At 51.8% G+C, this 287720-nt stretch overlaps 1 protein-coding gene across 1 annotated transcript; it reads left to right on the top strand.

Moving 5' to 3' along the window:
- The first annotated feature begins 57831 nt into the window (after nt 1-57831).
- Nucleotides 57832-264358, top strand: LOC119622814 (VPS10 domain-containing receptor SorCS2-like). Its single transcript, XM_073004837.1, is given in 25 exon segments — nt 57832-57842; nt 58823-58922; nt 163896-164060; nt 180924-180997; nt 188449-188513; nt 192245-192363; nt 195123-195212; nt 204110-204289; nt 210159-210305; nt 216937-217039; nt 225089-225165; nt 231101-231192; nt 232067-232174; nt 239288-239408; nt 240863-240996; nt 241809-241937; nt 244706-244877; nt 250733-250919; nt 252191-252324; nt 253820-253943; nt 255335-255447; nt 256573-256698; nt 260343-260442; nt 261292-261394; nt 264079-264358. Coding segments are annotated over 25 exon segments (3054 nt in total).
- Nucleotides 264359-287720: the final 23362 nt, after the last annotated feature.

Raw genomic sequence — 287720 nt, 5'->3', positions numbered from 1 at the left:
CAGACACTTATCCTCTACAGCTGTGGGAGCCCAAGGCCTGGAACCAAAGGGTCTGCAGGGCCAGGCTCCCTCTGTGGGCTCCTGGGGAGGACCCTTCTGGCTGCCCCACCTCTTGGTGGCCCTGACAGTTCGTGGCTTACAGACTCCTCCCCCAGTCACTGTCTCCAACTTCACATGACTGTCCCCCCTCTGTGTGTCTTTGTCCACTTGACTTTGTTATAAGGACACCTGGCCTTGGACTTAGGGCCCACTTAACCCACTCTGGCCTCCTCTTAACTTAGTTCCATCTGCAAAGACCCTGTTTCCATTTGCCAATGCCAGGTGTAAGGCCTTAAACATACCTTTTCGGGGCACCCGACTCCATCCACAACCTTCCTTTGGGAAGTGGATCCTTATGGCTGGAGGTTGGGGGCAGAGGGTGCCGCAGTAACTGGGGCTGGGCAGGTGGAAAGGCCCAGGCAGGAAGGACCTGGATGACAGGCCAAGGAGTAGGGACAGTGGGGACCATGGAGAGCTAGTCATAGTGGCAAGACAAGGACAGATCAATGTGTGGAACACCCGCCACAAGGGTGAGGGTGTGAGCAAGGAGGAAGTCCAAGTGTGAGGAGGCCTGGATGTTTCTGAGGTCTGTCCTGCATGTGGCAGGCTCAGCCGGCCCCACGAGGGCCTGAGCGTTCTCCCGGTGCAGCAGCCACAGGAGTGTCCCAGCCTGGGAGCAAAGCGAGCAGGAGGCTGAGACAGAACATGACCAGCCCAGCTGCCCGTGCTCCTGCCACTTGTCTCCCGGGGAACCCAGGATCCTGGAGCCACTTCTCTGTGGCTGCAGACACGAAGAGCACATCTGAAAGGGAATCAGAACTCATTACTGTGTGTGTACCTACACATGTGCACACATGCATTCATGCATGCTCATGTTCACACACAATACACATAAACACACATGCACACATACATGACCCCTGCTCCCTGCTCTTACTGTGGTGCTGTGGTTTGGGGCCTGGCCCAGGCCTTTAGAAGACTGCATGTCCAGTGACAGACAAAGTCAGAGAGTGCACTCAGGCCAGGCCTCCACTGTCTGAAGATACCAGTCTGAAGGACACTGGGTTCCTGGATCTGGTGCCACTGTCATCCATGTGCTTGTCCTTTAGGCTGTGATGAGGGACTCCAGTCTCCACGGCTGGGGCTGGGGGCTTCCCTTGGCTGCCTAGGAGAGTGAGTGAGCCCTGTGGCCCAAGCGGAAGGAAGGCAGGCACGGGCTGAAGGCTCTCGCTGGCCAATACCCAGGCACTTCTCTGTCCTGAGTGCCACAGGCTGGTGGGCTCAGCCATGTGCCAGCCAGTGTGCTCTGGGGAAACAGAACCACAAGAAGTGAATGGTTAGGAGCTAGCCAGCTAGCTAGATGACAGGTGCTCAAGGAGAGATACAGACATCGGGAGGTCGAGGTCGATACACAGATACACACACAGACACAGATTGATACATTTAAGAACTTGGCTCATGCCGTTGTTGGGGTTTATAAATCAGTAACCTGTAAATCAGGTCTGCAGGCTGGTAACTGAGGCAGGAGTGGGTGCAGCCCACGGCTGACGGGGGCTGACTGGGGAAGAGTTTCTTCTTCTCTGGGATGCATCGGTGTTTGCTCTCAAGGCCTTCAATGGATTGGATAAGGCCCCTGTGTTATTTTGGATGGTCTCCTTTACCTAAAGTCAGCAGGCTGCCGAAGGGAACCACAGCGCCAAAGCCCTCCACAGCCCTCCGTGGCAGAGCCTGGATGACTGCTTGACTGGATCACTGGGGACCGTAGCCTAGACAGGTTGACACATAAAACCCGTCACCTTTCCCTGCCAATAAAGGTGACACGGACCTTTTGCTGATGAAAAGCCAAGTAGAAAATGCCCCCAAGAAGAACAGCACTGGGCCAGCAGTCCCCAAGTCAGCAGGGTGGCCATGCCTCCCACCAGAAGTCCCGTCTCCAATCACGAGCCCTCCCCTGCCACACCTGTCTAAGCAGGGATGTGGCCCAGCACCTGCTCTGTGCTCTCCCTCTGCTTCCATTTCCTCCTGCCTCTGGTCATGACTTGACATCCTATCCCATGGGCATTGCCTACTGTCTGTGTCTCTTACCAGAAGGGGCAGGTCTTCCTCAGACAACTAGGTCCGAATCGCTATCTCAGTGCTAAGTGGGCTAAGAAACTCACACCTGCTGAGCTCCCGCACTGTCCAGGCAAATTCCCCAAGGCGCTCTGAACTTATCGACCTCCTTTATGTCACCCCCAGGGCCCCAGCTACAGACACAGCCAGATTCTGACTCCTCCCACGCAAGGCCTTGCAGCTGTCAATGACTTCAGTGGAGGAGAAACAGCCCGCAGGGTTCTGCCTGGGCCGTGGTGAGGGGGCTTTGTGGGGCTGAGTCTGTGGCAAGGCAGTGCTGTGGACAGGTCTCTAGATGAGACGTGGCCTCTGGCATCAAGGCAGGTGCAAATCTTGGGAATAGCCTGAGTCATTTGGAGTCATCCTGCTGGCTATGGGGACAGCTTCTAGGACAGACTCATGGGTAACAGTGGGGTTTCAGTGGGCTGACCGTGGCTGACCATGGCTGACTGAGGTTGACCATGGCTGACTGGGGCTGTCCAGGACTGGCCACAGGTGACTGGGGCTGACCATGGCTGACCACTGCTGACAATGACTAACCAGGGGTGACCATTGCTGACCGTGGCTGACCGGGGATGACCGTGGCTGACCGTGGCTGACCGGGGATGACTGTGGCTGATCGGGGCTGACCGGGGCTGACCATGGCTGGCCGTGGCTGACCGGGGCTAACCAGGGGCAAGGGCTTCCTGGCAGGAGAGCAGAGTGCCCAGTGAGCTGGCTCCCATTCCAGATCCAATGCTCTTCCAGCCCCCACATGCTCACAGTCGGACTGGCTAAGAGCTCTGCAAAGCCAGGGTCCAGGGCTCCCCTCTGCTTATCCGAGCCCCAGAGCAGAGCTCACTGTCAACAACTGGAGTCTATTTCTAAGGAGGCTCAGAAGGCGGGAGGACATGGATGGTGACAAATGGCCATGAGATGAGATTTCCTGCTCCACTGCATGGAGCCCAGTGAAGCAGAAGAGAAAATGTGTGTAGGACCATGAAGATCCACCCCAGAATTCTGTCTCCAAATGAGCGAGACAAGCATGGAACAGACTGGGCTTAGTTCCTGGATGACCTGGGCCACTTTCCCTTCCAGAGTCCCTGAGTGGAGGGTGGTGGCCATTGCACCCATTTCACGGTGAGGTAAACTGATGCACAAAGTCATCATGTTGGCTATCGTGCACACCTGCCCTCAGATGTATGTCTCAGAATGGCGCCTGGGACACTTGTTCCTGCTTCTAGGCTGCTGGAGCCCATCCCCAGCCACCGGGGGCCTCTTGAGCCCTTAGAAAGTTAGACACAGGGTGTGGCAAAGGGACAGTGTGTTAAGCAGCCCCTCCAGAGGCTGGGGTCCCGCAGCAGACCACCGTAACGGGAGTCATTTGCCCAGTGAGGCAATGTGAGAAAGGCCAGGCGTGTAGGCTGCAGTGAGTACGCAGTGATGTGGGGGTGGCAGGCAGCAAGAAGGTGTAACACTCAGCCTGCAAAGGAGGCTCACTTCCTCTCAGGGGCTATGGGCAGCCCAGGAGACCCCGCCTCATGGTCGGCGTGACTAGCTCCCCCTTCTCCAAGGCTGTGTTGAAATGTGCCTTCCAGGTAAGGCCTCCCACATTCCCTTATTTAAAATAGTACCCCCACCTCCACCCTCACTGTCCCCACCCAGACCTCAGCCGCCTCTCTCTCCTGGCCCCGACCCCTGCTGAACCCTGTAATTAAGTTCTTCACTGTCCATTACTCTTTCCCATGAGGCAGGGGTGAAGTCTGTCGTGTTCTCCACTGAGTCTCCAGAGCTAGGACAGAGCCTGGCGCCTGACAGCCCCCAGCGCCTGTTCCGGAATGATTGAGCCATCTGGGCCTCCCCCTGAGCGTCGCCTGCTCTGACCTGGCCGCCACTGCATCCCCTGAACTTTGCACACGGCTTCCTGAGTGTGGGTGCCTGATCAATATTTGGCCAATGAATAAGAGTGTCTATAACATGGAGAAAGTGGTGTGGGGGTCCCTGCTTTCTGTGATCACTGGGAAGGGGACGGAGTGGGCACATGGCATAGGTGCTTGGCCCATGAGAGGGGAGACCTCTCACACAGCTGGGCACTGAGGCCCGGGTCGGGGGGCCCTTCGGCTCTGTGTTGGCAGGGGGCCTCGGCCAAGTCACTCAAATCCTGCATGGCCCAGTTTCTCCTCTCCTGACAGGCTCTCCTGATAGCTTTGTGTCACCCAATAAGAATGGCTTCCAAGGGTTCCCCACAAGCCTCCACAGAAGTCTGATAAACTGTATTCCTCATGGCAATGGCTCATTACCAGGAAAGGTGACAGGTTAGGATCAGTAAAGGGACAAAGGCGCACAGGGCAGAGTCAGGAGCCGAGTGCCAACGCCCGGCTGCCCTCTCTCTAGGTGGACTTCTACGGGTGCTGTTTCCTTCTCTGGGCAAGGGTATGTGACTACACACGGGACACAGGACATGTTGCCAACTAGGGAAGCTCAGCTGAGCCTTGGTGTCTGGGCCTTTCCCTGGCTCAGCCACATCAGTGTGACTGACTGTCCACGTGGCCGCCCTGAGCCTCCAGCCCTCCAGAGGCCAAGCAGAGACCTCGTGCCCTAAAGCCCCTAGATAAACAAAACTGATCCAATTAGACAGGACATCCTAAGGCTTAGAGATCACTCCCAGAAATGAATCAAGGGCCAAACCTTTCTTTGCAATGTGCAGAGTTTGGACAACCCAGCCCTATGGCATTAGCCCCTTCTGCACACCATTGCCAGGGAGGGGGCTCTGCCCTGGAGTCCCCCTACCCCAGCTGTGCATGCTTGGCCTGGCAGGGCTTGGGCCTCTGCTGGGCTGCCCTCATTCTTTGTCCAGGGCCCCACCAACCCTGGCAGTGTTTGCATCGGGGGGACGTGTCCCTCTTCTCTTCCTCTCTGTGAGCTCTTGGGACAGGCCCGATGACGCTGAGTCCCAACTCTGCATGGTTCTAGGACACAGATGCTCTGCGAATGAACGTGAATGTGAATGTCCAATGGTGGGTGCAGTGAGCAGAGTCAGCCTCTCCCTCCCTGACTCACCATTTTAATGAGCAATTATCTGGTACCTGTGTGTGCTGTGTTAGGACTGGGGATGCTGTGATGCACAAGACAGAGGCAGCCCTGTCCTCCAGGCTCAGTGGCCAGCCCTGGGCACCATTTATCCCATCATACCTGGTGGTGAATGCTGCTGGGAGAAGCTCAAGGTCCGCTTAGGCACCTGCCAGCTGTGCCACGTGGCTGAGCCCGAGCTGAGTCTGACCTGTGAGTGAATCCCTCCTTTGAGCAGGAGGCCTCCTGCCTGCTGCAGATGGCTCAGGGTGGGCCTGGAGTGGAGTGGCCGTGGCTCACAAGGGTCTGAAGTGTGGTGGAATTCTGGGCTTTGCCCTGAAGCAGGGACATGTCTGTGACCAGGTGTTGAGCCCGAGAGTTTCTGATGGCATGTGGGCTGCAGAGTGACTGCGGCACCTGGCACTGTGTGCAGAGAGGATGGATGCTGGTGCTTGAGAGAGGCCTGTGGCTCCATTATTTACACTAGAGATGGACATGGAGAAGTGACATTCCCAAACTCTTCCCACTCCTTCCCCTCTGGTACCCACAGAGCCCATGCAGCAGTTCACAAAATATAGCCCAGGAGTTGGAGGAACCTGACCCACTGCAGGCGGGAGACCATGCTGTGAGGCTCGGCAGCGTGCTGGGAGTTCAGGCTGTGTCCAGAACAGGCACCTGCCAAGGGAGTGATGGGAGGGGACCCAGTCCCCGCTCCACCCTCAGGCTGTCGTTGGCCTCAACAGAGTGAGGAAACAGTTCCACATGGCACAGTGAAACTGGGATGGCAGGCACCCCGAGTAGCCCAGAGCCGTGGCCAGAACCATGTGTGATATTGTGGCAGTTGTGAGTCCACCTGGAGTTGTGGGGAAGGCACTGACCCTACAGATGCGTCCCCTCCACCCGCTCCAGGCTCCCCAGCTCGCCAGGGCCACAGGCCGGTGCCTCGAAGTCTTGGCTGGGACAGGAGTTCGGAGCAGGTGTCCCCCACAGCGTGGCCTCCCTGGGTGGGCTCGCAGTTAATGAGAACACTCATTAACAAAACGAGTGTTCCCCTTTCTGGATAAACAGGTGATATGTGGGGTTTTTAGGAAGAAAAAGAAAAGATAGGCCTGCGGAGGTGACAGGAGAGGTGGTGACATCCTGAGGGTCTTCTCCTCCTAGATCTACTATCCAGTCCCCTTTCTTTGAAATCAAGAGAGCCCACCTGACTCTTGCTAAGTACCCCTAAGAGGCATTCCAGGGGCGCTGCCTGGAGAGCCCTCTGAGCCAAGCCTTGGCCACACATGGCGTCCTCTTTACCCAGCATGCACCTGAGTGGGAGCCACGGACTTTCCTGAGTGACAGACGTGGCAAGGAAAGGGCTGGGACATGGTGTCTGCGGCGCTGAGAACAGGAGCATGTGCTCCGTTTACAGAATGAATAGTCCACTCATTGTGCTCACCGCACAGGGGCCTTCACTGCACGGGGATGGCACAGCCCCGGGAGGGAACTAGGGCACGAGAAAGACTGCCAGGCAGGGCTGGGCTCGTTCAGCAGGGAAGGAAAGAGCTGGGGGGTGGGATTCTACCTGGAGAACAGTGGCCTCTAGGTGGAGGTCAGCCGGGGGACCCAGGAGAGCTGGGAGGGATCAGGGAGATGTGGACATGCGGAGTCGGCATCCGGCAGGGAGCTTGGGCTCTGCAGAGTTTGGAGAGGTCGGGGAGCTGAGAGGGACGGTCCTGAATGTAACCTTGACCATTGGTGAGCCAGCGAGGAGCCTGCTGAGTCTCTGCATGTCCATATTTGAACATTTAACTTCGGACCAGCATTCGGGGCTTCCCTGGAGCCGTAGGGAAGGGTCTCCTGAGCCACAATGGTGGGGAGGGAACGATGGAGAAACTTACATCCTTGTGGGAACACAGAGCTGGGTGTCCTGGGAGAGAACCCAGGGAGATGCTGGATGCTGCCAGAGCAGAGGAGAGTGTGCCCAGTAATGAGAGAGAATGTTGGCCACGGTGACCTTTATCACGGTGGATGATTCTGCCTCTCCCCCATCAACCACTTGAGACTCTTCAGACGTCCGTCCGCACTGCGGACACACCTGGCTGATGTGCTGGGCTGGAGAGGCTCCCTCTGAAATTCACACCACCGGGAACCTCAGAAAGGGACCTTCTTTGGAAGTAGGGTCTTTGCGGATGGAATTAAGGGCAGGTCCTACTAGAGTACGGTGGGCCCTAAATCCAATGACTGATGTCCTTATAAAAAAAGGAGAGACAGTGAAGAGAAAGCCACATGGCAGATAAAGCAGGCAGAGAGTAGAGTGAGGCAGCTGCCAGCCAAAGAACGCAGGGGATCGCCCGCCATGCCGGATGCTAAAAGAAAGCATGAACAAACTCCCCTGGAGGCTCCAGGAGGCCCGTGTTACTGTCGATGCCTCGATCTGGGACTCCCATCTCCTGAACTGAGAGAGAATAAATGCCTACTGTTTATATGCCACACAGCGCAGGGCGCTTTGTTATGGCAGCCTGAGGGACTGAAACAAGCACCTCCTGTACACGGGGTCCCAGGCCAGCAATGCCCACGTGTCTTCTAAGGGGCTCACAACGTCCTGGGAGGGAGCATTCCTGTGTTTCCCTGCCTTCTTGGGAAACTGAGGCCAAAACAATTAGAGTCCCCAGGGGGTGGGGGGCCAGGGGAGGGAGAGCATTAGGACAAATTCCTAATGCCTGCAGGGCTTAAATCCTAGATGACGGATTGATGGGTGCAGCAAACCACCATGGCACATGTACACCTGTGTAACAAACCTGCACGTTCTGCACATGTATCCCAGAACTTTAAAAAAAAAAAAAAATTGGAGTCCTTCAGAAAGTAGCCAATTTGAAATTCAAATGCACATCTTCAAAGCCCAGGCTGTCCTGGATCTATAGATGTTATATTCTGACTTACTTCCTTTGAGCATTTAAGTGTTTTTACCTTGCTTTGCTCTCCTGGTGTTTCCTAGAAAACACAGTGCAATAAAAATCAACATACGATGGAGGGCAGCTTAAAGTTATCCGTCCCAGCAGCCCTTGTAATCCACTCTCAGAAACCTTCCGGCAGCCTGGGTCCCTGCATCCGCAGATCGCCGCTGCGTCCGAACGTATGTTCCGAGGTGATGGGTTTACGTGTGCCGAGAATGACATCTCTGTCTTCCCACAAAAGGCCACTGTATCTGTCACGCGACTTTTACATTTTCACATTTCTTCATTCGGGGAACCAAAGTGACCTGCGTGGTATCAAGTTTATCTTCCTCATATTTTATGAATTCCTTCGTCACAGAGCCCAGCCGGAGCGGCCTGCTGGGGATCAAGGTGGTGTTGCTGTGGGAAGGAACACGGTCCAGGGCAGCCAGGCTTTAGTGAGATTTGTGGAACAGAGAGGAGGCTGGGCTTATAAGGATAGAAAGGGCTTTGGCCAAAAGGTGCCGACTCCAGTGTGGAAATACCAGGAACACGAAGGCCTCTGCACTTGGGGAGCTCTGCAAGCGATTCCTCTCCTTTCTAACCTCCTCTGTTCTGATCCCAGTTTAAAAGGAAAAAAACAAAATGATCCTCTCTTTAGAGAACTCTGAGCTGGGCGGGCATTTACAAGTTAAATGACAGCCTGAGGCTTCACTACACACACCACCTCCTGCACCCAGCCCCGCTCCTGTACCCAGCCCGCCTCCTCCACGCAGCCTGTCTCCTATACCCAGCCCGCCTCCTCCACGCAGCCTGTCTCCTATACCCAGCCCGCCTCCTCCACACAGCCTGTCTCCTATACCCAGCCCGCCTCCTCCATGCAGCCTGTCTCCTGTACCCAGCCCGCCTCCTCCATGCAGCCTGTCTCCTGTACCCAGCCTGCCTCCTCCATGCAGCCTGTCTCCTGTACCCAGCCTGCGTCCTCCATGCAGCCTGTCTCCTATACCCAGCCCGCCTCCTCCATGCAGCCTGTCTCCTGCACCCAGCCCCATTCCTGTACCCAGCCCACCTCCTCCACGCAGCCCGCCTCCTCCATGCGGTCTGTCTCCTGCATCCAGCCCACCTTCTGCACGCAGCCTACTTCTTGCACGCAGCTCACCTCTTGCACCCAGCCCGCCTCCTCCACACAGCCTGCCTCCTTCGGGCCTCCTGGCTTTCCTTCTTTTTCATTTATTTGCACCCCTGTGCATTGCCTGCTGTCCCTGCTGCCCAGGCCCTCCCTGATATGTCAGGACTTCTGGCTGATTCCTGCAGGGCAGGCTGTCTGTTCATCCTCAGGGTGTGTTTGTTGAGTGAATGAATGAGAGATGTAATTTGGTCTCCTGTCCTGTGCCCACACACCCTCCTGAGGGTCTCACGCCACACAGCACACACTCCCACTTTTGTTTGCTCACCTTCCAGGGCGTCACAGCCCTCGTGAGGCCCCCTGCAGCCTTTGGTCCCCAGATGAGATCCAGGTCTAGTCTAACCCAGCATTCCCCTCCCGTCACTGTGGGCAGCTGTGTCTCAGTCACTCGGACTCCACGTTGCCAGAAGCGTGCTGCGTAGGGTGGACAGTTCCCAGGCAGAGCCCCTGGGCCATCCCAGCCAAGGCCCGGGAGCTGCCCCCATAACTATCCCATCACACCAGGGCTGGCTCAGGCTCTGCTGAGGCCACTCCACCCACACCAGGTTGGCTGTGCCGCCCCGCCCCCCCCACCCCCCTCGCCCCGCAACCCAGAGCCCCAGGGCCCCCTGCCAGGCCTCGTGTCTGACTTTGGAGCCGCATGGGAAGACATCTCCTCTAGCTCTTCCCTGGAATCTCCCAGCACACTCTTGTTATTTTTCCTAACAATGGAAAACACAGGAAGGAAGCGGAGGTTGTGGGGTCAGGTGGCTTCAGGTTGTACCAGTCAGGCCGTGTGGACCCAGCAGAGGGTAGGAAGTGAGGCTCAGGCCTGGCACCCCTGGAAGGGCAGCTTCCCTGAGGGAGGCTAGATGCCACTAGCAGGTGCCCGCTGTGGGCCCAGGGGAGCCTGATGAGGCTCCCAGAGGCAGGAGGGAGAGACATGGGGGGAGGGTGCCAGGGTGAAAGGAACCTGGGAAAGAAAGAAATGAGTAGGGAGGCTCAGGGCGGGGAGACAAGCTCTGGGATGCGGCACCACAGGGCTTCCTCTGCTGGCCGCAGGGAAATGCCCTAAACCCAGCGGGTTGGGAGCACCCCACGCCTGCGTCCTGGCACCCTCACTGTGGTGGCCTGTTAGCTTGAGCCTGACATCAGGCCCTGCACACAGAAGCCCACGGATGTCACCCACAGCACAGCCTGGGGACAGCAGCTCCCGACTGAAGCATCCCTTTGTTTCTCTGGTGGTTGCTGGAGCCCCTTGTGTGCCTGACGGGGACCCGCAGCACCTGCCTCCTGAGGCCTCTCCCAAAGCTGCTTCTGCTGTTGGAAACAAGCCCTGTCTCATGGGAGGGGCTCTCCAGTGGCCCTGCCCTCCTGGCCCAGGTCACAGTCCAACCTGAGGGCCACCCCACAGTCAGCTGGGTCCTCACTGTTGCTGTTGGAGCTCCCACAGCCTGGCTGGGCTGCTTTGTAGAACCAGGGAGGCCAGATGGAGGGGTCTTCCAGCCTCCACCACACACAGGGCAGGATGCGGCCTCCACAACCCCCGGCCCTAGACAGGGTCACTGGGCCCGAGTCCCATGTCTTGCGAGAAGGTCCCATTCAGGGACCCTGATGCCTGTTCCTGCAGGATCCGAGGCTGAACTATCCCCTTATACCCCAGCAGAGGGCGCTGATATCGTGGAGCCTGTGGTAGCTTCCCGGGGCTGCCAGAACAGATGACCCCAACCTGACAGCTTCAAACGGCAGAGACTTCTTCTCTTCCAGATGCCTGGAAGTCAGCAATCACAGTGTCTGCAGGGCATGCTCCCCCTCGAGCCTCCAAAGGAGGATCCCCCCTGGCTCTTCCGGCTTCTAGTGGCTACAAGTGTGCGTCCCCCCAGCCTCTGCACCTGCCCTCCCGTGGCATCTTCTTCCTGGATCTGTCTCTCGTGAGGACACGTGTGCTTGGATTTAGTGCCCACTTGGATAGTCCATGATATGATCTCATCATTAAGACCTTTAACTTAATTACATCTGCTAAGACCGTTTTTCCAAATAAGGTCACATTCAGAAGCTCCGACTGGGATGTGGACACATCTTTTGGGTGGGTCACTATTGAACCCTTTACTGACCTCAGTGGGAAGCGGCTGCATTTGCAGGCTGCCTGTCTACGGGGTGTTCCCAGCCCCAGTGCAGCCCTGTCTCCTGCCTCTCCGAGGGCCAGCCCTGGAGAGCACAAAGCCCACCCTCCCAGGTGGTAACGACGTGACTCACCCTCCATGTGTGTGCTCAGGGGGCCCCTGCAGGACCCCTCCCTGCACCGAGAAGCCCACCCTAAGGATACCTGGTATTGAACAGCTATGGAAGGCTTCTCTGGATGATAAATCGAAGTTCTGTTTTCACAAGCTGTCTGTTACATTCCCTCGGCCCACAATGGCCGGAAGATCCTGAAGTGGGCTGTGTTATCCCCGTCATACAGCAGAAGGGGTGGCTCCTGGATGAGGCTGTGACTCCCTGTTGGGGAGTGGAGCCCAGACCTCCACTTCCCCCTCCCATTGTCTGGGCTGCCCTTGGAATTGCCTCTAGCATGGACACCTGGGTGGTGGCTTGTTGAATGCGATGTAAATTGTAAGGAAAAATATGACATGGAGCTGTTTAAATTCTCTCTCCTTTGCCTGCACCAGAGAGAGCACGCTGCATGCACCTGGCCTCTGCACTTCCACCATCTGGGGATCACCAGCTTGCAGGGAGGCTGCGTGCTAATCTCAGCTTCCCCTAGACTCGCATAGCAGTGATAGACAGGGCCTCTTCTGAGGACCTCAGAGCCGCCTTGGTGGGACTTGCCTCCCCCACCCCCAGCCCCATGCTGTCTGGCCGGCCTCGTCTCTGCATCTCTTTCTCTCAATTAATCCCCAGCAGCCACAGTACCGAGGGCTCTGGCTGTGTGCTCTCTGTGCTTTAATTAGGGGTCACTGCGAACGGTATTATTTCCCAGGCTTGCCATGATTCTATTAAAATTTTCCTTTGTAGACATCAGGCATAGCCTGATTCTACAAAGGAACAAAGGAAGCAGGAATCCAGGGCAGAGCTGCTCGCTCATCAGCAAGTGCTAGGCTTTCTTCCCCGTCACCGCCTCCAGCAGCGTAGCCTGGCGATGGCCAGTTGGTTTTGGCATTTAAGGTAATGTACATCTCCTGGTACCTGAGCCCTGTGCTAGGAGAGATTCGGAAATTAAGGTGATCTTGGCAGCCAGGAGTGTGGTCATCAACTAGTGACCAGTCTGCCATGGTCTCAGGCGAGGGCCGGGCTCCCGCGGGCCGGCTGACTGCCCTCCCCAGTCGAGTCCTTCAGTTCTGCTGTCCTGTTTTGCCATTGCCACGGCATTGCTTCCAGCCTAGAAAAGCTCAATGAGGTTCAGAATAGCAGCCGCAGTTGTGCAGTCTGTGGAGAGGGTCCTGCTCCTGGCAAACAGGGAACTCTCAGCTGGGTCAGGGACTGAGATCCTGGGGATCCACCTCAGTCTCAGGCTGAGGGATGAGGTCAAAGAAGGAGCAGTTGTCCCCATGAGCACTGCCTGGCTACTGCATGTGGTGCAGATGCCCCCTCTACATAGGCTGGACACACCCACTCTCGCTGATGCAGATCCTGCCTCCTGCAGACCCTCTGCCACATTTCCCAGAGCATCCTCCACAGCGACTTGCCCAGACCTTCCCTGCCTCTGTCCCCATGGCTTCCTTCCACTCACCAGGACAGGAACGACCGTCTCATTGACTGATGTGGAAATGGGGGCTCCATGAGGGGGAGGGACCCACGAGTGTCTGAGCCAAGACAGGCACGTGTCCGTCACTGGCCACGGCAGACATGGCCGCCCAATTGTGCCACAGTCAAATACATCCTGACTGCTTCCTGTTGCTCCTGTCTTCTGAGCGCTGGACCTGGGTGCCTAGAGTCATGCGCTCTGGGCTCTTCCTCCTCAAATTCCTTCCGCTCTTTCAGATGCTGCCATTTCCGAGCACCCTAAACTGACTTCCTAATTCGTGGCTGCATCATCGCTGGTGCCTTCTTGAATTGATTTGCCGCTCCCTGTGTTGCTTTTCGAGTTCCTCGACTGCTTGAGTTCTCGGTCATTGCTGGTGTCTAGGCAGCATTTACAATTTCAAACGATCTCTCGAAGGTGTGAATAATTTCTTAAGATGTCTCGGTGGTAAATAATCCATGTAAATTGTCCCCGGCCCTCCTGGCCCCTGCCGATGTTACCTAGTATCTAGATACCTGTATTTTATATTGTCCCAGACAGTGTTCTAATGCAAACAACGTGACAAGTCCGTTATTTAGAGTTTGGAAATCCTGTCTGTGCATGAAAATCAATGCATGTAATTTCTGAATCAAAATAATCGCACATAATTTAGGTAAATGCTGCATTTCTGGTGTTCACAGAGTCTGTGTTTTGGAAAACACAAATGCCTGACAGATCCCTGTCAAAAGCCCTGTTCATCAGGAAAACACTTGTGAGCTGTGGTTCCCGTTCTCTGGTGTGACTGGGGCTGGGTGAGTGGTGACCGGGACACTGACAGGGCTCTGGAGCCACGAGGAGGGGCATTCTAGCAGAGCAGGGTGGCCTGTGGTTAGGCGGAGGGTGCATGCCAAGCTGGGTTCTCCATCTATAGGTGGAAGGTTGAAACAGGAGGCTGGTGTTATATTTCAGGTCTAGAAAGATCCCCTGGCAGCAGGAGGAGCCTGATAAAAGGACACAAGATCACAGGCCTGGAGATCAGTGGGAGGGCCCTGGGCTGAGACCCCAGGGGCCTGGCTGGCTGGGGAAGGGTGCTGGCCTTGTTGCCTTCTACAGCAGGGCCCAGGGGCCTCTCCCAGCTTCTTGATGCTCTGAGCGTTGCCTGCCTCTGGGGCGGCTTGGGGAGCTCCTTTTTCACCATCCTCTTGTGGAAAAGACCATCTCCCTTCTGACTCGGCCTGGGAGGGGAGCCCAACACAGCTCAGGACAGTTGGGGGTCCCAGCCTGCCTCCCTCTGCCAGGCCTGGTCCAGTGTAGGGGGTGAGGCTGTCATGGGCAGCCTTCCTTGTGGGATGGGCAGAGCTGAGGGCTCCCGTAGATCACGGAGCTCACCCACAGGAAAGGTCTCTGCCCCTGGAGGATTTGGTCTTTTAGAGCCTTTGTCGTAGGGACTATGCTAGTGTCCCAGAATTGCCCCTGCCAGGGAGGGAGGCTGCCTTGGAGCTTAGAGACCACCTTTCCTTGAAGGAGGGAGAGGGAGGACCGGCGGGGGTGAGGCTGGCAGACGTGTGGAGATGACAGACAGACAGATGACTCCTCAGACAGCTGTTCCCAGTTGCATGTGCCGTCCGTCCTGGCCCCAGCAGGGGGATCCGGTGAAACGGGGGCAGGTTGTTTACAGGTGAACACCAGCCAGTGTGTGTAGTGGCTGTGCCTGTGAGGCCCTCTCTCCGGCCAGCTGGTACCTCAGTGCCCTAGGTCATCTCCCTTGGGGTGTCCCTGCTGCACTCCTCCCAGGCCTGCTTCTCCCTGGGCTCTGCCCTGCTTCCTCTGTGCCCTCTGCCCGTGCCTTAGCCCCCAGGCCACCATCTCCTCCCAGGGACGTACCTGGCACAGCGCAAAGGCTCCACAAAGGCTGGTCTTTGTTCTCATCAGCTACCCAGCAGCTGGTCTTGCCCCTCCTCTCTGTCCCCGCCTTGCCGCCCTTCTTGTGGCTTCCTGAGACATTCTGCTGTTTTCCCTTTGTCCTCCCTTGAGACATAAATCAAATCCACTCCCCGGATCTCCTGCCATCTCTCTCCTCTCCACTCCTCCAGTTCTAAGTTCCCTGTACCCTGAGCCTTCCTGATGTCCTCTGAACACAGGGCACTGATTTTCCCTTCTAGGCCTTGGCACATGCTATTCCCTTTGCCCTCTCACCCGAGTAACCCATGCTCAGCCTCCAGCATGGGTTACTCGTAACTGACCCATCCTCCAGGGGGCCGTTTGTGGTGCTGTGGCCCTGAGGCTGCACTGTGCTGGGGCACCCCACCCCTGCTCCTGTGGCAGTTCTACACCCCTGTCATGGAGCCCTGGTCTCCAGGACCTTGCATGAGCATGCCATCTCTGCAGGCAGGTACAGCAGCTGCACTTTTCACGCTGGTGTCCCAAGATGCCCGGGCACCAGCACGTGGCATGGCACCAGCATGCGGCATAGCACAAGCAGCTGCTCATTTCACGCTGCTGACTGAATCCATGCAGAGGGAACACCTTGGCTAGGACCTCTCTGGATTGACTTCTTCACATTGACCACCTGGCCGACAGGTCCCTTGACCTCTCCGAGCTTCCGTGATCTCGTTTGTAACAGGAGGTGATAGCAGTCAAGGCTTGTGGTTATGAAACCTTTATTAAGTCTGCATGACCCACGCTTCTCTGAGCCCCTCTGTGCAGCAGCCCACCCACCCCCCGTTAAGTCAGCTGTGGCTTGATCCCCATTTGTCAGGTAAGTGCAGGGAGCCCTGGGAGGGTGAGTGCTGGCTCGGGGTGTCCATCAAGTCAGGAGGGGTAGAGCTGGTGCAGATGCCACAGTGGCTGTCCAGGGCTGTGCTCCCAGCTGTGGGAAGGCAGAGAGCAGGGGCTGCCTGGAGCAAGCCCAGTGCAGTGCCTGAGCACCATGAGTGTTCGCAGCCACCCTTTCCATCCAGTCTTTGCCTCCTGGAGGCTGGGCAGGGCAGGGGCTGAAGAACCAGGGCTTCTCCCTCCTCCTGCCTTTTCTGACCTATCTTCTGCCTCCAGATGCGTCCCAGGCTGAGCCCCATGGGCAAGGAATTGGGTCCCTCTCGAGAGACAGGTTCACACTGCTGCTCCTGGCAGGCCCGACAGCCTGGCCCTCCTTCCGGAGCAGGGCTGCCCACCTTCCGTGGCCTGTAAATACGTGATTTTTCTTGACATCTCCCGAGTCCTCCCTGCCCCGCCTATCCCCTGGTAACTACCATTCTACTCTCTGCTTCTATGGGTTCCGCTCTTTAAGAAGTTGAATCTATGAGGTCGTGCGGTATTTGTCTTTCTGTGCCTGGCTTGTTTCACTTAGCACCATGTCCGCCAGGCCCATCCATGTCGCTGGGAATGACAGGGGTGGTTCCTTCTTTGTCAAGGCTGACTAGGATTCCACGGTGTGGATACACCAGGGTTCTTTAGGCGCCATCTGTTGGTGATCCCCAGGAGGATTCCGGATGAACATGAGAGTGCCGGGACCTCTTCCGCATTCTGATTTTATTTCCTCTGAATATGTACCCAGCAGTGGGGTTGCTGGATTTTATAATATTTCCATTTCTAACTTTGAGGAATGTCTGTACTATTTTCCACAGTGGCTGTCGTTCTGTAAATAATTAACCGACGAGTCCTTCCCCAGCCCCTGGGAGACCGGCTCCTGACAAGCAGACCGGAAGGGAATGGTTTTAAAAATGTAAATGAATGTTTTATTTAATACGGAAGTCAAAATGCTTTCTTCGTAGTACAGCTGGGCTTCCGGGAGGTGCAGCACCAGAAGGAAGGAGGTGCCATTTCCCGTGCACCTGCGGAGCCTCTGACCCCAGGGCAGGCCCGGACTCCTCATCTCCCATATTTTCTTAGGAAAGCAATACTAGCTACTGCAACATATAAGCCCCCCAAATATATAATTGCTCAAAGGTAACACAAGTTCATTTCTCACTCGCATAAAGTCTAAGTGATGCTCCTCGGCAGCAGCCTGTCCTCCAGGCAGCGACTCAGGGACCCAGGCTCTTTCCATCTGGGGTGTGGCTGTGCTCCTGCCTTCTCATACCCATCCAGAATTAAGAAACAAATGAGTGTTTCAAAGCGCCCATCTGTACTGGTAGAGGGGAAAGAGGATGAGAATCTCAGGTGGGAGGGTTTGGGGCCCAGCCTGGAAGTAGCACATACCATTTCTGTGCACATGACCCTGGATGGGACCGACCCAGTCTCAGGACCTAAGTTTAGTGGAGTTTAGAAAAATGCAATCAGCTGTGGCAGCCTAGAGAAGAGAGGAGATGGGCTGGGGAATCCCATGCGGTCTCTTGCCAGATTTTCCTTCTGATTCTTCAGGAAACAAAAGAGGTTCATGGAGGGGCACAACGGCTTCCTGAGGCCTGGATCCTACTGGATCTGCCTGACTCTTGGTGTCTTAGCAGCTGCTTGTGACTGTGGGTGTCTCTGTGGGCACATCCGAGTCACAGTTTTGGATCTGCTGGTGGTCATGGTTCAACTTTCTAAGTCGCTGCCTTGGGCTTCGGTTTCCCCAACTGGAGCATAAAGTGGTTGGACCAGATAACCTCCGATTACCAGCTGGCTACCCTGCTGTACCCTTGCTGAGCTCTGCCCAGGGTGACCTGAGCTCTTGTGGGTGCGTGTGTGTGTTCCAGTAGGGCTGGGCTGCAGCCCGTCAGGGAGAAAACACATGGGGCTGTGTCTGGAAAGTGGACACAGTGCCATATAGAAGACACCACTGCTCAGCCTGGATGGGTCTAGCTAGATGTCATTTTAAAAAATGGTCCTTTTTATGATTTTAATAGTAATGCATATCCATTGTATGGACATTAAATGACACAATACACCCTCAAACCAGAAAGTAAAAGTGTGTTAACACTGGGACACAAGCCTTTTACTTTCCATCTGGCATATTCTGTTCAGTGCCCATTTATACACAGACAGCAAGAGCTATACACACACACATTCACACACAGACACACACTCATACACTCACACACTCACACATTTACTCACACATTCACACACACACAGACACACATTCACACACACATACACACACGCTCACACATATGCTCACACATTCACACACACATACATTCACACACAGATACACACTCACACACAGTCATACACTCACACACTGTCACACACACATTCGCACACAGACCCACACTCATACACTCACACTCACACATGTTCATACATTCACACACACAGACACACATTCACACACAGACACTCATACACTCACACGCTCACACATATACTCACACATTCACACACACAGACACACATTCACACACAGACATACATACACACACGCTCACACATATACTCACACATTCACACACACAGACACACATACACAGACACACAGAGACACACATTCACACACAGACACACACGCATACACACACGCTCATGCATATACTCACACATTCACACACAGACACACACACATACACAGACACACAGAGACACACACATTCACACACACACTCACACGCTCACACATATACTCACACATTCACACACACACAGACATGCACACAGACACACATACACATTCACACACAGACACACACTCATACACTTTCACACACACAGACACACTCATACACTCACACGCTCACACATGTATTCACGCACACACAGACACACACTCACATACACTCATACACTCACACACACACTCGCACGTTCACATACGGACAAATGCCTGGATGCACGTGAGTGTATTTCCATAGCTGAGATCTTATTCCAAATATAGTTTGTATCTTTTGTACAAATATAGTTTCGTAACCTGCCCTCCTTGGCATCATTTCCCATACAATGACAGACTTTGCATAAGCTTCCCCGTGAGTGGTCCATGCCATGAGCCTGTGGTGACTGGTTCAGCTGTTTCCTGGTGTTTATATAATCTGTGTGGTTTCCATGTTTTAGTCCTTTAAGCAATCTTATGGTGAATGGCTTAGTCCATGTGAGCTGCTATAACAAAATACTGCAGACTGCAAGGCTTAACCAACAGCCATTTGTTTCTTAATTCTGGAGGTTGGAAGTCCAAGATCAAGGTCAGGTTCTGGCAAGGGCCTCTTCCTGGCTTGCAGATGTCTGCCTCCTCGCTGTGTCCTCTCATGGTGTAGAGAGAGAGAGAGAAAACTCTCTGGAGTCTCCTTTTATAAGGGCACTGATCACCTTGGGCCAGGGCCCCACCCTCATGACCTCATCCAAACCTAATCACCTCCCAAAGGCCCCATCTCCAAATATCATTAAATTGGGGGTTAGGGCCTCAGTGTGTGCATTCTGGGAGGCTACATTCAGTCCATGAAACAGGGAACAGCTTTGGACATCAGTCCCTGCCTGATTTCTGGGCCGTTTCCTTAAACCACATCCTTAGACATGCAGTGGTTGGTGTAAGGGGTGTCATCAGGTCCACAGCTTGTGACTTCTGCAGCAAGGAGCAGGGGATTGGAGCTTTGGGCTCTGGCTCATCTCTCCTGCTCTGAACTGGAAGTGGGTGATGGAGCAGGAATGTGCTGGTGCCCACAGCCTGTTTCACTGGACTTGGAGCTGCCTGGCTGGGGGCAGAGTGGAGCAGTTGTAAACGCAGCATTTTTTCCTGGGTCCTTGGCCTAGTCTGGCTTTGGTAAGGAAGAGCTAAAGGAAGAGAGAGGCAGAGCAGGGCCCTGCGACCTTGAAATGGATTGTTCTTCTCTAGCAACGGTGCCTGTCCGCGGCGCTGGTACTGCAGTCAGCTTAGAAACCGTGTGGCCGTCACTGCAGCCTCAGCGTCACAGCCTCGCTTGCCCCAGACTAATTGCTGGGGGAGACTAATTTGCCAGAACTCCGCCTCCCCTTGGAGCTGCATCAACTCAGGCTCCAGAGCCTGTCCTGGGGACCCACGCTGGCTAAAGGAGGCTATGACAGAAAGCGAGGCCAGGCTGGGTTCAAATGGACATCTTCCTCTTTTCTGTGCAAGCCTCCCTGCTTCTCTGAGACTCACTTTCCTCATCTGCAAAATGGGGACTGTCACATTTCACTCGCAGGACATTGAAGTGCCCTGGGGGAGATGCCCAGCACATCACCTGTGCTTGGAAGGTGTTACTTCTTGTCCCCTCCACTCATGAATATGCTGGCTCTGTACTTGTGTCTTCTAAAGCTAATCTTCCACCCACCCTAGGAGATGGGGCTGACAGTCAGCTGGGGTTGGGGTAGGAGGGCTTCCAAGTGGGTGTCGGCTCCCATGATCTGCTTCCTGGCATGGCAGGTGTGGTGGGCCATGGCCTCCTCCAGCCTTCTCTGAGGCTGCCCTCTTCGGGGGGCCCTCCCTCCTGGTGCCCCTGCTCCCCACTCCCAACTGGTTACTGGGAATGTGCCCACTGACCCTAGATGGCTGAACTTGGTGTCTGGAGTTCCCTCCCCCCACCACCAACCCAAGTATAAGTCCCTCTCTAGCCCTGACCAGCTGGGGGCCTGGGCAAGTCAGTGCTTCTCTTGGAACCTCAGGATCTTCATCTACAAACCAGGAGTGACAAGGCTGGCCCGCCTTTCCCACAGGAAAGGAAACTCTCATTCACTGAGAGCCTGCAATATGCCAAGCCCTCCTCCCCCAGCCTGGAGGCAATGTCTTGAGGCGCAGGGAGGGTGGGTGACTTGTCCCAGGTCACACAGCTGCCTCGAAGCAGAACTGAATTCAAGCTGACGTCAGCCTGCCTCAAAGGCCTTTGCCTCCCAGGCCCCAGGCTGCCTGCTCAGGTCACCACGTTCATGGTGTCAGAAGATCTGCCTTCTTCCTGGACTTCTGAGCACAAACGGCCGCAAACGCAGCAGCTCAGCATCCACAGCACATAGGAGAGAGAGGCAGCTGCCCTGCTTAGGGGAGTGGAGCGAGCTCGGAGCCCCCCTCCTGAGGTGCCAGGCCTCACAGTCAGCCCACAGGGGCTTGGGGAAAAGTTCTCACCTTAAAAGAATCATGCGGGATCACACAGGGCACACCCAGCAAGTGTGAGCAGACAGAGGCAGGAATGAAAAGCCCCTGGGCATGGAAGCTGGAGAGGACGCAGCTGCAGAGCTGAGCCCCTGCAGAGCTGAGCCCAGGGTTGCCTTTTGAAGGTTCTGCTTAATCCATGTGTGCCAAGGAAGAACTGGGTGCAAATATCTGCCTCCCCTACCAGCTGTGTCCTCCGGCAGCTCTTCTATGTTCTCTGGGCCTCAGTTTCCCTATCCATCAGTGAGAACAGGGTTCCTTCCGCAGAGCATTGTTGTGAGGTCAGCACAGGCTCCACTGGTGAAGATTTTCTCCTCGGCACCCTCGTCAGACCCCAAGCCCGGGGCCTCGTTGTACATCGTGGAAATGAGCAGTTGTCCTAGAGCTCACGGGCTCACGTCATCTCACAGCTGGCAGGGCCGTGGACGTCAGTCACCTCATTGTGCAGATGGGGAAACTGAGGTCACCAAGAAGGGAGCAGCCTCTCGTCTCCGTGATCCTGATGTCTGGGCCGAGGCTCTTGAACAACCCAGGCCCTCTGCACGTCTCCCTCAGCTCCCTGATTGCATCTGAGCTGCCTGGCGACCCTGCAGAGGAACTCCAGACCGGGGGCCGCAGCCCCCACCCACCCAGGGAGGAGCTGAGGCCCAGGGAGCCTGCATGCTTTACCTGGGCCACCCAGAGAAACAGGGAGGCACCTGCCGGCCTGGCCTAGCAAGACTGTCGGGAATGTTGCCTGGGTGAGGGATAGAATGTGGGCCGAGGGTGGAAGGATGGGGAGGCTTGGCCACAGAGGACTTGGAAGGCCAGACTGGCTGTCAGTTCCAAAGTGGTGCAGAAGAGATTGGACGTGGGTGGGGATTTGGAGCTCTGTTGAGAGTGAAACTGTCCTGCTTCCGGAAGGTTCTTCTGGTGACTCATGAAGTGTGTCTTGGGAAGGGAGGGAGGAGACCAAAGCAACCTGACTGCCCGTCTATCACCCTCATCTCACAACACCGTCCTGGAACCTGCAAAGAACTTCTGTCCTCCCTGCTGCGTAGATGAGGAGCTAGAAGCCGGGAGAAGTGAGATCCAAGCTCTGGCTGCTCAAGCTGGAGAGGAATGAGGATTTACACCTGGGTCTGACTGACTCCAAGGCCCTTGCGCTTCCTACCAGACCACCCAGCCCCCAGGAATTAGAACTTTCTGGAAAGCTACTGGAGCCCCCCCACTCCCCACTCCTTCCCCATCCCCCGTCTCAGGGCAGTGAGCCTGTAGCACTCTGCATGGAGGCTGTAAAATTAGCAACTTAATTTTGGGTGTCAGGAAATCAGTTGAGGGGAAAATGTGTTTTCAAGGGATTAGTTTTCTTACAAACCAGCATGATAAAAATAAAGAGAAAGGAGAGTGGACAGGAGAAAGGACGGTTTCTAAATTTATAACAGGGATTCATTATTCATGGGCCACATCTGAAAAGGCCAAAGCTACAGAAAGGAGCGAGGCGTGGGTGGGAAAGGCCGCGGCGGAATCCAAGGCGCCTTCACCAGGCGGGAGATGACAAAACAAAGGACCTTCCTATCCAAGAAGGGGGTGAGCGACTGGGGACCGCAAGGGCTTCAGGCACAACTCGGCTTATCAAAGAAGACAGAGCTGCTTCTCCAGGCAAGGCCAGGTGCCCTGTGTCAGCAACCCAGTGCCCACGCAGAGGTTTAGGCTTCTGTGATTGCCTGGCATGTAGGAGGGCAGGATGAAGCTGGAGTGGGGGCTCTTGAGCTGATACACATGGGCTAATTGACTCCAAACAATAGTGTTGTGGATGGATGTTGGCCATTCTGCAGAAGAGGAAACTGAGGGTCAGAGTGGCGAAGAGAGACGGCCAGGGTCAGGTGGTTGGTGGCAGTGGCTGAAGCCTCAGGCTGGAGGATCTGAATGGTGCTCTCTTCCCTGCCCCTGCCACACTCTGGTCTTGGTGCATTTAAGGGCTGAAGAAAAAGGAATGTGTCAGGAGACCCACCGTGTGCCTCTCACCAGGCCGGAGCCTCCCCAGAGGAGGGCCTCATTCAACCTTCCCCACAGCACAGTGCGGCAGGGTTGCTGCTGTTGCCAGAGGAGGACTGGGGCTCTGGGAGGGGGGAGCTTGCCCAGGACTATGCAGCTTCTAGATCCCGGCCCCTCCCCGGCCCACTCAGTGAAGGGTGAGGCTGTCTCGTGCCTCCTCGTCCCAGGAGCAACCCAGCTCCTTGGCAAGAGATGGACCTGTGGAAACTCCTCACCTGGCGTGGGCCGAGCCAGGGGTCAGGCAAGTCACACTGCCACCCTCAAAGGAGCCCACAGTTAGGACTTCCCCAGGAGTTTGTAATTCTGGCCCCTGCTGTATGTTGAGCACCAGCTCTGTGCCTGGTCCTGCAGGAGGAACTACACGTTTCACTCGCTTCATCTCCACATGACCCAGGGATGTAGGTGCTGTCATGGTCCCCACTGCACGGGTCAGGAAACGGAGGATCCACAAGGGTGAGTGAGTTGCCCAAGGGGACTCCCTTGTGGGAGAACCAGGCCTGGACCCAGATACTGTCCCCTTTCCAGAAAATCCGTGGCCTAAAATGCCAAAGCCAGAGGACCAGCAAGAGCTTTGTAGAAAAGGCCGACTGACGGGCATGGTGGAAGGAACGTTTTTAAGAAATGCGTTTCACTAGAGTTGGGTGATGGAGCAGGAAGGTGCTGGTGCCCATAGCCTGTTTCCCTGGGCTTGGAGATTCATCTCCTGCAGTTTGACCAGGCCCCCGTTTTGGGGCCCTCTTCCTGGATGACGTCCATGTACCCACATTTCAAATGACTGCACTTCTGGGGGGCCAGGATGAGTCCGGAGTCCTGGAAAGGGAAGGATTGGGGTTCCTCCTACCCTCCCTTAGCTTTGTGAGGCTGAGGACATCAGTGAGATACGGACCCCTGATGACTGTGGGCCAGCCTCTCACGCCCAGGACTCAGAGGTTCTGTGGACACTGGTGACCCAGTCCCCTGCCTTGGCTTATGTTGGGGATCGCAACCCAGTGCTACAGGTAAAGGGGAGGCCCAGAGTGGGAGCATCTGTCCAGAGTCTGTGTTCCTTAAGTAACTTAAATTACATAGAGAGCAGTTTCCAGAGCGTACAGGCAAGACGCCAGCGGCAAATCACTGCTGGGTGACAACACCTCTGAGTGCTGGTGCAGAGCCACTCTGCCACGAAGTTGGGATCCATGTGCCAAAATCCCAGCCCCTCCCTAGCTCTAGAAAGGGTGCCGAGAATGCGCCCTGCCAAGGTGGCCAGGCAGAGCTGGGTGAGGCCCCGCCTCCTAGGGACTCAGGACCTGGGCAGCAGGGGACCAGCACCACTGCTGGCCTCATTGCTCTAAGCCCCTGGCACCAAGATCATATGAGGAGGAAATGAAGCCACATGGACCAAGGTTGATGCCTGGAGCAGAGGTGTCTACACCACAGAGCGCCTGCTGGGTGTCGGGGCTGCCTGGGAGCTGGGAATGCCAGCATGAGCAACCCCTGGCCCTCTCTCCACGCGTGTCCTTGGGAGTACAGTGCCATGGAGGAGAGGAATGAGTGTCAGGGAGCCCAGAGCCCTGTCACCCCCGGCAGGGGAATATGTGAAGCTGAGCATGAAGTGGCTTCCTGGAGGGCAGCTCCTGGGCCAGTATCTTGAAGGCTGCAAGAGGGAGTTGGCTGAGGCCGGGGAAAGGGGACAGGGGCAGCACCACGGAGACAGTGGGGAAGGACACGGCACAGGGTACGTGTGTGCGCACAATCACGTGTGCATATGTGGGAGTATGTGCGTGTGTGTGTATTTGAGTGTGTATGAGTGGGCAAATGTAGCACGAGTGTGTGTGTGTGTGAGTGCATGTATGTGTATGCATGTGTGTGTACATGTGTTTGAGTGTGTGCGTGTCACCCTCAGGAGTGGCATGTCTGCAGTGTGCACCACATGGGGCAGGTCGGGGACAGTGAGATGAAGCCGGACTCTGGACGACACAGGAGCCTGGCTCAGGAGGGAGTTTGATGCTGGAGGCCATGGGGAGCTGTGGAAGGTACTTGATCAGGGGAGGGCCCAGACTTGTTCTTTCCCAAGGACTCTGTGGGAGTTGCATGGAGGAGAGGTTCCAGGGATGCCGCCACAGGGGAACCAGTGAGGAGGTGGGCCCAGAGGTGAGGGGCCTGGTCAGGGGAGGCAGCATGGGGTGGACTGAAAAGGATAGTTTTGAGAGGAGGGTAGCAGGTGGTATCCTGGAACTTGACACTGGCTGGGGCTGGGTGCAGGCATGGGAGACAGGCCATGGGGCTGGGCTCTGTTCTCCAAGATGGGGAATCACACAGGGACATTGGCCATCCACCCTCATTTTGCCTCACCTGAGCCATGCCCTGGGAGACCCTTCCTGGACCGATCCTCTGGTCTGCCTTCCTCGCTCCTCAAACACTGGCATCTGGAAAGAAAGCCCCGCAAGTCACTAAATCACCACTTGGCAAGGTTCACGATGCGGCGATGCTGAGAGCAAACACATGGGGGCCGAGCCGGCGGGTGGACACCTCCCGGGCAGCGCGCAGTGGCGAAGGGCCATGGGGAAGAGGGTGCTAGGTGTGTCAGGTCCCAGGGAGGCAGGCGGCTGGGGAGCTAGCTGTCCTCCTTGGAATCCTGGTTTCTAGGCCGCTTCATTCGGTCTATTCACTGGACAGTCGTGAGTGTGTGCTGTGCACCCAGCACCGTGGGGACCCAGATGGACACAAGCTCTGACCTCATGAGCTTTCTTTCCAGCTTCTGGCACCCCCATCCTGCCTGTAACCCACTCCACCATCACCTGGAGTGTACCCCTGCCCGGTGGCACATCCAGCTCCCAACTGTCAGCTCCCTCCACTCTCGGTCCCATGCACAAGCTGCCCAGCCTGCCCATGGAGCCCCCAGGAGTGGGGGAGGTCACACCTGGAGGAGCCCTGAGCAGGGGTGGACAGGATGAGGTAGATCAATACCCACCTTCCTCGCTCCCAGGCATGCTCTGTGGCAGCTCTTGGAGGTCCCTGGCAGTGCTGAACCCTCTGCCTGCCTTGAGGACCTCCTACAAACCGGCCCTGGAATGGGGGCTTCCCTCCTCTGTCCTAATGTCCTGCTTTTCTATGGGTGCTACCCACACTGAAGGCCTCATCTGCTTCTGGGTGGTCTGGGACTCAGATCTGAGGAGACAGACAGTATTCAAGTTAAGAAATAACCACAGAGAGTATCAGTGTGCCAGATGGAGAAATAACCATAGACAGTGCCAGTGTGCTGGCTGGAGACTGGGTGTGATAGAGAGGAACCAGCTTTTACATCGCGCGTCCAAGAGGACCTCTCTGAGCTGAGACTGTAACTCAGGGAGGTCCGGGCTGCTGGAGGGCGGTAATGAGTGGGGGCCTCAGGGACCTCCTCACACCCCCAAGGGCTGCAAGTTGCCTCTCACCTCGTCGCTGGGTGCCAGCCTGCGGGCAGCCCCAGCAGAATGAAACCGGGGACAGAGCCCCAGGCTCCATCGCCCCGACTCCGGTGATTCCGCTGGGAGGCTTGGCCTTCCCAGGGAGCTCTGCCCAAGCCGGCATGGATCCAGCTCCAACCCACGTGCCTTCTGAGCCGCTGCAGCTGTGGCAACTCGCGCAGATTATTTCATCTTGGGACCCTGAGCCCTGGAAAAAGCACCTGCATTTTTCTCAGGGTGCTGACCTGTGAAGGTGCAGGTGAGAGGAATCTTGCCCCACCCCACCCAGCTGCCTCAGCACTCCCTGTTTGGACACTGTCCCCATCCCTGCAGTGTCTGCCCCACAGCCCTGCTCCCATCACCCACTTGGTCCCACGGTCTCATGGGCCAACAAAGCCTGACTCTTCTTACAAAGAACCTTGCTCTGCTCTTGGTTCCTTAGTTGCGGTCAATCCTGATCTTTCTATTGTTCTCTTTCTTGGAGTGAAAAACGGAAGCAGTGCACATCCATGATGACATAACCAGACATTCGTGCCGATCCAGTCCCCTTCAAGTCAGTAGCGCTACTTACTGTAGGACACGGTGCCATGAGCTCCCAGGGGACAGGATTTATGTGGTTTGAGGATCCAGTTCCAAGGCGAAGGCACCAGGTCTGGCGCTGGTAACTGAGAATGGGCCTCCCTCAGCTCCTGGCTCAGCACTTTGCTTCATGCCAAATACATCAAACTGAACCCTGGCAAGGCAGAGGCTTCCTGCACCCGGTCTTCCTGTGTACAAGGCAGGGCGTTCAAGACGCTGCTGTTGCTGCCCTTTGCGTTGGTCTCACTGTCCCTGTGTGTCTGGAGACTGAAGGCATCAGCAGGTGTATTTTTCCTTCTCCCGCTTTCTCTTTTTAAAATGCATCTCGACCGGGGAAATACTTTCCCACTAAGACACAATTAAGTTTCCTGAATTAATTATGTACCTGACAGCAGGATTAGTGATTTTCTTAATTTCCACTGTAATTACCTTGGAAGAGCAGTCACCCCTCATCTCTCTGGAAGGAGGGCTCCCACAACGAGCACAGCGTCGGAGGCACCTGCCGTGAAGCTCCCGCTCTGCAGACTTGTGGGCGCACTCCTGGCTTCTGTGGATGCTGAGTGAGTCCTGGTCCCACCCCTGCAGTGCAGTTCTTCTCTGTTCAACCAAGGCTTCCTGAGTGTCAGTCACATGTGCCCAGGCAGGGAGGGAAGGGCGCGTCTGTCACAGGGACACCCTGGAGTGGCTGGGATAGTTGTCTCATTTCATGACTGGGGCCATCAGAAGGGAGGAGGTGGCCTCTAGATGGCCTCTGGTGCTCAAGATCTACCTGTCCATTGAAACAAGGAATGTGCCCCATGAGAGCCGGAGGGCTTCATAGGGAAGAAGGCCTTGGAAGCAGCACAAGGCTTCGCCAGGCTCCGCACCACTGTCTGAGGGTGACATCTCCCTGGTGGGGAAAGAGGATTCTGTGGTCGTGGTGGTCCTCATGGGGCTGATTAATGATTCTTCCCCCTGGGCTGGACAATGATCTCTGTTCTCAAGGGGATAATTTGTGTGAATGCAAAGGAAAGTCATCAAAAGGTGGAGATGGGGACATTCAAGGGTCTGGTCAGAGCGGCTACTACTATTTATAAAAAGGAGCCATGTGGACATGCTTGGTCTGACTGTGGGCCTCATCCCCAGCAGCCTTTGTTGCTCCTCCTCTTGATGTCCTGGCTCCCATGATCACCTTGTCCCTTCCCATAACTCCCACTTCCCATCTGTCTGGGACAGGAGTACACATGAGAACATGAGTTGCAGAGAACGGGAGCAACTTGCTTAAGGCCACACGGCCAGAAGCTGCAAGGTTCCAGTCTAAAGCCAGGTCTCACGATGCCCCATCTGCCAATATGACCTCGTGCTCAGAGACCACTGTGCGGGGAGCAGGGAAGCCAGCCTTGCCCCCGTGGCACGCCCACTTCCACGCTGCACACCAGATTCATTTATTCCGCTGTGGTGACCGAGGGAGAGGAGAATATTATAAAACCATTAGGGCCGGGGGCGGTGGCTCACACCTGTAATCCCAGCACTTTGGGAGGCCGAGGCAGGTGGATCACAAGGTCAGGAGATCGAGACCATCCTGGCTAACACAGTGAAACCCCGTCTCTACTAAAAACACAAAATATTAGCCAGCTGTGGTGGTGGGCGCCTGTAGTCCCAGCTACCTGGGAGGCTGAAGCAGGAGAATGGCGTGAACCCGGGAGGCGGAGCTTGCAGTGAGCTGAGATCGTGCCACTACACTCCAGCCTGGGCAACAGAGCAAGACTCTGTCTCAAAAAAAAAAAAAAAACAAAGACACACACACAAAAAAAACCATTAGGGTGTCAGTGACCCAGGGAAAGTGGGACTGATTTAAATGCCATTTCACTTCTTTTAAGAATTTGTCTACTCCTTTATCTCTTGGTGCATTTACTGGCCAAGTTCCACTTGATTTCACGTTTTAAAATTAACCAGCCGAGCAGAGAGGCCCTGCCAGCGGTTGCATCCTGCCTCCGGGAGCATAGGCGCACAGGGGCTGGGGAAGATATCTGGGGAATATGTATCAGGGGCCTAAAATATATCTGTCTGTATGTGTATATATGTGTCATCTTTCCAGGAACCCCAAACAGGGAAAGTGTTCCTTCATAGAGCATTCAAAATCTAAACTCAAAAGGGAAAAAGCCGCACATATGTATGTCACCCACACTCACGGCCCTGGAGCTCCTGGCCTAGTTAAAGAAAGTGGTGAGCCTGCCAAGTTAGAAATGAGTACCAGAGTTGTCTGTAAAAAGTTTATCTCCTAGAAGTTTGAGGCTGGCAGTGACCTTGACACATATCTGCTACACACTGTCTTCAGCTTCAACCGCATGGAGATGAGCTAGAGACCGAGATGGAGACAGAGACATAGAGAGACAGAGATGGAGACATAGAGACACAGAGACATAGAGACACAGAGGTAGAGATGGAGCAGGAGCTGGAGATCCCTATGCAGATGGAGACACAGATACACTGAAGAAACAGTAGCCGCTGGAGAGGGTATACCTAGGATGCAGGGAGAGGCGCAAGTGCAGGTGGAGGTGGGGGTGCAGATGGAGGTGGGAGTGCAGGTGGAGGTGGGGGTGCAGATGGAGGTGGGGGTGCACATGGAGGTGGGGGTGCAGATGGAGGTGGGGGTGCAGGTGGAGGTGGGGGTGCAGGTGGAGGTGGGGGTGCAGATGGAGGTGGGGGTGCACGTGGAGGTGGGGGTGCAGGTGGAGGTGGGGGTGCACGTGGAGGTGGGGGTGCAGGTGGAGGTGGGGGTGTACGTGGAGGTGGGGGTGCAGATGGAGGTGGGGGTGCAGATGGAGGTGGGGGTGCAGAGGGAGGTGGGGGTGCAGATGGACGGAGACACAGCTAGAAACAGACATGCAGATGCTGATGCAGACTGATGGGCTGTGTGCTCCCCAGAGGCTAATGCAGGCCCAGAATGATGTTCCTGCAACATGTATTGAACAAAGGAGACCGCTGGCCCCTGGCTTGCTGGCTATCTCATTTCAGTCTTTCTCATTGCAAACTTCACCAAGAACCACATGCTGGATGCTATTCGTAAGCAGCCTCTGGGTTGGCAGCATGGGGGTGCTGAGGTTCTGGTGGCCTGGAGGAGAAGGGCTTTCCTCTGCCAGCCCCTCTCTGTCAGACTTGGTCTGTAGGTAACCTGCTCCCCCGCCCAACTCCACCCAGAGAGTAGGCCTGGAGCAGAGACGAGGAGCTTGTGCTCTCCCACTCCTGACCTCGAACCCTTGCAAGCCTCACCCTGATCACTCACTGCAGTCCAGGTGCCAGGAGTAGGGCTGGGGCCTCTGCTGCAGCTCACGGCTGTGCTCTCAGAAGCTCCTTGCTCTGGGACCCTTGGGAATCACACACTGGGGTCCTCACTCCCAGCTCAAGCCTTTTTCTCCTGTGTGTACAACTGAAACGGACAACTGGAGGCCATCACGGTGATTCAGACTCAAATGCCTTTGCCTGGAGAACAGGAGTGTGGAACCCAGAGGACCCGGTGGTTTTGGCATTCAGCTCAGCACCCCCAGAACGCCTGTGACTTTGCGGAGCCCGAGAGTGGAGAGGTGTGAAGTCCCTGCTGGGTGTTGGGCACTGCACTGGGCCCTTGGAGGCAGAGGAATTCGTTTCCTCTCAGTAAGAATCCTTAAATGCTGTTCATTTTATAAGCTAGGAAACCAAACTCAGAGAGGTGAAGTGGTGCCAATGTCACTCAGTTCACCCACGGCTGTGGTGGTATTTGAACCCACATCCATCTGGCTCTGGACCCCAGGGCTGGCTTCCCAGCCATGTGGCCTAGGCAGTCGGCCACACAGGGCCACATTCAGGTGGGCTCCATGCTTGTTAAATGCTATATGCTGTCGTTATCATGAGTAGTTAGTGCAAACCAGGAAGCTTGAAGACAGGGACCGCATTTCATTTTGTCTTGGGCCTCACCAATGACATACCCAGTCCTGAACCATGGTATTTCTGCCACAATTTAGCGCCTTCCTGCTGTGGTCTAGCTGGGACCCGACTCTCGGGGGCCACCAAAGGTCCATGGTGAGCAGAGAAGCGAGGGAGCCGTCTGATGGCCGTGGGAGCCGATGCCCCCCGCCAACCTGTCATGCACAATGCTTCTTGAACTAGAAAAAGTCCACCTCTGAGCTGGGGGAGTGAACCCTCCACCTCCTCCTGGTAAACTAAAGTCAATGGGGTGAAAAGGATGGAAACCTGGAGCGCCAGGAGGGATGGGGAGCAGGACTGTGCAGCCCATGGTGGAACGGATGAGTCAAATGTTCCAAGAAAGCCCGATACCACAGAGCGGGATGAGTGACGAGCCTAGCACTATGGCTTCTGAATTTTAAAATAAGCTTGGAGCATCCGTGGAAAATGCTTTGTGATGGGAAAGGGGTGTGGATGTGGTATAGGGAGATCCAGTGGGGCAGCTGGGGCTTCCACGGAGGGAAATAGGTGGCCGGCGGGGAGCCAGGCACAGGGCTGGGAGCTATTCTCAGAAGGTCTCACCGGATTGTCTCAGTGACCCCGAGAACAGCTCAGGAGAGCTCTGTGTGTGCACAGAGACACCTCAGTCCCCACATCAGGGGGTGGGACCACCCCTGAGTTGGGAGGATGGCTCCAGCTCACAGGCATGGAAGCTGAGCCCAGAGAAATCTGGGGGCCCCCCAGTGAGTCTGGGTGGCATTGGAGCCCTCTCACTATCTCTCCTTTTGCATACTAGTGATATTGATGCCCTCCTCGTGGGCATTCTGGAGACAGAGAAGTCACATGTACAAAGCAGTGCACACCCAGGGTCTGGCAGGGCCTGGTACTCAGATACCCCCGAGAGCCTGGCTCTGCCAGTGGGGACACGAGAACGCAGCAGCAAGGCCCCAGAGCTGGGCAGTGCCAGTGAGAAGCCTGGCCCTTCCTCTTCCTGACCCTGCGATCTTCGAGAGTGGTGAACCCCATGAGCCTCAGTTTCCCCCTGAGATGAATTGGGATAATTGTCGCGCTGCCCTCGTAGAGCTGGAGTGAAGATTCAGTGGCAGTCGATGGACAACACTGAGAATCAGGCCTGGTGTGGGACGTGCCAAGCCCCTAGCCTTCTGTGCCTCCATTTCCCTGGCTATAAAACACCCAACTCCCAGAGTCATTTCAAGGAACCCCGGCAGGGGGCACGCATGGCCGTGCAGTAGCCTAGTGAGGGGTTCAGTCCCTCTCTCTACATGGGGCACTCATTTGGCACGGGGAGGCTGTGGAAGCCAGCAGGAACTATCACGGTGATCTCGGCGGTAGGGACACCCCAGGGTCTGTGTCTGCTGACAGCCACAGCGTCCTGTGTGGGAGAGTCCCAGAGAACAGTGCGTGAGAAAAGGAACTTCTTTTAGTCTGAGTGGGCCTCCTCTGCCAGGGCTCGGGAGCTGCCATAGTCTGGGCTTAATGAGGCCTAAATCTGTCAACAGTGGAGGCTGCTGCTTGTGGTAAATATTTGGCGTCCAGCTCCATTTGGCAAGGTTATATTTGCTCCATTGGGGGAAAAAATAACTCTCTGTTTGCCATGGTGATGGATTTGTCGTTCTCCACTTAGAAGTTGCCAGCAGCTGCAGGCAGAATTGCTAAGTCTGCCTGTCCATCCATCCATCCATCCACCCACCCACCCACCTACCCACCCACCCATTCATTCGTTCATTTGTTCATTAGCTGACATCCTGAGATCTACTCTGTAAGGGAAGCAAGATGAACAGTGGAACCCCTAAGCCACAAAGTGGCTGCATGGCCCTTGGCTTGTCATTCCCCCTCCTCTGGGCCTCAGTGCTTCTTTCCCTAAAGGGCAGGTCCTTGTCACCGAACTGGTAGGGCTGTGGGGAGGCATAGATTAAACATTTTTAAAGGACATGGCTGTGCATTGACTAGTAGCCCAATAAACATTGCCGGAGACTTGATGTAGTCAGGGAGGGCTTCCTGGAGGTAGCACACCCTGAAACAGATGTCAAGGGGATAAGTAGACACTTGTCCCCCAATACACAGACACAAAACAACAAACAAATGGAACAAAGCAGCATAGGTAAGTGCCATAAATTTAAAATGATACCAACCTATTAAGACATGTAGAGAGAGAGTAGGAAGATTGCCAAAAAGGTCAGCTGGTTTTTACTAGACCCCTTGAGCCAGTGAATGAGTCTGCAGCTGACTGTCACAGGAACCCCTGCAGTGATCCTGGCAGGAGGCTGTGACTGTTCGAATTGTTTCTGAGCATTTATTGGCTTCATCCAGAATTGTGGCATTTTACACGCAACCTTTATTTAACCTTAGGTTTAGATATTTGCATATATAAAAATGCAAGGAGATACATTCTCTTTTTCTTTTCTTTTCTTTTCTTTTCTTTTTTTTTTGAGAGGGAGTCTCATTCTGTGGCCAGGCTGGAGTGCAATGATGAGATCTCGGCTTACTGCAACCTCCGCCTCCTGGGTTCAAGTGATTCTCTTCCCTCAACCTCCCGAGTAGCTGGGATTACAGATGCATGCCAACATGCCAGGCTAATTTTTTGTATTTTAGTAGAGATGGGGTTTCACTATGCTGGCCAGGACGGTCTTGATCTTCTGACCTCCTGGGTCCGCCTCCCTCAGCCTCCTAAAGTGCTAGGATTACAGGCATGAGCCACTGTGCCTGGCTGATAAATTCTTTTAAAGTTTGTGTAGAATAATAAGTGTCTAAGAATAGAAAAATTTTCTAAAAATAGAAAAACCAAAGAAAGGGAACTTGCCTTAGAAGCCACTAAACGTGCTCTAAACCAAGTGGCATGAAAGTAGACAGTGAATCAGTGGAGTGAGTACGCTCAACACCGTGACACACACACTGATGGACAGACCCTGGGAAGGAATCATGAGAAAGGTGGTTTTTCCAATCAGTGGAGAAAAATGTCAGTGGTCCATTTTGTACTTCCAATGTGGGAAAAAAAATTAAGGCATGCTGTGTCTCTCATGAGGGAGCTGGCTGGGAACATGGGGTTGGGTCTCTGGGTTCATGCCATGCACCAAAATAGATTTTAGGCAGATCTAAGAAATAAACATTTTAAAAATCCAAATATTGTTAGAAAAATGAGAATATATATAACCACTTCAGCGACAAGAAGCTCACAGCTGCCGAAAGAAAATGTGGGCACTTTTGAGGTGTAAAACATAACTGTTTGTAAGGCAAAAACACTATATACAAAAATCAGTGGATAAAATGGACTCATGACAGGTTCAGGTGCAGGTGTCTGTGTTGCGTGTCTGTGATCCTAGAGGAAGTGGTCCCGGCTGGGGTGTTTGGTTTGGTTTAGCTACCTGGGAGTGGGTGGGAGAAACTTTATGGGAAAAAATAAGATTGAATTTTAATAAAGCATGTAGGAAGGGAGGGAGGGAGGAAAAGGGGAGGAAGGAGGGAGGGAAGGGGGTGAGGAGGGATGAAGGTCGGGAGGGAGGGAGAGGGGAGAGGGAAAAACAGAGGGTGGCCCCAGCACCCAGTCACTGCTTTCCCACTTATCTGTGACAATGGTTACTAAGGGTGCTGAGATTTCAGGCTTTTTTTTTTTTTTTTTTTTTTTTTTTTGGAGACACAGTCTCACTCTGGCTCAGGCTGGAGTACAGTGGTATGATCTTGGCTGACTGCAACCTCCACCTCCGGGTTCAAGTGATTCTTCTGACTCAGTTTCCCCAGTAGCTGGGACTACTGACACCTGCTAATCTTTGTATTTTTAGTAGAGATGGGGCTTCACCATGCTGGCCAGGCTGGTCTCAAACTCCTGACCTCAGGTGATCCATCCGCCTTGGCCTCCCAAAGTGCTGGGATTACAGGCGCGAGCCACCATGCCTGGCCTCAGACTCTGTATACTTACTTTTCTTCTATGTTTATTCATTACTCAGGCTTTTACAGTGCATGCACATGCTTATATAATCAGAAATAAAGCCACAGAGCTATTTTCATTGCATTTTAAAAAGTGGCTGTAGCATGCATCAGTGCTCAGAGGAGAGGCCCAGAGGACTGAAATTAAACTCAATATTGATAAATAGGGGCAAAGAATACTGTGAAAAGAAAATAAAATGGACCCAAAAAGGGAAGGCTGAAATCTGGAGGGAGCGAGCAGAAGTTCTGCAGGGGGCCCGGCTGCAAGCTGCTTTCCTTGGGGACGAGTGTGTCTCGGGAGATGCAGCCACACTATGAACCGTGCGGAGACCGGGGCCACCAGGTCACGCTGCTTCGGCACAGTGACCTTTCCTGGGTAACCATTCATCTGCGTGCAGAGAGCAAATTTCGGGGCCCAAACAGAAAATCGGTACCTGCTTCTGTCCATAGAACAGAGCGTCAGTTACACGTGGCGGAGGAGACCCTGGGGCAGCCCGGGACAGTGAGGCAGCCCACATTAGAGCTGGGAGCAGGGGGACAAAGGGAGATGGTGAGGTCCCTGCAGCCTGGGGACCAGGGCCACCTAACAGGAACCAGAATCATGTGGGCCACAGAGGGGATGCAGAGGGAGAGAGGAAGGGATAGCCAGAGCCTCTCTTCCTCCTGCTGGAGCCTCTGATTGTGGAGTCCCCGATTGTGGAGTCCAGTGGGCAGCTGCAGGCCACGGCCAGGGCCAGGCAGCCATAGGGGCCACCTCCCAGCGCTCAGCAGAGCTGGAGCACAGAATGGGCTGGGGGCAGCAGGGGGATGACAACACAGCCAGGGCCCAGATGTTGTCCAGGAGGCATTTCCACATCCATTCTCACCCGCACTCGCCACTCACGGAGGATTCTGAGGTCGACGCCGGGGCCTCCATCATCCCCGCTTTCCAGATGGGAAGTGCACAGCCCCCGGGGGCTGGAGTGAACCACTAGGAAGAAGGGGCCTTGTGGGGCAAGGAAGGCCATGTAGAGTAGGATGGAAGGAGCTGGTGTTAAGGGGAAGCCATGCTGCTGCCAGGCCATGCCCCATCTAGGCTCTGGAGAGAAGGCTGGGGTGGTTCAGCCTCCGCTGCCCACCCAGGCTGTGTTCTGGGGCTCGGGGACACACTGAGGACAGGCTCTGGCTCCTGTCTCAGGAGGGGCCCTGACATAGGAGGCGGGGGTGGCCCCCTTGCCCCAGCCGTCCAAACCACAAGCTCCGAAGGCAGCTGCTTCACGGACGCGAAATTACATCTCTCTGAAAATACCTCTTTCTTTCTTCTAATTGCCATGACTCTAATAATCCCACTCTATCTTCTCTCTCACCCTTGATGGTGAATTTAATTTAATAGACTGTAACTGTGCTGCCTCTGATCTTTAAATGCCATGTTTATTTGCCTCGTTAGAATGGACTCGATGATTGAGGAAAGTGTGGTGATGTCTTGCGAAGTGGATTTTGACCAGCTCGGGTTTTGGCATTACTGTGTCCGCAGTCCCAGATTGAAACCGATGTGGATGCAAATACCTTCCATTCCCGTGGGGTGGAGCAGCCGGTGGGACTGAGGCCCCCTCTGCTGAGTGTCCGGGTGGGTCCTGCACCGGAGAGGCCTGTGTGGACCCCAGATTCGGAGTGAGCGCCCTGCCCTCCCCAGCTGTGGGCAGCCTTGTCCGTGTGGTGTCCTCCGAGCTGGCATACTCCGGGAGGGCGCCCTGCCCTGTCACCCGGGCGTCAGGGAAGAGCACTCCTCACGCACCAAGTTGGCCAGGACAGCCGAGGTTAAAATCTGAAGTGCGCCTGGCTTCATGGTTTTGGCCAGTTCCAGGTCCCCAGAGGCCAGCGGCCATGGGCAGTGCAGCCAGGGATGGGCGGCGCCTTGTTCTCTGTGGGGCGTGCCCAGGAAATGCGGCCCCGGGGCCTGGACACATGCGGTTCGCCTTCCTAGATACCTGCGTGGACGGATGCTTGCTGCATCCAGGTCTCTGCTCAACGTCAGCTCACTGAGTGGAGTGTCCGGGCCACTCTGCACCCCCATCACGCTCCGTCGTCCTCCTGTATTCACAGCACATTGGCCACCCGACTTCACACTTTCCTCCTTTCTAGCATCTGACTGTCCCGTGGTGGGCAACTCCCAGGGAGCAGGAGCTGGCGTCTGGTTACCCACCAGGGAGGTTCGGGGCCGGAACTAGGTCTCCTGCTTTCCCCGTGGTGGGGAAGAGAAGGCCGCACACGGTCCCCAGACCTTTCTGTTGTGGGACGTCCACTCTTGACACTGTCTCAGGGTGGAAGAGGATGAGTGAGGGAGAGAATGGCTCACACAGAAACTCAGAGACGTGTGGAAAAGGACAGATCCAGAGAGACAACGACAGACTGCATCCATGCAGAGCCCTCCAAGTCACAGTGAGATGGAGGAATGACACGCCCAGAGACATGGACATGGAGAAGTACAGGGACAGAATGACAGGCCAGACAGAGAGCCAAGTCTGTGCAGAGAGAGAGGGGGAGAGAGAGAGAGGGAGAGAGAGAGAGGGTTGGGAGGGGAGACACAAACACATACACAATTAGAGAGAGGGAGGGACACAGAGAGAGAGAGAGAATGAGAGGTGCACACAAAAAGCCAGAGATCCCTGCAGAGAGAGAGGGGGAGGGAGAGGAGTGGGGAGACACACACACACACACACACACACACACATAACTGGGGAGGAAGGATGGAGAGAGACAGAGAAACAGAGAAAGAGATGGAGTGACAGAGAGACAGAGACAGACAGAGGGCCGGGGGGTTGAGGAGAGAGTGAGCCTGGGGTCATTCTGGCTCTGGACCCTGGGTGCGTGTTTCTGCAGAGCTGGCCTGGGAGTGCCCCGGCAAAGGCCTGTGGTACCTCTGGGGGCTGGGGACAGGTGGGGACAGGGCTGGGTGAAGGCTGCTGCAGCCTGTTTCCTCCTGTTGCTGAGAAAGCAGCTCCTCTGACTTCCCTGTCTGGAATTCCAGCCTGTTAGCTGTCTGCTGCCCACCCAGACGCTGAGATGCAGAAAATTCAGACAAGCTTTGGCCTGGCCTGTTTCCAGTTAAGACTGTCTTCAGGTGGGAAATGTCCCTAATGGAAAGGAAAACAGAACTGGCATTACCCAGGGCCCACATCCCACCCTTTCTCCTGTAGTAGGTCCTGGAGAGGCACACGCTGCTGCGGGAGACGCGGTGCCCTCCCCAGGAGGCGCAGTGTGGACACCGCGGGTCTGTTCCTGCGCCACACACAGACAGCACACGGGTGCCTTTAGAATAGAAAAGTTGAGTCACATTCTGGAATCAACCCAATAACAGGTCCTGGGATCTAGGAGACCAAGTCATGGCAGAAGCAGGTATCAGAGGTGAGCAGCTCTCCAGGCAGTGTCATTAAGGGAGAGCATCTGAGAGGCTCACTCAGGCACTCATCAACCCATCAGCCGTGCCCAAGGCATCTCCGTGGCCGCATCTCAAAGTCCAGCCCAGGGCCAGGCACATAGTAGCTACCTAGTAATGGGGTTTGAGTTTGATCAATGGTTGGAAGAAAGAAAGGAAGGAGTGGAAGGAGGGAGGGTGGGAAGGAAGGAAGGAAGGTGAGAAGAAGGGAGGGAGGGAGAGAGGAAGGAGGGAAGAAGGAAGGAAGGAGGGAAGCAAGGGAGGGAGGGAGGGGGGAGTGGTGAGGAGAGGGAGGACAGTCATTGAAGGAAGCAGGTAGGAAGTGTCCCTAGAGGGCTGGGGTGGCCAACCAGAAAGGAACCCTGAGTGCCACAGGCGCTATACACTGGTCTACAGCATAGATCCTCAGGATTAGGCCCCTCCCTCAACCTCAGGTCCCCACACTCCATCCTTAACCCTTACTTCCCTCGGACTTTCAACAGGCAGGACAGGAGAGAAGGCCTGCCCCTCCCCACCGTAAGTACCCCTCCCCGCTTGCTCAGTCCCCTCTTCTTCTCAGTCCTGTCCTTGTGGGAGGAGTCAGCCACCTCCTCACTGTGGAGACCTCTGTTTGGCTCCACTTCCTCAGGTGTGACTGTCCTTGTGTGAGCCCCACCAGGGGACACGTGGGCTCCTTCATCTCTGTAAGGCTAGAAACCCTGAGGAGGGCAGCTTCCTTCCAAAGCCCAGGCTGCCCTGCAGGCACTGCCACTCCATGGCCTTGGAGCTGTATTTGTTCCTTTTTCTTGGCAGATTTTCACGCCTCCCTCCAGGCTGTAGGAGAAAGGAAAGGCTACAGGAAAAGCCCATGTCACTGTTCCTGGAACACAGGAGGTGCTCAAAGGACCATAACCACTGCCTTCTCTGCGGGCAGAAGGGGAAGGTTGCAGCCTGAAGAATCAGACAGACCCGGGTGCCCCCGCCTCACACTACTCACGGAGTGATTCTGTGCAAGTCCCTTCACCTCTCTGAGCCTCAGTTTTCGAATCTCTAAAATGGGACCGTATGTGGCCATAACGTGAGACAGCACACAGAAAATACTGTGCACTGCAAGTGTCAGTTACACGTTAGACCGGGTTATTGCCATGGATGAGGGGGAGCCATAGCCACAGCCTCCTGGCTCACTGGTCAACAGCTGGCAAAGCACCTGCCCCCAACCCTGCAGAGGTGGGGCTGCTGGAAGACGCTTCCCAGAGGGAAAACAGGGCTTCACCTTGGATTCAGGAGTGAGGACTTGGCAGGGCCTGGAGTTTAGGATTCACCTGCAGCCCAGCCGGGACACTTGGCTCCTAAGCCAAGCCCGAGCCGGGATTGCTGACCCCCATGTGGAGGTCAGCCCACAGCCTGGGTGCTGGGGAATCAACAGAGACCCACTCAGCAGAAAGGGGGCGGGTCCTGCTGGTAGAATGAGGTTCCCTGGCCCTGAGGACTCCCACGTGCTTCCAGGGAGATGGATCCCTGCAATACCCCGAACCCAGCATTCGGCCTCCCACCTGTCCCAGATCCTCAGATCTGTGGCTGGAACAATCAATTCTGTGTGCTTGCTAAATGACAGCCTTCCCTGGGAACGGCTTAACTCATAATTTTCAAGTGCTTAAAGGCATCTTGTCATTATTTAACTCTCAGATGGGATTCTTAGGAATTGGAGAAATACATTCTGCCAATTTCCCCGCCTTTGGTTTGCTTGCCTGGAGAGCAGAGCGCATTAAGTTATTATGGTGCTGTGGCTGGAGGCGGGTGACGTAGCCGTGCAGAGACTGAATCAGGGCGGTGGAATGTGGGTGGCTTTCCCTGTACATTTACTGTCATTTGTTGCCTTTATGGAACCTGTTTGGGCATCGTTCATGCATTTCAGCAAACTTTCGCTGGCTGCTTGGGCTGGGAGCCAAGGACACAGGCGGGGCAGGTGCACAGACCCGCAAGCCGCAAGGGGTGGCTGATGTTGGAAGCTGGAGCCAACAGCTCCATGGCATGAAGCAGGGGCCACTCAGCAGGTCCAGACCAGGCCACAGCGATGGGCACCTGACTTGTGACCAGGGTTGCTGCGTACAGCATTGAGGGAAGGAAGACTTGACTAGGTGCTTCAGGCACCCTTGGGTGGGCCTGGCTCACAACTAATACAAAATCAAAAGGGAGCTGTCAGGAATTGGTCCTTCAGGGCGGGAAGAGACTGCTGCTGCTTCCTGGGGTGTGGGGTGACCAGACACCAGCGCTCCTGTCCCTGGGAACCTGACACTGTAGAGGGGCAGACAGACAATAGCAAAACAAAATCCATGCCTGTTGTCAGGTAGCAATATGTGCTATGAATAGAAACCAAGCAGAATCCCTGGTAGAGCCATGGCGGGGCTGCTCATAGGGCCATGGCGGGGCTGCTCATAGGGCCATGGCGGAGCTGCTCATAGGGCCATGGTGGGGCTGGTCATAGAGCCATGGCGGGGCTGGTGGGGCTGGTCATAGAGTCATGGCGGGGCTGGTGGGGCTGGTCATAGAGTCATGGCGGGGCTGGTCACAGAGCCTTGGTGGGGCTGGTCACGGAGCCATGGCGGGGCTGGTCACAGGGCCATGGCGGGGCTGGTCATAGGGCCATGGCGGGGCTGGTCACGGAGCCATGGTGGGGCTGGTCACGGAGCCATGGCGGGGCTGGTCATAGGGCCATGGCGGGGCTGGTCATGGAGCCATGGCAGGGCAGACACTGGCATGCAGTGAGGGGCTCCCTGTGGGGGGTCTGGGGAGGAGAGGAGCACAGGCAAAGGCCCTGAGGTGGGACCCTGTGTGTTGGTCATTTCCTGGGGTGTACCACGGACAGTGCTGAACTTGAAGCAGCGATGTTGACAACACCATGAGGTGCCTGCCAACCAGGGACACCCCTGCGAGCCTTGGTGTCAGGGTTTCTAGGTCAGGTTAGTCACGCAGGCCCAGGTGGCTGATCTTGATCTCAGTCCCAGGGTAAGTCTGCATGTCAGGCGGCCCAGGGGCCCCACCATCAATGGGACTGTTGGCATACACTGTCCACATGACCTGGAACCCTGGTAAGCAAAGCCACTCTTAACTGGCAGGATGTTCCAAGGACTCAGAGGTCACATCCCAGGAATGATCAAGGGCCAGTCAGCTTTTGGAATGTGAAGGACGTGGACAACCCAGACTTGTGGCTTAGTTAACCCTTTATTGCTCAGCTGCCAGAGGCCTTTTGCTTCTGGGAGGGATGGGCAGGGAGGGGACCCGCCACATCCCAGCCAGTCACTGTGTGGGGAAGCTCCCTTCGTCTGACCTTGGAGATAACTCTGGGTGGGAGGCATGGCTCCCTTCACTGTACAGAAGGGACACCTGAGGTCCAGTGAGTGGAGTGGCCAGCTCAAGGTCACATAGCTTGTCACCACACCTCCTCCATGAGAGCCTGACATGGGCCATGGGTACACACAGCTGTCTTGGAGTTATGGCGTTAACTGTGGAGGCATCCAGTGGGAGACTGGGTCAAGGGAGGATGAGGCCTTCCCTAGGGCTGGCCACCTGCTGGGGCTGGACGGGGCACTGGAGCAGGTCAGCGAGCTCTGCTGGGTGGCCTTGAGCAAGCCAGTGCCTTCTCAGAGCTATAGCCTTGGCCCTGGGCCCTCCCAGAGCCTGGTACGAGCGCTCAGTGGGCAGCTGGGTGGAGGAGGAGGAGCAGCTTCCTCTGCACATTGAGGAGGAGGCCTAGACATCGTCCATCCTGCTGACTTCCCAGGGTGTGGGGCAGATGCTGCCGCTCGGAACCCACCTGTGCCCTGCAGATGTAAGCCTTCACTTTCGATTGCTTTTCTCTCCAGCAGCATTCACGGACCAGTTTCTGGTTTCTCTCCAGCAGCACTCACGGACCAGTTTCTGTTGCATGCAAGGTGGGAGGGGCTCAGTCTGTTTAATCTTGACCATAGGTCACAATAGGGAATGATTTTCACATCTGCCCTGCAGCTCTCTGCCTAATGCAGCCTGGAGTAGCCCTGGCAAAGAAACGCTGACCTCAGGGCCAGGAGACCTCAGTTAAGATCGTCTGCTGGGCTGCTTGGTTGCTGTGTGACCTCGAGCAAGTGACTCCACTTCTCTGGGCCTGTATCCTCACTCATGGGAGGGGTCCAGTGGAGGCCTGGAGGTCTCAAGGGCGCTCTCGGCTCTTGTAGCAGGGTTTAGGGACTGGGACCTCAAGTGGGCATTAGCAGTATCCCCAATGGTTTCTGGGTGGGCACTGCGTTGTTCATTCATTTATTCATTCAAGACTTCATTCAACCCGCATTTACCGGTATGCACTCCACGCTGGGCGCTGGGCTGAGAAGGTGGCTAGAGAGCTGGTCAGATGCAGTCCTGGCCCTCGGGGAGCTCACAGGCAGCTCCAAGGAGAGGAAATCCATCATTGATGAGACAGGTGTCATAGGTCACTTCGGGCATGCAGAAAGGGAGTGAGACGGCCCGGCGGGGCGTGGGGAGGGACAGCAGGCCTCTCACTCTTGTTTTCGCCTTCCTAAGGCTCTGCCCCTCCTCTCTGAACCTCCCTTTCCTCCCATCTGGCCTGTTGTTAGGGGCTCCGGCTTCATCCTGAAGGTGCTGGGATGCTGAGGGTTGTTCAGAGGCTGATTTGCACCATGTGGGAGGAGAGGCAACTAGAGTGGGTGGAGGAACAGAGAACGGCGGGTGTTTTGCTGTTGCATTTGCAGATTTTATCCACTTGCAAAACAGTTCCATGTGGGCAGGGACGGGGGTGGGGCGGGGGTGGTGCTTCTTTTCCTTGGTGGAATGCCCTGGCCTTTTTACGCAGGACAGGCATCAGGGCTGCACGGAGTCTGGGACTGTGGGGACAGGGTGTTTTCTCGGAACACGGCATGAAGTTCCCGGAAGGAATTGCGCCACACTCATCCCCCGCTCTCAGCTGAACCGGGAAGGGAGCCTCATGGTCCTAGCTGGGGTTGAATTGTCACTGTCTGCCACCTTTGCAGGTACAGGTGTGAGAAGTCTCCTCCCCCATCATCCTCTTCAGGCAGCAGCTACTACTGACGAGTGAGGGCCGCATGTTGTGGGGACCCCATGCACAGCTCGGGAGCCAGGCCATGGTGTTCAAACTCAGCCCCTCCACCTGCTACCTCCTCCTCTGGTAGGTGGGAGTGTGCTAGTCCCCCTGGCTGGGCGTTGAAGGGACTCAACGAACTAACACGTCCAGCATGCCCAGTGCTTGGAAGTTGACACAGGTGTGACTGAGGGGATTTGTCATTGCCGTGATTACTAGTACAACTGCCCGATTTACTGCTGTCTTTAAGAGTTTTCAGGCTGGGCGCGGTGGCTCAAGCCTGTAATCCCAGCACTTTGGGAGGCTGAGACGGGCGGATCACGAGGTCAGGAGATCGAGACCATCCTGGCGAACACGGTGAAACCCCGTCTCTACTAAAAAGTACAAAAAAACTAGCCGGGCGAGGTGGCGGGCGCCTGTAGTCCCAGCTGCTCGGGAGGCTGAGGCAGGAGAATGGCGTAAACCCGGGAGGCGGAGCTTGCAGTGAGCGGAGATCCGGCCACTGCCCTCCAGCCTGGGCGACAGAGCGAGACTCCGTCTCAAAAAAGAGTTTTCTAATCAGACACACTGAGGACATGTATGGTGGCAATGTCTGTGGGTCACTGTCAGTGTTAGCTACTCAGTGTTGCTATTGACTTATCCCTTGTTTTCGATTCCGTAACATCTTCCCACTCAAAACTTTCAGCCGGTTTCCACAATCGCACGACTCGAAGCATCCTCTGAGCTTTCCGGAGACGGGGAGTTGTTTGTGTTAATTGCGTCTTACTTCCTAATGAATTTTTGTATCTTGTATGTAAATATTATCATGCACGTTTCAAAGCAGAATTCCCTTTCAGATGGCTCTGTCCTCATCTGCTCATGTCTTGGGCATTTTTTTTCTTCTCTTTGAAAACACTCAGTACAGCATTTGGACTGCCTTCAGCAGAAACCGAATACAGTCAACAGTGCCTCGAGAGATCAATTTAGAGTGTCAGATTCTATAATCTGGGAACTGGCATGCGAAAATGTTATCATTTTGTTCCAGGACCCCCTAAGAGCACATGGAGGCTCTCGTTTTAAAAATATTGAGTTGTAAGAGTTTCTTGGATCTAAGAAGACATTTTTTAAAAAGCCACACGGAGGCTCAGAGCATCTCACTGAGGAGCCTACCTCCTAGAGCTTCACGCTGGGAAATTACCCAGGACACAGAGGCTGGGGAGGAGTTAAAATAATGACAATGTTGTTCCTGAAGGGCATCATTGCTTGTCACAGAAATCAAGAGAAAAAAGTGGATTTCCACCACACACAGCACGTGGTAGGCACTCTGTTTGCAGAACAGATTTGAAAAAGTTCATCCTGAGGAATGACCTGTCAGTAACGCCACACACTGGATGGAATATTACACAGCAGGCAGGACATGCTGCGCATTTTGTGATAAAATCAGAGCACAGGTCTGTGCATACCTTGTAACTGGAATTCTGTAAACATGTTCACACAGGGACCAGGGCTAGACAGGAACAGAGGAGGCAGCGGACCTGGTGGATGGCTAAGGGGCAGCTTCTTTTTTTCTGGTTAGCGTTGTTGTTCTCAATTGTTTCACTATTCTTAAAGATTCCAAGAAGAATTGAGGATGTGTTAGCGTATCAGGAAGGGCTTTTATTTGATCGTATGTGGATTGCTACATTTCAGGAAATTTTCCTAAGATAGATTCCAGGTCACAGGGTAAGTTAACCCGCTGGGCTTGATCCCAAGCCCAGTCTCTGGTCTCTGACTTGGTGGCTCACACGCACCCTCTTTGGGCTTCCTTCCAGCTCTTCCTTCGGCCCATCCCGCGTCACTCCTGCTGGGAATTCCTAGGCAAGTCCCCTCCACAGAAGGCAGCTGCTGGGTGCAGAAGCTTTTTCTCTGTGTGTCTCATGGGGTCTGCGGAGTCCAGCTAATTCCATTGTGTTGTTCTTTGCCTCATTCTATTTGGGTGTTCCTGTTTGAAGTAACACTCTGGGGTTTAGAGTGGTTTCCATCCTCCTGAATAGGTGGGTTCCTGGGGACAACGTGGGGCCGGTGTGACTCATGCCCAGCAGCGGGAGAAAGAGAGAGGTAACTACCCTGGTCCATTCACAGGAGGTGCTCGTGTGTCCTTCCTGACCAAATGCAAAGCGATAGGCAAGCGATGGTTTTCTCCCAGCCCCTGTGTGCCCTCCACCATGTCAGGAGGGCCAGAGACTCACCTCTACCTGGCCATAAACTCAGCCTGCCCCCTCCAGCCCCCCATCAAATGCCACTTCCCCAGTTAACCCAGAAGTCACGGGCTGTGTCCGGATCATCGGATGGCTGCTTCACATTGAGGCACAACACAGTGTCACGTACAGCAGCAGCCTCGCACCTGCTGCCTGTGGGAGCTGCCAAGGTAACTGGCACCTCCTCCCCTCACACGGGCTGCTGCTGGCAGCCTCGGGTTTGCAGGCTCTGGCCTCCCAGCTGACTGGCATGGGGCTGGAAGGTGGCTCCGTCACCCACCATGGCTCTTGGAAGTATGCCCGGCGGAGGGCTTGCAGAGCAGCTGTGGAGCAGGCATATCTGCTGGAGGCTGACAAGGCCCTGCATGCCGAGGGGAGCACAGGCAGCTGTGCCTGTGCCAGGAGCATGACCGGGGCGCTTCCAGGAGTTCGGGCCTCATTCACCCTGGATGGTCATACCAAATTCTAAAGACTCCATCCGTTGGGACAAGAGCCATTGCAAACATCCCACCTTGTGCTATTTTACGACCTCCAGATGCCGGGCACGGTGACTCACGCCTGTAATCCTGGCACTTTGGGAGACCGAGGGGGACGGATCATGAGGTCAGGAGATCGAGACCACGGTGAAACCCCGTCTCTACTAAAAATACAAAAAATTAGTCAGGCATGGTGGCGGGCGCCTGTAGACCCGGCTACTCGGGAAGCTGAGGCAGGAGAATGGCATGAACCCAGGAGGCAGAGCTTGCAGTGAGCCAAGACCTTGTCACTGCACTATAGCCTGGGTGACAAAGCACGACTCTGTCTTAAAAGAAAAAAAAAAAAAGACCTCCAGACATAAAACCAGGCAGAACCACAGTGCCGCTTCCCTCCCACAGAGCTGGAAGCCCAGAGCAGATGCACAATTTGGAACTCGAGTCAAATAGAGTCTCGCTTCGTCCTTTCTGACCCCAGACGAGTGACTTCACGTCATGAGTCTCAGTCTCCCTGTCTGCACAGGAAGAGCCTGGAGTGAGGATTAAGGAAGCAACCCAGCCAATGTCTGGAAGAGACCCAGCACATAGCGGCCACGGTGAAGCTGTGCCTGCCATTTTCGCCTTCCAGCACTGCTCTCTGTGCCTGTGAAACTTGGCTGCTCATTGCCTTTCTAGAACTTCTGCCTTCACCCCTTCATTGCTGCTGGCGTGGAGCAACCTACTTCCTTAGTCAGCACTGGCGGATCTCAGGGGAGTTCCCTGCAGCACCCACACCTCTTGGTCTGACCCACTCTTCCCCTCCTTCTCCCTCAGCTCCTGCAGCTCCTTGGCCGGGCCTCCCACAGGGTGCACGTAGGGGCTCCTGCCGTGCGAGAGCAGCAGCTGCGTTTCAGTGGCCTCTGTGCCTGCTCTCAGCCCCACAGGATCCTGGGCTCCCCTGTTCAGCAGCAGGGCAGGGAACATCAGTCACTCATAAAGGAGCTGGGGCAGCCTGGAGTTAGGCCCCAGGGCTCCTGCTCTGCCAGGCTTACCCCCTTCAGTGCTGGTCCCTGAGGAGGTGCAGGGGGCAGCCTGGAGGAGGAGGGCCCTGGTGATGAGGGCCCTCGGGGGTGGTGGGGTGGCACTGTTGGCTCACTGGTGTGGACTCACTTCCCAGTTTGAGCCGCTCGTACAGTTGCATTGGCACCACTGGCTGCAGAAGTTCCCTGCCCAGTCATGTGCACGCCTGGTCTGGACTCAGCCTGACACCGCGTCGGTGGTCAGGAGAGGTCTGGAAAGGAACTCTGGCATGGGAGGGGTTCAGTTACCAGAACAGTTTATAGATAGCAAGGGATTCACTGAAAAGGACCGATTCTCATACAGTCAGCGAGACACAGCTGGCCAGGAGTAAGGTGAGGAGGTGTGCGCTGGTTTTCCGTAGGTCATATTCGAGGTCATGCCCCCATTTCCATCCCTAAGGTGTCAGTAAAAACTGCAGGCAGGGGCACTGACAGTGGAGGAGGGGTCCTCTGAGATTAGGCTCAGCCCAGCTTTGTTCTGGAACGATCTGCTAGTGAGTGTCACAGCCTCTAGTACCAGTGGGCTCAGAATACCAGCAAGCCATGGCAGGCAGCTGAACCCACGTGTGGAAGGGCTGGTCGGGAGATGCGGCTCAGGGTGTGGATGCAGAGAGATGGGCACAGGCACCGGGGGTGGCCATGGGGGTGCTGCCCTTGTGGGTTCAGACACAGAAAATCAGCTGCCTCTGCTGCCGCCAGCCCTCTCCACCCACAGGGCACACTGCCAGTCCGGGGCTGAGGTGGAGTTAAGGAGATGCACTAAGCCCAAGGGTAACTCACAGCTGAAATGACACGGCTCTTGCACTGGGTCGGGCTGCAGTCAGCGTCCAGCTGCTGGCATTGGAGAATGTCAGAGGTGCCCAGGACATGCAGGGCAGGTGCCACGACACACCAACCCCTCTGGGGCACGGTGCACAGATCAGGGGACAGCCTGGGAAGCTCAGAGAAGACAAGCTTGGAGCCACCACGTGGCCCAACACTGAGTTTTCTGATGTTGCTATAATCTTGGGCCAGTTACTTAATGTTCCTTGGGACTCAGTTTCCTGGTCAGTGAAATGGGAAGGTGTTCTCCTGTTCTGACGTGATTGCGAGGTCTCGGTGAGGTTCCCTTCACTCTGTCCTCTGCTGGTGTCCAGAGCGTGGTGGGCACCAGTCTTGCTAACTCCTCCCCACACAGCTTTCGTGCCGAAGGGCATCCTGCTCTCTCCCCGTATCTCTGTGGGTTGTGGGTTCAGATCCTGCTGCCTTCGCTGCCGCGTATTTGGGTGACTTGCCTGGCAGGGTCTCCTCGCCCCCAACACTTGGCATCCCCTCAGGACCAGGCTGCATTTCCTTTCCCTCCGTTCACCCACCTCACTGGCACCCAATGCCCCCTTTCACACTCAGAATCTAGAGTGCCTTCTGGAAGTTTCTTGAACGACTTCACTGCCCCACAATCGCCCTGTGTCACCTTAGTTCCCTCTTCCTCTCTGATCCTGGGAGGGTTTGTTAGAAAGTCTGGGTAGCGGATCAAAGCCTCCTCTTTGCGGGTTCGGTGGAGCCATCAGGTCCTGGGTGCCACAGCAGCCCGTGTGTCTTCTCATCTCACAGCACAGACCGAGCCTGACCTGGAACGAGACCGAAGAATGACTTCCGCTGGGAAGACACATCTGCAGCACCCATCGCCTCTGCTGAGACCGAAGTTCCAGTCTGAGGCTCCCTTTGGGCAAGTCCCTTTCCTACTGGGCCTCAGTTTCCCCATATATAAAGTGCAGGAGTGCATACACGTGCCCGCGAGAGGGGTTCTGGGGTCCACTCGAGGGCCCTTGCAGCTGCCAAATGCAAGCCTCGTGGCTGTTAGGGACACACATGTCCACAGCGGCTGTGCCTTCAAACAAGGGGTGGTCCATGCTGTAAGCAGGGGACAAGCCAGAGCACACCGGCTTCCCTTAAGTGGCACAGTGACACAGGCAGTGCCACCTGCCCACCACTCCGTTCCTACTTCATGCGTGTCCTACACACACCTCTGGAATCCTCAGGACAGGCACAGGAGGTCTGCTTCATTAACCCTTTGTTCAGATAAAAGAAACCTAAGTCTCAGAAAGGTGTAAGCCTTGCCCAAGGCCAGAGCTTGCAGGTTGGTGCTGCCTTTCACACCTACGCGTGGCTTCCGTGTTCTCAAGTGGGAGTGGGGCAAGCAGGGGCTCCTCACCCTGAGGAGGAGGGGTGGGCACTGCACATATGTCCCCGACAATGGAGTAATTATAGGGGAGGAAAATGGCTTCATTAAATCATTTTTTAAAAGTGAGTATGTACAAACACTCAGCAATTAAGCAGCCGATTTGCAGACAGCAGTTTTCCAACTGCGCTTGCCTTCCATGTTTCTGTTTGCCCGTTTTTAGACTCTGGTTTTTTGTTTTTAATTGGAATAAATATAGACTGGAATGATCACCTCCTGAGTTGCTGGGTGCAGTTAAAGAACTTGGTGATGGTGCAGCTACTGAATGCTGGGGAGGTGCCCTGGGGGACGGCACCAGGCACAGAGAGGAGAGGTGCTCAGTGAGCACTGTGGTCCTCCTCCCCTCCCACCTCTTCCCCTTCCCTTTTTCCCTCCCTCCTCCCTCCTTCTCCCACCCTTTCTCCCTCCTTCTTCCTTCCTCCATTTCTTCCCTCTTCCCCTTCCCTTTTCTCCCATCCTTTCCCTTCTCCCTTTTTCCCTCCTTCCTTCCTTTCTTTCCTCTCCCTCCTCTTCCTCTTCCCTCCCTCCCTCCTCCTCCCTTTTCTCCCCTTTTCTCTCTCCTCCCTCCCTCCTCCCACCTCTCTCCTTCCTCCTCCTCCCTTTTCCCTCCCTTTCTCCCCTCTTCCCTCCTCCCTCTTCCTTCCTCCCTCTTCCCCCATCCTTCCCCTTTTCCCTTTTTCCCTCCTTCCTTCCATTCTTTCCTCTCCTTCCTCCCACTCTTACCTCTTTTTCCCTCCCTCCCTCTTCCCTCCCTCCTCCCTCCTCCCTCCCTTTCTCTCTCCTTTCCTTCCTCTTCCCATTTCCCTCTTCCGTCTGCCTCCTCCCTTCCTTCCTTCCAGACAGGCTGAGCTCTCCCAGGGATTCTGACACCGTCCAGAGATTCTAGGGATAATTCTTCCCCAGAAGGGCAGGCTCAGGAGCCACTGGGACCGCTAAGGAAGATGTACAGGAATTCGATCCACAAGTGGCAGTGCTAGTGCTTAGACTCAAATACTCAAATCCAGTTCCCATATGTTCAGTGGGAAACTGTGGCCTAGGGAGGGAAACCTGTTCACCTGAGGTCACACCGCCTTCAGGTCTGGCACCCAGAGCACCTCCAAAGGAATCCAGCAAGCATTTATTGAGTGCCAGCTGTGTGCCTGGCCAGTAGAGGCTTGCATCCCCACTCTGGCCGGGAGATCTGCGTGGGCTTCAGGAGGGGGTAGTATTGGGTTTGGAGTTGATGTGAGGGTTCTGTGCTCTGGCAGTCTGCTAAGAGACAGGCCCAGCTGTCTGATGTGGGGTGCTGGCAGCACCCCTTCCCTCCCTCTGCTTAGTCCACCATGAGCCGGGGCAGCGACTGAGTGGACCACAGCCTCCATCACGCTGTCCCTGCTGACCAGCCCTCAGTGTCCCCTGCCCACAGGCCGCTGTTACGTGGTTGGACTCTCGACTCCTAGCTGCGTCCAGCACCCAGCACTGAGCCCGGCACCCCGCAGACACTCAGCCCATCACTGGGGGTCACACGGGCCCCTCACTTCTGCACCATGTTCCTCGAAGCCATACACTTAAATCCTACCAGGCCCTCCGGTGGTCCCAGCCAGAGGCCCCCTCCCTCCTTGGGCCCTTGGGGCTGCCCACTGGCCTCAAATTCTTCCTGGGGGGTGACGTGCTGCCTGTCTCCATTTCTTCATTGAAAACCAGGAGCTCCCCAGGGGTTGCAGGGGGATTTAATGAAGTAGGCAGGTGAGGTGCCAACACAGAGTCTTCCTCATGTAGAATAGACACTCAGTCAGTGCAACTACCCATAGAGGGATGAATAGAGTCGCCCCCAAAATCTGTGTCCACCAGGAACTTCAGGGGTGACCCTATCGGACCCAGGGCCTTCGCAGATGTAATTAGCTAAGGATAGAGGTGAAATCAGCCTGGCTTTAGGGTGGGCCCTACACCTAATGTGAAATTGAGATAGAGAGTGGCACAATGCAGCCTCAATCCAAGGGACGCCTGGAGCCCTCAGCAGCTGGAAGAGGCAGGAGGATCCTCCCCGGGAGACTCCAGAGGGAGCTCGGGGCCCTGCCAGCACCTTGGCTTTGCACTTCTGACCTCCAGAACTGTGAGGGGACAAGCCACCTGGATTGTAGTATTTGCACACAGCCTGGAACCCTAGCCCATCACCTCAACTCACGTCCTGGCCCTGCCCTCCCCAGCACACCTCTAGAACTGCATTGTCTGGTTGAGTCTTGTTGCTTGCACAACATTGAAAACACACAGCAAGAGGTCAACACGCTGGTGTGGGTTTTCTTTTTTTCCACGTTTTTTGAAGGAATGATGTTTAGAGTTTAGAATAATGGCCAGACAAGCAGCACTGCCGCCCTTGTTCTTTCCCCAGGAAGTGGGGTGCAGCAGCACCTCCTAACGCATCTCTCTTCCCAGCGGCCTGGCCTTCCCAGCACCCTGAGCTATCTGATGGAGTCGGGCGGTCCCCCTCCCCACCCTGCCGCCACTGCTCGCCAGCCAGTTTCAGGTTTTCTAACCACGATCCAAGAGTCTGAACTCTTCCGAGAGTCCAAGCTTGGCAAGTGCACTGCAGAGCGAAACGTGCTCACTGTAGAGAGACAAGGCCATCCATCATTGAGGATCCTGTCCCCCGAGCACTCCTGGTCTGCAACAGAAACCTGGCATGTTCCAGAGAGCGAGAGCTTAACTCGGGTCCTCCTTTTTTCTGACACAGCTGTGGGGAGAGGCAAAGGCCGGGCAAGCCCGCTGGGCGTTCTCCCGCTTTGTTCCTTGCAATAAATCTTCATCATTAGATATCATCATAGCTATACTTACTTATCTGAGAAGCAGATGCTCAGCGGAAATAATGCGGTGAGAGAGAGACTCTTGAGTTGCCCACCAGGAAAATGCAGTCAGGGCAAGAGGCTTCTGGGGAGAACGGATCCCTTTCGGGTCTCTCGAAAGGGGCTCTCGGAGGCCGGATAACAGGGACACTTGCGGGGTACGTGCAGGTTAAGGGTGTGTGGTCACAGCCTTTTTTGTTGATGGGGACCCCGGAGATGCCTGATTCCAATCCTCTGATGCCTCAAGAAAGAAAACTAATGCTAAAATCCATAGTGGGCTGCCCAGGGAGCAGCAGTGGGTGGACATGAGCCAAGACCCCCCAACAGTGCTTCACCCAGGAGCCATCCTGACTCCCAGCCCAGCCCTCCACTTTCCTCCAAGCAGCATGGCACCTGAGCAGTGTCACCCCATCTTCCATGTCACCTGGTGTCCCCTCCTTCAGCCTGACACCTCGGGCAGCCCCAAGTCACGCCAACTCCACTTCCTGGGCCTACAGCCTATCCTTCCTCTCACTCCTCCACCTCCTGAGTCACCTGTCCTCACCTGCAGTCACCTGTCCCCACCTCAGTCATTTGTCCCTACAGTCACCTGTCCCCTCCTGCAGTCACCTGTCCCATTCTCACTCACCTGTCCCCTTGGTCACCTGTCCCCACCTCAGTCACCTGTCCCCTCCTCAGTCACCTGTCCTCACCTCAGTCACCTGTCCCCTCCTTAGTCACCTGTCCCCTCCTCAGTCACCTGTTCCCTCCTACAGTCACCTGTCCCCTCCTCAGTCAGCTGTCCCCTCCTACAGTCACCTGTCCCCTCCTCAGTCACCTGTCCCCACCTCACCCACCTGTCCCCACCTCAGTCACCTGTCCCCTCCTGCAGTCACCTGTCCCCTTTTGCAGTCATCTGTCTCCACCTCAGTCACCTGCCCTCTCCTGCAATCATCTGTCCCCTCCTCAGTCACCCGTCCCCTCCCGCAGTCACCTGTCCTCTCCTTAGTCACCTGTCCCCTCCTCAGTCACCTGTCCCCTCCTACAGTCACCTTTCCCCTCCTCAGTCACCTGTCCCCACCTCACCCACCTGTCCCCACCTCAGTCACCTGTCCCCTCCTGCAGTCACCTGTCCCCTTTTGCAGTCATCTGTCTCTACCTCAGTCACCTGTCCTCTCCTGCAATCACCTGTCCCCTCCTCAGTCACCCGTCCCCTCCCGCAGTCACCTGTCCTCTCCTTAGTCACCTGTCCCATCCTCAATCACCTGTCCCCTCCTCAGTCACCTGTCCCCACCTGCAGCTGCAGCACTCTTCCCAAACAGCAGTAATGATGAGCCCTGCTTCGCATGTGCCACGACCCAGGCACCATTCAGGCAGGTTCCACACGGTCACTTGCTCATCTGCTGGGACCACATTTTCCAGGGGTCATGTGCCCGTCCACTGCAGAGCCCCACACCTTCCGAAGACACCCACCGCCTTGGCATGTTGTCCAGACCGGCGTGTCCCTTAGGAATATAACTGCAGCCATGCGGGTCTTTCTAAATGCTCTAGTGGCCACACTAAAAAGTGAAGAGAAACAGGTGACGTGGAAAAGCATGGACAGACCTTAAGTGCGTATCATTAAGTGCAAGGAACCTCATGAAAAAGCTGTGAACTCCAGGATTCCAAGTGGTCACCTTCTGGAAAAGGCATAACTATGGCGATGGTAAAAGGATCGGTGGTTGCCAGGAGGCAGGGGGCGGGGGGATGAATCGGCGGAGAACAGAGGATTCTTGGGGCAGTGACGCTGCTCCGTGTGACACCACAGTGTAGGGGCCCTGTCATCCTACAGGTGCCCAGACCCATAGAGTGCAGGAGCCCCAGGGCTGGCCCTGACCTGAACTCTGCACTCTGGTGGCAACCACGCCTCAGGGCGGCTCACCGATTGTACCAGCGAGTCTCCGGTTGGGGCGCTGACGGTGGGGGCAGAAGGTGTACGGGAACACTCTCATTTCTACTCCATTTGCTGTGAATCTAAAACCGCTTTAAGAAATAAAACCTGTGGGTTAAAATAAAGAACAGGTGAAATTAATGTTAATCGCAGCTTTTAATTAACTCCGTATATCCAAAAGATTATGTCAACATGTAATCAATATAAACATTATAATGAAATATTTTACATTCTTTTGAATGCTAAGTCTTTGAAATCAGTTTATATTTCACAGTCCCAGGGCATCTCCATTCAAAAGAATTTACCATATTCCTAGTGCTAGGCAGCCCTGCGGGTCAGTGGTGCTGCCCGACAATGCGGGTCCAGCTCTCTCTGTGGCCCTGGGGACCGCCCACCCCACCCACCTCCAGCCGCCCTGTTGTCTGTCACAGCTCACGCGGGGACACTGCTCCCGAACCAGCTCCTACACATACCTTGGACCCGGCTCAAATGCCCACTAGTGGTCGGCAGAGCAACGCCTCCCGCAGACGTCCACGTCCTAATCCCCGGAAACGGTGACTGTGCTACCTTACACGGCAAAGGGGACTTTGCAGATGGATTAAATGAAGGATCTTGGGATTATCCTGCATTATCCTCGTGGGGTCTTTGTAATCACAAGTAGGGAGCCAGAGGGACATGAGACTGTGGTAGTCAGTGCTGTGATGGGAAGCAGAGTGGAGTGATGGGCCTCGGAGCGAGGACTGCAGGAGGTCGCTAGCAGGCGGGAGAGGCAGGGCGTGGGTTCTCCCCTGGAGCTTCCAGGAGGTGCCCACACTTTGATTAGCCCTCTATAGACCCCCTGCAGACTCCTGCCCTCCGGAACTGTAGATAAGGAATGTTTGCAGCCGCTGAGATGCGGGCCTTTGTTACAGCAGCCATGGGAATCTCACAGGCCCCCCAGGTGCAGTCAGCCTGCCGGTGTTTGCGCCCCCACCGCTGAGCCTGGGGCCCTCATGCCAGGTGCTCCTCGTGCACAGACGGGAGAGGAAGGGGACCTGGACTAAGGTGGGCAGGGAGATGTAGGGATGGAATTTAAAAGCTTTAGAAGGAAAAGTCAGCGGGTCAGTGACGGATTAGACCTGGCAGTGGAGTCAGCCTGGGGGGCTGAGGATGGCACCCAGACCCCCTCAGTTTGATGTCCCCCTTAGTGTCTCCCAGGACTCTCTGGACATGCCTGTTAGCATCGCTGCTCCTGGCTGCAGGGTCTGTCTGCTTGTGCTCTCGCTTGCTCTCTCTCCCCACAACACCAGCCAGCCTGTCACCCCCATGAGCACAGGGGACAGTGCCCGTGCTGCCCATGGATTCCAGTCGCAGTGTAGTGATGGGACACACAGCAGGAACTCAACATGCACACTTCATATGAAAGATTTGAATGAGGGGGTGAATCTGGATTCCTAGGCCCGTAGTATGGGCCTTAAAGCATAAAACGTTAAACAAATAGAGGGAATGAATGGGTGAGTGGGTGGATCGATGTTCCTCGTATCTGCAGGAGTTGGACTTGGGAGTTGTGGATATCTGAGGAATTGCGTTTGCATTTCCTGCAGGGTGAGGGGCTTCCTAGGCACTGGCAGCTGCTAGGTTTTTTCTTTTATTTTTATTTTTTAGATGGAATCTTGCTCTGTCACCCAGGCTGGAGTGCAGTGGTACGATCTCAGCTCACTGCAACCTGCACCTCCTATGTTCAAGAGATTCTCGTGCCTCAGTCTCCTAAGTACCTGGGATTACAGGCACCTGCCACCTTACCCGGCCAATTTTTGTATTTTTAGTAGAGACGGGGGTTTCACCATGCTGGCCAGTCTGGTCTCGAACTCCTGACCTCATGCCTCAGCCTCCCAAAGTGCTGGGATTACAGGCATGAGGCACCGTGCCCAGTGGGGACTGTGCTTTAAATGGACCCGCCTTCCCTGTCCTCAGGGCCCTTGTACCTGGAATGCAGCTGCCATCACAAAGTACCACGGTGGTGATCTTTCTCTTGGGGTCCTGGAGGTCAGAAGTCTGAGAGTGTTTTTTTCGGAGGCTCTGAGGGAGCCTCTGCTCTCTGCCTCTCATTCCAGCATGGCCACGTGGGTCCTTGGTACCCCCGACCCGCGGCAGCATCACCCCCCTCTCTGCCTCCATCTGCGCACGGCCTTCTCTGTGTATCTGTGTCCCAATTTCCAAATTCTTATAACACCAGCCATACAGGACTCAGGGCCCACCCTCATCCAGCACGACCTCATCTTAACTAACTGCATCTGCAGAGATGCTGTTTCCAAATTAGGCCACACTCATGGGTTCCGGGTGCACAGGAATTGGGGAACACTACTCAAGCCTGTCCAAGTGCCTTTCCCCGGCCAGGCACAACCTCTCTTCTTCCTTCCGGGCTCTGCGCAAACATCACCTTGTCCAAGGAGCCCTTCTACCACTCTTGTCTGCAACCCAGCGGCCCCACCGCCCCTCCCTCACCATCCGCCTGCACCCCCACACTGTTGATTCTTCTTCCCACCCTCATTGCATTTGATGCTGTCGATTTTTGCTTCTTTCCTTATTGTCCATCTGCCTCCCTCCATCTCCCCTCCTAGAAGAGCCCCTTCGTAGAAAGCAGGGACTTTGCTCATGGGCCCTTTCTGCAGGCCACACCTGGCAGGAGCTCTGGAGTTTGCAGGTGTGAGCAGGCTCTTCTGGCCCAGGGCGGGGAGGAGGACTGAGGCCGGCTGGATGCTGGGCTAAGACGAGCAGTGCCGGGAGTGAAGGGAAGAGAGGATTGAGAGGTATTTGGGAGGCAGGATCGATAGGCAGGGCTTGGAGATGGCTCAGCAGGGTGGGGAAGGAAGGGGAGGCTTCCCCTGTGTCAGGCTCGTCAACACAACCATTTGTTTCTGCAAGGGCCCTGGAATTTTCCGGGTCTCTGGATCAGATCGATCCTCTGCTAATGGGCCTCTCTCTGCATCCTTCCTAAAGAAAATCAATTCTCTGAGGTTTGAGAGTAAGTGTGTCCTAATTACACCTCCACCGGGCTTCTTTGTTCGCTCCAGCCTGGTCCTCCCTGGGGAGGCCAGGGGCAGACAGAGGCCAGACGGGTCCTGAGGCCCCTTGCCATCCTGGGGAGGGGCTGGCCCCTGGGAGTTAGAGGGCTGGGGGTTGGGGGTCTGCTCTTTGTCCTGGTCTAGGAGGAACCTTGTGGGTCTGAGGCCTGTGAGGGACACACATTCTGGGGACCTGTGGCCATGTGGCCAGCATGCCCAGAGATGACAAACAGTCCACTTTTCTGGAGCCTCAGGTTCACTTGAAGATGTAGGAAATGTCTCCATGTGGAAACCACCAAGGCTGTGTTATAGAAGGGCATGAAATAGCTCCCAGTGGGTGGGGCCTTTATGCTAAAGCAGCTCCAGGCCTGTCCCCTCGGCCCCCAAGGGACAAACTGGGTGAGTCTGAGAAGCACTGGCCTCGCAGGCGGGCCACACACATCAGCCCAGGCTGGGCTCGGAGCCAGGTGCTGGGGTCTGAGGCAGGAGCACTGAAGCGTGGTTCCAGCCCAAGGCCTCCTGGCCCAAGCTGGGGAGTTGCCCCCAGTCCCCCGAGCTCAGCTCCCCGCAGCATATCTCAGCAGTGGTCGGACATGGGGAGGCCCTGCAAGGCATGCTGCCCATGACAGGAGCGCCAGGGTCGTGTGTTCCACCCCTGTTCCTCTCCCCACCATGGGTCTGTGTCTGGAATCTGCATCGATGGAGCAGGGGTGAGATGGGAAATGCTTTCCTGAGCACCTCTCTAATCCTCTCCAGTAGAGTCAGGGCGTATTCTGCAATCCCAGTGTATTTTAACAGGTGATGATAAGAGGTGTTGATTTCAGGGTCTCTGGGACTTAATCTTCAATGGAGAATTAATTCCATGTCCTGATGCATGGACGGCTTCTGAACAACAGATATGAAGTTGCCTTTGTGGCTTATCTCTCTCTCCTTGCTGGGGAGCCAAGGCGCTTTAAAGCTCAGTGTACTCTCAGATTCTCACTTGGTCAGGAGGGCCTCACCCAGGGAGGTACTGAGTGGACAGCCCTGTCTCCCAGATGAGCCCAGCAGACGCCACTCCAGGATGGGCACAGTGCTTTGGGTCTGATTTCCAGCAGCTGCCCGAGCTCTGGTACCTGTGTGCGGTCTCCTACCATCCTGTGCTGCAAGTGGTAGTCAGGATAGAGGATGGGGCTCCTTGGAGGAGTTCAGAGTCCAGAGAGGGAAAGAGGCAAGCAGATAGGCCACAGGAATGCCTCAGCACAGCCGTCGGCCTGAAATCAGACGGGCCAGTGTCAAATCCTGAGTCAGCCACTTATTAACCAAGTGATTTCAGGCAGAGAACTATCCCTTTGGAGGCTCCTCTGGTCAGCTGTGAGATGCCTACGGTAACCTAGAGCTGCCCGGCACATAGGAAGCACTGGGGAGGAATGACTGGCTGGGATTTGGAGTCAAAAGGACCTGACTTTGGATCCTAGCTCTGGACCTAAGCTCCACACCTGCGTGAGTCCTCAGTGTTCCTGAGAGAGCCCAGTCTCCTCTCCTGCCTTGTCGGGATGCACTGCCCCCAGGCAGAGTGCCCAGGACTGCACTCAAGGTGTCTGGGGCACTCTGCCCACACGGGCACAGGGCAGGGGCTGGACACCATGTGGGCTGATGAAGGCCGCACCTGGAGGGCACGTGGCTGATAGCTGTCCCCCTTTTCCCCCAGGTCATCGGATTTCAGGACGTCCTACACCAAGCTCACCCTCCAGCCTGGTGTCACCACCGTCATCGACAACTTCTACATCTGCCCAACCAACAAGAGGAAGGTAGGTGCTGTCCGGGGGTGGCCACCGCTCCGGCTGCAGCTCTGGCTCCCGCCTTGTGCCGCTCAGTCTGCAGGGCAAGGAAGCTGCTGACCTGCCTGCTGTCTCCTACTTTGGACTAGGCTGGAGCGTGAGATGTTTCCCTCCCGGCTCTCGCCGCCACCCTTCCCAGTGCCACCTGACACCATTCTGTGCTTTAAGCCAGAGGCCAGGCTTTGGACGAAGGCGCCGCCTGCATACCTGGGGCACATTTGTCTTCCCCCCGGTTGGGGGGTGGCACACATCCATCAGGGCACAGCAGGGAGTAGCTGCGGGTCTGGAAGCAGAGAGAGAGGCAGCTCTCTTGGGTTGGGAGCCCTTGGAAGGCAGTGCTGAGCAGGCCCGTTCTTCGGAAGTTAGTTGTTGATCTGGTTTTGATTAGTCTGTGATTTCCACCTGAGCTCTCCTTGCTGTTTCCTGGGTCCGGGGGAGCTTCCTGACTTTGTTCTCTGGCTGGCTGTACAGTAGGAGAGAGGGGTCTTTCCGAGGCTACCCACCGTGGGTTCCGTGAGAAGCCCCCTCCTGCGAACATGTGTCTGTGTCCTGTCCCACCCCGAGCCCAGATCCAGGCCGGCAGAGGCACCAGGGCAAAGCCGTTCTGCGAATCTGACTCTGTTCAGTAAAGCAGTTCACGGTCACAGAAAGGGACTCAGACCAGTGTTTGCATCCCGGCTCCCCTCTCTGTGCCTCAGTTTCCTCAAATGGGATGTCACCCACATCTCGTGCAGGGAATCGTGAGCTCTAGGATCAGGCACCCAGAGCTCCTGCATGGTGCTCGGCATGAGGTGGGCACTTAGGCCCCTGTGCTCAGCTCTAATGGTGACTTTGAAGGAGAGATCTGAGCAGCTTGGAGTCCGTGAGAACGCCCGTAAATCAACAGAACATCCAGAAAGGGAGTCGTGTGGGATGGTGATGATTCCAAGGGTGCTGGAGTGTTTTGATGGTTGTGCTGGTGGCAGGTTCACAGGGGTTCAGAGGAGCTGGGCGCACTGGAGCTTGGCAGCTTCTGCTGAGACCACAGGCCTGGCAGCAGCAGTCCATGGAACAGGGGGCCTGAGATGAGTGCAGCCTTGATTGGGCCATCTCGGTGGTCTCAGCCATGTTTGTTCATGGGATGTCCTCCCTCTTCCTAAAGCGGGTTGCTTTGCTGGTTTTGTTTTGTTTTGTTTGTTTTCACTTCTTGATTTCTACTGTAGGAGCTTCCAGTTGGACAGACTTGGAATGCAGAGGTGGGGAGGGTTGTAGAGGGGAGGCGAGGGAGACCTGGCCCTGGGGACACAAGAGGCACCTGCTAGAAGGCCATGTCTTGGCATGTAGGGAAGAGGGGTGGTTTGACCTGAGCCAGCCCCTGCTTTTTCCCGGCCCCAGCCCTGGGGATTCACACACCTGATCTCTTTCCATCCCACGGTGGCCCAAAGAGGGAGGCATCATTATCCCCCTTTCCAGGGCAGGACATTGGACAAGAGGTGAGATTTGCTCAGTCTCATACCTGGTGGGGCAGGGCGCCGGATCTGGACCCAGCTTCCCCGAGCCCAAAGCTGAGGGTGGAGGGCATTGTCCAGGCTTGGCAGTGGCGAGGCCTGCACCGGCTGGAAAACCCAAACCGTATGGGAGCAGAGGCAGATGCTCTGCCTTCCGGCCCGGCTGTCACCCCTTTCTCCTGGGATTGCTGTCATTCAAATTTGAGGCAAAGATGAGTGGCTTGGGGCTGGCACTGACCCAGGTGAGGGCCCACACCAACCCCAGATACCAGCTGACAGTGGAGGAGGTCACGCCCCCCACCTCTTGGCCCAGGCTTGAGTTCCTGTCCATCCATCCAATCCAGTCCTGGTGGTCTTCCAGCGGCTACCCTTCTCCACTCCATGCAGGGGACACTCCGCTCCTGTCCATCTAGTCACCAGCTAGGAGAGTCCACAGGTGTCTGGGATGTGATGGTATCTCCAGGGTCAGCCCCACAGGCTACATCTATGTTTGGAAATGTGAAGAGCAAGGCAACAGGGGCAGTAAGGGAACCAAGACAGACTCTGAGGCCTGAGGTCAGGGAAGGTGTCACATGGAGACTGGGCCAGACAGCACGAGGTCAGATAGAGCATCTTCCGCACGGAGCAACCTGGGGACATGGCCATGGCCTCCGCTGAGCCTCAGTTTCCTGGCCTGTAAAGCGGGCAGGTGGGAGGACCCATGAGATGATACATAGAATGTGCATGGGGTCAGCAGAGGGGTTTCTAGGCGGCACCAGACCTTCTGTGCAGGCCAAAGGCGGGGGCTCCGTTTTGGGGTACTCAGCAGAACTTCCTCTGCAGGCGGCACTGGGGAGGCATCTGCAGTCTTGAAAGCAGACAAACCCTGAGACAGGTTATTTGAGTCCCTGGGCACAGGCTGGATTTCAGAGCCAGGACAGTTTGGACGTTTAGCCTAGAAATATCACTGCGGGTACAGGATTGAGTCTGTTGGCGGCCTGGCGCCCAGCACAGAGGCTCAGCTGACTTTAAAGGCACGGGATGAATGAATGAGTGAATGAGTGTCACAAACAGCAGTGTGTGCTGCCCAGCAAATGCTGTAGCCGCATCGGGTTTGCCTGGGTGCATACACTGCATTTGCAGGGTGGTGTAGAGGACGGTGCCAGCACTGGGAATTCCCTGTACTCAGTTCAGCTCTGCCAGGTGCCCCCCATCAGGGAGCTGCAGATGTCTTACCTGTAAAAGGGACAGTGATCAAGGGTGGGCTTGACAGGTGAGCGCCTGGCAGAGCCTTACTCAAAATTGCCATTTGCTGTCAGCTGAAGAGAAGCCCCCAAAGATGTCCCAGTCCTGACCCCTGCAACCTGTGAATGTCACCTTCTATGGCAAAAGGGACTTTGCAAATGGGATTAAGTGGAAGATATTGTGATGGGAAGGTTCTCCTGGGTTGTCTGGATGGGCTCAGCTCAGTGTCATCACAGGGTCCTTGTGGAGGGTGGCAGGAGGGCTAGGGCTGCAGGGGGAGCTGGCAGATGGAGCAGAGGCTGGGGCAGGGCCTGGATGGGGCCACAAGCCAAGGAAAGCAGGCACCTCTGGAAAGAAGTTGGAAAAGCCCAGGAAATGGACTTGCCACCGGAGCCTCCGGAGGAACCAGCCCTGCCAACACCTTGCCTTTAGCTTTGTGCCCTCCATGGCCAGAAGAGAATGAATTTCTGTTGTTTCAAGCCACGGAGTGTGTGGTGATTTGTTGCAGCAGCCACAGGAGGCTGATACAGCCACTGTTTTGAGGAGGAGCTGCAGGGGTGGGGCTGGGAGTGGGGAGGCCGGGGCTCCTGCTCTCCCCTCACCCACACTGTTCTGCCCACCCCACAGCCCCCCAGATGGAACTGGCCTCCCGTGGGCCCTCCTCCTCCTGCTGACACATGGATCCTGATTCCTGTTGGGCCCCAGGTGGCAGGAGCAAAGTCACAGGTGCAGACAGGGCTGGGCTTCTGGATACCCTGGTTTGGGACTGTTCTCACCTCTCCCCACCTACCTCCTCACCACAGGACAAAACTGACCCTCTCTTGGGAAGGCCATGATCCCCTAGGTTGGAGGCACTGGGAGCCCCACCAAGGGCCTCGGTCAATCTGAACTTGTTGCTTCCAGAGCCCCTGATGCTGCAGGAACTGCTATCTCAGAGGCAGGCAGAGCAGTAACGGTGCAGGGCCGAGAGTGCAGTGGACTCGGGGCACCGGGGAGTGGCAGGGGAATGGGATGAGAGGCTGCCCCGAGGCCAATGCCCTGGCTTTTCTGGCTGGGGCATAGGGGCCTCTGTCTGGGTCTGAGTCTGGCCCTGCAGCCTACCCGCTCTGAGACCTTGAGCAAGTGTTAACCACCCTTGTTCCGGGCTTCCTCACTGGCGAAATGGGGATAGTAGCAGTGTCTACACTGTAAGGCTGATGGAAGTAATGAAGTGCTCCTTGTCAAGTACTCCGATCAGGGCCTGGCCCAAGGGAAGGCCCCACGAGTTACTCGTTATTCCTCTAAGGATAACCCACTGTTATCCTTAGAGGGAAACACTGAGGCCCTCCTGGCCAGCCATCTGAGACTTTAGGTTAGGAACTGGCTGCAGGGTGACAAAGCCTCACACGTGTGGCCCCGGTGGGCTGTGTCTATTGGAGGGACCAGACGTGGTCATGGAACAGAGGTGTCCGGGTGGCTGTGCCAGGCATGGGGGGCATTGCCCTGGCCCTGCTTATCTGAGCCTGGGTCAGGCTGCTTGCTCTTGGCATGGCCTGCCCACACCTCTGTGTTTAGAGAACACATTAATTCTCAGTGATGGGAACCAGGGCAGCAATTTGTTATCTAACTAACAGGGAGGCATGTGTTTCCCTGTGATGCTCCTGGCAGAGCGCTTCTGCCTTGGGAGAATGAAGCATTGGCTCCTGTCTGCAGAGGTGGGACGGGCCACGTGCTGAGTGGGGCTGGGGACAGAGGTCGGGGGGGCCAGAGAGCATGTGGACTCAGAGGCCGAGGGCAGCAGAGGGCCCGAGCTCCAGGCAGCAGGCACTGCTGCTCCTTCTCTAGTAGTACAAACTGTAGGCAAGTTCCTAATCTGCCTGCGCCTCAGTTCCTTGTCCGTAAAGTGGGGTCGTGATGGTGAATAAGGATTACTTGGGTTAATGCATATACGGTACCTAGAATCAAGCCTGGCACACAGTTTGATAGTGGTCTTGTAACAAGTAGGAACTCAGGCTGATTTGGTTTTAAATGCATTTAGAGGCAAAAAAGTCACAGTTACGATTCCACATAAAACGAATTTGACTTTACATGTCAAGTAAGGAGTGGGGCAAGCCAGAGAAGCTGGTTAAAGCAGAAAAAGAGACTCAGGGGGTACAGGGCTGGTCTTCAGACACCTGCATGGTGGTCCTGGGGAACAAGAGCAGCCCATGACTGGGGCAGAGGCCAGGCATGATTCCTCCCTACTCCTCAGCTGTGCACAGCCCCTGGCACTCAAACGGAACTCAGGAGAGAAGGATGTGATGGGCTGGGCTGGGGCGCGTCTGGGAAAGATATTTCAATGTAATATGAAGCAAAAATGGCCTTTATCATTGCATGAAACTTATCCACTTGGAGTTTCTTGATCCCTTCTGCTACCCCCTCGGTGATCATTTTCGGTGTATCAGACTTTCGGCTGGAAGCAGACATCCCCATACTCAGATGTGTGGGCAGGGGCAGGACCCACCTCGGGGTCACGATTTGTTCACTTCTATTACCCAAAGCAGAAAATGGTGGCTCAGGGAAGCTGGAAGAGTCATCCAAGGTCACCTAGCCTGTAGACAGAACAAAACAATCACTGACACATGGTGCTTCATTGAACCCAGGCCTGCCGGCCCCTACAGTACCCCTTGTCATGCTCTGGGCTCCCCAGGCACCCTTGCAGCTAAGTTCTAGCGAGCTGGTGGGGCTTGCTGTGTCTGTGCGAGCACAGCCCTGCCCACTTGGCTAGAGGCTAGAAATCAGCAGCTCCTTACTGCACACCGGGCGCAGTCTGAGGGCTGCTGAACTGTGTAACTCTGGGCAGATCCCATTTCCTCTCTGGGCCTCCATTTCCCCGTCCCTTAGATGAGGCAGCTGAACTGATCTAGCTCCACTATCCTAGCCTCTCCTGGTCTCCTCCCAGGGCAATCCTCTGGGAAGAGTAGCAGCCATGAAAGGGGATGCCCGTGCCCTGGCCATCTCCGTGGTGAGAGGGCAGCTTGAACGGGGTCTCTAAGCCCCTCCCAGCACTCACACCCACCCATTCAACAGATACGGGGCTGAGGCCCTACTAGGTGCTGGGCTGTGTGCTTGGTGCTAGAGAGAGCCTTCCCTTTGTCCAGTCTTATAGAGAGCAGACACAGATTAGGTATCTACTATGCACTGGATCCCTTGCTGGGCACTGGGGAGCAAAGGTGAACTGGACAAACAGCTCTAACCTTCTAGAGCCTCTGAGGGTCTGGTGGGGCCCTAAGAAACTGAATCTCCCTGCTGCACGTTTATAGAAAGAATGAGAAAAGGGTGGCCAGATGCAGTGTCTCACGCCTGTGATCCCAGCACTTTGGGAGCTGAGACTGGAGCATCGCTTGAGCCCAGGAGTTTGAGACCATCCTGGGCAACATAAAAAATATAAAAATAAAAAATAGCCAGGCCTGGCATGTATGGTCCCAGCACTCAGGAGGCTGAGGTGGGAAGATGGATTGAGCCCAAGAGGTTGAGGCTGCCGTGATCTATGATCCCGCCACTACACTCCAGCTTGGGTGACAAAGTGAGACACTGTCTCAAAAGGAAGAAAAGGGGGCAAAGTCAGCCTTTAGCCAATAGAGTATTGACCTGGGTGACTCTGATTGGGAAAAGACCACTTTGTTTACAGGAGTGTGTGCCGTGCCAGGTCCACCTCTCTGTTATTGGATAACGGATAGGTTTTGCAGGAAGATGTGTATACTATTAGGAGTCCATTTAGCAACAATTACAGGTGGAGCAGCACTTTACAGCTTCTTGGAGACCACTTTGCAACCTGTCTTAGGAACTGAATTCCCTTTTATTTTTGTCTCACCTGCAGTAGAATCAGCACCCCCTGGCCTTGCTGCTCCTGGCCAGGTATCCTACTATTGTCATGGCCGGACCCGAGACCCTGGGGGCCCTGAAGACCCCACACATTCCCTGCAGTGCTCACATCAGCTTTGGGCCAACAGTACGTTTCCTTCCGACTTGGCCCCAGGAACCCTGTGGCATGGGGAAGTGTGAAGGCATGGCCCAGAGGAGCTGGCCCAGGCATGGAATTTCTTCCAAGCATCGTGTTTTATATGAAAAATTTATGTGAATTTGCATCTTACTCCATTATATATCAGTGCTGGCTTGAATACTAAAATCACACACATACATTTTCACCAAAAAATCTTTATGTCAAGCTGGTGATCTGGGAGAAGGCCAAGTCCTGGGGCACCCTGGCCCATGCATCATATCACCTGGGCCCTTGACCCCAGATATGAGAAGCACAGGGTTAGGACAAAATCCCCATGAGTTCACCTCTTCCCTCATTCCACTCACGTGCCCGTGTCTTCGTGGGGGAACTGCCACGTGCCAAGCACTCAGGATTGAGCAAGGAATCAAATGAAAATTTTGTTTTTAAGAAGCTCAAAGTGTTGCAGAAAGCGAAAACTTCTACTTGGCAGAGGCGGTGTGGTCATGATAAAGAATGGCCCTGTGTCCTAAAGGCCTGTTATGAAAGTTCAGCCGTGGTCTCCAATCCCTACAGCAGCCCTGCAGGGTAAGGATGCTCATGGGCTATCGCACAGGCGAAAGAAATCGAGGCCTAGAGAGGCCAAGTTGCTTCCCCCAGGCCCTATGGCGGGTGGGCTGTCAAGTCATGACGTGCCCCAGGTCTAAGGGCCCCTATCAGTGCTGCCCTGTCACTACCCCCCAAAGCCTTCCAGCAGCTCTGTACAGACACCAAAAACCTGTGCTTTGGGCACAAGGCCCTGCCCCCAGGGGGAAACCTGAGGGATGGGGCACAGGCTCTGGAGCTGTGGATCCCCTAATACAGGTTCCCAAGTTCTCTGGACCTCAGAGTCCTCACCAGGAACACAGGGTGGTGGTACTGCCTGCTCTCCAAGCCCCAGCTTCATGGGACTGTGCCATTCAGGCCGAGCCGAGTCCCAGGCTCCTCTTGAGGCTGTGTCCATGTCCACTTCCTGTGGACTCTTTGGTGCCTGCGAGAACACAGAAGTCCAGTACTTTGTTCTGCTCTTTGTCTGTGGGTCTCTCTCCCACCCATGTGTAGTGTGGCCGCTTGCTTCCCCACCACACTGGGCTCTAACAGCTCACCCTCCCTCCTTGTCTTCTTCCTTCTCTTTGTCTCTCACGCTCTCTGTCTCACTCTCTTCCCTCCACTCTGAACCCCTGCCTTCAGCCCTGCAAACTCCTTCCCAGTGCAAGGTCCCGCCCCCGTTGTTGAGGCCCCACCCCCTTCCTGCTGTGGTGGCCCCGCCCCTCCCTGTTGTGGAGGCCCCGCCCCCTTTCTGCTGTGAAGGCCCCACCCTCTCCCTGCTGTGAGGGCCCTGCCCCTCCCTGCCCTTTTCCTCCCCCCCTCCCCTCAACCTCTCCTTCCTGCCAACTGCTGACCTCTTAGACCGGCCAGGGTTTTCTTTCCTCTCCTTCTGGACCTGAGCTGTGCATGGTGGTGCTTAGAGGCAGCCGAGATTAGCCCGGGTCCCGTGGACATAGGACCCCAGCCTTCTGTGACTCGGACCCCTGTGAGTCATGTACTGTGCCCAGCAGGGGATGGCAGCACCCCGTGGCTGCTTTGCCACTGCCTGTGCTTTGTGGGACCCCCACTCTGTGTGCAGGAGCTTGGGAAGCCCCAGAATCTGCCCTTGCACTTCACGGCTTTGACCTTAAGGCCTTCTGAGCAGCGTGAGCCACGCTGCATGGTCCCATGGTGCCGAGATGCTTTTGCGCTGTGCTGCGTCCTGCTGTGCAGTTCTTCGTGCCGAGGGTCTGGACAGCATCACCCGCTCCCTGGCCACACATCTGATGAAGAGTGAGTCATGAGCGAGGGCAGGGGGACAGAGTGGGGAGAACGGGCTTTATGGAGACTCAACCCCATGTTCCCCATTTCCTGGCCCTCCAGCCTCTGCACCCCAAGTGTGAAGTGGGGATGAACATTACCCAAATCATCCGGTCCTGTGGACTATTAAATGGGAGGAGGCCTGACTCAGCAGCACAGGCCTGGCCCTGGCAATCAGTGTTGTAAAGTGGCCAAGGGAACCGGCCAGCGCCCCACCCAGGAGGCTGCACTCAGGTCAGAGCCAGTGTGGGAGGTGTGAGGGTACAATGCCAGGCACACAGCTGGGGCTCAGACAGGACCAAACTATCCCTTCTGTGTCTTCTCCTGGACCTGTCTGTCATCTGCCATGACCATGGACTGACACTCCTGAAAGCCAGCCCATCCTTTCGGTCTCCCCATGATGGGAAATGAGGGTGAGATTGGCATTATGCTTCAGGAGGGGAGTCAAAGGGTGCCATGCCTGGGACTGAGCTGCGGCAGGGCTGCCATGCATGCATCTGTGGCCTCTGGTGGCGTAGGGGTGTGGGCACCAGTGTGCACCCTCGTACAGAGTCTCATCCACGGTGCTTAAGCTCAGGGTGCCTCATGGGACCCCAGGACCTGGGCACAGGCTGGGGCAGTCACTCGCAGGGGAAGCATTGCTAACTTTCCTTTCTGCTAGTGATTTGGACTGCCAGGGAGGATTCCCGGTGCTCTGAATGGCCATGCAAACATTTGCAAACTGTGATCATTCTCTGATGATGGTCTCCGGGCAAGACTGGCCATCAGGGGAGGGGCATCCCTAGCCTCCTCAGGAGGGGCAATCACTCGGGAGCCCTGAGCCAGGCTTGCTCATGGGCAGTGGCTCACAGCGGTGGCCAGGGTCTTGCTGGGGGTGCCCAGCCAGCCAGGCCTCTCCCTCAAGTTGTTTGCCCTTTTTCTTGAGGAGTGGACATCAGGAGCATCTGTGGACATGGCTGAAAGGCCACCTTTTAAGCATCATGTTGCAGACCAGAGACACAGCTAGGCTGGGAGGTGGGAGGAATGTGCAGGGTCAACGCCTCCACACGGAGCCCCCTAGTTTCGGACTTAAATATGCAGCACACAGGACTTGTGGACATGATGGTGCAGCTACACCAAAGAAAAACACAGTTAGAAACCAACAGGAAAGCTGGAGTCAACTGTTTTAATTCCAGGACTCCAGCTTGAAGGTCCAAGCGTGGCCAGCAGCAAGACAGCTCACCAACGGGCACACTTTGGGTGCTTCTGGCTCCCCAGCCATGTGCAGGACCCCCTGCCGGCTCCCCACTTTTTGGCCCAATTCCCCTTTTGTAACAGGGGTGAAGGCAGGGCAATTGCCCAGCAGAGCTCCAAGACCAGGAGAGCTCCAGAGAGAAGGAGCTTTGCCTGCTTCGGCCAAACCAAAGGGCCCATTGGAAGCCCCTCCTCCTCACCCCTCATGGGCGGGTGTTTGGCGGGGGGGTCTCTGCCCTGCCTGCGGTATCTTAAACAATTAGTGATTGTCAATTGTCATGACAGCCCTGCTCCTCGGGCTGCCCGCAGTGCTTTGGGCTGAATTGTACCCCTCAAAAAGATATGTTCGTTTCCTAACTCCTCATCCCTGCCAATGTGTCCTTTGGGAATAGGGTCTTCGCAGCTGTAATCAAGGTAAGATGAGGTCATTTCCAACATGACTGGTATTTTTATAAGAAAAGGAGAGGAGACTCAGAGACAGACAAGACAGAGGGCAGGTGACATGAAGACATACGGGGAAGAGGAGAGGGCCAGGATGACAGAGGCAGAGGGGAGTGAGGGAGCTGCAGGATGGGGGCGCCTGGGAGCCCACAACACTGAAAGCTAAAAGGAAAGCCTGGAATGGATTCTGTCCCAGAACCGTAGGGAAGCACTGCTGACACCTTCATTTTGAACTCACAGTCTCCTGAATTTTAAAAGGACACATTTCCACTGTTCGAAGGCACTTTGTCTCACATGATCCTCAGAGCAATGGCCAGCATGGTGGTTGCCGAGTTTTGCAGATGGGGAGAACAAGGCTCACTGGGGCTGAGCGATTTGCTCAGGGTGGGTGGGTGGGGATCGAGCTTCCTGCCTGTGAGCACAGCACTGCCTCCCACGCTCCACCCATGCTTCCTCTTCCCTCTTAGGAGGGATGAAAGCAGGAGATGCCAGGCCCCTTCAGACCCTCACCCGGCCCAGCGACCCACAGGGCCAGGCCATTTGCAGGAGGGAGAAGATGGCCCTCTTGATGGGGGAGTGGCCTACATGGACAAGGAGGGCCAGGCTGGCTAGCACGTGTCAGTGGCCAGCACATGGCAGTGGACAGCCCAGGTTTTGGGGGACCTTGGAAACCAGGCTGAAGGACACAGGATGGCACAGAGCTCCAGAGGCTTCCATGTTGGGGGTGATGGGATCAGATGTGCTGGTTGGTTGGTTTGCCTTTTAAGAAAGTCCACTTGCTGCAATTGGGAGACAAACAGGGTGAGGGAGAGTGAGAGGCATGGAGGGTTACCCATCCAAAAGCATCCCTCCATTCAGCTGTTGACTCATTCACTCATCAGCCCACTAATTCATTCATTCATTCATCTATCCCCTTATCCATCCACCCAGCCATCCATTCATCCATCCACCCACCCATCCAGCCAGCCACCCACCCAACCCACCCATACAGCCATCCATCCATCCACCCACCCACCTATCCTCTATCCCTTCATCCATCCATCCATCCACTCGTGCATTCATCATGCATCAACTTATTTATTCATTCAACTGATATCTATCCCATGGCCGTCTATGCTGCTGCTGACAGCTGTGAGGTGACATCTAGGTGAGAGATGATGAATTGGTAGGCAGGGACAGGGTTAGGATGTTCTCTGTTGATTAGGTGATGTGTTAGCTGTGGGTGAAGGGGATGCTGTTTCCTGAGATGGGGAGCCCTGGAGAGTTGGCAGAGCTTAGTGGGAGCATGGAGGCTCCAGGATGGGACAGGCAGAGTTCACCAGCCTGGGGCATCTGAGGCAACATCCCACAGGCTCAGGGCGGCCAAATGGGTACTGGTGCATGGTCAAGGCCAGCAGTAAGAAGAGCTGCATGGGGCCCCTGCCATTGTAGATTCCAGGGGTGAGCTCTCAGGGGATGCTTCCTCCAGCCTGGGACAGCCTCCCTGGTCTCTTTCCTGGTTCCACCCTGAATTCTCTGGTCAGCTCAGCGCAAAACAAGAGACAGAGGGAGCTGGGGTATTGACCCCTAGCTACTGGTGAGCTAGTTCAGGGCCCTTGCAGGCCCTGAGCATCCACAGCTCCCTGAGAACAAAGCCAGGCTCCTGGACATCCCTTGCCGTCCCACGTCTCCCCCATGGCTGAACTCTCAGGGCGTGGCTGGTTCCTCTGAGGGCTGTTACTGTGAGAGGTGGGAGCCCCTGCCTGGTGGGAACAGAAGCCTGAGTGTGGAGCCCTGAGGAGGGCTAGGAAACAGAGCTGGGGCTAAATGGGCCGTCCCTTCCAATCAGCGATGTTCTCCATTTCCCTTGATCACCAGGCAGCATCCCCTGTGCCGGAGAAAAATGGCTCAATTGGGCTTGTCGCTATACAGAGTTTTGTCTCAGAAATAGAGTGAACACTGGAAGCTTCAGCTCTAATGCATGGAAAATTATTCCCTCTTAAAGTCAATAGATTATTGTAGGAGAGGAGGGAAAAGAGAAAAAAAAAAAAACTCGAGCTTTTCAGAAAACAAGTCTCCTGGGTCTCCTGCCCCTGGAACTAATAAAGCGGAGGGAGGAAGGGACTCTGGAGTTCCTCCCTCTTCTGAAGAGCGTGCAGAACCGAACTGAAACACTGGAGCCAAAACATAGAAAGTGCAAACGCCCCAGGCTCAGGGGCACACACACAGCAGCCGGGGGGCTCCAGCCTCTTCCTCAAGGGCTCCGGGGACCCTCCTGATGGAGACTCACCATGTGCTGGGTGCTGAGCTCAATGGCTTTTCACCTGTGTCATCCATCAGGGCCAGAGGGAGTGACAGGGGGACCTAAGAGAGACAAGGACCTGCCCACGGGCATAAGCAGCATCCCCCAGGACAGTGACTGTGACCACCATGTTAGAGACAAGGAAACAGTCTCACAGAGGCTTGGGGACCCATCCAGGACCCCAAATCAGCAAGGGACTGGGTGATGAGTGAGATTCAGACCCACGGCTCTCTGAGACCCAAACCCAGACCCACCCCGCTACATCAGCAGACTCTAATCTCACCCCACAGGCCCCGGAGAGCCTGGTGTTTGTGGGCACCTGCCTGCCTTTCTGTGATTTCTAAACTAAGCCTGCTGCCGCCTCTGTCTTCAGGGAAAACCAGAGTGCACCCTCTGCCTCCATCAGCTCAGATGGCTCTCACAAAACACTCCAAACTGGGTGACTTAAACAACAGACATTTATTTCTCATAGCTCTGGGGTTTGAAAGTCCAAGATCAAGGTTCCAGCAAGGTCAGGTTCTAGTGAGGGCTGTCCTCCTAGGTTACAGGTGGCCGCCTTCTCGTTATCCTCACACAGCAGAAAAAGAGCTAGCCAGCTCTCTGGCCCCTTCTTACAAGGGCACCAATCTCATCACGAGGGCTCCACCCTCAGGACCTAATTCCTCCCGAAGGTCCCACCTCCAAATCCCATCACCTTGGGATTAGGGGTTCCGCCTATGAATTGGGGAGGAATACAACATTCAGTCCATTGTAGCCTCCTTGTCCAGACCACCTTTCTTCTCTCACGGGAGGTGGGAGGTCATGTTCCAGCAGCAGCTCAGAGGCATCTAGGGACCAAGCCTGGGTCACCCAGCAGTGCCAAGGCTCAATTCAGCAAGGCCTCCCTCCAGATTCTGCCTCTTCTCCCCTTCCCCGGCACGGGTGGTGCTTGCTTAGCAGCAAACTCAGCCTGCCCAGAGGGAGGCCTGCTGCGGGTGGCGGGGAGGGGGCTCTCTCCTCTTCTCCTCTGCGCCACCCCCCACCTCCCTGCCATCTTTGCCTCAATATTGCATGTGGGTTCCATCGCAGCGAGTAATCCCCAGCTGTCTCAGCCCACAGTAAATAATACACGGTGCTGTCCTACAAGCGGGAGACGAGGCAACAGGTTTGTTACCTTGTTCCTGAGAGCAACTGAGGGACCCACATGTGCAGGTTGACCATGACACCTGGCCTCAGAGGTCATCAAAGGTCACAGGTGCAGCCAGTGATTGTGGGCCCCTGCCTCCTCGTGGGGACGCTGCCATGGGCTTCCCACAAGAGCACATGTAGCCTCATTCCATTTTCCAACACTGTAGTCACGCAGCTTCCCTGTTAAGCAAGAAGTGGGATTTAAGGGAGCTCCATCTGATAGGCTGTGCTTGCCGTAGCCAGAATTTCATCCCTCTTCCCTGCAAAAACACATATTAGAAAATAGTGACAAATCACTTTCTTATCCCTTGTGCAGTAGGGGCTCTTACAAAGCCCGAAAGATCATTGCCTGGTAAAAGTAGCTTAAATTCCCAAGTGATTTCTGCAGTGGGGAATCCCCAGGTCCAGGGAGGCCTTGGTTGGGACAAGGGTAGTTCCAGCAGCTGCTGCCTGTTTTTGCTAACAGCCCCTGCTTTCTGGTGCTGAGAAACACCACCCCAGCACTGCAAATTCACTCATCCCCAGGCTCATAAAACTGGGCTTCTCCAGGCGTTTATCACATGAACGGTGCCACATCTACATGGGGACATAGGGCTTCAGCACTGCCCTCTAAATCTCATCCATCCTGGACACCCAGGAGTCTTAATGCTGGGCCCCTCTCCATTTCCTCACTGCCCCCAGCCCACACTACCTTCACTACTGTCTCCTCTCACCAAGCTGACTCCAGCAGCCTCCCCATGGTCACCCTGGTCCTCTCTAGCCCACTTTCTTCCATTTCCAGAGCCCAGCTCTGCCTGGGCCACTGCCATCCCTGGTCACATACTTAGAGCCTTTTGCCAGCCTTCTGATGTCAGTTACTGCAAAATCCAGGCTGCCTGAGCTGTGCCTGCTCACCTCTGCAAACTCATCTCCATGCCTGCAGGCCTGTGCCTGCTGACCAACCAACCATTAGAGGTGGGTCCTTTCCAAACTGGGGCCTTGGCCCATGCTCCTCCCATGCTGGGACACATCTGGCCCCACCTTTCCTACCCCATTCTTTGTGGTCAATTCCTGTTTACCCTGAAGCTCTCGGTTCAGATCCTGTCTCCTTCCACCCACCTCCCTCCCAACCCCAGATCAGCTCAGGACCCCAGTCACGGGATCTCTCTGCCATTCCCCGCACGCACAGACCAGTTTGCAGTAAGACCTACATGTGTCTGTCTGGGGCCGTGCATCTGTCTTCCTTACCCCACAGACGCATCCCAGAGCAGGAATTCTGTCTCTTGCCTTTCTGTCCACCGGCACCTGGCACCCTGCCTGGAACATCATTTTGAACAAACAAACGTATGCACGAACAAACTGATTAAAAAGCAATCATTAATGAAACCCAGTCTCTACAGGCTATAGCCCACGTGTCTGAAATGTTCACTGCAGGCCAACATCTGTGGATTCTGCTTTAGGCAGTGAACTTTCTTCCTGATTTTTTTCATCATAAGCAATGTAGGATCACACTCCTTTGTGCCAGGAAGAGTAATATTTTCTGAAAGCAAGGAGGAGAACATTCCTCCATTCCTCTAACATTCCTTGGTTAGAATTGCTGGGCTGAAAGAGGAAAGCCTTTGAGGGCTCCAACACGTATTACCACCTTGCTTTTCCAAAGTGACCCCTATCACCAGCAGAGAGGAATGCCCCCGCGACCACTTGTCTGAAATACACTGGGAAGTCACCTTTGATTTTACAGGTAAGGAGTCTGTGCAGGGCTAATCCTTGGCCTCATGGGCAGTGATTCCCATTCCTCGGATGCTCTGGCCGGGTCTGATGTCTGCCATCCACTTTGGTACAAGTTGGGGTCCTTCCTCATCACAGAGCTGAGGTCATCATGGAGCTCTGTAATGAGAGCTGCTATGTACTAAGTGCCTGCTGGAAGCTGAAGCCAGGCACTCTGTGGAGTGCTTCCTGCCAGGGGGATTGGTGACATACAAGCATGATCATCCCCACCTACAGACAAAGGGGGGCCCAGCACAGGGAAGCGTCTCCTTTGGTGACACAGAAGGGAACTGGGCTTTGAACCCTGGGCATCTTGTGCCAGAGAGTGTCTCATAGTCACGTGACAATGTGCCTCACCCTGGAATGGTGGGTGTGAGGCAAGGGCCCTGTGTTCAAGCAGAGAGGGCACAGCAACAGGAACAGTCACATCCAGTGGGCTGGTCAGTGTCCACAGTGACCCAGGGAGGAGGCAATCAGGTGCCTTTCTGCTGCCATTTTTCACCAGACGAGCAAAGAGCAACCACATCTAACATGAGACACTGAGGAAGGCAATAGCCTAAAATCCTGGTGTCTGCCAGGTTGACAAGAGAGCCGGCCTTTAACACCCAGCAGGTCACTTTCTGAGCCAAGATGCCCCATTTCAAAGGCATCAGCATAGCCTGGGGAGCTGATCCTCTGATTGGCTGGGCCTGGGTCACATGTTCTCCATAGGGGCGGGGTTCATCCACCCACATGGCCATGGCGGGAGTCAAGGGAGGAGGGTTCCCCAAGCCTGGCGGTGGGCAGGAGCATGCCCCCAGCAAAGGCAGGTGGTAGAATGACAGCAGCTTGCGTCCCTGCATCCACAGAGAAGTCCAGCAACTAATGATGCTCTTGGTACATTTCTTCTATCACTATTGCTTTTTTTTTATAAGAAAGCATTCCTTATTTTAGGACTTTAAAAAAATCTCCAACTCCTTCTTCCTGCTTCTTTCAACTCAGCAGCAAGTCTATCGATTTGAAGCTTGAAAGGAACTCCCAGCCTGCCTTTTCAACCCACCTGCTTTCCTGGGGAGATGTCCCGGCTTGGACAGCATTCTAGATGTTGGCCTTTCATTGATGTGGTGGGGCATTGGGTGGGGGACTGGGGCAGGGAATGGATTCCCCAAGTCAGAGGCCCCTGAGCCCAGGCCAGACTACAGGGCACTGATAATCCACTAGTCACTGGTCGCCTAAGGGCTGACCTCCTTCCCATTCACCTGCTGGCCATGGGTCACTGGGCTTCTCCAGAACTCTGTGTTCTTATTGGGACGTGGATGGTTTCTGCACAGAAAGGGAGAAATTTGATAATGCTTGTGATGAACCCAGCACTGGTGCAAGCACATAGTAGGTGCTCACTTAATTCTTGTTCCTTTCTGCCTGCCCACAGGCCGCTGCACACACGCAAAGTTCCTCCTTATCTCACAAATTCTCTCCTGAATGAGTATGAACCCCTTGGGGACCAGCACCTTATCTTATCCCTCTTTGCCCTCAGGATACACCAAGGGCAACCATATAACAGTACCAGTGAATTCACTAGAATGAAACACATGAGCCCCCGCATCGTGCCAGAGGGCCTGCGAAAGCTCACCCTAGGCAGTGGGATGGGTTAGGGCAGAGGGAGATGAGCTCTCATATTTGCTCCCAAAGACTGGAAGGAATTCGATGTAACTAAAATATGAATCCACTGGCGGATTAACGGAGCAGGGCCAGGGAGGGCTGGTGGCAACTGGAAATAGCAGTTTCTCTTCACACCTGCTGGGAGCTGGTGTGGTTTTTTTTCCGTGTGTGTGTGTGTGTGTGTATATTTCTTTTCTTTTTTTTTTTTTTTTTTTTTGAGACAGAGTCTTGCCCTCTCGCCCAGGCTGGAGTGCAGTGGTGCAATCTCGGCTCACTGCAAGCTCCGCCTCCCAGGTTCACACCATTCTCCTGCCTCAGATTCCCAAGTAGGTGGGACTACAGGTGCACACTGCCACACCCAACTAATTTTTTGTAGTTTTAGTAGAGACGGGGTTTCACAGTGTTAGCCAGGATGGTCTTGATCTTCTGACCTTGTAATCTGCCCGCCTCGTCCTCCCAAAGTGCTGGGAGTACAGACGTGAGCCACCACGCCCGGCCGTGTGTGTGTATTTCAAGCAGCTGAGGCTGCAGATGTTCGATGGTCAACCGCAGTTGCCTTCCTGGCTGTGAACCGCCCTGAGACTGTGCTGTCAGGGAGTGTGTCTCCCTGGGCAAAGATGAGGGTGCCCAGCAAGGAACTGGGGGCCTGAGTTCTGGGCCTGTCCCTGCTTGCTCCTGCTGGGGGCCATCTGCAGAGGACGACATTTCCCAGGGCCTCAGTTTCTGCTTCTGCAAAAGGAAATGGAGCCTCCTGGGACTCCAAGGCGCTCTGGCACCACTGCTTTGTGTGGCGGGTAGCCAGGTGGCTTTGGTGGGGATCAGCAGACACCAACACAGACTCACAGCCGCAGAAAGGGGTTTTCTTGGCAAGATGTCGGATAGAATTGAAAACAGGGAGGTGTCTGGGGAACCTGGCTGGCAGAGGGCAGGGGACCCAGAGGCTGCAGGAATCTTAACCACACAGCTGCTGTTACAAAGAACGCAATGACTGCCCACCCTGTGTCTCTGGTAGATCATGGACTTGTCCATTATGAAGGCAGGAAACTTGATGGACTCTTCCAACAGGACAATCCACTGTAGGGGAGAGGTTATCCTTCATGAGGAAAATGGAGTAGTTTTACCAGACAAAGTGGGGAGTGTGTGCTCAGTGCTTGTATGTTCATTACCACTTGGGGTGAAACAAAGCGTCCAAGTGTCTGAGCCCTTTGTCCGTCTGTCTCACCTGCTCATCTGCTGTCTTGGCCTTTGCTTCCCTCCCAGGGCTGTGAACCAGCTGGGCTTGTCTTTCCTGCGGTTACCTTTTTGTTAAGCCCATCTCATTTCAAAGCTGGGCTTGGTTTACTGCACAAAGGGGTAGTGACCACTAGTGACTTGGCCTGGTCTTTCCTGCTCTGAATTTGTCCAGAGAAGGCCACTTCGTTCCTAGAAGTTCTGCCTAGCCCATTGATTGCTTGCTATTTGTCATGGCAAAATATGCTGGAGCTATAGTTTCCAATGTGATTGAAATTCTTAAGGGAAAATCGGGTTGATATTGTTGGTCAGGGTCTCTCAGCGGAGCCTCCTCCCCATCTCACTGCAAATAAAAGGATTGCTTCATCACTGTCATCCTCAGGCCAGAGTTCCATGGGGCTTCTTCTTCCAGTTTGGTTCAGCAGACATTTCCTGAGCCCCTCTTCTGGCTTGGCATCCGCTTGCTTGTGCTACTGTAGAAATAAGGACCAGCTTAGAGAAATTCAAAGTCCAGTAGGGAAGACAGGCAAGAAAATGGGTGATCCTTGTGCCACATTGGCCGTGCATGCTGAGCCAGAGGGCAGTCAAGGGCTGCGACATGCACAGAGGCCTTGACTGACCCAAACCGACGCAAAGGAGGTGATGCCCTGGGCTGAGGCTGCTGCCCCAGGAGAGCCGCAAAGAGCCCACTGAAGTGGGGACAGCTCTGAGTGTCGCTGTGATGGTTTCTTACTGTCCCAGTGACATAAGCTGGGTCTTCTCTGCTGTCAGGGCCATGAGGTGAGGCATGTGTCCACAACACCCTCACCCAGAACCTTCCTTGGCTCTCCATTCAGCATCAAACTCCAGGCAGCCTGCGAGCCAAGCTCTTTATCGATGACTTTAATATTATTTAAAAACATTGATCAGCGCCTCCTGGGCTGGGTCCCAGTTTGTGAAAGCAGACTTTGACTAGGTATATGAACAAATTGTAATATACAAATAATGCCACCGTGTAATTACTCTGGTTTAAGAGAATAATTAAATGGGTAATTATGCGTCATAATCAGCAGCATTGCCTGCTCCGCAAATCATGACGTCCTTAATGGTTGCAGCCGCATCACTGTGTTCCAGGCAGCTCATAAATAGATGCCTAAGGATGCGGCCGCGATATGAATCCTAATTGTCATGTAATTAGAGAGCAATTAAATAGTTATTTGTCCCATATCAATTAGCCATTACACATCCTCCAAAGTCCCACTACACTTTGAACAAAATGTGGCTCTCTCCCTCCCTGACAGGAAAATGAAAACCTGTTTCCCAAGATCCAGGGCCCACGCAAAGTGGGGCAGGTGCATTGCTGAGGGTCCTTGGCTGTGGTGTCTTTGGGATCTCTGACCTCAACAATGACTATTTTCCTGGTCATGGTTGGAAGAGAAAGAATCCCAGGAAGGTGTGTCTGTCCCCTGGGGTACCAGCACTTTTGGCAGGGCAAAGAGGGTGGCTCGGCCCTAAAATCTGGACCAGGACGTGGAGGGCTGCCCACACAGGGCTCTACTAGAGAGTAACCCTGATTTCTCTGACAAAAAAGCGTTGGCCCCAGTCCAAGCGTCCCCAGGTTCCCTCTAAACTGACGATGAAGACAGAGCATAAAATAGCCAGAAACAAAGAGCGAGACCATGCCAGCAGCTGAGGCCTCCCGCTGGGTAGGTAGAGAAAGCTTATGGAGCTGGGACACCCTGGCTCATCGCAGGGAGCAAGAATAGCACTTCATCCTCCTGCCATGGCCATGGCTGCACTCAGTGGAGTGGGTATCTCCTCACTCACGCACACTGCTCCCGGGACAACTAGATGGCTTTTCCTCCCCACCTTCCCCCCTCCCCACTCCAGCACCCCTGAGCTCTGTATTTGTGCCGTCTATAAGGCAGGAACAGGGGTATGGACGGGCCTCTGGAGAAGGCTTATTCCCTGCAGTGTGTGGTCTCTGTAGAAGTACAGTGGTGAGGAGAATGGATGGAAGGTTAGAAAAATGGATGGAGTGGAGAGGCACCTCTCAGGGAAGAAGGCAGAACTAGGAAGGGAGTGAAGATAGAGGTGGAGCAATTGTAAGACAATAAAGGGTTCAACCACGGAACGAGAGGTCATTTTGGAAGCCTGAGAGCGCAGAATGGACACTGCAGGAAAAAGGAGTCAGTGATGCAGAGGAAGGGCTGAGAAGGGGTATGGATGGCCAGGTGGCAGTAAGAAGATGCCAGGCTGGGAGGGCAACAGAGCCAGCCTGAGAACCACAGGGTCCTAGGGAGATCCAGACCAAGTCACAGATGTGTGGGTGGTGGGGTGATCAGGGGAGAGTTCCTGAAGGGGAACAAAGCCCTGGTTAAGCCAATCCTCACCTTCTGATTTTTTTTCTTTAATTATGAGAGGGGGAAAAAAAAAAAAAAAAAAAACACCTTGTACTTTTTCCTCAAAAAAGAAAACATTCTGTATAAAATATAAAAATGGGTCATTACAAACATATTTTCAATACTGAATTTCAAAATGATAAAATGGAGTTGAATGCCTGTAGATAGGTATAGAAGAAGACTGATTTCAGAATTTTATACCCAGCTAAGCTGTCCTCTGCAGGCTGAGATAAAGGCAACTTCATATAGCAGAACATCATGAACTGCATGCCCAGGGACTTGTCTTCAAAGGAGACTGCCTGGAAAACATCTTTTGCCAGCAGAGAGATGAGTGAGGCTCCATGTGGGGAAGGTGCAGGTGTACGAACCCAGGTATGGACGGAGTCCAAGTAAGTACCAAGTTCAGCTTCAGCAGCTGTTGTGAGAATGGATAGAAGCTGAGCACACATATCAAAAACATGTTTCTGGAAAAGAAAAGCTATTGTCTCAAACCTGGTTTATGTCAATCAAGATTGTGATGTCCAGGAAGGGGAGAGGAAGGTGAAGGTGGGCGGAGAGGCAGCTGGGCCCGTTTCCTGATACAGAGGGCTGTCAGAGGCACCACTTTATCACATTAGTTGACGTGAAGTTGAAGTTGAGGAATATTTTGAGAAATCCCAAACAATCTTTAGTTAAATCCAATCAGGAGGTTCATCGCCCACATGGCTGGAGAAGAACATGCGAGGAAAACAGCCATGGGCAAGAGACTCAGGGCCTACGAAACAACCAGGAAGTGTCACAAATCAGAATGTTCGTGAAATGAGGGAACAAATGCAAGGCCAAAAAAATCACTGATGACCATAAGGAGATGCTAATTCCTTGCCTCAGTCTCCTAAGGGGGCACTGTGTATCCTGGGGAGGACAGGATCAGGGAGGATGGTGCTAGAGGGGAGCCGCACCCACTTTCAAATCCTCCCCAGAGTCTGGCGGAATGCATTCCCAATGCTGCAGGATTGACTGTGATGAACCCAAAAGTGCTTTGCAAGCTGTAACATAGGAGAGTTGTTTATTATTCAGGAGGAGGCCACCCACGAGTGTAGACCACATCAGTGAATGACATCATGATATACTTTGAGAGACTACCTGTGGGACCTTCCTCTTCCTGCTCCCATGCCCTCTCTGTGCTGACACCCATTCGCCCTTCCCCAGACCCCCTACTCCTGACCAAGAATACCTTCCCTATGAGACAGTCCTGGCGCTAGGCAGCCCACCATTAGGATATTAAGTACCCCGATAAATTCAGCAAACACCTTTGAACTGTTTGGAGGTGAAGTGTTTAGAATATGTGAAGGTAGAAAGATGAAAAAGATGACCTCCTTGTGCTCAGGGCATCTTTGATGCCTGGCAGAGATGCATAAGATTCTGCAAGATAACGGGAGTGTCAGTATTGAGATTTGTAGAGCACAGCTGGAGCCCCGAGGAGGAATGTCCCCAAAGAGAAATGCTGTGTGGGCCAAACCCTCCAGAGACAGCAACGCACAGGATAGCAGGAAGGGGTGCACAGAGGACCCCATGAGAAACATGCTGGCTCCAAACGTAAAGGCATATTGGAACACCTGCCTCCAGAGCACTAGGGCAGAGTTCTCAGGAGAGCTGAGGACATGGGGCAGGTGAAGTCCCAGGCACAGAGGCTCAGGTGCAAGTGCATCAAAGTCATCACATTGAAATTGTGTCTGGAATCAGCTGCTCAGCCCGGCCGTTCACCTGGCAAAACTCGAGGATGGGAGCAGCATTGACCACAAGGTGTCCTTGTTCAGGTTTCTCTCTGGAAACCGGAGTTCAGGTCTAACCTACGCAGACAACCTCCAAAGACCTCTTCAGGGTAAACACTCTATGTGAAAATGATGGTAATTGCATGAGACGGACCATTCCAGAACCTCTGGCTGTGTAAACCAGTTGCTATTAAACTGTCTTGTTTTAATGGCCACTTTCCCAAAGAGCAGTTAGGTGCAATCGGTCTGAAATTGCCTGCAAGTAGCTAAAAGCAGGCAGCATCCTCAGGGCACTTTCTGGCAGGGGCCATTTCCAAAGACACCTCCAGCCATGATCCCTACCCACCTGTGTGAGCCCATGTAGCCTGTGCAGGAACACAAATGCCCTCCACCAGCCCTTGCTGGCAGAGGGATGATGAGGCATCTGAGACACAGCCCAGGCCCTGGTGCCTCAGCTCATCTCTCCACCCCACACCCACAACCACAACTGAGGAGAAGCTCTCATTTCTTCATTTACCCATGCAACTATTTAGTGTCAGGGTTGGGTATCAGATGAAAACAGATATAGCCCCTGCTCTCATTCCCTGAGGGAAACTGACGTTGATTAAAAAAGCAAATGCATCAAATCGCAAACCTTAGTTGGGTAAAGGAAATGTGCGAAGTGTCAGGAAAAGGCATGGGTTTAAAAGTTGCTCTAGAAGGGAGTCATGGGGGGTTTTCCCTGCAAAAGTGGCATTTGAGCCTAAACCTGAAGGTAAGCGCTACATAGGTGAAGGGAGCAGATGCAAAGGTCCTGAGGCTGGAGAGACCAGGAGAAGGTCAGTGTGACAGCAGGCGGCAGAGGCAGAGCCCCCAGGGAAGCTGTTTATAGGGACAGACGAAAAGGTGTGGAGCTGGCATAACAAGTGCCCACTAGTCCAGCACAGGGTGCTTCTGCACTGGGTAAGAGTCCTGGAAACAGTGCTGATATTCAACACAAAACTCACGTCATGATGCTCATTGACTCCTGGCAGAAATGGGGAGCCAGTAAAGGATTTTAAACACAGGATGCCAATGTTAGGGTTGTGTTTGAAATGATCCTCTATAGCTGGGTAGGAGGGGACCTGCTGGAGTCCACTGCCTCCATTACCAGGCCCTACTGGGGGTCTGGACAGTGAGGCTGGGTTTCGGCAATGGGGAGAGAGGGGTTCCCGTCCTTCTTCCTGAAGTCGGAGACACTGGAGGAAGAATGGGCTTGTGGGGACCCATAATGAGTTTCCTCTGAGGATGCTGATTTTGAAGGCGCCTCAAGGCATCTGAGTGGAGAGCTGACATTCTGTATATCCGCAAAGAGTTCCGGGAGGGGCTGGGCTGGAGACACTTGCGCAGCCTCTGTGGCTGTAACCTGGGCCCAGAGGAGGCCACTCAGAGGGGATACGGGGAGCAAAAAGAGAAGGAGGACTGGTCCTATCACTGGCAGGGACTGAGCTGGACACATGGGAAGACCCAGGAGGCTGAGACCCAGTCTTGGGCTCATGAAAAATCTGCACAAAGTTCACTTTTCATGAGTATATGTATGCTTGAAACATGTAGTCATATAACTAGGATCTAGATGTTTTTCCATGTACCCGTCTGCCCATCCCTCCATCCCTCCAATCACGCACCCACCCTTCCACCCACCCATCCACCATTCATCCACCCACCCACCATCCATGTGTCCACCTATCTACCTACTACCCATTCACCCACCACCTACCCACCCACCCACCATCCATCCATCTACCCACCCACCCACCATCCGTCCATCTACCCACCTACCCATCTACCATCCATCCATCCATCCACCCACCTACCCATCTACCATGCATCCATCCATCCACCCACCTACCCATCTACCATCCATCCATCCATCCACCCACCTACCCATCTACCATCCATCCATCTACCCACCCACCCACCATCCATCCATCTACCCATCCATCCCCTATCACCCATCTGTCCACCCACCCCCCATCATCCATCTATCCATCCACCCACCCACCCACCATCCATCCATCCATCCACCCACTCGCTCACATATCCATCCATCCAACCACCCACCTGTTCATCCATTCATCTATCCATTTATGCATCCATCCGTCCACTCATCTGTCCATCCCTTTACTTTCTTCCCCTGTACCAGGCATACCACTGATACCCTCTCCTCTCAGTGGGAAGACAAGTATGTAAAACACACACACAAGGAGGGCAGTTGTTGTCACAATGCAAATGCTTCCCATGGGAACACTGAGGAAAGGGCAGTTGAATTTACCTTTGTTCAATCAACCAAGAAAGTTCCCAAGGTCTTTTCCTCTTCCTTTCTCTTACAGTGGCCTTAGCTTCATCACCCAGTTGGGTGGAGGGATGGTGGCGGGGACGTGGGGGCGGCACGGGCAGATGAGGGAGAGTGGCAAATGGCTTCTCATATCTGAGCCTCAATTACTTCATCTGTAAATTGGGGTTGGTGACACTACACTGGCATCTGGTTATTGTGAGATCCCAATTACATAAGGATAAGAAAAGGCTTTGAAGATGATTGTGTGCTTTATAGACTGCAGAGTGTCCTAGCAACACAAGGATTCGCTCTCTTTATCACACTTTCTAAGTAGATAGAGATGAATAACCAACTGTGGAGACTGACAATTGGATTAACTGCTCTGGACTACATTCTGTTATCATAGTGATCATCGCTGATTCATCTGATGAGTTTTTACCCAGTGCTTTTCCATGTCCAGTGCCTTTAAAAAGGATCATTCCTAGGTATGAGTCATTTGAAGCACCTTGCTTTGCAAATGCCCCAGGAAAAGGCACACAGGCAATCCCCAGGGCCTCTGAAAGGGGCAATAGTTTGAGCTGAGACTTGGCCTGCCCTGATGTGATGCCTTCCTTGGGGAGGAAATGGAAGTGGGGGCACAGTGCCCCATGCCGACGCGAAGAGCAGCCCTGCACCCACGTTCCAAACCTGCACCCACCAGCACATTTCATGCTCTAACACCAGCTTCGCAGATGAAGAAAAGGAGGCTCAGAGAGGCAGAGTGACCTACTCACAGACACCGAGAGGACAAGATGGGGACTCAGGATCCAGCCAGATGGGGTTCACAGCGAAACTTCTGAGGTTTCCTGCAACACTAGAGCAGGAGGGGGTGTTGAGTGAGGAGGGGTCCTGGAGCTCTGTCACTGCCCACTGCATCTCCAGAGCTGCTTTGGGGTCCTGTGATCAGTCACCTCTTCTTCAACTGGCCAAGGTGTCCAGAAACACTTGTATGGGAGCGAAACACACAACTGACTCCATCTGGGAAACAGATTCTCTTATACCAGGCTCTCTTGACTTTGGCACTGTTAACATTTGGGGCTGAGGGATTCTGTGTTGTGGGACGAGGCTATCCTATGCATTGTAGGGTGACCTTGGCCTTGGCCCACTAGATGCCAATAGTACCCCTCCATCAGTTGTGACAACCAAAAACGTACCCAGATATTGCCAAATGTCCTTTGGGGGCAAAACCTACTGGGGTGGAAAACCACCACTTTGGGCTGAAGAAGACCCAGATGATCCTGCCCCAGGCGATTGGGGCCCCACTCTCCTGTAACAGAGGAAGAACCTGGCTTGGGTCATAACTACAGGTGAGATGCCAGTTCCCCCTGTACTGGTGCGGTGACCTTGAGCATCTGACCGTGCTGCCTGGGCAGTTCATTCCCACGCACATTAGCTGACATGAGTGATGTGCCAAGCCTATGCCTGGCACAGGGACACCCACACCCTGCACCACTATCCTGTGCCTGCATGGTGGGTCTGCAAGTTCACCTGGTGCCTAACCCAGGGGACTTTTGGCTTGGCCCAGGAGGCCAACTCATACACTCCCTCAGGCTCAGATTTCCCAAGAGGGGCTGTCCCTTCACCCCGCCTCACCCTAGGGCCTCTAGTCCAGGGACCTCTGGCTTTACCCCAGAGCCAGCCCCTAGAGCCATGGCTCACCTTCCCAGGCCCCCACATGGCTAACCTCCAAGGATCTTTTTTGTCCTCCTCTGCCCTGCCTTGTCTCCTGTTGGCTTTTGCCCTGCCCGATGTCACTCCTGCCCCTACCGGGCCTCAGCATTCCTGGTCTTCTCTGTGTGTGTTTTGAGCCACTACTCGCTTCCTCTGTGTCATTTGCTCTTGTTGGGAGGTGAGTCCCTGGTACTCTGGCCCAGCCCTCACTTTCCCAGGGAGGGGCTCCCTCTGCCTGGAATGGCCTTCTCCCATCACCTGCTGCTGCACTCCGCCCTGGCCTCCGAGCAGCCGCGTGCCCCACTCCATGAGGGCTGTGGCCCCTGTGCCCGCAGTGCCTCGGGCTTCCATGGCTTTTTGTGTGGGACTGTGCAGCCCCTACAGTTCCCCACAGACACAGCCACACGTGGTTTATCTCGGGCCGGGCCCAGCTCTTTGAAGCTGGATTGAAGCATCCTGAGCCACTCTAGGGGACCGATGGTGACATGGGCACACAGAGATCAGGGCGCATCTGGAGGAGGCCCAGAGCCCTCTCAGCTGAGAAATTCTGCAAGATGTCGTGGAGGCCAATCCCATTGGTGGGTGTGTGCTCTTGGATGAACAGGAGCTGATGGGGGCATCGGAGGCTCTAGGGAGTGGTGCCAGTGGGGGCCCAGGTTGGGCAGTCCTGACCTGTATCAGGAGCTCCAGCTGCTGGAGCAACAAACGTGTCTGGGATTGAGGCAGCAGCTGGAGAAGGCACAGGTCCAAAGGGGCCTGGGTCTGAGCCTGTGCTGCACCTGCCCACTGTGCTATCTGGGGCAAGTCCTCATCCCCCTCCATGCCTCAATCTCCTCACCTGGGAAATAGGATGACAGTAGTTCCCCCTCCGGGTGGCTGTACAAGATGAACAAGCTACTCTCCACAAGGGCATAGCCCAGCACAGGTGCCCACTGACCGCTCGCAAATACCCATTGGCGTCACCATTGTCACCCGTTGGGAGGCATGACCTGCATTCATACTGCAGGGCTGGAGCCAGGCGCTATGGAGTTGAGACTTTATTTCTCACTATTCTGGTTGGGGAGCAGGGAGGGGACCTACCCGAACCACTGTCCTTTAGATGTGTGCTGGTGGCCACCTGCTGGATTAAAGACGGGGAGGCTTCTGTGGAGGCCCTGGCCTGGATTCTGGGGACAGGCGACAGTCTGAACAAATGCTCCCATCCTCACAGGTTAGGAGCACAGGAAAAATGCCGGCTGCCAAGGCCACGGAAATGGCTTGTAATTACCTTTATTGATCTGTTTGTTCTGTCTCACTCATTCCTATCCGAGGTGGCTGGGGCCGGGAAGCTTCCGGCAGACTCTCAGGGTTTGACAGTCTTTATTAACTCAGCTCCTAAAAAGAGCCTCAGAGAACACACTGTATTATGGGGTGGGATGGAGGGTGAGGGATGAATGGATTTTTACCTGGAAGGTCATTTCTGAGGCATTCCTCTACTGGAGGCAGGGGGTGGTGGAAAGAAAGAAGAGAGGCCCCGCTGCCAGGTAGACAGGGGCTGTGCTTTGTCTCTCAATGGCTTGGGCAGGTGACAGCAGCCATCTCTAAGGAGGAGGTGACAGTGCTGCCCCCCGGGAACCACATGGAAGAGCATAGGAGGAGTGCTCATAGGACGTCTGAGACCGTGCCAGCACAAGGTGCGCCCCCAGCAAACTACAGGCTCTTCCACCCCTGGCCCCTGCACTGCCATCTTCGAAGGATAGTAAAGAAATAGGGACAGCTCCGGGTGCATGGGGCTCAGCTGCCAGGACCACTCAGCACCTGAAACCCTCACGCTGTTGTCTTCTTACCCATCCTCAAGCCTGCTGGAGAGGGGGAGAGGGAGCTTTGCCCAACATTCCATTCTTCTTTGGATATTGATTCTTGTAAGGCTGGGTAATGAGATCTCCATTAGCATGTTGATAAACTCTGAGAGTTATACACTTATTTCCCTATTGACAGAGGTTCCTGTGGATGCAAATGTTGCCTTGGGAGGTAGGGAAATGAGGTCTGCCAAGCAAGATGGGACAGGCGACAGCCACTCTTGTCCGTGGCTGTAGAAGCAAGATGGAGCTGACTGCCATATTTGGGGACTGTAGTTAATGGATAGGGGCAGCAGTTGGGGCATCTTGACTTGACCCCAGGTCCTCTGATGCTGTATCTTTCGATGTCACCTCCTCTCCATAGCTTTAGGAGATCAAGGTCAGAAGCTGAATCTCATTCATCCCTGGGTGTCTAGAGTCCTACTCAGTATAGATCTGGGCCCAAATGGGAGCTTCATGACTCTTTATTCAAACCCACTCAGTTTTTAATTTGTCATTCAGGGCTACTGAGACATGGGAACAAGAGAATCACTTTTGTGTATTGGAGCCAAGGTCTAGGTGGGACTCCAGGCCAGGTAGGAACCTAGGACTAACTACAGACGTGGAGGGGAGAGGCTGGAAGTCCAGGCTAGCCTGGGGAGCTCCTGAAATTAGATTTTTCATCCATACATCCATCTACCCATCCATCCATGTATCCGTTCATCCATCTACCTATTCATCTACCTACCACCATCCATCTATTCATTCATCCATCTACCCATCTATCTACCCATCTATCCATCTACCCATTCATCCATCTATCCATCTATCTACCCATCCATTTATCTACCATCCATTCATCTACCCATCCATCTATCCATTCATCCACCTACTCACCCACCCATCTATCCCTCCATCCATCTGTCTATCCCTCTGTTTGCCCATCTGTCCACCCATCTATACATCCATTCATATACCCACCCATCCATCCGTCCATCTACCCATCCATCAATCTACTCATCCATTCATCCATCTACCTATCCATCAATCTACTCATGCATCCATCTACCTATCCATCCATCTATCCATCTACCTCTTAATCCATCTATTCATTTATCCATCTACCCATCCATCCCACAAATATTTTTAGAGGATGTACTTGATCTGTACAAAGCATTGTGGTGTTTACTGGTGACTTAGCCACAACTTAGTGTGGGGGAAAGCAGTAGGTGAATGATCACCCAGTTAATTACACTTATCTATTGGTTATAATTCATTACCACTAACTATTAATTGTACTTAATTACCCCATGATTGTGTTGGGAAAAGGGAGGTCAGCGTTCTCTGAAGTAGAGTCACAATGTGCTCGACCCAGGCTGTGGGGAGATGGGAAAGAGGTTGCCCTGAGGAAGTGGTGCATGAACTGTGATCAGCTGTGTACACAAAGGCCCTGGGGCAAAAAAAGGTGGATGGTCAGTGAGTGAGACTGAGCGTGGCAGGAGTGGTGGCTACAAGAAGGAGGGATGGCCTGGGATGAGGCTGGGAAGACAGTAGGCTGTGAATGCTGGGATAGTGATAGGGAGTTCGGATTCTACTCAAGAACGGGTTGGCAAACGTTTTCTGTAAAGGGCTAGATGGTACATACTTTTAGCTTTAGAAGCAAACACTGTCTCTGTTGCATGTTCTACTTGGTTTTGTTTCATTTTGGTTGGTGTTTGGTTGGGACATCTCGACCTGACCCCAGACCCTCTGGTGCTGTGTCTTTTGATGTCACCTCCTCTCCATAGCTTTAGGACATCAAGGTCAGAAGCTTGCTTTAATATACAGCCTGCACCTGTGTCCCGTGGCTGCCATAATGAAGGACCACAGATTGGGTGGCTTAAAGTAACAGAAATGTGTTCTCGCACTGCTCTGGAGACCAGAGTCTGACATCAAGGTGTGGGCAGGCCACAAGCCCAGGGCAGGTTCCTTCCTTGCCTCTTCCAGCCTCTGATGGTTACTGGCAGTCCTTGGCGTCTTCTTAGCCACACAGCTCCATCTCTGCATCTGCCTCTTCATATGGACTTCTCTGTGTGTGTTTGTCCAAGTTTCCTCCTTCTTATAAGAACACAGCCATTGGATTTAAGGTCTAGCCCATTCCAGGATGACCTTATCTTCACTAATTACATCTGTAAAGTCCCTATTCCCAAATAAGGTCACATTCTGAGGTTCCAGGTGAGCATAAATTTGCATATGTGGGGTACCATTTAACCCAATATGCCATGCTTTAAAAATGTACAAAGAAGTTCCTAGTTCCCCAGTCATACCAAAATCTGTTCTGTGGATGGGAGTCTGCTGACCCCTGGTCCTCCCTCTGCATTGGCTGGGGGTGAAGGCTGAGATGGCAGAGTGGGGAGGAAAAGGAGAAGGTCCCACACCAGGCATGCCCAGATGTGCAGAACTCTTCTCTTCCTTTGCTGAGGGACTCTTCAAACAATGACTGCATGCCACCTCCGTGGGCCAGGGCCTGTTCTTGGTCTTGGGTGTGTAGCAGTTAACATCACGAGCAAGAGGCCCTCAGGAAGACTTCATCCTTCATTTCCATTTTCCTGGAAATAAAACTGAGGCTCAGGGGAGTAAGCGACCTGCCCAGGGCAAGTCTAGTGCAACAGCCATCTCTCTGTCTGCCAGAATTTCCCACATTCGCAAATCAAGCAGGAGTTTCATGGAGGGGATTATTTTCCCTGCCACTTGGACTCTTCCCATGCCACTAGATGGTCATGGCTGAATGAGAGGAGTGCCATCTCAGAACTCTGGGGTTTGGAGGGAAATCTGGCCCAGCTCCCTTTCTGGGAGCACGTTCCTTGACCAGATGCCTTCTACCTCTGCTTACATACCTCCACTGATGGGAACCTCACTGACTCTAATGCACAGCTCAGCTGGAAAGCTCCGTCCTGCAGGTTCCAGATTACACAGATGGAGTTTATTCCCTCTCCAGGCATAACCAGAGAATCACACTTGTTTATCTCATGTGTTCTAGAATTCAAACTGGTCTAGTCATTCTTTAATTGCTGTGAATTCCGAGGGCCTTGTTGCTTTTGACTATTGCTAAGCAACATAAGTGAGAACAATTTGGCTAAAATGTAAACAACCTAATTCCAGGGAAATGGCCCTTGTTAGAAATTACTTTATGACACATAAGATGTCAGGTTAATTTATGTGAGATCACATTCCTCCTTGGCTTGTTTCACATTGGGTATTTTTGCATTTCCACAAAAGAAGCCTGCCAGGGAAATTGCACAGTTGTTAGCTTCAACCCAGGAGGATGTTTCTCATGGGGGTGGAGGGACAGGTGTCTCCCGGCTTCACTGAGAGGTTGGCTTGTGGGCCATGAGGCTGCAGGCCCAGCTTCACGTCTCTGCTTTTCTACTGTCACACACACACTGAGGCCATTTGTCCCTCTATGAAATGGAGATTCGCATTCTCTCTACTTCTCCAGCCACGCTGCCCCTGTGGCCCCCTCTAGGGCAAAGCCCTTCCTTGCCTCTCCCGGTTCTGATGATTGACTGACTGTCCCTGCCCTTCCTCTCCTGAGAGCTCTCTGCCTTCATGTCACATGGTGTCAGCCCCGTGTGTGTCTCTGTGTCCAAATTTCCCCTTTCTGTAAGGATACCAGTCATGTTGGATTGAGGCCCACTCCGATGACCTCGTTTACTCAGTTACCACTACAAAGACTAGGGTCTTTGCAAATAGGGTCATGTTCTGAGGGAGTGGAGGTTACAACTCAGAATGTGAGTCTGGGCACATTGCTCCCAGTGTCCTGGGCGGTGGCATACCTGCTTCACATGGAAGGAAAGCAGCTCTGGGAGCGACAAGGAGCTGGGCTCGAGCTCACCAGCTGGGAGGTGGCCGCTGTGCTGGGATTTGAACCCAGTGTCCATCCCAGCTTTCAGGCTGCGCTTGTTTCCATGGCAGCCACAGTGCAAAAGCTCTACAGAAGACAGGCCACATGCCACAGTCACTGTTATGATGAGTATTACAAACATTTTATTCAAGAAAGAAAAGAAACAAATGGTGCCCATAATTCAGAGAAAGTGCCCCGATTTCTAGGCAGCTGTCTGGCTTTTTTTGTCATCGCTTGCCTGAGTTACCTGTATCAACAGGCTTACTTCTTCTGACCTCACTGCAGGAGCTGAACTTCGGAAGTGGCCGCTGGCCATCCTGAATGAGATGTGGTGCACCGGCAGGCTTTGGAAATTAATTTCCTTCACCGGATGCTCCTCCTCCTGTCACTATTGAGGCTTGTGTGTTAGCTACCTCGAGCCCAAGGTGCTCAGAGGGAGGGGGAGCAAGGGCTGCCTGGCATTTCTGGATTCTGTGGAGACGCCACTCGCTCAGGCTGCGTTTGTTTCCTCTGACTGAGGATCGATGAGACATGATTTTTAAAATAAATAACTAGTCCCGGAAGAAGTGCTGTTTCCAAACAGCTTCCCCGGCTGACCCTGAGACAGAAACTCCCGCCCTCCTCCTGGGCTCAGAAGTGAGAGGATTATTCTGCTCTTGGGATAAAAGCTGTGGGTTCTATTCTCACTAGAAGATGATGAGGACAATGTAGATGGTAATGTTGTACTGATAGTAGTATGGTGATTAGAATTATGAAGATGAAGATGATGATAAAGAAGATCATAGTGATTAGGATGATATGATGATGCTATAATAAGGATGATGAAACTGATTAGGAAAATATGATTAGCATGATGATAAAGATAATGATTATGATAAAGAAGATGATGGTGATGTGACGATGATAAGGCCAATCATGATGATGATGGTGATGGTGACGATGATATGATAATGGTGATAATGATGGTGATGATAGTGGTGATGCTGATGACCTGATGATAGTGATGTTTATGTTGATGATGGTGGTGATGGTGCAGTGATGGTGATGGTGATGATGATGTGAGAGTAATGGTGATGGTGGCAGTGGTGACGACATGATGATGGAGATGATGATGATGGTGATGGTCGTGATAGTGATCATGGTGATGGTGATGATGGTGATGGTGACGATGTGATGATGGAAATGATGACGGTGATGATGGTGATGGTGATGATGGTGGTGATAGTGATGATGGTGATAGTGATGATGGTTATGACGATGGTGGTGATATGATGGTGATGATGGTGGTGATGGTGGTGATGGTGATGCTGTGATGATGGTGATGATAATGGCGGTAATGGTGATGATGGTGGTGATAATGATAGTGATGATGGTGGTGATAGTGATGATGGTGATGGGGATGATGGCAATGATAGTGATGGTGGTGATGGTGATGCTGTGATGATGGTGATGATAATGGTGGTAATGGTGATGACGGTGGTGATAATGATAGTGATGATGGCGATGGTGATGGTGATGATGATGGTAATGATGGTAGTGATGACAGAGATGATGATAATGTGATAATGGTAATGGTGATGGTGATGATGGTGGTGATGATAGAGATGATGATAATGTGTTAATGATGATAGTGATGATAGTGATAATGGTGATGGTGGTGATGTGATGATGAGGTGATCATGATGGCAGTGGTAATAGTAATGATGATGATGATGATGATGACTCTGCTACTGCTGCTGCTGAAGATGAAGATGATGGGTTGATTATGAAGATAGTGATGGCCATCACAGTTAATATTTACTGAGCCTCTAATGGATGCCACAAAACATTCTTATTTTTACCACCACTTTACTAATGAGGAAACTGACTATCAGAGGCCACACAGCAGGTTAGAGTTGGAGTAATTCATACCAGCTGCAGTGACAGGCAAAACTCCAAATCTCAGTTGTTCAACACAACACAAGATCACTTCTCACTCAGGGAAACCCCAGGGCTGCTGGTGGTCCCCACTTTAGCTTAGAGGTGACACTCTGGTTCTGAGCTCCCCTAGGAAGTGACATGCATTGCTCTTGCTCACAGCTAACTGGCTAGAGCTAGTCACATGGCCTGGCTTACCTCAGTGGAGGCTGGGAAATGCAGAGGGGGCACATGGTATCTGGTGAGTGCTTACAACTGGCTAGAGCTAGTCACACGACCTGGCTTACCCCAATGGAGGCTGGGAAATGCAGAGGGGGCACCTGGGTATTTGGTGAGTGCTCTCTGCCACCCAGTTAGGAAGGACCTGAGCTTAGATTTGGACATAGGTCTGCTGACTCCAACACCCATATTGATTTTTATATTTATTTTTCAAGTGCATTTTAAAATATTTTAAAATTTTATGACATTTTTAGGTTTATAGAAAACTTGTGAACATAGTATAGAGTTTCTATATCCCTTGCCCCCAATTTCCCTTGTTATTAACATCTGACATTGGTATGTACATTTGTCATAACTAAGGAGCCAATATGGATGCATTAATGTTACAAGTACAAACTGTATTCAGATTTCCTTAGTCTTTACCTAATGCCTTCATCGGTCTCGGGATCCCACCCAGGACTCCACGTTACATGTAGTCGTTATGTCTGCTTTGGCTCTGCCTGGCTGTGACAGTTTCTCAGACTTCCCTTGTTTGTGATAACTTTGACATTTTTGAAGAGTGCTGGTCAGGTGTTTTTTAAAGAATGTTCGTCTGTTGGAATTTGTCTAGTGTTTTCCTCATGGTTGCACTGGGATTATTAAGGGTTCCTGGGAGGAAGACCACAGAGATGCAGTGCCATCCCCATCACATCGCACCAAGGCCACACCCTGCCAATAGGACTTACCACTGTTGGTCCTGACCCTGGTCACTGGCTGAGGGGTGTTTGCCAGGCTTCTCCACCATGGAGTTTCTCCTTGGCTCCCTTTGCCCTCTTTGGAAGGAGGTCGCTATGGGCAGCCCACATTTAAGGAGTGCGTCTCCCTCCCCTTGAGAGCAGAGGACTTCTATAAATTATTTGGAATTCCTCTGCGTGGGAGGTTTGTCTCTTCCCCCCATTTATTTGTTTACTCAGTCATGTATTTATTTGAGGATGAACTCATGACTATTTATTTTCTCCTTTCAGCTATAATCCAATAGTACTTTATTGTTTAAGCCATTCCAGCTTTGGTCATTGGGAGCACTTTCAGTCGGCTGCTGTGTCTCTGACAAATTCCGATCACTGTGATTTTGATTTTGTTTGTAAGCACGTCCTTGCTTTCTGGCCTTACAAGATGCTCCAGGCTCATCTAATATATTTCCTACCCAGTCTGAGCATCAACCATTTCTCCAAGGAGCTCTGACTGCTTTTATTAGAGAATGGTATTAGAAACCAAGGTCAGGATGCTAGGCAGCACCCCTAATTTTCCCCACTACACCAGAGGTTCCAAACTTTCTCAGCTCACAGTTCCCTTTGTGGCTCAAAAGTCTTTCGCAGTACACTTAGGCCAAACAAGAAACAACAGTAACAACAAACACCTAAAAGCTTCACTTACGAAGCAATTAGTTTCGAACAACTTAATAAGTATTTATGCCCTAATAGCGTAAGTATTTATGTCCTGATACCTACTAGCATAGGTATTCTTTTAAAATGGTACACATAAATCAAGAGGAAAATAGTGTTTTTCTTTCATTCTTCACCATTGCTTATTGACAGCCTGTGCACTTGCAATGTACTACATACCCTCCCCAAACCTTGGAACCAGACCCAGTTAGATGCTTCCATCCTCATTTCATGTTCCACATTGATTTTCCTTTTTATCACAGCAACCACCGAAAACCTGACTTTGCAAAGAGTTGGTATCACTGAGACGGATGTGGCATGATCTAAGGTGGAAACCATGAACAACCTGACTGGTAGCTGGTGCAGGATCCAAGAAATGTTGGTCACTGTGTTTCCCTCAAAAACTTAAAATATCCCACGACATTCCTGTGAGTTGAATATGGCTAGGATGCCTCAATCCACAGTTTGGGAACTGTAGTGCTATCTGGTAGAAGTCTATTGCTATTAAAAGGTGGTGGGAAGGAATTCCCCAGAAAGTGACTGATCTAGTTCATTTCTTCCCATAGGGGTCAGGCATGAGCATGGAACTAGATACAAACCCTTCCTAGGCCTGTTCCTCAGAATCTCAAAGGTGGTATGGGAACAGCTCACCAAGGCTGGACTCCAGCTTGGCTCAGAACTCCCACCTCACCTGTCTTGGATCTGTGTCAACTCCTGCCATCCTGTGGGGGATCTGTGTTTCTTGGGGATGTCTGTATCTGTAGCTGTGTACCAAGCTGCAGGAGCTCTGGAAGCTGCTCCCATTTCCATGGTGTTTTCTAGGACTGTGCCATTGCTGTTGCCTAGTTCTTGGGCTACCTCCCAGGCAGAAATGATTACAGCAGGAAGTGAGAGGTGAGAAGGCCTGTGCTTTGAAGAGCCTTGAGAAATATCCACAGAAGCTAGGCGTGGTGGCTCACGCCTGTAATCCCAGCACTTTGGGAAGCCGAGGCGGGCAGATCATGAGGTCAGGAGTTCGAGACCAGTCTGTCAAACATGGTGAAACCGCATCTCTACTAAAGATACAAAAAATTAGCTGGGTGTAGTGGCACACACCTATAATCCCAGCTACTTGGGAGACTGGGGCAGGAGAACTGCTTGAATCTGGGAGGCAGATGTTGTGGTGAGCTGAGATCACGCCACTTCACTCTAGCCTGAGTGATAGACAGGGCAAGACTCCATCTCAAAAAAAAAAAGGAAAAAAGAAATATCTACAGAAGGAGGATAGTGCTGTGTATGCACAATATGCCCATTTTACAATAGCATATTCTATGTGCAGAGAACATGCGTGTGTGGAGGGCGCGGGTGCAGATGCTCTGTAACTTCGCCATGGGTTTGTCGAGACATGGAATCCTAAGTTCAGCCACCACAGGGCGGGGCTGTCTGCTTATGGGTGTATGTGTTCTATACACACATAATACAACATGTACATGTATGTACAACACACACGTCTGATGAATGCAGTGAGGTGCAGTGTGAAATAGATGCTTCTGCAAAACTGTGAGACACTAAGTGTCCTCAGCCCAAATAAATGTCCTCCGGAGCCACTGGGTGGATGTGGCCTCTCCGGAACTTCCTCCTCCCCACCCCCATGGATGTGGCTTTTAGAGACACTCGGGGCTGCTCTGGTAGTGACTGGATGAGGTGCTTTGTTCTTCAGCTCTGCTGGGCAGGGGACGAGAGCTCCCAGCGTTTCCAAAGAGAGGAGGCGTAATCCACTGCAGCTGAGAGCAGGGCCCCCCGACATCGGACCCTGGCTCTAAATGCTAACTGCTTGGTCTAAGGTGTTATTGATAGAGCCGGAGAGGGGAGCGAGGAGATTCATTCTTTTGGATTTCAGTGGCTGCGGAGGGGAGGGCAGTGAGTGATAGTTTAGAACGCAGCTCGTCTGCTGTGGAGTTCTGATTTGTAGGCCCATAAAGCAGTGGCTGGTGGATCCCACGCACAGACAGGCAGCTGAGCCTGCATCCCACTTTGTGCTCACAGCCTCGAGGCAACCTCCGCACACGACGGCGCCTCCTGGCTGGGGCCTCCTGGGACTCAGACCCTCCCTCTCCCGATGCCAGAGGCTGCTTCCGGGTGGGCCCTGTCACTAGTCAGTGAGGGTCCCCTGGTGCTCTGCCCTGCAGGCTGGACGCGCCCCCAGCAGCTAACGGGACCTTGGTGTGTGTCCCCATCTCCGTATCACCGTTGTCAAACGGAAGCCAATCTGCTCCCACCTGCCTCCCACACCGCCCTGCAGATCCACCACCCTGCACAGAGGGCAGTGCCCACGGAAATGGGAGGTAGGGACCAGGGATGAAGTGAGAGTACCCAGGGAGGCATTGTGACTTGGAAAGTGGCTTCCTGGTTCTTTTGTCCCCTTCCCTCCCTGCCAGACCCCATCTGCCACGTATTGTCAGCAAACCTTTTCATCTCTAGGCGCCCCCAGTTCTCATCCAGAGGGGAGGGTTTTAATCAGTGTCCGAAGCCGGGGCCCAGGGCTCAAATATTGGCAGGGATGGGGGGTGGGAGGGAGACAGTGATACAAAACTAAATTCCTGACAGCTGTGAATTTGAGAAAATAACACCATGAGTTCATTGTCATCCAACCAGCTGGGGGAGGGGCCACGTCTCCTGCCTGCTGGCTTTGCTGTTCTGCCCCTTTTCCAGCCCACTGCAGCCCACGGAGACTTCAGAGGCGCAGCTGCTCTCCAGGGAAACCCCTGCCTGTGGCTTTAGTGAGAACCCCATCACACTGTCCCCATCTCCCCAGGCGGAGCGTCCTGGATTTATTAAAATAATGAATCAGGTACAGCAGCCCCCAGCCCTGGATACCTCTCATGCTGGTGTTTGTTCAAGAAGCATATAGCACGCAGTGAACCTGGGCAGCATTTACTCATTAGGTTTTTCCACAGATGCTCTCTGCACATTGCCTCTGGGCCAAGCCTTGTGTTGGGTGCTGCAGCCGCAGAGTCTGGCCAGACATGGCCCAGCCTTAGCAGAGGGCTGGCCGGAGAAGCAGAACCTGTGTGCCTGGTAGAGAAGAAGGGAAAGGGCATCCTGGGCGGTGGGTATGACAAGGGCAAAGACTCAGAGGTGGGAAACCACATGGCAGGACCCCAGATGGGTTGGGGACGGGAAATTGAGTTCACTCCCCCAGTGTTTGATGAGTGTGGCTCTTGCCATGCCCCATGTGGGTGGGGTAGACTCTGAGGGGATGAGATGAGGGACCCGCAAAAATCTACCTGGGCAGTCCCGTGGGACTACTATGAGAATGGAAAGTGGGTCATGGAAGGCTTCCTGGAGGAGGTGACAGTGGGCAGAGGTGGTCAGCCCATTCCCTGAGCAAGTGGAAGGGGACTAGGGCAGGGACTGCGGCTGAGAGGGAGGGACCCCCAAGAAATTGGGGGCCTGTGCTAGCAGAGCATGTCACCAGGAAAACGGGCCAAGGCCAGTAGCTTCAAGGCCTCAGCACCAAGTGACGTTGAATTATGGATGTCATTCAGTGTTAATCATGGTGATTATCATCAGCAACGGAAAAGGACAAACACATCCCAGTAACAAGTCCAGCTCGTTGGCTTCCTGGGACTCGCCGACCCCCTTGTGATGCCAGAGCTGACAGTTAGCTGCTGACAGTGTCATCCGCTCAACTCCGCAAACGTGCCCTGCCAGTTGCCTGTCCACCAGGCACCGGGCTCTGTCCTGGGCCTGCGGGAAGAACCTGACAGTCTGTGCTTTGTCCCCACATATGTCTGGGGGCAGCTGCTTGGTTTGATCAGAGCATCCTCATCTTCTCTCTGCCAGCTCAGGCTTCACGAAATCCAAGGAGCCTCCTGCTCCTGAAGCGCGTCAGTTCCCTGTGAATCTTCCTTGGGGCCAAACATACAAGGTGCAAGAATACAGCACAGGGCTTCCGAAGCTGAGGCTGAGGCCCCGAGCTTTTTCAGTCACCTGCCCCATTACTAAAAAATACGGGGTATGCACCCCTACTGTTTCTTTATTTACGTATATATGATATTAACATACTCTGCTAGTATAATCTTTGTAAACACACACACACAATTTACACATTTTTTTTAAAATGAGCTCAAGATGAAATCGTTTTAATCCAAGTTTCTTTACATGAATATTTTTGGAATTTAAACTGTAATATTAAGGCATATTAGTGAGAGCAACAAGATATTGAATACTGCCTTGTTTTTGAAAACTTTCGTTCTTTGTGCTACAGCAAGACTGAGCCCATGTCGACTTGCTTCAATGCTTGATGCTCATGGTCTTCAAAGATGAAAAGCGTTCTGCACAAAGATGTGTAAGGTTTGTGGGAGGAAGGGCTTGTTACCATCACTTCCTAAATCATCAGCCTCATTTTTCAATTTCATTTAACAGGACTGCAAAATTTTATGTTGAAGTTCGGTTGCTACATCTCCCTCAATTGTCAATCAATTTTCTTGCAAACTCACGGAAGGGTGTTGCATTTTTAATATTTTTAACACATTGGCTAACACATCTGAAGCCCCTTGGTTTGGAAGATTTTTAAAAAGGCTAATACATTTTTATTTCCAGGATTTTAAGGACTGCACGTTTGAGAGATTTTATAAGCGATGGACATTTCATAACATTGGGAATATTTCCAAACATCCGTTTCTAAAGTGCCCCGTCATAGCCTAAATCCCTTTGGAAAGGAGAGCTTTTTCTCACTTATTATCAAAGTGACTGTTGATCTTGAAGGGACAAGCTGCGTGTGTTGCTGCTTTTTTAAAACGTAAGCTGAGAGGCAGACATGAGAACAGCCTGCCTTCAATTCCCATTCAGAACTTGCGTCTTTTGGTAAAAGAAAAATGCGTAATTCACCTTTGAGTTCAACAGCTCTTGAAAGTATATGGTTTATGAGATACTCCTCCAGCTTCAACAAGCACATGAGATCCCTGCAGCGATGCCCATCTCATTTTAAAAGTCTCCTGTTGAAAGATGTTGTCTTCATAAAATTAGCCACTCCAGGGACATCCCTTTGCATACAAATGACAGGACCCAGTGGCAAGACCTCAGTTACTGTGTGGCAATACAGGTAGAGGGTGCCAGTGTCAGTCTGGTTCCTAAGTAAAAGTAAAGGCAAAGGTTTCCTTATTTTTCCGATAAAATAGAGGCGTAAATAGAGTTCTATTAGCATTTTTTTTTTTTTGAGACAGCATCTCGCTTTGTCGCCCAGGCTGGAGTGCAACGGTGCAACCTCCGCTTCCCAGGCTCAAGTGATTCTCCTGCCTCAGCGTCCCAAGTAGCTGGGATTACAAGCACGCACCACCGCACTCTGCTTTAAGGAATTAGGACAAAAGAAGCGGTGAAGGGGGAAAATCTTTATGCAGCGCATAGGACTGGGGCCAGAGGCCAGAGTCCCACCAGGCTACTCCCCTTTGAGCATCGTTAGGGTACACAGTGGACCCTGTGGCTTCAGTCCTTAACTTTAGGGGCTCGCCCATGCAGGATGAATTTCAAGTGGCTGTCCGGCACCTGCTGCCTCCCCGGCCTCCTCACTGTGCTTGGGAAGCGGCAGGCCTGTTCTTGCTGGTGCACCCGTTCACCCGGGACACTTGGTCCCAGAAATCCTTGGCTCTTCATGTCTTTCCTGAATGTCACCTTCTCAGAAGGCAGCCCTTGTGCACTGTCTAGAACCGTACCCTCCTCCCTTGTTTCTCCCGAGTCCTTTAGCCTTGCTTTATTCTCTTCACAGCTCTTGTCATTTTCAAAATTACCTTATTTGTATGTTTCCTTGTTCTCAGTTCCCCCCAGAAGCTGGAGCATCAGCTCAGAGAAGCGGGTTGGGTCCTGAGCGCCTTTGCGGCCCCAGGACAGGACTGTGTTCCCCACCCTCGGAGGTGAGGTGCAGCGAGGGTGTGGTCCCTTCTCCCACGGGATCACCTTGATGACTGGCTTCCCCCATCACAGAGATGGACTGCAGTGAAGAGAGGTCCTCCCTGAGAACAGCTTGCATGTTTACAGCCAGGTGCATTTTTTAACATAGAAAACAGTGATTGTTTACAGCCATGTCTTAGAGAGTGATGACATGCTCTTCCAGCTCTCGCCCCTGCCTTGCTTGGCATGACATTGCCTGCCGTTTTAGCTACGTGTGTGTTATGCAGAATGTCAGGGCAGGGCAGTGGGTGGGACCATGCCTCATTAAAGGAGAGAGAGAGGGGGGAGGAGGAAGAGAGGGAAAGGAGGGAAGGAGAGAGGCAGGGAGGCAAGGAGGGAGGAAAGAAAGAAGGAGAGAAGGGAGGAAGCGAGGGAGAGAGAGGAGATGGCTGAGTATTTACTAAGGAATTGGAGTGAAAATCATAAGAAAGTCACCAGGGCAGGGCCTTTTAGGTCAACCCCCATCAGCAGGAGAAAGGGCAGCTCCTCTGACTGCATCTGTGGGGCTGCCTCATTCATCTGAAAGATGGTGTGTGGCATGCTGTCCCTAGGGGTGACTTGAGTGAAGGCACCAGTCAGCAAGGCCTCTGTGTCCATTTGCCCGACTCCTCTTTACACCGCCCCTTCTGCAGGGGAGAGAAGTCGCCATGTCCCGACTCCTGGGCCCTCCTGCAAGAGCACACCAGATGCCTGGGAGCCCCATTGTCTGACCTCAGTGAAGGGGACAGAGGGACAGAGAGATATCTTCAGAAGACAAGGGGGTCTCTGCTGTGAGGTCACTTGGTGAAGATCTGGGGACTGGCGGCGGGAGACCTGGGGCTCCACGTGGCCTTCTGGGCTTCATTGCTGTAGTTGGCATCCCTAGAACCTGGCCGCAGCCTGTTCAGTCCTCAAATGAGACTCTCCTCCTACTTCACCCGTCCTGGCACTCTCTGGGCTCAGTTCCACAGAAATATATGAGCCATGTATGTAATTTTAAATGTTCATTAGCCCTATTCAAAAAGTAAGGTGAAACAGCCAAAGTTGATTTTAACAGTATATTTTATTTAACCCAGTATATCAAAAATATTATCATGTCAACGAATAATTAATATGAAAATTATTGAGATCTTTTATGTCCTTTTTTCCATACTAAGTTTTTGAAATCCAGTGTGTAATTTAGATGCATCTATACGTATAGATGCATATAGCTCTGAATTCAACTGCTACATTTTTATTGGGAATTACTTGTTCTATATTCAGATTTCATACAATTGACAGTTGTAAAAGTAGGTTCACATACGCACATCGTTCCAAAGACACTTAAGTTTCACAATAACAGAGTTAAGTATCAGTTTTTAAAATTAAATTTAAATTAATTTAAACTAAATCAAACTAGAATGTGAGTACCCCAGTCACACTTTGAGGGCTTGATGACTGCATGTGGCTGGGAGCCGCTGGACTGGACAGTTGCTCCCGTGTCCTTGTCTGCCCATGGCTTAGTGCTGACCAGTGTGTTTACACATCAGGATCAGAGAGGTTAACAGATGTTCTTGTTGTTTCTTCTTTTCTAAGTTGAACCCAGCAGAAGGTCTGTGTCTGGCTATGAGAGGTTTATGGTCCAATATTTGTAGTGGGCGAAGGAAGGTGAATTATCTATTGTTTCTGTTTCTGTTCAGTACTTTGACAAATGAATGATCTGGGTTCATAATTAAGAAATTAGTTTTTTGGAAAGCTCGGTTGATTCTTGAATTGATGAAGTTGGGACTGTCAGCTTTCTAGCAGAAGTCACATATCAGTGAACAAACAAGACTTCAGCGACTGGTGCACAGCTGTGTGTGAGGACGAGGAAGAGCTCCAACGGCAGAGTGTTCTTAGAAAGCAGGATTAATTAGCATGCGAGGGAGAGAGAGGTCAACACTGCTAACATTCTCCTTCTGACCAAAGCCACGTGCTCAGCTGAATTGCTGTTTCAGCAAAGAAAAAGCCGTGTTTCCTGACCCCAGGAGTCATCAGGAGGCATGAGTTGACTGTGTAAAGTCAAAAGTCAGTAGAGATCTACTAATGAGCAATTGCATCCTAAAGATATGGGCATCCTTCCAGCCATGACTTTTAGAAGACCTTTTTCAAAAATGAGCTGATCGCATTAACTAATAGCATATCTTTGGATTTAGGAAAAGAAAGCATTAGGAAAGGACAAAGCAAGTCACAACAGCCATCAAGTGCCTGCTAGAGCCAAGCCCTGTGGTACTGAGAAGGGGCTGAATTCACCCCTGTGTGCATCTTACTACCAAAGGTGACATTTGTGTTGGGTATTGAGGAGTGAATAGGAGTTGGCTGGGAAAAGACCCAAAGAGCTGGTGCTCAGAGGCCCATTGATCTAAGATGTGGTGACAGAGGGACACGTGTGGAAGGTGTGGATGTGGAGAGGTGGTGAGGGAGAATGGAGTGTGGAAAATGGAGCGACTGTGGGCGAGGAGGTTCCTGGAATGCCATGGTAGGAGGTTGAGAGTCTGTCATAGACAGCAAGGGGCTGCCTGCTCAGGTGGCCACAGGGCCCAGGCAGGTGCTGTAAGAACTGGAGCCGGCCTGGCTTATGGCACATGAACCCATGTGTGCTCCACCCAACGGACCACAGCAACTCAGTTCTATTCAATTTTACCATCTGGAAATGGGGCTGGGTTATCGCAGTCTTCTGAGATTGCACGGGAAATTAGCAGGGTGGATATCACTTGAAATTTCATGGTTGTTGAATCCCTATGAGGACAGATGTGGTCTTCTGGCCACCCCTCTGCCATGTTCATTAGAATTCGGCCAGGAGAGGTTTAGGCACAGTCCCGTCAGAGTTGAGTTCCTGTTTTAGAGAGATCACAGCTACTGTGACAAGAACGCTCAAGGGGAGGATGAGAGCTGGAGGTGGGTCCACGTAAGGGAGTGTGATGTTTGTTCAGAGCAGGGAGGGGAGAGAGGATGAAACTGATGGAAGTAAGGAGAGGGTTCCCTAAAGACAGGCACATCTCCCAGCACCAGTTCCCTGGTGGGGAGACAGGTGAAGGCAGGTGGGGAGACAGGTGAAGGCAGGTGATACAGGCATAGTCAGGTGGGTCTATAGATGAAGTCATATAGCACACAGGCGAAGTCAGCTAGTGCCACGGTTTGGAGAAGTCATGCAGCACACAGGGGAAGTCAGCTAGTGCCACGGTTTGGAGAAGTCATGCAGCACACAGGCGAAGTCAGCTAGTGCCACGGTTTGGAGATGATTTGTCCCTGCCAAAACTCGTGTTGACATTTGGTGACCAAAGTGGCCATGTTGGGAGGGAGGCCTAGTGGGAGATGTTTGACTCATGAGGGCGGATCCCTTCTGAATAGATTAACGCCCTCTCAGGATTGAGTTCTCGCTCTCTCAGAACTGGATTGGTTACCATGAGAGCAGGTTGTACCTTTCATGTTTGGTCCGTTTGTGAACAATCATTTCTACTTCTGTTTCCACCGTGAGTTGAAGTAGCATGAGACCCTTACCAGATGGGCTGCCTGATTTTGGATTTTCCAGTCACCATAATCATGAGCCAAATAAATCTCTTTCCTTAATAAATTACCCAGTCTCAGATATTCTGCTTATGGCAACACAAAATGGACTGAGACAGGTGGGTAGACAGGTGAAGTCAGGTGGGCAAACAAAGGGACTCTTGACCTGAAGTCCTTTGAAAGTTTTTCTGGTAACCTGCTAGCAGCTTGTGTCTGTCCCTGTGAATTATAACCAAATTATCCATCACAATTACTTCCAGTTAATTTGTCCCGCTAAGCCTGAGCTGGTTGATGAGTTTCCTTAATTTTGATCATATGCTCAAGGGAACATTTACTTCTTTTACATGTGAAGTGTGTCTAACAGCAAACAGAGCCGAGAATGAGTGTTGAGTGCCTGGACTGCAGTTCCAGTTTCATGACAGGCTTATTCCCACCCCGACTTGATGGCTTTGACAGGTCACATGACCTCTCTGGGACTCAGTTTCCCCATCTATAAAATAAAACACCTGGAGGATTTGATCTTATAGTTTCTCCCAGTTTTGGAATTCGACTCAATTTCATTTCTGCAAAATGTGAGTGATTTAAAGCTTTCTGTTTGCTGGATAGAAGCCCACCTTATCCCTAAGTTTACTACTTCTCACTACTTCCAAGGTCTGGCTGTGGGTGGATGTCAGGAAGCCTCCACTTGCCTTCCCATGATGCCCCCTCCACACAGGCTGTGATGAGTGAATGGGCAGATGGCTATAATCTCATTTCAGTTTTTATGGAGCCTGGTAATGCCCACATGTCCTCTGTCTAGTTACCCCCAACACAAACCCATCAATCCGCAGACTCACACATGGGGCTGCCTTGGATCCTAGGCTATATATCACATACTTGTGTGTTTCTTCAATGAGGAAGTCTCTTAATCTGTTGTTATTTTTCCCATCCATAAATAATGATGCATGGATCATTTTAATATATATTTGTATTATGATGATTATTTTAATTCTATTTCATAGTAACCATATACTGAGTAGCTGAGTACCTACAGAATCCCATGCACTGGGCTAGGCCACACCCACCTGTGTGTGTCTGTGTGCGTGCACGTGTGTGCAATTTCACTGTATTCTGACAATATTAGCAGGTAGGTGTTATTAAATCCATGTATAGCTGAGCAAACTGAGGCTCAGAGAACTGATTCTCCCCAAGGTTCCATGCACATCAAGTGGAGCAACCAGGACTGGAGCCCTCCCTTTGGTCCTCCAACTTCCTTTGGCTGCTCTCCTGGATTCTACTCATCTTGTAGGGCCTGATTCAAGTATCCCTGAGGCCTCAGGGCCAGTAAGACATGGAATCAAGCCTCTTGTGCTGTCTTCTTTATCACTAACACTGAATGTACTTTCAGCGAGTGCTCCTTCTGCTCTGGGCCTTGTGTGAAGCATTCGATGTGCAGAGGTGGATGAGTTCTGTCCTGTGTTAAGGAGCTCGACTTCTGTCAGAGATTAAAAAAAAAAAAACCTATGCACATCTGGGGCTCCTAGCACGTCAAGACACAAAATGCCAGGACATTATACACATAGAAATAAATCTACCTAGAGGGATCCAGGAAGGCTTCCTGGAAGAAGAGGCAACCGTGCTCACAGTTAAGAGCTGGGCATGACGTGTTCATGCAGGAGCAGAGTGGAATGAACCCAGGCAGAGGCAAGCATATGAGCAGAGGCAAGGAAGTGGGGACATACTTGGAGTCTGCAAGTAGATGTGTGTGTTTATGAGAGTATATAAATTGTAAATGGGTATTTGGCTAAAGCAATCACTATACAGGCTATGTAGGCAAAACCCAGGCTTACTGCAAAACCTTTCCAATTCCTATAGTAGCTTGTCATTTTTTACACAAATAGATGATACAATACTTTTATTAACCAACAGAAATTGCTTCCACAAATGAGTGTGGTGGCTCATGCCTGTAACTGCAGCACTTTGGGAGGCCAAGGGGGACAGATAACTTGAGGCCAGGAGTTTGAGACCAGCCTGGCCAATGTGGTGAAATCCCATCTCTACTAAAAACTAAAAAATAGCCAGGCGTGGTGGCTCAGGCCCGTAATCCCAGCTACTCAGGAGGCTGAGTCATGAGAATCGCTTGAACCTGGGAGGCAGAGGTTGCAATGAGCAGAGATCATGCCACCACACTCCAGCCTGGGTGACACAGCAAGACTCAAAAAAAAAAAAAAAAAAAAAAAGAAAGAAAGAAAAAGGAAAAGAAGTTGCTTTGCATAGTTATCTACTTTTCTAGAAAGTATTTCTTGGCCATTTAAAATTCCTCTCACAGAAAGTTTCAGGGATGTATTAATGGTAACAATATTCTTACAGTAACAACACTCCACAAACAGTGTTTCACGTCTACCTGTTTGGGAGCTACTATGGGCAGCAGCAAGCATCCCCCGAGAACAGTGGAGCTGTCCTTAGGGGAGATGTGGGAAGAGTTGTGCAGGAACCAGGTGTGGCAAGAATATGAATCCTGAACCCTTGTGTAGGGAGAATTTCTTCCATCATGTGACAGTTAGACTAGTCAGAATGTGCATCTAAGTTTTAGGGGGTGAAAATCAATGGAGGAGTAAGAGTCTGACAAAAGTTTTCTGGGAGGCCTCCCCCACATTATAGATATGCCCTAGGGTGTTTATTCTTTGTTTTATATACATTTTCTAAAATGATGTCATCATTTTACAGATGAGGAAACTGAGGCTCAGAGAAGAAAAGCGATTTGCCCACGTTTATCAAGCTAGAAATGGTGGACCTGAGAATTGAAAGCTGATATGTCTAATTCAAAAACCTGTATATGCCCTTAATTTAAAAAAAAAACACAGTAAGTTTTTTAATGGAAAAGGGTATTAAAACTATGTACAGAAAAATATAAATTATAATATACATTCTAATTAACACATGAAAAGAGGCTCAGCCTCACTCTGAATGAAAAACAACTATATGTCATTTTTACTTCTTACATTGGCAAAAAAATACTAAGATAACAATAATAACAGTATCCAGTTTGGTGAGGATATAAGGAAATGAGCATGCTTCTATTCATCTTATTGCATATATTGCTGTTATTTTTAAAACAAAAAGTCCATGTCCTTTCGATCACAGACCACAGTAGACCCCATCCTAGAAAAAAATGAAAGCATATGTTATGCATGTGCCTGCAATGACATCTGGGATGGAGGAGCCCCCCATTGCAAGTATGGTGTTGGGGGCGGGGGCATCTAGTTGTAGCCAGGCCTGGTCGCTTGAGGCCTGGCAAACTCCATCCAGGCCAACAGTGCTCATACAGGTTTGGGTCTTGGCTGCCGTGGGTGCTGTCCGTGCCTCTCAGGTTGCTTAGTGTCCTCCATAGCTCTATTTCAGCCGTCCGGTACACAGTGTGGACTCTTGCTGCCGGAAACCCATCCAGAGTCTGGATGCTGGGCCCTAGCTCTGCCCCAGTGCTTGCTCATTACAGCCAACTAAAATATCAAAAAGTAGGTTACTCACCTGTAAATTTACTACCTGGAAATGCTCTTTTTAAATGTCTTAATATAGCTCCTTCTTGTCTTTTTCTATATATCTTTCTTATAGAGTTGAGACATTTTTATACTCTGAATTTTTGTCATATAAGTATCTACCCACATTATCATGAATGGTTTGTAAGCATCATTTTAGTGGCTTCGAAATAGTCTATGATTTAGATAATGATGATTTGACCATTTTTGTGGTCACCTACCACTTTTGGGAGACATATGGTATTCTGAGAATTTTATGCCATTTATTGCCATTAATTCCAATATGCAAAAGAACTATGAAATGGAAGTGTTATTATTGCCAGTTTCACAGATGCTGAAACCGAAACTCAGCGAGGTTAAGTTGCCCAAAGCCATACAGGACAATAGGGGCAAAGATGGTTTTGAATCAGTGGACGTCTGATGACAAAGACCATGATCTCACCACTGCACTGTCTCCCAAAGACCTTTGTGTGAAATGATTAAATACGTCACGGTTATATCACACTTCACTGACCCTTCACCAGGTAGTTGAACGTCTAGATGATTTTACATTGTCAAATACAAGGTTGTTAACAATTAAAGGATATTTTAAAAATGGAGATTGGGAGACCCCTGAGACATAATCAGTGTCTTGCAACGTCTTTCTCTTTGGCCACACCACATCCAGCAAGAGCGTCTGCCTCTACTTGAATGCCTCCTTCCACCTGGGTCACCAGTTCCCTTAGCAGCCGCAGTAGCAGTTTTAACCTGCCGGCAGCCTGATTGGCCCAGCTGGCCATGCCCATCATGTCACTCATCACTGCCCTCCCTACTGATTGGCTTCTCTTGGGTCAGGTCCCCACCCATCATGGGCTTATTCCTTGAACACAGGGCTGTGGCTTCCCAGGACTTGGCACATAGTAGCTGTTCAATTCACATTTGTTGAAAAGAAGAAAACTGGGTCAGTGTTCCTGAGGACTTTGGTGAACTGGCTAAAACCCAACTCTAGAAAATTGCCCAGAAAAGGCCCTGCCCAGGTCAGCCTGGGACAGCAGCCACCTCTGTGGGAGGAAGTGGGGGTTGCAAAAAAGTTCTACTGCACCTGCCTTTGTCTTTCTGACCCCATTTCAGGTGCCTTCTAGTGCTTGAAAGAATTGCCAAGCATCCGGTGTTCCTTTTCTCATGACCTTAAAGGCACCATCGGAAGGCATGCCCACTTTCGAGAGAGGGCAGACGTCACTGATGGTTTGCTCCAGAAAAGACCTTAAGGATCGTGTATTCCAACCCCCCTACACTCTCTAGAAATAACTCTGGAGCTAAAACAGGAACTCAGCTTACCCAAGTCATACTACCTCCTAATAACAAAGTAGGCCTCCCACCCAGGTTTATCCTCAGATGTGGTTTGGCTGTGTCCCCACCCAAATCTCATCTTTAATTGTAGCTCCCATAATTCCCTCATGTTGTGGGAGGGACCCAGTGGGAAAGAACTGAATCATGGGGGCGGTTTCCCCATACTGTTCTCGTGGTAGTGAATAAGTCTCACAAGATCTGATGGTTTGATAAGTGGAACCCCTTTCACTTGGCTCTCATTCTCTCATCTGCTGCCATGTAAAATGTACTTTTCAACTTCTGCCATGATTGGGAGGCCACCCCAGCCGTGCATAACTGTGAGTCCATTAAATCTCTTTTTCTTTATAAATTACCCAGTCTCTAGCATGTCTTTATCAGCAGCACGAAAACGGACTAATACATATGAGCTCTTTACACCCATGAAGCTCAAATGTGGTTCAATTTTATTCCCAGCTTCAGTATAGCACAGAGCACTTAGGTCTGGGGCCAGGAAGACCAGAGTTCTGCCTCTAATATGCTATGTCTTATATGCAGCCTTTACCCCTTGTTGTCTCAATTTCTTCTTGTCTCAATTTCTTCATCTGTAAAATAGGATGAATAAGACCTGCTCCCAGAGGCTAGACCCTTTGAAGACTGAGATGATGCATGTGGCTGTGTCTTGCGGACACTAACATAAGGTTTTATATGAGGACAGCATCTTCATCTTCATTCACAGTCCACATGTTGGATCCTAATATAGAATCTGTTGCATAGCAGGTATTCCATAAATGCTGGTTTGCTAAACCATTATTATTAATAGTAACAAATAATTGTCATGGGTAAGAGGAAAAGAGTCCAAGCACATGGGAATCCCAGTGGCCTCTGAATTGGGGCAGGGAGGAAATGTGGGTAAAACAGAGAGTTGGGAACCCCAGAGGCCCAGTTTCTTGACTCAACAGTTGGGTCTGTGCCCAGTACTGGTTGTGCTTTGGAAACTGAAAGAGTACATTTAAGAAAAAGTTGCTTCCATGATGGGCTGAAGGCACAGATACTTAGTAGACATTTAGGTCTGGAAAGGAACTCAGACACTCTCTAGTGAGACCCTCCACCTCACAGGGAAGACACCTGAGGTCTGGTGAATGCAAGGAACTTACCCAAGGTAGCACCATGACAGAAATAGGGACAAAGGTTTTTCTGAGTGACAAGTCTCTCTACTACTCTCACTCTAAGAAACCAGGCTGCCTCCACAGTAGATACACATGTGCAGAGGAGGTCTTGCACCTTCATCCCCTCCCAATTCAGAGCCTAAACCATAGCAGGGCTCGGCTGGGGGAAAGTTGCATCTGAGATTGAGCAGTTTTGCAGGCACAGTTCCAAGAGCGTCATAATTCTGCAGCCCTCACCAGACTGTGTGTAAGATTTCCAAAGTGAAATAAATGCTCACATTACCCAGTTGAACTGAGAATATTGATGTCATTAGCCTAATTATGTGGGCTGTGTTTATAGACTCCCATGCTAGGCTCTGGGGGATGTCAAAACAAAGCAAGCACATTGCAAAACACAAAGGGGGTTGCAGCGGGTGATGGGAATCTATTGTGATTCCTGGTGTGACTGCATTTCTCAACATGCACGCCCTGAGAGGGAGAGAAACAGCAGCCGTCCTGTTTGACATGTCAGAGGGTCTCAGAAATTGCTATGTTGGATGGACAGGAGGAAGAGGGGGAAGGAGAAAAGATCTGAGACAAGCATATAAAACTGAAGGTATGATTTCCTCTCTGGGACTTATTTTCTATAGTGGGGAATGGGCATGATGGTCGGGGAAGGCTCTTGTATCTCCCTGAAGCAGGTCCATCGGGGCCTGAGCTATCTCAGGAAGAATGAGTTGGGCTAAAACTGTCAGCTCTAGTGTGGCCTGCATTCCTGCACCAGTATCTCAAAACCCGCCGGACTTCAAAGGGGTGGTTTGGGCCGCGGTGTGGGAGGGGAGTGTGGATCACTGAAGTACACCAAAAAAGGGAACCCAGCCTGAGGCTGTCTCTGGGGCCCTCAGGAGGCGGCCTGGCCCCCTACGTCAGGCAAGTCCCTCCTGCCACATTTCTGAAATCCACCTGTGGCCTCACCTTGCTGAAACCGCAGAACAAATCACAGGACTATCAGGGGACTGGGATGTCTCTCGTCTACCACTTCAAGGTATTGTAGAAACAACTTACAGACTACTCACTAACTTACCACCGTTTCATCCTGTACTTTTTGTGTTCATGAACTAACTGCACCATTTTCATTGTTTTATGCGAATGGTTTCAATGCTCACAGCCTGCTCCATCCTTGAGTTAGTAATTCTGATTCACCTCTCAGCTGGCTAGGGTACATCTCCAAGGACTGTCTGGGAGGACGCATGTGGGGGACTGGCCTCGCCGCTAGGATTTTCCTTTAATTGACTCCATCCCTGTTGAAGGACAGCTTGAGTGAAGGTGAGATTTCTGAGTCATCTCTCTTCCTCACAGACATCCGAAGGGGTTGCTCTGTTTGCTTAATGCTTAGCCTTGTAGAGGGACCTGTGCTAATCTGAGAGTTCATTTATCTCGCCTGGTTTTCTTCCTCCTTATAGTTAAATATTTTCATTGGGGTGGGTCTGATGTTTGCCTCTTTTTCATGTTGACCTTCAGTCTTGGACATGCTGAGCTGCCTCACTCTGAAGGCATCACTCTGTCTTTGGCGGCTACTCTGTTCCAATTATTCTGGCTTCTCTGTTGGGAATCCCTATGATTTGGGGCTGGATATCTGTGCTCTCATCTTCAGGGCCATTTTTTCACACCTATTAATTGACTGATTTGCCTCCTTCTGCCACCTTCTGGGAGAGCTTTGCAAGTCTGTCTGTCCCAGTCCGTGATTCTGTTTCTGCGTTTTCATTCTGCCTTTCACTGCCCCCAGTGACGATGTTTTTTCCTCAACATTTATTTTAGATTCCAAGGTACATGTGCAAGATATACAGGTTTGTTACATGGGCAAATGTGTGCCATAGTGGTTTGCAGCACAAACGAACCCATCGCCCAGGTATTAAGCCCAGCATCCATTAGCTATTTTTCCTGATGCTCTCCCTGCCCCCATGCCCCCAACAGGCCTCAGTATGTGCTGTTTCCCCCGCACTGTGTCCATGTGTTCTCATCATTCAGCTCCTCTTGGTAAGTGAGAACATGTGGTGTTTGGTTTTCTGTTCCTGTGTTAGTTTGCTCAGGATAATGGCTTCCACCTCCATCCATGTCCCTGCAAAGGACATTAACTCATTCCTTTTTTATGGCTGCATAGTATTCCATGGTATATGTGTACCACATTTTCTTTACCCAGTCTATCACGGATGGGCATTTGGTTTGGTTCCATGCCAATGACAATTTTAATGCCACTTTTACTCAGATATTTTTCTTTCAATCTTTTGTCCTTAAAACCTGTATCTTCTTACATACTCCTCAGGAGATCAGCCAGAGTTTACATTTTCTCCAGGTGCTGCAGGCAAGTCCTTTCCAGAGACGGCATCTTTCGCTGGGTCTTTGGGATAGCATTCTTTTCTGCTTGGATGCTCTGTGTTGGACTGTAGAACTCAGAGTAAATGCAGAGGAGTGACAGAGAAGCAGACTTCAGCTAAAACTTAAGAACAACCTCGTAGCAGCTACGGTTGATCGGAGATGGGCAGGGCTGCCCTGGGAGGTAGTGAGCTCCCTGTCATGAGAGGTGTGCAAGCAGGAGCCGGACAACCAGCAGGAAGAACATAATTGCAGTCTGTCCTGCCTTGGATGCCCTTCAGTTCTCCGATGTGGAGTTTCTAGATCTTGGTGCCAGTCTGGATTAGAAGAGGAGGAGAGTTGAGGAGTTTTAGGTAATATCTGACCACTCAGATCCTGTGCTGAGCCACAGCCTGGCTACCACTCTGCTCTGCAGCTCTGTGATGTCGACTGAGCCTGAGTCCCCTCTTCTGACAGTCGGGAACCGTAGTGCCTACATGGCCAGGCTGGATTTTTCACTGGTCCTCGCACACCTGCCACCCTGTCCTGGGAATACAGTGAGACAGGCCAGAGAAGAGCCAGGCTCCTAGGAGTTTGCATTCTGGCAGGAGACTGTCGTCAGGGTGGAGATGAGACTGATGATTGTGCTTGGTTCTGGGCAGAGCCTTGATTAGGCCCAAGGAGGGCCCAGGGTCTGGTAGCAGAAAGACCCATGGGGCTTCTGTAGAGACCAGGCCACCTGGAGTTGCCTCTATAGTCCACAACCCTGGCACCCACGGCAGCGTCTTCACCTCCCAGGGGAGGTAGGGGGCACAGCTGCAGGCTTGGCCCAGGCATGTCTGCCCACCTCCCTTCACTTGAAAAATATAAACTGGCCTGTCAGGGACTGTTTGCCCCCTCCTTCCAGCTGCAGGGTCTGTCAGGATGACAGCCGCCTCCCCAGTCCTGGCCTTGCCTCTGGAGCACCCTGTTAGGCCGGCCCATCCAGGGAATTTGTTTTCAGAGTCCATTTGTCATCTCTGTAGCAACAACAAAAGGATAGACTGCTTTCCTGTGACAACAGAATGCACTTATCGGGCCTTTAAAACCAATTTCTCTAACTGTAAAAAGTGGTCTCAGAGGATTCATCAGAATGCCTGGGGGCAGAGTTTTTTGTCTGTTTGACAGCCCACAGTGTCCTTGGTCCTCCAGTCCCTGGGTCCCTGGAGAGAGGAGATCAGCGGGCATTAAAGTGAGAAACACTCGTCTGGGTCCCTCTGAATAAGCAAATGGCTTGTTAACCAGAACATCTTCTGCGGTCAGCAAATCCTTTCTTTCCTCTCGGCCGCCAAACCGCATTGAGAGCCCATTTCTCAAGTGTCACATTGGAACCGGCTTTGGGCTGTGAAATGTCTCCCATGAAGCTGCCCTTGGTTTTCTTGAGGCTGACGGAACATGCGGCTGTTGGTTTTGTTTTGGATGAGGAGGAAAGGCTGTATTTTCACCTGGCGTCTGGGTAGGTGTCCTCTTGTAAGTGGAAATCCCTGCATTTGTCCTGGGGGGCTGGGCTTCTGCCAAGGCCACATTGGAGGAGGACCTGGGGAACCGGCCTTTGGAGCATGAAGGTCAGGGAAGCCACAGCCGGAGACCCAGTTTTGAATCTGCTGAATGGCACTAGGAGGATCAAGTTCCCTCTGAGGTTAAAGAGCCCCCTTCTGACCTCGGTTCAGGGGAATCACGTTGGCTGGACTTACCAGCAGACGCACTGTGGCAACTGGGATCTAAGAGTCCTTGTAAAGGCATTTTGTATCCTTCCTGGAAAACGAGTTGGACATACTTTCAAGGGAAAACTAGTTGGGGTTCCTGTCCTGGAAGAGGAAGGGAACTGGGAGAGAACACTGACATTCATTCATTCACAATACAGTGCAGTGAATGCTCATATCATGGTATGAGCAAGACATTTTTGGTATATTTTGCTTTTTTGCTTTGATTTGGTTTGGTTATTATTATTATTATATTTTTTTTTTGAGACAGAGTCTGGCTCTGTCACCCAAGCTGGAGTGCAGTGGTGTGACCTCGGCTCACTACAAGCTCCGCCTCCTGGGTTCACGCCATTCTCCTGCCCCAGCCTCCCGGGTAGTTGGGACTACAGGCGCCCGTCACCTCACCCGGCTAGTTTTTTTGTATTTTTTAGTAGAGACAGGGTTTCACCGTGTTAGCCAGGATGGTCCCGATCTCCTGACCTCGTGATCCGCCTGTCTCGGCCTCCCGAAGTGCTGGGATTACAGGCCTGAGCCACTGCGCCCAGTAGTTTGGTTATTTTTCTAAGCACAGAGCAGGTGGCTACTATTGGAACCACTTTCCAGAGGACATGGACATCAAGTTGATTTTATAGGGATTTTGGGCAATTCAGAGAAAAGTGGATAAGGGCTGTGGGCCCGGGGAACAGCACGTACATAGACACAGTGGACTGAGAGAGAGCACAGCCTACTGGGGACACAGCAAGCCGCCGGGTGGCCCTGGTGCACAGGAGGTGTGGGGGAAGGGGTTCAGCAGGCTCGGATTTGGTTCTGAGTGCTCTCAAATGCAGTGCCAAGAGTTTGGCTTTTCCTGGTAGGAGCCTGCGAAGTCTATCTGGGAGGCCAGTTAGGAGACCCTTGCAGCAACCCAGAGGTGAAAAACGGCATCAACAGTGAGAATGGAAGGAGAGGTCAGGTTTGGGAGAGACTTCGGGCAAAGAACATACGGTATTTGGTGGTTGGTTGTTAGCGATACCAACAGCAGCAGTAGTGAGAATAATAATGACCTTTATGGGCATGCTCTCTTGGCTGAGACCTGTGTTTTGGTTGTTTTTGTTTTTGTTTTTTTCTTTTTGTTTTTTTTTGCGTTTTTTTTTTTTTTTTTGAAATGGAGTCTTGCTGTGTGGCCCAGGCTGGAGTGCAGTGGCATGATCTCAACTCACTGCAACCTCTGCCTTCTGGGTTCAAGCGATTCTTCTGCCTCAGCCTCTCAAGTAGCTGGGACTATAGGTGCCTGCCACCACGCCCAACTAACTTTTGTATTTTTAGTAGAGAAGGGGTTTCGCCATATTGGTCAGGCTGTTCTCGACCTCCTGACCTCGTGATCTGCCCACCTGAGCCTCCCAAAGTGTTGGAATTATAGGCATGAGCCACCGCACTCTGCCAGCTAAGCCCCATTCTAAGTGCCCTGTGTGTAGTAATACACATGAGGATGTATGCGGTAGGAACTATTTTAATCCCCATTCTACAGAGAGGAACCTGAGGCTCAGAGAGGTTAAGTAACATGTCTGAGGTCACACAGCAGGGGAAACAGCAGAGCCAAATTTAAACCTAGACACCTGCATCTGTCTGATATCTAGAGCAGCACAAATATGGAGACTCAGCAGGTCTGTGTGTGAACCAAGGTGACTGCCTGGGGCATGGAATGGCGGGGCTCTTGGAGCAGCAAGGAGACATGAAAGAGAAAGGGCTGGAGGAGGCATTTATAAAAGACAACTGAGAAGGGGAATGGCTATTTATTGCTGTTGCAAAGGTCTGTCTCTTAAAACCTGAGTCGAATAAGAGAAGGAAGCTAGTGCGTTCTGGCAGCACAGACACCGTGCCAGGGACCTGCCTTGTTTATGAAGAAGAAACAGTAAACTGAAAACATGACCTCCGGCGATTTGTCCCAACATTAAATAATGACTAGTTTGAATTTAAGTATGTGGCGGAAAATGATGGCTCTGATCCCTTCCTCCGGAAAGAGTTGGGGTGTTTGATGACTGAATGAGTCATGCATATTCATAGCTGCGCTTTCATCTTGACAATCGGGTCCTCTTAGTTATTTGCTTGCTTTAAGAGGGAAAGGGTTTGTGTAGACTGTGAAGGTGGCCTGGCTTCTCAGGTCCTCTCCCGGGGTCGGGGGGAGAAATGCCTCCAGGGCAAGAATGAGCTCTGGCTGGAGAGCCTAGCAGTGGACTTCTCCCCTCGGAAGCTGGGCTGGGATGTTGGGTGTCAGGAAGCATTCTCACATGCTTTGTCAAATCCAAGCCTCAAAAGCTCTGTGGGTGAGGATGGAGGTAGACGTCTCCATTTTTGAGATGTGGAAACTGAGGCCCAGAGACAAAGGGGCAAGGTCACAATGGCTAATAGGGAATGGGGCTGGGCCCACCCATGGTCCCATCCCTGCTCCTGGGAGACTTCATTCCTAAGAGTCATAAAGTTCAGGTGTGAGCCACCGCATCGGCTACTGCTGACACCTTGATTTTAGCCCAGTAAGATCCATGTGAGAATTCTGGCCTCCAGAATTGTAAGAGGACAGATGTGTCTTGTGTTAGACCACTGAGGTTGTGGTAATTTGTTACAGAAACCATAGAAAACCACACATCACCATATCTATATAGGGTTGAGCTTTCTTGTCCTTAAAATGTAGAAAACACCTTCTTTGTAGGTTTGCTGGCAACTTCCAGTCAGGAAAGGGATTTGCAGGTATGGTGGCTGTGTGGCTGTACGACTATCATCTCCCCACAGCACACTCCGCGGGTCTCAGTGGAGGAAACTGACGCTCACAGCGCCTAGCAGATGGGATGAAACGGGCTCCAGGCCAGCGCGTGCATCCTTGGCCCACTCTTCCTGCTTCTTTCTGCTTCCTTCTCCTTCCATTTCCCCTTCCTCCTCCCGCCTTCTCCTCCTTCTTCTCTCATGCTCAGCCTCCTCAGGCTCTCCCCTCCACCTGCTGCCACCTCCTCTCTCCTTCCTAAGGAGGTGTCTCACCCCTCCCATCAGTTATGGTCCCGTTTTACAGCTGGAACCTACCAGCTGCCCTGCCAGAATCCCAGGGCTGGGAGGGGTTGGATTAGGGTCCCAGCCAGGGCTGCCTCCCTCCAAGCCTGGTGCTACCCCCTGCCAGCTCCATCAGGCCATCCAGAGTGGACCAAGGGGGCACTGGGAAGGGTTTTGGGGAGACAGGTGGTGCTGGTAGGCTGGTGGAGCCTGATCCACCGAATGGGAAATGAGGGCTTCTGGCCGTGGCAGAGCCGATGCTCGTGCTGTCTCGGGCGGTCACGGGGTCAGACACCCAGCACGCTCAACCCTGGGCACTCTCTCCGGCTCTTGGCAGTAGCTCTTTGGAATTCCAGCTCACGAGGATTAAAGATGACGAGGGGGGTGTTCGCTTTGAAGAAAATCCCGATCCTTCCCCATCGCCCCTGTAGAGCCCCGGAGAGCTTTCTGAACTGCCCCATGGCAGTGATGAATCCCGGCGGAGGCCTCTGACCCCGGCAGGGCTGTCCTCAGGGGTGCCCGCCGCACGGATGGACGGGTTTCCTTGAGCCCCGTTGCCTACGCTCTGCGGTGTCTGTGCTTATCTGGGATTACGCTTTTCAGTGCTTGTGTGTCAGACTCCAGGGGACATTGGGGACCTCCTCAAAGGATTATATGGGGCCATTTCAGCCGACCAACAGAAAATCCCAGCAGGTTGCAGATGAGGAAAAAAAAAAAAATCTCCCTTTAAATTGGCAGAGCAGCTAGGAAAGCGCTGAGGCTTTCATTTGGGGGCTTTTAAGCACCGCATGCAGCCCTGAGCTTCTCCCCTTTATACTTGAAAAAGATACGCTTCGAGTTTATCCCTCTCAACAAAGCCCCTTTCATTTTATTCAAGGCTCCGTTGTTTACAGAGGCCTTGCCTGGTCATTATTTTTGGGGGCTCCCCCAACTACCCACTTTCATCCACAGCTGCTGCTCTAAATTTTTTTTTTTTTTTTTTAACAAATCCAGGCTGGATCTGGGCACACTGGTATTTTGGAACCAAACAGGCCGGTTCTACAGTTTCCTTACTACCCCTGGTGACTACAGTAATGAGCTTAGGCTTAGGCTCTGAGTGTGGGTGTCCTCATTCAAAAAACGGGAGAAGGGCTCACTGGAGAGCATGACCAGTGCTTCCCAGCACCCAGCTCCCTTCTTTCTGGCTATCTGAACAACTGTCCTCCCCAGCCCCCTTACAGCCAGGCATGGCCATGTGGCTAGCTCTGGCCAGTGCCATGGGGGAGCAAGTGGTGAGAGTCACTTCAGGCTAGGACCATGAAAAGTCCACGTGCAAATCTGCGGTCTCTCTCCCCATCTCAACATTTGAGATGGAGCTTCTGTTACATGGGGTCCCAGAATGACTGTGTGGAGCAGGGCTGTACCAACCCACTATGGACAAATAGCATGAGTGAGACAGAAGCCATTGTGGTGATGGGTTACTGAGACTTCAGGGTGGATTGGCAGCAAAACCTATCCTATGCATTCTAAAATGTAATCCCTACCTCACAACATTGAGGTTTGTTGAATGAATGAATGAATGAATGAATGAATGAATGACATAAACCACCAACCAGAATGCCTGGCTCATAGTAGGTATAAAGCAAATGCTAATAATTTCTCCACCTGAAGGTGCATGCCAGGGAGGTGCTGCTTGGGTTGATCTGCTGTGTGTGTGACAAACACCCCAAACCCTACTGGCTTGAAACACCAATTTGTTGTTAAAGCCTATATAACTTATGGATTGATAGGGCTCAGCCGGAAAGCTTTTGCTTGGGGTCTCACATATGGTGGCAGTCAGGAGGTTGAGGTTTCAGTGAGCCATGATTGCACCCCTGCACTCCAGCCTGGGCAACAGAGCAAGGCCCCATTTCAAAAAACAAAGAAAACCAAGAGGGTCAGGTAGAAGTGCAAGGTTTCTTATGGCCAGTGGAGCCTCGAGAGTCCCAGGGCATCACTTTCTGCTGCGATCCTTTGGCCAAGGAAGTAGCTAAGACCAGCCTAGAATCTGGAATGGAAATATAGATTCCACCATTTAACAGGAGCAGCGAGGTCACGTGCAGCAGAGCAGATGAGGCGGGACATACTGTTGCAGTTTTCATTGGAAAGCAGGCTGTGACAGGTGCCTGCACTCAAAGGACAGGACTGCCTCCTGGCAGAGGGACTCTTCGTCCAACAAGGGCCATGAGAGACCTGAGTGTCCTGCTCCCCTTCCAAGGCTCTTCCACCTCTGTCCCCACACTCTCATGCTCCAGGCAGTGGCTCTTCCATCTTCGTGCCTGGCTGAACCTCAGTGGCCACTGTATTCCAAGCGGTGCTGCTGCTGCTCAGAGCCCAGCTGAAACCTGGCCAACCTGGGGGCCGGGCTGGGGGTGGCCCCAGGTAGGTAATGGAAAGCCAGAGCAGATGTTGGCAGTTACAGGCAGGAGTGCCACTTGCCAGCTAGCACAGGAGCACTGTAGCTGAGCGGCTGTAACTTATTTTATAGAAATTGCCCAATTTGGAATGAATAATATTGTCATTATGGTTAGACTCATCAACTCCAGCGATACCTCTGCCCCTCCCGGGAGCCCCGGCAGAAGAAGGCGCCACTAGGAGACTCATTACTCATCAACCAAAGTGCTCTTGTTATGGGAAATGAAGACCAAATGGGCATTTATTGAAATCCATCCTGACAGCCTCCACTGGGAGGCCATTTTTAGTTAGTTCATTTATTTAGACTCTCTTGAGCACGTCTGTTTGCCAGGACCTGGGCTAGGTCTGGTGATACCAAAGTGAAAACACCCAATTCCTGCCCTCACAATGCCCCCAGGCTCTAGAGGAATAAACAAGACAGACAAGGATGGACTAAGCTGTCAGGGCGAGAGCTGATATTCTGCCCACTGCTGCCTCTGGAAGTGCTCTGGCCTCAGAGTATCCCTGTCTATGGGATGAGGGCCATCATCTACCTCTGCGGCTGTGGCAAGGCCCGCGATCGTAAAAGCTTGTCACCTGCCACAGTGTGTGCCACAGTGTCTGCAAGTGGTCTGGAGTGGGAAGTAAATGGGAATGCAATTTTTGGAAATTACAGAATGGATAGAGGTCTTCCCTTCTCCCTCAGCACACACACATAGCCAGCAGGCAGCTGCCGCTCAAGGAAGGGCAGGCTTCTTGCTTGGCTGGAAGCCCCAGGTGGGCCTGCTCTCCTCCTTGGCACTGTCCTGCCTGCTCCAGGGTGGGTGTGCGATCAGAGACCCATAGGATGGGACCCACAGCAAACAGACCTGCCCAGGGTGCACCCTTGCTCTAGGACTCTGGGCTCAGCGCCCTCCCTCCTTTTCTTCCTCCCTCCCTAATTTAGGAAACCCCTAATTTACAGCGTCAAGAGGGGCTTCCTCTTCAACTCTGGCCACACATAGGTGTTTGGGGCAGAGTCTTCGTGTCTACAAGTGGGTGTCTTGGAGTTCAGCATCTGGGTCCACACCATGCTTCCAATGCTGTTCAATGCTCATCCACAATGGGGCGAGGGTCACAGCCTCGGTGTGCCTCAATTTCCTCATTTGTAAACCAGCATAACAGTAGTAGCAAATCCACTGATCTGCTCTGAACTTGAAAGGAGGTGGTACCTGCACTGTTTTTACTCACAGCACTCTGATACCAAAATGTCTTTTGCAACACGTCTCTACCTCTGCAATGCCAGCTGGGTGTCCCACAGCTCAGTTCAATTCTAACGCCATCCACCTGGAGTTACCATCGGATCGAGGCTTGGTCTCCCACAACTGTTCCCACTGCAGATGCCAGTCATGAGTCCAGACTGGCACTTCTGCTGGATTGGGTAGAAACTCAGGGGGTTTCACGGCCTCATCGTGTGTGGTAATTTGCCACACAGAACTCAGGAGAGCAGTTTCCTTGCTATTACCGGTTTATTATGGATACAACTCAGGAACAGAGGAAGAGAGGCACGAGGCAGAGCGTGGGGTGACAGCTTCCACACCCTCTCCAGCTGTGCCACCCTCGAAGCATATCTGTGTTCACCAACCCAGAAACTCTCCAACCCCATCACCTAGGGGGTTTGTGGGGGCTTCATTACGTAGGCACGGTGGATTAAATCACTGGTCATTGGTGACTAACTCCATCTCCAGCCCCTCTTCCCTCCCCAGAGGTCAGGGGTTAGGGCTGAAAGCCCCAAAACTTGAAACCTGCTTTGGTCCTTCTGGCTACCAATCCCCATGCCAAAGCTGTCTAAGCCACTCCCCATCCCCGCCCCGCACCAGCCACTTTATTACCATACGAAAGACATTCTTGTCACTCTGGAGATTCCAAGGGTCTTAGAAGCTGTGTGCCAGGAACCGGGACAAATACCAAATATCTATTTCTTCTTTTGCCTCAGGACAGGAATGTCCTGCGCACAGGGCCTGCCACCTACTCAGTGTTCAGTTCAGATTTGCTACCCTGGTTCTGTGATTTCATTGACCTGGTTGGCTGGGGACAGTGGTTCTGACTCTAGTTAATGCATTAAGAATGTTTCTCAAGCACTTTCTAGGCACCAGGCACCATCACCTGAGTATTCCATGGTGGACAAGCCTGACGCAGACTCTGATCTCAGCGGGGCTCATGGTCTGGGATCCACATTTCCCTGGCCCTATGGGGAATGTGAAAATGCCTGACAGCTGCCCTTGCCCTTTCCCCATCCTGCATTCCTGCTGCAGCAACCCGCAGTTTCTCCTTAAGACTGGATCCTCACAAAGCCTAGTTCTAGCTGGCAGGAGGCAGCACTCATCCTCACAAACCTGACTCAGCATCCTGTTGTGTCTTTTGATCCAGTGTCTGCTGCTGTCGGAAGACATAAGACAATGCCACACGGTGTGAGGCAGAAATAAGTACATGATAGAATAGATTTGTGAGTCGTGTACAGAGACATGCAATCTAGGATGTCCAAAAATAGGGAAGAGAGCTTTGAAGATTCCGGTGAGATTCACAATGGCCAGCTTGGCTGGCACGGTAGACGGTGTGGTTAGCGGCTCCCCTCTGCAAAGAGGGTTTCATTTTCTGGTTGAAGTGCAGACAGTGTGCTTTTGACTCATGTTGCTTTTTATAGGGACTTGCTAGACCTGCATGTCAGATTCTGTCTGCAAAGTGCCCTTCGGGTGCCAAGACTCCATTTTTTTGACTCTGGGAAAACGCTGTTTAATTAGCAGGCTCAAAAAGATACCCAATTATGAGTGAAATTGGGCTAGAAGAAACTATTCTTTCAAATTTTCTCTTCTTTTGTGCTAAAACCCATTTCCATCCCCCTCAGACAAGCTAGTTAATTTCTTTTAATGTAATTTGCAAAGGACGTTCCAGGAGAAATCTGCATTCCTTTGGAAATCGGTCAAGAGCCAGCTTCCTTTAGCACCTCTCCATTCTCTGAGCACCCACCAGGTACCCTCAAGGTGCAAGGGGCTTTCATGTTTCAGGAAATGGAGCCTAGGAGGGGCTTGGACTGTTCAGGCCACACAGTGAACAGGTGGGGGATTTCAGTGGAGAGACCTAGAAAGCAGCCACATTCAGATCATGAAGGTCTCACAGGAAACCCTGGGGTGGGGGGCGAAAGAGTGAGGGGCTCAGCTCTTTGAATCTGGAAAAAGCTGCTGATTAGAAAACCACCAAAAGCCATGATGCGGTTGTGCACTGGTGAAAGTGCCACCTCTCTGTGCCCAGGGGCTGGTTTCCTCTGTGAGATAAAAAAATCAATGCAGGCTTAGGTAAGGAAGGACTTGAAAGGACTGTTGCAATAAGGGAGGAGGCTACTGCAACAGGGGAGGAGGTTATTATAGTAGGGGAGGGGCTATTACAATGGGAGAAGGGGCTATTGCAATAGGGAAGGAGGCTATGCGATAGGGGGAGGGACTATGCAATAGAGGGGGCGCAATTGCAATCGGAGAGGGGGCTCTTGCAATGGGGAAGGGACTATTGTAATAGGGAAGGGGACTATTGCAATGAGAGAGGGGTCTGTGCAATAGGAGAGGCTATACACTAGAGGAGGGGCTATTGCAACAGGAGAGGGCTATTGCAATGGGGAGGAGGTTACTGCTACAGGGAAGAGGACTATTACAATAGGAGAGGGGGCTATTGCAATAGGGGAGGAGGATAGGCAATAGGAGAGGCTACACAATGGGGGGGCTATTGCAACAGAAAGAGAGGGCTATTGCAATAGGGGAGGGGCTTTTGCAACTGGGGCAGGGGGTTATTGTAACAGGGAAGAGAGCTATTGCAATGGGAAGGGGCTATGCCATAGAGGGAGGGGCTACACAATGGGAAGGAGGAGACTGAAAGGAGGGAGAAGCTACTGCAATGGAAGAGGGGGCTATTGCAATATGAGGAACATTCGACATTGAGATCTGTAAGCAGCTCAATGGTCAGGCAGAAAGGGATTTTCTTTGCTCAGGAAGAGAAAGCTCCATGGAGCTGGTGAGGGAGGAGAGGTGAGAGCTGTGTTCTGCTCTGTGGTCAGCGGATTCCCAGGAAGGGCCATTGAGGAGGGGAACTGGTGTCCAGACTGGTCAGTGGGGATGACAGTTCAGCCAATCTTTTCTTTTTTTGAGATGGAGTCTCGCCCTGTTGCCCAGGCTAGAGTGCAATAGCGTGATCTTGGCTCACTGCAACCTCTGCCTCCCATGTTCAGATGATTCTCCTGCCTCAGCCTTCTGCGTAGCTGGGATTACAGGCGTAAGCCACCCTGCCCGGCTAATTTTTGTATTTTTAGAAGAGACAGGGTTTCACCATGTTGGCCAGGCTGGTCTCGAACTCCTGACCTCATGATCTGCCCACCTCGGCCTCCTGAAGTGCTGGGATTACAGGCATGAGCCGCCGTGCCAGGCCAGCTAATCTTTTATGAAATAGAGTGAGGAGGTGGAGGGCTGGGGCTGGCCTTGTCCTAGGCTGCCCAAAAATGTCCCAGAGAGGTTCTGTCCTTCTGAGAGGAAGGAGCTTCTGAGGGGCTCACCTTGCTGCCAAAGCAGTAAGGTCACAGTGGGGTCATGTCTTTATCTCCTCCCTGCATTGATGGAGGAGCTGATGAGCCCCTCCTCCCTCCGCTGTGATCATGTGTCACAAACTCCACATGTGGGAAACTCCACCTGTGGGTGGATGGATAGACATGCATGGAAAACTCCTACCGTGGGCAGGGCACGGCGGCTGTGTGGGGCAATGCGGGAGGCACAGGGAAAGGGTGGTGCTTGTGTGCCCCTGGCTTGTGCTTTTCTGCCATAGAAACCTCTTTCTTGCCAATTTTACCTAAACTTTCCCTGTGAAAACCTCACGCAATGGCTTCTGTCTTCCAATAGACACAATTATTCTTCAGCCTCCAGGAGTGGAGTGTGAAGGCCACCATAATCCACATGTAGGTGATGGTGTTGGGGGTGGGGACAGGAGCTGCATTCTCCCCCAGGCCGTGCTCATGCTGAGCTCTGTGTCCTGTGGTTAAGGTGTCTCTGCTGCAGCACAAGGGGCCCTGCAGCGTGCCATGGGGGCCTTGCTGGCCATAGCCTGGCTGTTGTTTTCCATTGCACGGTGCCCGTGTCCTTGCAGGCAGCAGGGTTGAAGCAAGGTCTCTTGAGGAGGCAGCCAGGAGAAGTGGGGCGACGAGAGGTTCCTTGCTTGAGTGGAGCCTTGTTGAGACCCATCCTCCAAGAACACAAGGGCTGTTAAGTCAAGAGGGAACAAGGCCTGTTAAGTCAAGAGGGAACAAGGCCTTCCTTCCACAGACTTCTCATGGCCGCCCTGCAAGACGGCGGCCCCGGCTCACCCGAGGCCTACACAGCTCTTGAGTTGCTGAGTGGAGTCAGCCTGACTCCACAAGATCCCTTCTGCCCTTCAGCCTCTGCTCCCCTGCCAGCCGGTACTGGGAGCCGATTGGTGTGGTCTCCCCTGGAGCACGCCTGAGGACTGAAGTGGCATTGATCCACATGCCAGGTGCTTGGCACAAGTGGTTCTGTGCAGCCTCAGAAACAGCACCATCCCCACCCAAGCCCGCCGTGCTCCGTGCAGACGTTGATCTTGGGAGACAAGTTTAGGAGGTGGTACTGTCATGCACAGACAGGTGGCCGCTGGTGTCTTCAAAGGGGAAGTTGGATAACCCCAGGCCCCACATCTGGATCATGAAGCCAGCTCCTGACACCACAGACCCCTTGGCTGCTGTTGATGTCTGTCCCTGCTTCCCTGAAAACTGTACACGTGTCCTACATGCCTGGTTCCATTCAGGTGTCTCTCCCTGTGATTCTGGCACAGCCTGGGGGCAGGTCTCGCCTCCCTCTGAGTGTCCCTGGAACAGAGCATGGATGACGAGGGGCTGTGAGAGGTGACATCGGAGGGCAGGTGTGGACTGGGTGTGGCTGGTGTGGGATCTTTGCCCAGAGCTTCATCCTAAGAACTATGTGGTGGATTTTCTTTTTTGTTGTTGTTATTGAGACAGAGTCTTGCTGTGTCACCCAGGCCGGAGTGAAGTAGCATATCGGCTCACTGCAGCCTCTGCTTCCTGAGTTCAAGCAATTCTCGTGCCTTAGTCTCCCAAGTAGCTGGAGTTACAGGTCTGTGCAACCATAATCAGCTAATTTTTGTATTTAGTAGAGATGGTTTCATCATGTTGACCAGGCTGGTCTTGAACTCCTGACCCCAAGTGATCCACCCATCTCGGCCTCCCAAAGTGCTGGAATTACAGCCATGAGCCACCACACCCCGCCTTGTGGGGTAGGTTTTCTAAAGGTTTACAAGCATGAGGGGTGTTTGTGTAACCTTCTTTCTTTAGCTTCTGATTTGATCAAAGGTTGAACCAGTTGCTGTCACAGCTTACCACAAGCTTAGGGGCTTGAAACAACACGCATTTATCTTACCATGCTGGAGTCAATTTTCCAAAATGGGTGTCACTGGGCCAAAATCAAAGTGTCACTGCTACAGCACGTGGAGCCCCCACAGCGTGGAGGCTTCCGTCTAAAAGCCCTTGGGCAGAACCTGTGGCCCCACCTTTTCCAGCTTCTCAAGTTGCAGTCCTTGGCTGGGCACCCCTTGCCCATCTTCAAAGCCAGCAGGTCCACATTCTCAACCCCTCTTTCTGCTTCCATCGTCATGCCTCTTTCTCTGACAGACAGACCCCCCTGCCTGCCTCTCCTAACGACCTCTGTGCTCTCATCAGACCTACCCAGGTAATCCACGACCACCTACCCCTATCTGGGTCCTCTGCTTCATCCCATCTACTAAGACCCTTATGCCACATGAGGTGGCAGTTGCAGGTTCTGGGAATTGGGACGTGGACCGCTTTTGGGGGGCCATGATTCTAGACACCTCACAGGTAGCCAGAGGATGTGACCGGTCCAATACAAGCCCTTTGAAATCAATAGAAACTTGCTTTGTGACAGAGTGCGGCCTGAGTGCTCGAACGAACCCTGTGTTCTCAGTCACTGGCCAGAATGCCCCAAGGAGGTCACTGAATCAAGCTTGTTGAGACTGTTGTTCAAATCTTCTACATTCTCACTGATGTTTGCATGCTTGACCATAAGTTGCTGAGAGAGGTATAAGAGCATTTCTGTTGAATAGCTGATACATCATATTTTTACTTGTAGTTCTATCAGCTTTTATTTTGAGGCTATCTTTTAGGAGATCAGGGTGTTATATATTATACTAATCTGAAGTGGCAATGATCCACATGCCAGGCACTTGGCACGAGTGCTTCTGTGCAGCCTCAGAAACAGCACCGTCCCCACCCAAGCCCGCTGTGCTCTGCATGGATGTTGATCTTGGGAGACAGGTTGAGGAGGGGCCACACCAGTCAGCTCCCAGTCGCAGCTGGCAGGGGAAGCAGAGGCCCGGGTCACAGCTGTGCTCCTCTGGGGAAGCCTGGGAACATTGCGAACCCGGGGTCCGATAGAGGGAATTCCTAGCCTGGAGTTTTTAGATTAGGATGAGCTATATAAATATATGTAACTTCTGAAATTGATTGTAATAAGGTTCTGAAATGGTAAATTCTCTGTTCTGATTTGTGGATCGATTTTCATATATGTATATATATATGTATGTGTATATGTACATATACACATATACACATACAAGATTAGAATGCTATTTATTATTTTTTTCTTGTAAATCGAATCTTTTATCATTATATTAGTAACCTTTATCTCCCTAGCAAATATTTTGCCTTCAAATCTCGTATGAGACTTATGGAGATATGCTAGCTTACTTTGGTTAGTTTCTGCCTGGTATAACTTTCCCTATCTTTTTATTTTTAATGTTCCTCTGTCCTTATATTTCAGGTTTGCTCTAATTAACAGGTTTTTTGTTTTTGTTTTTGTTTTTGTTTTTTTTTGAGTTTCCTTCTTGTTGCCTAGGCTGGAGGGCAATGGCGCAGTCTTGACTCACTGCAACCTCCACTTCCCAGGTTCAAGAGATCCTCCTGCCCTAGCCTCCTGAGTAACTGGGATTACAGGTGCCCACCACCATACCTGGCTAATTTTTGTATTTTTAGGAGAGACAGGGTTTCACCATGTTGGCCAGGCTGGTCTTGAACTCCTGACCTAGTCTTTTAGTTTTATCCTAGAAGTTTTAACAGACTGCTTAATGAAGTTTGGAGTGAATACATATCTTTATCTTCCTCTTAAATAATGCAAAGATCTCCCTTAGAATATTTTAACTCTGAATAACTGATCTTGATTTAGATGTTGTTTTGCCTAGGATTTTAGTTGTATCTTTTTTTAAACTTCCCAAATTAAACCTCATTGTTATTGATGCGTAACTCAGTGTTTGTTTAGATCACTCCATATTTCCTAACACCTTTTCTCCCTGTTCCTTCGTGTATGCAGATATCTTTCTGTTAAAGTTTCCGTTAGTGTTTGAAATTGATTGTAATGAGGTTCTGAAATGGTAAATCCTCTGTTCTGATTTGTGGACCGATTTTCTCAGTCTGTTTTCTGTGCTGTGATTCTTGGTTACGTCTTCAGCCGTATGATATCACTCAAGAATTCTCCCTAGTGTCCTTCGTTTTCAACCTCAATTATGATGTCCTTAATTTTTAGAAACAATATTTGACTCTTTTTCAGAGCTGTTTATTTTCAAATCTTTGGTTCCTATTCATATTTTATTCTCATCTTTATTTCTTTAAACATGTGAACATCATTATCTTTATCTGATAATTCCAATATTTAAAGTCTTTGGGGGCCTAATTAATTCCTCTCTCTATTGTTTCTGTGCTTCTTGCTTACAGAGCCTCATTTCTCGGTATATTTTGTCATTTTTCATAGTGAGGTCATCATGCTGTTTGAAACCTGACCTGCGGGGATTCTCTGAGGCCTGGGTCACACCTATGCTCCTCTGGGGAAGTCTGGGAGCATTGCTAACCAGGGGTCCAGTAGGCAGAATTCCTAGCCTGGTGTTTTTAGATCTCACATGCAGCTGTAAGAAGGCTGCCTTGAATTTACACATCTCTGGGAGATATTTTTAGTTTTAATAAATAAAAATGTATTAAGCTTTAGTAAAATTCGTACGTGCGACTATGTTGCATGTGACTCTGTTGTGTCTATGTTGTGTGTTGTGTGTGACTTGTACGGTGTGTGTGACTGCTGTGTGTGTGTCGTGTGTACTTTTCTCCTCCTACCACGAACACGGCAGAGATGGGCAGGTCTTCGGCCACAGGGTGGCTTTAGGGATTGCTATGGTTTGGCTCTGGGTCCCCACCCAAATCTCATCTCAACCTGGAATCCCCACGTGTCGAGGGAGGGAAGTGATTGGATCGTGGGGGTGGGTGGCTCCCCCCCTCATGCTGTTCTCATGGTAGTGAGTGAGCCTCATGAGATCACTATGGTGATGGTTTTAAAAGCAACCGTTGTTCCTATGCTCGAATTCATTCTCTCTCCTGTTGCCTTGTGAATAAGGTGCCTGCTTCCCCTCCTACCATGACTGTAAGTTTCCCGAGGCCTTCCCAGCCATGCAGAGCTGTGAGTCAATTAAAACTTTTTCCTTTGTAAATTACTCAGTCAAGGGTATTTCTTTACAGCAGTGTGAGAACAGACTAATACAAGGCCAGTTCATCCTTACAACAAAGATGTCATCCTCTGGGGTCCCAGCTTCAGGCAGAGGGATTCTTCTTAGCTGGCTCCTCTCCTTGGACTTGTCTCTTGACCCCTACACCTCATGCAGATGTCAAAACAGAGGTTCAAGATATCTCGCTGAGTTAGGATTCATTTCAGCCACGAATAACGTAAAATCCCAAACTAGAGTGACTTAATCAGGATAGAAGTGTGTTTCTCTCTCAGGATCCAGAAATCTGGAGGAGGTCAGCGTAGGACTGGTTTGATGATATTCCTCCATGTGAGGGATCCACGTTTCTTTTTCTTCTTTTTTTTTTTTTTTTTGAGACGGAGTCTCGCTCTGTCGCCCATTCTGGAGTGCAGTGGCGCGATCTCGGCTCACTGCAAGCTCTGCCTCCTGGGTTCATGCCATTCTCCTGTCTCAGCCTCCCGAGTAGCTGGGACTACAGGTGCCCGCCACCTCGCCCGGCTAATTTTTTTATATTTTTAATAGAGACGGGGTTTCGCCATGCTAGCCAGGATGGTCTTGATCTCCTGACCTCGTGATCTGCCCGTCTCGGCCTCCCAAAGTGCTGGGATTACAGGCATGAGCCACTGCGCCCGGCCACGTTTCTTCTTTATACTTCACTCTGCCTGGCTTCCACTTCCAACAAGGTCCAGAGTAGCTGCAGCTATGCCAGCCATTGTCTACATATCCTAGTTGTTGGAAGGGGGGAAAAGAGGTGAAGAAAGGCATGGTGGTGGTTTTGAGGACACTTCTCAGGTGTTTCACACAAAACTCCTGCTTGCATTCTTTGGTCACATTGAGTATATGTTCACCCCGAGCTGCAGGGGAGGGTAGATGGTGTAGTCTCTATTCCGCGTGGCTGTATTGGGAGCTCTGTTCTTCAAAGAGAGGATGGGTGTTGGGGGACAACTGCCACCTGCCACTCCAGGGGTACAGGGTGAGGACATTGGCCCAGGGCTAGCTCAGCTCTCTGGACTTCCGCATCCCCTTGGGGTTTTGGCCTCCAAAGAATCCTGTTTTCTTGCAAGCTTAACAGTGCACCTTGAAATATCTTAAGGTGTGTTTAATTCAGCTTTATTGTTGTTTCCCATGGGAAGGATCTGCATGGTATTTAGGCCACCATATTGCCAGAAAGAGGCCGTCTCCCTGGTGGATGTTTTGGGATCCCTTGCTGTTTCACATCTGCCTCTGCTCTCTGTTCCATTTCATTCCCCCACACATTGGTCACACACCTGTGGCTCGGTGCTGGTCCTGGGGGGGTGGGTCTTGGGGGTGGGGAGCCGGGAGAACAGCTGGATTACAGAGACCCACCCCAGTGGAGGCTGCAGCAGAGAACACCCTCCAAAGCCCACAGACAGTCCCCCAGGTGGTGGTCTCTGTGGAGGTGACCCCCAGGACCTGCACCAGTGAAGTAAGAGATGCTGAAAAGATGCACGTGCAACCACATGGGGAAACAGAAGAGCTGCCGGAGTGTGGGGACACCAAGTCAGGGATAGGTGCTCTGGCCGGTTGCATGAGTGGGGATGGGGACTCCTTGAATTCTGAGCATTGAACATTTCTGCTCCCATGAACCATTCCTTCTTGATAATAATTTACTCTTTAAGACTGAGTTTCAGTGCCTTAGATGGAAATATCTTACCTGACAGCTCTTTGAAGGTGAGCTGCAGGAGAGTTATTGCAGTGAGGAGCTGCTGTAAATAACAATTTGCTCTTTACAACCTGCTGGAGAATAGAGCTAGAGTTGTTTTTAGCGATGGAGAATATGCACTCAAGCACATTTGACTGTGGACTGCATTCTTAAATACTTATGAAACGATCGTCTCTGTGGCCGTCAGACTCCTGCAGCTTTGATTCCACTGTTGAAACAGTTGCACAGTCTCCTGGCTCCTCATTCCGACTCCTCATCCTTTGCTTTTTGCTGGAAATGGTCACCTCCCAGACCTGTAAGATTCACTTGTTCCTCTCAGAAGTTCTGAGAGCTCCTCTATCAGATGTCAGGCTGCTAAGAACATGTAGCTCCTGAACCTCCTCAGGAAGGTGCGTCCTGTGGCCTCGAGGGCCACCTCTGTGGGTTCTGGCTGGACTTGCCCCATTTGGGTCTGTACCATCCTGTGCACTTGGACATATGTTCACCCTGAGCTTCAGGGGAGGCTAGACGGTGTGGTCTCTATTCTGTGTGACTGTGTTGGGAGTTCTGTTCTTCAAGGAGAGGAGGGCAGGTGGTGATGTCATCAGGAAGCGAGGGCAGAGCCCCTCTGGATGACCCCAGGGGTAGCACCCGTGGACATGCAATTATTATAATAATGCACCCATAATTACTTTTGCACCAACCTAATAGTGTCACGGGGCCCCGAGCTGTTGAGGATCCTTTGACTTCATTCCTGGATAAACAGGGTGGGGACAACAGCTATTTCTGAATTTGTCACCTGCCAAGTCCAACACTTTATATGAAGCTTTTTCTCTGAAGCGATTTCACTACCAGCCTTCAGCTCAGAGGCAGAAAGCCCCCATCAATTTTTCTGTCACCTGTTTGCCGACATAAAACCCTGACGATGGATATCAACTTTTAGTATTTCATTGACTTCATAGTCTGGCCACAAGACTTACGCTTATGAAGCTGCAGGTTCCCACCTTCAAAATTGATCTCTCTGTCTTTCTTGTGATATCATTTGTCTCTCCTTGGCCTTTTAATCATGAAAATAAAAATGTGTCCAGCATTTCAATACTTGGATCTGAGACAGATGCTCCACGCAGACACTTCTGGAGACTTACTCTGTCCTGAAGGCATGTGGATCCCCCTGGGGAGGTGGAGAGGGCACATTGGGGAATTTTTATTCTGCAGCCTGCCCCGCCGCCTTCCAGATTCAACACCTACTACTCTTCCTCTGTGAAGCTCTCATAAGCCCTCTCTGACCTCCCGCCCCACCTGCTTGTCACTGAGTGCTTCCTGGGTGCCTGGTGTTACAGCAATGGCCCATCTCATCCTTACAACAGCCCTGTGTGTCAATCATTAATAACAATTTTGTCCATCTCACGGACAAGATTGGGGTTCATAGAAGGAAGCAGCTTTTTCCCCAAGGCAACTGCATCCAATCAGGGGTGGTCCTGAGAATCCTGCCAAGTCTCTCTGGCTCCCTTCCCTTGGCCCCCCAGGATTTCAGAGCAGATGGAATCTCAGAGCAGCATAGCTCCCATGCTTGTTGATGAGGGGGTCAGGGTTCAAGAGGAAAGTCGCGTTCCCAGGATCACATGGCCAATGAGTAGCAGAAATGGGTGCTCCTCAGCCCCCGGCCCCAGGGCTGTCTCTACCGCATCAACCTGCACCCCAGAGTGTCTTGGTGGCATCCTCAAAGTCACAGTCCCCGGCTGGCCGGGGTTCCCCTGGGCTTTGGTTTGGGCTCTCACAGAAGCAGACCCTGAAATGAGGATGTGTGGACAAGTATCATGTTTAGGAGAAGACTCCCAGGGCATGGCATGGCAAGGGAGTGGGAAGTGGCACCGAGAAGAGAACGAGGCCTCCACAGTGGTCAATACCCAGCACTCAGTCCCTCTGGGCACCCCTGGGAGCCAGTGTATGGCAGACACGGTTGTCCCACCAGAGCGGGGAGTGGGGGTGTTTACACACCAGACTCCCTTGTCACTTCCTGCCTGCCATGCTTCCTGGCAGAACTGCCACCTGGTAGATGGCACTGGGGCTGGCAGGAAATGGAAATGATAAGGTTCAATCGTCACTCCTCAGAGAAGGCTGCCAGATTGCATACCCCAGGATCTCCGGACCATGCACTCAGTTTCATCATCATTGGGGACCTTTGACCTCCTGAAGCTACCTTGCTCATTACCGTGTCCTGGCTTATTGACAGAGAACTCAAGCTCCACACACCAGGGGCCATCTCTGTCACTTACTTGCTGAGCCCCTTGTTTCCCTGGACAACACCTGGCATGTAGCTGTCACTGAAAAATACCAGTTCAGCAGAAGCCCAGATCCTTCCTGACAAACATGAGGGAAGTGGGCATCCCATGAGGGTTCCCAGGAAGAGGTGTTCGAGATGCTTACCAGCCAGGGACAGGGCACTCAGTGATCAGGACAGAGGCAGCCAGCACCTGGAGGTGCCCACTGGCAGCTCCAGTCCCCAGGGCCTGACACCAGGCTTCTGTGCTGTCTGTGGGCTGCCCTCTGGTCATGCCCACAGGCTCCCTGCTCCAGGGACATCGTCTCAACTGGGCTTGCACACCTTCTGTTGTCTGTCGCTCAGCATTTACTGAGCACCTGATCTGTACCAGATTCTGCCTGGGGCTGGGCAGGATTTGTCACAGTCCTACCCTCAAGGAGCTTCCACTCAAAGGGAGCCGCTCATATATGAACACACCAGGGCCGGCATCAGGCACCAGCCAAGCACTAGTCATCCTTTCCAAAGTCACTTCCCAAATCCCTCTATGCCCAGGCCTACAGTGGACAATAGGGGTGAACATGAGGTTCGGAGCAGTCCCAGGGAGTCCCAGGCAGTCCCACTAAAAGCACTAACACTCAGGCTGCATAAGGGGCTGGTGAAGGGTTAAGGGCACAGGTGTGGGGTCAGACTCTACTCACTGGCTGTGTGGGCTTGTGCTCTGATACTTAACCTCTCTGAACTTGGCTTTGTGTTTGTTTGTTTTTCCTTTACAAGGTGAGTAACAATCCTTGCCTTGCAGGGCTTTGAAAGGAATACATTGGTTAAAATCTTTCAGTGCCTTACACACAGTAAGTTCTAAACCAGCCAAGGTTTCTGCTAGCACTGTTTCTCTGCCTAATAGCTCCATACTTCCTGGAGGCACTGCCCTGTGGATCAGTGTGGCAGTCAAGGAGCAGTGGGCCCTGAGTGTCTGCAGAAGGAAGGAGGAGGCCAGGCCCCGATTAAAATGAGGAGAGCAAGGATCTCATTTTGGGTGCAAAATGGAAGGGGGTGCCAAAAACCACAGTCATCGAGGTAAATATTATTTTAAGGCACTTTAAAAAAGCAAAGTTAATGCAAAAAAGGTCAGGATGAACAAAGTATCAACATTTAAGTAGAGCTAGGCTGCTGTTTTATGGCCCTGTCTCACAGTGTGCCAGGAACAGTCCCGGCCACGCAGACCTCGCGTCTCAGCAGGCAGTTTACGAGGGCTGAGGATGGCTGAGAACAGGTCTGGTGGGGCAGGCTGCACAAGGGGGCATGGTTTTGATTGTGCTCTTATTAACTTTTTCACTTGGTTCAGAGCCTGGATGGATATTTTGATAAGTACATAGCAACATGTGTGTGTTTCCTTTGGCCTGAGGCTCCAATATGGCTCAGCAGGGAAGAGTGGGGAGGGGAGGGGAGTGGAGGGGAAGAGGGCAGGGGAGGGAAGGGAAGGGGGAGAGGGGAGGGAAGAGGAGGCGAGGGGAGGGGAGGGGAGCACAGGCTGCCCTTGCCAGGCTCTGTGTGCCCAGCCTGCCCCATCTCCACAGTGACTCATAGCGGGTCCTGGCCCAGCACTCAAACTTGCATGAAACAAATACATTCTAGGGGTGGTTTTGGGACCAGGCATCCCATGCTCAGCCAGAGCAGCAAATCTGGAGAAGGTTCCAGAACCCCAACTATGTGATTCTTCCTCTCTGCTACTGCCAGCGCCCTGTCCCGTACCCTCGAAGCAGCGAGCAGCTCCAGGCTAACCACAGCAGCCGAGGGCACAGGAGGGGCTTGTTCTCGCCTCCCTTTAACTGCCTCTGCCGTGCAACCTGGTTTTTTTTTCCAGCCAGCCAAGAGACAGGTGAGCGGGGCTGGCTTAGGCCTCTGTCCAGCTTTGGGTCTCTGAAGGTGGTGGCCCCTCATAAAGCATCAGGCACCCTCGCTGGTGCTTTCCAAACGAGGCTGCTGGGTGGGAACCGGCGCATCTGAGGGCTGTCACTGGCCTTTCCCTGGAAAAATCTGTCCGTTCCTTTGAGGGTGGGACCTTCCTCATTTGAGATAATTAAAGCATCCTTTCTTTATGAATTGGTGGTTGAAGGTTCTGATTCTTTTCTTTTACTAATCTCCCTTGGAAAAATAAAAGGCAGTAATCTGGTGTGGATCTCACATTTATAATTTTGTCAGTGGTGATCATTGTACTGCGAAGCCTCAAAGCTGGGGAGCAGGGTCCCTCTCCAGCCCTGCAGACCTGCCCGTGTGCCTGCAGAGGCATGGAGGTGGCTCGCTGTGCACTGGTTACCGTCCTGTCTGAGTCCAGGTGGTGGGACGCACTGACACGCAGTGGGTCACACAAGCTGGTTTGGTACTTGCAGACGGGCAGCGAGGGACAACAGAAGCTGAGGATTCATATGGGCCGAACCCCCGAGGCCCATGAAAGCTACCCAAGTCTAACTGTACGTGCGCCATGTGCACTGTGGACAAGGGACCCCGAGAAGCAGTCCGACCCTGGTTTTATGCCCCGGGGACAATGTGATTTACTAAGCAAAAGCACTGAGGTTTGGCGTGTTTCTAGGGCAGGCCTGGGACAGTCCCCACTCATCTCATGATGCTGCATTCCCAGCACATTCCACGGTTCTGTGTGGGAATCACAAGGGAGAAAGAGAGGAGACCGGGTTGGTCCAAGGCCTCCTGGAGAACACCCCTGCCATGCCCTGCGTCGCCCATGTGCCCGTCACCATCAGGCCCTCTGCCTCCTCCACCTTCCCGGGGAAGGTCTGCCCTTTAAGATGCAGCTCAGGCGTCACCTCCTCAGGAAGCCTTCCTGGACTCGCTGCCAACTCAGACCCTCCTCTGTGCCCTCCCCCGCCCAGCCCCTGTGGTTTCTTCTTGGTCAGTCCTCTCCCTGCCATGTGAGAAAGGGTTTCCTCCTCCTCCAGACTGAGTCTCGCGGAAGGCAGGGGACACATCCTGCTGTGTGTCCTTGGCCTAGGGCCTGGCACATAAATGACAAGAATGGAAGGGTCCCAGGGCCAGGGCGACGGGGAAGATGGACGTGAGCTCCAGAGAGCGGCTCAGGAACTATTCAAGCCACCCACCCCCACCGCCCCCATGACTTGAGAGCTCAGGATGGGCCTTGGGATGACACGGGTCTCCGCTGCACTCTCTCATGGTGACTTGTCTCTTGTGTATCACTGGTCAGCCCGTCTGCCCAGCACATGGAGTCTGCCTGACCCCAAACTCCAATGCCATCTGCCCTGCACTTTGCATTTTATTTTTAGCAAATGCAGCCGAGCACCCTGTTTTCCTTCATTCCTTGGCGGTTGTGCTCGGGGCGGACAGCGCCGGTGAATGTCTGACCGTAATCATCCACAGGCCAGTTTTCAATCATGAGGTTGATGATTAGCTCACTAACACCCTCTCCCCGGACAGTCTCCTTGGGGCCCCCAGACTAATTACTGCAAGAAGTGCTGAGTAAAGTTCACAGTGCCAGGGAATTGAGGGTAAATCTTACCAGCTCTGAAATTACTGAACGGTAAATGCGTTCAGAAGATGCAATTAGCCATGGTTGGGATGGGAAATTGTTGGAACGGGACTCTGTGGGAGTCACGCCCACCCCTCCCCACCACATGTGCCCTCCCCACATGAGAGATGCTGGTGCCAAGTTGCCAGTTAAATGAGGACACTTGTGGGGGACGAGGACGTAGGCTGAGCTCCAGAGGACTGGTGTTTCCTTATCTCCGTGGGAGCCTGTCCTCCACCAGGGCCCCAGCCCGCCTCTGTCTGTGCACACCTCCACCATCACTCCAGCGGAGCTTGCACCAGGCCCCTGTGTTCATTGCATGGCACGTTGGCAGAGCCAACACCGGGCCAGGGACGCAGACGAGCAGACCTGCCCTTGTCTCAAGAAACAGCCGGGCCATAGCTGAGGTCTTTCCACTGGAGGTGGGGAGTGGGGGGAGGGTCCTTAAGTGCCTTAAAAATGTAGCCAGAGTGGTGTGGAAGGGGCATATTCAGGGCTCAGTTTTTCTAGGCAGCAAATCTGTTGGTTCCATCAGATTCTTAAAGGGTTTAGAACCAAAAGGGTCAAGAGCGATTGATCTAACAAAGGAGCCAACAGGTGAGTAGAGGACAGTCCGGTGCAGTCAGTGCTATGATTGACAAAGTCCCGGGAGCCAGGGCGGGCGGAAGAGCAGCCCTGATCCTGTGGACAGGGATGGGGAAGGGGAAGGCAGGGAGAATTTCCAAGCAGGGGCTCCCCGTGATGGGCAGGTCTTGGTGCCAGGGACTTTCAGATTCATTCATTTAGTTACTGGCCATTCAACATCTCCAGGCATCAGCCCACTTTCGCACGTGTGCAGACACAGAGACACTGAGAAAGGAGCATGGCACTGCCCATCTGGCACCACAGAACTAAGCAGGATGGCCTGCAGCCACCATGCAGCCCAGAACTGACACGCCTACATGGGCGCCCACTGCAGCTACTGAGGCTGTGAAAAACAAAAGCCCACGTGGAGTGAGTGATGGCTCTTTGATAAAAGGCAGAAACCATGACTTCAGCACCTTGCAGGTGGAGCTGGAGCTTCCTGGCCTTCTTTTGAGTGTTGGATGACGCTGTAGCTTGGAAGCTAGCAAAATCCAAGGAGTGTAGACCATGAAGCCAGAGAGCCCGGGCTCAAGTCCTGGCTGAGATGAGTGGGGTTGGCTGCAGTTGGACAGTCATGAGACCTGCCTGCACACAGATTCCTTCCACTCTCTCAGCCCCAAGGGAAACCAGCTGGCCAGCACCCCGAGACTGCCCAGCACGGTGCTCAGCCCAGGAGCTGTTGGGAGCAGGTCTCTGGTTTGTCATCCATTGTTCATGTCTATCTAAAACATCACCCAAGGCGTCAGCCTTCAGGGCCCCCAGAAGGTGAGCCCCAGGAAGCGGGGGCCCTCATGGCTTTGTCCACTTTCCAGTACATCAGGGTTTGTTTCTGTGTAGCCACAGGTAAAACTGGTTGTTAGGTTTTTAAATGGTTGGGAAAAAATTCAGTGGTTGAAAAATGAGAAGAGGAATCCTTCATGGCACATGAAAACGACGTGGAACTCAGTTTCAGTGCCCATGAATGCCTCTTGCTGGCACAGCCTCGTGCACTTGCTTACACATTGCCAGGGGCTGCACCAGTGCTGTTAGGACAGAGGCCATACAGCCTGCAAAGCTGGTCCTCTCCAGACAGACTTGCTGAGCCCTGGCCTCAGGTTCTGTGGATCCGTGCTGAGATGCCAGTGAGGCGGGAGGAAGGGTCGGCCCCGTGCCCAGCTCTGGGCTGTGCTCTGGGTTCTGCTTTCATCTGATGTGATAGGGAATGTGGCATGGGACAGAAGAGGACAGCGGAAGGTGACATGTGTAGCTTTGCAGGGGCTGTGGGAGGAGTTGTGGTGTGTGGGTGGAGGCGCTGGAGGCTGACAGGCTGAGTTTCCAGAGCTCAGAAGGCTGGGGAGTTAAAACTGAGCATCACTGGCCAGGATATGGGAGTTTCATCCTGAAAACGATGAGGTCACCTAGACAGGACACAACAGGAATCCAAAATGGTTTTATGGAGGTCACAGGGGTGAAAGGAAGGTGGCTTGGGTCTGGGAGGAAGGAGAAGGGCACGGAGACAGTGTGGGACAACTCTCCCAGCAGGGCGAGGATACATGCCTCTACCACATCCAGGCACCCTGCAGTGCCCTCCGGCTGCCTGCTTCCTCCGTCCTGGCCATGATGGGAGAGAGGGATCTGGTTCATCTCCATCTCCTCAACGACAGGCCTCTGCCTGAGTCACTGGTGCCACTGCATGGGGTATGGCCAGGCTTGGGCTGGAGGAACCAGTCCCCAGCCCACCAGGAGCCTCTACTTGAACCCACTAAGACCCCAGCCTGCCCTGCTCCCCTGGGCCCCATGCAGTGACTCAGCTGGGTGTGCTCAGCTCCTGCACCTGCCTCAGCATTCTGTCCGGGGCCTGGTCTGCTGGAAGGGATCAATGTCAATAACAACTGTTCATGTTGCTGCAGAGAATTCCAATCCATGCGCACTCCATTATGCTGTATAATCCCACCCCATGGGAGATTCCAGGACACGGGAGAGAACGAACGTAAGGCCTGCTACAAAGCCTGGCCCATGGCAGGCACCTGAAAAGTGACTGCTTAGCTTTGGAGGGGACGGGGAGCAGGAGGAGATGGGAGGGGAACAAGGAGAAGGGTTGGGGGAGGAGACGCCATTCTTCAAGCTGGGTGAGGGACAAGGCCAACAGCAGGGACTGGTCTTCGGGCCACTGCTCGCCCCGGCTGACTGCAAGCCCCTCTCTCTCCACCTCTTTCTGCGGGGAGGAGCCACAGGCTCTGCCTACCAGGAACTTGAGTTCCCAGGTCTGTAGACCTGCGGAGCTCGCAGACATCTCTCCTCTGAAGGAGGTGACAGCCTTCCAGGCAAAGGGAGCGTTTGGTGAAGGGCTGAACAAGCATCAGAACATCCCAGCCTGGGTCTGCTGCCTCAAAATAGGTCTTTCTGGTTCCCACTGAGAAATTAAAATACATTTATTGATACTCTACATCTGCAGAAAAGAAATGTAAGGAGGCCCAATAAACCAATGAATGAGACAAAGGATGGGAGAGTGAGGAAGAGTCGCGGGTACTGTCTGTTCAGCGGGGCTCTGCGTGGCCCAGTGGTTCCCTGAGCACTGTCCCTTGCAGCCCCCTGGTAGCTCAGGTGCCAGGAGGCTGCCAGCACTGCAGGGACCCAGCTGAGAATGTCAAGTGCAGCAGGGTAGGCCTGGGCCGCCCTCCACCCAGAGGCAATAAGTCCCCACTCACTGGGGTGTAATAAGGCATGACTAGTAACTAAGGAGCACTCTGGGCCCTATGCGAGGATAACTCCAAAGTTAGCCTCGGAAAAAGTGGCCCACTAACGACCAAAGAAACACATGCACCTCACATGGCTCACCAAAAATGACCCACAGAGACACTGCTTGTGGAGATATCTCCTGCACTGGACAACCGATTCCATACTCTGTCATCCATTTCCTAGTGTAAGCTGCTACTGAATGCCCAGGTATGAGGTCCTGGATGGCTAGCCTAAGCCCTACCATCCTTACACTTGCAGTTCATCCATCCACCCATCTACCACGCATCCACCAATCCATCTTTCCATCCATTTATCCATTCACCCATCCACTCACTCATCTGCCATCTACTCATATATCCATTCACCATCCATTCATTCACCATCCATCCATCCTCCTATCCACTCATCCAACATCCATTCATTCATTCATTATCCACCCATCTACCACCCACCCATCTAATCCATCTATCCATCCATCTATTCATCAACCATACACCCATTCACCGTCATTCACCCATAATCCATTTATCCATCTACCTATCCACCAACCACCATCCATTCATCTATCCACCCATCACCATCCATTCATCCATCCTCTTATCTACTGTCCATTCATCCCATCCATCCACCTACCCATCCACCATCCACCCATCAATCCATTCATCCATCCACCTGTTCATCCACCTATCTACCCATTCACCATCCATTTACCCATAATCCAGTGACTGGCTCTCGGCCCAGTGCTCCACGTATCTGTTCATCTGCTTATCCATTCATCCATCAATTTACTCATCCATCTACCTATTCATCCATCTACCATCTCTCCATCTACCCATCCATCCATCCATCCATCCATTCATCCACTCATCCATTGTCCATTCATCTATTCATCCATCTGCCATCCATTCACTCATTTATTCATTCTTCACTCCATGCTGATTTATCAGAGATTGACCTGGCACTGCTGTAGGTTCTGGAGATATAGAAGTGAGCAAGAAAGACAATGACCCTCCTATCTGGAATTTAAGCTTGAAGTAAGAGCATTGGGAAAATTGTGCATTGCACAGGAGCAATTAGCTGAGGACAAATGGGGCTATGGAGTGAGCTGCCTTGGCCTGGAGAAAGAAAAATCTTTTTCCTGGTATAAAGGGGTTAATCATTCTCCAGGCATGTGCCAGGGAGGGAGAGGTGCCTTTTACAATGTAGGTAAAGTCTTCGACCAGGAGAGCAGCAGCTCTGTTGCACTCTGGGATGATCTAAGAGGGACATAGTTATATACCTGCCCCCTCTCCAGTCCCACCACCTTCACCTCCACTCTTGCCACATCAGGTGTTCCTGTGCCTGCTCTTGCTTTTCCATCACCTGAAATAACTTCCTCCCATAGTAGCTTTCCCCAACTATTCTTCATCCTTCCAGCGACACTTCCAGGAAACTACAGACCCCTGGGTACTAGTCAGCTCCTCTGTGCTCCTGCAGACCTGAGCTTCCCTCTTCACAATGCTCATCACTTGCAGTAGAGAGCAAGGAGCCTCTGCTGGCCTCACTGCTGACCAGAGGTGACCAACAGCCTCCAAACCCGCTTCAGTGGCTCCATTCCCTCATAGGGCTGCTAGCTTAAACAAAGACCTTTTTAATGGACTCACAGTTAAATGTGAATTTCATATATCAACCAGTTATTTTAGTGTATCACAAATATTGCATACTTATACTAAAATTATGTGATGTTTGGGGCATATTTCTTTCTTTAAAAAGTTACTCATTTAATGGAAATTCAAATGTAACCGGGTGTCCTATATTTTCTGGTATCCCTAGCTTCAGCTGGACTCTAGCCTCTAGGAACAGGTTTTTAAAAAGGGATGGAACCTGGCAGGTGGCCCCAAAGCCAATATAGCTGGAATCTCCCTGAGCCCCCCACATCTCACACCTAGCCAAAGAATTACCTTCATCTGGAGGCTTCTTTGATCCTCCCACTCCTGGCTGAAAAAGGTGCCTCCTCTGAGTGCCCCCAGCCAACCCACTCACATATACATACACACACATCCATCCACCCATCCATCCTTCCATCCATCCATTCATCCATCCATTCATCCATCCATCATCCATCCATCCACCCATCCATTCATTCATCTATCCATCATCCATCCATCCATCCATCCACCCATCCACCCACCCATCCACCCATCCATCCATCCACCCATCCATCCATCCATCCACCCATCCATCCATCCATCCATCCACCCATCCATCCATCCATCCATCCATCCATCATCCATCCATCCATCCACCCACCCACCCACCCATCCATCCATCCATCCGCCCATCCATCCATCCATCCATCCATCCATCCATCCATCCATCTATCCGTCATCTATCCATTCACCCATCCACCATCCACCTATTCATCCACCTATCTACCCATTCACCATCTGCTCATCCATAATCCATCTACCCATCCACCCATCCACTTATCCACCATCCATCCATCCACCCATCTACCATCCATTCATCCATCCTCTAGTCCCTGAGCTTCCCTTCATCCAAGTGGGGTCGTCATGTGTCCTTGTCAGACAACCGCCTCCCTCAAGGTGATCTCCTCCCACAAAGACCCAGACAGACAGACCCTAAGGAGCCCTGATCTCTGTGGGTTGGTTGGGTCACAACAAGCTCAAAAGTGAGTAAAATAAAGTGGCCTCAGCCCCGAATGGACGTTTTTTCTGCCTAATTATAGAAATACATTGCAATAGAAATCACAAAACAGAACAACTTGATTATTACAGAGACATGCTTTATACTCATAACTTAAAGAGGTTGTTTTAAAAACTGACTATAAAACCATTTAATTACTTCATTTTAAAACCAGCCATGTGGAAATTATGTTCCCTCGATGGACATTTGGAGGTGATTCCTGGCAGAGAACTCTGCGATGGTGCAGATTGCTCCAGGCTCCCTGGGGCTGCCTGACATTTACACAGCCCCACAAGGCCCCTGAGCCATCTCTTGGCCCTTCTGAGCTTTGCAGGGCTCCAGCAGGTGGACAATTAGTTACCCTTCTCTCCAAATCAAAGGTGAGGAGCCCAGGGCTCAGCAACATGGACCTCGTGGTGCCTGGTCCAGCAGCTAGTCCAAAGTGTGGCCAGGGCAGAATTCTGAATATTTTGACTACAAATCCTGTCACCTTCTATCCATCCATCCACCACCCACTATCCATCTAGTCAAGTGCCATTGATCTATATATTTATCTATCCATTGGTTATCTCATCTATCCATCCACCTACTCACCCATCCATCCATCTATCTATACATACACCCACTCACCCAATTATCCATCCACCCACCCATCCATGTGCCATTTATCTATATGGTATTCATCTCTCCATTGGTTATCCATCATTATAAGCACCTACCCATCCACTCACCCACTGGTGCATGCATATACCCTTTCCTTCCATCCATCCAGAGAGGCTTTATAGAGCTCCTCAAATGCCTAGTTTCTGGGCAAGCAGGGGTGTAGGGTGTGTAGACTCTACTCTCTGACGTCAAGGAGTTCACAGCCAGTGAGATTGTGAAACTACTATCCTGACATAGAAAAGGTTCTAAGTGGAGGTGTGTAGAAACTGCCATGGAACCATGGTAGGGGATTGGACACAAGCATGGAGCAAGGAGTGCTTCATAGAGGAGGAGACATTTGAGTTGGCCTTTGGAGGATGTACGGGAGTTGGCCATGTGGAAGAAGGGTCAGACATTCTGAGCAACTTTTAGTTCAAGTTCAAAATCCTGAAGCTCAGAATCTTGCTTGCCCGTCATAGGCTGTGTTTATAGGGACAAGGCTTGGTGTCTTTGGGGCTCAGTTTCCTCTTCTGAGAAAGGCGGAGAAGTGGGGAGAAGTGTTCTTCCTCTGAGCCACCTACCGGGGCCCCCCAGCTCTACCTCACCTTCCAGCTGGGGCTTTCTCTCTGGGATTTGCAGTCAGGAGTGGGATGCTCACCCACCCCTCAGGTTTTCCCTCTTCCTCCGTGATCCTACTCAGTGACATGGCTTCAGATATCATGTCTGCACTCCCACCACTCCCCAGCCTGATGCCTCAGTCAAAGTCCAAACTCAGATCTCCTGCTGCTCCATGACACCCTCCTCGGAGGGTGGACAGGCATCCCTGATTCATCACGTTGCTGTCGGAGCTCTTCCACCTGCTTCACAGAAGCCTCCTCCTGAGGCTCCTCTCAGAAAGTGGTCCCATCCCCCTCACGCTGAAAGCTCAGAGGCCATCCTTTCCCCCTCTATCCCCTCACTCCACCTCAGATGCACTAGTGAGTTCTGTGCTGCAAGTGAGTTCTCCAAACCACGAGACCTTTGTCCACATTTCAGCCCAGGGCCCAAGTCACGCCCATCTTCCAGGGCTTTTTCCAGGACCCCGGCCCGTCTGTCTGCACTCCACGCTGCACCCGTAGGGGTGTTCACCAGGGAAATCAGGTTATATCTCCTCTGCTCAAGGCCCCCAAGGTTCCCCGTCCCACGTTGCAATCAGACTCCTCATGGGGCTCCCAGGCCCGCACGCTGGCTGCCTCTACGCCCACAGCACGTTCCGCTTGCTCTCTCGTGCCTCCAGCTTCAGGACTCCTGTGGTTCTTCCAAATGCCAAGTTTGGTGCCTCAGGACCTTTGTGCGTGCTGCCACTCTCCCTAGCATGTGCCCTCCCCTGTGCCTAGGAGGCTTTTCTGCCTCAGGAATGTTTCCTTACCCTCCTTTCCCAAGTCACAACCCCCACCCCACCCTAGGACTTGCATCTTCCTACCTTGCTTTATATTTGCAGTGACTTTTTTCTCTATTTGAGAGTATATTATTGCTTTTTCTTATTGTCTGAGCCACACACACACACACACACACACCACTGTCCTGGAAGCCCCAGGTGGCAGGAAGCTCACCTGTGCCATCCATGCCTGTGTGCACAGTCAGGGGGAGACTGCTGGCACCCACAGGTCCTCAGAAGCACCTGAAGTTTCTAACTGGCAAATGTGAGAGTAGATGCTTTTCTCTGAAAGGTACAGGTGACAGATGCACAATCTGTGATGTGCACCCAGGTCCTGCACCTGTGCTATGTGTCTCTGGGCAAGTTGGTGAGCCTCTCAGAGCTCTAGGAAGCCACCACCCCTCTTGAGGATCAGCTGTGGGGGTTCATGAGACAAGATGCGTGTGCCACTCAGTACCTGGCTAATAGAGGCTGCCCAATACTTAGTAGCTACCCTTAAGCCAGTGGCAGCTAACGACGGCCAGGTGTAAGGGATTCATCTGGCCAGTCGGGGAAAATCCAACATTGTTTCCCTCCATCAGGGCAAGGCATCTTGGAGCATTTTTATTGGGAAGTTTATCCAGTAAGTCCAGGGAGCGGAAGGCTGGTACGTCCTCTGTGAGGAGCATGGCCTCCCCAGACATTTCCCTTAAAGTAGCCCGGAAGCTTCTGGCCAGTAAAACCTCACTCTACCCTGGCCACCTCTTCAGTCCACACTCAGGAACATGAGGGACAGTTTCCAGATGTGAGGGGTCTTCTGCCCTGGAATTGGCATTAGGCAGCCAGGGGTCCCAGCTTGGTCCCCAAGGAGTGTGGGCCCTGGAGAAGCGGCCTCGCCTCTTGGGTGCTAGTGTCCTGATGGAGGTTGGACTTGATGTGCCCTCCCTCTCCCAAGTCCTCATGACAAGAGCCTTCAGTGGGTTCCCTGCCTTCCCTCTCAAGGGGGCCTGGAGGCTCTGCCATGAGCCCAGCACACAGGTATCAGGCTGATACTCACATGGCATAGTGCCCAGCTGGGAAGGGACGGCCTTTAGGAGCACAGGCATGTGCGCATCTGTGCACATGTTCATGTGTGTGACGTGAAACGCCAGGATGTTTCCATGAGGAATAAAGAGGGTCTCGGCAGATTCGTCAGCCCCTGCCCCTGCCCCGTCCCCAGGCACCTGGTCTCTCCCACTCTGGAAACAGCTGCATCTAGTTATGCCTCTTTTTTTCTCCTCCTCCTCTTCCTCCTCCTCCTTCTCCTTCTCCTCCTTCTTCCTCTTCCTCCTCTTCCTCCTTCATCTGCTGGGCTGGGGACTGCTGGACGTTTCTCCTGCACACCTGCAGCACCTCTTCTGCAGACTGCGATCTTGTTGGAGCAGAACGATACGGGGTTCTTACAGGTTTCCCTAATCAGCCATCCCTCCCACAATATCACCATGTACTGTTTTCTTTGGTCTAAAAATAGGAGACCCACAGTCAGGCTTTGTTGGGAACAAGGCATCTTGCTGTGTTACGTGGATGTGGCCCATGTGTGGCTGCGAGTCTGTGGCAATCTCTCAGCTTTTTAGGGTCCCGGCTTTCACAAGACATCCCGCTCCTGCCTGCAGCCCATGCTGTGGAGTCCCACCCTGCTGTGTACCAAACCCTGGGGATACAGCCCTGGTCCTTCACCCCTACATCCTTCGGGCATCTGTCCATCTGTGGACTGCCTGGGGGAGGGTCAACTTCCCAGGCAAGGGGCTCCTGTCAACCGAAGCAGATTCCTGGGGAAGCGGGCAGCTGAGTTCTGGGCAACCAACAAAAACAGTAGCAGGGTATCCGGCGGCCACAATGCCAGGCTCCAGGCACCGTCACTATGGAGGCGGTGGGGGTTGGGTACACACACTCCATGCCCCGACAAAACTGGGTTTGTGCAGCTCCCCATAGGTTGGCCTGGAAGGCTATGGGGCAGGAACTCTTTGCCTTCTTTTTGCAGACTAGACACTGAAGCTGAAGCTGAGGCCGGGGCCAGTGGGGGAGGCGCTGAGGGTCTCACAGTGGGGGGTCTTCCCTGCACTCAGGGCATTTTCTCTGACCTGGGCAGGCGGGCATCAGTCTCCTCTGTTCTCCTGCTCCTCGGCCACAAGGCTAGCCCTGTGTATTCCAGGCCCCCGAGTGTCCCCCAAGTGCCCTTCTCCTGCTGTGACCCCCATGTTAACCCACCACCAAGAGGCCCAGGGAGGCAGCAGCTGGCAGGCACGGGAGGTCACCGGCCATGGGGTCCCAGCCGGCTCTGAGACCCATGACTGCTGACCACAAGGAGGGGGTTCCCGGGGCCTCTTGACCTCAGGCACCTCCCCTGCTGGGGGTAGGTCATGTCCATCCTGGGCAGTGTGACCAGGCCCGGCGGAGATGTGGCAGCCTGCCAAGCCCTGAGCCCTGCCTGGGGTGGCATGCGGGAACTAGGGGCACAGGGGTCTTTCCTGGGTTCTGAAGCCTTGCTCTCCCACTCCCTCCTGGTGTCTCACGCCCTTCCCTGCATCTGCAAGTGTGTGTGTCTATGGGTATGTCTATGTGTGTGTGTCTATGTGTGTGTATATTGGGGGTGGTGCTGATCAGATGAAATCAAAGGTGGTGAAACATTTTTTTTTAAACATGAAAACACTTTTGCTGAACAAAATCCTACACAGAAACCCAGTCAATAAATCTAATCAAAGACAGGCTGCCAGGGCTACGGACTGATGGGGTGTGGCACGCTGTCCATCGAGCTTCCCTGTCACCTGCTCGGCTCTGTCTGAACCAGGCGACCTCCGGGTGAGACATTCACCTCTCTGAAAAGCGGGGCTGGCAGCAGCCCGGCCTCTGGGGTGGTGTCTGGCCTGGCAAGAGCCTGCTGGTGCTGCTGCCCAGCTATAGTGGTTGCGATGATCGCTGCCTGGCTTGGTGAGCTCTATCTGCTTGTCACGACAGCGCTATGAGTTATTAATCAGTACTCTCAGGACTGATGTCCGTCTGTGACTTTAATGACATTCTGGTCTGAGTAATGCCCGCATCCTGCTCCAGAGCACGGCCCCTGGCGGAGATGCTACAAAGCAGCCTCAGAAAAGCCAGGATCCCCGCGTTCCTCAGCAGGCCCGAGGCACCTCCTCCTCCCCTCACCCAGGCCCTACTCCAACCTGTAGCTCGGGTGGAAGGAAGAGAGGGAGCAAGAAGGAGGAGAGTGACCCACTTCAAAAGGGGCAGGATCGAGGATCCCAGAGACTGCAGAACTGACTCGCGGTCTCGCCACTGTGTGTGCATGGCCAAAATTCATTGTAGGTGAATTCTGAAGCCTTTTCTTTTGTGTCTTCCAGGGTTGAACTTGTTATAAAGAAAACACTTGCACAGGCAGTGAGATAGGGAGTCTGTTGCCACCGGAGGTATCCAAGCAGAGAGGCCGGGGCACAACTGCAGTGAATCCAGCATCAGAAGGTGTGCTGGTCCAGCCGGCCCCTCTGCTGCTGCCTCCTGCTTCCAGGTGTCACCAAGTCTGGAGTCTCAGGAAGGGGCTGGACTGCAGTGCCCTGCCTTCCCTGCCCACCTTGCTCTTTGCCTGTGGGAGGGGGCCCTGCCAGCCTCTGTCGTGAGTGCTCTGGCACAGGGTCCCAGGAGGCTTCATGCAGGATGGATGTCCGTTCTTCCAGATCTGGAAGCACCAGCACTGATGCTTCTCACAGGAAACCAGAGCTTCGGGTCACATTGGCCTCCACAAGATTGCAGAGCCCCTGGGAAATCTCCCATTCCAGAGCTCTTTCCCCAAGAACCTTAATTAAATCATCCTTCATCTGTGGTAGGAAGGAGGAGAGTAACTTGACAAAAGAGACACTCATCTTTCCCGCTATGCCTTTGTTGGGTTCACCCACCGCTCATGATGCATCTGCTCTGGGGTCAGCCCTGCCCAGACCAAAAGCCACTCCCTGCCACTGAGGAGTGGAAACGCTAGGACTGACTGATGACCGATGGCATATGGTTAGAGGGCAGATGAAGGACAGAAGATGGTGCTACCTCCCACCCCATCCCTTCCTAGGGACCATTAGCCCCCCATTGGCAGCCAGTGGTGCCTGGGGACACTGATACCCCATCACTGACAATCAGTAGTACTCAGGCACACCAGTGTCCTGCCTTTTACAATCAGTGACACTGAGAGACACTGATACCCCACCTTTGACAATCAATGGTACCTTGGGGAGACACCAGTATTCCTGCCATTGGCGATTACTGATGTCTGGGGACATCTATTTCCCACCATCGACAATCAGTGGCACTCAGAGACACCAGTACCCCGTCTTTGTCAATCAGTGGGGCTTTGAAAGCGCACTATGCTTGAGCTCTCGGTGACTGTCCCATGACTTCTGCAGCACTGTGCTTTCTGGTCTTCCTCCTACCTCTCCGGTCACTCCTTCTCAGTCTCTTCTCAGCCACGAGGAAGGCACCAGGTGTCTTTGGTTCACTGTTTTTCCCCCATTGCCCAAGATAGGAGCTGGGGCCTTCCAAACTCCCTGTTGCCCCACCCGTGGCATCCAGTCCTGCTCCTTCCACCTTTTCACATCTCTTGCGGCCATCTCCTCCTCCCCATCCCATGGCCTCCTCGTTCCCTTCCTGCTGGATGGGTCACCTGGCCCACCTCACTGTCTCTGTGGTCTTGCCCTACTTCCCCTCTTGTTCAGTGACCGAGCCCTTGCTGGGGTGCATAGCTGCCGCTTACGCACTTTGTCTGTCTTTGCCTGTTCACTAGACTGTGTGCTCCATGGAGCCAAAGACAATGAGGTTGTTCCGTCCTCCACCCTCAGCACTGGTTTACACAGTTTCAATGGAGGCTAAAATCAAGAGCAGAGGAAGACCAGCCTGCGTCCCATATCCACCTTTGCAGCAGCGGTCAGGGCTCTACCCCATCAACCCCTAAGCCACTGGGCAGTGACTTGGTGACTGCCCTCTCTGGGGCTCACTTGCTTGGGGTCATTCAACGAGGATAATAATAACAATGACTTCATCAGAGGGTGGTTGAAAATATGAAGAAAGCATTTGGTCTAGTGCCCGGCATACAGAAGTGCTCAATAAATGCTATACACAACTATCTGTTACCAGTATTGCTGTATACTCCATGCAATGCAGAAGTTCTTCATTCATGCCGATCATGATTCAAGCTGCTATCACCTGCAGACCCTGACTGGGGCTTCTCCAGACAGAAGTGTAGCTTCCACACCCAACTATGAGGAGCTTACATTCACGGGCTTTTCAGCTCTGTCCTTATGGGAGTCTATGACCATGGAATACAAATTGGTCCCTAAATGGATGACCATGACCTTGGCCATTCAACGCAGACCTTGACTCACTTTTTGGCTTCAGACATCTGCTTCATGGGAATGATAAGGAAACGATAAGAAAACAGTAAGAATGGCTTCTAGTTGAAGCTGATGCAAGATTTCAACCAATTTGACCAGCAGCCACAATACTATCTTGGCTTCTCATCACAAATATTTGAAGAGTAAGTCTTAGGAGATTCCACAGTTATTTCCAAAAGCTGTCGTCTTCACCCAGGAGGCTGCCAGCACCACTGTTGAAAAGACCTAACACAAAGCTACCGAGATACATTCCCTTCCCTTCCACTGTTCAATTAGGGGGCAGATAAATGAACAAATTGTTCACATGTCCAACCATACATAGTTAATGCAACAGTCCTGATAAAAGACAATCTTCCAAAACACCATCACTCCAGAGAATTAGCCATCCACCGCACTCTACCCAAGCAAACAGGCTTTTAGCATTGTCTGCAAAATGTCCTCAGACAGGCAAACAAAACACGATTAAACCGTATTCACTCCAGAGCCTCAGTGCAAAGCCCCTTAAGAGAACTGAGATCATCAATGATCATGGAGGAGGAGGACGGCAGGGGCTCTCGTTCTCACAAATGCTACACACAAGATGATTAATAAATCAAGGCTACAAAGTATCGATGATGAGTTTTTTTTAATGCTCTGAAATGTGTTTGCCTTATTTAGTTATTATCGATCAAACCCGAGATTTTCCAAGTCAGCCTTCTGGCCAAAGAGAAAAGGTTTGCCTTGCCATTACATTTACAAATGTTCTCAAGGATGTTTCCTGGCATTTTAGCAATTGTCAGGCCAGTAATTAAAACAGAACCAGCCCTTTCCTGACAGTCAATTCTGTAATCATGTTTGAGTGGGTGTTTTACTAAATTATGTTGGATGCTTGTCAGCTCAAGCCTCGGTGCAGAGGCTGGACGCCGGCTCCAAGTCAGACAGAGCTGGGTCTCGTGCCAGCATCGTGGCTCACAAGTTGTGTGGTCTTAAGTGGGTCATCTCACCACTCCAAGCTTCTGTTTCTTTGTCTGTAAAAGAGAGACAAGATTATCTCCCACGTGTAGCCATTGTGAGAATAAAATGAGGACTGTGGGGGCTAGTGCCTAGCACAGAGCCAGGCACACAGTCAGCGTCTCTCACCCCACTAGAAGGAGTTCAAGTTCAAGCAGAGATGAGCCCGGGAGCCAGAAGCCACTGGCACCCATGCCAAGGAGGTAGGTGCAGGAACTGGGTTGCATGGAGATGGTTACAGCAGGTGGCCACAATGGTCACTGGACTCAAAGCACCCAGCACTACTTTCTTCGTGCACCCTTACAGTCACTCCTCAGTGGATGGATGGGTGGAAGGACGGATGGAGGGGTGAGATGAAGGAAGGAGAGAAGGAAGAAAGAAAGGAGAGAAGGAGGAAATGAGGGAGGAAGGGAGGAAAAGAGGAAGGGAGGAAAAGAGGAAGGGAGGGAGGAGGGGAGGAGAGTGGAAAAGAAAGACAGTTGGATTGAAAGTATTGATAGGCTGGGCGCGGTGGCTCACATCTGTGATCCCAGCACTGTGGGAGGCCAAGGCAGGCGGATCGCTTGGGTCCAGGAGTTCAAGACCAGCCTGGGCAATAGAGAGAGACCCTGTCGCTACAAAAAAATTAAACAACATTAGCCAGGCATGGTGGTACACACGCGCCTGTGGTTCCCAGCTACTCGGAAGTCTGAGGCGGGAGGGTGGCTTAAGTCCGGGAGGCAGAGGCTGCAGTGAGCCGAGATCACACCACTGCACTCCAGCCTGGGTGACAGGGCAAGACCCTGTCTCAAAATAAATAAATAAATAAATAAATAAAAGTATCGAATACTGACCATTCACAGATGACCTAGCAGGAAACCTTAGTTCGTAACAAGTGTCTTGCTAACAAACTTTCTTGGGCTTTTGCTTATAAACACATTCCTCTTTCATAAAAGTCTGTTACTTATTGGATTTTTTCCTAATTACAAATGTAACACATTCATTTTAAAATATTGACTTACAAAAGTATATTTAATCATTCCATAGGTGTTTCACACTAGGCTATGCGGTACAGACTAGGAAGTGTAGCCAGAAACATTCTCCAAAGAAACAAAAAAGTACCATCGTCTCATCACCCAGAAACAAAGAGTGCTGTTAACCTTCTGGCCTGCTTCATGCCTCTGTCACTATAGGTTTGCTCCTACATATGTACATCTCTTTCTATAGCACATACATACATTTGTGTGTATCATATGTGTGTATGTATTTGTGTATGAATGCATGTATATAAACACATATACACATGCACATTAGTCATTGAATTACCTGATTCTATCTTGTTCATGGAACCCACTACCATCTGAAATGATCATGTTCCTGTGTTTGTTTTCCTGTCTTTTGCACTCAGCTATAAGCCCATGAGAGGGTGATTTTGTCCTGTCCTGTTCTGTCCTGTCCTGCCCTGTCCTATCCACAGTCATAACCCAACAAGTAATACAGTCCCTGGTGCTCAGTGCCTAGGTGCTGGCTTAATGAATGAAAAATTCGAGTCCCACCTATGTTACTGTTCCTCGTCCTCATCCTCGATGAAAATTTTTCTCTTGACTTTTCTCCTTTGTAGGATTTTATTTATTTTTTATTTATTCATTTATTCTATTTTATTTTATTTTTTGAGACAGGGTCTGGTTCTTTCATCCAGGCTGGAGTGCAGTGGCATGATCTCAGCTCACTGCAAACTCTGCCTCCAAGGCTCAAGAGATCCTCCTGCCTCAGCCCCTCAAGTAGCTGGGACTACAGGTGCATACCACCATGCCAGGCTAATTTTTCTGTACTTGGAGAGACAGAGTTTCGCCTTGATGCCCAGGCTGGTCTCAAACTCCTGGACTCAAGCGATCCACCCACCTTGGCCTCTCAAAATGCTGGGATTACAGGTGTGTGCCTCTGCACCCAGCCTTTTCGTGGGTTTTTCAAAATTCCCTCAGCTAAGCAGAGGACAGTGGGAGGCGTCCTGCTGAGTATGCCAGGCCTTACATATCCCTACTCAGGAGGGATGGGTGACACTGCTGCCCAAGCCCTGGCAACATCTGCTTGGCTCCCAACATGTTTCTCAGAATTGTGCATGAACTCCCATGCCATGGGGGACAAATGGGGCCCTCGCCTGCCTAGTTAGAAACCATGAATGCTGACAGATCTCTCCACCTTGGCCCTGCCCCGATTCCCATTTGGCCGAGAGCTTTTATTTGAGGGGCAAAGCTCTCATTAACTCATGATGTGCCTCTGTTGGGCTGAGGAGCCATGAAAAATGCCCTAGCAAAATTCCTGGGTCTTGGCAGGGAAGAGGTTAGGCAGTCTCAAGACCTCGGGCAGGCTGGCATGAAGGCATGCCCTCGGTCCACACAAGAGAAGGTTTCAGATCAACTCATTTTATTTGGTAAAATAGTTCTAGATCCAGTGATTCACAGGCGCTGGTTAGAAACCAGTTTCGGTATCTAGGGGAGGAAGGGGTCTGACACAAGGACTTAGAGGCTTCCTTACACAGTAGACACTGAAAATATTAGGAGGTCAGGCGCGCAGGAACCTCGAAAAACAGCTGCCAATTCTCAGCTCCTGCTGCACCCAAGCGGGTGGGCCTGGAGAGGATGCTGGAGACCCTGGCACAGCCCTGGACCTGCCTGCAGCAGCTACTGGAGAACAAGGTGCCTCCACTCTTGTACCTGTCAGCATTCGTGTGAAGGCAGCTTGGGGGTGGAGTCTAAGGGAGGCGGGGGCATGTGGTCTCCAGGCTTCCAGGCTCCTGGGCCTCAGGTGGGGCTTGGAAGGTTTGAGACATCAGCGCACAACAAAACAGAACACAACAAAACAGAGCACAACGGAACGGAACAGAACAGAACAGAACGCCACCTCCCTTAAATGTTAAAAGTTCACCGGAAGTGAGAGTTAAATATATCCAATCAGCATGTTCAGCAGCACTGAACTCGTGGCCTGAGCACCGACTACGTGCCAGGTGGGGCTTGGGATCCAGCAGTGAAGAAGACAACCCTGTTCCCGACCACGCGGCCTCGTGGGGAATCGGCCAGGAAGTGAGCACAATAACACGAAGGGAGGGGGTCGGGAGCTGGGCTTCCCGCCGAGGGAGCTGCAGTTTGGGGTGATGGAAAAGCTCCGGAGAAGGACGGTGGTGATGGTTCTAGGGCAGTGTGGAAGCCTAACGCCACTGAACTGTACACTCGAGAAGGGCTCACAAAGGAAATTTTGTGGTATGTCTATTTTGCCACAATCAGAAATAATAGTATAAAAGGATGTTTTCAGAGAGGCTTAATAATTGCTTTTTAAGACAAAGGATAACCAGGAGGCAGGGCCCATTTAGATGGTGTGCTCAGGAAGGGCCTCTGAGACGGTGGTCTTGGAGCTGCCAGCTGTGGGTTAGGAGGAGCTGGTCATCTGGAGTTCGCTTCTCTCTCTGTTTCAAAATTTCAAATGTCTCAGAAAGCAAGTGGGTGAGGCGACGGCTGTGTTGATTAGCTTGATTTAATCATTGCATGTTGTGTATTGTGTGTGTGTGTGTGTGTCACACACATGTATCAAAATAGCACATCGTACCCACAATTGTATACAATTATGATTGGTCCGTTAGAAGTGATATTAATAAAAATAAAAATAAATTTTTAAAAAGAGGGAGCCAGCCACACAGCCTCTGGGAAGGGGCTCCCCGGAGCCAGAACATAGAGTGAGCCTGAGGCTGGGGTGGCCAGAGCCACTTGAGAGGGACCATGGGTGTGGAACAAACATGGGTATGAAACAAGTCAGAGAGGCTGTGGCAGGGCAGGCCCAGCTGAGAGGTGAGGGAAGGAGGAGCTGGGAGTCAGGAGGTGGGAAGGCCGAGCTCTCTCCTCCTGGCCTGCTGAAGCCCCTCACCCGTCGCCACTCTCCAGCGGCCCCTCCTGCCGCCCCTCGCTCCCCACCGGCTATCTCTGCAGGGTCCCTCTGATCTCCATCCCAGGCCAGTTCTTTTTCCCACTTCCTGCCATGCCTGGATGAGCTCATCCTCTCCGGGGACCCCAGCCAGGAGTCTGTGCACGGAGCTTCCGAATGCCTACCCACCATGCAGATTTCCGCTCCCATCCCAGCCCCATATATCAAACCCCACCCCTCCCTCCACTCGGGGGTACCTCAGGAACCTCCGCAGCTCAAACTGACCTCAGCTTCATCTCCCCAAACCAGTTCTTCCTCTTGCATCCCCATCTCTGCAAAGCACCGTCGGCCACCCTTTGACCCAAGCCTGAAACTTAGTATGCTCTTTCCCCATTTCATTTATTTAGGGAAAAAACTTAGCATTTCCCCATTTCATTTATTCCCCAGCAAAGCCTCTGAACTGTAACTCCAAGATGTCCTTGACATCTGCCCTCTCCTTTCCAGTTCTCCTACCCTCTGCCCAAGGCCAGGTCACCATGTTATCTCACCTGGTTAACCACCACAGCAGCCACTGGCATGCCCCGCTGGGCCCTACCCTGCAGGCAGTCAGAAGTTGGCCAAGGCATGAGACCTGTTCATACACAGACTGTGAGGGTATGATGGGCCTCTGGGACCTGGACACAGCCCAGGACTACTGGAGCGCAGGATGCGTGGGAGCCACGTCCGCAGGTGAGGATAGGAGTGAGTCTTGAATCCCAGGAGCACCTGGGAGACCCTGAAGGGCCCCAGCAGGAATGAACCTGCAGACCACCTGTGATTTCTTCAAGAGTAGATCTTTCTTTCTGGTTGAAGAAAGCAACAAGTAGAATGAAGACCCTTCATATTTCTACAACACTTGCAAATGTTTTGCCTCATTGGGAACCTCGGCACAGAAGAGATTATCTCCAATTTGAAGGTGAGGAGACGGACTTGGCCAAGGCCACATCTCAGTTGGACTCTGTATCCTGGGACCTCTACAGCCCTCAGGGTCAGCCAAACACGACCATCATGGGAGCGACTTTCTCCTAAAACACCAAACTAGCCGCTGGAGTGTGTGCTGAACATCCAGCGAGCTGTGTGCGTTCAGCCACAGGGGAAGCACTGGGTGGGAGAATGCTTTCTGCTCGTTCTGACTCACACAGGCTTGGATGAGACACTCTGGGAAGGTTCTAATTTCAGATCCAGGGGTGGAGGCTGCAGTGTTTGTTCACCTCCACTGTTTGCCTCTCTCAGCGTCAAAGCCAAGTTGTGTACCCTGAGCTGGGCGCATCTGTCTGGCCAGAAGTAGACTGGGCAATTGGGTTTTAAATAGAAAGGCAAACCCAAATGACACCAATCCTTAGGGCTATACTTGGTAAAGGGCAGACTAAAAGCATACTCCCTGGGACAGAGATTTGTGAATGGAAACCAGAGTTCTGCAGAGGCGAGTGTGAACCAGAGCTCTAGCAGAGGCAAGAAGTAGTTTCTGGATGCTGTTTGTTTTCCTTTTTTTTTTTTTTAACTTGGAGAGTTGAGAGTTAGGATATGATGAGCTTAGCTGCCAGGCAGACTGGGACATTGGCACCACCTTTTGGAGGAGATGGGTTGGAGCCCTGTTGGAGGAACATAACGCGGACCAGGGAAGGGAACTTGGCAGCGTCCCGCGGGCCGGGGCAGAATCACCGCTGGCTTCTGCAGGGCTCAGTCACAGGGGTGCTTCTGACAAGCAGGTCCAAGCAGGAGACCAGGTGGGATGCAGGTCAGGGAGGCAGGAGGTGTGGACTCGTTGTAAAGAGCCAGAGAAGGACGTCCAGGCCTCAGCTTCAGGCGGACCCCCTGGCCAGGCAGGGAGGGGATGGCAGGGCCAGCTCAGCGTCTCCCAGGGTCTGCCCTTGGTCTCTCTGGGGCATCTTTTTGCACAGTGTCGACTCTGGCCCACCCTGTGTGAGCTATGTCTCATCTGCAGAAATGCTCCTGATGGACAGCCTTTCCTCCACTTTGGCCCAGCCTGGGTGAGGGGCCCTCTCTGCCCAGGGCTGCCCTGATTAGTACACCTCTCAGACCTACTCGATGATGTTTCTGTCTGCTGTGATCCCCCTGGGGGGGCAGGAATCCCATGGGGTTCAGCTCCTAGCCCAGGGTTCCGCACATATGGACTGAGTGAGTCAGTCAGTCCCCTCCAGAATGGGCCGAAGGGCCAAGAGGGAAGAAGGAATGGGAGTCCCTCCCTCCCAGCCCCCTCTTGCCTCTTCACAGGGTCGGAAATCCATTTCGAAAGCCCTGGACGGACCTGCCGCTGCAGACTTCTGGAAGCCATTTCCAGTCTTTGGGGGTGGGAGGGATCTCTCTAGACTCTTCCAAGCCTGTTGCATCAGGACCCCGTGTTGGCCAGCTGCCTTCTGGGCAGGTGCAAGGATACCATTGGCCGAGGTGCTTGTAGAGGTGACACAGACATCAGGGGAGAAAAAGTGGTCTGTGCGATCTCCTACTGGGCACACAGGCTCTCTGGCCTCAGTTTTCCCACCTGAGAAATGGGCATAATCGCACCTACCTAGCAGGTATGCTGTGAATATTTAATAAAATAAGGGACTCTCCTGACCCTGTGTCTGCCCCCGATCATGTGCTAGGCCCCGTAAGCTGTGCACCCATTTCTTAGAATTAGTCTTCGAATAACTGGCCGTTAGACATATGAATCTGTCAAGCATTTCTCTTTACCATGTTTTAGAATGTCGCCTCTAATTTCAAAAAACCAGCCTCCTGGGCCCCCAGAACCCAGTGCAGGTACCATATGTCTCCCCCAGAATAGTAAGTGGTAAAAATACACCATTTAAAATAGAGACTGGTTCCCAGTTTGGAGGAACCACTGCCAGCTCCGCCTGGCATGATGCTAATTGATTTGTTTTCTTTGCTCCAATAATCCTTTCCTGTCAGCACCTTCCTCTCCCCCTTCTTTCCTGGCTCACTCTCCCAACTCCGCACCAAAAATAACCCCGGCCCAGATTGCCGGGCCCCAGGTTGGAATCACTTCCTAGGGCTTTTTCTCGGCTCGCCTCTGTGAGAGCCCTGGGCCTAAGGGAGGGTGTGGACTGTGCAGAAAGGGGCTGTGATGGAGAAGCAAGGCCTGTACCCAGAGCCCCCCTGGCTGTGTGTGAATAATGCCAGTGCCCACTCATTGGGATCACAGTGCTGGGGGGAGTGGCAGTGCTGAAGACATGAGCACTGCCAGGCTGGGAGGCTGGCCGCAGAAGCAGACCCACCAAGAGGACACCAGGGTCACCAGGCTGTAGCCTGTGTATGCACAAGATGCTGGAGGGGGCAGAGGAAGGAGTGGAATAACTCCCTATCATAGAGGGCTTCCCAGAAGAGGCGAGCTTTGAAATGAGTCTTGCAGAACAGGGTGCTCGACAAGCAGATAACAAGGGGAAGGGCATCTTATCATCAAAACAGGCTCACATGTGTAAATGAGAAACATTTAGGTTGGTTGACGTTGTTCAGAATTTTGTACTCAGAAAATCTGAAAGAAGCTATTTTGATTTGATCACACATGGATTTTGTGTCATTTTGAAAAGTGAAGGTTTGGTTCTGAGTCACCAGTGGCAGGGGTGGGGGTGTCTTGGTCCCACTGTGCATTCCACACAGAGGGAACAGTACACACACAAGTGGTTGTCAGGATGTAAATGGCCTCCACTAACTGGAGACACACAAGGAGTTTGCCGTTTCTGATGCCAGGAGCCTGAATGGTGGGAGGTGAGACCGGAGGAGAGGCAGGGCAGGGACCCCCACCTACTTACCTTTGGGGTCATGCTGTCCTCTCTGCCTGAAGCCCTATCCCCCAGGTCTACCAGTCAAATTTCCATCCATTTTTCAGAGCTCATCTGGGTGTCACCACCTCCAGGAAGTCCTCCTACCTGCCTTTGTACCTGCCCAACACCTGGGTGCCATTTTACTTCTTCTGTGCTCCCACAGCGCCCCACGTTTACCTGAATCCTTGCTTGGACCATGTGGTTTTGCAATGTGGAATAATGAATGAATGAATGAGCCTTCATTCATGTGCAAAGCTTTGAGTGGCGAAGATGAATAAGGGGATGAGCTTTTTTCTATGAAATTTGCTCTCCAGGCTACTTAAATGTTCATAAGGGCTGTTTTCCTCCCAGAGGCGAAAAGCAAACACACAATTCCCTCAGGGGTCGCAGACTGAGACGGCATTGCTCATTCGCTCATTCCTGCATGCACTCCTTCATGTGTCCAACAGGTGGGATTAACAGCCAGCTCCGTGTCAGTCCTGTTTTGCTCGAGGTACAAAAATGGCACACGGGCCAGTGAGGATGGTGGATACATAGTTGCCTCGTAAGAACATTTGAAGAACTGTATCATGGAAAAAGTGCTTTAATGAGGGGAATTTGGGCTTCCCTGTCCAAATGGCACAGATGTGTGGGTCAACGTTGAAAGGATGATGAATGAGCCAAGAAGTCCTGAGGACTTCCTTCCCTTTTCCTGGTTATCCAGGGAATCCACGTGCAGTGTGTACAGAACTTCGGGAGGGGCAGGCCAGGCATGGTGGGTTACGCCTTAATCCCAGCACTTTGGGAGGCAAGGTGTGTGGATCACCTGAGGTCAGGAGTTCTTGACCAGCCTGGCCGACATGGTGAAACCCCATCTGTACTAAAAATACAAAAATTAGCCAGGTGTGGTGGCGGGCGCCTGTAATTCCTGCTACTCAGGAGGCTGAGGCAAAAGAATCGCTTCAACCTGGGAGGCAGAGGTTATGGTGAGCCGAGATCGTGCTGCTGCACTCCAGCCTGGGCAACAGAGTGACACTCTGTCTCAAAAAAAAAAAACAAAAAAAAACAAAAAAAACAAGAAGAACCTTGGGAGGGAGAAGGATGATGAGGGCATGTCATAGAGACACAAGTCCCAGCTGAAAGGGTTCCCTAAGGCCAGAGCTGGAGCTATTTGAGCAACAAAATATCAGAACAGTCTGCAATTACAACTGAAGTATAAAATAAATATTTATAAGCTCACAGTGATATAAATAAATGATTGAATGAGTAAATAATGAAGGGGAAGAGACAAACGTCTCCCATGCTAATGAATTCCAAATCATAGATGTGGCTTTTCCATCTTCGAGGAGGAGGGTAACTCCCACCCCTCAAGCATGGGCTGTGCGCGGTGACTTCCTTCCAAGAGGACAGTGCAGAAAGGAGAAGAGTGACTCCACCAGGGAGGGTCTGACATGCAGGACCCTGGCTGGGAAGGAAGGGCAGTGCCATCAGTGACAAGTCTGAGCTTGGTCTGATGTCCATCACTCACCCCTGCAGCCCTCCTCCCAAGAACCCACAACCCCGTCTGATGCCCAGAAAATCATCAGACAGACCCACGTTCAGAGGCATCCTCCAGCATGCCTGGCCAGCCCTCCTCAGAGCTCACAAGGTCATCCAACACAAGCAAAGTGACCAAACTGTCCCAGCCTAAGATGTACTGTGGTGTCCTGGTGGGATCCTGGGACAGGAAAAGGAAATACTGGTGGAAGCTGAACAAAGCATGGCGTTTGGAGAACACTAACGTGCTGATGCTGGCATCCTCCTTGTGGTGAATGTCCCAGGCTAACGCAGGGTGTTAATAACGGGAACTGCGCATAGCGTAGACAGGAACCGTGAGGCTCAGCTAAAATGCCCCATCCTGTATGGAAGCATCCTGCAGGGTGTGGCTAAGAACAGGGCTCTGGAGTCAAACACTCGGCTCCTGACCTCGGCTCTATCCTGACCATCGGTGTGACTTTCCTGTGCCTCACTGTCCCCGTCTAGCAAGCAGGAACTCGCTCGGCTATCTCTGCAACTTTTCCGTAAATCTGAAACTATTCTATCAAAGTAAAAAAGTAAATTCCTTCTAGCTCCACCACTTAAGACCAATCATTCTTACATCCCACCAAGCTGCCTTCCATTCTTATTTCTGGCCATTTCCCATTGATAAAAATATACCTGCTTACCCACTCACTCGTCATTAACAGAATCCTAACAGACTGCATTATCACTGTGTCAATGTGGTATGTACAGTAAGCGTACTTCCTTGTAATTTTGCACCCTGCTGTTTTTCATGAGCACATAAGCTCCCCAGTCATTACGTGTTCTTTGCCAACATTATTATGTAATTGAAGGCTCCCCTCAGTTCTTCCTTGTTTTTTTTTTCTTACGGATAAACCACACCAAGAGGCACAGCTCTGAGTACATACTTTCGTCCGCATTTCGGGGACCAAAGTCGTCCAAGGAATCGCTCTCCATGGAGGCCACGTCGTTCTCCGTCAGGCCCTTGGTGTGCTGGGAGAGCAGGGAGATTAGTGTTAGTGGAGATTAGTGACCATAGCGGGGAAGTTCATGACGGTTTCCCTGGAAAGAAAGGATCTATGGGATCGCCATTCATTCACTTAAAGGCAGGCACCCCAGGCAGCCTATTGATTTTGGCTCCATGAGTTTAATTGTCTTCTGGAGATATTCTGGGGTCTGGCAAGGCCACCATAGTCGCCTCGTGCCATTGCCCACTGCCCTCCCCAGGAAAGCTGTGCTCATCTTCAGCAGGGCTGGTCCTACCCAGTTCCACACGAGGCCCAGCTTAAACACCCCATCCTGTATGGGCACACCCTGCAGTGTGTGGCTAAGAACAGGGCTCTGGAGTCAAATGCTTGGCTTCAAAGGGAGACTTCCTTTGGGACTGACTTTGGGTCCCCTGTTAGGATGAGAACCATGTCCAACACAGCCACAACTGCTCCCGTGCCTCACCCCATCCCTGCAGTACCCAGTGCCTGGGTAAGCCAGGACTGTACATGTTTGTTGAATGAGGGAATGAATGAATGAAAGAATGAGGGAATGAATGAGTGAATGAATGAGGGAATGAATGAATGAATGAATGAGGGAATGAATGAATGAATGAATGAGGGAATGAATGAAGGAAGGAAGGAACAAATGAAAGAACAAACGAACACTGTGTGCTTGTAGGATCAGAGCGAGGGGTGCACACTCAGTCTCTGGGTAACCTGGTTCAAATTCCATGGCTGTGTGACCTCAGGTAAGTTTTGTCTGCCTCCTTGTCTGCTAATTGCAAAACAAAATGGCCCCGGGGCCACCTGTGAGTGTCTGGGTGTCTGTCATTCTGAATGTAGAGATGCGATGTCCCGAATCTGACCAAGCCACCAAACCCAGCTGGGATAAGGGGATCTCCTCCTAAATGACCCACTCCTGTGTGGGCTCCTTTGAAAACCTAAACCAGGCCACCCATCCCTTCATCACGCCTCTCTAGAGACCTCCCGCCCCAAATAACAGGATCCCCGGTTGGCAGAGCTCTTGTGTGTGTTTCCTGGGGTTGCCACTGCAAAGACCCACAAACCAGGGGGCTGAAAGCAGCAGCAATGTATCCTCTGACAGTATGGATACCGGGAGTCCAAGGTGTTGGCCGGGCTGGTACCTTCTAGGGGCTCAGAAGGACTCTTCATTCTGTGCCACTCCCAGCGTCCCGGGCTGCCGGCAGTTCATGGCCGTGGTGGCATCCAGGTGCGTCCCCCGTCTCTGTACCTCTCCCAGCGTCCCGGGCTGCTGGCAGTTCATGGCTGTGGTGATGTCCAGGTACATCCCCCGTCTCTGCCTATGTGTCACCTTCTCTCTGCGTCCCTACCTACCCTCTCCATGTAAGGACACCAGTTGTTGAATTTAGGGTTTACCCTAAATCCAGATGGCTTCATCCTGAGATGCTTAGCCACGTCTCCAAAGACCCTATTTCCAAGTAAGATCACAGTCCCAGGTGCTGGGCGTAGGGATGTTGACGGATCTTTGTGGGGTCACCATACAATCCACTGTGCCACTGTCCGAGGCTTTGCAGACCCAACCCCCCGGCTGCTGCTCTAGCCCCATGTCTGCCTCCTGCTCGGTTCCCTTCATCAGCCCCTCAAGCCTGCCCCTGAGTTCCCCGGGGACCCCCAGCTCAGGGATCTCCTCTGCTGAAGGTAGTGGGCCCCACTCAGTCACTCCCTCCCCGTCCATCCCTGGTCCTGCTTTGGGGCAGTTTTCCCTGAAACGGAATTTTAGAGAGGGTTTTTGAGTGCTCACCTGTCTTGGCTCTCGGGAATGGATTCGAATTCATGGCAGAGGCCGTGAACCCTGCATTTACAGTGGAGCCTCGGGGCCCAGAACAGTGGCCTGCACTCCATGACTGAATGAACGAATGAATGAATGACTATGATTAGCACTGAGCCACCTGGGTTTGGGGGAAACCTGTCATTTCTGCAGCACCCCCTCCCTGGCGTGTGGGGGGGCCCCAGCCCAGGCACTCATGAATGAATGAATGAGTGAATGAATGAATGCCTAAATGTGTGGCTACAGTTAGGCTGAGACGGCTGAGTTGGGGGTGGACCTGCCATTTCTGGGCACCCCTCCCTGGTGTAAGGAGAAACTTGACCCAGGCACTCCATGAATGAATAAATGAATGAGTGAATGGCTATGATTTGCATTGAGCCGGTCGGGTTGAGAGTGGACCCACCATTTCTGGGCACCCCTCCCTGGTGTGTGGAGAAACCCAGCCCAGGCACCCCATGAATGAGTAGACAGATGAGTGAATGGCTGTGATTCATGCTGAGCCGGTCAGGTTGGGGGTGGACCCGCCGTTTCTGGACATCTCCTCCCTGGTGTGCAGGGGTGAGGGGCTGGTCCCGAGACTCCATGAATGGATGGCTATAGTTAAGCTGAGCTGGCTGGGCTGGGGGCGGGCCTGCCATTTCTGGGCACTCCTCCCTGGTGTCAGGGGTTAGAGGGGAGAGGCACACCCAGCCCAGGCCTCACAACCCCCTTTCAGATGTTGGGGGAGAGGCGCACCTGGCCCGGGCCTCACAACCCGCTTTGTGTTTCAGGTCATCCTTGTCAGCTCCTCACTCAGTGACCGGGACCAGAGCCTATTCCTCAGTGTGGACGAAGGCGCCACCTTTCAGAAGCAGCCCATTCCCTTCTTCATGGATACTCTGATTTTCCACCCTAAGGAGGAGGACAAGGTGCTCGCCTACACAAAGGAGAGCAAGGTAAGCTGTATGGATGCCTCTCGCCTGACGTGTGGGGCTGGGGTCTGCTTGACCCACCTGGAGGTGAGTGTCCACGTGGAGCGGACCCGGAACCCCTGGGCTGGCTGCAGAGGAGCCTCCCAGGGCTGGGGGCTGGGATGCCGGACCCCGCCATTGCCCTCTGCTTAGTGCCCCCTCAAGGGACTGCGCTCACTTGGCCGTGGTGTGGGAGCTGAGTGAAGTGGTCAGGTGGGCAGTGCACCGGGCGGGCAGTGCACCGGGCTCGGAGGCTCAAGAGAGGAACCAGTGAGTACCAGGCGATTAGGATCATGCCACTCGCCATCCCTCTCTGCACACCAGTCACAAGGGCCTTTCTCCACTTCCGGAACATTCCCCACACTCTCATCACACCTCACTAGGCCTTTCCCTCAGTCTGGAATGCTCTTCTACCCTCGCTGAGAGCAGTGACTTGTTCTTCCCCAAATCAGCACCTCCTCCTCTGGGAACTGTGTCTGTGGGGCTCAGTAGGGAACTGAGGCCTTGTCCCTGGGTGAGTGGGAGAGCGGGGGTCCAGCCTGGTGGGGAGCACTGGGCTGCATCTGCAGGGAGGGGTCCACCTGGGTTCTGAGGCTGGGGAGAGAGAGGGCCCGGGGGCTGGGAAGGGCCCAGTAGGAAAGGACTGGAGGAAAGGACTTTGTTCCTTTCCTGCAGCCGTGGGAACAGATGACCACAGGCTATGGTTTAAGCAACAGAAACTTATTCTCTCACAATTCTGGAGGTCCACATTCCAAAACCAGCATCGCTGGGCCAAGATCAAGGTGTCAGTGGGGCCGTGTTCCACCTGGACTCTGGGGAGGAGTCCAACCCTGCCTCTTCCAGCTGCTAGCAGCTGCCAGTATCTCCTGGTTGTGGCCGCATCTCCATACCTTCAGGCTTCAAATCTCCACTGCCCCATCTCCACACTGCCTACTCTGTGTGTGTGTGTGTGTGTGTGTGTCTGTGTGTGTGTGTACACATGTATGTGAGTGCATGTGAGTGTGTGGGTGGGTGTGAGACTGTGAGTGTGAATGTATGAGTGTATGTGGATGTGAACGTGTATGTGAGTGTGTGGGTATGTGTGTGGGTGAGGTGTTTGAGTGTGAGTGGGTGCAAGGGTGTATTTGAGTGTGTAAATTGTGGGTGTGAGTTAGGGTGTGTGTGTGATTGTATGAGTGTGTGTAGGGTGTGGGTGTGTGCATGAAAGTGTATGTGAGTTTGTGGGTGTGTAGGTGTGTTTGTGAGAATGTGTGAGTGTAGGTGTGAATGTGAGTGTGGGTGTGGGTGTTAGCACATGTGCGTGTGAGTGTGAAAGTGCATGTGTGGGGAGGTGTGTACGTAAATGTGCATTGTGAGAGTGTATGTGAGTGTGTTGGTGTTTATGAGTGTGAAACTGTGAGCATGTCAGCGTGTGCGTGTGTGGAGGTTGTGTGTGAGAGAAGCTATGGGAACATGTGTGTTTGTGTGAGTGTAGATGAGTGTGGGGGGTATGCGCGTGTGTGGGTGTGAGAACCTATGTGAACGTGTGTGTGTGAGGGTGTGAGTGTGTGTGGGAGTGTGTGTGAGAGCCTATGTGAGCGTGTGTTTGTGTGAGTGTACATGAGCATACGTGGGTGTGTGTGAGCATGAGTGTGTGAGTGTATGTGGACATGTGTGGGTGTGTGTGAATCTTCCTCTGCCCCTGCTTTCTGTAAGGACTCAGGGCCTTTCGTTTAGGGCCCACACAGATAGCCTGGGGTGATCTTCACATCTTGAGACCTCAGCAATCCCATCTGCAGGCTCCCTTCCTGCCCTGTGAGGTAATGGTCCCAGGTTCTAAGGATTAGGACGTGGATACGTTTTAGAGGCCACTCTGAACCTAGCACCTCTGCCCAACAGGAGGTGTGGGCTCCACAGTTGCAGGAAGGGTCCCAGTAGGAGGCCTGGCTCTGAGAAGAGCAACTGAACCAAACTGTGGCTGAACAGTCAGGTAACGAGAGGAATAGCACATGCCTCTCTCTCTCCAATGCACTGAGGCTTCCCACAGGCAGAATCCAATCAGAGGCTAGAGGAAAGAGGCTGTGGATCTGTCTACACAGGTCAGTCTCAGGGCCAGAGAAGGGAGGATCTGTCTACATAGGTCAGCTCCCAGGATCAGAGAAGGGTTGGAAAGAGACATCATGGACCTGGAAGGCAAACACAAGCTGCCCAAGTCAGCAGCCTTCCCTGTGCCACCCCAGGTCAGCTTGAGCCCCAGTATTTCACACTCTTCCATATTCCTGTGCTTCTCTTTCTCAACACTGATTACAATGGGTATCTATTAGTCCATTTTCACACTGCTCTAAAGAACTACCTGAAACTGATTAATTTATAAAGAAAGAGGTTTAATTGACTCAAAGTTCTGCATGGATGGGGAGGCCTCAGGAAACTTACAATCACGGTGGGAGGTGAAGGGGAAGCAGGTGTCGTCTTCACAAGGCATCAGGAGAGAGACAGCACAAGTCGGGAAATGCAAAATACTTTTAAACCATCAGATCTCATGAGAATTCACTCATTATCACACAACAACGGCATGGGGGAAACTGCCCCCGTGACCCAATCACCTCCCACCAGGTTCCTCCCTCCACATGTGGGGATTACAATTTGAGAAGAGATTTGGGTGAGAACACAGAGCCAAACCATGTCAGGTAACTATATATTTGTGCAATCATTTAGTTATTGCCTACACCCAATACATACACTTGGGGTAAGCTCCTTGAGGGCAGGGAAGGTGTCTGGTCTTTTTCACCATTTTAATCTAAAGTGCCTGCCTGGCTGAAAATATTGGTTAGATGGACAGATCGAGGATGGGTGGGTGGATGGATGGGTGAGGAGGGATGGACACATGAATGAATGGATGAATAGATGTATAGATGATGGGTGGATGGATGGATGGATGGATAAATGGATGGATGGGGATGGATGGATGAATGGATAAATGGATGGATGGGGATGGATAGATGGATAGATGGGGATGGATAGATGGATAGATGGATAGATGGATGGGTGGATGGGTGGGTAGATGATGGATAGATAAATGCATGATGGATGGATGGATGGATGGGTGGATGGGGATGGATGGATGGATGGATGGATGGATGAATGATGGATGGGTGGATAGATGAATGGGTGGATGGATGGTGGGTGGATGGATGGATGTATTGATGATGGATGATGGGTAGATGGATGGATGGATGATGGATGAATGGATGATGGAAGAATGGATGGATGGATGAGTGGATGGATGGATGGATGGGTGGATGGGTGGATGGGGATGAATGGATGGAAAGGTGGGTGGGTGGATGGATGGGGATGGATGGATGGGTGGACAGATGGATGGGTGGACAGATAGATGAGTGGATGGACAGTTGATGGATGGATGTATGGATGGATGGTGGATGGATGGGTGGATGGTAGATGGATGGGTGATAGATAGATGGGTAGACAGATAGGTGGACAGATAGATGGGTGGATGGACAGATAGATGGGTGGATGGATAGATGATGGATGGATGGATGGATGGATGGATGGTGGATGGATGGGTGGATGGTGGACAGATGGGTGATGGATGGATGGGTAGACAGATGGGTGGACAGATAGATGGGTGGATAGATAGATGATGGATGGATGGATGGTGGATGGATGGGTGGATGGTGGATGGATGGGTGATGGATAGATGGCAGACTGTTGGTTAGATGAATGAATGATGAATTTCTACCATCAGGGACTGTCCAGGTCAGGGACCTCCAAATGGAGATTCCTGGCTGTCCTTTGCCATGGTTGTCGACAGGACCTGGCCTCTTTGCCAAGGTCTGGTCTTCCCTGACTGGCGTCCCTGCATTTCTCAGCCTCCTGGGCTGCCTCTTTGCTCCTGGTACCTTCCTTGGTAATAGCTTGTGCTTCTGGGTATTAATAGCGCTACTTAGCCTTCCATGTAATTAGACTAAAGCACAATCACGGAGACTTATTTTCCCGCAGAAATTGACTGCATTGCAATTGCTCTTTAATTTATGATGCCCTGAAAAATTAATGGAGCTGAAATCTCAGTTATTTGCTTTGGTTCTTTTCTGTGACGATAAGGAAAGAAAAGGGGAAGAAAAAGGCTTAGTTGCAATTGTAAAAGGAATGAGGAATTTGAGTTAATTAATAACAATGACAACAGGGCTTTAGTTTTTGAGGGGCTATGAGGTTTTTCAAAGCTCTAATTCCGAAGAAGTAGGGTGGTGTGGTGGAACAACACGAGCCTTGACTCCAACAAATCTGGTGTGTTAGGCAGGTATCTGCAACAATCATACTGAGTAACACACAGCTCCAAGCCTCAATGACTTACAGAAACAAGCATTATTTATTTTTCCTGGGGCTCTGTGGGTTGCCCGGCGGCTCTGCTGGGCTTTGCTGGGATTGGCTATATGAGGCTCCTGGTTACTGGTGGAGTTCACGTCCCCATAGGACTCTTATGCTGATAGCAGGCTATTCTCATGATGGGGGAGCAGAGGCTCCAGGGGTTGCAGAGCAAACCACATGAGCAACTTTAGCGTAACAGCTTTGACCTGGAAAACATCACATCTGCTCACACAGCATCGGCCAAAGCAAGTCACATGCCAAGCTCAGAGTCAATCGAGTGGACACAATTGCTCCATTCTAATGGTTGCAGATTTGTGCAAAGCCACAGGCTTGCCTCCCTTTCCTTCCCTACCTCTTCCTTCCCAGATGCCAGCCCTGCCTCCGGAAAACACCTATCCACCTACCCTCAGAGTGCCCTGTTCCATGACTTTATGATGCTTCCCTTATCCTCATTATAATTTGGGTCACTCTGAGGCTACTTTACTTGGAGCCTGGGCAGCCTTCCTGGGTGACAGCATAGTATGCATTTCTTCCAAGGCTCAGCCAACTGCAGTAGGTCCTTGGGATTGGTAGGACGTGAGAGCCCAGTAGTCCCTTCCCATGCCAGCTTCCCTGGGGAGTGCTGACATGAAACTGACCAGCCTGTTTCCTCTGTGCTTGGTCCTCAGACCTGCTTGCCGAAGCAGAACCCTGGGCACTTACTTCTAAAAGCATAAACTCACTTTTATATTTTCTTGAATTTTATTCCCCATCAAGCACTTCTGCTTCCCAGCACTGTGAGAAATTGATCTGAGCCCAGGATTGCCTTTCAGAAACTTAGTAAGGCAGAGAAGACACCTTTGGGTAGGCAATCAGGGAAGACTTCCTGGAGGAGGAATGTTCAAACAGGGTCTTAAAAAATGGATCAGAATGTATTTTTATTTTTGAATACACAGAATGTATCTTTATTTTTTAATACATCTTCAGAGCAATAAAAGATGATCACCTATGACAAGAAAAAGAAAAACCTTCACAGTCCCCCAGCCTTAAGTAAAGCAGTGTTTGCATCGATCCATATTAAAGAAATAGTAGAAAGTGCTGGCAGTGGGTGTGAGGAGAGCCCTAATATGGAGTGAACAGAGGTGCAGCCTTCACAGTGGCTGCTGTGAATATCAGCAGGTTCATGAGCTGCCCAGCAGAGCTATAAGCTTCGACACCACGTTGATGGCTCACTCTGACCTCAGACTTCAGAACAGGGAGGAGATTGGGCGTCTCTTGAGTAACAGAACAATTCTCTCAGCAATGAGAAGCCCTCACTCAGCATGTGTTCATTTTGCTCTAAGAATTTTCATCTGCTGGGGCTCAGGGCAGGAACAATACTCCCCTCTGGATATATAAGCAGAAAAGGGATTTAACAGGAGGGATCAGTGCTTTCTAAATTGTTGGGAGATAGGGAGGGGGTTTTAGACTGGACCCCCCTCCCCAGGATGCCTCCTGAAAGCCTGTGGTGTAGACCCACCAGGAAGCTTCTACCTCTGCCTGTCAGGAAGGTGGGGACCAGAACCTCCCAGACTTATCAAGCTCAAAAACATGAGATTGGTGCAGCTGATGTTGCCATTGCTACAGCCTGCACCTGGTAACTTCCACAAAGTCAGCAACTGGACACCAGAATGTGGAGTCCAGCTGCTGCCTTCACCACCACCACCTCTCCACCCTCCGGAGCTGGAGGGTGGACATAGCAGCATGTCCTGTGACCTTGCTGGCAGCAAACACGACCCAGTGGAGCAGGAAAAAGCCTCTGCCTCACATTCACCTTCCAAACCTGGCACAAGTGCACCCACCTGACCCAGAAATCTAGCTGCAAGGGAGTCCATGCAATGCTGGACTGCAGCTTTCAGGCCTCTACAGTACAACAAGGCACCCTGGAGTGAGGGATGAAAGCATGTTGAGTGCCACCAATCACATCCAACTCCCACTAACAGTCCAGGGCAGACTTGAAGCACCTCCAGAAACCATGGGAGACACTGGCACACTCTTCTGTGTGCCCTTCCTGGGCCCTCAAGCTGCTCTTTTCCCTCCCTCCTGTCCTGCTTCACTCTGACTTTTTATCTTTTTGTCTTTATATGAGAGTAGGAGGCGTGTCCTCGCTTACCACCTCCACTGCTTTCTGAGGTGTCGAGGGATGAAATTCACCCTTCCACAGGATGTACCCATGCAGGTTTCAGCTGCAGTGACTGGGCTGTCCTGGATGTGTTTATTCTTGTTTATTTGCTAGTGTTTGTCTTTTATTAAGCAGAAATGTTCTATTTCTGCAGCAATTGATGGTGGATAGTAAAAGTGCCTCCGAGGAGAATGAGTTGGAAAGGCTTCATAAAGCTCCAGGGCAGGTGTCATAAACGCAAGCGCATAAGGCAATGATGACAATGATAATGCCATCCGTTAATGTGGAGGCCTTATTGCCTTGCTCACAGGGCCCCATGGTGATGACTCGCTTTTTATGCACGTATTGACTGTGGGTATGAGCAGTGCCCTCCCGATTTGCAGATGGGTAAACTGAGCCATGAGATAGAAGGGTGCCTGGCCTGAGTCACTCAGATGACACAGAGAAAGGGCTGGAGGTGACCGGCCATCCTTCTTGAAGGCAGGGGTGACTCCTCAGCCCCTGGTACAGTCCTGTGAGCTCAAGTCTGTGAGATGGGAATTGCTGACATAAGGGAGTGCTGTGTTACCTTGAGTAACTTACCTAACCTCTCTGAACGTCAGTTAGTTCATTTGTCAAAAGGGAAAATTGCCATCTTATGGGTGTGTTTCTGAATGTGTACATGCATGTGTGTGTGTACATGTGTGTATGTGTTCGTGTGTGTGTGTGTGTGTGGAGTGTGAAGTGAGGCGGCATTCAACAAGCACAGCTCAGTGCCTGTCTCCATGAAAGGCCACAGCTGCTTCCAGCCTCTCTCACTGAGGCCCAGATAGAAAAAGAAGTACAACCAATGGCTGGAGCTGCAGGTATTTACTGAACACATACTGCATGCAGGCACTGCCCCACAAGCTTAGTAAAGACTCCTTGCCCTCATGAAGCTTATGTTCTAGGGGATGAACACGTTCTTTAAAAAGTCCTTTCTGAATAGGAAAGGTGATGGCTTCTTACCACAGCTGTGTGCCAGTGAAGCTCCATTTACAAACCCAGGCGACAGCCCGTGGTTTGCTGACACCTGCCCCAGGGTGTATGGCACACCGTGTCTGTGTACCACTGTCTCTGGCTGCCTTCCTGCTCCCAAGGCCACGGTGAGTGGTTGCTACAGAGACCACACGGCCCCCGTGGCTGAAAATATTTACTACCCAGCTCTTTACAGAGCGCATTTACCAGCCCCTGCCCTAGAGTCAAATGTGATCATTCAGTCAGCAAATGGGCCTTGCCATGGATTCTGGGCTACCACTGGGGCCTCAGGTGAGCGAGGCAGGTGTGTGCCCACGAGCTGTGAGTGGCTTAGCAGAGGAGCAGGAGATAAACACCCAGGACGCAAGGAAGTCAGCAAACAGCTCTGCAGGCATGAGCTCCCCACAGTGCACACAGGGCTGGAAGGCTGGGGACAGTGCCCCCAAGATGCAGGCAGCTGAGCTGGAGCTGGAACTGGACTGGGAGGACTTCAGGAGTGGGGGTGAAAGATGTGCCTCCATATGTCTGGATTGTGTCCCCCAAAATTCCCGTGTTGAAGTTCTAACCCCTGGTACGAAAGAATGTGGCCATATTCGGAGATAGGGCCCTTAAGTAAACATTAGACTATTAGGGTGGGCTCCAATCCATTTGACTGGTGTCCTTATAAGAAGACATCAGGACAGACAGAGCCATGAGTGGTGTCGCACACCGATACTCCCAGGCAGGAAGATCAATTGAGCCCAGGAGTTTCAGGGCTGCAGAGAGATACAGTTGCACCACTGCATTCCAGCCTGGGTGACGGAGCAAGACTCTTTAAAAAAATCAAAAACTACACAGAAAAAAAGACAGGCAGAGGGAAGACCACATAAAGACGAGGGAGAACGTGGCGTTTGCAAGCCAAGGAGGGAGAAACCAACCCTGCCGATACCTTGATCTTGGACTTCTGGCCTCAGAACGGTGTGCGAATCTGTTTCTGTGGTTTAAGCCGCACCCTCTGGGGTATGTTGTTATGGAAGCCCGCGTCGGCTAATACAGTATCCCATGTGAAGAGAACATCCCGGACAAAAACCCAGGGCAGGAGGCACATGTGTGTTTTGGGATCAGGGTGCATCCTGTTGGGGGAGTGTGACTTATGCTACACCAGAGGGGGTTTGGTGGGAACAGGGCCCAGGGCAATCACTCAGGGCCTCGGCTGTCAGGCCGGGTGACCCAGACTCTTACCTGCAGAGATGTGGAGCTGGGAATGAGGCTGCCCTGAAAAACAGGAGGTAGTCAGGGGATGAGAGGGATGTAGGGATGTTCCAGGCAGAGGGCATGGTTTGCACAAAGGCCTGGAGGCGAGAGAGCGAAAAAGCAGATTTAGATCACAGTGCGTAGTTCAATAGAGCCAAAGCCCAGGGTGGGAGGAATCTGGGGAAGGGGCCCCCAATCCAAATGGCTGGGCTTGGGCAACCGTGGGAGTCGGGTTAGCTGGGGTTTAGATGGGCTGAGCAAGACAGACTCTCAACCTCTTTCTTTTTTTTTTTTTTTTTTTTTGAGACGGAGTCTCGCTTTGTCACCCAGACTGGAGTGCGGTGGCCGGATCTCAGCTCACTGCAAGCTCCGCCTCCCAGGTTTACGCCATTCTCCTGCCTCAGCCTCCTAAGTAGCTGGGACTACAGGCGCCCGCCACCTCGCCCGGCTAGTTTTTTGTATTTTTTAGTAGAGACGGGGTTTCACCATGTTAGCCAGGATGGTCTCGATCTCCTGACCTCGTGATCCACCCGTCTCAGCCTCCCAAAGTGCTGGGATTACAGGCTTGAGCCACCACGCCTGGCCTCAACCTCTTTCTTTAAGACAATTTAGCAGTCGTGGGTGCTTTCTCCAAGCGGGTGGCGGCAAAGGAGGGTGGCCTAAAAAAGTGAACTCCCAGGCTTGTTGAAGACAGAGATGATTTCACTCGTGGTACCCGGAACGCAAAGTATTGCCGGACAACCACACAGCCAGCCAGCCGCCTTTCTCATCGCTCACGGTCAGGGTCAGGGGCGCAGCCTTCATCCCTGAAGACGCCGTGGAGGCACCTTTGCCGGGACAGTTCCATGATGCAGGGCCCTGTCTGCTTTTCTCCAGCTGCGGGGAAGAGGGTGGGAGGGGACATTTGCTGCAATTGCACTTGCGACAATGGTGGGGTCTGTAGTTTTCAAGGCGAGCTCAGGAATTCATCCACTGTTGGTAAGAGAATAAAGGCTGTGTGAGGAAGATCCAGTTCTGATGTGGACGAGGACAGGGGGTCGCCAGCCACCCAGGGTTTGCTATGTTTCACACCTGCATTCTCCTGGCCGTGGTTCCTTGGGCAACATCCTGGCCAGTCTTACAGTGGGCTCAGCCCTCGGCTGGCTCTTCTGATCTGCTCATCCGCGGGGACCCTGCCATGGGCAGCCTGCATGAGCGCTCCGGGTGTGTTCATCTCGGCTCTGAAGCGTGAACCGTGGCAAAGCCTTGCTGCTACAGGACCGGCTAATTGGCAGCTTGAGCATTTGAGCTTCACTGCGGTAGCTTGCATAGTGTCTCATCGCCAAAGTTTCTGAGATGGGAGACTGGGGGAGGCAGGAGCAGCCGAGGTGGGGTGGGGAAGTGGGGTGGCCTGAGATGGGATGGGTTCCGGCCCCTGAGGGCTCTGCTTACGGTGGGGCAGGTGGGGTGGTGGGCACTTCTGGGATTATGGTTGGAGGACCTGGTGGATGGTGGGAAGGAGGGAGGCCATTTATTGAGACCAAAGAGGAGGAGGAGGAAGACATGGAGGCTGGGAGAGCAGGGCTGGTTGAGACAGGAGCCAGTTCCTGCTGGGCCCTGCTAAGCTGGGGGTGGTGCAGGCAGGAAGTGACGTGGAGAGGGTGTCAAGGAATCAGGGGTCATCAGGGCAGAAATGGGGCCTGAGTCACTTCCTGGCAGGAGAGGATCCTGGAAGGGGGATGTGTTGCATGAGCCTCAAAGTGGGCCTAATGCCGCCCCCAGGCAGCAGTGACCTCGGAACTGAGACCCGGCCTTCCTCTGCCTGGGAGTATTTGTAGAGGCCCTCCTAGGTTTCAGGAGCTGGGGCAACCGCTGGGAACAAAACAGACCAGCCCGTGCCCTCGCGGGGTCTCCTTCCTAGATGAAGACGGGGGCGCAGAGCAGGTGATGAGGGACGGGTTAGAAACTGCTGAGTCTACTGAGGGCAGGCGGGGAGTGAGGGGGCTGCCAAGGGGCTTGGCCTCTGCATGGTGGGAGAGCCCAGAATGTGAGCTTGGGCCTGCCATGGTGGAGGAAGAGAGGCTAGAAACCAGGGACAGGCACCAGGGCAGCCCTGGGGAGCAATGGGAGTGGACTAGGAGACACAGGATGTCCTGGATCTGAGGAGCTGGAGGCCAGAGAACCAGGGTTCTGAGCATAGCACGAGGGGACACGCCTGGGGATCCCTCCCCGAGTCCCACTTGGCGCTGGCGCTGGCACCAGGACATGAGGGTGCGGTAGACAAAGGCACTGCAGCCCCGTCCTCTCTGGCACCTGGGCCCTAGGCACAAACTCTGACTTCACAGACAGAGCTCTAACCCTGGCTTTGCAATAGAAGGAGCAGGGCCTCTGAGCCAGTGGCCTTAGCAATGCCTGATCCAGAGAGTGACTTTAAACTGTGTCTTGAACACTGACTGGGGATGAGGAAGGGCATTCCAGGCAGAGGGCACAGCAGGTGCAGATGCTCAGAGGACCCTGTGCACACATTAGCGCCACAAGTGTGAGTGAGCCCTGAACTGAGTGTGCCTGGGGTGGGGGCATGCAGGGAGTGAGCAGGATGGCAGCCAGAGGGGAGTCCGACGGCCTCAGGAGAGCTGTGTGATCACGTGAGGGCGTGGGCTTTTTTGGAGGCCACGCCTCTCCTGGAAGGTCTGCGTGGAGAGTGGCAGGACCAGGTGTACTCTGCAGCTGCAGGACCGAGGGCTGGGAGCAGGGGTCCCTGGAGACAGTGTGGCCCAGCGGGGCCATGGCCCTGGGTGGAGAGGGGTGCAGCGTGCAGGGTACACAACTGCATCTGAAGCATGGTGACTTATTAGACATGGCAGCAGGAAGGCGAGGACAGGAACCCAGAGAGGAAAAGGCCCTGGGCACTGGGCTTGGAGGCTGGGTCAGGAGCAGAGGGTGATTAGGCCCAGGTGGGCTTCCAGGAGGAGGGGGCACACCTGCCTGTGCTGAGAGGCAGGGCTACACAGGGTTGGGCTTGATCACCCGTTTCCCTTCTGAGATTCTGCACATCCTTCTTTGATGAACAGCAGTGGCAGCAGCGGTGTCTGCAGCAGCAGTGACATCTGTGATGTCATTTGTTCCTCATAATACAGCATCCATGACAAGGACACGTGGAAACAGAAAAGGAGCACGCGGCACAGAAGAAGTCAGTCATGCCGGCATCTGATCCAGCAGATGTGGCCGCTATTAGTGTGAATGTTGTGCCCGTTATGCAGATGGAGAATCTGGGTGGAGCGGTTGACTTGAGCCTTCCTTCCTTCCTTCCTGGGCCAGTGATGGAAATTGCTGTGCTCAAACGATTCATTCTAGACGACCCTGATCACAGAAGGAATAAAGAGAAGTGCGTTCAAACCACGGATAATTCAAGTGCAGGTCTGACAGGGGTGACCCTGGGCGAATCACTCAATTGCTGCAAGCCTCCATCTTCCGCCTGCACGAGGTATTTTTAGAAGCATCTACTTCCTAGCCATGTTGTAGGGGCGCCTCAAGAGGCAAAGGGCTCGGCTGGTGCTCGCACGTGGAGCGGATCCTGCTATTACGGGTGTTATCAGGCAGTGATCACGACAGAACGTGCTGTGTGCGTGGCAAGTGCAACCACTTTGCCGCGTGCCTGGATGATCCCACAACATCCCTCAAAGCAGGAGGCCGATTCCCGTTTTAAGAAGTGGTGAAACTGAGGCTTGGAACAGCGTTGGAACGCACGCAAGGTCTCCCGCTGTGTACGGTGGGTGCTAGTGGAGCCAAGCCTGCTGGAGCCCAAGAACCCTAGACTCACAGACTCTCCCCTTTGAAACGCTACAGCTGGGGCATCATTTTATAGATGGGAAACTGAGGCAAGGAACTGACTCAGCGGCCATGACACAGAGGCAGATGCCAGCTCCGCAGACCCGGGTCTCCGCTTCCCTGTCCAGCCCTCTCTCCCCTCCCAGCCCAGCCCAGCCCGCCTCTTCCATCAGCCACAGCTGTGCAGCGGCCAGCGCCCTCTCCTGGCCCACGCCTGAATCTGCAACAAAACACGGTGGGCTCTGAGCTTTGCTTCAATAACAAGGATTTCAGCGTAAGATGCTACTGGCGTGCAAAGGATCCCCTAAACCCCACGTGGTCCATCCTCCCCTGATAAATGCAATGTGGGCCCTATTGCACCAATACAGCCCCTACCCCCAGAGGGGAAGCTGGCAAAAACATAACGCAAATCAAAGATGAACTGGGGACATCAGTTATAGAATCGCTGGCCCAGCCCCAATGTCTGTGATCACTCATCACCTGGGAGTTAGGGATGAAATGTATTGAAATGCAAATGAACACTGAGCCGGAGTCTGAGGAGAGGCAAGGGAAAAGGAACAGAGTCTCCTGTTGTCCGGGACGGGGAAAGGCAAACGCATGTTGTGGATGGACTGTGTGTCAGACACGGGCTGGACTCTTCCAAAGCATGTGATCCAGTTGAATCATCCCGACCTTCTGAGTGAGGATGAGGATTGTCAGCCAGTTTAAGCCTGCCCAGGTAGCTGGTTCCAGGTGAGGACGGGAGCCCAGGCTTCCTGGCATTGCTGTTAGGAGATTGTCCTGGCCACTCTGGAGAGAGAAGAGGAGGTCAGACTGGCTCCAGGAGGCCCCTCTGCCATCCTGTTCATCTCCTCCGGAGTGAGCAGAGGCCTTTCCCAGTTGCTGTGCCAGGCCCCTGTTGACTCCAGCAGGGATGGCACTGTGCCCAAGAGGCCACAGAAGGGATCCAGAAACAGCGAATGAGACACAGGGTTTATTGGAGGAAGTTACATGCAGGGACAGTCTGGTGGCAGTGGGCTGGACAGGAGAGCTGCTCTCATTTGTAAGAAGCCTGCAGTTTATGTAGCTTTTTCCCTCCGCACCCTCCCGCTAGCAACCCAACCCAGAACAGAGGAACTCGACCCCCGCAGGGCCTGCATTCCAAGGGATGGGCCGGGGCCTGTTCCTCATGGGTGAGGGCTGAGTCTTGGGGTTGGCCACTCCCGGATTCCTTAGCTGGGAACTCGGAAGGCACATTCTTCTTAGGCGGTGGGATCACTCTCAGGGCGTGCTTCGGTGATGGCTGTCATGTGCCTCTGCCATACACCAGGGAGGGAAGCTCTTGCCGCCTACTTAAAACCCTTCTCTAATTCCCCAACCCTAAGGGATGAAGTCAGAGCTCTGTCCCCTCCCCCAGCATCAGCCCAGCCTGCTGGTGACACTGGCCTTGGCACCATGGGGGGCCGGCACCCTGAAGCCAGTCCCACTGTGTGCTCAGCACCTCCGGCTGCAGGGCCTATGTTCAGTTGATTCCTCCTCCTGGAATGGCCTCTGGCTTCCTGCGGCTGCCGAAACCCCCACAACCCTCAGATGCTGGCCTGATGCCAGACGGTGAGTCAGTGGGGGAAGAAACTAGGGGCCCATCCAGAACTTCCACCGGGGGAATTGAACACAGGAGGCACTGGAACGGCTGGAGCAGCACGCAAGGAGGGCAGGTCCACCAAGAGTGGCTGCACACACAGCAGCTGCCTCCCCAGGCTGCAGGGCCCAAGTGCCCAGGTGGCCCGGGCACAGTCACAGCTCCTGACCCCTGGGCCCCTGCCTGTCCTGCTGGACCCGTCCTGGCTCTCCTGTGTCAGATGACACATAGGACCCTGCCTCCTCTTGGCCTCCGGAGTGTGGCAGCTGCCTATGGCGCCCATCATGGTCATGGGCAGCTACACACCCAGCACCACCGCCTCGGAGAGCACCCCTGCTCGCTGAGCTCCAGGGGAGGGAGAAAAGGAAGATCCTTTCCCACCCATCTCAAGGTTCATGGCTAAGGCCTCCATTGCAAAAGACAGGAGCCAGACAGAAGCACAACACATTCATGTAATTTACGTCTCCTGTGACATGGGAGTGTTCGAAATGAAGACCCAAAGAGACAGGAAGTTCGTGCTTTATGCTTATGTTTGATGGACAGGGGCTGGTCCTGGAGAAGTGCAATGGGAGGGAAAGGGGTATGATCAGATGAGGGGCAGCAGGGAAGGGAGTGGGGCTTAGCAAAGCTGTACGTCTAGCATCTTCTCAGCATCCTGGTGCGGCATTCCTTCCCTGGGCCTCGAGCAGGACACCTGTCACGTGAGGGTCTTCTGGGAGAGGGTGGGAGAAGGTCGGGGGATGCCCTTCCTTGGTTTAGGGGCTGTTTCAGGGAAGAAAGGGGAGGGAACGGAGAATAGGCTTCCTGCTTCTGCTGTTTTCTCAGTTTCCAAGATGCCACATTTGGGGTAGCATTTCCAGCACCCATAGCCAGTTTCTCCTATGGAGAATGGAGCTATGAAGTCCCACCCCCCTGGCATGGTGGGGCTTGGTGTGGCCAAGAGGAGCGCCCTGATAGAGATGTCCTCGCCACCCCACACGCCGCTATGCCGGAGAGCTGGCTTCCCTCCTGCCAGAGCAGATCTCGGCTCCCTCCAGGACTGTCTCTTCCATGAAGGAGGGGGAGGCCCTTTCCCAAGGGCCGTCATGGAAAGGGGAGAAGCTCTGGGCCTTGCCCGTGGCCCTGGCAACTTCACCTGGCATTTCCAAAACTCATAGCTTGATCAAGGTCCTGTCTCCACCTGAGATCCCCAGACCAGAGCCCTGGCTGTGAACCCGAGGACCAGCTGGCCCCTTCCCTTCTCCCCAGGCCTGGGGCACTGACCCGAGGACCCCCTGACTCCATTCACTCCTCCCAGGCCTGGGACACTGACCCGAGGACGCCCCTGTCCCTGCTCACTCCTCCCAGGTCTAGGAGTAGGCTCCCTGAGTATCCCTGGCCCTGTCCACTCCTCCCAGGTCTAGGGCACAGACCTGAGTACCCCTGGCCCCATTCACTCCTCCCAGGTTCCAGGGCACAGATCCAAGGACCTTCTCACCCTCTTTGCTCTGCTCACCCTCAGAGGACCTGTCAAGCTGCCTGCACAGGCCTCTCTCAAGCCCTGTCCTCCTCTCCATCCTCCCGCTGCCCCCAGCTAGGCCCAGGCCTGGCCTCCTCAGGGCTCCCTGCCTCCACCCACGGCCTCTGGTGTGGGCTCTCTGAAACACTGTCTGGCCACGGAGCCCCTGAGCGCCTCATCTTATACAGCCTTGGCCGGTGGTTTTGGGCAGGGCCAGCTGTGTCATTTGCGGGGTACAGTGTAAAGTGAAAAATGTTGACTATCAGGTAAAGTGCTTTTCCTTTCTTCTGTGCTCTCTTTCTGGGCCTGTCACCATATTCTTTATGAGCCATTTAACATGGTGCTCCCCGGCTCACAGGGACACCCTCCCAGGCCCCCAGGGCTGGCCTCAAGGCAGTGCTCAGGGCGCCCACCCCTGCCCCTTCCTGGGCCTAGGCCTGGCCCTGGCACTCACCACCGTGGTGATCACTGTGTGGAGATAGGACCATGGGCACAGGCGGCTGAGAACCCATCCCGAGGGCACAGGGCTGGAGAGGAAGCCCAGGCCATCAGCGCTACACACGCTCTGTTGCCCCCTCAGCCTTCACTTCCAAAGCTCCAATTAAAGACACAATTATTAAGAAGTTCAAGTTGGTGGCTGCAGAGAATTAAGCCCCAGGTGTGGGGCCCTTCTGAGCAAGGTCCCTGGGCTGTGGCACTGGCCACACGCTGTGAGGCCGGCCCTGGTGTCAGGCCCCAGCCCACCTGCACCTGCACTGATCCCTGCAGCGGATGCCACGCCCCTGCCCGGGGCCACTGCTGTGTCCTGTTCTGCCGTCCGTTCACTGCTCCATCCCTGGCCACACGTGGCTCCTTTCTCCCAAACGCCCTTCCTCGTATCCTCACACAGGATTATAAAGCCCCTCCCAGCTTCGAGGCTCAGACGCACCTCCTCCGTGAGACCCCTCTGGATTTCATCCTGGGGAGCCTCATCTCCCGGCTCCTGCCCGCTGGACTGGGGACAGGAATGGTTCCTCCTGGAGGCAGTGGGGTTTGGTCTGCACCCCAACATGAGCACAGTGCCTCCACGTGTCCGCTGGACAAGGCTGACTTCTCCTGGGGGATGCACTGTGTCAGGGACATCTCCATCTCTCAAAAGCAGCTTATTCCTGATGTCCTGACCAAGTTTTTGTTTCTCCTTTTTCTGCCCTAAAGCTCTACGTGTCATCTGACTTGGGGAAAAAGTAGACACTTCTGAAAGAGCGAGTGACCAAAGACCACGTGTTCTGGTGAGAGCACTGCCCCACCCCGAACCTGTGGGGCCCGTAGCTCCGGTGAGAGCACTGCCCCGCCCTGAACCCATGTGGCCTGCAGCTCCCATGAGAGCACTGCCCCCAAATCCTTGGGAGCCCCACAGGGGCCCGCAGCTCCCTTTCCTCCTCTGGACCCTCCCCAGCCCGGGACTGGGTCCCCGCCGTCCACTGCCTCTTTCTGCAGCCCCATACCCTCCTCCTCCCAGGGAACCCCCCTAGTCGTTCTTCCTGCTCTGCAGTGGGTGGTATCAGAAGTGGTAGAGTCCAGGGGTTGGTGTCCCTCAGGCCACGTTTTTACTCACGAACCAGCTATGTGGCCCTGTGCCACTGCTGTTCCCTCCCCGAGCCTCACAGCCTCCCCAGTGGAGAGAGGTGCTGACGTACACATGTTCCCGGCCCACCGCTCTGTGCTCCCCACCCAACCCCAGGCCCCAACTCAGCCCCTGACTAACAGACCCTGTGGGTGCAGACCCGGCCTGCCTCGGCTCTGCTCTCCTGTTTATCCACGCCTGGGCTCCCCTCCCATTGCTGAACCTGTCACCCTTCCTGGAGCCTGCTGGGTGCCAATGAGCAGGATAAGTTTGGGGTCGTACCCCAGACAAGCCCCCACCCCGGGGAGCCAGACCAGAGAAAGGAGACTCCCATCCCAGGCAAAGGGCCACTGGGGCCTCTGAGTTCAGACGGTGGGTACTGGCCTCTTGAGTGCATCCTCAGGGGAGCCTCTCAGTGTGCCACCTGGGCAGCACCCCAGCCTCACTGCACGGGGGGCACTCGGCTTTCCTTAAGAAACGTCTGTGGGATGTGTCCTTGAGGGCTGTGGAAGAGGAGGGCTTGCCCGAGGTCGCAGGCGGCAGCACGGGGCCAGGAGCCAGTGCAGCTGCTCAGAGCTCAAGCTTGCGCCTCTTCTGCTGGGGCCACGTCCCATCCTTCTGGTCACACTGCCTTTCCAGACGCACACTGCTCCTTCATGTGCTGATTCTACAGCATCCCTCTTTCTTGTGTGTGTACACACACACACACACACGCAGTGCTAGCCTTTCTCTTATCCCACGTGTGGAACAGACCATTGCACAGGCTCCTGCGCAGGCCACAGCCCGGTCTCTCCAACAGAAAAACACATGGAAAGGGCTTCCTACCCGTCCCGAGGGCACAGGGCTGGAGAGGGAACCCGGGCTATCAGCCCTGTATATGCTCTCTTGCCCCTCCACCTTCCCTTCCAAAGCTCCAATTAAAGACAAAATTATTAAGAAGTTCAAGTTGCTGGCTGCAGAGTGGGCAAGGGCCGTTTGTAATGTCACACAGACCGTGGCAGGAGACTGGCGTCCTGGGCACCCCACAGGCTGAAAGAAGGCTTTTTGCTCTGGAATGCAGACTGCTGGTGTATACACCATTGGCTCATGGGGAGAGGCGACGGCTGTCTGTCTGCGGGCTCCCTACAGGAGGGCCCGGTTCTTCCCTTGGAAACCAGAGCACCGCCATCCATCACTGGCCTTGTCATTGCTGTCAACCGTCAGGAGCCAGAGCTGCCCTGTGGTGGGACACCTGGGCCTAAGCACTCACAGAGGTGGGGAGCAGAGCCAGGAGGGGGGACTTCGGAGCCGAGTCGCTCTGGGGAATTGGCAGAGCTCTGTTCACTCCCAGGCCAGGCCAGGTTCATGGACAGCTCTCCAGCCAGAGAAAGTCACCGACCCACAGCGCCCAGAGGGAAACTGGCGATAATTCAAACGTGTTATTATCTCAGCAAATCCAATTGTTTCCTCCCCCAAGTTTCCCTGCTGTTATTCGAGGGAATCCCAGCAGACACTGGCCGCTATGGCCCCGGGATCTCTCTTGGAGCGTGGTGACAGTGGTGGGGATGCCCCCCTCCCCTTGTAAACGGTGAATAATGCTGTTTTGGACAGCATTTGCAAGGAGCTCTTTGTCCTTGAACTGACAGCGGGAACTGCCAAAGCCCCGTGTTCTGTCTGAGCTCAGCCTCATTAACGTTTTGCGAGGCTATACAGCAAGCTCATTAGAGGGGCCTGCAAGTGGGAGGGAGCAGCTCCAGGTGCCCTGATACCTGCTGCCTTCTGAGTTGGGCCTCGGGCGCCTGCCCCCCCCCTCCCCGCCCACCCAAACCACCCTCAATCTCTCCACGCCCCAGAACAGAATCATAACAGCAGCTGTCCTGCAGCCACCCTGCTTTGAATACTGAGTGTCCCCTGGGCAGCGCATGGAGGCTCTGAACGCTCCGTTCCACGGCATCCCCACAGCAGCCCGTGAGGGTCCCCCTCATGTCACAGGGAAGAACTGAGGCTCGGGCACGCATCTAGGTCTCATGTCACAGTGGGGAAGTGAGGCTCGGATAGGCTCGGGCCCACATTCTAGGTCCTGCTGCCCCCAAGCTGCAGCCCTGAGCCTCAGTCCACCTCTGGCTGTGGCCTGTGGCCCTTACCCACTCTACTGGGTGGTCTGGCCGCCTGAGTTTCACCGGGTGTTCCTGCATCTGCCTCCTTGCTCAGCCCCACACTCACCCAGGGGAAGCCTCAGCTTCCCTCTCTGTTAGCTCCAGGGCCTGGTGCAGGGCACGAGGTGGCAGGGCCTCTGTCCATAGAAGGAAGAGGTGGAGGTCTCCCCACTACAGCCGTGGTTATCACACCTTTCAGGGCTTAATAGAACTATTTGCACTGGAACTGCCCTCAGCACAAATGGGGTGAAAGTCAGTTCCCACCTCCCCCAGACACTCACTCTCTGAGGACTGCCTGCCCCAGGCCATCTCACAGGCCTGCCGTTTCTAAGCAGTGGAGACCTTGACAAGCAAGAAGGCCTGTGTGTCAGGCTCGCCATTTCCTGCGGGGAGTGGGGCTCTATCTGAGATGTTGTAAGTGCAGAGTCTAAGAGAGTCTTCAAAACCCATGACTGAAGGGCCTGGAGCAGGGACCAGGCCTCAGGCCACCTGTACACCAGGGTCTAGCCCAGGGCCTTCACCAGTACACTGAGAAATGGCTGTGGGAAGTGCTCAGAGCAAAGACTAAAGGAACAAACATGGTAAATGAATGAATGTATAGGGTGAGTGACTGAGGAAATGAATGAGTAAATGACTGAGTGAGTGATGAGTTAGTGAGGTAATGAATGAATGAATGAGTGAATAAGTAACAACTGAGTGAGTAAATGAATGAGTAAATAACTGAGTGTGAGTGAGGGAATGAATGAGTGACTGAGTGAGTGATGAGTTAGTGAAGTAATAAATGAGTGAGTGAATAAATGAGTGAGTAGGTGAGAGAATGAATGAATGAGTGAATGAGTAAATAAATGAGTAAATAGCTGAGTGTGTGACTGAGAGAATGAAAGAGTGAATGAATAAGTGAGTGACTGAATGAGTGAGTGAATGAATGAGTGAGTGAATGAGTGGGTGGGTGCATGAGTGAGTCACTGAATGAGTGAGTGAGTGAATGAGTGAGTGAGTAATTAGTGAATGAGTGACTGAGTGAGTCTGATTGAGTGAATGAGTGAGTGGCTGAGTGAGTGAGTCTGTGACTGGGTGAGTGAATGAGTGACTGGGTGAGTGAGTGAGTCTGTGACTGGGTGAGTGAATGAGTGACTGGGTGAGTGAATGAGTGACTGAGTGAGTGAGTCTGTGACTGAGTGAGTGGCTGAGTGAATGAGTGAGTGACTCAGTGAGTGACTGAGTGAGTGGGTGAGTGAATGAGTGAGTGAGTGAGTGGGTGAGTGACTGAGTGAGTGAATGAGTGAGTGGGTGAGTGAGTGCGTCTGCGACTGAGTAGTTAAATGAATGAGTGAGTCTGTGACTGAGTAAGTGAATGTGACTGAGTGAATGAGTGAGTGAGTGAGTGAATGAGTGAGTGACTGAGTGAGTCTGTGATTGAGTGACTGAGTGAGTGACTGACTGAGTGAATGAGTGAGCGGGTGAGCGAGTGAGTCTATGATTGAGTGAGTGAGTGAATGACTGAGTGAATGAGTGAGTGGGTGAGTGAATGAGTCTGTGACTGAGTGAGTGAATGAGTGAGTCTGTGATTGAGCAAATGAGTGAGTGAGTGAGTGAATGAGTGAATGAGTGAGTGAATGTGAGTGGGTGAGTGAGTGAGTCTGTGACTGGTTAAATGAATGAGTCTGTGACTGAGTAAGTGAATGAGTGACTGAGTGAGTGAATGAGTGAGTGAGTGAATGAGTGAGTCTGTGATTGAGTGAGTAAGTGAATGAGTGAGTGAGTGGGTGACTGAGCAAGTCTGTGATTGAGTGACTGAGTGAGTGACTGAGTGAATGAGTGAGTGGGTGAGTGGGTGAGTGAGTGAGTCTATGATTGGGTGAGTGAATGATTGAATGAGTGAGCGGGTGAGTGAGTGAGTCTGTGATTGGGTGAGTGGGCGAGTGAATGAGTGAGGGCAGAGGGAGCCTGTGCCCCAGGTGTCATTGTCCTGCTTCACAGATGATGGATGATGAGGCTAAAATTCCATATTGCTGGTGGAGGGTCTGCTGCTAAAGGGAACAATGCCCGTCTGTATTCAGGAGACAGCAATGTCAGGCCTGAGACCTCCTTTCCAAGGAGCTTACAAACGGTCTATTCACAAAAGCCGAAATCAACACTCCGCCTTGAAAGGGAGATCTCTTTACCTAGGGTCAGAATGATTGATGCTGGTGCCCCTGTGTTTGAAATCTCAAGAGACTACGGGGGAGTCCTAGCTGGCTCCTGCCACATGGCACATCTGTGGGGTCCGTACCATTCAAACCCATTTATGGATGTCCCCTGTCCACCTGGGGCCACTTGGGTGGACCTGGTCCCTGGAGAAGGTGAAGCAAATGGGGATCCTGGTGCCAGGCAGGTTGGGAGGAAGTTTGGGAAGCAAATGGGGCCAAGTCTGGGTGGGAAACTGTCAGTGATGGGGAGAGGCCATGGGGGCACTGGGCACTCTGCCTGAGACATCTCCACGACTTGCAAGCCGGTTATGAGGGTGCTCCTGCCCCCAGCGCTGAGTGGCCACTGACACCAGGAAGTGACTTCCTCATCTTGAGGCTCAGTTTGCTCTTGGGCAAAGGGTCCATGAGAGGGACTGGTGTGGTAAATGGGTAAGCGACTTTAACAGTCATATTAGTTGGAATGTGTGTGATAACAACATAACCAGCCGCCAAATCCAGGAGATCCCAGGGAGTCTTGCTTCACAGAAGGCTAAAGCAGGTGGAAGTTTTTAGTGTGAAGAAAGTGGCAGGTAGATGACAGTTCAGTGGGCACGTGGAGATGGTGAAATCTGGGAGATGGGATGTGATGCTTGGTTTGAGAAACCCTGGACCATCTAGATCCTCACTAAAGTTCCTTTCATTTAAAAAAAAAAAAAAAAAAATTCTGCACTCCCCTCCTGGAAGCCAGGCATATGCTGGATGTGGCACCAAAATTGGACCCCATCCCTGCCTTCCCTGGAGGACCAGCCTGTGGAGCTGCGACCATGGGACATGTTTTCTGTCCCTTCTCAGGCCTCATTCCAGGTGCTTCATAGGCTTGGCCCCTCACAGAACCCCTGTGAGCCAGGTGGTGAATGGATGGCTGGATGTCCCTCAAAGGTAAGGCTTTCAGACTTGCCAACCCGGCCTTGTCCTGGCTCTTCAGCACTGAGAAGACAAGTACTGTATAAATTCAAGGCAGAATTGCTGCCAGAGTAATGACTGGAACAGCCAGGGGAGAGTGTCCAAGAGGGCAAGTGAGGCTCTCCACCTCCAACCAGTCCCATGCAGTGGACAGTCTGTGACAGCACAGGGGAGGGCCTTGGACAAAGGGGCCAGGGCAGGTGTAGACTCCAGCTGAGATTCTGGACTGAGGGTGGGGCAACTGTACTCCTCCTCCCCACCACTATCCCTTCACTGCATTATTTCATGCACAATGCTGTATAAAGCCAGGAAGCAACCTGTGTGATGAAAAGATGTTGCTTTGGGAGTGGTAGCACCGGGGTAGTGGCTCTTGCTCTGCTAGCTGTATGAGCTTTGATCTGTTTTCACCTGTCTGGGCCTTGGTTTCCTCATCTGTAAAATGGGTATAACCAAACCATTTGAGATGATTCAAGGTAAGTGAGATAAGGCAACTACGGCACTTAGGACATTCCCTGTACCTGAGCACCTGCCACTAAATGGAGCTATTAAATGAGTTCAAGTGACATGCTGTGTGCAGCACAGACTCAGGACCTGACTTTTGCCTCTAAAGACAGAAGCTTCCTCCCTCCCCTCCCACCCAGTTAAAGACTTCACCCAGCAGGGCAGTGAAGTGGGGAGAGGAGTCGGGCAGGGATGAGGTGTGGGTGGATTGAGGGTGGAGTGGGAGAACCACAGCCCCAGCCTGAGTATCCTGACCCAGGAGTTCACAGAGCAACCGCAGTGTCTCCTTTATCTCTGTCCCCAGGGCCTGCAGCAGGCCTTGTACACAGTAGGTTTGTCCCACCAGGCTCTTAGAGATGTCTATGGAACTCAGCCACTTGGCAAAACTCCCATGTTTCCATCACAGCTTCTCTGAAGCTGGGACCACCCCCAAAGGAGACAGAGTCCCATAACCGATGGGACATCTGGACTCGTGGCATTAGGAGAAGGCCTTAGTTGTGAGCAGGGTAGTGTGTGGGGTCTGAGGAGAGCATGTATTTTGGGATCAAGCAGACCTGAGCAGGAGCCTGGGACTGCCCTGGTCTGAGCCATGTTGCCTCAGGCAAGTCAGAGGCCCGTCCTGGCCCTAGTGGGGTCACCTATGAATGCAGATGAAGGCACCTGCCTCACAACGCATGGTCCAGGCCCGTGTGTGGGGACAGCCTGGTGCAAACTGTCGAGTGACGGGGTAGGGAGTGTGTTCCTCTCGCTGGAGCCTTTGCCCCCTCAAGAAAGGATTCAGGCCAGTCCCTGGAGGCAGCACTAGGGGAGAGCCGATGGCTGAGAGAGGAATCTTCCCAAGGGCACACTTGACCAGGTCATGGGAAGCAGGAGACGGAGCAACAGCTCAGGTGAGCCTGGCTTGAATCCCAGGTCAGCCCTTACCACTGTATGGCTCTAGGAGAGTCATTTTGCTTCTCTGAGCCACAATTTCCATATTTATGAAATTAGGATAGGATGGGAGTCCCAGGCCTACCTGCCTCCTGCAGTCATTTTAGATGATCAAAATAAAACAAAACAAACAAAAATGAAAAAGCAATGTGAAAATCTCTTATGAAAGAGAAAGCCTTTTACAAACACTTCCATGACAGGAAGAAACCCAACCCCCTCAACTCATGCAAGGAAGACACAGAGACTCCAAGCATCCCAAGAGCAGGTGGGGTCCCGGGGAGGTGACGCCCTCTGGACCCAAAGAGCAAGTGTGGCTTCAGAACCAGGGAGGCCACATGGCTGCATGGGGTGTGGGGAGCCGCTGGGGGGTGGGCACAGTGACTCCATTCCCGACCCCAGTCTCGGCTCTTCTTTTCCAGGGCTGTGTCTGGGGTGGACGCTGACCCTGACTTGGTCCACATGGAAGCCCAGGACCTCGGTGGAGGTAAGCCGGGCAGTGCACGGGCACCAGGTATCCCTGAGTCACCTCGCGCCCGACACAGCTCGGCAGCGCCTGTGTTCAGTCGCTCGTCCCCAGTGGCTGGCCCTACACAGCCGGCCTCACTGCGTCTCGATGTGGCATGATTTTAAATGTGCTTGTTTTCCAGCTGGGGATGAATGGAAGTCAAGGAGCTCCACTCCAGTGGAAAAGTCTATTAAGAGGGCAATTTGTTCTGGCTCCTGAGCATTGAGTGTTTCCCACTCACTCAGCCCCTGACCCCTGGCATGTGCGAAGTGTGGAGGTCGGGGGCAGGGGTGGGGGTACGGGCCTGCCCACCTGGACCCAGCCAACTTCCTGCCCAGGGCCGTGCATGCTGTGTGACAGGAGGGTGCTCTGAGGAGGGCAGAGCAGCTGAGTCCCCGCAGAGACATCCTCTGTGCAGGATCACCTGAGCCAGGATGTGTCACCATTAGAACAGAAATGCAGGCGTCAGTTCTCAGTCCTGCAACTGGCCAACCTCAGGGCCCAAGGCCAGTCACCCCAGTCTCCTGGCGTGTGAAATAAATTGTGATATGAAATAAGTGAATGCAGAGTTCTCAACACGGGGTCATCACGGCCAAGCTTTTGGGGGCAGGGTCAGCTGCTGGGTGTGGTCCCCATGGCTAAGCTTTCAGGGGCAGGGTCAGTTGCTAGGCATGGCCTTCACCCCTCCCCACCCCCACCCTGCCACACTCAGGCAGGCTGGGCCAGTACTATTACTGTTCTGTGTTGATAACCAGGGCAACACAGCTCAGAGGCAGTCCAGGTTTGCCTGGGGTCACAAGGTCCTGGCTGGTGCACCTCTCTCCACCCCTACTGGGAATGCTTCTTCCTTTTGGAATTTCTTACCTTTGACCTCACACACTCTGCCAGCCACCTCTGCTGGGCTCCATCATCCCAGCTCTGCACACTCTCCAGGGCCTGGAGCTCCTTGAGTACCAGTTGGGGCTACTGATCACCTGTGTCCCCAGTAAGGCTGCTGAATGAATAAGCCAGATGCCAGGGTTGCCTCTGAGTAGCCCACTGGGCAAAATGTTGCAAAATAACATGTGCTACAGAGAGAAAGACTCACTGCCGGCATCACACCACATTGTCAGGGTTAGCTGTCTGCCCTTTCCAGAGCTTCAGCTGGCCCTGGATCATAAGCACCCACTGTTCACAGCTCTTTTCAACTCCATGTTCACCAATTTCATCTAGGTGGCTCCTGCATGCCCATGTGGGAGTGTTTATACCACAGAAATTGGCAAGCACTATCATCAGGGCTACTATACCCAGCACACAACCCGTCAGCCTGAGAGGTGGCCCTAGTTTGTTGTGTTGGTTCTAGGCCTGGAACACTGAGAGCCTGACCATGGTGGGATGGATGAATGAGTGAGTGAGTGAGGGAATGAATGAAAGAATAGGTGAGTGAGTGAGTGAAGGGAGGAGCGAGTGAGTAAATAAGTGAGTGAGTGAGGAATGATTGAGTGAGTGAGTGAATGAGTGATTGAATGAGTGGTTGAATAAGTGAGTGAGTAATTGAAAGGGTGAGTGAATGAGTGAGTGAGTGAGTGGGTGAATGAGTGAGTGAGTGAGTGAATGAATGAGTGAGTGAATGAGTGAGCAAGCGAGTAAGCGAGTGAATGAGTGAGTGAGCAGGTGAATGAATGAGTGAGCAGGTGAATGAGTGAGTGAGCAGGTGAATGAGTGAGCAGATGAATGAGTGAGTGAATGAGTGAGTGAGTGAGTAGGTGAATGAGTGAGCAGGTGAATGAGTGAGTGAGCAGGTGAATGAGTGAGTGAGTGAGTGAGTAGGTGAATGAGTGAGTGGGTGAATGAGTGAGTGAGTGAGTGAGCAGGTGAATGAGTGAGTGAGTGAGTGAATGAGTGAGTGAGTGAATGAGTTAGTAAATGAGTGAAGGAGTGATTGAATGAGTGAGTGAATGAGTGAGTGAGCAAGCGAGTGAGTAAGCGAGTGAATGAGTGAGTGTGTGAATGAATGAGTGAGCAGGTAAATGAGTGAGTGAGTGGGTGAATGAGTGAGTGAATGAGTGAGTGAGTAGGTGAATGAGTGAGTGAGCAGGTGAATGAGTGAGTGAGTGGGTGAATGAGTGAGTGAATGAGTGAGTGAGTGAGTAGGTGGATGAGTGAGCGAGTGGGTGAATGAGTGAGCGAGTGAATGAGTGAGTGGGTGAATGAGTGAGTGAGCGGGTGAATGAGTGAGTGAGCAGGTGAATTAGTGAGTGAATGAGTAAGTGAGTGAATGAGAGAGTGAGTGAATGAGTTAGTAAATGAGTGAAGGAGTGATTGAGTGAGTGAATGAGTGACTGAGTGAGCAAGCGAGTGAGTGAGTGAATGAGTGAGTGAGTGAGCAGGCGAATGAGTGAGTGAGCGGGTGAATGAGTAAGTGAGCAGGTGAATGAGTGAGTGGGTGAATGAGTGAGTGAATGAGTGAGTGAGTAGGTGAATGAGTGAGTGAGTGGGTGAATGAGTGAGCGAGTGAATGAGTGAGTGAATGAGTGAATGAGTGAGTGAGTGAATGAGTGAGTGAAGGAGTGATTGAGTGAATGAGTGAGTGAGCAAGCGAGTGAGTAAGCGAGTGAATGAGTGAGAGTGAGCGCGTGAATGAGTGAGTGAGCAGGTGAATGAGTGAGTGAGCAGGTGAATGAGTGAGTGAGTGGGTGAATGAGTGAGTGAATGAGTGAGTGAGCAGGTGAATGAGTGAGTGAGTGAGTAGACTGTCAACTGAGCATGTCCCTGAGCTAGTCGTTTCGCTGCATCTCCAGCTGTAGGAAGTTCAGTGTTGAGCGCAGGGCACACCAGGCAGTTTCAGGGAAACATGGGCGTGGCTCAGGAGGGCTTGGCAGTGGCCTGGCGCTGCTGCCCACGTACCCTCTGTGTACACTGCCTTCCGCCTCCTTGGAACAGCCTGAACAGGTAGGCCTACCCCATTGTTCAGTGCAGAAACCTGAGGCTGAGCTTAGGGGTAGGCCTTTCTGGTTCCTAAACCCCTTCCCTTAACCATTCTCCATGCTGCCGGATCACCCAGGGCCAGAGTCAGGAGGAGGAGGAAGAGGTAATGGAGGAGGGGGAGGACGACGGAGAAGAGGAGGAGGAGGTGCCCTTCCCTTGGTCCCTTTGGATAAATCTTGCTCCTGGCTCACAAGCTGGAACCCAGAGCTTCCTGAGGCCTCCAGGCTCCAGCCCCTCCACATAAATTTGCCCTGGGGAAACAGAAGGACTTAAAATCAGCAGCTCCCTGGCAAAGCATGCATTCAGTATTGCTCAACCATAAACATGTGGAAAAGGGTAGAAGCATGTGCTTAAAATTTTGGGGAAAAGAACCCTTGAGCCCCACCCGCCCTCACCCCTGCTCAGGTGTGAGAGACCGGGAGGGTGTGGGGGCCGTGCATGTCTGGGCATGGTGAAGTGCCCACCGTCAGCTGTGCTGACCCCTCCTGCAGGGGACGGCAGGCCCCAGAGTAGCACGAACACCTTCCTGAGGGTTGAAGGAGCTTGTGTCAGAGTGCAGGTGGCCCGCAGTCCAGGATGACACCCTCGGCCGCAGGTGTCATCCTGGACTGTGGCCTTTAGAATTCAACCCACGAAGCCGCACCGCAGTGGTGCTGGAGGAGGATGGAGCCCAGCACATGTCTCGGGCTGTCTCTGGCTCCGGCTGGAGTCTGACTGCCTGGGCCGGCGCCTCTCTCCTGTAGGTTTTCGGTATGTCACCTGCCCGATCCACAACTGCTCCGAGAAGCTGCCGGCAGCCCCGTTCGCAGGCCCTATTGACCACGGGTCTCTGACCGTGCAGGACGATTACATCTTCTTTAAGGTAAGGTTGCTTCCGGAACTTTGGGAAATTGGCAATAGGCGACGTGGTGGATGAGCTGCCCGCAGCCAAAATGGAATTGCTCAGAAAAGAGGCAATAAAACGGGTATTTCACTTTCGAGTGCTACTTTGCAGGTCACGGTTTCTGACCGTAGCTGTGGCTACAGGCATCCACAGAAGCCCCCGCAAACCCAGCCATGGGGCTCAGGGACATGGAGGCTCCACCTCCCTTCTGGCCACCATGAACCTCCCAGCCACTCGGGGTCCCCAAACCTAAGCCCATTTAGCCCCATTTGGCTTTATCAGTGACTTTGGAACTGACCAGGACTGCTTCTGGTCCCGGCTCTTGGCCGCCAGGCACTGGCTGTCCACAGCCCTGTGACCAGGACCCTGCTGCGTGTGCCCTCAGGTCACAAGTGGGCCCACCCTCAGCAGCCACGTGGTCCCAGCTAATTCAGAAACTCTAGCACACAACCAATCCATCCAGCTTTTCTTCACCTTCATGAATGGGGAACTCAGCATCCCTGAAACAGCCTAGCCCTCTGCTGAGTAGCCCCAGTCACTGGCCTGTTTTTTCTGGCCCTGAGACAGAGTCTGCTTCATCGGACTCCCATCCACTGGGTCTGTTCTGCCCTCTGGGATCCTGTAAATCAAGTCCAAAGTTTCCCCAAAGAAAGCATCTTGAGGACAGCTGCTGGGTGCCCTCTACCCAGAAGGCCCTCCACCTATGGAGGAGCAGGCTGGGCTATCACTCAGTGCAGCAAGGGGGAACACATGCCCTGGGGAACCTGAGCATCTCAGAGGGGTTAGAAGGGCCTGATTGTTAGGTGTGGGCTGCAGGAGGTGATTTGTGGCTTGCTCCCCAGCCGCCTCCTTGCCCTGTCTCAGCCACACTTGATCACCCCAGCTCCCCACTCTACGCTCTGTGCCAAGGGCCACCAGGGACTTAGGTGCCAGGGCAGGCATGGGCATCCCAGCCCCCACTGTTAAAGCAGGCCAGACAAGAGGCTTCTGCCACCACCAGCACTGACCTTCAGCCCTGCCCAGTCTCCACTGCTCTCTGCTGAGCCCAGCCCCTGGCTTTTGATCCTCAGTCTGTGCGTTTGCTCGCACTGTTCCCTGTGCTGTGCCTCACTTCTCCACAGGCTGATTCCTGCTCCTTCTCAAAGACTCAGTCATGCACTTCCTCCTCCAGGAAGTCTTCTGCCTCCACTTCAGGCTCACTGGTGCCTCCTCTGAGGACCCCCAGCCCTGTGCCTTCCTCCGTCACAGCCCAGGCCCCACTGTGTCATTCCGTACCATTTACTCCTTTTGTCCCTACACCTGACTCAGGCAAGCTGAGACTGGGTTCTAGGTCTGAACCCACCACCTGCTTTTCCAGCACCTAGCATTATATTTCTGCGGATGTTCACTAAGTACTAAAGCAAAGACAGTGTCAGCTCTCTGGGCAACCATCTCCCATGTTGAGTGGTTTCTAAACATTCGACCTGCTGGCCTGTCAAAGCCCTGCAGCCTAAGACCCCCGGAGCTCACCTATGGAGGAGCAGGCTGGGTTATCACTCAGTGCAGCAAGGGGGAACACATGCCCTGGGGAACCTGTGCGTCTCAGAGGGGTTAGAAGGGCCTGATTGTCAGGTGTGGGCTGCAGGAGGTGATTTGTGGGGGCTGCAAGGAAGCCGGGCGTGACTCTGGATTGGGGGATGTGAGGACATGAGGTCCTGCTAGGATCGGGCGTCTCAATCTTCTCTAGAGGGAGGGGTGACTCAGGGGAGGCAGGAGCCGGGCTGTGAAGCAGCAGCCCTCGCTCGTCTCAGCCAGGGTGGTTGCCTGGGCATCTTGGAGGTTTGAATGACATTCACGTCTGGTCTGTGTTCGGACCCGATCGCGGGGTGGTCTCAGGTGGTCTCATTCTGCACAAGGTCACAGTGAGCTTGTCTGGGGTTGGTGCTCACGACATTGTTTGTGAGGGGCAGGAGAAGGGGGGCCACTGGCTCCATCCAGTTTCTACCCTGGTTTCCATCTTTCTCAACAACTGCAGAGGAAAGCTCTCCCTGCCCCAGCCCAGGCCTCCCCTGCCCTCTCCCTTCCTCCCTCCTCCCTCCTCCCACCCTGGTCCTCAGAGGATCCGGGAGCCTGTGCTGGGATGCGAGAAACCTCAGCCCTTCCAGCCTCACCTCACCACCAACAAGGTGGCGGTGCTGGTGGCTCAGGAGGCTGCACCTCCAGTTCTGTGGCAGTGAGGATCCGTGGCCTCTGTGATCAGAGACCTGCCACAGTCCTGTCCTGAAGGGCCTTTCTGTCTCTGGGAACAGATGTCCATAGCCACAGTTAATGGGGTTGATTGTCATGGGATCAAATGAGCTGCCCGGGAAAAGCACTCAGGATGGTGCCAGCTTTGTTTGTCATGCCTCGAAGTTCAGTGGTCACCTTTGGTGATGAGCTCATCTTTGGCCTGTCTCCTTCTCCATCGGAACTTTTTCTACCTTGTTCCTTAAGTTGGATGCAGAGAAACAAGGCAAAGAGAGAGCATGGGGAAAGAAGTTAGTTCTGACTGAAGGAAGCAGAGGACGACTTCCCAGAGGAGGGGTGTTAATGTGGGGCTTTGAAGGATGAATAGGAGTCTGCTCATTTCAAGCAGAACAGGTATAAGCAAAGTAAAAGGGCATTTTCACTTGCTGAATATAATGTGTAGTTTTCCATTCATGAGACCTGGCTGGAGAGGGAATCAAGCTTCTCAAAACTGTGTTTCTTCCCCCGGTTAGGTAACATCAGCAAACCGGACAAAATACTATGTCTCTTATCGCCGCAATGAATTTGTCCTGATGAAGCTGCCGAAGTATGCATTGCCAAAGGTAAGGTGCTCCCCACTCTGCCTGGCCCTGTGCCAGGCCCTAAGCCTATCCTGACTCGTGGGGCAGCAGGACTCACACACAGGTGCTTGGCGGCTCCAGGTCAGGATGGACAAGAACAGTGTGGCCACACTTCCTCCAGCCACTCGCCCCTCACACGCTCCATTCCAGCCCACCCAGCCCTTCCAGACTCAGCTGTGCCCAGCTTCATCCCGGGCCTCTGCCAGGTTCTTCCCTCTGCCTGGTTCATCTTTCTCCAGAACTTTTGCATGTGTGGTATTTCGGGAGAAATATTGCTTGCTAATGGCCCCGCAGGCGAGCCCAGGCCTCTGTCTTCTGGTCCCATCCCACTCTTCTCCTTGCTGGTGCCCAGGGTGCCAGGGACACCTCCATCCAGTGTCCATCTCCTGCTCTCCTCTGACATTGCTGGGGTGGAGAGGATCTCTGCTGTACTCACCTCTGCATTCCAGCCACCTAGTATGCTGCCTGGCATACAGTAGGTGCTCGGTTAATGCTATTGCCTTTCCCTTGCTTCAGAAGGCAAAGAAGGGGGACCAGGGGAGCTGGGAACTGCCCAACTCTGCCCCTGCCCCTGCCTTGGGGCCTCTCTCCCTGCTGTTAATATATTATTCCCACCTACCAGAGGAGGTGATGGAAGTTCAGAGAGTCAGTAACCTATCTGAGATCACACAGCTAGTTAGAAACAAAGGCAGATCTCAGACTGAGGTCCGGGTGAGCCAGCCCAGCCTTATGCCACACCTCCCTCCTGAGGACATTGGGATGACACCTTCTGAAGGTCTCTGTCCCACATGCATAGCCGAGAAGCAGATGAACCTTCCCTTCCTCCACATGTATTTACTGAGCACCAAATATAAACCAGGATGTGTGCTAGGAGGCCATGCTGTGAATCAGAAGCCCCAGGATCCTGCTCCCGTGGGCTTTGCAGACAGGGAACAGGCAGGAGATCCCGTAGACAGACAAATGCATAAAATAATTGCAGGTTGTAGTTTGTGCTAAGAAGGGAACAAGAGGGAAAGACAGAGAGTGATGGAGGGCATGTGTATGAGTGTATATGTGCGTGTGTGTGTGTATGCTCACGTGTTTGTGGGTGTGGGTGTGCTCATGTGTGTGACTGATTTAGGCCAGGCAGCTATGGAGGCCCCTCTGGGGCTGGGAGTGGGAGGGACTCTTTATCCGAAGCTCCGAGGCAGCTCTGAGGACAGCAAGGGAGAAAGTCATTCGGGAGGAGGGCAGAGCAGGAGCTAAGACCCTGGGGTAGAGAGTGAGAGTGGAGTGGGAGGGGGCTGGCGGCTCTGGGCCCCCTAAGCCCAGGCTGTGGCTTGTTGTAAAGTGCTTGGCCATGGGAGCTTCTGCGCTGGGCACCCTCAGACCTCTCCTGAGCCAGAAATGGGAAAAGTCTAGGAGGGCTTTTAAAAACTTCTCTTTAAAAAACAAGAAAAAAGGCCGGGCGCGGTGGCTCACGCCTATAATCCCAGCACTTTGGGAGGCCGAGACGGGCGGATCACAAGGTCAGGAGATCGAGACCATCCTGGCTAACCCGGTGAAACCCCGTCTCTACTAAGAAATACAAAAAACTAGCCGGGCGAGGTGGCGGGCGCCTGTAGTGCCAGCTACTCGGGAGGCTGAGGCAGGAGAATTGCGTGAACCCAGGAGGCGGAGCTTGCAGTGAGCTGAGATCCGGCCACTGCACTCCAGCCTGGGCCACAGAGCGAGACTCCGCCTCAAAAAAAAAAAAAAAAAAAAAAAAAAACAAGAAAAAAAATAAAAGGAAATTAAAGAAAAGGAAAAAAGGAGTGAGTTTAATAGACTGAACGCCAGGCTTGGCTGAGTATATAAATTAAAAGCTAATGGTTTCATTTCAGGCAAAGGCACTAGGTGTCTGTCCCTCTGGAGTGAGGGACCTTTTCAGCATCTGAGAAGCCTTCCTTTGATTTTGGGGGCTACAGCATTAGAAGCTCCTGTGTCCTGGGCTCTTTGTCCTGGTGTTGGGGAGAGGAAAGTGCACAGCCCAGAATTAGGCCCATACAGGGACCCTCTCTGCTCCCCTCTAGCATTGGAGGCTGGGGTGGCTGGGCCAGGAGTCAGCCTGCTGCCAAGGGTGCTCTCAGGAGCCTATGGCTGTAAGTCATGACCTCTGTGACCTTGAGTGATGGCTTCCTGGACCTCTGCTCCCTAGACCTGCAGATGTGATATCAGTGAGATCTGCAGGAAGCATCAGGTCGTGTCTCCCGCTGTGGACCCTTAACAGTGTGCATTTTACCCTGATTTTCTTCTTCCCCCATTTCTACGGAAATTGGAGGTCATTGAAAAGAATCAAGAGGCTCTCACAGCAGTGACAGACACACACCCAGCCTCATGTCATTAAGTTTCAAGGGAAGACCAGGGACTCATCCAGGGCAGGTGGCATGTGCTGTGACTGTCAGTGTCCTCCCTCAGGGGTCCATACACAGGATCCAGTGACCAGCAGTTGAAGATGATGGTCACTTCCTCATCAAGAAGTGGGCAAGCTGGGCTGCTGTCAGGAGAACGGGGCCCCCAGAGCCCTCCGGGGTCTTCAAGACCACATCTCATGTAGCTGAGACCTTTGCCCAGCCAGCCAGCCTGCTTCCTCTCCACCCAGGTCAGGACAGCAGCCCGCCCAGTGTTTCCCATCAACAACTTGTAGAAGTGGCTAATTGAATTTCCTCATCAGATGTTGTTGTTTTATGGTGAATTTGTAACTTGCCTGTTTCCTCTTCCCACAGACTCAACCCCCCTCTTTTTTTTCTTTTTATATTTTTAATTGCTTAATTAACATTATGAAAATCATAGACATTGGAGCAGGGGGCTCACCTGCAAACCTCTCACCCCCTGCACCCGATGTCTCCCCCACCAATTCTTGGTCTCCCCGCATTCCTCAGCCATATGCAAAAGGGCTTTTACGTAGCTGAATTACAAGCAGTCCTGGGTCTCCAGCCTGCTTTCACAGGACACTATAGACTGTGAAAGTCTCACATGAGACTGTTTCTTGAATGATGTACGATATCTACTTTAAATGACTATGAAGCTTTCTACTGAGGAGACTGTACTTCGTTGAGCTAAGCCAGATTCTTGTTGCTTGGAGATTTGGGTTGTTTCCATTTTTTTATAATTATAAACAGTGCTGCAATGAATCTCTGTGTGCCCACAGGTACTTCTTTTTAATTTTCTCAAGTTAAAGTCTAAGAAGAACTTCAGAACAAAGGATATAAATATTTGTGTAGCTTAGTTGCTTGGGCAAGCTGGGCTGCTGTCACCAACAAAGTTGGAACAGATCAGCTTCAACATAGCTTTGCCATTGTTTTCTATTTTCCTTCTATGTTAAAGGGTATAAATGATACCATCCTGCTGTTTTAATTTACCTGTCTATGAAAACTGTAAAGGGTGGGCTGTTTTTATATTTGTCAATATCCTTTGCTTATTTATTTGTCATCATTTAAAAAAAAAATATTCAGTTTCCCTAACAGAGGTAAACAATAGGCCAAAGCTATAAACAGACCAAAGAGAAGAAAAATCCAAATAACTGCCAATTATATAAAGGCATTCATAACAATGAGTAAATGCAAATTTAAAGGGAAATATTCCTGTATTTGCCATAAATATATTTAAAGTAAAATAAAATTTCTAAACCATATTAATAAAGAAAGAAGTGACATCAGATAAGATGGCAGAGCAGGACGCCCCAGGAATCCATCTTCCCACCTAGACAGCAATGGCACTGGCAGAACCCATCCAGTGTAACTGCTTTGGAATTCTCAAGTGTGTTTTAGAGCCTGCATTTTCCAGGGCAAGGCATGGATGGCATATCAAAGTCAATTTGGATAATGTCAGCTCTTAGCCTGGTAGAGGCTTCCCATCCCCCACTCCTCCAGCCTCATGGCAGGCAAATGTGCATGTATCCCTAGAGCAGCAGGCACAGAGCTTGAAAGAGCTGGAGGGCGCAGGGGTGCTATAAGAACCTTGTCTTCCAAATACTGAGGATCTGTGCTCTGACTACTGACTGCTTCTGACGACAGACGTGCAGATACCCAGACAGGCAGCCACTGTTGCAACCACCATGAGTTGAAACAGCTTCCAGGAGATTTAAAGGGTCACAGCCTGTTTTACTCTCTTTTATTTTTCCCCCTTTTCCCTTTTGGGAGCCAGACATTCAAAAGCAACTGTAGATATGGGAGAATTTAGAAAATCACTATGCATGCCCAGGGAAAAGCAGAGGCTCAGAAAAGGCCTAGGAAGATGTTAAGCTTACATGTATAGCTGATCCTTGGTAAAGATATAGCCTACAACCATCAAAAATAAGAACAAAACATGGCAAGCTCTATGGAAAGGGGATAAGCTAATTTCCAGAGTTACCATATTATTGTCCAATCTAATTGGACATTAGACTCAACTGTCCAGTTTTTGACATAAAAAAGTTACGAGGTAACCAAAGAAACAGGAAAGTATGATTCATTCAAAGGAAAAAAAAAAATAAACAGAAACCTTCCCTGAGAAAGACCAGATGGCAGATCTACTAGACAAAGACTTTAATATGAGTGTCTTACAGAGGCTCAAATAACTGAAGGGAAAAATAGAGAAAAACAAGAAAATGATGTATGGACAAAATGGAAATAGCAATAAAGAGATAGAAAAAATAAAAAGGAACCAAAAAAAATTCTGGAGCTAAAAAGAATAATTGAAAAGAATACTAAAGAGATTTGAAAACAGAACTGAAAGGCAGAAGAAGGAATCTGAGAACTTAAAGATAAGACAATTAAAATTATCAAGCTGAGGAGCAGAAAGAATAAGGATTGAAAGTGAACACAGTCTATGGGAGCTTTTGGACATCATCAAGCAGACTAACATATGATTGTGGGAGTCCCAGAAGGAACAGAAGAGAGATAAAGGCAGAGAGATTATTTGAAGAAATAATGGCCCAAAACTCCCCCATCAATTTATATTGATGAAAAACATGAATATAAATACCTAAAAATTCAAACTCTAAGAAGGATAAACACAAAGAGATCCACACCAAGACACATAACCAAATTGTCAAAAGACGGAAACCCTTTTTTTTTTTTTTTTGAGACAGAATCTCCCTCTGTTGCCCAGGGTAGAGTTCAGTGGTACAATCTCAGCTCACTGCAACCTCCACCTTCTGTGTTCAAGCAATTATCCTGCCTCAGCCTCCTGAGTAATTGGGATTACAAGTGTCTGCCACCACACCCAGCTAATTTTATATTTTTAATAGAGACAGGGTTTCACCATATTGGCTAGGCTGGTCTAGAACTCCTGACCTCAAGTGATCTACCTGCCTTGGCCTCCCAAAGTGCTAGGATTACAGCCGTGATCCACCATGCCTGACCAAAAATTGAAACTCTTAAGAGAGAATCTTGAAAGTAGCAAGAGAAAAATGACTTGTTACATATAAGCAATAATCAATATGATTATCAACAGATGTCTCATCAGGAACCCCAGAGTTCAGCAGGCAGTGAGCTGATACATTCAAAGTGCTGTAAGAATTTGATGAAGGTGTTGGTTCATTAGACTGTTTCATGAATTTTATATAAACATCTATGGAGAAATTTCCCATCATGTCTATTAAAAATGTTTTTAAACTTTTCCAAAATTACTTATTTAAAATGCATTCACTACAACTAATGGAAGAATATATTTATTTACCTTATAATACAACATAATAGACAATACTATGTACATAATTAACAATACTATGTGTATGTGTAGATACCCTTTCTACCTGCTTGCCTCTCCAGTCCTCCCTTCCCTGACCGTCTCATTTCCTCATTCCTCAAGGAGGTATTGTTGAAAGTCCTGGATACCCCTCATATCCATTCTGCCCCTTCATCTTAGTTCAACAAACCACAGACTTTAGCTAGTACATTGCTTTCCAGCTAAAAGACTGCATTTCCCAGCTTCCTTTGCAACTACATGTGGTCAATGCTTCTAAAATCTAGCCAGTGAGATGCTAGTGGAATTGTCCTGTGTGGCTTCTTAGAGCTCTCTAATAAAGAGAGTTTTTTCCTGTTTCTGTTACTCACAAGCAAACCTAATTCTACCTAATAACAAATATTGGCAAGGTTGGTGTTTCTTTCCGCATATTTCTCCAGGTCATACAAATATGTACAATCATATATACTAGATGTATATTTGAATGTGTCTCACATTCTTCCTTTAAAAATATCAAAATGTCTCTACTATCTTTTCTCAAAGAAGACAGTAAATGCAATAGGAAGCAAAAATTGCCTGTTATTTATAAATCTCTAATCAGCAAATATTTTAAAAAGACCGCTCTCAATATTGGCATATGTAAAACAAAATAAGTGCTCTCTACTCCTGCTGGTGGGGAAGGAACTAATGTAAACTTTCAGGATAGCAATTTAACAACAGGTAACAAGAGCTTTCGAAATGTTGCGATGTGGCAATTTCCCTTCTTAGGAGTTTATGTCAAGGAAATAACCAGAGAGCCAGAGATCTGTGTCTAGAAACATTCATGACCATCTCCCAGTTATGTTGAGAATGCGGATGGTTTCCCAGTAGGGAAGCAGCTCAGTGGAATATGGCCCGTCCACAAAATGGAATATCATGCAGTCATTAAAAGTGCTGTTTATAGATCATTTTAATGGCAGACACAATGCTCTGCCTGTGACGTAAAGGGGCAAACTATAAACTACACATGAAAAAAATATGTGCATCACACTTGAGAGAAAGCCCAAACGTAAACATTTGAACACGCTGGTGTCAGGTCTCTCTAGGGGACACTGCTCGTAACCTCGAGTCACTTCATGCATTTTTCTTTGTTTCCTAGATGTGGAAAACATTTACCCAATGCATTTACCCAGGTTATGTAAACATTTACCCAGGGGCATAGGAGGCACACTGTAAGTTGCTGCAATCACGGTAAATACTGAATCCTGACGACATGGTTGACGTCAAGTCCTCTGAGCTCAAAGCACCCATAATCGCAGTCCCCCCCACCACCCCTGCAGGAGTCTCACATGCTACCTGACAATCTGACTGCACAGTCTAATTCCCTGCCACAGCCCGGGCTGGTGGACAAGGCTTCCCGTAGTTGGGCAGCAGAATGACCAATGCCTGGATGACAGAGTGCGTTTTGGCCCATGGTCCTGAGTGGGGAGGAATGGGGAGCTGAGGTGAGGAGGACAGAGCAGCCACAAGCCTGCTACCTCCAGGCACTTCACGTGCCTCCGTGGGCGCTGCATCACCTATGGTCCCACTTCACACGTGGGGACAGCCAGGCCCTGGCACCTTGCCCTATCATCCTTCCCTGGTTCTGTGTCTCTCGGTGCCAGTCATTTCTGTGTGTTGAATTTCAGTCCATAGACACAGGACTACAGCTCCTGCCACTGTGGGGTCCTCTCTTCCTGTGGGCTGCATGGTAGCTGCAAAATAGCATTACTCTCCTTTTCTGCACAGTCCTTGGGGCTGCACAGCACAGGGAACAGGCAGGGCAGTGAGGGGAAGGGGCTAGGCCTCAGCGTTCAGGAGTCCAGCCCAACCCTGAGCCACCTGCTAAGGCAGCTTCTTCCTCACTCTCCACTGAAAACTGAGCTCCACTAGGCAGAATCTGGATTTGATCTATTATTCAGAAAAAAAAAATTAATAAACTCCTTTCCTAGGCCCTCCCATTAGATGAGAACATGTGAAGGGAGGCATCCCCAAGCGTCCCAGCCACAGCCACACCATAGTTGGGAGGGGTGACTCCATAGGTGGGGCCAGCCGAGCCCCCTCTGTCACCTATCCTCTGCCCTGGAACTTGGCAATGTCTTCTCAGAGGGCAATAAAGTTCCAGAGTGAGAGAAGGCAAAGGAACAGCGTTGGGAGGGAAGCTGTTTAGGGCTTCAAAATGGGCCTGTCCAGACCCCTTTACTCATGTCTCCCACACGCATTTGGTGCTGGCTGGGCAAGAAAAGAAAACAAGAAACTGAGGTATTCCTGGTTTTCCTTTTTATTCTATTGGGTTTTGGCTACTTTCTGAGTTTAAAAACCTGGGACTGAACCCAAAGACCACTGCCCTGGGCCCACTCCAGAGCTGCCCAACACACCTGCTTCCGAATGGAAACCGAGGCGAGGCACTTTGCCCTGGCTGCCCTTTCACCTTCTGAGACCACCTTATGGGGTCCTGGTGGGGCTCCTTCTCTGCCTCCCCCTCCAGACTGTGCCCCCAGGGCTCAGGGCTGGCAGGGACCGGCACAGAGGGACCAGGAGGAAGGCTGGAGCATGTACAGGTGGGGATAGTGTCCCTGGACAATGAAGCTTTAGTGGATGAACCCACAGACGCCTCCCTGCGGGTCACAGAGGACAGGGCCACACCTGGCTCCCCACTGCACTCAGGGCCTTTCTAGGTATCCAGTGGCCGGAAAGTTTCTGGTATGGAGTGGGTGCTTCCCAAATGTGTGTTGAATGAAGGAGGGAGCAGAGACTCACCTGTTCCTGTGGATAGGAAGACAGGGAGGGGCTCCAGCCCTCACCCCTGGAATCAACCATCTGGGGGTGCATGGAGGAAGAACTCCGCCTCCCCACTGTTGGATGGATGGATAGACAGCCTGATGTGGGACCAGGAGGAGGTGTCCCCAGGCCACCCTCCCAAAACCCGGCTTAGAGCATCCCGACGCCATCCCCATATTAGAGATGGGGAAATGGAGGCCCAGGGAGGTGAGGAGACTTATCCAACGCCACAGAGCCCAGAGCAGCCGAGCGAGCCAGGAGGCAAATCCAGGCCAGACTGGCTCCAGGAGAGCCCGAGGCCTTCCCCACCCTCAAGGCCTGTGCAGCTGCCTTCTTCCTCCCACGCGCGGCCCCCAGCCTGGCCCTGACCCTGCGTTCCCCGCACATCCCCACAGGATCTGCAGATCATCAGCACGGACGAGAGTCAGGTGTTCGTGGCGGTGCAGGAGTGGTACCAGATGGACACCTACAACCTGTACCAGTCGGACCCGCGTGGCGTGCACTACGCGCTGGTCCTGCAGGACGTGCGCAGCTCGGGGCAGGCGGAGGAGAGCGTGCTCATCGACATCCTGGAGGTGGGTCTGGTGTGGATGTGGGCGGGGTCTGCCGCCAACCCCCTGCCCTCTCCCCGCACCTCCTCCTCCTCCCTCCCCTTCTGCCTGTCTCTAATGCTGTCTTAAGAGTCTGCACACATCTTCTGTAGACAGTCAAATATTTTAAGCTTTGCAGGCCAAGAGGCTATTATATAGGTATTTTTAGAGGAAGAGAATTTCCTTCTTGAGGAAATTTGAAGTACAATGATCATCGAGTACAAGTTTTTGTCATGAGAAGAATGGAATTCTTTGAGTGAATAACATTTTACTGACTTGGGTTCAACCTGAGTGTTCTCTGCCAACTCCCTCACAAGCCCTCAACAGAAGTCCTGGACTGGAGTCACCCTGAGGGCAGTGCTTCTCTCTGAGTGCCCCGTCTCTCTCTCCCTCTCTCCCTCTCTCTCTCTACCCCAACCCCTTCATCTCCTCCTTCTTTTCCCTCTCTGTGTCTGAAGTCTGCCTTCCTTTCTCTCTCTCTCTCTCCCTACCCCAGCCCCTTCATCTCCTCCTTCCCCTCCCTCTCTATGTCTGAAGTTGGCTTCTCTCTCTCTCTCTCTCCCCCCGGATCCTCCCCACCCCAGCCCCTTCATCTTCTCCTTCCTCTCCCTCTCTGTGTCTGAAGTTGGCCTTTCTTCTCTCTCTCTCTCTCTCTCTCTCTCACTTGCTCTCTTTTGCTCTTGCTCTCTCTGTCTCCCTGGAATCCAGCCCTCCAGCCTCCCTCCTGTCACTTCTCTCACCACATATGAATCCCTGGCCTCCCCTGCTGGGTTGCCATCCGAGTTCAGATGGGAGCCTTCCTTGCTGCCCTCCCGGGTCCCCCCAGGCCTCTCGCATGAGCCTCCACTGACCCCAGAGAATGCCCCGTACATTGCGCCACTGTCGCTCCATTTCCACCTGGATCCCTGCAGCAGCCTTGCCCCGGCCAGACCCATTTACAGGTCAGAAAACTGAGGCTCAGAGAAGGCAAACGACCCGCCCAGGCAGACCCAGACGTAAGCAGGAAAAGCAGGACCGGCCCAGGCCTGTCCGCTCTGAGCCTGGTGCCCTCTTCTTGGGACCCCTCTCAGTTGTTCACCTCCAAGCTCCTTCCTCTTGCCTGTGGGGACACCCCCAAGTGGCCCATTGATGCAGGCTGGGGGAGTGTCCTGTGGGTGGCCAGTAGACCCTGGGCAGGCAGTGGCATTGATGGGCTTGTGAGTGGGAGGCACCAGGCTCAGCATTCATCCCTCCCTTGCCAGAAGTAACAGAACAGTGGTCCCCAGGAAAGTCACAAATGGAATCATTTGTTTGCAATGATAACCCATTTGTCAGGGTTTACCTCCCCAGCAGACGATGCAGATACAGCCTTGCTGCCAAAAGCCCCCTGCAGGCAGCACCCAACCCCACCCCTAGTGTCCCAAAGGCCCTGCCCTGTGAGCCTCTGGGAGGGGACTGGGTCCAGCACAAACGTGGCTCTGGAAGGCAGTGGATGGGTGATGATGGGATGGGAAGGGGGCCAAGAACAGGGTGGGGTGGAGCTCCACGGTTGTCCTGTCCACAGGCATCTGTGATGCCTGCACCACCACATGCTGTGTCCTGGGCCCTGCCCTTGGGATGCAGGCTGGATATGACATGCACCATTCACCCCTCATGAAGCAGGAAGACGGCTCCCAGCTGTCGTTCTGACTGAGAGTGCCGGGGCCTGAAGACACAGCACAGAGGCAGTTGGCCAGCCTGGGGCAGAAGTCAGGGAGTGCTTCCTGGAAGAGGCTGAGCAGGAGTTAGCCAGGTGCGGAAGGAGCTCAGAGCCACACACAGAAACCTCAAGGCAAGAGGAAGCAAGGAGCCAGAAGAGGTTTGCAGTGGCCCGGTCCAAAGGTGACACCCACTCTCCACCACTTGGGTGCCCTCCCAAGGAATATCCCTTCTCTGAAAACCATCAAACATGGGTCACAGCTGGTTGTTACAAGCACAACTCTGGAGCCTGACTGCCCGGGGTCAGGTCTATGAACTGGTATGTATTTGCTCTGTGGCCGTAGGTGGGTTTCTTAACCTCTCTGTGCTTCCCTATGTGCAACAGGGATGGTAGCAGCACCTTCCTCACACGGTTGCCGTGAGTTTTAAGGCTGTCATTCCTATTGAATAGGCAGAGCAGCGCCTGGTTCCAAGTGAGGACTCACTTTGTTTGCCCAGCACTTACCCTTTCTGGGGATCAGGGATAATTAATGAGTGGGGGCTGACCCCTGAGTCTCACTGCACACGGCCAGTACTGTTACTGTCGTGGTTGTGCACCCAGCAGCACATCCAGGAAAAATGTTTGGTGCAGATGACACAGCCAGGTACTGCCTCAGAAGGCTGCGGGGATCTCTTCCCCTGCAGGGCACAACCTAGGTTTGAGGCAAGACAGCAAATCTTTCCTGGACTCCTCTTGTGCTGGAGCTTGGGTTATGAATGGGGACTTAGGGAACATAGCCCTGTCCCCTACCCCCAAGGAGCCCTGGCAGCAGGCATCTCAATGGGCTGAATGGTGACCCCGAAATAGGCATCAAAATGGTGGCCCACATCCTAATACCCAGGCCCTGCAATGTGACCTTATTTGAAAAAGAGATTTTTGCAGCGTCATGAAGTGAAAGACTCAAGCAGACATCATCCCAAATTATCCAAGGGCCCCTAAATGCAATCACAAGTGCCCTTATCTGAGACAGGAGAGGAGCCACAGGCTCACAGAGTGGCCCCGTGGGGACAGAAGCAGAGACTGCAGCCGCAGGCCAGGGAGGGCTGGAGGCGCGGAGCTGGAAGAGGCAGGAAGGATCCTTCCCTGGGGTCTGCAGAGGGAGCACAGCCCTGCCCATGCCCTGACTTTGGACTCTGGCCTCCAAGAGAATGAATTTATGTTGTTTGAAGCCAAACAACTTGTGGGACTTTTTCTTACAGCAGACACAGGAATGAATGCAGCTGTGATATGGGCAGTTATGCAGCGACACACTGATATTCTGAGCTAATGCTCCACCAGTCAGACCCACCCAGGGGCCTTGGCCTATATCTGGATCCACGTTCTTTATTGCTGAGCGTTTTCATGGAGACCCAGCTGGGATATAAAATGGCAATTACCCAATAACAAAAACCATCATGGGCAAATCAGCCTTTTACCTGCCCGGAGGACAGCAGAAAAGCATTTCCACCAAGCAATGGGCAGGGCAGAAGCCCTCTGGGTGATGTCCCTGGGTCCCCGTCCTGCCTGCCTTGTCGGGGTCCTATGAGCTTGTAAGACACAAAGACTTGCGGCACGTTCCCCGGGCCTCCCTTCAGCACCAGACCACACAGCAAAGGATGTGCAGCCATTTGGTGGGGGTGTGGCTGGTCCGAAGTCTAGCACAGAGGGACCTGTCTGCAGCCAATTTATAGCCAACACTCACACTCACACACACAGACACAGGCTCACACACATGCACACGCTCTGCCCTCTCCCAGCCCCCGGCAGCTCATCTCCTGCAGACCAAGCCCAGAGTCTGGAGGGAACTCAAGACGCCTGTAAGATGGAGTCCTGGGTTTCTGCAGGGCCTGCAGTTGGTACCGCATCTCACAAAGAAGCTGGACTCTGGGCCAGGGACCCCATCTGCAGTCATCAAGTCGAGTGAACAGGAGACAGAGTGATGCCATATGGGCTGAAGGAGCTGGCTCATCCTAGCCTCTGAGACTGTCCACCCAGCAGGACCATTGATGAAGCTTCCTCTGCAGAGAGGAAGGCTACCCCCAGACCACAGCATCCTATGCAGATAATACTGGCAGCTGAATGCTCTGTGCATGGATTTGCCACATGTATGACGTTCCCTAGAAATTCTGGGAGGATGCTCACAGTGTAATCCACCTGGCTCCTAACTCTGCCTACCTGTGTTGATAAGACCTGGTGGGTCCCAAGGCAAAGAGCCTGTCCTGCCCCCCAACTCCCACATCCAGTGAAGGCAGCCCTGAGTCTCTGAGAGCCAACTCTGAGGGTAGCCTAAACCAGTCACAGCCATCAGTGGGAAGCAAAAGATCTGTAGCTACCACCCTATGCCTGCCCCAACCTTGCACTTTGAAACAGACAACTCATTTGCTAGTTTCCCAGCTCCACAGATGGATTTTACCCAGAGCTCACCCACATCTGGTTTAGATGACTTAGATGGGAAGATTTGGAGCTTTTGATCTGGTGATATTTAGAGGAGACTTTTGACTTTGAATTAATGCTGTAATGAGATGAGAACTTTGGGAACCTTGATGGGGTGAATGTATTTTGCTTGAAGACTGACGTGTGTCCTTCGGGGTCAGAGGAGGGACTGTGCTAGAGAGAATAGTGCCCCCCTCAAAGATGGCCACATCACAAGCCCCAGAACATGCATGTATGTTACCTTATGTGGTAGAGGAGGAATGAGGTTGCAGATGGAATTAAGGCTGCTCGTCAGCAGACAGGAAGATGACCTGGGTTATCTGGAGGGGCCTAGGGTCAGCACACAGGTCCTTAACCTTGGAAGAGGTAGGCAGGAGATAGAGAAGATGTGATGGTGGAAACATGGTCAGAGAGATGCAGCATTGCTGGCTTTGAAGACAAAAGAAGGAGCCATTAGCCAAGGAATGCCGGTGCCTCTAGAAGCTGGAAAAGACAAGGAAAGGGATGCTCCTTTGGAGCCTCCAGAAAGGAATGTGATTCTACTGACACTTGACTGTGGCCACATGCTAGGCTTCTGCCCTCCAGAGCTGTGGGAGAATACATGTGTGTTGTCTGAAGCCACTGGGTTTGTGACCATCTCTTATAGCAGCTGCAGGAAGCTCAGACCCCGGTCCTCTGGTTTCATCATCATGGCTGCTGTTCTTCTCCCCTTGAGGACCTGCTGGAGTTGTGAGAATTCAGTGAGAGGACATGTATTAAGCTCAGTGCCTGTAACATAGAAGCACTTAATAACTGTATGCCATTACTATCCTAACTAGAATCTTTGGCTATGGGCCTTTGGGCAGGTGGCACCCCCTCTGAGCCTCAGTTTCCCATGGTGCAGGCTGCATATACAGGTGTAGAAACAGTTTCTGACCTGGAACACAGGAGGCCTTGACAAGTGGTGGGCATTCTTGTGCCTCTTCACACCACACTAGTGGATCTTGATAAATATGAGTCAAAACCCTCCATGAAATAAGGAACTTGCAGGAAAAGACCCTCTCTGGGAGCAAACCATTCGGTTGAACTATGTGAAGTTGCCGACAGTTGCACGTTTCTTATAGGTCAACTTAGTAACCACTCTTGGACGTTTGGGTCACTGCCATGGGCCTCTTAGGAAACCTTGAGAAAGGGACCAGGTTAGCTCTGAGCACTGAAGGCAAGTGGAGCCCTGTCCTGGGTGTTCTAGTGGAAGTATGGACCCTCCTGTCTTCATTCCTTGGCATGTTTGTATGTGGATTGAGCTGGGGTTCCCCAGAGGCAAGCCCAGGGGCAATTCTATTGGTCCAGGATGCATGGTCCAATAGAAACAAGAGGCACTGGGGGAATCTGAGCTCTGAATCAGGACCTCTGAGGCAAGGATGGGGTGAGTTTGAGGGACAGGCAGGTCAGGGGTCCAGAACCCCACTTGCCATCTGATGGTTGGTGTCTGGACCTGGGAGAACAGCTCAGCACCATGAAGATCATTCAGGCTTCAGAGCTAGACCAAACTAGCTTCCCATTAAAGCTGGGGCCGGAGTCTTGGATCCCTGGTCCCTCTAAACCTCACTCACCTCTAGAATGTGTCTCAGCTGCTGGCCATTGTGAGTGTGAAATGAGGCCACATGTGGGCTGGAGCACGGTGGATACATGGTCATCAGAGTGCTCCAGTGTAAGGTTACAGTCCTTCTTGTATTTTTGTCCCAGGTCAGAGGGGTGAAAGGAGTCTTCCTGGCAAACCAAAAAATTGATGGGAAAGTGATGACACTTATAACCTACAACAAGGGCCGCGACTGGGATTACCTGAGGCCACCCAGCATGGACATGAATGGAAAACCAACCAACTGCAAGCCTGTAAGTACCTCGGCTCACATCACATACCATCCATGGGGTGGATATTAGATATAGCTTCAGTAATCAAAAAGGTCAGAGGTGGTGATGTCTGAGAAGGACCATCTGAGACACATGAACCACCTATTTCTGCTGGGCGTGGTAGAGAGGGTCAAATGAAACTCCTTGTTTTACAGAAAAGTTAATTGGAGGTCAGAGAGGGAAGTGCATCAGTTTTTCACGCAGAATTGCTGTGCAATAAGCCACCCAAAAACAACAACATTTATTTCCCAGATCTACAGGTGGGCTCAGCTGAGTGGCTTTGCCAACCTTGGCTGGGCAGCTCTGCTGATCTTGTCTGGGCTCAGCTGGGCGGCTCTGCTGACCTTGGCTGGGCTCAGCTGAGTACCTTTGCTGATCTTGCCTGGGCTCAGCTGGGCAGTTCTGCTGACCTTGGCCGGGCTCAGCTGAGTGGTTCTGCTGATCTTGGCTGGGCTCAGCCAGGCAGCTCTGCTGATCTTGTCTGGGCTTGCTCATATGTCAGGGAATTGACTGATTTAGGCTGGTCTCCACTCTGCACATCTTGCATCCTTCTCCTGGAATCAGCTTAATTCTCATGGTGATACCAGAAGTACAAGAGGATAAACAGAAACAGGCAAGTACATTTCAAGCCTGCTGGTACATCTGCTAAAGCTTACTGGTCAACATCAAGGATCTGGGAAGTGTGCTCTGCCCAGGGGAATGAGGGCTGGAGAGCAGACACTTGCTTCTAATTTGCCATGGAAGGCAGTGTACCATCATACTGTCAGTAAGTGATAGAGTTGGGCCAGAGCTCAGACATCATGAGCCCCAAAGCTGGCCCACTATCCCAGGGACACCTTTCTACGTGAATAGAAGTGTCGACTGCCTGAGTCCTTGGTTGCCTAGAGTTGGGAGGGATCTCTCAAAGTAGCTGGGACTCTTGCCAGCTGTGTTGTGGCTATCAGGGATCCAGGTTGTGCACAGGCCCATGCTGGTGAGGAAGGAAAGATAGAGCTGTAAGGAGCCCTGATCCTAGCTAAGGTGAGCACTCAGCTACCAGGGTCCAGTGGATGCAAGGGAGGAAGAGGCTGAATGGGCCAAGAGAATCTGACCAGGCTTCTCACTCCCCTTCCAACACCCCCATGAGACCTGGCCTCTCCTGGGGCCTCTCTTCTTGCATACCACAGGGAGCTCACCACCACCAGCATCCCTGCCCCTTTCTGGGTGCTGGGCAACTCAGGGTGGGAGAAGGGTCTAGTGTTGGAGCTGCACAGAGCTGCTGTCTTAGCCCCCTGACTGTGTGATCTTGGTTACATCAACCAGTGACTCTGAGCCTCTGTTGAAAAGGGAGGAAGATGATAAACATCCCTGTGGCACTGGGGTGAGGATGAGATCAAAGAATGCAGAGACCGGCCTATGCCTGGCATGGAGCAAGCTGCAAGGAAGAGTGAATCTCGTCCCTTCCAAGCTCTCCCTCTTTCTACACTGTCCCCAAGGCCTAGAATGCCCCCTCCCTGTTCCTCATCTAGCAAGCTCCTACTAACACCTGAAAACCGTGCCCACATGTTCCCTCCACTGAGGAGCCTTCCCTGGGCATACTGCTTCTCTGTTCCCCACTGTCACCCAGAAGCATCTCTTAGACACTACACACTGGGGACGCCTGAAACCACCCATCTCTCTGCCTCAGCTTCCTCATGTATAAAACAGAAGAACAAAAGTACCTGTTTGACAGGGTTATATTCAGCAAATCTGCGCGAACACTTGCTATGTGCCAGGCACTGTTCTGCAGGCTCAGAACACACAAACCAACAAAACGGAAGACATTCCCTGTCTTCCTGGGATTCCACTTGGCACACAGCAGGGCTTAGAAAATGGTGAGCCGCCGCCGCCACCGGCCCCAGTGTTGGCCCATGGAGGCCATGGTACCAAGAGGCGAGCAGTTCCTCCTCCCAGACAGCCCTCACCCCAGAGCCAGGGCGGGACTCTGGCCCCCAGGGCAGCCCGTTGCTCTAAGCTGAGGCTTGAGCTCTGACTTGGGAACACTCACCTCTCAGAAGCCTGCTGTCTGCCTCTGCTTAAGCCCCCAACTCCTGCTGATAATACCTGTCGACCTGTATGGAGAATTAATTACCTGCCCTTTGTAAAAATGCTTCCCAGAACAAAGTTGCTGTGAAAGGGCTAATTTTTGTATCATCATCGGCAAAGTTAAGCCATATTAATCTGTCAAAGCAAGTTTTTGCTAAGAATAGATTCTTGTCTGCGATTATGCAGCTCAGTGAGGAGATAACCTCGGTGAGATTTATGTCTTGACCTTGAAACAATGAAATAGGAGCAAACTGGTGAGCGTGCAGCCCCAGGCAGGCATGTGGGAACCCGACTGGGCACGGTGGAAAGTAGAGCCAAGTGCACGGAGCCCACGGGGGCACAACAGACATCAAACTACAGCCTCACGGGCTGGGCACGGTGGCTCACACCTGGAATCCCAGCATTTTGGGAGGCTGAGGCAGGCGGATCACCTGAGATTGAGAGTTTGAGACCAATCAGACCAACATGGTGAAACCCCATCTCTACTAAAAATACAAAAATTACCCAGGCATGGTATCACATGCCTGTGATCCCAGCTACTTGGAAGGCTGAGGCAGGAGAATCGCTTGAACCTGGGAGGTGGAGGTTCCAGTGAGCCAAGATCGTGCCATTGTACTCCAGCCTGGGCAACAGAGTGAGATTCCGTCTCAAAAAAATAAATAAAAATTATACATATATATATATATAAAACACCCGCATGGCTCAGAAGGCCTGGGCTATCCTGTATGTGTGGCCATGGCATCTCCAAGGGTGAAAGTGCAGAGCCAGGACAAACTGGGCCACTCACAGGACCTCCTGACTATGTCCCTCCTACAGCCACACAGCCTGTCAATGAATAGGCAAACTGTACCTGAGGACTTAGTGCTCATAAAAGTGATGCCTGATTATTGCAGAATTCTTGGAAGATACAGAAAGTTATAAAAAGGGAAATAAGGTATAACCAGAATCACACCATCCAGAAAAATAGTAACTGGGTATTTTTGTTCTTTACAATCTTTTCACTCATACACACGTTACGAAGTCATCATGGGGATCACACATGTGCGTGATTTTTCAGCCCTCTGTTTTTCTCTTAACTCTGGGTCATGAATCTTTGCCCAGGCCACTTGACCTGTGCCCTATCTGGGGATACCTCCTTCCCTCAATGGGGAAATGCAGGGATGGCTTTAACAGAGGAGTGGCATGATCAGATATGCTTTAGGATGATCCAGCTTCATTGGAAGGTGGTTTTGAATCTGTTTGCATCTTGAATTCAGCATAAAACTTCATTCACTGCACAGTCCATGGTCACTCTTCTGAGGCGTGAGGCTGTGATGAGTGCTAGGCATCCAGGTGGCTGGTGCTGCATCTCCCGGTCCTGATCCATCTGGTAGTCTTTGATGATTTGCTAGACACTTCTTTAGGGCACCCTCTGGCCCTTATGTGCCAAACAGGCAGAGAAGGGAGAGTCCTGGGACAGTATCAGCCCCCAGCTTGGCCTGCCTCCAGCCCTTCAGGAACCCAGGCATACTTCAGTCAACACTGCAGCATTCTGCACAGACTCCCAGGGCCACAGCCTGTCCTGGGGGTCTCCTGTCCTTGTCCTGGGTGGCCTCGGAGGAAGCCCCGTCTCTGACGACACGCACCCAAGGCTAGTTCTGGGGCTCCTGATGCACACTGGCCTGCCACCTGTGCAGGGCATCCTGGTGCCCTGTGGGCGGGCTCCTCCAGGCCTGCTGGCATTGCCCTTCCTTTCACCTGGTGGCCCAGGCTCGGGTGGGAGTGAGTGTGTCAGACACCAGCACGGTGCCTGCAGCTGCCTCAGGAGCTGGGGGAGACGTCTGCTTGGCCATCAGCAGGCCCCAAGGTGAATGCAAAGGGGTTTGTAGTGCTGCCTGTGTTCACCAGTGACCTGCAGGCCATAACTGGCCACCCCACAGGGAACCCTGAGGAGGGTTCCACTTCTCTGGCCTGAGTGCCAGGCAACCAGGATAGGCCACTAGTGGTGAGGAGTGGGGAGAAGTAGCTAGGGTTTGTGAAGCAGCACCCTCTAATTCAACTCTGCCCACTGTGCACGCAGCAAGTGACCAGATGTGCACAGCTCATCAGGGGAATGGGAGAGATTGATGGAGACCAGCCCATGAGCTCTGGCCTTCTAGAAAACCTAGAATATCAAAGCATGGCAGAGCCAGGGCAGCCCCTGAGAGGCACACTGCTGCTGGGGACTCCCGCACCACACCCCTACTGAGCTCCTTCTCCTGATTAGAGCTGCCTTCTGCAGTGCGGAAGCCAAACCCTGCCTACCAGGATCACAGCGGCCTCCTTCCCCAGCAAGCCGCCTCTGTCTTCCTTCCTGAGCTATCTGGGGGGGCAGGAGGGTAGGACTGAAAAGTGCCAGACCTGCTTTTCCGTTGTAAGAAATCGGAAGAATCTATTGCAGCGGGCAACGTCTTAACATCTCACAGGTGTTCAGTGGGGCCTATTTGTCGCCATTCGATCCAGGTGTTTCTGGAACCCTCAGGTGGCTCTCCAGGGGTGACATAGTGCCCAGGCTCCTGCCACCTGGGGCCCTGTGGTCTTCAGCTCAGACTCCCTGGGTTCCCCTGGGGATGGTCTCAGTCCCTCAGACATCTTCAGGATGTGCCTCTGCAATGGTCATGGGGCACCTTTCAGCTAAATTTGCAACCTTTCTTTCTTTTTTTTTTTTTTTGAACAGCTTTGTTGAGATCTCACTTCCCACATAGTTCACCTTTCAAGTGCAAGTTCAGTGGCTTTTAGTCTATTCACAGAGTTAGGCCACCATCACCACTGTCCCTTTTAGGACATTTTCACTGCCCAAAAAAGAAGCCCCTGATCCTTAGCTGTCACCTCCCTATCCCCCATCAGCCTCCAGCCCCTGGCAACCACCTGTCCATTCCTGGCTCTATAGATTCCCTGCTCCGGGCATTGCTCATGGATGAATCGTACAACATATAGTGCAACCCGTACATCTGTTAAATCCTAGAGCAGACAAATAAAGCCCATCTGCCGACTGCAGCCGCCACCCGGTCGCATCTTATCCAAGTCAATATCCAATTTCCTGAACAGTTTAACATTTAAGTTAGGGTCACCTGTGTAAAACGTAAGCAATTCATGGGCCAGAAGAAAGTGTTATTATAACATGAAATGAAGAGAGAGGTTATCTCTGACGTGGATTTTAGTAGATGATATGACACCGCAATGATGAGGGGATTCTGGAATGAGCCCTGCAGAACGGGTCAGCAGGCCTCACCATCACTGTCTCCATTTTGCAGATGAGGAAACTGAGCCCTGAGGCTGCCCAGAAAATTAGTGGTGCCTCTTAAGTTACAATTTGGATCTCTGGGCACCCAGTTCTAGGATATTTTTAAGCTGGAGATTTTTGACAGAAAAGAAAAATAATTTTAAGGTGGCAAATACAATGTTTACCATTCTTATAAGTAAACAATTAGGCAGTACCTTGCCCAGGGGAAGGGCTGGACCCCAGAGGTGTGCCATATTAATCCAATATCCTGTGAAGCAGAGGTTATTGTCCCATCTCACAGAGAAGAAAGAAAGGCACAGGGAAGCTAAGCATTTTTCCTAAGGCCACACCTCCATTTAGAGGAGGTACGAGGAGTCCAAGCCCTGCCCTTTCTGTGACCAGCCTGAGGACTGCCCTGCCTCACTTCACCCTGTGGAGTTCCCTGACTTGGGGAAATTAGGAAGGCTGAGCCCAGAGTCATTCCCCCACAAAGGCTTTCGGCATCTGTCGGTTCAGTGGGGTCTCTGGTGGTGCACCTATGTCACCAAGGAGGACTCGGCCAGCCAGACCTCTGAGACCCAGTATCTCAGGCTGCCAGAGGGAGATCAGGAGAAATGGGGTCTCCGGAGCCAGCCCCCTGGGGCTCTTGCACACTTAACCCACCCCTCTGTATCTCAAAGTGGGAGAGTCTTACGGGGTGACATCCTCTGATGCCAGGGGTACTGTGGTCACATAAGAGGCTCCCAATAAAAGTTCTGCATAGGTGAATGAATGAATATGAGCTTGGGCCATGCAGGCTCCAGGAATCACATCCCACAACCCAGCACTGCACACAGGACCTGTGTTGGTGAACCCACCTGCCAGGACCCATTCCCAAGAGCCCTCAGTGGGAGAAGCCCCAGCAGCTGCATCTGTGAGCAGAGGCACCACACCCAGGGGCTGCAGGGGTCCCTAATCTAGACCAGGGAACCAACAGATCCTCCTGGGTGTCTCACTATACCTAGATGCTGTGGGGGTCCCTAATCTAGACCAGGGAACCAACAGATCCTTCCAGGTGCCTCACTTGTGCCCGCTTCCACCTCCCAGGCTGTCAGCACAGGATCTGCTGAAGCTTTCCTTGTCCTTCCCACCCTTTCCCTAGAGGTCAGCCTCACACCCGCTTCCCATCCTCCATCCATTCCTCCAAGGCACTCCTGGCCCAGCCTTCTCTCCCAAAAAGCCACAGGGGCAGGTTTGCCATCGGGCCTAGTTTTCCTAAGGATGCTCCTACTCATGTGTTGACAATTGCTTCCTTTCTCTTCCTTGCAGCCAGACTGCCACCTGCACCTGCACCTGTGCTGGGCAGACAACCCCTATGTATCAGGCACCGTGCACACCAAGGACACCGCCCCAGGCCTCATCATGGGGGCAGGTAGGTGACTTCCATCACGGGCAGCTGACAGGTGCCATTACAGCCCAAGAGTACCTCCAATCTCAAGGGTCAAAATGGATGGTCATGGGCCTGAGGGCATAGTATGTCCCTTAGGAAGCAGTACCACTGCATCTCCAGGAAGCTGAGCTCTCATGGCAAATTCTGAGAAGTGAGTGCATGGCCCAGGGTGGGCATATGATATGTGTCAGCAGAATGGAAAGATGAACAGATGGAAGAGTTGACCAATGGATGGATGGATAGATGAAGTGATAGATGATGGGTGGGTAGATGTTGGATGAATGATGGCTGGCTGGATGATGGACAGATGGTGAATGGATGGATGGAGGATGGATAGGTGAATGGATCGATGATGGATGATGGTAGATGAGTGGTAGATGGGTGGTAGATGGGTGGGTGGGTGGATGGATGAGTGGGTGGATGGGTGTGTGGATGGATGAGTGGGTGGGTGGATGATGGATGATGGATAGATCCTGAATTGATGGATGGATGAATGGATGAATGACGCATGATGGATGGATGATGGTGGATGGGTGGTGGATAGGTGGATGGATGGGTGGATGGGTGTGTGGATGGTTGGATGGGTGGATGGATGATGGATGATGGATAGATCCTGAATTGATGGATGGATAGATGAATGGATGAGTGATGCATGATGGATGGATGGATGATGGTGGATGGGTGGTGGATAGGTTGATGAGTGGGTGGATGGGTGTGTGGATGGTTGGATGGGTGGATGGATGATGGATGATGGATAGATGCTGAATTGATGGATGGATGATGCATGATGGATGGATGATGGTGGGCGGGTGGATGGATGGGTGTGTGGGTAGATGGATGAGTGGATGGATGAATGAGTGGATGAATGGACAAGTGGGTGAATGGATGATGGATGATGGATAGATGCTGAATGGATGGATGGATAGATGAATGTATGGATGATGCATGATGGATGGATGATGGATAGGTGGATGGATGGGTGGATTGGTGTGTGGATGGATGGATGAGTGGGTGGATGGATGATGGATAGATGCTGAGTTGATGGATGGATGATGCATGATGGATAGATGCTGAATGGATGGATGGATAGATGAATGGATGGATGATGGTGGATGGGTGGTGGATAGGTGGATGGGTGGGTGGATGGGTGTGGGATAGATGGATGAGTGGGTGGATGGATGATGGATAGATGCTGAATTGATAGATGGATGATGCATGATGGATGGATGTTGGTGGGTGGGTGGGTGGATGATGGATGATGGATGATGGATAGATGCTGAATGGATGGATGGATAGATGAATGTATGGATGGGTGGTGGATAGGTGGATGGGTGGGTGGATGGGTGTGGGATAGATAGATGAGTGGGTGGATGGATGATGGATAGATGCTGAATTGATAGATGGATGATGCATGATGGATGGATGTTGGTGGGTGGGTGGGTGGATGATGGATGATGGATAGATGCTGAATGGATGGATGGATAGATGAATGGATGGATGATGCATGATGGATGGATGATGGTGGATGGGTGGTGGATAGGTGGATGGGTGAGTGGATGGATGAGTGGATGGGTGGATGATAGATGGATGATGGGTGATGGATGATGGGTGAATGGATAGATAGATGATGAATGAATGAAAAATGGATAGAAAAATGGATAGATGGGTAGGTGGATAAATGGATGGATGATTTGTATCATGGTTGATATTTATTGGCCCCTGAAAAAAGTTCTAGTTTAGTGGGGGGAGAAAAACAAGTATACAACTAGCACTTTTTTCAAAACCCAAAATTATAATTTTTGTGTCTGTCTTTTCCCCTAAACTAGAACATCCAAGAATCCTGGTATACTGATCAAATAATACCATAAAATGAGGTTGATTTGCTTTAGAAGAACCATTCAAAACACAAAGTAGAGTCACCTGTCTGGGGTCACTTGGCTGGTGTGTGGGAGAGTCGGGCAAGACTTTGCACATGGGGTCTGTGACAGTCAGAGAGGCAGTGTCTCCTGCAGACACTGGACAGCAGAGGCCCAGGCCCAAAGCTCACACTTCCTGAATCCAGGACCCCTTCCCTCCATTTCCCCCGGTACCATCTGCCACAGAGAGGGGTTGGCCGTGTGGCCAACAGCCAAGGATCATATGGATGTGGGCCCCAGACTCTGAGCTGGATACCATATCTGACCCTTCACCATATCCCAGCACCGAGCTGGGGCCTGGCCCAGGGTGGGCCCTTCAAGGCTGTTTATGAATGAGTGAGTGAAGGGACAAGTGAATGAGTGGCCATGTTGTGATGGCAGGAATGGCCTTCTGGGTGGAAGGGGGAACATGGGGACCCCAAAGGACCAGACCAGAGTGCATGGAGTGGCTGGAGGTGAAGCCTACATGCAGGGCTGGGTCTGACGGCAGAGACTTGGCCTGTCTGGGGAGGTTGGGGCTTTGCAGCTGGGAAGAGAGGGGATTGTGAACAAAGCCCTTCAGCTTCTGGAGTTCCTCTGTGTGCTCTATATGCCCGGGGTCCTAGGCAGTGACAGCCCATCTGGACAGCCTCTGTCTGCCCCCACAATGACCAATGAAAATGCGACCTGTCAGCGTCAATGTGAAGCCGCTCACTGCCTATCAGCTTCCACGCACAGACAGACTCACCAGCCACGTTAGACGCCCCCAGTCCTGTGGACTTGGTTTCCTGGGCTTCTCAGTGACAGGGTATTTAAAATGCACTATCTCGATTGGCTGAAACCCCAAATTCTTGACCAAAATACAAAAGGCATAATTTCCAATGTTTCCACCGCTCAAAGGCCCTGAGAGCCCAGAATGAGCATCCCGGTCCCCCCCCATCTCTCAGTGCATCCCTGAATTGTGCAGGAGTCACACAGAGCACTGAGAGCAGCCCCCCTCGCTCTGTGGGGGTGTCAGTCACAGCCAGTCACAGTCTTCCTCCTTCCCTACCTGCCCCCGCCCCCCACTGTCCCTACAAGGGCAGGAGGCTACACTTCTATTGTATTCCACTTCTGTTCAGTCTTGGGCAGGGCTTTCCTGGAAGATGGAGCCAGCTGTGCAATGTGGGCCAATTGATGTGTCCATTGTTTCCATCCTCCTCTCCAGCCCTGAGCATCTGCTGAGAGCAGGAGGAAAAGGCGTGTGGGCTGGCTGCTGCACATCTGCTGGCCCGACATGGCCGCCTGCCCTGGCACAGGTCCCGAGGCCATGTGGCCGCACTGCTGGAGGCGGCTGGGGATGATGGCTACCTGTTTCCACAGGGTCGCTCCCCTGCCCGCCCTGTCATTCATTCCTGAATTCCATCCCTGAGCCAGGCAGATAAGAGGGATAAGCCCCAGGCTCTACGCCTCCCAGCTGTAGGACTCTGAGATTTCACTGCACTTCTCTGAGCCTGTTTCCTCATCTGCAAAATGAGACGACAAAACCTCCACTGTAAGAATGAGACGGGGTAAGACAGGAAACCTTCAAGGCAGTTGTGCTCTGCCAGGCTGTCCTCTCATCCAAGGGGACGCTGGACACTCCTGCCCACATGCCAGGCACTGCACTGGGTGCTGGAAATGAGGGAGTTAAGACTCCGTCACTCAGGGGTGAGCAGAGGAGCAAAGGGGTGATGACCACAGGGCCAGATGCATCCTGATGCCAAGTTCCTACAAGATGGTCCAGGGGGACCTAGGGTATGGGCACTCGATTCTGCCCCGGGGTTTGGATTGAGCCTGCTGGACAAATGGGCATATGCCTAGCCAACCCACGGGGAGGAGGACGCTTGAGGCAGAGGGCACCACGTGTGCAGGGTGGATGTGGGGGAGTGCCACGCTGGGGTCTCAAGCTCGAGGAGATGCATTCCAGTCTCTGGGGACTGTCCTCAGGTCCAGCCTGCAGAGATCAGACTGCAGAGGGACCCAGAAAGTAGGGCTGTGGCTCCAACTATTAATAGGATGGATTTGAGAAGCAAAGACAGAAACTTGACTTCAAACCCCCCTGTAGAGAATCAGCCATGTTGAGCCCAGAAATAAACCCAGCTGTGGCTGAGGGTGCTGGTGGCGGGTTCTTCCTGACTGGGCATGTTACAGGACTGAAGGGCTGGCTCCCTTCTGAGTGCTCCTGTGTTGGAGTGAGTGGCATCTGAAGGATACATCATCTTCATCCGTTCTTCCTCATCTTCACCCTTTCTTCCTCATCTTCACCCTTTCTTCCTCATCTTCATCCTTTCTTCCTCATCTTCATCCTTTCTTCCTCATCTTCACCCTTTCTTCCTCATCTTCATCCTTTCTTCCTCATCTTCACCCTTTCTTCCTCATCTTCATCCTTTCTTCCTCATCTTCACCCTTTCTTCCTCATCTTCATCCTTTCTTCCTCATCTTCACCCTTTCTTCCTCATCTTCATCCTTTCTTCCTCATCTTCACCCTTTCTTCCTCATCTTCATCCTTTCTTCCTCATCTTCACCCTTTCTTCCTCATCTTCATCCTTTCTTCCTTTCAATAGACTAGGATAGGAATCCTCACGCTGAGTTATACCCTATGAGATCAATGCTTCCTACTCCACACCTTCGGGGCTCCCAGCAAGCCAGTGTTCCTGGACCCTGCACGGTCTGTGGCCAGCTGCTTCCTACCACCCCCATTGCCGAGGCTACTCTCCATGCCCAGGGCAGGTCCCTGGATTCCTGCTCCGGCTCATGTGCCTCCCCCAGAAAGCCAAAGAGTGCAGAGTGGGTGCCAACCCCCACCTGCTCCTCATACCGTGGGTGCCCCAGGTGGTTACGGAGCTCGCTCCCTGCACTGCCCTTTGCCCCATCCTGGTTACTGGTCTATATCCCAGCTGATCATCCAGACGTCCTTAGGACCCAACACAGAGCAGAGGCCGGTGAACACTTCTCCATCCCTAGCCCTGGCAGAGGTGATGGTAGCATTTAGCCAAGAAAACCTTGAGGGGGCTGTTTGGGAGCTGGGAGCCCCACAGCCTGCTCTGTGCTGCTGGCTTGGCTCAGGGAACTGAGTCTCAGAGCCATTTGCAGGCCCAGCCCTTCCCAGTGCAGTCCCTTTTTTGGCGACTTGGCCAGTCAAGGGCCCATCAATGTCCGGATGTGTCTAGACATGAGGGAGAGAAGCCCTTGGCCTGGATGAGGGGCCTGGGTGGGGTTGGGAGCTGACCTGAGCCCCACCAGACCTGTAGATGCTCACTAGACCCTTCTGAAGGTAGGAGCATCAGCAGAAACTGGAGGACCACGGGGCAGCCCACTCACTTGGGCCCCAGCTGCGTCTCGGTGATCCCCGATGCTCCCTCTCTCTTGCACTGCCCTGCAGTCCTCCTTGGTGAAGTGTGGGTGGGGGTAGATTTTGGTGTGTGGCTTTGCTCTGTTTTCTGGCTGCAGGGGCAGAGGAAGGATGGAGAGGAAGCATGCCTTCATTCAGTGAACACTAACTCCTACCAGACTCTGCTAGCCCTGAGGAAGGGCAGGGGTCCTGGGCCTGGGGAGAGGAGACCCAAGGAGACACTAGAACACCCAGGCAGGGAGGCAGCAGGGAAGCTTCTCCCCTCATCACCTCCCGTCACCCTGGACCTCAGTTTCCCATCCGCAAAATCAGGGTGTCAGCCTCAGCTTTCCGCAGGCCCTTCCACTCTGACAGCCTGCAATGTGTTCCGTGAATCCCTCCTTCTTTCCCCTGAGACTGTTAGGTGACTGGCAGCCTGACAGCTTTGGTAGACAGAGCAAGGAAAACAGATAGCGTTTCTTAAAAGACAGACGTGTGCACGGTTGAAATTACAAACTGCAAATTGGCCCGTGCGGTGTGCTGACACAGCAACACTCCCTGCCTGGCTCTGCCTGTGATGTGTGTGTCCTGGAGCAGCTGCTGGTGTCTGGGATAGCAGAAAGATAAAAGGCACCCCTTCTTTCTCTCCTCCCTGCTGCTTGTTCTGTTCATTCATTCACCTCACTCACTTCATTCATTCAGCAGCCATCGCTCAGCACTTTTTGTTTGCCAGGCACCACACTGCACAGAAGGGACAGGTCCAGCGGTACCGATTCCACACCTACCCCTCTGCCTCATCCATCCTATGTCTTGCACTTGCCCAGGTCCGTGTTTCTTCCCAGGCTGCTCGCTCTTCCTTGGACACCCTGTCCCCTTTCCCTGGGCCAACCATGTTCAGGTCTCCAGGCTCCACTCGGAGGCTCTTTCCTGCCTGAGTCTCTCCTTGAGGCTCTCCTCACGGGTCCACTGTCCTGGCTCTGTGTGCACCTGCACAGCTGCCCTTGTCTGCTAGATTCAGAGCCCTCGGGGAGCAGGGCCACAGCTCATTCAGCTCAGGCTCCCCAGAGCTCAGCACAGGACTGAGCAGAGAGTAGACACTTAGCAAACGCCATTGAATACATGCAGGAGAGAGTGAGTGGTGGAGCTGAGAGAATAGGTGGATGGAGGGATGATCAACTGGATGGATAATAGATTAATAAAAGATGGATGGGAGGATGAATAGATGGATGGATGAGTGGATGGGTGGATGGTTAGATGGATGGGTTGGTGGATGGATGGATGGGTGAGTGGGTGGGTGGATGGATGGATGGGTGGATGGGTGGGTGGGTGGGTGGATAGATGGATGGGTGAGTGGATGGGTGAGTGGATGGGTAAGTGGATGGGTGGGTGGGTGGGTGGATAGATGCATGGATGGATGGATGGATGGATGGATGGATGGATGGATGGGTGGGTGGATGGATTGGTAGGTGGGTGGGTGGATGGATGGATGGGTGAGTGAATGGGTGAGTGGATGGGTGGGTTTGTGGGCGGGTGGGCGGGTGGGCAGATGCGTGGATGGATGGATGAATAGATGGGTGGATGAGTCGGTAGATGGGTGGATTTACGAGTAGGTAGGTAAATGAATTTCAACAGAGAAGACAGGCACACAAACACCCTGCCACTCTTAGAACTCACTTTTAATTTATCTATTTGAGGACAATCCATCCCCTTTGGAATTTTCCAGTGACTTCTAAACTTGACCCTGGATAAAGTACTTCTGAAAGTGCCACCTAAATAAAGCTTCAAATGGCAAGTGATATACAAGTCACTCAGCTGTTCTGGGGTCCCAGAACAGCTTCAATGCCATCATCAGGGTCCCCATCATCCTGGAGATTTGGACCCCTCTCTCTGCCACAGCCATGGGGTGCAGTGGGAGCCCCAAATCTGTCTCATCAGAAATCCGTTTGTTCGAACCATTTCAGGATGCTGTTTAGGGTGGGCCGGACGCAGCACCAGAGGCTGCTATGATTTTCCTGGTGCTCGTGCTGTTATGCATGGCCATTGTTCTTTCTATAGGAGCCTCATGTGGCTTCACCTTCCTCATCTGTAACATGAGACTGGCTTGGATGCTGGGCATGAGTTCTTCCCATTCTGATGCTGCCCACAGCATTAAGTCTGAGCCCCTCTGAGTGGACATCAAGGCTGGAGATGGACCAAATCAGCCCAGTGCTGTGGCTCCAGTAAACCCAAACCACATCCTGTGCCCCCAGTTGGTTTGGTGCCCACCTCACCTTCCTCCCAAATATCCACCCAGCAGCTAGTGAGACCCTGCTGTGTGCCCACCTGCCTTCTGTCCTGCCTCTGGCTCCCCTGCACCCAGTCCCTAGGAGCTGTCTCTAAACATAAACTCGGCCATGTCCTGCCCTGCTTTCAAGCCCCACAGGGGCTGACCGTGAGCCCACACTGGCCGCCCGTGAGCCCACACTGGCCCACCCGGCCCACGTCCTCTCCAACCCGTCCCTAACCACACTCCATGCTTCTTATTTGTGGACCACACCAGTGGATTCTCTGAGGTGCCCGAGCTCTGCCTGCCCTGGGCCTCTGCTGGAGTTCCCTCAATGCGGCTGTCTTTGGGCAGGGCTGACCCTTCACTGCAGAGAACCAGACCCAGGGCCCCAGCCCAGCAGCCACAGCAGGTCTGTGTGGGAGATGGAGACCCAGGGCACTGTTGCTTGAGGATTACTTATTAAAGGGGGAAAGCTGGACAATCCTAAGGGTGGTGCTGCCCCTTTTCTTTTGGACCAGGTAAACTGGGCTCACAGCTGGTGGAATATAAAGAAGAAATGTACATCACGTCAGACTGTGGTCACACCTGGTGGCAGGTAAGCTGGCCGGGAGGTGCCCGGCACCCCCACCCCGTCCAGCCAGGACCCTCCGTAGACACTTCTGTCATCCCATCCATTCCAGAGGCTCCATGGGAGAAGCTCTGAGCCATGTCTCCCATCTTGCAGCCCAAGTGGCTGGAGCCAGGGCTCACTTCAGCAGATGTGCATCTGCTGCATTTGAAAAGCAAGTCCAGGCAGATGGCTTGGACCACCCAGCTGCTCTTCCCATGGTCACTGACAGGGAGTGACAGATGCGAGAAATGTCTCCACACAGTTGGACATGTCACTGCGAACATCTGAGAAATGGGGATAAATGCCGGGGAACAGAACAGGGAGGAAGTCCCAGCCAGGAAGCCAGATGGCGCTTCTGGGGCTTGACTTGGGCTCTTTCGGGAGCCCAGAGAGAGGCCAGGAGGGGAGTATGGGGGACTGCAGGTTCCTAGCAGGGGTTGTGGACACAGCAGTGGAAGAGAATACGGGGGGAGGAACAGGTTGTGGGGGTCATCATGAGTCTGGGTTGGGGTGTCTGGGGGCTATCCCAGGTCCCGAGAAGAGAAAGGAAGTGAGGAGTGGAGAGGAAGTGCACGCTTACGTAGGACGCAGCCACTCCCACCAGCACAGGACGGCCTGGGCAGGGTCCTTCTGTGCTCTGTGCAGCTCTACGCAGACCTCAGATATTCAGACTAGAGGCGATGGTGCTGGTGGCCCTCAGAGTGTAGAGACAGCGAGGCTGAGGGAGGGATGCCAGCCGGTGCCACGTGTCCTGTGTGGTCCAGGCAGCTTTAGGATCCAAGCCTGAGCTACCCACCCCAGGAGGGGGCCCTGCCTCATTGTACACTGGTTGTTTCTTTCTGGGAGGCGGAGCATGGTCTTTCTGGCCAAAGTTGGCCTGCCAACCTCATGGAGTGGCAGTGTCTGCCTTACATACTGGGGAAATCAATCAAACTTACATATGACTCTCTCCTTCCAGACAAGACGTTCTGTTTGAGGTCAGTGTTTTACACGCCCGAGTACCCCAGCCACGGCCCCCCTCCCACACAGCAGTGCTCTGGGCACGCGTGGTAATCCCAAAGTGCAGACTTCACCTGCAGCCTGGGTTGAAGGCCTTGACGTTTTTTAAAAATATGCAAGAAACATGGAATTTTCAAAAGGGCAAAGGCGATTTATTGTATTTTAATATTTCTATTTCACTAAAACTAGTGAAACATGTCTGAAGCTTCTTAAAGGTCACGTCTGTCTATTTGTTAGAGAAGGTTCCCCCGTATGAGATTCAATAGACAGGGTGAAATAGAAGGTTTTCTAATTTCATAGAAACGGATTACAAGATAGTCGTAGCCGTCGCTTTTGCTGAGCAATTTGCTTAGATTTCAAACTTGGGAATATCAGAATTAAATGGGAGAGCATCTAGGAAAGTGCTGAGCTGAGGCCTGGCCAGGTCTGTGCTTGGTGCCTCCCGAAGGACGGCGGGGTGCAGGGAAGGAGAGGGATTCGCCTGGCTGGCGGTGGGGGACAGGAGCCCAAGGGGGCAGGCCTGTGCATGCATGTGGCAGGGGAGGGAGGGATGTTCCTGTGGGTATTTTTTTTTTTTTTTTTTAGTTTATTAGGGTGGGCTGGGGAGGAAGAATGCCCAGGCAGGGGCAGAGTGGGACAGAGGCAGAGAGAGCAGGATGGTGAGCCCAGGGCGGTCTCCATGGCTTCCTCTCATGCCCAGGTTGTCAGGGATGCAGTGAGATGCATCTGAGAGAGAACTCAGAATACGAATGTGGAATGCCAGAGTGCATCTGGTTTAATCGACATCACCTTTCAAAAACATGAGTTTCCTAGGTTGTTTTGTTTAAAGCCAGAAAATGTTACAGAGCCCCTGGCTGAAACCCAGTGTGTGGGGGAGGCAGGGAAAGGGTGAAGTGGAGACAGGGACTCTGCTCTCCCCACCCGGCCCTGCTGCTTGCTCAGGGCGCAGGAAACCACAGCAATGGACGTCTGAAGACCCTGCAGCCTGCTGGTGGAGTTTGGAAAACCCTGGAGTCACCTTTTCCCAGAGCCCCAAGCTAATGAGAGCAGATGTCATTCCCAGGATGGCCTGGAGGCACCCTGTTCGTCTCCCTGTGGGTGGATGCAGCAACACCTACCTGCCCACGTTTGGAGAGGAGGGTGGCCGGGCAGGCATCCGGGTGTCCCAGTGCAGAGCCCTGGCGCGCACCAGCTCAGGGGGCCAGCTTGGTACCAAAGGGAAACTGCACTCCAGGACTGTCAGGCTCTGGGAAGCCCACTGTCCTCTCACTGTACCACCCCCTGCTGTTCAGCAACCCCATCTCCCTCAGGGGACCCCCAAAGCAGCCGATTAGGCTCCCGGTGGAGCCAGGGAAGGGGGCTGCAGCCACACCTTCGAAGGGTGGGGAATCATGCTCAGGCATGGCGGGTGCGCTTATCCACGAGGCCCCTCTCCTCCAGCCTCACAGGACCCAGCGTGGTCTCCGCCACCTGCCTGGCCACGCAAGGGTTCCACTGCTGTCCTAGTGAGGCAGCCTCGCTTCTCCTCGGATTTTCCTCCTTCCTGGAGGGCAGCCCGTTGCTTGGGGATTCATTTTCCTCCTAAATCATTGTGGGAGCCTCTAACGAGCCCCTGCCCCTCTGGTCCATCTCCCCCAGCAACCAAGGAATCTTCTGAAAGGGAATGTGCTCTTGTCACTCCCTGATCAAGCCTTGGGTGTCACACCGGCCTCCAAGCTGCCCATCTGTCCTGGGGCCTCTCCGTGTGCCCCCAGGGCTCCTGCCCCAGCCACATGCTTCCTGCTCCCTGGACACAGCTGCCCTCCTGACCTCCAGGCCTTTGCCCCTCCGTTTCCCGCCTGTGATGCCCTTGTGCCTCTGAAGGTTTCCCCAAGCTCCACTTGCCCTGTGAACCCCTCCCTGGGCTACCCACTGATTCAACTCTGGACTCTCCTTAAAACAAGATGTCATTTGTCCACAAAACAATGGCTGAGCCCCTCGTCCTGTGGCAGGGCCTGAAGGGTGAAGATGACAGGGCCCCCTCTCTAGTTGCTGGTACCCCGTGGGCAAGTCACTGTCCCTGTGTGGGGACGGTCTGCTTCCTTGGGGGTCTTTCCCTAGGCTATGAATCCCTTGGGGTCAGGCCTGCATCTATGCTGGCACCGCCAACAGAGAGGACCCAGACCAATGGGTCTGTCGGATGGGTAGATCAATGGGGAGGAGAATTGTGGAAAGTTCTTCTTCCTAGTCCCCTAAAATCTGTGCCTGTGACACCGTAAAACCTACAGGCTGTCAGCTCCCTTGTCCAGGAAACAATTTCTATGAATGTAGCCATAGGCAATGTGCTTCTCCAAGCACTTTCCTGAGCTAGCGTCAGGACAGAGGATCCGGGCATGGCAACTCCTCTGCCCCCACTATGCCCTCTGGCAGACAGGACTGTGAACCCCAGAGGGAGCACAGAGTGTTGGGGGACATCTGGGGAGCCCCCAGGTTAACTCTGAGTCCCCACTCCAGCCTGCGACCCCACCACCCACGAGAGTGTGTACCCACCTGTGTGGAGGCAAGATGCCCACAGAGGCAGTCCCCGTGGAAGGGGCAGGGGTTGGTGTCTGGCAGTCACCAGCTGTGTGGCCTCAGGCAAGTCACTGTGTCTCTGAGCCTCAGTGTCTCTGGAAAGTGGGGAAATAACCTGTGAGCCTGGCTGCTCTTCAGTGAGATCCTGTGTGCAGGACACCTCACGGGCGCAAAGTGGCTGCCTGGATCCTGCAAGTCCCTGACGGGCAGCAGCACCCCCACCAGGGAGGTCCTGGAGGTGCCACCCTTCTGTGTCATTTGGCCTCACCTGACAGACCCTCACTCTAAACAGGAAGGAGAAAGGAGGAAGGGAGGGAGAGGGGAAGAGGGAGAGAAAGGGGAAGGGAGAGAGAGAAAAAAAGAGAGAGGGAGGGAGGAAGGAAGGGAGGGGAGAGAAGGGGGAGGGAGGGAGACGGGAAGAGGGAGGGCAGGTCTTGGGACACAGCTGCTCGCCCTCCATCGTTTTTCATAAGGAGCCTCTCTTCTTTATCCAAGGCAAAAGTGCTTCCTGGAGAATTCCTAGGATGGTGGGAAATGACAGCAGATTGTGATAACCAGGAGGAAACGCCTGGGGAAGGGCTTTGCAGGGAGGGTAACGGCATGTGCCGAGGGCCTGGGTGTGTTCAGGGAAAGGAAGCAATGTGGGCAGGGGCCCCTCCTTCGGGGCCCTGAGGCCATGGTAGGATTTGGGCTTGACTCTAAGGGTCACGGAAGCATTGGAAAGTTCTGGTGGGATTGAGGAGCATGGGGGTCAGGAGACCTGCTGGACACCAGGGCCAAGGGTGTGGTCTGCCGGCCCCCACCCAGGTCTACTGGGGTTCATGTTCCTGTGGTGTGGGGCCTCAGTCCGTGTCCTCCCCAGGGCCTTCTGCTGGCTCCTGGAAAACCCAGCATTCAAACTCCAAGGGAGACTCCACATGGAGGCGCAGAGCAAAGATGGAGGCAGATGCTTCTCTTTCCAGTGTCCCCGTGATTGTTCCCCAGCTGCCCTTGAATGTCCCCCTGGAGCCTGGGGTGTCCCCAGCTCAGCACCCCTGGGGATAGTGCACATGCGGCCCTGTTAGGCTCCGTACCTGCTAGGAAGGGGTCAGTCAAGCCTCCTTACTTATCCCGCCCCACATGGCACGAAGTTGCTGCACGCGTGTCCCTGGAAGCTCTGCACAGCTGCACCTTCTTGGGAGGCCCAGGAGCCTGGCTCAGGTGGACATGTCCATAGTCCCCAAGGGCTCGCCGAGACCCTGAGCACACTGAGATGGATGAGCGTGCTGGCCCTAGTGGGGACTGCCTGGGATGGCTGTCCTCTGTCCCCTCCTGGGCTTTCCTGTGTCCTGCTGTGGGCCACAGGCCTGGGAGACAGATGGGTGAGGATGGGAGGGCGAAGGGGGCCTCTTCGAGGAGGGGCGGTATGGGGCGAGAGCAATGTGGCGGAGATGGCAGTGCCCTTGCTGGGCATGTTGAGACAGGTACTGGCCGCCCACACATGCATGTTCACTGGAGATTCGGGGCAGGCCCCATGTGTCCTGGTGTGACTTTGGAGCCATCCCCCACTCTGCCACCTTCCAGTTGTGAGGGCTTGGCATACCTTCCACCCCTCAGAGCCTCAGCGTCCTCATGTATACAATGGGACCCCACCCTGAGGCTGTCGGCCAACAAGCAAGACCACCTCCATATCCCCTCCCGGGTGAGGCCTGTCCAGGCCACTCAGCCTTTTGTCCCTTGGGGATCTGGTGGTCGGTCATTCATTCACTTGTTCACTTATTCATTCCACACACACTCCCTGGGCACCAAGGTCTGAGCTGAGCTCTGTGGGGTACAGAAGGCTCACAGTGGCCCTGTCTTTGAGGAGCTCTGGCTGGAAGAGACAATGACAGATTAGCACAGTAAGTGTTAGGTCAGGGGTTTGGAGCCCAGAGGCCACTCCCCACTCAGCCTGGCATCAAGGAGGGCTTCCTGGAGGAAATGGCACTTGAGCTGAGTCTTCATATCAAATTGGGGTTTACTTTGACCAAGGCTGAGTATCGTAAATGTTTTTCTGTTTCTTTCTCATCTTCGTGTTGCCTGCACTCTTTGTGCCTGGGTTTTCACATGGAGAGGGCTGCATGCCATGCTCATTTGCAGTTTCCTTGTTCGGGTCGATAGGGTAGAAGTTGCTGTCCGCCATTCAATCATCCAGGGTACGCTGAGTCTGCATGGGCTGAGAAAGCTTGGGGATGGCCCGGGATGTGCAGGGAACCCGCAGACCGGCCCTGGCCTCTGCCAGGGTCCACCAGCTGCACATTGACGATCTGCCTCCCAGGAGCCGCTCAGCCTGGAATGACCTCCAACCTTCTCAGGGCCCTGCCCTCAGCCACACCACTCTCCCCTGCAGGTGTTCGAGGAAGAGCATCACATCCTGTACCTGGACCACGGTGGCGTGATCATGGCCATCAAAGACACCTCCATCCCCTTGAAGATCCTCAAGTAATGGCATCTGCTAGCCCCGGGGCTGGGCGGGCTGGCTGTGGCGCGGGCAGGCTGTGGCGCGGGCAGGCTGTGGCGCGGGCAGGCTGTGGCGCGGGCAGGCTGTGGGGCGGGCAGGCTGTGGCGCGGGCAGGCTGTGGGGCGGGCAGGCTGTGGGGCGGCTGGGGCTCTTTCTTTCCACCTGGGAACCCTCTCAGACTCTTTCCCAGAATGTCCTCCCCTCGGGGACACGAGATCACAGGGCAACAGCACTAAATACTAGAGACCAGGGCTGGGGCACACCTCAAAAACCCTTCCGGAACAGTCATCGAGATGGACTTTGTCCTGCCCTCAGGAGACAGGCACAGAGGGAGCAGGCTGGGGAGCACAGAGGGTCTTCCCTGAGGAGGTGAGGAATTAGTAAAGTGCAGGGATTGGCACCAGGTAATCCAGACAAGGAAGCCAGCATGTGCCCAGGTGAGAGGGTTGGCAGCTGAAAGCCCTCATGGGGAAGGGAGGGCAGGCAGGAACTCAGGACCCAGAAGGCACAGCTGGAGCAGCTGCCAGGAAGCCAGTATCACTGTAGTCTGAAAAAGAGCTTACTCAACTGCCAGATGGTGGCACTACAACACCAGCCCTGCCACGGGCCTGGCAACCCCTAGGCCAGGCTCAGGCCGTGGGCGGGGCCATTCAGGGGATGCAAAGTGTCTGTGTGGTCCCCAGAAAACACCCCCAGGACTTGCAGCACGATGTGGATAAGCAGATGTGACGCCACCTGTGCTGGCAAGGCGGCTGGTGCAGCACCCAGCCCTCCAGCAGGACCCGCGGGGCAGAGTCCCAGACACAGGGAGCTCTCCAGCCCACCCTGGAGACGCTGACGATCTTCTCCCGGCAGGTTCAGTGTGGACGAGGGCCTCACCTGGAGCACGCACAACTTCACCAGCACCTCGGTGTTTGTGGACGGACTGCTAAGCGAGCCGGGGGATGAGACGCTGGTCATGATGTGAGTGCCGGGACCGGGGAGCAGTCGCTGGGCGGTGGGGCAGAGCCCTCCCCCAGGTAGGCCATGCTGGGCCTCCCTGGGCCCGCTGTGTCCTTCACCCCCGCAGCCACCTGGGAATCAGGGACATCTGCCACCTGCCCCAGGTCCCCTGGCTGGTGAGGGCAGGACGCAGGCTCCAGGCCAGCTCCACCACAGCCACAGCACCTCTTGAGCCGGTGATGATATCATGAGTATTACTATCTACTGGCACCTTTCTCAGCCATATGGCATGAATGTCTTAGGGCTTAGGGCCTGACACCCAGACAGGTCATCATAGGGCAGAGCTGGCTGTGACCCGCTTGTCACCCATTCGGGGGGCTGAGGCTGCAGCACTGGCCCTGCCTGGCTTCCTTCTGCTCAGCCCCAGCTTGGGCCAAACAAGGCATCATGAGGGGCAAAGGGGCCTCCGGAGCCTCTGTCGTTCAGAAGCCTCCCTGGCCCAGGAGCAGAGATGCGGAGGAGAGCGGGGACAGCGGGGACAGGCAGGGTTTGACTGCACCGCTGCAGCCACAGTGGGGGAGAAGGCCATCCCCAGAAACCAGTAAGTGAAGGCCCCTCTGGGCGCCTTCGAACATGGGCCCCTGTGACAGCCCAGCTAATTCACGGGTTGGGCGAGGCCTGCGTGTCTAACGGCTCCTGCGACCCAGTGCTGCACATGGCGAGACCCCCGCGCCCTCTTCCCCCCTCTAATGGCGATCCGCGCCGTGCACGGCGAGGCCCCCGCGCCCTCTTCCCGCCTCTCATGGCGATGCCTGAGATATCTGGATAGTGTGTCCCAAATTCACATTTCCCCGGAACCATGGATGGGACTTTATTTGGAAATAGGGTCATTGTCAGTGTAATCAAGCCAAGATGAGGCCAGGGAGCAGGGCAGACCCTGATCCAATGACCGTCCTTGTAAGAGGACACAGAGACACAGGCCCCGGGGAGGAGGCCTGTGGGGAGGAGGCTGGGGAGGGAGGAGGCATAGAGTAGAGCCGTGCAGCTACAAGCCCAGGAACACCCGGGGCCCCCAGGAGCTGGAAGGGGCAGGAAGCCTCCTCCTCTAGAGCCTCTGGAGGGAGCTCAGCCCTGCCAACCCCTGGATTTCAGTCTTCTGGCCTCCAGCGCACTAAGAGAGCACGTGCACAATGCTTCAGTGTGGGAGAGCACCTGAGTGATGACTGAAGCCGGCAGAGTTCATGGTAATTCGCCACAGTAGCCCCACGAAGCTGCCGTGACAGGCCACAGCTCCTCCACCTCGAGGCCCAGGCACAGGGAGATTGGACACCTGGACTTTGTACACCTTGTCCTCTGCTCTGTCCCTTCTAGAGCCGGCAGGCCCTGCCCTACCCATTTCCCACAGAAGAGCCAGGCACTGTGCCCCTCACCCTTGCCCACTTGGCTGGAGTAGGCATGTGCTCTGTGGCAGGTGTGGATCTATGGTCTGGAACTGACTCTGGCTGGCTTCAGCAGAAAGTGCTGGCCTGGCTCATTCACCAGTTCACACCTGAGTTTTCCCTTCCAGCTGGCAATGGCCCTTCACGCCCTCGACCCTGACTGGCTCTTCCACTGGCCCCTGAATGCCCCAGAGGGACTCACACGGATAGGCCCCCAAAAGTGCCTGACCCCAGCCTCTGTCTCCCTCCGTGTGTCCCACCCTACCCGGCAAGCACAGCTCCCAGGAGGCCACGGGAGGACAGCTCCAGGCTGTGGGGAGCAGGCCTGGTTTTGGAAAGAAATGCCCAGCTGGGACGATGCTGCCCACCCCGTCCAGGCTGGGCTCTGCCTGGACAGGGATGAGGCTGGGCTCCTCCTGGACAGGGATGAGGCTGGGCTCTGCCTGGACATGGATGAGGCTGAGCTCCTCCTGGACAGGGATGAGGCTGGGCTCCTCCTGGACAGGGATGAGGCTGGGCTCTGCCTGGACACGGATGAGGCTGAGCTCCTCCTGGACAGGGATGAGGCTGGGCTCTGCCTGGACACGGATGAGGCTGGGCTCCTCCCGGACAGGGATGAGGCTGGGCTCCACCCGGGCAGGGATGAGGCTGGGCTCCACCCGGACAGGGATGAGGCTGGGCTCTGCCTGGACAGGGAGAGGCTGGGCTCTGCCTGGACACGGATGAGGCTGGGCTCCTCCTGGGCAGGGATGAGGCTGGGCTCTGCCCGGGCAGGGTTGAGGTTTGACTCTGCAAGGCCAGCATGTCCCCTTGTTTGTCAGGGAGTTTGGGCAGACGCCGCCCCTGAGCTCCCCTGGCTGCTGTGGCTGGGACTGGGAGCACAGCCTTGGAAGACACCACCACTGACCCCTGCTGCTTTCATGCCCACCACCCGTCACACCCACCCACCCTCAACCAACTCTGCTGCTTAACAATTAAACCGAGGCTCGGAGAGGAGAGGTACCTTGGCCCTTGCTGCAGGAGGAAACAACTGTGGCCTAGTCCAACTCAGACAGGCTCTCCTGGGCAGCTCTGTGGGCAGCAGCCTGTCCTCTCCGGGCAGAGCAGAGATGGGACCCCCTTCGAGGATGCTCCCCTGCTCTGCCTTCATCCAACATGCATTTATTGAGCACTTATTATGTGCCAAATCAGGATGCTTCTCTCCAGGCCAGTGTCCCTGGACAATGGACCGCACACGCTGCACCTCGGTTTCTGCAGCCCTGAAATAGGGAAATGAGTCGGCTTGAGGAGGTGTCAGGAGGATTCAGGGAAGCAGAACGTCTGTGCCCGGAAAATGATACTTCCCTTCCAGAGGCCTTGGCTTCCTTGTCTGTAACGCGGGGACTTAAACCCCACGAGGTCACCGCAAATGAGCCCTCAAATGATGCTCACCAGTGATGCTTGGGGCCTTCTCGCTTCCTGGATGATGAGCAAGAAATCGCCTGCTTAGACTCTGATTCTAGTATAGACGCCCGGCTTCCGCCCACTCCCCAACAGACAGAGATCCTGGCTGGCCTTCCCAGGCCGTGCACTGTGGTGGGATTGAGGGGATGCTTGGACAGCTCTGCGTCCCACCTGGGGTCCTGGGCGAGGGGGAGCATTATTCCCAAGAAGGTGAGGGTCCCCTTCACGGGTCTCCCTGAATATCCAGTACCCGCCGCAGGTGGGTCCCGCCGGCCGGCCGACCTTTGATCGTGCATCCGTGTGTTTTCGAGGGCATGCGATGGCACTCCTGGGTGATCTTGTCCTTCAGCACCCCCAGAGAATAGTGAGCCCCTTCCCCTCCCGCAGTCTAGGGGGCGTCCTCCCCTTCCTGGACCCTCTGCCCCAAGTCCTCCCTCCGTCTTTACCAATATGGCCTCCTGCGACAGGGGCTGCAATGCAACTTTAGTGAGCGCCCCACTGCATCCTACGGGCTGTTTTCATATGTGACCTCAGGCCATTCTCATAAGAAATCTAGACAGATTGATTTATTCCCCCATTTCTGGAGGTGCCAACATGTCTCAAAGAATTCATCCCTGAGGGAGTGGTGGGAGGGTGGGGACCCTGGGAGCCTGTCCTGTAAAAACTGGGTGGGGAGAATGACCCTTCCTATTCTCTCAGGATCCTCATGTTTGCAGCTTTCCCTGCACAGTTAATTCCTGCTCCGGCCGGGCCCTGGACGCATAAAATCCTTCATGACTTTTGCCCATTTTCATGCCCCCGGAGGCCGTGGTCTGGGACAGAACAGGATGGTCCTGCCTTTTCCTACAGCTGCAGGACCTCCTGTGGCCTTTACGGGGAGAAGGAGCGAGGGAGGAAGGGAGTCTGGCCACCACGCATGCTACCTGCACTCGTTTGTGGTATGGACCCTTTGTGTGCATGTGGCCAGAACCCACAGAGCAACAGGGGGGCAGCAGTGCAGGGGTGAGGGCGGCCCTTACTCCTTACACAGAGATTAAGCGCCTTCTCCAGGCCTCAGCTTGCCCGGCCGAGAGATAGGAGCGCTGTCCATCTGGGAGCCTTGAACGAGCCTATCTCTACAGGGTGTCAAGCCCTTCACCCCGGCTGTCACGAGCATTGGTTAGGCCCCAGAGATGACCCAGCCTTCATCCCCCACCCACAGGTGGGGCATTTTATCCCAGAAGAATAATGGCAGAATTCACAGCCAGGTGCTATAACCTTTTAAGTTATTTTTAAAGCATCAGAACAGTTCCTCCAGCCCCCCTGGTTCACAGTGCTGCATCTTCAGACAGCTGCCCAATCCCAGTGGCATACAAATAATTGAAACTGCAGGAGAGGGAGCACGCCGGCAGGTCAGAATCAAAGTCCCGCTGCAGGGGTCTGTGCGGGAGCGGCCCTGCCAGAGTGTCCCACAGCCACAGGCTCAGCTTTCGGCCACCCTGTCCTTCTTGGATAACTGTTTTGTCCAAATCTGCCCAAAGGACGCCTCTAACCTAGCCAGAGGCACCTTTTGGGACACTTTCCTGAAACCAGTCACTTTCACTTGCCTCCCTTTCCCCACAGTGCAGCCTCAGAGCAGGGAGGGGTCCCCAGGTCCTGGGCTTGGGTGAGAGGTGGAGTGGGGGCGCCCAGAGCCTTCCCCGGCTGCATAGTTCCACCCTCACAGCATGGCCCATTTTTTCCTCATTACCTGCAAAGTAATATCTAGGCCCCTTCGGCACGTCTTTCCTAAGACCCAGAATTAACTAGATGGCAGCTATGTCTTGTAGTATCAGCTGAGGGTTTAGGTTTCATAAAAGGCAGGGCTTCAGGGACATGGAGGAGGTTAATTAATCAACCAAACCAGCCTCTCTGCTCTGCCCCAGCTCAGAACAGCGGGGAGACTGAGGCCTCCCGGGGGTCTCTGCGGCCAACGGAGCCCCAGTGCCATGTTTCCACGCAGAGCCTCACAGCTCTGGAGCCGCCAGCCCGGGTTCCAACGCCGGCCCCTCCAGGAGGTGGCCTGAAGCTGTGCTGCCCTAGGCGAGTCCCTTGCCTCAGCCTCAGTTTCCTTGTCTGTGAAAGGGGGCTTTGGCGAGGAGGAAATGGGGGAATACAAGGTCGCACCTGGGCCTGGCCTGCAGTGGGTGCTCCGTATACACCAGTGGCTGCTGCTGCCGTGCCTTTCATGATGCCACAGGTCACAGGAGAGAGTGAGGATGCTCTCAGGGATCCAGAAGTTTCCCCTAAAAAGGCATTTCTTAAGTGAGAGAAGACCCTCAGATGCTGTTGAAGAGAACAATGTACCAGGCATAGTCTGGACAGTGATGCTGAAGGAAGATCCCAGTGTGTTGAGTTGGAGCTCTCCAGTGTTGAGGCCGTCCAAGTGGCATCCATCAGGAGACAGCAAGTGAGACCCTCATCCCAATCACAGGTGCCCTGGAGCCAAGACCTCTCACAGCCGGGGCCACCATGCAGGCCCACAAGATTCCTCTGTTAGAAACAGCACCTGCAGAAGCGGGCGGACGTGGCAGAGTCACAGTCGTACCTGGGGACCTTCCCCGTCCTTGGTGGGTGTTGCCACTAGCAGCTAGGAGGGGTCTCAGGCCGAGAGCTCAAGCCCCATTTCCCCACTCCTCTGAGAAAGAACGGCCTGGGGCTCCTGACCCCCATGCACAGAGAAGAAAGCAGATGGGATTGTGAGCCCAGAACCAGGGGCCCGGCTGGAATGAAGGCCTGGCAGTGACGTGGCAGGAATGCGGGATGGAACCGGCCTGGCTGCTCCCTCAAGGAGCGGGCCTTATGGGAGCACAGGGAGGCAGGGTCCCTGGGGGAAGGTCCAGGCAGACAGAGGGAGGCCCCATGCTCAGCCTGCAGAGGCTTAGGGTTTCATCAAACAAAGACAATAGTGTCTGCCTCTTGGGACTGTTCCAGAGAGTGGAGGCAAACACGAGGTCACAGATGTAATTCAAGCATGGACCGCCGCAGGCTCGCCTGGCTCAGAGGTGCCCCGTGGAGCTGAATCTTCAAATATCAGCCTCAGACACTCAGACCCAGTTGTCATGTCCTCAGAAATACCCTACGAAACCTTTCTCAACACCGCCCTAGAATGGGATTGTCCTTTCAGCTCACGATGGGCCACCCCCAAGTATCCAGCCCCAGTTGGGGGTGCTCAGACGGGGACCAGACTGGAGCAGCGTGCATCACCTCCCCCACCCAGATGCTTGGCCTCTGGTAACATGGCCAGAGCACCACAAGCTGGACTGGAGAAGGCCCAGGGAAGAGCAGGCTGGGCCCACCTTCTGGGTGGTCTTTGGAGCCTAAGTGTGTGGTACTGAGGGATGGAGTTGAAGGCACTCAGGCAGCAGCCCTCTCAGAGAGGGAGAAAGTGGGGCACCTGAGTGCCATTCTGAGTGATGGGCACACAGCAATGACTGCTGACTGCAAGGAGGGAGAAGGAACAGCACAAACAAGCTGTGTGACCTTGGGAAAGTTACTGAACCTCCCTGTGCCTCGGCTTTCCATTCTGTAAAACGGGGTGGACCTGGCCTACCAGGCTGTGTATGCATAGCTTCCAGCACACATGGGTGCGCCCTAAGTGGCCAGCCTCCCTATTCTCTCTTCCACCACTTCCCCCACCCACCTAGGCTGTGATGGGCCAACCTTGCTCATCCCGTGGGCTCTGAGCTGGGCCTGCTGACTCGTTATTTCTGAGTCGTCACCTGTACTAGGGGGCAAACGCCCTGTGGCCCAGGGATGAAAAGCTGGGTTTCTGCAGCGCGGAACCCTCACACGGTCAGGCTGGGGGAAAACCAGGGAGAAGCCAGACAGCCGCAGATGCAGCCACCTGACCACAGATCATTCCGCAAAACATAATGCAAGGACCAGTGTGGGGGCTGTGGAAGGGCTCCCAACCCTCCTGTGGACCTGGGCCTCCTTCCCTGTCCATCAACATGGGCCATGGTAGGTCAACCGCAGCGACTCAGTGCAGCTGACAAGTCATAGATCACATGTGGTAGTTGTGGGAATATTCGTGCCAAAGCCCACGGAGTACCTGTGCAGGGCCAGGCTCAGTGCCCGGGGCAGCCTCGCTCTGATCCCCAGCAAGGGCAGGAGAGGGGTCTCTGTGCTCATGGTACAGGTAGGAACAGAGTCCAGAGGGGACATGATTTGCACAGTAGACGAGGCCTAATGAAGGTGGTTTTCTCTCCCTTCTCTCCTCTTCCCACCACAGGGTCTTTGGCCACATCAGCTTCCGCTCCGACTGGGAGCTGGTCAAGGTGGACTTCCAGACCTCATTCTCCAGGCAGTGTGGCGAGGAAGACTACAGCTCCTGGGACCTCTCCAACCCGCAGGTGGGCCCGGATGAGGCTGGGATCGAGCAGGTGGGGTGCACACTGCAAGTGCAGGCTCACTCTGCCTGCCAAAGTCCTCCCCGGCAAGGCCGCAGGGTGCCTCCCCGCCTCCAAGAAGTCTTCCGGGAATCCCCAGCACCTTTAGATATCCAGGCCTCCTGTGGGCTTTTCTAGACCCTTCTCGGTCATGGAGCTACCTGGGCTGAAGGTCCTCAGCCACACTCGGAGAGTGTGGGGCCACAGGCTCTACCCCAGCCCGTGGAGTTCAGTGTGCTTGGGGTTCAGGATGTTCAGATCTTAGGAAGGTAACACAGGCCTGTCCCATACACGACAGTGGGGTCTGGGTGTGGAGTGGGGTCTGGGGCGAGCCCACCCTGTAATCGAGACACACAACTGTTTCTACAGCAAATGTGTAATATGGACACTAAGCTGAGTATAAAGGCCATCAGTGCTGCCTCTGTGGTTCCAATCAGGCTGTGCTGCTGGCGGTGTGGTGGGGAAGCCTGGGATTTCAGAGTGCGGGGGCCTGGAACTGCTGGGAGGTGGGTTCAGGCTGTGCTGCTGGCGGTGTGGTGGGGAAGCCTGGGATTTCAGGGTGCGGGGACCTGGAACTGCTGGGGGGTGGTTGGCCCTGATGAAGAAATGACTTAATGGCACTTGTTAAAGCACACGGTGGAAGACTTTACTCAGGGCCATCACGGTGGGTACAGGGACCCTCTCAAAGGAGAGACTGGGCTCAACTTGAATTCAGCGTGGGCAAATGGGAGTTCAGAGCCAAGGTCAGTGGGTGGAAACTGACTAAGAGGAAACAGCAGGCATCAGAGGATTTGACATCACCTGGGGGGCAGCAGGGGATGAGGAAGCCTGTCGGCTAGGGAGGGTGATCAGGTATTGAAGGTGGGCGGTGCTTGCCAAACTGCCTTAGCAGGGTGCATTGCTGAAGCTGGATTTCACAAGGAAGTGCTCAGATGGGCCCAGGAGGAGGTTTAGGAGCCTGAATACAGGCCACGGGGCATCCTCACCGGCCCCGCCCCTATTACTGCCACAGCAGCTGTTGCAGGGAGATGGGGTGGGCCTGTTCTGTTCTGATTGTTCCCTGAGGGCCCACTGTGTGCTGTGAGCCCTCAAGGCTGTGACTCAGCCCAGCTCCCGCACAGCACCTGAGGGGACAAGGGGAACCTCAAAGGGGCTGTACTTCCAGCAGCTCTGCGACCCTTTGGGCCCAGCCAGGGCTGCACACAGGAGGGGCTCAGTGAATGCCCGTGGGTTGGGATGAGAGGGAGGCTTCCCCAACTTGACCGCAGACATGCCATGCCTCATTCAGGGCCTCAGTTTCCCCATCTGTAACCTGAGCCCTCAGCCATCTTCAGGCTCTGGGGGGCTCAGCAGCACAAGCCCACGCAGAGCAGTTGACCCGTCTCTGGCAACTCCTCACCCTGATGTTCCTGCTGCAGGGCGACTGCTGCATCATGGGCCAGCAGAGAAGTTTCCAGAAGAGAAAGTCCACGTCCTGGTGCATCAAGGGGAGGAGCTTCACCTCGGCGCTCACGTCCCGCGTGTGCGAGTGCCGGGACTCGGACTTCCTGTGGTGAGCGAGGGGCTCCCCGCTGTGGGGCCTCAGGTGCTGCTTGAGCATCCTCACAGCATGGCGGCCGCTTCCCCCAGAGTGAGGAAGGAAGCCTCAGTGCCTTCTATAACCTGGCGTGAGAGTCGCACACCGCCACGTCTGCCTCATTCTATCTGTTAGAACCGAGTCACCAACACCAGCCCACACTCCAGGAAGGAGCTTTAAGGAATTTGTGGTGCATTTTTAGACCCTCTCAGTGGCTGCTCACAGGCAGGAGGAGAAAGTGAGGAACAGGTCAGGGCGTTTTGGGGACATGCTGCACCCACCCCGGCCCTTCTCCGTCCAAGGACTCTGCTGAAAGCCACCCGACCTGTCCCCTGTTGTTCTCAAAAGCTGCCTATGACTGCCCAGTGCCCACAGGACAATTTGGCTGACAGCTCACCCACCTGCCACCCACCTCACCCCTCCTCATCCTGCCCCCTGGCATTCCAGCCTCCTCCACCTGTACTGGTGCTGCTCAGGCTGGGCCCTGCCAGCAGTGCCTCTCCCTCTCTTTCCCTACCTGTCTTTGTCCATCCTTTGAGATTTGCTCACCTCCTCCAGGCAGCCCTCCAGGTTTCTCTGAGTTTCCAGCATCCCTTTGCCTCCCTTGTTACCCTGTGTTGCCCTCTGGGATGGGGCTGTGGGTGCTCCTTCCTGTCCTCACAGATGGGTGCATAGCAGGCCCTTGGCATGAGGTTCCCTTCCCAGCTCCCTCAGATTCCACCCCAACCCTGGCTGACTCCTGTTCCCACCTGTGCCTGTCACCTACCACTGTTCTTTCCTCCTCCCAGCGACTACGGATTTGAGCGCTCCCCCTCCTCAGAGTCCAACACCAACAAGTGCTCTGCCAACTTCTGGTTTAATCCATTGTCCCCGCCTGACGACTGTGCCCTGGGCCAGACCTACACCAGCAGCCTTGGGTGAGTGTGGGTGCGGGCCTCTCCCTGCCTAAATCTGGGGTCAGAGCTGCGGTACAGTCCCAAAACCATGCTGGTGCCTGCAGCTCCCAAGTGGAGTCGGGGAAAGAGAGGTCAAAGTTGAGGGTGCCCCGCACTCACAGCACAGAACCTGGCTGCGGGACTCATGTGAGTCACCTTAGCTCCCAGGCCAAAGGAGCCCGTAGGCTTCTCCCATCTGAGCCCATGTGGGCCAGTGCCAGGAGAAAGCTGCCTTGAGTTGGCTCTGGACAGAGAACAATAGACAGAAAAGGTCCAAGGCACCCGTGGCTCACACCTGCTGCAGCACGTCTTCCCCTGGCCTTTCTGAGCCTCTGCAGTGCTAGGACCCTTCCCCATTTACCAGTGCCCAGTAAACCAGGCCCTCCGCATTCACCAAGGCTTGGGTGCTGGAGGTGCTCCTGCTGCCTGCAGGTCTCAGCTTAAATGGCACTTCCTCCAGGAAGCCTTCCCTGACCACCCACCCCTGACCCCGAGCTTGCCTCTGTCACAGCACAAATCCCAGTTATTGTCATCACTCACCTAATTGTCCTCCTTGCTGAACTGTAAGCTCCACAACACACAGTAGGTGTTCCTTCAGTCTGTGGTATGCTGAGTACAAGCTGTTCATGAAGGGACAGCATCACCAAATGCAAGCAGTTATGATACTTTTCCTCCACCAGAGGCTGGGCATATTGCTATGAAGGATTCCGTTCATGTAAAATGTTAGGTACATAAGAGCTGTGAGTCTTCATCTTTAGGAGGTCCCAAACATGCTCCATCCAGAAGTCCCAATTTCCCCATTTCTCTTTGAGAACATTTTCAGAGAGGAAGAGAAAAGCCCATGGGCTTGTCAGAAAATCCCCATTACTTCCCCTGAGGGAACATGAGGAAACAGGAGGTAGGACCAGAAATTGCAGGCTTTGGCCTCACCAGCATATCTGCTGCCGTCCACCCACCCGTCCATGCATCACTCATTCATCCCCCATCTACCCATTTATCCACCCATCATCCAGTTAGCCATCATCTCTTCATTCATCCATTCATTCATCCATCCATCCATTCATTCATCCATCCATTCATTCATCCATCCATTCATTCATCCATCCATTCATTCATCCATCCATTCATCCATCCATCCATCCATCCATTCATTCATCCATCCATCCATCTTTCCATTCATCCTACCATTCTCCCAGGCATTCAACCACTGTCCATGCATCCATCTGTCCATCCATGTACCCATCCATCCATTCATCTATCCATCTACCATTCATCTATTCATTCACCATCCATCAATCCATCCATCCATCCATTCACCTATCCCTCTATCTACCCATCAGTTCATCCACTATCCACCCACCCATCTATCCATCCATCATCCATTCATCCATCTACCCATCCATCTATCCATCCACCATGTATCCATTCATTCACTCACCGTCCATCAATCCATCAATCTACTTATCTATCCATCTGTCTACCCATGCACCCATGTATCATGAAGCTTCAGCAGTTGCACATCCACCAGGGCTTGACAACAGGTACTCTTGTCTGAAGTGTCAGAGCCAGGACCTTGATCAAGGCAAAGGATTTCACCTCATACCATCTGCACACTGTAGGTGCCATGGGTAGGTAGCCCTTAGAGAAGGGTATTTTCTTTCAAAGCACTAATCAAATGGGCTTGTGCATGATCAACTTCTGAATGCTTATTTAACGGCAGAGCCATCTGGGAGAATTTGACCCTGAGGGCAAGAGGGGGATCCACCTTGGGGAGACAGGTACCCCCAGCACCTTGGCAGCAACGTCGCTTTCACAGGCTCATAGTGTAGCCTGAGGGAGCTTCACAAGTAGCTGGATGAGGCCACCCCTTTTAGCGGTCTCCTAAAAGGTTGCCCAGGGCCCCTCTCCAGCCTCATGCCACACCTGCTCCCCCTCCAGGCTCAGCACCCACCCTAGCGCCTTTGCACATGCTGTTTCAATGGCTTGGGATGCTCTTTCTTCTCCTGCTCACCCTCCCAGTCTCAGCTGAAAGCCCCTTTGTCAGGGACCAGGTCCCCAGGGGTGCCCCAGCCAGCGCCTTCACAGCTGTGGTTTCACTCTGACGTGATCGGCTCAGGTCCGCCTCTGCCTCTCCACTACAGGGTCTGCTCTGCATAGCATCTAGGGGCTGCATGCAAACACCCCCATTCCCAGTACCTGGCCCATAACAGATGCTCAGTAAATAGGTGTCTCATGAATGCGGCGATGAGTCACGAATCGCCCAATCCAGGTCTCTCAAGAGAATAGGGAGACGGAGCCCAGGAGGAGGGGTGTGTGTGCCCATGGTCATGGCCACACTGTGAAACGGTGGCAAGTAGGACCCCAGCCCCTCTTGGGCACTCTGTCCTCCACCTTTCTCGGAAAGACCATGAAATTTCAGCTGCTGCTTAAACACCCGCTCTGCAGCACTAACAGGGCCATTACTATCACTGTGAGTAATGTGATCAGACCACAGAGATGCCAGCACCGCCAAAGCACATCCTGCCACCATCGGTCCCTCCTCCTCTGAGCCTCAGTGTTCTCATCTCTGAAACGGGGCCGTAACAGCAATCAGGTGGAGTCAGGAGGTGGCTGGGAGTCAGCAAGTAGAGCCCGAGGGGTAGGAAGCCAAGTGCCACCTGTGGGTGGCAAGCACGTCCCTCCCCAGATTATGGGGCCCCACCCTTCACCACCTGTCTGAAGTGGACCCTGACCCTCTCTTGTCAATCCAGGTACCGGAAAGTGGTGTCCAACGTGTGTGAGGGTGGGGTGGACCTGCAGCAGAGTCCGGCACAGCTGCAGTGCCCCCTCACGCCGCTCCGGGGCCTACAGGTCAGCATCCAAGGTGAGGCGGTGGCCGTGTGGCCTGGAGAGGACGTCCTGTTTGTGGTGCGGCAGGAGCAGGTGAGTGAGCACCTCCCAGCGGGCTCCCAGGACTGTCGGGCAGGGGCGGCTCCAACTGGGCATGCAGAGGGCATGGTGAAGGGTGTCTCCTCTGCCTAGAAGTGGCTCAGGGCATCGCCATCAGCCAGGCTGTCCAGACTGCAGGAGGCAGCAGGGGGTTGGAAATCTACTTCCTGGGTCCAGACCAGCATTTACCAGTGAGAGAGACACGGAGAAGAATAGAGCAGGATGTAGGGGGTATCAGGGTCTCCAAAGAGCAGAAGGAGATGTGGTTTCACACATCGGGGGAGCGTGTGTGGTTACTGGCCTTGGTATAAAATGTATTCATTCCTGTGGGTGGCAATACATTTTTTAAGCCTGTAATTATATCGATTTAGTTAATTTGGGATCTTATGAAAAACAGAAAGTTAAAAACACTATTACTTATAATTACACAACCAAAAATAAATCCTGTGTGTGCATGGACAGATACAGATATAAATACTCACAGAAACACAGATAGAAATTTCCTCCTAGCCTCCCAGGCTTGCTTTTTTTGCTTTAGAACAAGTGTTATATTTTCTTCTGGCATTAAAAATAATGAATGTTCATTGTAGAACATTTGGAAAACACACACAAAATATCAAGAGTATAAATATCTCTCCCAAAGCCCCCCAGTCCTCCATGGTAACAACTGTTAGTTTTTTGTATTTCCTTCTAGTCTTTTTAAATTAATTTGTAACGTGCTTATTTTTCTGATGGTTGAATAAACTAATGCTCATTGTAGCAAATTCAAAAACAAAACCTAGAAAAATTTACAAGCATTGCAGAAAATTCAAGATGACAGAAAAGAGCAAAGGAGAGTTCGATGCCTCCGTGTCGCACCCGGAGGGTGAGTGCCTAGGACCCTGGGCGCTCTCCTGGCACGTAGCTTTCCTGGGCACTTGGTTGTTTGATGAACAGTACGGGAGATGAAGCAAGTGCAGCTTCACAATGATGTGTGTCCTGTTTAAATGTCCTTCAAAATAGGTGGGGTGGGATGTTGGTGACAAAGGTCTTTGGAGCTGGAAAGCAGGGAGCCTGGTCTAATGCAAACAGGGAAACTGAGGCCCAAGAGGACGCAGAGCGGTGCTTGCCAAGTGCCTCCATGGCGGGCGCTGTGCACCAGCCACTGCCTGTACTCCTGGCATCACCTCAAGTGGCATCCTCTTGCCAACCTGCTTTATAGCTAGGGAAACTGAGGCTCGGACAGTGCAGTCACTCTCCCAAGGCCACACGGGAATGAGTGGCAGGGCTGGCATTGGGGTCCCTGGCCCTTGAGACTCTATGTGGACAGAGACCGAGTCTAGGGGCCCCCAGACCTGAGCCGTTTCCTGGTGCTAGTGCGGCTGCTGATGGAGATGGGCCCTGGAACCCACACTCCTCGGAGCCAGGGGCAGCCCTGGGGAGCCTCTGTTCCCAGCAGCATCTTGGGTAGGCAGGAGAACAGAGCTGCTGCCCCGCCTGGACCCTCAGGGTGGACTCCGCTGTGACTGCCCGTCCAGGGCCGACATCCAGGAAAAATGGCCCTCTGCTGCCCCCTAGAGCCTGGCGTCTCCGCAGTGCAGTCGCATCTGCAGTCTCTATGGGAGCCAGTCTACCACCTGCCCAGGGGGCCCGGACACTTGCTGGGATACTCTGCGGGCAGGAGCTGGAGTTGGTGGAAGAGAGGAGAGTGATCAAAAGGTGCTCCTGGTGGGGAGAGCCAACCCCCACCCCACCGTGCACCTACTATCAGGAAGAGGCCACCCGCTACGCTAGGGAAGCGGGTGGGAGTGTGGGGTCCAGGGTGGACGTACACACTCACTGGTATACATGCTCACACATACACACAAACTCACACACAGACACACATACGCTTACACGCTCATGTATTCACTCTCAAACTCGCAGACAGATTTGTACACATTCAAACATACACTCTCTCACACACATAGGCCAACCTACTCTTGCAAACAGCACTGGGTTTAGGGGAGTCTGAGTTTTGTAAGTATCTTAATTAAAAAGAAGGTCTGATAGAGGCCCCAGGAATAAACCCATGTAAATATGTCCGAGGGATGTTTGATGTTGGTGCGAAAACAACTCACTGAGGGGAGGGCTTATTCATCCAATAATAATGAACCTCAACCTCAACCTCAACCTCACGCCCGACAGAAAAATGAACTCAAAATTGCCTAGATTTAAATGTGGCATGTAAAAATCATAAACCTTTTAGAAAAACCACAGGAGAGAATATCTAGGGCTGGAAGAAGAGTCCTCAGACTTCACACTCAAAGCCAGTCAAAAGGAAAGTTGATAAATTGGGCTTCCTCAGGATTAGCCACTTTTGCTCTGTGGAACGGCCATGTTAAGAAGATGAAAGGCAAGCTACAGAGTGAGAGAAAATATTTGCAAACCACGTATCCAACAAGGACCAGTACCTAGACTAGAGGAAGAACACTTAACAGCAAGGAAACAAAGCATCCAGTTAGAAAATGAACAGAAGAACCGAAAAGACGTTTCACCAGGAGAATGGACACATGACACGTAAGCACACGAAAAGAGGGTCAACACCATCAGCCACCAGGGAAGCCCATAGCCAGACATCACTGCACACCTATCAGAATGACTGACATTAAAAACAGCACCAACACGAAGTACTGGTGAGGATGCAGGGAAGGGCACTGGATCACTCATGCATGGCTGGGGAGACTGGAGAATGCCACAGGTGTTCTGGAAAACACTTCAGCAGTTTCTTAACGAACTCAACATGCAAGGAGCAGAGGACTGAGCACTTGCACTCGTGGCAGTCATACCAGAGAAATGAAGACTTCTCTTCACCCAAAAACCTGTATGTGTCTGTTCATAGCAGTGTTATTTGTAAAGGCCAGAAACTCGAACCACCCAGAGGCCCTGCAATGGGCAAATGTTTGCACAGGCTGGGGTGCACCCATGCTGAGATACCACACTGCAATGAGAAGGAATCCATTATTAATACCTGCAGCAGGGTCAAGCACGGTGGCTCACGCCTGTGATCACAGCAGTTTGGGAGGCCGAGGTGGGTGGATCAGCTGAGGTCAGGAGTTCGAGACCAGCCTGGCCAACATGGCGAAACCCTGTCTCTACTAAAAATACAAAACTTAGCCAGGTGTGGTGGTGCATGCCTGTAATCCCAGCTACTTGGGAGGCTGAGGCTCGAGAATCACTTGAACCTGGGAGTTGGAAGTTGCAGTTAGCCAAGATTCCACCACTGTACTCCAGCCTGGGCAACAGAGTGAGACACTATCTTAAAAAAAAAAAAAAAGGCCAGGCGTGGTGGCTCGTGCCTGTAATCCCAACACTCTGGGTGGCCGAGACGGGTGGATCACGAGGTCAGGAGATCGAGACCCTCCTGGCTAACATGGTGAAACCCCGTCTCTACTAAACATACAAAAAAATTAGCCGGGCGTGGTGGTGGGTGCCTGTAGTCCCAGCTACTCGGGAGGCTGAGGCAGGAGAATGACGTGAACCCGGGAGGCAGAGTTTGCAGTGAGCCGAGAACGCACCACTGCACTCCAGCCTGGGCAACAGAGCGAGACTCCATCTCAAAAAAAAAAAAAAAAAAAAAAAGGTGCAACAACCTGGATGAGCCTCAGGTGGATTATGCCGAGTGAAAAAAGCCACTCCCACGTGATCCCCTGCTGTGCAACTCGTTCACATAACACTCTTCAAATACAGAAATGGAGAAAGAGAATAGAAATTATCATCAAAATTATAGACATGGAGAAAGATTAGTGGTTACCATGGAGTTGGGCTAATGCAGGGAAGTGGGTGTGTCTGCGAAGGGTACCCGGTGGGGTCCTAGTGGCCGCTGAATTGTCCTGTCTCCTTCCTGTATCAATGTCAACCACCTAGTTGTGATACTATTGTTTGGCAAGATGTTAGCCTTGGGGAGAGCCGGGCACGGGGCACACGGGGTGGATCTGTATCATTCCGTACAACTACATAGGAACCTACCATTATCTCAGAAGAAAATGTTTAATTTTTTTAAGCACCAGTAATAATGATGGATCTGAATGAAATATACCAAGATGTGAATGGCAGGTATTATGGTGAGATTTCGTTTTTTTCTTTTTCTTTTATTTGCTATTTGTATTTTATATTATTTTCTACCTTGAGAATATACTACCTTGTATTATAGTATATTATTATGGTATATTATTTTCTACCTTGAGAATGTGTGGTGAGGAGGAAAAAGGACAAGTTATTTTAACCAAGGAAAATGTTTAAGTAGTTAAATGTGCATTAGTGCAGCACTTAAACGCAGAAACGCAAGGCCCCGAGAGCTGGCGCCTCACCCAGGGTGAGCGGATCACGGGTCCTGACTCTGGGTCACACATGCCTTCTCCTTCCCAGGATTAGCACAGTAAACCCCTCCCTCCGTGGAAGCAGCTCAAACTGGAGCACTTCCCCTCATTCCCTGCCCCATCCCCAGAGGCTGCCTTTAAACAGAGAGAACCACAAACAGCGAGCAGCCTCCTGGCTCCTGGACTTTGGAGAGCCTCAGTCTTCTAACCTGTCAAATGGGGAGAATGGAGCACCCTGCAGCCTCTTTCCTGGGGACCCCATAACAAATGACCTCATGCCGGGTGGCCTGAACCAATGCAAAGCTCCAAAGGAGAATCCATTTGCACCTCCTCCATCTTCCGGGGCTCCCAGCACTCCTTGGCCCCTGGCAGAGTCACTCCCGTCTTTGCCTCCACCTCCACGCAGCCTCCGTCTGTGCCCAAATCTCCCTCTCCTTTCTCTTACACAGATGCCTGTCATTGGATTTAGGGCCCACCCTAATCCACTATGACCTCATCTTAGCTAATGACACCTGTGAAGACCCTATTTCCGAATGAGGTCACATTCTGAGGTTCCTGGTAGATGTGAATTTTGGGGAGACACTGAGCAACCCAATTTACCATGTCTGGAGAAAGTTAAGTGAATAAAATTTATGTAAAAGTTTTCTGTCAACTTTCAACATTTGGCTGGTATAAACTGAGAAGATGGCTAAGTGGTAGTAATCATGCTGTTTCCATCATCACCACTAGGAAATAGTTTCCTCGTGTCCCTGGTACTGATGAGGGAGGAAGAGGGAAGGGGAGGAGAGGAGGAAGGGAGGGAGGGAGAATGTGATCATGAGCCGTAAAGTCGAAGAACTTCCTGTTTCCTTCACTTAATCTCCCACTCGGCAAGGAAAACGCGGTCATTGGAAGGTGGAAGGAGATGGTGGAGAGGCCTCTGTGGGTGACTCAGTGCCACACAGAGATGGCAGTTGGTGGGAGCTCTTCTCTGCACCCACCCTGCCCCATCTCAGCATCACTCCTGGTACTGCATGGTCTGAGAAAGAGAAAATTAGGAACCGCAGTCTCCCAGAAGGGAAAATCCTGCTTGGTTTCCAGGCAGGCCGCTTAGGCACTTCCAGATGTGTGCCTCTCCCCTGCCGGAACTCTCCACGCTGTGGGAGGCCCCTCACCCCCCTGGCTCCATCGCTGGCATGGGCCTCAGAGGGTCTCCCCGGGGCCCTGACTGCCCCCTTGCTGCTCTCTGATGACACCCTTGGGCCTCTCCCTCTCCCTCTCTGCCGCTGGGTGATTGTTCTGAAATGCCCCTGGGCCACAGCCTCTGGTTAAACCAACTGCCTTGGCCAGCCCCACACTCCAGGCAGAATCTCCAGGGCAGAACCAGGCCCGCTCCCCTGTGGGTCCCCAGAGCCCACTCATTTCAAGGAAAGGAGGGCGGGAATGAATGAATGAGTGAGTGAGTGAATGAACCACTCTGGCCCCTCAGCTTCTAGGCCCACTCCTGAGTGGCTACGTGGTGTTCCCCTGCAGGGCAACGTCCTGACCACCAAGTACCAGTTGGACCTTGGGGACGGCTTCAAGGCCATGTACGTGAACCTTACACTGACCGGGGAGCCCATCTGGCACCGCTATGAGAGCCCCAGCATCTACCGCGTGTCCGTCAGAGCAGAGAACACGGTGGGCCACGATGAGGCAGTCCTCTTTGTCCAGGTCAACTGTAAGTTTATCGCCCCTTTGAGGCCAAGGGTCACTCACTTTGAGACAGAGAACCTGGCTTTGGGGGAAACACAGGGACTCCCTCGGGACTGCTCTAGGTCCCTGGTACTCAGGACGGTGAACCCAAGGGCAGGGAGGCAGGGAGGCTGGGCTCAAACCCACACCCCAATGACCCATACAATAGTAGGGCAGTGCTGGGAGCTGGCGGTGATGTTGATGATAGCGGTGGCAGTGGTGGTGGTGATGGTGGTAGTGGTGATACAGGTGGTGATGGTGGTGACGGTGGTGGTGATGGTGATGATGGTGATAGCAGTGCTGGTGGTGGTGGTGATAGTAGTCATGATGATTATAGTGGAGGTGGTAGTGATGATGGTGACATTGGTGGTGGTGTTGGTGATGGTGGTGATAATTGTGGTGATAGTGGTGGTGATGGTGGTGATGGCAGTGATGATGATGGTGGAGGTGGTGGTGATAATGGTGGCAGTGGTGATGGTGATGGTGATGATTGTGGTGGTGATAATGGTGGCAGTGGTGGTGGTGATGGTGGTGGTGTTGGTGATGATGGTGGTGATAATTGTGGTGAGGATGGTGATGGTGGTGGTGATGGTGATGATGATGGTGGAGGTGGTGGTGATAATGGCGGCAGTGGTGGTGGTGATGGTGATAATGGTAGTGGTGTTGGTGATGGTGATGGTGGTGATGGTGATGATGGTGGTGATAGGGTAGTGGTGATGATGGTAACAGTAATGGTTGGGATAGATGGTGGTGGTGGTGATAGTAATGGTAGGATGGATGGTGATGGTGGTGATGGCGATAGTGGTGGTGATGGTACTGGTGGTGGTGATGGCAGTGATTATGGTGGTGGTGATGGCAGTGATTATGGTGGTGGTGATGCCAGTGATTATGGTGGTGGAGGTGGTGGTGATAATGGTGACAGTGGTGGTAGTTATGGTGATGATGGTGGTAGTGATTGTGGTGGTGATGGTAGTAGTGGTGATGGTGCTGGTGATGGTGATGGCAGTGATTATGGTGGTGGTGATGGCAGTGATTATGGTGGTGGTGATGGCAGTGATTATGGTGGTGGAGGTGGTGGTGATAATGGTGACAGTGGTGGTAGTTATGGTGATGGTGATGGTAGTGATGCTGGTGGTGTTGGTGGTGGTGGTGATAGTGGTGGTGGTGACGGTGGTGGTAGCAATGAAGTTGCTGGTGACAGTGATCACTAAGCGGCCTCTGAAATGAAATAACTCTGGCCTTTTTGGGTCCCCACAGCCCCCCTGCAGGCCCTCTACCTGGAGGTGGTTCCTGTCATTGGCATCAACCAGGAGGTGAACCTCACAGCTGTGCTGCTTCCCTTGAACCCCAACCTCACCGTCTTCTACTGGTGGATTGGCCATAGCCTGCAGGTGCGCTGGCTTTGCCCCCGCTCAGCCCTTCTTCCCGCCGGCTCCCCACAAGGTGCACAGTAAAGCAGAGCACGGCCCCGGGTTTTCAGCAGAAGGAACCAGTGTAGGGTGCACTCCTCACCCTTGGGCCCCTCCTGGGGCAATTGAGAGGGACACACCGCCTGTGGGTGCCTGTTCAGGGCCCATCTGCTCAATGGTGCCAGATGAGTCAGACTAGACCCTGCCTTTTCCTGGGAAAGAGATGGGAACACGGTGGCTGACTTGAGTTGGGGGTGGTAGAAGTCACGGGGATGGGTAGGTGGGCTGCATGAGAGCTCCTGGAAAGGAGAGCATTTGCAGTGAGAGGCTCAGGGAAAGCTTTATAGAAGAAGAGATCAAGGGGGCTCAGAAGCCTTATTCAGAGGCCTGGGTTATACCGTGTCTGCAGTGGGGAGCCACAGATAGTCCTTGAGCAGGAGGGAGTCCAAATTAGCAGAATGCCTGGACTGGGGGCAAGACCCAGTGAGGGGCATCTTCCACTCATTCAGCAAACAGCCCAGCACCACCAGGCAGGAAGCCCCCTACCAGCAATTGACCGCCCTGACACAGAGGCCCAGCAAGGGGAGGGGCTGTGGGCTCTGGATTATGTTTCTCTAGACTGGGGAGGGTCTGAGAAGGAGCTCAGGGTCTGGGTTCAAGTCTCGGCTCTGCCACTTCCAGCTGAATGCTCCATACATGTCACTTCACCTGGCAGAGCCTCCGCCTCCATATCCACACCTATGGGGGTGGACTCTCCTGTCTCTGCGTCAACATGGCGCCCCCCCCACCCCCACTGAGTGTGCACCATCCCCACGGCTGGGTCCTGAGCTGGGCACTGGCTTGGTGCCATGGATGACGGAGCCATGGCTCATCCACACAGCTGTGGCCATATGTGGGGATGGGAAGATCACATGGTCAGCGAGTGAAGGCCCAGCCCCGCAGCCACATCAGGCCTCCTAAATGCCTGTGGGGGGCGGGCCTGGAGAGCTGTCCAGAAGGAAGGGGGGTGCTGGGATCTCATGTTCGTGCTGTGTTGGCTTACAACCAGGTGCCCACAGGGTCGGGGTTTCGAGACAAACCTGGCTAACATGGTGAAACCCTATCTCTACTAAAAATACAAAAATTAACCGGGCATGGTGGTGCATATGTCTGTAGGCCCAGCTACATGGGAGGCTGAGATGGGAGAATACTTGAACCCAGGAGGCGGAGGTTGCAGTGAGCCAAGATTGTGCCACTGCCCTCCAGCCTGGGCAACACAACAAGACTCCGTCTCAAAAAAAAAAAAAAAAAAAAAGAACCAGCTGCCCGTCCCATACCTCCCTGGGTGCTGCCAACACAGGATGTCCATAACAGGCCCATTTGCTGATGGGAACAAGGGGACAGCAATGCTCTCAGTGAGGCAGCGACCATAGGCCAGCGTCCCCCATGGCCGCTGCCTCACTCGGCCACACCCCTGAGCCCTGCTGTGTCCCTGCAGCCCCTCCTTTCCCTGGATAATTCTGTGACAACGCGGTTTTCGGACACGGGCGACGTGCGTGTGACGGTGCAGGCCGCCTGTGGGAACTCGGTGTTGCAGGACTCCAGGGTCCTCCGTGTGCTGGGTGAGTCCTTCCCGGGGTCTGGCAGCACGGCCTCTGCATCTCTGCTGCAGTCCAGGAGGCCAGGCCACGTGGGTCTCATAAGCCATGAATTTGCTGGTCACCCTGGGTGGCCCTGGGGTGGGGAGGGAGGGGCTGGATAAACACAGCCCTGCCCTGGCTATGTGGCCTGGGCAAAGTCTCCTGGTCTCTCTGGCCTCAGTTTCCCCGTCTGTAAAATAAATACTGATAAATCCTGTGTCCCAAGACACTCATGGGACACAACACACCAGGGACAAGGTCACCCAGCAGCAAGACAGCCAGTTTTGGGCACGGGCTCTGCCTGCCTCTAGGGCCTCTGTCCTCTTGGCACCTCCGGACAAGCCTGAGCATTGTCTCATGATTGCAGCATAAAGAGGACTCCTGTCTGTAGAAGCACTGAGCCTCCTTTTCTGAATCTGCATCCTTATTTATCTGTGGGAGATATTTACAATACCAATTGGTCCCCTTGTCAAGGAGGCAGATCTCATTGCCACCATCATCATAGCAATAAACCCTCATTTTGCTTTAAGAACAGCCTCTACTGTGGACAGCAGCCATCAGTTAAATATTTAGTTGGACAAGTGTACAGAGGGTTGGGCTGCCTACACAGGCCCCTCATACCCTGGAGGAGGCTGCCCTTGGCTATTCTTCATTCATTGCTGGGCTGGGAGCTTTGCAAAGGCCATCACCACCCTCACTGTAAGATGTTGGATTTGCAGTTCTGAAAGCACTTGTCCCTTGAGTGCCTCAGCCCTGCACAGCCTCCTCCCACTTTACATGTGAGAAAACTGAGGCCTGAGAAGTAGAGAGGTTAAAATTTAGCTCTGAGGCCCCTGGTGACTTTAAAAATGGGCTCTGAGCCATGGACCATGGGAAATGTGGGAGAAGGAGAAGACAGGGCCCCTGCTCTCAAGGGACTCTTAATCTGTTGGGGGGACCAGCCAGTTGAAGTCCATGGATCCCTGATGGATGAGAGGTTGACCGCATAGGGTGTGTTCATCCTTGTGAGTCAAGGAGGCAAATCTCACAGAGCAGGCTGGGCGCACACCAGGCCTCCCTCCTGGGTCAGCGCGTCTTTGTCATCGTCACTGGCATCTTTGTCGCTGCTGTTATAAGATGGCAGCCAGTGACATGGGTCCTGTCTGGGACAGACCACCACTGCTGGCATCCAGGGAAGGAGTTGGTTTCCAAATACAAAATCAGGGCTGCTCTCAGCCTGCTTGAGAAGATGATGGGGCTGCTGGGTCCTGGGATCTGAATCAAGGGCCTCCTGGGACCATCCAGGGCATGTGGCTGCCCCTGACCCCCACCCTGGAAACATCTGAGCCAGGCTGTTCAGGACTGAACAGTCTCCCTTCTCTGCCTCTTTCCAGATCAATTTCAGGTCGTGCCTCTGCAGTTTTCCAAGGAGCTGGATGCCTACAACCCCAACACGCCTGAGTGGAGGGAAGACGTGGGCTTGGTGGTCACCCGGCAGCTCTCCAAGGTGTCCACCCAGAGCTTGGAGCCTCCCCAGCCCTGCAGCACTTCTGGCATCCAGAGAAGCCCAAGGGCGCCGGGGCACCCAGGGCAAGGAGAGGTGGGTGGCACTGCCCCCGCACACGATGCTCTGGCCTTTGGGCTAGCTGGGGGTGTTGAAAGCTGTGGGTAGGGGGCAGGCGGCACTGCCCTCATTCAGGGGGACCTGCAGCTGGAGCGCCACCTCACAGGAGAGGGACCACAGGCACCCTCCACACACACAGACCAGGGATCACCTGCCGTTTGCGGGAGACCCCGCTGCTATCCTCCAGTGCCCCAGAGTCTCTTTAAAGCAATTTTCCTTCATTCACTGAACTTCTCTTCCTGGCTAGACACGAAACAGAGACCCAGTGTGCTCACTGCCCTCAGGGAGCTCCTGGGAGGCAGACATCAGGGCGGGCTGTAGCACACCCACGGCCCTTGGCCCCGCTGTGAGAGAGGACCAGTCCTCTAGAGCCATCTGAGGCTGTCACAGGCTGAGGCCTACTCTAACTAGGCTCATTCCTGTGAAGAATGCTGGTAAAAGGGTCCTGGGCACTGAAAGATGAATAGGGGTTTGCCAGATGGAAGTGTGTGGAACGGGACTTCCAGGAGGCAGAGGCACCTACATGAGCAGCGCCTATGGGTTGAGAGCATTCTCTGTGGGTGTGCGGCCCTGGCTGGGCCTGGGGTGTTGGGGAGTGGGAAGGGGGAGGTGGCTGGAGTCAATGGGGCCGGGTCATAGACCTGGAATGGTGTGGTCAAGAGCCTTGTCATGGAGGACATCAGCCAGGGAGGAAGGTGCTGGCTCCCTCTAGTCATGGTCTGAAGAATGGACTGAGGGCCAGGCCTGGCCAAGGGTAGGCCAGTGTGAGGGCACAGGGCCTGAAGAGCAAGGCTGAGGGCCCTGGGCAGCTGGGTGCAGGAGGTAGCTCAGGGCACCCTGGGACCCTGGAACGATCCCCATGCCATGCAGGGGTCAGGAATGGTCTGTGGGACAGCTCTCCAGGACTCAGACAGGCCAAGAAGGAAGAGAGGGTGTTCCTGGGGGCCCCAGGTTGAGGCAGGGGATGAGGAAGACAAGCGGACCAAAGTGGCTGAATTCTTCCCGCAGGAGACCAGCGTCCCTCAGGAGTTGCTGGTGACCGTGCTGAAGCCGGGGCTGCCCACTTTGGCCGACCTTTACGTGCTCCTGCCCCCTCCCAGGCCCACGAGGAAGAGGAGCCTCTCGAGTGATAAGGTATGTCCTGTGGCCATTGGACTCCCAGGTCCTCCCTGCACAGCCCGGGGCTCGGGCCATTTACAACAAGCAGGGACGTCTCAGTGGCTCATGGCATAAAGGTGTCTTTCTCGCTGCATCAGTCTGACTCAGGGTGGCTAGACCTCGTCCACCTGTGGCTACACCCTCTGGAAGTCGCACAGCCTCTAAGGTCACCACAGCAGTGTAGTTGGGGGGAGGGCACAGGCTGCACCACCTCCCAGGGGGCCTTGCTCACTTCCTTTCCCGTGTCATTGGCTGGAGGTGGTCACATGGCCCCAACCTGACTGCCAGGGGCACTGGGAAATGAGGGTAAGCACTGTCAGGGAGACACCTGAGGATGTGGGTTTCAGGGCCGAGCAGAAGTCAGCCCCCATGCAGTTAGCAAATGTCTTTATTGCAAAGGACAGCTTCCAAATAGCCCTCATGGAGGGGATAAAAGACCTCCCATGTGACAGGTGTGGGAAGGGGACTCGAAGATGAACCAGAATCCCTTCACGCCCACTAGGGTGGCTAAAATTAAAAAGCAGACAATTTCAAGTATTGACAAGGAAGCAGAGAACTTGGAACCTCTCACGTTGCTGGTGGAAAGGGTTCAGCTGCTGGACAAAACAGGCTGGAAGTTCCTCAATAAGTTATACCTAAGTTACCACATGACCCAGCAAGTCCACTTGTGGGTATATACCCAAGAGAAGCAGAAACATACATCCACAGTACATGGATTCACAGCAGCATTACTCATCGCAGCCAAAAAGTGCCCATCAGCTGCTGAAGAAACAAATTGTGGTCCAACCTTACAATGGAATATTCTTTGACCACAAAAAGGAATGAAGCCCTTGACACCTCTGACAGCATGAACGAACCTTGAAAACATGATGCTAAGTGAAAGAGGCCAGTTGCAAAAGACCACGTAGTGTGCGATTCCATTCACATTAAATGCCCAGAACAGGCAAATCCATAGAGACAGAAATAGATGAATGGTTGCCAGGGGCTGGGGGAGAGTGCATGGGGAGTTGCTGCTAAGGCTAGGGGATTCTTTGGGAGAGGATGAAAATGTGCAGGAATTAGATAGTGATAATGTTTGCACAACTTAGGGAATATACTAAAATGCATTAAATTGTACACTTTAAAAGAGTAAATGTTACTATCAGTTTCTAAAAATGAACCAGAAGCTCACATAGCCTGCACTGATCATGGAGACTGACGCTCCCTCAGGTGATCTGGAAGGCGTGGCCAGTGCAGGGGAAGGACAGTGCACACTCCAGCATGCCACGTGGTTCCACGTCCCATTTTACAGACACAAGAAGTGTGGCTTGGTGAGGGCCACTGTCAGAAAGGACCAGAGGTGATCAAACAGCAGAAGCGCTTCTACACACTAACAGCAAGCTACCTGGAAAAGAAATCAAGAAAACAATCCCACTAACAATAGCATCAAAAATTAAAAGTAAAATAAACTACTTAGGAACAAATTGAACCAAGGACATGAAAAACTTGTGAAAAACTTAGGAACAAATTAAACCAAGGAAGTGAAAAACTTGTGCACTAAAAACCATAAAACACCAGTGAAAGAATTTGAAGAAGACACAAATCGATGGAAAGATATCCTGTGTTCATGGATTAGAAGAATTTATATCATTAAGATGTTCATACTACATAAACTGATGTACAGATTTAATGCAAGATCTTTCAAAATTTCAATGAGATTTTTCACAGAAATAGAAAAAAAAAATCCTAAAATTTGTATGAAACCACAAAAGGCCGGAAATAGCCAAAGCCATTTTGAGCAAAAAGAAAAAAGCTGGAAGCATCACAGTCCCTGGCCTCAAAATGCACTACAAAATTACAGTAATCCAAACACCATGGTACTGGCATAAAAACAGACACATAGACCCATGGAACAGAATAGAGAGCCCAGAAATAAATCCATACATGTACGGTCAATTGATTTTCAATAAGGCTGTCAAGGAGACACAATGGAGAAAAGAGAATATCTTCCATAAATATTGTTGGGATACTGAATATCCACATGGAGAAGAATGCAATTAGATTCTTACACCCTCTACAAAATCCAGCTCAGAGTGGATTAAAGACAAATGTAAGCCCTGAATCTGGAAAAACACCAAAAGAAAACATAGTGAAAAACTATGCATCAGTTTGAGCAATGCTGTTTTGCAGATGATCCCAAAAGTACATGCAACAAAGGCAAAAACAGACAAACGGGATGTCAAACCAAGAGACCCTTGCACAGCCAGATAAACTATCAGCAGAGTGAAGAGATGACCCACAGAATCGGAGAAAAGATTCATGAAGCATACCCTGACAAGGGGTTCACATCCAGAATATGTAAGAAACGCAACTCCATAGCCAGAAAACAAGTGACCCGATTAAAAAACGGGCAAAGGAGCCAAGTAGATATTTCTCAAAGGGAGACACACAAATGGCCAACAGGTATGTGAAAAACATGCTCACCATCTCGAATCATCAGGGAAATGTCCATTAAAGCCACAGTGAGACATGGCCTCACACCTGTTAGAATGGCTACTATCAAAATAGCAGAGCTGACCAGTGCTGTGAAAGGCGGCCGGGTCTCCGAGCCCACCCAGCCCTGGGTGATGACTCAGATCCAGGAAGTAGTGAGGGGGCCAGAAGGAAGTGAGAGGGGCAAGGAGGGAGCGCTCCTCTGCGCCGGGCACCTCACACATTTGTCACGTCATGCAGACCCCGGAGGAGGACGCCGGTGGCCCACAAGGCTGACTGTCTTTTGGCCACTGGCCTCTCCAGCTATAGGTGCCCCTGAGCCTGCATCCCTCACCCTACAACCCAGCACCACCTCCTGGGTATCCCTCCCTCAGACAGGGGGTCTGATTCTCCTGTCCTGCCCTGTCTCATTCTCTTCTTGGCCTTCCACCTCCAGGAAGCCTTCCCCTGACCACCACTGGGGGATGGAACCTCCTGGAGCACCCCTGCATTTCCCCAACTTGGCACACTCCGTGGCCTGTATCTCTTTTACATTCCCAACTAAAACAAGAGCTCGTGAAGGGCAGAGCCATGTCTGGGTCACCTTTGTGTCCCGTCCATGGTTCCTGATGAAAGTTCCCTTGTGGGTGATTATTCCCATGGTACAAAGGAGGACACCGAGGCTCAGTGAGGCCAGGTGGCTCGCCCAGCCCCATGGCTCCAGAGAGTCCAAGCAGGACTCACACCTGTCCACCCAGCTCTCCTGTCTCCCTCTGGTGGATCCCAGAGCCACCCCCCAACTCTCCCCTACCTCTGGTAGATCCCACCAGATCCCCCTCCCTTTCCCCACCCCTCTGATAGATCCCAGCAGATCCCCCTCCCTTTCCCCACCCCTCTGGTAGATCCCAGCAGACCTTGCTCCCCTCCCCGCTGATGGAAGACACCCCCTCACTCTCTCCACCAGAGAAGGGCCCTTCTTTCCCTTACACCTATGGCAAACCCCTCCCCCACCCCCCATGGAGGACTCCCTCACTCTTCTCCCGGTAGAAGACCCCCCCAACACGTGGAGACCCCTCACTCCCCTCCTGGAGGAGGACCCCATACCCCTCCCCTTTTGGCAGAGGACCCCCTCATGGAGGCCCCCCTCACTGTCCCCTCTGTGCTTGCAGAGGCTCGCCGCCATCCAGCAGGTGCTGAATGCACAGAAGATCAGCTTCCTCCTGCGAGGTGGAGTCCGGGTCCTGGTGGCCCTGAGGGACACAGGCACAGGTGAGCCCCTGGGAGCTCCCCTGCAGAACAGGTAGAGGAGGCATCCAGGCCCTGGAGAAGGCATGTCCCTGCAGGGCCCTCAGGCAGATGGCCCGTAGCCCCCTCCTGGTGGGTGTTCGCCTCTGATGGAACTGAGAACCCACCCAGGTCAGACCCAGGGCCCCACTCTCCTCTGCGGATGTCCCATGGAGCACTGCTCTTACCTGACACCCACACCTTGGGTCTCAGATAATCTCTGCCCCTTTCCTGACCCACAGAGCTGTCTCCTCGGCCGTCAGTCATCCTTTCCCCTTTGGGGCAACAGCCTTTGCAGAAGCTGATGAGCTTTTCTCTGCTTTGTAAAGACACCGTGCCCTTGAAACTTGGCAGGTTCACCCCACACCAGCATCAACATGGCCAGGGAGCTCTGCCCACAGTCTCCGTCCCCAGTGGGAGCCAGGTCGAGAGGCAGGGACTTCTCCAAGGCCACACAGGACGCACTCCTGGTCTTTTATGGCCTCTGGCCCCTCTCAGCCACATCAGGAGTGCTGGCCACAGGCATGGAGCAGCCTCCACACCAAGGAGGCTGGGGCAGGGACAGGCAAGGGAAAGGCAGGGACAGGCAGGGGACGGGCAGGGACAGGCAGGGGACAGGAAGGGGTTGAGCAGGGAACGGGCTGGGGAAGGGCTGGGGAGGGAATGGAAATGGGCTGAAGACAGGCAGGAAAGGGGCCAGGGACAGGCAGGGGACAAGCTGGGGATGGGTGGGGGACAGGCTGGGGAAGGGCGGGGGACAGACAGGATGGGCTGGGGATGGGACAAGGATGGGTGGTGCCCATGGCCCTCCACTGACAACTGCTTTGCTTGCAGGTGCTGAGCAGCTGGGCGGCGGCGGTGGCTACTGGGCAGTAGTGGTGCTGTTTGTCATCGGGCTCTTCACGGCAGGAGCGTTCATCCTCTACAAGTTCAAAAGGCAAGGCCCTTGGCTGCCCTCATCTGCTGGGCTCTGACCATGGGGCTTAGGATGCCAGGCCCAACTCACTCAGGCAGATCTAGAAAAGGCCCCAGCAGGGCTTCAGAAGGGAGTGGTGACAGTTTGTGCCTCTGATGGGCTACAGTGGGAAGTGCTTGCCTGGCTCTGTACCACCTGTGGGGTCTCTGGAAGAGACAGCCGCCACTCGAAACCCAGAGAGCATCGCGCACCCACTCCTCCACTCTGTCCGGGACATGCCGGCCATCGTCCCGTTCAGCTCCACCCACCTCACAGGGAGGACACTGCCCATCTCACAGATGAGGAAACTGAGCTCAGAGAGGTTAAGCAGTGTGCCCAAGGTCACACAGACGGCCAGCCTCAGAGCTGGGACCTGACCCAGGCCTGCCCGCATCCCAGGCTTCCCCAGCCGCCCAACCATCCCTTCCCCCACCTCGAGAGCGCTTGAGAGCTGCTGAGCTTCCTGCCAGGCGCTCCTGTGGGGTAGAGCTCTGGCTGTCCCCATGAGGGAGCTGCTTGTGCCGAGGCTGGGGTGAGGTGGCAAGAACAGTGTGTGTTTACTGGGAGGGGCTTTCGTACCTCTCTTTCCTTCTGAGCCTGTTCCCTGGCTGTGAAATGGGTGTGATCCCCCCACATTGGGACATGTCATGGCCACCCTACAGGGGCTGGACAACCTGAAGTTCCCTGGATGCTAAACCTGGAATGAGCAAAGTGACACAGCGGCATCCCCAGACTCCTTCCCTGCAAACATGGCTCCCAGATTTGGCCCTGTTGTTTCTCCCCTGCCTGCTGGTTCAGCTCCGGGGGCCTCAGTCTCCCCATCAGGGTCACCCTTGAGGACCATCAAAGGCTACAGCTCACCCCTTCCTTTTGGCTTATTTGGAGGCTTGAGCCCTTCCCTGACACCAAATCCCAGGCTTTCATGGGCCCTGGACTCCCCCAACCCCTCCTCCTGCCCCGGGTCTCACTGTTTTATGTACTGCGGGTCTTTCGAGTAGTAGTTTCATGTGTACCCACCACAGGCTGGCCCAGGCACTGGGACACAGCACTGACTGTCTGGGAGCACATCCAGGAGCTCCTTACCCACCTTATTAGTCAGTTCCACCCAAAGGGTTAGCCTGCAGCACTCAAAGCTGAACTGGAGAATCTGGGAGGACTTCCCTGAGGAAGTGACTTCTGGTGGGGATCCTGAAGGATGAATAGAAGTTTGTGGGGCAAAGAAGTAGAATAAGGTCTGACCTGTGGTCTTTCCCAAATTCCAAACTCAGAGAGGCACTGGCTTCCCAACAGGTGTATGCAGCGGTTCCATAGGCACTGCAAATTCAAATCAAACTCAGCATCCTCTTCCCCTAAAGCTGGTGCTGAGCAAATGACACTGTCCTCTGCCAGGTGCCCAGGCCAGGATCCCACCTCCTTCCCGTGTGCTCTCTCCCTAACCTGTATCCCATGGCCACTGCAAGTGGGGTTTGTCACAGCAAGGAGGTGGCAGGGGCGGCCTTTGAGCCCGGGCTTTCAGGTCCTGAAGCCAGGCACCTCACTGCCCTGGAAACAAAAGCAGCTGAAAGTTGATGCTGACAAGCCCCAGGGCTGTGACTCCAAGCTCTGGGAGCTTGAATGTATTGGGCATAGGCAGAAGTGCCCAATATACTTCGAGGCTCCATCTCACAACAGAGCAATGCCCCATTTAGCCCCAGCGGCCGGAGGCTTTAGGCTCTGGTGCAGCCTGCACCCCCCGGAGCTCTTGGCTTACTCACGGGCTGGGCTGGGCAGCACGGACAACCCGGTCAAAGCCGTCAGCCACCTGTCCCTGGGGCCCAGCAGGGGCTGGGCCCTCGTCTCTCGAGGCTCTAGACTGAGGGAGCAGGGCTGCTTTGAGCATTTTAATCCAGTGGTGAAGTGTTGCAGCCTGTAGGTGATACTGGCCACATTCTGTCACCCTCAGAGCTAGTCACAGGTCCCACCCCACCCCATCCTGCCGTCAAAGTGTTTCCAGAGGGCTGGCAGTGTTCATCAACTGCATCTGAGAAAGTCCCCCTCTCCCACTGGGTCTCAGTCCCCTCATCTGTGAAATGGGACCCTGGCCCTGGGTTTCGATTGGACTAAGTGGGGTGCTGTGCATGAAGGAGCCTGGCCCACAGCGGGTCCTGAGCCTGGTCCCAGTGGAGGCAGCGGGGCTGTGCCCACCCTCTCCCTTTCCTCACTGGGAAATCGAGGACAGCACTTCCCCAGGATGCCTGGACGGGGCTCAGCAAGTGCCTCTCAGAGCTGGGCTGGCTCGTGCCTCCTGTGGGAATGTGTGCCCAGCCCAGTGGCAGGGTGGCCAGGCGTGGGGGTTGGGGGGAAAGAGGATATAAGGCCCTTTCTCTGCAACACGCCCGTGCTTCACTTCTCAGGGGAGACGACAGATACACAGTGATCACCCAATGTGTCAGGGCAGAGGGAATCCCAGGGCCTAGGGAGCACACAGGAGGGAGGGCTTCCTGGAGGAAGTGGCTTTGAGCAGAGATGGGGCAGGAGGCAAGACTTGGGGCTGGGATAGGCACCTCTGGAGTGCTGTGGGCACCGTGCACCACACTCGATGTGGCCAGGCGGCCAGCAGAAGGCTCCAGGGACAGGCAGCCTGGGAAGCCGCCCCAATCTGAGCCGCCCTCGCCTCTGTCCAGCAGGAAACGGCCGGGCAGGACCGTGTATGCCCAAATGCACAATGAGAAGGAGCAGGAGATGACCAGCACTGTGAGCCACAGTGAGGACGTCCAGGGCGCTGTCCAGGGTGAGGAGTTTATAGATGATGATCTCGACTCACAGATTCTAGGTAATGTCCGCCCCAAACCCACCCCACCCTCCAGCAGGCCACCTCGCTGGGCCACTGTGGCCAGCAAAACGCACAGGACCCCGGTCCAGCAGACCTTGCTAGGTCAGTTGGGCCCACTGTGTCCCTCCGTCTGATGAGGGGATGACGCGACCTCTCAGGGCTGCCCCCAGAAATGAAATCCAAGACCTGTGGACGCTGAGGGCCCCATGCCTGGCAATGACCAAACAGCCCCCGACAGCCCAGTCGAGGCAGGAAAAGGACGGGAAACAGGGCTGGCTTTGAAAGGAAGCCTGACTCTGGCCTCAGGGTGTGGGAGGCCTTTTCCCACACAGCTGCTCCCTCAGCACTACCAGTCCTCCCCTTCACTGCGGTGGTGATTTAGGGAACATCCCACACCTGGACCTGCAGCACCGCACTTTACAGTTTACGAAGCATTTCCACGGATGTGATCATGCCCAAGACTGTGGCCTTGGTTCAGAGTCCTCATCCCTAGCCAGGGTGACCCCACCTCCCCGGGTTCCTCCGCAGGACTGAGGGTGCCCTGTGGGAGGGGCCCGCTGGGTGCCTGCACAGAGGAAGGGGCTTTGCCAGGCACGTCCTTCCACGACACCTCTGTCAAATTCAGCTTGGTGCTTATGAATTTTTATATACAATGTAATAGCTTTTTATGTCAATTTCAAATTGAAATTCAATTCTTCAAACAGTTGGTAACCTGAATGTTTATAATTTGAATAAAAAGTAGGATGATTTTGAAGGAGGAATAAAAAGCTTCTAAGCAAATAAATCATGTTTGATCATAACTTACAACAAAAGCAGATAATTCAACAAGCACCCACATTTAAAACGTGCTTAATTATTAATTTATTTGCAGTGAAATTTGCAAAACTTCCTTATAATCACACACTTACCATTTATTTTTCAACTAATTTAAATGTTTAATTTTTATAAATTGCTAAATAATAATATTGTTTAAAAGAGTTGATTACAAAATAGTAAGTTATGTTTTCATGTTTCACATTTTCAAACAAATGTTTTGTATTTAACCACAAATTATTAACAAGACCTAATCCTTGTATTTGTCTACTATTTAAATTATGGTAACATGTTCTAATCTAGATATTTGGATAAAATATTTGGAATCAAATATTTTGGTAAAAGTAAAGAACTCATTTTCTAGTTGATCTTGAAAGGCATAGAGATTGGAGAGACTTTGGAGCTCAAGTATCCAGAGTCATTCCCTTCCTAGATCCCACACTTACTAGCTTTATTCCTCTAGACAATTTACTTAATCACCTCTGAGCAAAAATCTTCCTGGTCTCCAAAACAGAGATAAAACAGTAAGTAGATCCCAGGTTTACTGTAAGTTAAAGAAGATACATGCTTATAACAGCACCTATGAAATAGTAATATATACATTCGAGCCTCATTATTTGTGAATTCTGTATTTGAGAATGCACATGCTAGCTAAGATTTATTTGTAACATCAAAATCACCTCTCAAGACACTTTTGCCATCATTTATGGACATCTACAGTGGTGAAAAATTTGGGTCACTTGAGTGCACATTCCCAGCTGAAGTTAAGGCAAAGCTCTGTTGTCTTATATTAACTGTAATTTTTTTTTTTTTTAAAAAGTATCCTTTATGTAGTCTGTGTAGTATCACATTTTTTACATCTTTTACTTTCTGTTGGTGATTTTGCTGCTTAAATGGCTTGAAATATAATGCTGAAGTGCTTTCTGGTGTTCTCAAGCACAAAGACAGATATAATGTGAGTTATGCAGAACATACTGTACTTGTGTTAGATAAGCTTAAATGAAGCATGAGTTATAATGCTGTTGACCATGAGCTTGATGTTTATGAGTCAATACTACATTGCATAAAATGGCTTTAAGGAAAAACACACATAAAGCAAAGTTATATATTGATATGTTGAATAAAATGTTCACAAAAATCTAAACTTGTAGTTTCCCTAGAAGCAATGTTCTAGTATTCACTAATTCAGTTAGTAACTATGCTATAGAACATAACTGCTAAGAACAAGAATCAACTGCATAAATAATATGATATACATCGTAAGAATAACAAACACATTATAAACGTGTGTTTGCTACCTGTGATGGTTAATAGTTTGTGTCAGCTTGACTGGGCCATGCGGTACTTAAACACTTGACCTAACATTATTCTGGCTGTATCTTTGAGGATGTTTCTGGATGAGATTGACATTTGAGTTGGTAGGTTTAGTTAAGGAGATTGCCTTTCCTAATATGAGTGGGGTTCATCCAATCAGTTGAAGCTTTGAGTAGAACAAAAACGCTGAAGTTTCTCGCTTAAATACTTTGATCTGAGACATTGGTCTTTTCTGGTTTTTGGACTTAAATGTCAACTCTTCCTGGGACTTGAGCCTACCAGCTTTTGGACTGGAGCTACACATTGGCTTTCCTGGGTCTCCACCTAGCTCTGACTTCAAATCTTGGGACTTCTCATCTTCTATCATCATGAAAGCTAATTCCCATTAATAAATTTCAGGGCCCTTTATATCAGAGTACTGCAATGAATTTCTGTGGAAGGAGGAACATAAAGAAGAAGGTATTTACAAATAAATTAGATTCACATGGTTGCCACATTTTTTTTTAATTGGCAACATTAGATGTTAATTGTAAATTCTAGTGGGGAAATATTTTAAGACTGGAATTCTGTATGCAGGAAAAACAATAGTATAAGACTAAGTCAATAGTTTTGTAAAATGTATAATAGTAATAAAGAGTTAATTATGGTGCCTAACTTAAAAAAAATACGAAAACAAAGCAAGACTTCCAGGAAAGATAGAATTAATTTTTAAAAGGTAATTGAAAGAATGCTGAGTATTGTGACATATATTAATATCGGGAGAACCCACTCCCGATGTTTAAAGTGGGTTCTTTTCTATTTCCTGGGTGTCAGCTGGTTTGAGAAATAAAGGGAAAGAGCACAAGAGAGAGAAATTTAAAGCTGGGTGTCGGGGGGAGGCATCACATGTCGGCAGGATCCGTGATGTTCCCCAAACCGGCAAGTTTTTATTAGCAATTTTCAAAAGGGGAGGGAGTGCACGAACAGGGTGTGGGTCACAGAGATCACATACTTCACAAGGTAACAAAATATCACAAAGCAAATGGAGGCAGGGCAAGATCACAGGACCACTGGATGAGGTGAAATTAAAATTGCTAATGAAATTTCGGCACACATTGTCATTAATAACACCTTATCAGGAAACAGGGTTTGACAGCAGGCAACCTGTCTGACCAAAATTTATTAGGCGGGAATTTTCCACGTCCTAATAAGCCTGGGAGCACTACAGGAGACCGGGGCTTATTTCATCCCTTCAGTTTCAACCATAAAAGATGGCACGCCTTGAGGGGGCCATTCATAGGCCTACCCTCTGGGCACATTCTCTTTCTCAGGGATATTCCTTGCTGAGAAAAAGAATTCAGCGGTATTTCTCCTATTTGCTTTTGAAAGGGGAGAAATATAGCTCTGTTCTGTCTGGCTCACCGGCGGCCAGTTCAGTTACCTCCCTTGTTCCCTGAGCATCGCTGTTATCCTGTTCTTTTTTTAAGATGCCTAGATTTCACATTGTTCAAACACACACGCTCTACAAACAATTTGTGCAGTTGACACAATCATCACAGGGTCCTGAGGCAACATTCATCCTCCTCAGTTTACGAAGAAAATGACGGGATTAAGAGATTAAAGACAGGCATAGGAAATCACAAGGGTATTGATTGGGGAAGTGATAAGTGTCCATAAAATCTTCACAATTTATGTTCAGAGATTGAAGTAAAGACAGGCATATGAAATTATAAAAGTATTAATTTGGGGAACTAATAAATGTCCATGAAATCTTCACAATTTATGTTTTTCTGCCATGGCTTCAGCCAGTTCCTCCGTTTGGGGTCCCTGACTTCCCACAACATATTAAGAAATAATTTTGTTCAAATTCTCACAGAAATTCAGACAATTCAGCCAACTCAGAGTACAGTATCTTTAAGAAGAAACTGGATTTTTATCTTAATGGAAATAATAAAAAGGCATATACTTATTCTGTGAACCACCACTAATCAAAATGAAATTCAGAGGAAAACAAATCTGAAAAAAGGGCAAGAGATCAGGTGCAGTGCCTCATTCCTGTAATTCCAGCACTTTGGGAGGCTGAGGTAGGAGGATTACTTGGGCCCATGAGTTTAAGACTAGTCTGGGCAACACCAGGAGACCTCATCACTACAAAAAATTTAAAAAATCTAGTCAGAGGGGGTGTGGCTATAGTCCAAGCTACTTGGGAAGCTTAGATAGGAGGATCACTTTAACCTGGGAGGTCAAGGCTGCAGTGAGCCATGATTGCGCCACTGCACTCCAGCCTGGGTGTCCAAAAAGATTCTGTCTCTTCAAAATAAAGGGGACATGGGTGGCACAAGAAAGATATTATCCATATAGAACATAAAACATTTGGTATAGAATTTTAATTATATTATTAAATACATATAAAAATGAGACAAGGAAGGAAGATGAAGATTAGTATAAAAAGTTAAAATCTTTGTATTTCATAACTTTTTGTGGTTATTATACACAAAACTCTATAACAACTTTATTAAGTTTTGTATGAACAATGCTCACTATTAGAGGATTAATCAGTTAATGGCTGAATTGTGTCTCTGTAAAATTCATGTTGATATCTGAACCCAGATGACCTTAGAATGTGCCATATTTGTATACAGGGTCTTTACAGAGGTAATTAATTAAATTGAGGTCATTAGTGTAGGCTCTAATGCAGTAAGACTGTTATTCTTGTAAGAAGAGAAAATCTGGGCACAGGTACTGAAGGAAGACACAGGGAGAAGTTGGTCAGCTACAAGCCAAGGAGAGAGTCCTGGAACAGATCCTTCCATTAGCGTTTCAGAAGGAACCAACTCTGCTGACACTTTGATCTCTGACTTCTAGTCTTCCAAACTGAGAGACAATAAATTCTGTTATTTAAGTCACCAAGAATGTAGTAGTTCGTTATGGTAGCCCTAGCAAACTAACACAGGAGGAAGAGCAGAATCGGATCGATACAATTACCTCTAAAGTTGGGCCTGAGAATAGGGCAGGATAATTTATCTATGGTGTTAATACATTTTTTTCTATCTCTCTATCTCTGCCTCTAGTTCTACCTCTACCTCATATAATTGGTAAAATTAGGAAGCCACAGTGATAGGAGAGAAGGTGCTAAGATGAAAGAATCATTTTCTTTCCCCCCCATGGACTCTTTCTGTTTTACTTCAGGGCATATGACAGATAAATCTCAATAGCAATGAAAACTGTTTTTAGGTAAGTTTGTCTGATTCTATCCTGAAGATGTTTTCTATTTCACCTTTTTTAGGTTCACTTTCCATAGTTTTTTTCATTTTGTTCGACAAAATACTATTTGAGATTAGTCTCAGAATTTGTCATCAGAAACATTCATTATAAATGGGACTTGAAAGATAGATTGAAACTGGATCTATACTCTGTATAATAGGAAGTTAAGTTAACGTCTTTTAATTAGAAATATACTACCCTAAATGACTGATTATTTTCCAACTATAGAAATGTTCTTTTAGACATTGAAATGATAAAATTTTCATACATTTTACTAGCAAAGCAATCTAGTTATCTTAGTAAGTATAACTGACTTTTAACTTGTGACCTTTGCAAAAAAAAAATTGTCCTGATTCTATGATCATTTACGAATACCCATATAGAAAAAAAATAATCATTTGTATTGATAAATAATTTAAGTATCTCAGTGCATCTTTGTTTTATTTTCACAATTAATATTCTTTTAAAATATAAATATTCTATATCACCTTTCTAAAATAAAATATTCCAAAGGTACTAGAAGTATGACTTTGAAGGAAAAAGTTATTGGCATTTACATTTTTGAAAAATATTACCAAATGACAGCTCACTTATTTACAGAATGCTAAGCTAAATGATTTTAACTGATAGAATAAATGATAATAAGTGATGATTCTATCAGGAAAACACAATCTCAAATCTAAGAATGGTTATGGTAACATAATATATTCTCTTTATAAAAAGGAAAAAGAATACACAAATAGTGTGGCTGAATGTGCAAAAAGATGTTACTATGTTTTTCTTATTACATATTAACAGTTTAGTGAAATATATTTTCTTTTATCTTTTTAACTTACATGTATAATTAAAATCAAAATAAAAATTAGGTTTAGATTTAAATTTATGATTTTTACCCTTAAATGGGCTCTACCAATTATAATCTTACCAAACCCAGAGACTATTCCTACTAATAATAGTGCTATTTTCATTCATTTAGTGTCCATTGAAATGTTACCTGTTCATATAATTAATTCTGCTGATCTTCATAAATCTCTTTGTTACAGGTTAGGGATTATTTTTTCTTTTGGCTTTTCATGAGGAGGGATAGATCTGATCCCATAATTGCCATGTTTGGTAGAAGGAAAAAGAGTAGAGGATGCTGGGATGTGACAATGAGGATTGTTGCTATGTGGTACACGCAGAAAAGATGAGGCAAAGATTCACACACACACACACACACACACACACACACACACACACACCCCAGAGATTCAAACAGGATCACTTGAGAATTTTTAAAATAATGAATCAAAGTAAAGAGTAGATGAAAAGCAGGAGATATCAACTAAGAAGACATGGAAATTCAAAGTAATCTTCTATAGCGCTTTGCAGTGTTTACATTTTTTATTTCTCTTTCCAAGCCACTGCTCTTGCCAGAGTTTCTTTAACACAGGTACAAGAGTGGTTTTCATAGAAAAATACCATTTGTATAAATAAGCAGTTCTTCAATCGAAATAGCAATGTCAATCCCTATGGGCTGTATTTAGGTTACATAAATTTAATAAAATTTAATAAAATTTATATAACAAAAATATTGTAAATAATAGAGAATTATAGCTTAACTTTTACTACAAAAAGAAATTAAATATATACTAATTTGGGTCCTATGTCAATACTGATATGCAATGATATACTATTCAATATTCAATATTACAATTAAGCAATATTATGCTATAATTATACATATATAGATATATGATAATTTAACTCTCAATATATCTTTGTTATATTTTCATACATAGAAATATACATATCCTATAATTAAATAGTTTGTTATATATATGTATATATACATATGCATGCTTAGATTATGCTTGGATGTTTTTAATTGTAACTTACATTTAAAATCTTCAGGGCCATTAATTGTATATGTTGTTTCTTTGCCTGTCAATAACTATTTAAAGACAAGATTAACTGTGATTGTCTGGAACCATCTATTCTCACCATAATAATTAACATATGTGTATTTGTGTATTATATGCTTGATAGTATGTAATATAACACTGGCTGAGCACTTAAAATTTGCCAAACATTGAACCAAGTGTAGTACTTTAACTCTCAAAACAGTCTTATATAAAATTATACTTATTGCCCCTCTGTAGATGAGGAAATGGAAAAGTAATACAAAGACAAATCTCTCTGATGACAAAGACCACTGATAATTACAATCCTCATCTATATATAAATATTTCAAAAAACGAAATTATTTTTAAAATACTGTATTTGTAATATTCTAAGAAAAGTGTAATGTCATATCTTTTTAGTACATAGACGTGTTTTATTAATTGACGACAAACTGAAACCACCTGAGTAATAAGTATAACTTATTACTTATAACTTATTACTTACCACCTTTGACCAAACTGTTATATGGTATTATTGAGACCCATAACTCATAGTATTGGGATTAACAAAACTAAACCTGTTAAATCTCCAAGACATACAATTGGAAATTATACAATTAAACTTAAATATATATATGTACTTCACTTTGGGAGGCTGAGGCAGGCAGATCATGAGGTCAGGAGATCGAGACAATCCTGGCCAACCTGATGAAACCCCATCTCTACTAAAAATACAAAAATTAGTTGGGTGTGGTGGCGTGCACCTGTAGTCCCAGCTACCGGGGAGGCTGAGGCAGGAGAATTGCTTGAACCCGGGAGGCGGAGGTTGCAGTGAGCCGAGATTGCGTCACTGCACTCCAGCTTGGTGACAGCGAGAGACTCTGTTTCAAAACAACAAAAAAAGTATGTACTTAATGATCACTTAATACTTGTTAAAATTGTGGATCCCTTGGTTTCACTTCTAAGAATATTAATAAATTAGGTTTGACAGAACTTTCCTCAAATTTGCACTTTTATTTGGGAACCCATGTAATGATTCATGTGATTCATGGATCACACTCTAAGAAACAGTGTTATGAGTAAAATGATATCCTTTATCATCAACTTGGAAATAAGCTCTTGGTTCTTCTCAGTTTGCATTATCTTGAGCTACTGGACACGAGTGAATATCAATTGTCATAACCTTGTTGGGTCACAGGTTTAAGTTGCCTGTCTGGCCTAGATGCCCCTGGTCTACACCCTGGTTGACCTCTGCATTTCAAGGAGGAGATAGAAGAAAGTGATTTCCCCCTTGTTTTATTGTTTAAGTATTGTTTGGGATCCAATTAAAATATATTATTGTCAAAAAAGTAAGAAAAGGATTGTGCAATATTTTTTACAATAATGATTCAACCGGCTTTTTACCATATTTTATTGGCTATGTTTGAATGATTCCTGATTCCCAAATGAATTTTAGTAGTATTTCAGCTAGATAATCCAAAATTCTATTAATAAGTTTAAGCATACTAAATATTTAAATTAATTTATATTAATAGCTTTACAATTTTGCCATAAAGATAAAAGATTTTCACATTTTTGTCTTTTATATCCCTTTGTAAACTTTGAACACTCTTTTTATTTAAAGGTAGACATACATACAAAATTTGTTTATAGGTATTATATATCATGTTTTAATTGATACCATTTATCTAATTTTAACATTTCTATGTTTGTTTTAATTGAACTTCAAGATTGGTAGAATAAAACAAATGTCTAGTGTTCTTTTAATATTTATTTATTTATTTATTTATTTATTTACTTATTTATTTTGGGGCAGAGTCTCTCTCTGTCACCCAGGCGGGAGTACAGGTGTAATTATGGCTGACTATATCCTTAATCCCACAGGTTCACGTGATCCTCCCACCTCAGCCTCCTGAGTAGCTGGGACTACCAGCATGTGCCACGACACTTGGCTAATTTTTTTGTTTTTAATTTTTATGTTGTAGAGACAGAGTCCTACTATGTTGCTTAGGCTGGTCTTGAACTTCTGGGGTCAACTGATCCTCTCACCTCAGCCTTCCAAAGTGCTAGGAATATAGACATGAGCCATCGAACTTGGCCTCTTTTGAAATTGAGGTGTTTAATACTGAATGATCGTATTTCACAATGCTTGAACACTTATATAAACTGTTACTTGTTGATAAGATCATTGGATCTTCTCTGAGAGACCTAAATTACATACTGAATGTTGTGCATTTTGGCCTATAACAACGACTTTCACACTTTTGTCATTGCACATACCTAACAGTACAAAGCAAATATTAATCATGCATCTGCAATACTAATATATTTACATATACATTTATTCTAATGCTAGTCCATATATTGTCAAAACTTTTGTATTGCTTATTTCTAGATAAAAGGTAAACATAAAATTTAGTGTTGTCTTTCCATGCTTGTAGGTTGTCTCTTGGCTGGATAACATTACCTAAACAAACTCAAAGTAATTTTCTGAAACATATTTGTTCATGTCATTCACTTTTCAACTGAAGAAAAGTGACCTTTCAAGTATTTATATCATGTCACAGTGAATTGATGTAGCTTACAATGTAGGTTTTGTTCTCTTCACTGTTTTCCTTTTTTCTTCATCTTTTATCACTTCCTAATATCTGACAGCTCCACTCCTATAATTATATTGAACTAATTTAAGATCCTTTGGAAATTATATTCATTCACCTTCCAATACCTTATATTTCTTATACTTGATTCATTTTTGCATGGATTACAATTTACTTACCACTCTAATCAGAAAATCTCCCCTTATCCTTGATGACTTGGCACAGCACTCTCACAGCATCTGGAAAGTGGTACTTTTAGAACACTTGATACATGGTATTTCAATAATTAACTTACTCCACATCTTTTTACTGCCTTCCTCCCTCACAAAATTCAAGCATTTCTACACCTGTAACCATGCATGTAGTGCATTTGCAGTCAACAAGCTGGAGTCCCAGAAAACTGATGTGTAGTTTTATTCTGAAACTCAGTAGGCTTGAGATCCCAAAAGAACAGATTTTTCAGTCTGAGTCTGAAAAGACCAATGTTCTAGTGTAAAGCGGTCAGGCAGAGAGAGGAAGAGTTGACTCTTAGCCTTTTTGTTCTGTTCAGGCCTTCAGTTGATTGGATGAGGCAAACTCAAGTTAGGGAGAGCAATTTGCTTTAGTCAGTCTACCAAGTCAAATGTTAATCTCATTCTGAAATGCCCTCACATACACACCCAGAATAATGTTGATCAGATGCCTGGGCAAACTGTGGCCCAGTCAATTTGATACATAAAATTAATTGTCAAAGCATTGTTCATTGTAATAACAATAGTTTTTAAATAAATGAAACTTTTAAATTGACGGTTTTACCATTTGTGGGAACAGGTATATAGATATGGGGTATCTCTATACCTCCCTCTCAATATCGACACACCCAGAATAATGCTTGACCAAATGCCTGGGCAAACTGTGGTCCAGTCAATTTAATACATAAAATTAATCATCAAAGCATTGTTTATTGTAATAACAATGGTTTTTTAAGTAATTGAAACTTTTAAATTGATAGTTTACCATGTGTGGGGACAAGGAGATACGGGATATCTCTATACCTCCCTCTCAATATTGCTATGACCCTAAATCTGCTATGAGAAGATGATGTCTTGGAAACCCTTGTTATATACAATTTAAATGATACGTTTCCTCTATTGGATTGTAGAACCTAAGAGGCAGGGATTACACTGAATGAAAATGTATATTTATATCTTTTGAGATGTAGTATGTACTTAATAAATATTAAAATAAAAGAAAAACATTACAAAGTCTTATGCTTAAATCTCCAAGTGAAAAGCAAATAAAATCTCATTTAACTTTTGGGGAATCATTGAGTGAGACATAACACTTTTTTGAAGAAGTCTATAGTTATTTTAGATACTAAATAAGACATTTCCTCTTCACACTGTAACAAAAGGTCAGATATAAAATGCCTGATGAAAATTCACAAGTTATATATAATCCTATCAATTTTATGGGATCATAATTTATTAACATTTTACTTGTTTATTTTTGCCATTTTCTTCCTGAATATGTAAAGTGAAATTACAATAGCAATGAAAACTTTAGTGCTAGCTAGAGGGTGATAACAATTAATCTGCTTTATTTGTCCTTACTAAGTTATTTGACATTAGATGTTGGCTTAAACAACATAAATTTTACCTTCTCACAGTTCTGTAGGCAGGAGGTCTAAGGTGAAGGTTTCTGTAGCGGTTAGCTTCTCGTGGGGGCTCTCTTTTTTGTATCTCTCTTTCAGATGATCACCTTCTCATTGTGTTCTCACATAGCAGAGAGAAAGAGAGGTCTCTGGTGTCTCTTCTTACTCCTTGAAGGGCACCTGTTCTGAAGGATCAAGCTACCACCCTGGAACCTCATTTAACTTTAATCACCTCCCTGAATTAGTCCCTGTATCCAAAAGATTCATGTGGAGATTAGAGCGTCAGCATATGAATTTTGGGGAGACATATTTTGGTACAGAAAAATGTAAGAAATGTATTCATAAAAACTTCTGCCTAACCTATAATTAATGTTGAATCATTTAGAAAGTGATTGCCAAAAAAAGCAAGTGATTGTTCTTAGTTTAAAAATGAGAAGCAGGAATAGACAATGAAATTAGAGCAGGAACAAAAGTTAAAAACATAATTACATATACTCATCACACCTTGACTATGTTGGCCTTTAGTCCCATTAAGCTCTATTTGGTTTTTGTGGTGTATATAGAAAACCCTTTTATTCTCATCTTCAGTGACAGCTCAATGGAAAGCACAATCTAGTGTGTGTATGTGAGTGTGTGTGTGTGTCTATGTATGTCCTCCCTTTACAAAGTGCACAACATTTAATGTTTTGAACATCACAGAAATTACTCCCAAAGAATATTTAACCATTTATTAGTAGCTACTATAATTAATTGATTTATGAGTCTATCAGTAATTAGTGTAAACTTATTATGTGCCAGGCTCTCTACATGTTAAGATGGAACAAATTATTTTAATGAACAGTTCAAGCTGAGATAACTGGCTTTCCTAAAGAAAGATGATGATTTAGCATTCCACAGTTATCCTACTGTAATGGTTGAATACTTAATATGGTTCTCATCATCATTTCTGTTTAGTCATAATGTAGTTTATTAATGAATTGTCTATAGCAGCACACTCAACATGTAAAAAGAAAAACAAAGTACTGCTTAGTATAAAATGACTTCCAGTGTCAGTCAAGTGAAAGTAATTCAAACTGAATTTTTTAAAGTAAGGAAAACAGATTGTGATCTAAGGTCTATGATTTATCATAAAAGAGGCAGCAGAAAAACAGTCAGTTTTTCCCCCTATTTGAGTGAAGGCCACAGTATCAGATATAAATAATATAAATCATTGTACCCCATAGTTTGTAAAATTGTCTATACCTATTAGGATTAAAACCTGAGAATTTAGTGCTCAGAATGGAAATGATTTATATGCACTAAATAAAGTGTGGGAAAAATCATGATAGTGACACTTTGTTGAGGATTGAGTCAGTTGAGTGGTTTGGGAATTTTTACCAGGCTTAGTAATTAAAGGCTTTTTATTACATCAATTGTTTAAGAAAATGCAAGGCCTGTGTAATAATACGTTAAAAATTAATCGTTAAATTAGATTAATCTCTAGTAAAATATGAGACGCACTCTTAGAAACCTTGGGAATTAGTATTTTCATAGATTAAGGACATATTTTCATTGAAGAAATGTTTTTAAAAATTTAGTTTAAAATTTATTTTTAGTTTTTAATTGTTTTTCAAGATCACTGAGTAGATACATCAGATGCCAGTTTTCTTCAGAAAGAAACACAAAGTGAAAGGTGTATTGTCATTCTTTGAATTGAAAACTAAGGAAAGAGGGCTGGCACCTGTTGGAAAGTCTCTGGGTAGAAGCTAAGGTGTAGAAAAGGAAAGTATAAGACTTTGGCAGAGATTGACCCCTAAGGAACCTGGAGTCCCAGAGAAAGGGCAGATGGGGAGGTTTCATTACTCCCTTCACTCCTGAGACATACTGCTGACTACCAAAATGTTGAGAATCCCCTCTGGCCTTGCAATCCCAGGCAACAGTGTTGGTGGTGATTTGGGTACTTCCTGGGGATAGAGCACTGGATGGCCAGCTCATGCAGGTGAATTTGCACTTCCTTCAGACCCAGACTAGGTTAGTAGGTGCCACTGTGGTTGTGCACTCATTTTGTGCAACTGTTCTACCTGGGAAACCTACCCTTGTGTCCCCACATCACCAGATCCCCCACAAACATAACCAGAACTCACTCTGATTTTGGCAACTACAGTGTACTCATGGAACCCTGGGGAGCTGCAAGATCACTGGAGGTTTAGCCCTTGGTGTGGGCAGTCCTTAGTGGGGAGCATGACCCACCAAACACCTCCTGGGACAAAGAAAACATGAATGTGGTGCTAATCCCTGAAGGGTCAGCATCCGTGGCCAGGAATGGAAGTGAATTAGGGGTCCTGTACTGCTCTCCCTATCCACTGTTGCAGGTGCGACAGACTTTGCCTGCTGAGGGATGGCACAGGTACGCCTGGAGACAGAATTTCCAGCATGTTTTGTGGCGCTGCACTCAGGCCATTTCAGTGGTAGCTGCCAGAAGGAAATTTGTATGGATCTCAGTTGCACTGTAGCAGGGAGCCAAAGGTCAGTGTCTGCATGAACCAAAGGTTATGATCCCTGTGACAGGGTGTGAAAGGAAAGTGGACCACATCCCTGCCTTCCCAGGAAGATATGTTGATAGATTCCCCTTAATGCTCCCCCTGAGACCTCAGCATGTCCCCACATGAACTTTCCTCCAATCCCCCATCAGGGCTGGTGCCTCCGCTCATGATTGGGCTGCCCATGGGAGAACCATATCATACTCTTAAGTGCAATTTACTGGACTGTAGACTCACTACAAGACCAAATAGGAAAAAAAACAAAAACAAAAACAAAAAAACAAAAAAAACCTGCTGGCAAAAGAACACAGTGGTAGTGTTTGAGAGAAGTTCACTGAAACCTCCATACACATACCCCAAACCCTGCAGAATAGAGTGTGTAGGCTCATAATCCAATATTCCACTTCAACAAGCAGCATGCAAGAAAGCCGCCACAAAGTACTATCCATACTATGGAATCCATACAGAGCCTTGGCCCCCTGAAAACACCCAGAAATAAAGTCAAATAATTCTACACAACATACACCACAGTAATATTATGAAGGGAAAAACAGAATACAAATTTTAAAGTTTCCTCTAAATGATAGCAAATCACAAAATAAAGGGTGACAGCCACTTCATATTAGACGGAATTAGTGCAAGAACTCCAGCAGCAGCCATACAAAAAGATACAGTGTTTGACACCTTCAAATAATTTCACTAAGTCTCTACAAATGAATCCTAACCAAAATGAAAATTCTGAAATGATAAATAGTTTAAAATACAATAAGGAAGTTCTATGAAATCCAAGAGAGAGTTGAAGAATGACACAAAGAAGCCAGAAAACCAATTCAGGATTATAAGAGATGAGATAATTCTCTTTTAAAAATCCAGAAATTAAAAAAAAAATGTACTAAATGAATTTCAACATAGAGTTGAGATTTTTAATAATATTCTAGAATAAGTATAAGAAACAATTTCAGATATTGAACATTGGTCTTAAAATTTAGCCTAGTCAGACAAAATGAAGAAAATATAATTTTTAAAAATGAACAAATCCTCCAAGAAATATGGGATTATTTGCAAAACAAACAAATGTGTGACATATAGACATTCCTGTGAGAGAAGAAAATGTAAGACAATTGAAAAACATATTTGAGGAATTAATTCAAGAAAGTTTCCCTGATTTTCTTAGAGAGATAGACTTCCAGAAATAGGAAACTCAGAGAACACCTGGCAGATACTATACAAGACAAACATCATCAAGCTATATAGTCATCAGATTATCCAAAATCAACACTAAACAAAAAATCTTGAAACCTTCTAGGGAGAAATGTAAAATCACCTACAAAGGAAATCTCATCAGACTTACTGTGGACTCAGCAGAAACTTTACAAACCAGAAGAGACTGGAGGCTTATTTTTAGCTTTCTTGAAGAAAAAAAAAAAAACGACAACCAAGAATTTTATATCATGCTGAATTAAGTTTCATAAATGAAGGAGAAATAAACTCATTACCAGACCAAACAAATGCTAAGTGAATATGTCACTATTAAGTTGGTCTTACAGAATATGTGCAAAAAAGTTCTAAGCATGGAACCAAAATACCTGACATGATAAAAATACACACAAGTATTATACAAAGTTCATAGACCCTCTAAGGCAATTACACAATTGAGATTACAGCCACTAACTAACAACACTATGACAAGAATAAAAACTCACATTCAATATTAACCTTGAATATAAATAACCTAAATATTCCACTTAAAATATATAAATTGGCAAATTGTATAAAAAGCAAGATTCAGCCATGTGCTTTCTACAAGAGACCAATTTAATGTGTAAAAACACCCATAAACTCAACCCGGATGAAAAAAGAAATATCATGCAAATGGAAAATATAAAAGAACAGGAATTGCTATTATTATATGATCTACAACAGACTTTAATTCAACAACAGTAAAAAAAGAAATACAAAGAAGGGCATGATATAATAATAAAGATTTTAATTCAACAAGATTTATCTAACTCAAATGTATATACACCCAACCTCAGAGTATCCAGTTTTAGGAAACAAACACTACTAGACCTAAGGAAACAGATGGGTGGCCATACAATAATAGTGAGGGATTTCATCATCCCACTGACAGCACTAGACATATCATCAAGGCAGAAACAAACTATGGGCATAAACTGCACTCTTGACTAAATAGATCTAATACACATCTACAGAAAATGCCAACCAACAAACACAGAATATACATTTTTTCATCTGCATATGAAACAATCTCCAAAACTGACCATAGGCTTGGCCCCCAAGCAAGTTTCAATACATTAAAAAAATCAAATTTATATCAAGTATCTTCTGGGACCATAGGGTCATAAAGTAAAAAATCAAATCAAAGGTGAGCTTTTGAAACACACTAATATGCAAAAACTAAACCACTTGCTCTTGAACGACTTTTGAGTAAAAAACAAAATTAAGACGGAATATGTTTTTTAAATGGAAACAAATAAAAATACAGCCATAGCATACCAAAAACACTGGGATATACCAAGAGCAGTTTTAGTAGGAGAATTTATGGCATTACATGCCTACATTCAAAAGACAGATTTTAAATTAACAACCTAACCTTGCACCCCAGGGAACTAGAAAAACAAGAACAAACCAAAACCAAAGCTACTAAAGGAAAATAAATAACAAAAATCAAAGCAAAACTAAATAAAATTGGGACTAAGAATCATACAAAGGATCAACGAAATAAAAAGTTGCTTCTTTGAAAGAGTAAAAGTGATTAATAGACTGCTAGCTACATTAACAAAGAAAGAGAGAGAGAGAAGATTGAAATAAGCACAACCAGAAATAATAAAGCTGACATTGCAATTAATACTACAGAAATACAAAAAATCCTCAGAGACTGTTATGAACACCTCTATGCACACAATCTATACAACCTAGAGGAAATGCATCAACTCCTGGAAACATACAACCTTCCAAAGTTGAATCAAGAAGAAACAGAAATCCTGAACAGACCAACAATGAGTAATAAAATTTAATCAGCAATATAAAAAATATAGTAACAAAAATAAGCCCAGAACAGATGGATTCACAGCTGAATTTTATCAGATGTACAAGGAACAGCTGGTACCAATCTTCCAAAGGCTATTCAAAAAAAAATTGAGAAGAGATTCCTCCCTAACTAATTCTATAAAACCAGTATTATCCTGATACCAAAGCCAAACAAAGACCCAAGAAAAAATAAACCTACAGGTAAATAGGCACAGGCAGGCACCACCATGCCCAGCCCCCATGATGACTTTACTTTTCTTCTTGAACCTGGTGAAATTCTGTATTAACATTTCTGATTTCAACCCTTCTGATATTCCTGAGATAAACTTTATGTGACCTTGGTATTCTGTTGGATTTTGGTTAGCTGATACTTCAAGATTTTTATAAAACTGGGTTGCAATTTACTTGTGTTCCCATTTCTAGCTGTCTCAGAGCTTCATCAAATGGGCGGGACCACTTTCCCTTAACTTCTCCTTTTCTGGAACAACAGACATATCCTGTCCTGTGGATATGGTTCCCCACAGGTCTGGGATATGGGTGCTGTGAATACTGCTGTGCTGGGGCTTTGGGAAGTGTGTTTGCGTGCGTGTGCGATGGGATACAGGTGTGATTACTACTTTAATTTCTTTTCTTTCTTTTTTTTTTTTTGAGACGAAGTCTCACTCTGTTGCCCAGGCTGGAGTGCAATGTCGTGATCTCAACTCACTGCAATCTCCGCCTCCTGGGTTCAAGCAACTCTCCTGCCTCAGCCTCTAGAGTTGCTGGGATTACAGGCACCCACAACCATACCCGAAATTTTGTATTTTTAGTAAAGATAGAGTTTAACCATTTGGCCAGGCTTGTCTTGAACTCCCAGTTACCAATTTCGTATGTGTCCTTTTGAAGACTTTCTAAGTATGACCAATGTAGTAAAGTGAGTCATCTACCACTCTTTTTTTTTTTTTTTCAGGATGGGGTTTCACCTTGTTGCCCAGGCTAGTCTTGAACTCTTGGGATCCAGCAATCTACCCGCCTCAGCTTCCCAAAGTGCTGGGATTATAGGCATGAGCCACCATATGCAGCCCCACCACTCATTCTTGACCTATTCTCCTTTGCCTTTCTCTGTTGCAGAGTCCTGGAAGTTAAATGCTCTATTTCCCAGCCTCCTTTGCAGCTAGGAACAGTCATGTGACTCCATTTTGGCCAATGAGATACAAGAAACACTTGCTGAGCGGTACAATCAGAAAGTATTTGCTTTTCCAGTAACATGTAGGACCAATCACCTTTTTGCACTTCCCCTTTCTTCTTAATTTGAACATTGCATTGCCATCATGTTTGGAGATGAGTCAGCCATCTTGCAAATAGGAGGCAACAAGACTGAGGGAAATGCCATCCTGCTTCAGAGAGCAGAATGGAAAGAGAAGCCTAAGATGGCAATGGCACAGTGGGGCAGCTGAGTCAGGACTTGGGCCACTGCCTCTGGGTCTCAAGGGAGAAAAATAAACCCCTGTTTGTTGGCCTCATGTTAGGTTGGATTTTCTTTTACTTAAAGCCAAAACATTTCTAACATACAAAACCAGACACACAAGTGCATGCCACACATACATCACAAGTGATCACATACTGTCCCATTAGCACCTTGATTTTTCCACTGAACCGTCAATCTTGTGGATCATCCTTTATCAGTGCCTGGCAAATTGTCTTGTTCTTGTTTTCTTGGGTTTTGTTTTTGCTTTTGTTTTGTTTTGTTTTGTTTTGTTTTGTTTTGTTTTAAAGACAAGGTCTCACTCTTGCCCAAGCTGGAGTGCATTGGCACAATCATAGCTCACTACCGCCTGGATCTTCTGGGCTTAGCAATCCTCCAGCCTCAGCCCCCCAAGTAGCTGGTACTAAAGGCATGTGCCACCATGCCTGGCTAATTTTCACATGTTCTGTTAGAGACTGGGTCTTGCTTTGTTGCCCAGGCTGGTCTTAAACTCCTGGACTCGAGAGGTCCCCCTGCCTAGGCCTCCCAAACTGCTGACACTACAGGCATGAGTCACTCCACCCAGCCTTGTTTTTGTTAATGGCAGTATACCACCACTCTGGATGTGTAATATGATTTATTTAACCAGCCTCATCAACCTTTTGAGTTGTTTCCAAACTTTTGCTATTGAGGTAGAAAACAGAACTCAACTCTGGAGTTAGGGCTCAGACACTGGACCAAAATGAGGACTAGCTAAAACAGGTCCAGGGCAGAGGCACCTCCCCATAAGACACACCCACCAGTGTGCCATGTCAGTTTACCATTACCATGGCAACACCTAGAAGTTATGGCATCTTTCCATGGCAATGACCTGGTAACCCAGAAGTTACTACCCTCATCCTAGAAATGTCTGCATAAACTACCCCTTAATTTGCATGTAATTAAAAGTGGGTATAAATCTGACTGCAGAGCTGCCTCTGAGCACTGCTCTGGGTGTACTACCTATGGGTGGCCCTGCTCCACAAGGGACAGTTGCTGTGCTGCTGCCATGCATGGCTGCTCTGCTGTGCATAGCAGCTTGCCTCTGAATTCTTCCCTAAGTGAAGCAAGGAACCCTTCTGGGCTAAGCCCCAATTTGGGGGCTTGCCTGCCCTGCACCACTGTTACAGACAATGCTACAGTGAATAACCTTGCACGTACCTCATTTCATACACATGAGAACATATCCATAGGATACATTCCCAGCAGTGAAGATGGTTGTCTTATGATGATCAGCCACTGGGTCTGAGAACAGGATATGCCTTTCATTGACTCAAGTCTCCTTTCATGTCCCTCAGTGGATTTAAAGTGTTATTCCTTTTGATTGTACATGTTTCTTTTTAGGTTTATTCCTAGGTTTTAATTTTTTTTGGTGCTATGGTAAATGGGATATTTTGTCTCATCAATATTCCTGCTAGCAAGTCATTTTTTATATAGATGAAGGCTAATTATCATGTTACTTTAGTCCCAGTCACAAAACTTTTTCTTTTTTTTCAGATGGAGTCTTGCTCTGTCATCCAAGCTGGAGTGCAGTGGCCAATCTCAGCTCACTGCAAGCTCTGTCTCCTGGGTTCATGCCATTCTCCTGCCTCAGCCTCCCCAGTAGCTGGGACTACAGGCACCCACCACCATGCCCAGATAATTTTTTTGTATTTTTATTAGAGACGGGGTTTCACTGTGTTAGCCAGGATGGTCTCAATCTCCTGACCTCATGATCCGCCCGCCTTGGCCTCCCAAAGTGCTGGGATTACAGGCATGAGCCACCGCACCTGGCCTCTGGCCACAAAACTTAAATATTGTTTGTAATATAAATTAAATTGATTATCTTGGATTTTCCAGGGACTTGATCATGTCATCTGCAAAAAGTGATATTCTATTTCCTCCTTTGCATTTTTTAAACTTAATTTCTTTCTCCCTTCTAATTGCAAAAAAAAATTAAATAACAGTGATGATAGAAGACACCTTCCTGAGTTTTCACCTTGACAGAGATGCTTCTAGTATCTTCCCCATTTGACAAAGGGGTAGCTTTGAGGCCGACATAAATGTATGGCAGCACATTGAGAAGTATTATGGAGAATGCAAGTTGATTCTGGCCACGACAAGTAATGAGATTTATACTTAGCCTCCTGCCATAAACAATGATAAAGTTGAGCCAAATGTACAAGGCAATTATGTACAGGAATTGGACAACTGGCAAGACTGCGATAACCTGAGAGAAGGGAAATACCTGAAGTGAGTCCAAGTTTGCCCTGTCCTTTTACCTTGGGTTTTCCTATCAAGATATGAGAGGTAAAGCCGCAGCAGAGATCATCAGCCAGAGATCACTGGCTGGGAAAGCAGAGATCAGCGTTTGGGCGCTGAGGTGGCTACAACTGGTAGAGCAGGGCACTGAAGGGGAGCGTGCTACGTAGAATGAGGGTTCAGAAGCTGCATGTGGGTCCCTCAGATCCCTGGGTGAGTCCAGGCTGTACATGTGCAAGGTGATCCTTCACAAGGCCTAGCGGGAAGCTGCTGCTGTGGGGCTGAGAGCTGACAGACAAGCCCAGCAGTGTGCAGTGCGAGGTGACATTGCAGTTCTTGCCCAGCTAGGGTGGAGAAACCTCACTGAGCCCCTCAGGCAATCAATTCAGAAATCAGAAAGGCCGTGGCTTAAGAATAAGAATCACAGTCTGGAATAAGGTCCAAAGGATAGCACTAAGAACAAAACCCAAACAGATTCACCCTTACAAAGCATAAAACCAAGCCTGGAGTGACATCAGCGAAATGATGGAATTGGAGGCTGTGGACTCTCCTTTTCAAAACCATGAAGACATCAACTCAACAACAATTCATGAAGATTCCCTTTGCAAGAAATCCAGAAACTAGTTGAGAGTCTCCTGCATTCCAGGTGAGCATGAATCTACTCACATTGAAACCAGTAGGGAATTTAAGACACCCTCTTGGCATGATCCCTACGCCCAGCACAGTGCCGTATGACTGCGAGGAAATCCCCTAGCTCCCAACTTACCGTGGAGTGAGAGAGAAATGAGCTGTGTATTCAATATCTCAACTTTTCTGAGGGCTACCCAGGGGGCTGACTTCTGTCTAGCCTGTCTCAGAATGTGGAAGGGACCTGAAATAACCCTGCTGCCTCAGGGCCATGAGAAGAGACATGGTGGGATGATCTAGAGTGCAACTAGTCACCACAGCCCAATTCAACACAGACTGAATAGGAAAAAAAAACATAACACACCTTAGATTCAAGCTTCTCCCTAGGGAAGAAAACAGTTGAACAGAACACCCAACAATCCAATTTTCTGGATTCTACCTGAAGAACTTCTTTCAGTCACTTGTCTAAAGTGCTGACAGGACTTGGCATATGCTACACACCTGGGGGCTGAAGAAAACAAAGAAAGTGGGTTGGATCAGCAGGAAGTTTAGAGAGGCCCCCAGAATCTTTGGCTTGGCTGATTGGTGAGGGTCTTTTCCTGTACCTGGCCAGTTCATGAAAACTTGACAGAGGCCTGCTTTGTTTAATGTTCAGACACCAACACAGAAAGGCAAGGAAAATGAAGAAACAGGGAACAACGTTTCAAACAAAGGAATAAGATAAATCTCTAGAAACTGACTCTAGTGATAGGGAGTTATATGAATTATTAGACAGAGAATTTTAAATAACTGTCATAAAATTGCTCACTGAAGACAGGAAAACAATGTATAAACAATGGGAGAATTTCAACAGAGAGAAAGAAAATACTAAAAAGTACCAAACAGAAATCATGGAACTGAAGAATATGATAACTGTACTGAAAAATTCACAAGAGGAGCTGAACAGCAGACTGGATCCATCAGAAAAAAGGATCAGTGAACTCAAAGAAAGGTCACTGGAAATTAATCATAGGAGCAAACAGCAAAAAGAAAAAAAGAGTAAAGAAAGTAAAAGGGACTTATGGGAAACCATCAAGCAGACCAATAGATGCATTAAGGGAGTCCCAGAAACATAAGGGAAAGAACCATTATATTCAAAGAAATAATGGTTGAAAACTCCTCAGATCTGGGGAAGAAAATGGACATCCAGATTCAAGGAGGCCAAAATGTCCCAAATAAGAGTAACTCAAAGAAATTTATAGCAAGGCTACATTGAAATCAAGTTGCCAGAGACAAACAGAGAATTAGAAAGCAGCAGGGAAAAGTGACTTATCACATTTAAGAGAATCTCCATAAGAAATAAACTAATTTTTCAGAAATCTTGCAAACCAGAGGGAATGGGATGACATACACAAAGTGCTGACATTTTAAAAACTGCCAAGCAAGAATATTGTACCTGGGAAAAAACTCTTTCGAAAATGAAGCTGAGAGACATACTTTCCAGACAAACAAAAGCTGACACTGTTCTTCACTATTAACTTGCCTTATAAGAAATAATGAAGGGAGTTATTTCACTGGAAATGAAAGAACAATAAACAGCAACATGATAGCATAAGAAAACTTAAAACTGTTTTTATTTGTGTTTTGTTTTTGTTTTTTTTTGAGATGGAGTTTCGTTCTTATTGCCCACGCTAGAGTACAATGACGCCATCTCAGCTCACTACAACTTCCGCCTCCCAGGTTCAAGCAATTCTCCTGCCTCAGCTTCCCAAGTAGCTGGGATTACAGGTATGCACCACCACACCCAGCTAATTTTGTATTTTTAGTAGAGACGGAGTTTCATCACGTTGGCCAGGCTGGTCTCGAACTTCTGACCTCAGGTAATCTGCCCTTCTCGGGCTCCCAAAGTGCTGGGATTACAGACGTGAGCCACCGTGCCCAGCCACATAAAACTCTTTGACAAGGGTAAATATATAGACAAATACAGAATACTGTATTACTGTCATGGTGGTGGGTAAATCACTTTAGTTCTAACATAAAAGTTAAATTACAGAATTATTGAAGATAACTACAACTAAAAATATTTTAATGGGTGCACAATATAAGTGGATGT

This window comes from Chlorocebus sabaeus, chromosome 2 (genome assembly GCF_047675955.1).
Source record: "Chlorocebus sabaeus isolate Y175 chromosome 2, mChlSab1.0.hap1, whole genome shotgun sequence".
Lineage (NCBI taxonomy): Eukaryota > Metazoa > Chordata > Mammalia > Primates > Cercopithecidae > Chlorocebus > Chlorocebus sabaeus.
The sequence above is the reverse complement of the archived record's forward strand: the minus strand, read 5'-3'. Positions and strand labels throughout refer to the sequence as shown.